General features: G+C 40.3%; 4 protein-coding genes and 1 long non-coding RNA gene across 6 annotated transcripts; 2 read left to right on the top strand and 3 right to left on the bottom strand.

Annotated features, from left to right (window-relative positions):
* Nucleotides 1-42,340: 42,340 nt before the first annotated feature.
* LOC115762686 lies at nt 42,341-43,115 on the bottom strand. The gene is made up of 3 exons (XR_004017821.1): nt 43,063-43,115; nt 42,860-42,944; nt 42,341-42,801 (listed from the first exon to the last, which is right to left on the bottom strand). It is a non-coding gene; the product is annotated as an uncharacterized LOC115762686 (long non-coding RNA).
* A 46,852-nt stretch (nt 43,116-89,967) lies between these two features.
* Nucleotides 89,968-95,025, top strand: LOC115762665 (protein strawberry notch). 2 transcript variants are annotated; one of them, XM_030704976.1, is made up of 5 exons: nt 89,968-90,113; nt 90,317-90,848; nt 90,909-92,838; nt 92,901-94,077; nt 94,395-95,025. In XM_030704976.1, exons 2-5 carry the CDS (start codon nt 90,402-90,404, stop codon nt 94,957-94,959), a joined length of 4,119 nt encoding a protein of 1,372 aa, XP_030560836.1. In that variant the 5' UTR covers nt 89,968-90,113; nt 90,317-90,401; the 3' UTR covers nt 94,960-95,025. The 2 variants fall into 2 exon arrangements, with proteins under 2 accessions (XP_030560836.1, XP_030560834.1); XM_030704974.1 differs by having other exon boundaries at nt 90,359-90,848.
* A 317-nt stretch (nt 95,026-95,342) lies between these two features.
* Nucleotides 95,343-215,239, bottom strand: LOC115762900. Its single transcript, XM_030705274.1, has 18 exons — nt 214,401-215,239; nt 212,547-212,873; nt 212,207-212,368; nt 137,020-137,418; nt 125,983-126,246; nt 124,139-124,918; nt 121,663-122,163; nt 121,438-121,566; nt 119,252-119,485; nt 113,583-113,762; nt 112,601-113,519; nt 111,191-111,332; nt 110,843-111,075; nt 110,325-110,776; nt 109,460-109,565; nt 98,421-98,596; nt 97,976-98,358; nt 95,343-97,915 (listed from the first exon to the last, which is right to left on the bottom strand). Exons 1-18 carry the CDS (start codon nt 214,938-214,940, stop codon nt 96,883-96,885), a joined length of 6,960 nt encoding a protein of 2,319 aa, XP_030561134.1. The 5' UTR covers nt 214,941-215,239; the 3' UTR covers nt 95,343-96,882.
* Nucleotides 215,240-247,851: 32,612 nt separating this feature from the next.
* On the bottom strand, nt 247,852-248,504 carry LOC115762644 (eukaryotic translation initiation factor 5A-like). Its single transcript, XM_030704950.1, has one exon. It carries the CDS (start codon nt 248,410-248,412, stop codon nt 247,930-247,932), a length of 483 nt encoding a protein of 160 aa, XP_030560810.1. The 5' UTR covers nt 248,413-248,504; the 3' UTR covers nt 247,852-247,929.
* A 19,456-nt stretch (nt 248,505-267,960) lies between these two features.
* On the top strand, nt 267,961-269,157 carry LOC115762661 (BLOC-1-related complex subunit 6). The gene is made up of 3 exons (XM_030704969.1): nt 267,961-268,443; nt 268,499-268,934; nt 269,000-269,157. The coding sequence occupies exons 1-3, from the start codon at nt 268,053-268,055 to the stop codon at nt 269,043-269,045; spliced, it is 873 nt and encodes a 290-aa protein (XP_030560829.1). The 5' UTR covers nt 267,961-268,052; the 3' UTR covers nt 269,046-269,157.
* Nucleotides 269,158-287,867: the final 18,710 nt, after the last annotated feature.

The raw sequence follows: 287,867 nt of genomic DNA on the forward strand, positions 1-287,867 counted from the left end.
ACGCAAGAGAGAGTCACGCACACAGCTAGACTATTTTTTGGGGGTGACATCTTTGACTCGACACGAAGCAGCCGAAGCGACGAGCAACGAGCGAGCCAACGAACGTGAGCAGCAGCGGCGCCAGTGTGCGTGCGTGTGTGTGTGTGTGTGCACCTGACACAGCGCCTGGTCATGTACAGGGCGCACCAGTAGCATTTTAAGCAGCCTCACGCTCCAATTCGCCGCAAGCTCTCTCGTTTCGCCGTCGTCGTAGTCAGCTCTGTAGTCGGCGCCGCTAGTGTGGGTGTTGTGTGTGTGTGTGTGTGTGCGTGCAAATGGGCGGGACGTGACTGCCGTCGAATCGGAATCAACATAGCGCGCATACCAAATGAGCACAGCAATGCGTGCGAGCGAGAGCGTGCCTCATGCACTGAGCAAAGCAGCGCAGCTGCCTCTGTATGTTTATGCTGGTGTGTGTGCGCTTATGTGTACGTGCAGACGTTTGTATTGTAAACTAAAACTGGTTTCGCCTGCTCGCTCGCTCACACGCACGCACTCGCATGCACTGGCTTGGAGTGCCGACACGTTGGCTCTTTCTCTCACTCTTTTATATACTGCTTAGCTGGTATCCACAGTTTTCGTTGGGGCTGCGTCACGCGCAGCAATTAGTTTACTTCTTTACACATTTGGGAATTTGTTTAGCGGCTCTTTCGGCTGTTTGTCTCTCTATCGCTCTCTCTTTCTCACTCTCTCTCTCTCGCCTGCTGCATGCGCTCGTGTGGGAGTTTTGTTGTCTGTCGTTCGCTTTTTATGTGTGTTTGTGTATGTGACCAAAATGCCAATGACAAGATGCCAATGGTGGAGCAGGCACAAAGCCAACAAAAAAGAAAACTGAGCCGCAAAGTTCGGAGTTGGAGCCAGCTACCGAGCCTGGCCAGCAGCAGCGACTGTTACGAGCCCTTCCTGCGTGCGTGCTCGGCGGGGCGAGACACAGGTAGCTGGGCCAGGATTTTGCGCTGGCCAACAAATCGGCTGAGAGGAGGGGAGGTGCTTTTTATTATTCCGTCCTCGCACAGCGACAGCCAGCGGCTTGAATTTTACTTTTGCGCCTGGTTTTTATGCGTTTATAATCATTTTCAAGCAATCCCAGAAATTGTTTAATTTCATCAATGGGCCAACACGAAATGTGAAAGTCTCTCGTCGGCCATTTTGTTCTCAGCCCAGCCACAAACAGTTACAACCGGCAACCAGTGTGCATAGTGAAAACAAAGAGTGTTAAGTAACGGCTAAATTAGGCAGAACGAATGCCTTTTTGTGATTGTGTACCTATGTACAAATATACATAGATATTTGTATTATAATAAATTAAATATGCTCATAAATTGATCAAATTAAAAATATTATGTAATGTCCAGCATAAATGTCAATACTTCCGCAATCCTGACAAATAATTAAACATTTTCTAAGCCAGAAAACAAAATTCTTGTTTCAAGAAGTTTTTCTTTTTAGCCAGTAATTTCTAAGATCAAATACGATGTGTCTTTTTATTCAATTAGTTATTTCCTAAGTTGTTTTCTACCTCACGAATGCATTTCTTAATTTAAGAAACAAACTCCTTCCTTCAATCTAAGTTTTGTTGGAGTTTGTGTAAACGTAAAAGCATTTTCTTTTTCGAAATTATGCTTTTCGTATTGCCCTATGAAGGTAGCTATGGTTGATTATAAGTATTTTTAAAAGAGCATAAATTAATCATAAATCTCAAAATCCACAGAAAACCATCGAAGAGTTTGTTAAATTAACTTTATCTATATAAATATTATAATATTTATCTATATAAATTTTGTTATTAAATAACATTGCAATTAATCGATAAGTGGAGCACTTTCTCAAATCTTAGCAAGTGCCTTTGTTATCGATTGTTTGTGCCAGCTCTAATTGGAGCAGCCAATCAATGACTTGCACTTTTTGCTGTTGTGTTTTTGCCACGTCCTCGTAACTGTGCTTCAGAAATTACGTAAGCGCAACGTAACGCAAGTGAAACATGTGTAGAAACGTGATCGATTTCTTGAGACCAGTTGCAGAGTTAAAAGAGAGTGCCAGAGGGAGTAGGCGAGAGAGAGAGAGAGGGGGGGGGGGGGGGGGTGGGAGAGGGAGAGTGGCAGACAAGTTGGCGTAGCGAATTCTCCCACAATTACGCTTCGCTGGCGGCAATTGTGAATTTTAAAAAGGAGACGTGCCAAGTGCCAGTCGCGGCAGGCGCTGCACTGTGGACAGTGGGCGGGGGGCGGGGTGCGTGGGTGGCGCTATGCCAGTGGGCGTGCGTGCGACTGTGTGTGTGTGTGTGTGTGTGAGTGTTTAGGTGAAGGCGTAGACAATGAATGAGGAACTAAAATTCAACGCGAGCTGCCCATTTGGCCCGTTCCCGTTTGCCATAAAAATCGAACGTGTACGGCTGCGCTTCCGGTTGGCAGCCGATTCCACAAATCGAAATCGAAATCGAAATCCACGTGCAGACAGCGGCCAGACATTGGCAATTGGCCTGACGGAGCTGGAGTCGAGCGTGCAGCGTAGGTCGGAAATTGATGCGTGCGAATGATGATGCCTCGAGGACAATGGCCATGGACGTGGACTCGGACGTGAACGTGGAAGCAGACGTGAACGTGCAACGATGCGTGCGAGGCGCCCACTACCCCCCTCCCAACCCCCACCCATGTTGTATCCCGAGCTGGAGTCAAGAGTCTGAGCAACTGCGGCCTGGCCATATAAAGGTGCGTGTGCCCGGCCGAGTGCGTGCTGCGGCTGTTGATGGACCTATTGGACATGAGTTTGAGTTTTCATTTCGGTCTCGGTTTCGGTTTCAGTTTCTGTTTCTGTTTTGGTTTTTGAAAAACGCGCCGGCTAAAATAATATATATCTATATATATATATCGCACACGAAATGTGTATTCCAGTCAGGAGCCGTTCGCTCCGGCTGCCAATTGTTGCATGACTTTATGAATGGGGCCGGTCGCTTGTGGCCGGCACGTATGCAAGTGCTTCCCTCTAATCAGTTGCCAGCCGCCCCCACACCCCTCTCTCTCTCTCTCTATCTCTCTCACAAACAGACAGGAAGAAGCGCCAAGTGAGTGAGCTGGTCAAGAGAGGCGCCACTTGCCAGTTATCCATCACGTTTTCTCGGACACACGAGGCATCCATTTCAAATAGCCAACGGGCAACGTAATTTGCGAAAATCAAAACAAACAAACGAACGAACTTGACGTTTGCCAACATCATTAAGCTGTTCGATAAATTTATCGAACGTTTAAGTATCGATGGGTAAGTCGATAGACTGATTTATCGATAAAACGGTTTTTGTTTAAAAAGCATTTAGCTACAAGTTCTAGTTCTAGTTTTGATTGGTGTCTTCCCAAATTAATCGATAGACTTATCGGAAAAGCAACAGTTCGATAAATCAAAAACAACAAGCCCTGCCCAAGCATACATTATACTTTTTTAGTAATTTCAGTTCCAGTTGCCGGAATTCGTGGTTCCTTTTGCAGTTCCAGCTGATGTTAAAAGTTCGAATCAAATCGATAAACTTATCGATAAGACAATTCTTTGATTTATGTTCAAAATTACTAATCAAATCGATAAACTTAACGATAAATCAATTCCTTTGCTTACAACTACCAATAAAAAACCTGCTCAAGGATGCAGTCAACATATCTAGTTCCAGTTTCAGTTCCAGTTGAGGACCCAGTTGCTTAGAGGAAGCAATAAACTAGGCGCGATCGCTGATCTGTCACGATCTTTTTGCTCTGGACAGCAGCCCACAGGAGAAAGCAATAAAACTGACACAGGTGATAAAATAACACAACAAGATGATTCGTTTTTTAACGTTTGCTTCTTTCCTTCGTTTTCCTCTCTCGCTTTTTTGTGACTTCGAGTAGCAGAGAAATGCGCATTATCAGCGTGTAGGATCTGGCAGGCGAGCATTTTATGGCGCTGTGAAAGGTACCATAACTGTTCTTGTGCCCTGTTACACAATCGAAACACAAAACGATTCATAATTCACAAAGAACAACAATAACAACAACAAGCCACAACAAACCCAAACAAACAATTAAGCAATAAAAGAGCGCAGAGTTCGAGTGTGTGCGAGCGAGACGGCATTCGGCTGGAAATTGGAGACATATCAGCTCCGGGAGCTGAGAGCCAGATTTTTATCACACTGTGCGTGCTTCTGGAGAAATGCTTATATATGTAGTAGATGCCCCCTGGCTACCACAAAATGTTGCCCCTACCCCTGGGGCGTAATAATTTTTATTCAACCAGATGATGAACTGCAAGATCAGCTTGAAGATCACTTGAAATGAGCTAGTTGGACTTTGGGTCTTGTTCGCAGGATCAGCAGGCCAGACTTGTGGAAAGGTTTCCATTACAATGGAGATTTGCGGCAGGGGCAAAGCATTGCTATAAATCCAAATATAAACAGGATGTGATCTTGTGATCTTCTTTTTTGGAAATGAAATCTTGTTTGGAAAGTCAAGTGTAATATTTTTTAAAGTTACTTTTTAATACTAGCTAATTTATATTTTTGGTGTTTATTGAAGTTTTAATGCTTGCTAATATCTGAGATACTTGGTAGATACAACATGTGAAAAAAGGCTGAAAACGTAAGGAAAAAAAGTATGCGAAAAATGATTATACGAAGAGTTCATTGAAAAGTGCAAAACTTCTTTGTTCTACGCTTTGTAATTAAATAATAAATATTATTATGCTAATATTTGCTATGAATTCCCGCTGTCTAATCGAATTACACAACACTGACAGCTGCCAATTAATAAGCACAAACACTTATTGAACACTGAAATTCCTTTAATAATATCTTGATTTCAGTTTAGCTAAACATCGTTTAACGCATTCCAAGTCCGATTTAACTTTCAAACAGAGCAAATCAGCTTTAATTGTTGTGTAGTTATATATTATATATATGTATATATATTTTATTATATCTGCCACTTGAAAGCGATCTTCGATCGTCGATCGTTGACTCCGTTTAGCCGCCGTTATTTCAGCCATAAATTAGCTTCGAAAGCCAAAACAAACTCGAGCCGTCAAGTGTTGCCTGCCCCACATCTGCCCCCTGTCCCCCCTCGCATACAACTATCCCCCTCGTGGAACGCCTCTGTGCGCGGCGATCTGCTTGTTTATCGTTCACTTTTCTGGTATTTAGCAAATAATTCGCATGCCGAACCGTAGCCGCCAACTGCGGCGACACAAAGTGCGCAGTTGTGATCGGAATTATTAATTAATATTCTTGCACCTACCGAAAGAACTCGGTAAATCTAGTCCAGAAGAAGACGCTGCGATTGGCAATGGGGTTGTCGACGAACAGCCAACCCAGAAACAGCTGCACACTGGGCCGAGGTCGCTTAAAACGGTTGCCAAAATATGGACTTGTTGAATTGCATTTGAATTGAACGGGGCACGAGTATGGCCGAAAAAAATAAAGAAGATCCTGCACAAAGCACCAACAACTTTGCCCCAACTTTTTTGGTAGATGCCAATTTTTGGGTACGAATAAAATCTAGCCCGCATGTTGTATATGAAAATATTTAGGGATTACAATATTTTCAGTTCAACGGGCCATTTGAATATTCAATTTAAATATTTATTTCCCAATTTAGAATTATATGACGAGCCAAGGTTTCAATTAACTCTTGGGTTCCAGAAAAACCTGCTACACGAACCCAATTTCCTCTTTTTGGCAGCCCTAAGTCTATTGCAGCCCTGTTTCTATTGCAGCCCTGTTTCTACTGCAGCCCTGTTTCTACTGCAGCCCTGTTTCTATTGCAGCCCTGATTCCCAAGCGCAGCTTCTAGTTCCCAATCTTGACAAGAATTTAATGTAAGAACTACTTATATAAATATCTTTTTTAAAAATATGAAATTAAAATAAAATACATGAAATTGAATCACTGTGATATGAGCGCAGAGTCAACAGCCCGCAGTCGTGACCGTGACAGTGGGACGCACAAAAAAATGGAGAAAAATCGAAGGATGAATTGGGAAAAGACTTAAGAAAAAAAGAAACGCTGCAAGGAAACAGCGACTGGGGTTGCCTTCAGCTTGTCCTGGAGCGAAATGCATTCCTGGCATGCCAGAGGGGCAGGGAGAGGGGGCAGGGGAGATTGTTTTGTTTGTTGTTGTTTTCTTTTTTGTGAGCTGATTTTGTTGGCTTTTCAGTTTGTCATTTGCGTTGTTCGATTAATTGCAGAAATCAATTTAAGCAATGCAACTTTGCCTCATTGCGACATTGTTGTCGTTGTCCTGGTTTTTGTTGTTGTTGTTGTTGTTGTTGTTGTTGTTGATCGATTCATTGGAAAGATGCCTTTGGGCTGGAATTGGGACTGTGCCGCTGGGTGCATGCATCAGCCCAACAGCTGTCGTCCCCCTTGGTCGCCCGGCCGGGCTGTGCTAATTGCCAACAAGCTGAGCCCGGCTAGAAAAGTTGCACAGCATCGAGTCGGCAGAATATGTTTAGACCCGATGTTGAATCGTTTGATGCGTGCAACATCTTCCGGCAAGTAGCCAAGCATGGCAAAAAGAGTGTGACAACGCGCGACAGCCTCGAGATAAATCCAATTAGTCTGATATTTGTACTTTTTATGTGAGAATTCCCATTAAAAATGTAAAATGTCATAACAACGAGAACAAGACAACAGACAAACAGCAGCAGCAGCAGCAGCAACAGCATCAACTGACAGCGACTGGGAAGCACAAACTTCCAGCTTAGCCGCATTCATAATACACTTCCCCAACCAGACAACATTTGAGCAGCTTATGAAACTCTCGAGCGATTCAGTTTAAATTTGGTATGTGAGACGATTAGAGTCTAAAGAGCATGTATACCAAATTTTAGCGTAGTATCTTTGAGTATAACCGAGTTATTGGCATATTCAAAAATAATACGGCTTTGTTTTGGACAGACAAATTTAATGCTGAGCGATTGTTGTCCTGGAGCTTAGCCTTTGATTTACCTAGTCAACATTTTCCTTTCTTGTTTGACTTAAATTTAAGTTTTGCAAATTATTATTAAATATATAATATTTATATAATAGTTAAATATTCCTCTGGACAGGCACAAAATTTCTCTTTAATCGTAATTCAGTGCAAGCTGGGGCACATAGTTGTGGCACCTGCAGTTAGATCAACACATTAATGTTGACAGCAACGGTTTCTGCTAAGCTGCAGATACAACTACAACAAGAGTCTGATTCCGTATCTGAGTCTGAGTCTGAGTCCGAGTCAGAGTCCGAGTATCTCATAGATGCGACATGCGCCTTTGACGTCTGGCGGCGACGTTGGCGACGTCTTTGCCTGGCATTCAATAATTTTATGCTAACAAATGCGTCGCCAAGTGGCGCTGCCAAGCGGGGCAGATGGACAGGGGGGCAGGGGCAGAGGCAGAGACTTGCAGAATCGTTTACGGTAACATTAACACTTACCGCGCATTCACCGAGGACTGAGCGGCTCCGATCTCCTCCATGGACTTTCTGTGAACAGAGAGAAAGAGAGTGGGAGAGAGAGAGGGAGAATGGGAGAGTTAGAGATACAGAAATGCATTTAGCTTCGGGGATCTGTTGAATATTCGATTAGTGAGCGCGTTGGGAAAAAGTTGACATTTTCGAAATAAATTAAATTAGCCGATAAATGTGGCCCGCGGCGTGGCAGAAAGCTCACCTGTCGCCCCAGCAAAGCGCATCCTCGCGGTATCTGGAATGGACAAAAGAAAATCATATATTAACGTTTTTTTTTTTTTTTTGTTCAATATTTAACTAGCTTTAAAAGGCTCCCATGGGAGGCTGCAAGCCGGTTCTAACCCGGATTTATTGTTTTAATATTTGTAAGATATTTTTCTCAATAAACGATTATCGACAAAAGAGAAATATAATAAAATACCTTTTGTTGTTAAGCCTGGCTCAAAATTAAAGGTTAGACACTGGTTCAAACCCTACACAGAACTAGAGAAACAGAAATATCTCTCAAGGCTCATCTAGGCTCCCAAGTTCTAAAATTCCATTTAACTGAAAAAGTGAGATGAGCCAAGGCTTATACATTGGGAAAACATGGTTCGCACCTAAAGGCGAGGCACTGGTTCAAACCCTGCACAGAGCTTGAGAAACATGTACTAAAACTAAACCATCTTTCAAGTTTCATCTAGGCTCACATGAAAAGCTGCAATCCATTTCGAGCCCGGAACCCAAGTTCTTTTTTAAATGCGAGGCACTGGTTCAAACCCTGCAGCGAGCTCGCGACAATTGGGGTTGGGCAGTCTTTGTCGAATTTCGACAAGGTCAACAGGAAATTGAAATCATCTAATAAACAACAATCAGCGCCAAATTGCACTCAGAGCCTGGCCAAGAGCTGCGCATTATCAGGCCCGGGCTTTATAATCAAGTGCAAGAGTCGAGAAATAAAATTTATTGATTTGTGCCTGCCCCTCCCGCTCCGCCACTAGCCCCCTGTGTCTTGTGTCTGCCACAGCGCCAGACAATTTTCGTCATACCAACGAAACAGCTCGTAAATCATTGCCCCAAAATATTGTGGCACAAGTTCACGTTCACGTTCGCGGGTTCTGCGATCCTTTCAAGTTGTCCCGTTTTTTGCGATTCGGCCTGACCCTAAAATCGATCGCATCGAACGGTTTCCAGCGGAGCCCTTCAAGTTTTTCGGGTTCGATCCGCGACGCGCCAGGGCAATTATCCAAATTGTAATAATATTCATAAGTTTCCCCTTTATTTAGCTTCATTTTTGTTCTTTTGGCATACCTTGTGCAGTTTATAAATCGTAGGTCAAGTTTTATAAGCAGAAACAATTATTGGCTAATGCCTTTCGCCTAAGATTCTAGCTTGCCTTTTTCTTTAATATGGGGGCAAATAAGAACTTAGCCGAAGCACTTTCTCATAATGCAGAGAGCTGTGTTTTTCAGCTTTGCTTACTTTGCTTTGATGTGCTAAGGAACTGGTTGGGAATTATAGAGCATGTGTGGCAAAATAAATGAAATTAATTGAAATCTAATCTAATGATGTGGTAAATCAACTGAATAAACAATATTTAGCTTAAAAAGCGTATGTTTTTTATAAATTTCGTTAAAATAGTTAGTTAAAAACATTTAGATGGTCTAACTTAATCTTGGCTTATACTAAGTGCCAGCCTAGGGCTGAATTGTGTAAGCCCCTAGTAGAACTCTTTCAGGTATTAAGATAATATGGAATTTGTTATTTTGTTTCCTGTATAACATGATTTCCATACTAAGGCTAGTCCAGCGTAGAGCCAAGAGAAGCACAAGGTTTGGGGTAAAAAGTCATCCTAGCCTAGCTGAGCTTTTCATTCCAAACCTTTTCTTTCCTATCAATCGAACTGTACATCGCATTGAGACGATTTCTTCCCTTGCCTTGCAATTGCACATAATAATCGTAATCACAGAAAAAAATACGATATTCATTTGTAAAGAATTTGTAAAAAATCCAGGGTTCGAGCCCGTAAAACAAATGCAACTCAAAATTGACAAACTTTAAAACTAGTTTTCGCATAACTAAAGTTAACTTAAAAACTTAAAACTGAGCAACTTTGAAATATTTTACGCTCCGTTTTCTTTTTTATGAATCCGTCAAAGATGCCTTCTAATAATTCTAAAAAAATCATAGATTGCTTCAAACTGAACTGGGATTTCTTTGGTCCTCTTGCTCCTCTGGTCGCTGCAATGTTTCCATCCATGTCAAACAATGTCATCTGCTGGCCTTTACACTCGCGCCCAGAGACACGTGTTCTCCCTCGGCAGCAGATCGATCTAGCGACTGGATGGAGAAGCAATTGCATCTCCAGAGGCAGCTGCTATTTTTAAGAATTGGCCTAAACGGTTGCTCCAAAGGGCAGGGGCGGGGGCACAGAGGGGCAGCTAACAAAGAGATGTCATTGTCGCAGAAAAAAAAAAACAAGAAGAAGAAGAAACAGAAAGCAGTGAACCACTGAAAACTCTCGATAATAACAGATAATTGTGTAGAACATGGCCCAACTATTTTGCCACAAGTACGAGAAGGCGGACTACGCTGAGTATGTGGCTAAACAGTTGCTCTGGACCTGGACATGAGGCTGGAGCTGGAGCTGGTGCTGGAGCTGGCCACAAATCAAAGCCTCATCAGCGTTATAAAGTTCAAGTCAATCGATTCGCGATACGATTCGAACCTGGGACACGCCACTCGCTGGGCTTTTTGTGCAGCTCTGCTCTGTGTCTGGCTCTGCTCCTGGCCAGCTCCGTCCTCGCCCTCGTCCTCGTCGTCCTCATCGTCGTCACTTTGATTGCGTTTCGTGCCCAATTAGTCTCAGAGCACTTGAGTGCGTAAAAACTTGTACCGCACCATAAATAAATTGGCATGAGGAAAACAGGAGCCACAGACGCAGAGCTGCCAGACGGAAGACGGGTGACGGGCGACGGGCGACGGGTGACGGAAGATGCAACATCATCGTCGTCTTCATCGTCAGCCTCATCGACAGCTTTTGCGATGTCGCGACGTTGTCGCCAAGCCAGAGACGCCGCATTGTCAATATATGGCGCTGCACGGAAGGGCTGGCTAGTAACTAGGCTGATGCTGACGCTGGCTCTGACTCTGGCCAAGACAGAGTGTCTCGGAAATTACATAAGGCTTTGCGAGTGACTATTAAGAGGTTGGCCCCCAGACTCTCAAACACGGCGCACAGCCCAAAGTGCCCATAATTATGGTACATATTTCATAATAATAAGGTGTGTAATCTACACATTTAACTAGGCTACGAAATGCGCGGCCAATTAACTCAACGTTCGTATGCAGCTGCCCCCAGCTCCAGGTTCAGTCCCTGCCACCGATTCACCGATTCCGCCCCCAAAACCCTGCCCCATCAGCTGTCCTTTTATGCACTTTGCGATGGGGACAAGTGATTACTGAAATGTTTGTACATACTTAAAAAGCAATTCCAGTAGTTGTCAGACAGACAGTTTGTGCATTTCATAAGTTTTTCAAGTGGAGGCAAAAACATTTTAAAAGGTCGACAAATCGCTTGATATAGAATATATCATACACATTCAATAAAATAGTATTAATAAAATAAAATGTATTTAGAACAGCATAAAATGTTGAAGATAGAAGATAAGTTAAGCCAAATATATACTAATAAATATATATTTTAACAAGTCTATATCTTTAAGTCTTTATCTACCATTATTGTAGAATAGAATATATGAATTTTATCTGCTTGGATAAGCTTATAGAACCCCAAAACAAAGCGGAGTGCTTATCAGAAGCTATGCTGGGGAATTGCTTCTCTCTTATATTTAGCTAGAGACTCCTAGAGCTTGAAATAATTCCTAACGCCAGAGAAGTCCATGCTCAGGAGTAGCAGAAACACTTTACATTTAACTGTTAGTTAAGCCAGCTGTCAGTTGTCATATGATTCCCTTTGATATGATGATGATATTAGCATCATATTTTTCGTTTCAATCAATCAGTCAGTCAATCATTCAGGACAAAACGGTTATATAGATATAAAATTCCTTGTAAATAGTTATAAATAACTTTAGGATATTACTTTTTACCTTTATAATAATAGTTCTTATTGCTGTCATTTAATATTTTATTCATAAATATTTCAGTTTTTTCCCATTGTAACATTTTGCTGGTCTTGAAAATGGTGGGAAAACTAAATGGAATATTTCTTAATATTTTGAAATGGAAAGAATTTCGATGAAATATTTGTATAATTAAATTATCGTGTAATTATAATAAGCTGTAACTGTCTTAGCTCTACAAAGCATAAACTTTCTGCAATTGGCAGTTTTTTTTTTTAATGATAATTTTTGCATTTTTGCCCCACTGTAAATTGTTGGTGGTGTTCGTCAAAGAGAAAGATCAACAGCTCGTATTTATTTTTGAATGATGCTGTCAAAGCGCCCAAAGCGATTTGCGGTCGGACACTGATCGCACGCGCGCCCCCGTTGACAGGCAACCCCCTCCCCCCTGGTAGTAGCACCTGCCCCCTCCCCTACTCCGCTCGCCCAACTCTCCCGCCTAACTGGCTGATCTATCATTATTGATTGTGCCCAAAAGAGTTGAGATGCTAGCGATCTGTTGTAATGTCGCCGATCCACTTTGCGGCTGCCAGTTGCGGTAGCCGTGAACAATTATTTATATTAAAGTGCAAGACGCGCTGTTTGGGGAATAGTTGGGGCATAGAGAGAGAGAGGGAGAGAGAGAGGGAGAATCACAGCGAAGAACTGCAATAAATTGAGGGTTCGTCACAGTCTGCCTGCGCTCATATCGGGGCGTTTATTTCTGCTTAATTTTATTTTAACAATTTTTTTTTTTTGGCTGTCTTTTTTTCTGCTTCTTCTCTCATATATATTATTTTGCTGCTTCCTCTTTAAAGTAATTTTTTGGTTATTTTGTTGTTGTTTTTTTTTTCGGTTCGTTCGTTCGATTTCTTGGCCTTAATATCAAATTTTCGCTCTAAATTCCGCTGATCAATGATTGCCTCTGCTCTTGCTGGCGTACCCTGGCCTCAACACTTCCCCCTCTCCTCGCTGCGACTGGCTGTCGTTTGGGTTTTTGAAGTCCAAGTCTCTTGACTGACGAACTGTTCGACTGATCGACTGATCGACCCGTACGATCATCGACCGATCGCCGCCTGTCTTCTTACCGACCTTGTGCTGTTTTTTTTGTTTTGTGCTGCTTGTCGGCAGGGATTCCAACAATTTCGAAACTTCTCATACATATTTATAAGCTGGCAAAGTCTTGCGCAAAAGCGTAAAGCTCTGCCCACAACATACCCTGGCTGCAGGGCTTGAATGTTTTCTCAGTGTGACTCGTCACAAGATTTGAAAAACCCAAAACTAAGCTCGTCGAGAATTTTCGAATGGTTTCTAGTTTAAATCAAAACCGATTAACAATTATCGTATTTCTAGAATAAAATTAATCTATGATCTATTATAAAGGTTCTTTGATGTGTTCTCAAGAAGAAACGAAAACGAATTGTGATCAGATCTTGATATACTCGAATCTACATAACAAATTTGTTCTCTCTAGCTCTTATAATCGTCGAGCTATGCTTTAAAATCGATAAATATCGATATGAATGAGAAGAGCGACAGATATCGATCAGATAGACAGCCATACTACAGACTGGAACCTCATATTGGGTTCGGGCTTAAGAACTGTTCGTAGAATTTTATTTTCCATTATAGTTCTCACTTTTTCCATATTATTTTAATATAAGAGCATTCAGATTCGTTTTCTTTTTGTTTTGTTGATATTCTTGAGACTTTTGCTCAAAACTTGCGGCTTGTTTTTGGGTTCTCTCAATATTTATCTCAATTATTTGATCGCGGGCAGCAGCCAGGATGAAGCAGACAGCTGCAAGTACAATTCTCTCTCGCTCTCTCACATCCTCCCTCTCTCTCTTTCTCTCTCCCTCTCTCTCTCTCTCTCTCTCTGTCTGTCTGTCTGTCTGTTGCTCGTGTTCAATGTCCGTTGAATCGATTTATGAATCAGCGCTAATCACAGCCGCCGCATTTGGTATTCCAAACAGGGATTTGTACTTTTGCACTTTGGGTGTGTGCGTTGGGGCTGTTGCAGTTAGAAAAACTGCAACTGTTGCCCAGCTGGCGTAGCATGAGGGAGGAGTGGATAGCGAGGGGGCGGGGGGTGCTAAAGCCAAGGGCCAGCCCTGGCATTGGCACATGTGTGTGTGTGTGCTTCGCTGTGTGTGCCGTTTAATCATTGTTATTGTAACATGGCATGAATTTCAATTAATTTTACGCGCTACCAGAAGACAACAACAGCAACAATAACAAGGCGGAAGGGGAGCAGCAGCAGCAGCTCCAGGCGAAGGGGGGCAGTAGGTGCTGCCAAGAGGGCAGAGGAGGTGGGGCCTGGTTGCCTGTAAAGCAGACGCGACTGTTGAAGTTGCCATCGTCGCTTGGCGTTGATGAAATTGTTGGCTCACTTTGAATTTGCCGGCAGCAAGGACATCAGCCAAGTGTGTGTGTGTGTGTGTGTATGTGAGAGTGTGTGTGTGTGCCCGTGTAATAGCTTTATGCCTGGCGGCTGTGTGAACATCAAGCTCATCAAGCTCCAATCGCCACGGCAGCTGCGGCAAATGCAACACAAACAACGACAGCAACAACAACAACACGTGCAACTCGGTCTGTAATTTACTCCACTTGACGGGCAACCTGCAACACGGCCTCTGCCTCTGGCGGAGTGGGTGGAGTGCTCTTGGTCTCGGTCTTGGTCTCCGTCTCAGTCTTGGTCTCGTTCTCAGCTCCGACTACGTCTAAGGTTTCGGTTTCGGCTGACTTTGACTTTGGTCTTGGCGGCAAACTCAATTTCAGCGGCCGTCTTCGTCCTGGCTTCATTTACATAATTTAATTGAATGCGACGTGGGCTGTGCCCCACTCGCCGTGCACCTGAAGCTGTGCAAGTGTAGCTGGTAATGCATTTGGGGTGGGGCTCGCACAACACCTTCGAGACGGCAACTGATCAGTAGAAGCCCGAGAAAAAAGATAGCACTATTGCAGTAAAATGGGGTGGAACAGGCAAATAAAAGCACACAAGTTACAACTGTTTGGGAATTATAAGCTAGGAATTAGCTGCTAGCGAATTGAGTTGCAGTCTGAAGGCGGGCTTAAATATTGCGAGGCATACCCTTCTTTTATTTCAATAAATAAAGTAGCCAGCCTTTTTCGATCACATCTGAACATATTAATAACCGATCTAAGATATGGGTAGCATACCTAACTATGATCTATCATATCTGATTATATAATTATTCTCTTCACCAGACTCAAGCTCACTTAGTAGCTCTCTCCTTTCTGCTCAGAAAAACTTTGCCGCCACATGACTCCCAGACATCTTATTTTCCACCATGTTGATAGAATAGGAATTGAAATATCTCTTAGTCACAGAAAGTAGAATTAGGCATTAGTAGAGGAATATTTTTATTTATTCCTTCAGCAAGGAATTATTTACTGCCCTGAGCCTTATCAGTTTACAGCGTTGCTGTAAGAACACAAACTATTTCCAATTAGTAAGGGATATTTAAAGCAACCTGACCCTATTTAAAACCTTCTGCGTAAGATCAGCCTGTCTGGCGGTTCTTAAGGTGCAGTGAGCCCTAATAATTGGCTCTTGATCTACCTTTTTGAATTGAATAAGGGTTAGAGCTGAACAAAATTCAAAGTTGTAAGCAATCTTTCTTGAGCCAGTGCTTTTAAGGTCTGCTGACAATTCTAATATAAGGAATATAATGCTATAAGGAATAGATTTGAGAAGAGAGCCATATATGTTAGATCACTTGCGACAGAGACACAGAGGCAGACAGACAGAGTATTGAGAGTTGAACCAGCGACATTTTTTCTTTCGCTTTGCAGTCCTGCATTGACCAAAAGATAATTACTGCAAATGGATTTTTAATTCCTTACGTACAGAATGGATTGGCTACGCTGCGCCTAAGGTCAAGTCCCAGAAGGTTGATGGCCACAGTGCAGCTAGAGCTCTTCCCATATTCATTCCCATCCTTGGATGTGTGTGTCTGTGTGTGTGTGTGTGTGTGTGTGTGTGTGTGTGTGTGTGTGTATTTCCCCCAGCCCCCTCTGAGCCGCCTCTTCGTTGCCTGAAAACCTCATTTCGCGAGCTTCCAACATAATCGCAATCATAATCTGCAGCATTTTATTTCATTTTCTCGCGTTGAGTTGTTTTCTGTTCGGTTTCATTTTGCTCTTTATGCTTTACAGCAATTTCTTAATGGCCGCGTTGCACTGTTCCCCTCCCCCCGCGCCCGCCTCTTCCATACCCCCCTAGCAAGCGTTGCACCCGCCGCCCCTGGAGAAGAGTGCACACTCCGCCAATCACGTTCGAAATATAAATTGTGGAAATGATGGTTTTTCATTGCAGTTGTGCCCCCTTGGACCATGGATAGTGTGAGAGCAAGATGAAGGGGAGGGTAGGGATGGGTGGAGGGCGGTGGGAGGGGAGGGTGCTGGTGTTGGTACGACCTGGAAACCGCAAAGACCGCAACTGACCAGCATTTTGGGGGCAACGCCGTGGAAAATTGTGTTGAGCCGGGGCGATCGCTTTGGCGGAATGAAAATGCCGTTCGTGCGGCGGCCAGCTTTTGGCTTTAATGAAAAACAAACGTCGCGCGGCAATTTTCCACTTAGAACATATATATGTATATATATAAAGTAAAGAACGCTTTTTTCCTGCCCTGCATTTCGCTGAGTGTAATTTTTAATGTGCAGCTTTAACGAATTGAGCGGAGGAAAAAATACGAGGAATAAACAAAATGCCAAATGAAAATAATGGGAAAAGAAGACCAAAATGAAATTGAGCCGCAGCATGGGGCAAGTTGCACAGGTGGGAAGAGTGTGGGGGGCGGTGGAGGGGTGGGGGGCGGTGCGAGGCAGCCACAACAATCACAGTTTAGATTTCTGTTTCTCTCAAGTAAAGCGCCGCTCCTCTCTCCCCCCCACCTCTCTCCCCATCCCTCCTCGCACTCGCTCTGTCGCTCTCTCTCTCAGCGAGCTTGTTGCTTTTAATATGAGTTTGCCGTTTTCGTATGTCTTCGCCAATATTCGCCAAGGTAATAACTCAGGTGATTATAGTAATTATGCGTTCTGACGCGATCCAGCCACGGATAACGCTATTTCGATATAATTGAAAAATGCTGATAGACGCTGATTGTGCTTTCGAGGCCTGAGAGCGACTGTCCGCTGCAACTCCGGTCTTCGGTCTTCGGTCTCCGGTCTCTGGTCTCTGGTCTGTGCTCTGGAGCAGCGACTGGTAGCTGAGCCACGTTCGCGTCTTCGAGCCGCCCGTCTGTTGCGTCTTGCTGCTCCCATCTTTGGTTTCGTTTCGGTTCGGGACCCTCAGTTAATGGACGCGGCACCAATCACAGTTCATGAATTACATCGCCATCGCCATATTGTTGTGGGAATGTCTTGCCGAGAATCGCAATGCCCTCTGCTCCCTCTCTCTCTCTCTCTCTCTCTCTCTCTCTCTCTCTCTTTGGCTGCGGCAAAATGTTCTTTGATGCCGATTTCATATTTCGATATTGAAAATAACCATGCATTACGAGAGCTTGAACTTTATGCACCAGCCAGAGCTGGAGAGTCAGTCTCTGGATTCTCCTCCCCATCCTCTAGCTGGGCAACCATATCGTGACAATCGCTCACTCGATCACCTTCCCGTTGGGAAAGTGTTATTGTCACGTAAATTCAATTAGTTTAATTATGAGTTTCATCGATGTTGGCACCTCTGTAACGGCAGCCGCCTCCTGCTTTAGCTCCATCTGCTCGAAATCATTTTTGGTAATTTATTTTTTGTATATATTTCTTAAATGAAAATCTGGCAAGCTTTTTCATGCTGATCGCCGCTTGCAAATTGAACAAATTGGGTGGCTGCCCATTTTGTGAACGGCTTTTGAAGGAAAGCCAACCGATTATCATTTGTGGGTGAAATAAGTTGATAGTCACGACTGACTGTCTGACTGCCTTGGCTGGGCGAACGAACGGCAGTTAATTAAAATGATTTACAAAGTGGAAAATTGATCGATTTAATATACTGCAAGTGCGCCAAGAGTGATCGACTGCGTTGTACCCTGCATGCTGACAGCATTCGACTTTTGTAACCTTCGCTCCATTTTACAATAACTTCAGAACGAACTGTCAGATTTGCATGGAATCTTGGGAGCTTTAAGTTGGTTTTCCCAAGTGTTTATATGCCTCCAATTTTATATATCTCTCTGTATACATATATTCCTCTATATATCTCCAAGTTTATATATCAAATTTTGTATTGGGGAAGTAAAGGGAACATTTTATGCATCAAGCATTTGTCATTTTCGGGATAAGAACGTAAAACTAAGGCTGATAATCGATATATATGAAGAACTACATATCGTTCTGAACGTATAATAGTTCCGGAGGCGAATAAAAAGACGGACTTGGCCTGATCAACTCAGCTAATCGTGGTGTTTAGGCGCTTTTCGTGCTACGTATACGTGATAACATTGAGTAATAGTAGAGACTTATTACTTAATGTGTTGACAACTTCATTATACACTGTGCCCATTGAAACTGTGTATATATAACCCATGGTTACCCCTTTAATATAAATATAGATACTCTGTCTGTTTTTTAAGCAGGATAATATTTTTAAAAATTGTCAAAAAATAAAATATATAGTACGAATACACATATATGTATATGCATACATATTTGTTTTGCAGAAAAGTTTCAATTTAATAAGAATTTAATTAACAATTTATGTTTATCTATTTATGATAATATTCACATACGTATATATATATATACATATATTTTACTAGTTCGACTGATTGCAAGCGAAACAAATATAGAGAGTGTATGTGGAAATTCCCTTTGAGTATATTGAGAGATATAAATAGAATTGGATTTTCACATTTGGTTGGCCCAAACTCAATTTCAATTTGCCACCGAATGATTGTGCTCAGCTAATTTGGTGTCTAATGGGAAAGCTCTTATGGGTATTATGTGTTGGCATAATTTATGTACCATCAATTATATGGCAATCTATGCGCAATTTGCGCTCATTTGTCTGTCATCTCACTCGCACGGGGGAGACATGGGTGGAAACTGGCACATAGATGGCATTAAGTGGCATCATTTTCCATGTGCAATGCAAGTTTGCTGCGGTACGGCGCCATTGGCAGGATAATTTGAATATGGCAACGCCCACAAAACAAAAGACAGGCGACAAACTCCCACACACACACACACACACAAACACACAGATGTATCTGTGTCGCATGTGAATGTATCTTTGTGTATGTGTATATATAGAGGGGGCCATTCAGGCTCGTTATTTACCTGTAGTAGGGAAATCCCTGGGGCACATGCAAATCCATTGGCATGCCGCCGCCCGCTGCCGCAGCCAGATGATGATGCGCCGAATGCGCGTGATGGTGATGCGAATGCGGATGCGTATGCGAATGCGGATGCGAATGCGGATGATGATGATGATGCGGATGCGGATGGCCGTGCATCGGATGCTGATGATGTGCGGCAGCCACATTCTGGACATGCGCCGCAGCCGCTGCAGCCGCAAAGCCCGCATCGGAGGCCATCGAGTGATGGCCCAGCACCGCCGCCCAGGGTGAGGCCACAAATCCGCTGCCATGGTGCTCCATAATGCTGCACACGCACACACACACACACACAACTATATATGTATATATATATATATTTTTGTATATATATGGATTTCGCTCTATCTATATATATATTCTATATATATATGTGGTTTTATTTATCTTTGATTTGATGTCGCACACTGCGGCCACGCCAAGATGGCGGCCATTATTTACCGTTAACGCGCATGGCCGCGGCGACGGCAAGGACGAACAACAGCGACGGCGAAGGCGACGGCGACGGCGAATTCGCCAAAATCAACACACTTACACACACTGGCACACACTGGCACTTGCGAATTGGCTGTAAATCGCAGCTAAACAAATGACAACGTCTTCGCGCACCGACGACGGCCTGGCTCGAGGATTCAAATCGCCAAAGCGTAGGATTCGCTGCGAATAGTCGCAACAGCTCGGTTCGAAGTTCGGCTCGGGGCTCCGTTGGACTTTCGCACGTTTTTGGTCCGCGTTCACCTCTGCACGGCACGAAAATTGGCGATAAACTATCGCCTCGCATCAGGAAACATGGTCGCTTGGACGCTCGCTTGGTTGGCTGCCGCTGCCTCATCATCATCGGCCACACATCCACATCCACATCCACATCATCATCATCAGCTCGAGCAACGTCGTCATTATCGTCATCTCTGCTGCCAGCAGAGGCTGCGACTGCAACTATTGTTGTTGCTGCAAGCTGCAAATGGTGGTGGAGCAGGTTTTTGTAGAGCCCCCAAGTGAGCGCAGCCAACTGCCTCGGAGAGCCAAAACGCAGCCCGGCCCCGCTGCGTCGAGGTCGACAGCGACAGCGGCAGCGGCAGCAGCAGCAGCAGCAGCATCCAGCATCCACACACACACAGGCACACACACACACACATGCACAGCTGCCTTTTTGGCTTTGTTTATTGTTTTTGCGTTTTGTTTTTATTTTTTTTTGTTTTGGCATCAAAGTGTTGCACAAATCGGCAGACACTCTCCCGACAGCAACAGCAGCGGCAACAGCGGCAACAGCGGCCCCAAAGCACCAACAAAAACCGCACTTGCCACATGTTTATGGCCATACAAACAACAGCAACAACAGCAACAGCAGCAACAACAACAGCAACAACAACAACAACTCTGGTAGCAGCAGCAGCAGCTTAATCGCATTCGCAGCTTCTCACCGTTGCCACATGTGCTCCTCCACGCTCTCCCTCTCTCTCGCTCTCTTTCTCTCTCACTCTCTCTCTCTCTCTCGGCCAGGTAGTCGCTGCTCTGGCGGCATCCTCTGGAGATTTGCCTCGCCGCACAACAACATTGAGTTGTGTTCTCGGCGATAAGAAAACCTACTGGGGAGTCATTTGTGCGATTGCGGTTCTTGTTTTTTTTTAATGTTCCCCTTTGTTGTTGTTGCGCCTTCTTCTAGTTGTTGTTTTAGTTTAGTTGGAGTGCGAATTGCATTGATATTTAATGGCAGCTACGTTCAATTGTTCAATATCTTAATAAAAATATTATTTGCAGCAGCTTTGCCCCTCGTTGTTTTGGCCCGTCTGAAATGTTGAAATGTTTATGTGCTCCCTAAACGAGACTGGCTTGCAGGATTAAATGTGGCATAATCCTAGCTGCTTAGCTTGGCCAAAGGAATTCAGGTAGTTTCCATGTGCTACTCTTTGATATCCATTCATTTTCTCTAATTTCATATACATTTCATGCTGGCTGAATTGTGGCGAGAGAGAGAGAGAGCGCTGGTTCAAATCGATAGGAGCTTTGGTAGCCAGTAAATTTGCAAATTTGACTGAATTGTTTACTAAAAATCAAAATGAATAATGAATGAATAATCGTGATACCTATCATCAGGAAGTTCTGTGCACATCCTTAATATATTTTATCACAAGGATCACACATATCAAGGATATTTTTTAATTGTGAAATAAATACGGCGAATATCGTCGAATTATGAACGCTATTTTGCAGAATATTTATATGTTATAGTAAAATTATAAAATAAAATATCTTCCAACTCTACAAGATCATAAGAGTAGGTGACTCAGGCATCTCTCATACTCTTTTTCTCTATCTCTCCATCTCTCTTACTCTTTCTCTCTTTCTCTATTTTTCTCTATCGGTTTTTAATTGTGGTCATCTAGGACTTGGCATATATTAAAATAGCTTTTTTTTATGAAATCTGTTCGATCAAATAAAAATAATTCGAAAAAAAACGTATCTTCGACATTTCTAACTCAACTAAAAAAACATGTATCGAATTATTCCAGACATTCCTGACTATTTTCTTATTCTATTTAAAACTGTTTTTCAAACGGGATGCCTTGCGAATAAGTTTTAAATATACTTTACTAACATTCAGCTTCAATATTGAATAGCATATAAATATATAAAAATATATATTATATAAGAATATTAAATGCTGAGTTTAGCGAACTTTCAGCTTTTGAATATTTTATTAGCTTGACATTGGACCTCAAGTCAGCTAATAAATAATAAATATACTTAAGAATATTTATCAATTAATTTTCATAACTAAGCATTTGCTAATAGATTCAGGGCACATAAGATTCTCTTAAGTTTCCTGCTCTATTTGCCTTCTAAATCTAATCTCAAATATAATGAATTATCAATAATATATTTTATTTAATTTGTAGCCGCATCTTTCTCTTTTAGTTTTAACTAAACTCTTTCTCAAGAACTTTAGCCTTTCCCATCTTCATTTGCCATTTACTTAAATAAAACTGCTGCATCAATAAATCCTTTGCATAGCTATAAGTTCAACCATAAGCTGCCTCTTCAAATTATTCCCATAGATCTTTTTCTACCCAACCCAAAGCCATTTACATGCACAAAGAATACAAAGAGCCCAAGTCAAGCTCGAGTCCAGCTCTCAGGTCTGGCCAATCTGCTGACAACTTAGTTAAATAAGGCGCCACCTGTCAAGTGATTTTCAATAAAATAAATTCGTGATTACACGACAATATCGAAGACGAAAAATCGAAGATCAGCAACAATAACAAAAGACTCCCACGGGGAACGACGAGTCTCTCTTTGACCGGGACTGCAGAGTGCGGACTGCGGACTGTGCCTCTGAATCAGCAGCTGGGCTACTTGGCACGGCAATCGCACACGACTTGGGCCTGAGGTCCAGAATCCTTGGCACACACACACACACACAACACACACACAGCGACACACACACAGCTTAAGAGCTAAAACTTCTGAATCGCAGTCGTGCAGGGTCAACGTCAATACTGAACGTCGTCGTCGTCGTTGTCGCCGTCGTCTGTCCCACTGTTGTCCCACTGTCTTTTGGCTTGTTTACAGTGTGCAAAAATCATTTAGACAAGTTGACAAAAGCTCGTTTGGAACGTGAGTAACATGACTCGGCCTGAGGCGAGCCTCGGCCAGCAGCGGCAGCAGCGGCAGCAGCAACTCGCCTCGACTTGTGCATTTGGCCTGTGTTTTGGCTTGGGTTTTGGTTCGGTTTGCCATATTGTTGGGTTGCTTGTGCGGCTCGACTCAGTTCGGCGCTGTTTAAGTCTTAATTCTAAACATGGCAAATGTGTAGTTGGAGCGTGCTGCCGCTGCGCCTCAGAGCACAAAATGAGGCCTTGCCCCCAGCATACGAATCGTTGCTGACCTTTTCATTGTAATCAAAATAATATCTACTTCAGCTGCTGGACTGTAAAGAAGACTTTTCGTAGGTGCTGCAAGGCAGTTCCCGGTGCCTATCGAAGTGATTAAGTGATTGAAGTATCTTAGGAGGTATTTGTTGGGATACCCTGCGATCTAATAAGTCAACTATAGAAAAAGAGACAAGTGCTATATGACATATTTATATGATATATATACTGGCCCCAGCTATACATATGTAATATATATATATGTATTAGTCTCGATAGCTTCTTCAATGCGTTGCGCATTTGCTGATAAAATGATTATATTAGCTGTTAGAGTATTAAAGACTCCTCCTCTGCAGAGCAGTTAGGTATATACTCTATGTATCTAGTTCAGGAGCTATAGAAACAAATAACAGCTCCTCCAACAAATTCGAGTAGCATTAGAGAGCCTAGATAAAGGGTTGCATTGATATCCGCAGTCAATGAGTTCAAATTGAGGAATTACTTAGAGCTCAGGCTCTAAAATGAGTCAAAGGACTTCTGTGAGGACTTCACCCCCGGGTCGTGGGTCCTGCATACCCTAACCGTACTTTGATTTGCCTACAGCAACGTTTGCTGATGATTTACCTTGAATGTATCTCATACTTTAAGCTATGCTTATGCAGGAGTGTCTGTGTAAAACGAGCTAACAGAAGCCAAATTCTTTATATGCAGTCCCTGTGTAGCTGCCATATATAAGCCTTAAGCCACACATACAGCTCGCGAGTTTATATGCTCGTTCATATATATGTATACTATATACACATATATAGAGACTATATAATGCATATGGCATTCTGGCATATCGGCTGTGAAGTAGCGACGCGTAGACAAACTCAAAATATGTGCTAAAAAGTACACAAAACTTCTCGATGGGATATTTGCTGGGAACTTTGCCAGCGTCTCGTGGCACGTGATGTGCATGCGGCATGCGGCAAGTGGCAAGTGGCAAGTGGGAAAGCTCAAGAGCTGCTACCGCATCAGGATTACAATTTTTCGTGAGTAAGGTATTTTTATACCCATTGGAAATGGGTAAAGAAGGGTGTAATGACTATGTGCAAGTTTTTGTAACAGGAATAAGAAGGCAACTCCGAGCAAAGAAAGAAACTATGAGAGCAGAGAGTTGAAATTCTTAACGTAGCTTCTCCCAATGCCCATACAGATCAAATTTTTTGATGCTGTAAATTTATAAAAAGAATATTTTAGAGATAAACTTTCGGCCCTTGGTATTTAGACATATTTGGATACCATAATTATTTCCTGAAAGTTTCCTTAAGATCGTACAATAAATACCGGAGTTATTTGGGAATACATTTACCAAAGTGCGAGACTAAGGGAAGAAGCAACACAACGGGCACAGAGTGTGTGTATGTGTGTGATTTTGTTATTGTGTATAGAATGAAGCTAGATATTTGGAAACGACAACTCGACACTGGTCTTAGGGTATCTGCTAGTTGAGCATGCCCGACTAGAGCACTGTTACCTGCTTTTTCCTATTGGCCTCCCTCCGTGCGCGCACTAGGCGTATTGATTTTCTCTCCTGTTTAATGAAAAATCCGTGCGATTTTTAATTTGTAAACCTTTAAGATACGATGCGCACTTGATTTATGCAGCTGTCATTGGCAGCTTTATCTTTGGGATCAGAATGTGCAGTTACGAGAGACCCGAAGACCTTCCCGGTGTGTGTGTGTGTTGCTTTGATTGATTCGCTGAAAGTCGAATGGAAATTATAAGCCCGACAGACGGACGGCGAGACAAATAAACAAATAACTCGAGTCGCGGCTTTAACGAGCTAACCGTTCGGATCGCTGGGGATTTACGTGCCTATCATATTAAGAGACTTGGATAACACTCGGTACTGGGTAGTACGCAGTGTTTACCCAGTTGGGCCTACAATTTTGGTAGTTGACGTTGTGCATTTAAAGCGCACACCTGAGACCCTGACTGGACTCCGACTCGGCGACCAAAATAATAATAATAAAAAGAAGACAATTCGTAGAATTGTCGATATTTATGAGTTTGGATTTTTGTTCGTTTGGATTTGCATAACTGGGTCTCCGACATACCGTACATGCTTAATTTCCCAAAGAAGCAAAAACTGCGACAAAACTTTCGAAAAAGAAATGCGTCGATTTCGGTAAGGGATGCAGCGGAAGTCGCTGACTCGAAATATCCCAGGCTCGAACTTGCGCCTGGATATTGATTTCCTGCAGCGCCCGAAAGATGATGAGTACGTGACCAGCGTGGCAAGTGGCGAGTGGCGAGTGGCGAGTCAGTGTGACCAGCTCCTTGCAGGGTCCAGGTTCAGGTTCAGGTTCGTCTCTCGAAGGTGTTGTATGCAAAAGTCGCATTTGCGGAACGTGTGAACAGTTTTTAGCAATTAACTGAAGGCCCGCAAAGACAGGCAGCCAGTTCTTGAGCAGCTGCCTCTCTCTCCCTCTCTCCCCTCTCTCGCTCTCTCTCACTCTCGGCACGCGGCGTCATGCAGTCTGGACTGCGGCCTGTTTGAATGCAGAGCGGCGTGCGCCAAAAGCCAAACATTCATCCTAATTGGCGTTCAATCTGCGCATCCCGCCAGCGATTTGCATGCACGCGATGCTTCCACCACGGCCACGTTCTCAAATTCCAGCACTGTGGTATCGCTGGTCCAATAAATTTCCTCAGCTCACATCGTTAAGTGTTTTGATTTATCAGCCAGTTTTTAAGCCAGTTAAATATATGTTATCATAATCAAGTTAACTTTACCAGCCACTTTTATGTGAAACGATATTGTAAAGATATTGAGTTGATTGATTCACAGCCTTTAATTTAGACATCTCTCAAGCTTTGCTTCAAGGGGCAGCTATTTGCCAGTGAGAAACTTGTTATCATGTTCCTGCTAAATTTGCCGGGTAGTTTAAAGTGTTCTTTTAACTTTTTCCATTGATTCCATTGCAGTCTCGACAGTTTTTAATTTCCTTATAATCTGCCAATTTTCGCGTTATCAGCTATTATATGTTATCATGTTCATGTTAAATTTACAAGCCACTTTTATATGAAACCTTATCAGAGACGAATTTTAAGTGCAGTGTGGCCAGCCTTACATGTGAATTATGATTTTCTTTGCAATTTTTCGGCTTTCATGCCACTGTCAACAGGTCGTAAGCGACGCGCAATCGTAATGCTGGCAATGTTTGCGCAACTAATTAACATTTTTAATGGTGAATCCTTGTAAGATGCTGCACAGGGGAAATCTTAAGGCGGCGGCGGCGGCGGCTGCCCTCAACTTTCCCGCTGCTGCAAATTGAAAATCGACTCACAGCGTGTGTTTTTTTTGTTGTGTTTAAAGGATTTGCGTTGGCAAATGTCAAATGTTTTTGTTTTTATTTAATTTAGATTCATGCCACCAGATAATTTATGCGGCTGCTCTGCAGTTTCCGCCTGCGGCAGCAGCAGCAGCAGCAGCCGAAGGTTTTGCATGAAAGTTGCCGACGGCGCTTTTGATTTAGGGTTGTCATATGCTCGTAAAGCGGGCGCGCTTTTGTAGATAGCAGATCTCGCGACGAGCGGCAACTTTTGAGACCCAGAGACTCTGGGCTTCAGATCGCGGCAGGCACTTGGCAGGGTTCGGACTCACTCTGTGAGTATCCATCATCAACTCCGATCTCCAATCTCCAATCTCCGACCCCAACTCCAACTCCGACTCCAACTCCGACTACATATCCCGTATACAGCTGCCGCACGGTTGCGGTCGCTGTTTGTAATAGAGAAATATATCACTCGGCATAATGCTCATATTTGGACAGGTCGGCACCTTATCGCCAGACACAATCGTCGACTGCCTGCGTATCCTGCAAGTGTCCTTTTTGGCCTTGACGCATTGCAGGGTTTTTACAATTAGTGCGCTAGAGTTTCACTTTCTAGAGAAAGCAAAGCAAAAAAAAAGAAGGCCAATAATGTCATAAATTTCATAAAGTGTCAAAAGGAACACCTGAAACGGGCCCGAGAGCATTGTCTATAGGGGCGTTTGTCCTTTATCGAACTACAATCAAAATGGGTTCCGCCGAGCAAGATTAACTGTTTAATTTTGTTTTGTTTCTATAGATAATATTAAGGTGGGAGGTTTTCGGAAATATGAACTTGAGTTACGGCTTAAGAAGTGTTTGTGCACAAGATGAATCAACAATATATCTTAAGATATTAAATATAGCTAATTGTAATATTTGCTTTGACTTGCTTAATATATATATTATTATGTATATATAGAAATGTGTACTTACCTGGAAAATCACATATACACGCATGATTATTTTGTTGCCTTCTATTGGTAGAAGGCAGACATATATTCACATAACTAAAAAAAAAGAGAGAATGTTTGAACAGGAAATTAATGGAGGATATAAATAAAAAAGTAGAGAGTCGCCTTTAAAAAGAGAATAAAAGAGAGAGAGAGAGAGAGAGAGAGGACGAGAGATAGAGAGAGAGAGAGAGAGAGACTAAGAGAGACACTTTTAATGAAAGCATAAAAGCTTTAAGTCTTACTTAGATTTTATGAGAATCGGATAGAGCGGCGATATTTTAAAATGCGTTTTATGTTTCAATTTTTCAGCACAAGTTCTTATCTTTAATGCTGTTTCATAGCCAAATAAAATACAAGATTAGTAAAATTTGAGACTTTTAAAAATAAAATACGACAGTCACATAAGAATTTAAAGTTTTTAACAAATTTATGTTAACATTCATATCTGCCATACAACAAATGATAAGCCCAAGTATTTGCCTTATCTCAAGTCGACAACATTCCGAATGTAACCCTCTCTCCACTACATTTTCAGTTCTTTCACCTGAAGTCCAGCTCGAACTGTTTGGTTCATTGACCAACGAGACACACGGACACTCCTTGCCACATACCTGTTAATAATTCATGACTGTTTTATGTGTTTTGGCAATGCCGCAAATAAATTGAAGTAGCAATTTCCATTTTATTTTTATGATCGATGAAATTCCCAGTTCGAACATTTGCAATAGTCGATATATTGTGCGCTCCGGTGGTCATCAGCAACTGTGAATGTCCAATAACAGTAAACAGGAGCAGGAGCAGGAGCAGGAGCTTGAGCAGGAAGAGGAACCCCAGTTAACGAAACAATATCATCATCCCTTAGGCTTGCTCTTGCTTTGTTGGGAATATCTAGCAAAAAGTTCGAGCTCGCAGTCTATGAATATGTTAATTTATTCAGCTAAGCATAGTTTTAGGCGCCCCTATATCTCTCCCACTCACTCATTCTGCCTCTCTGTCCCTCTCACTCGCTTTCTCGGATGTTGTTCGTCTGGCGCATAATTTAAAATCCACTTAACGTACAAATTGTTTGGTTAGTTAACTAACAATTTAATAACCAGCTTTACAAACGAAACCCACAAATTGAGTTATTAAAAGATTCTTTCAATTTTTCGTGTGCCTCGGTTTTAATTCAATCAAACGGGTTCGCAACACGCTCTTGTGGGGCGGCGGGGGTTTTATTTTCAAGAACCGCGGGGGGCGGGTCGGTCCATGGACTGGCGCCGTGTTAATTAAAATGCAATCAGCGTCACGAATACTAATGAAATATATTCGCAACGAGTACGAGTACCTTGTATGTAGATGCGAATAACTCAATTTGTCATATATTGCCAGTCGCAGTCGCAGTTGGAGTAGCAGTCACGGTTACCAGTCACGGCTACCAGTCACCATTTACGGCTTGCCAGACTCCAGTTACAGATTTTCCCCCTTAGTTTACATAATTTTAATCTCTTTTGTTTTCTTTCATCAATTGAAACAATAAAGTTTTTAGTGCTGGTTGTGTGACTGTGCAATACCCTGTAATTTCCTCGACTAATATTTTGATATTATATTGGAAAATTCAAATTGATGATATAGATATTCAAATCCAATTAGAATCAATGTTGACTAAATAGAACATTTCTATATGTAAAAATCTAAATGGACCCTTTTTTACCCAGTTTCAATGGGTTCAGGATATAAAAAGGGATAAAAAGGGTAATACTGTAATCATTCCGTTAACAAATGTATGTTTTTCACTTTTTCTGTTTTCCAATCTATTTGCAATGCAACAGGCTGTGCACTCACCCTAATATACCCCACAATACCGCATTAGCCCTCCAACTGCAGGGTATATTTTTTTAAACACCCGCACCATACCTCAGGACCCCTTTGACTGCAGGGTATAATTATTTCATCAACAGCCAGTCAAGCTGTTTTGCTTTGCTTTCGAATAATGTTATTGCTAGTGCGATTTTGATGGAGGTACGCCCCGCCCCGCCCCCGCCCCAGCCGCCTTCCACTTCATTAGACTTCGCTTCATGAGCAGAGTTCTTCTCGCCTGGGGCCCGAAGCTGGTCAGGAAGCAAATTACCTTCACTTGTCCGCGCACGCTTCGATGCCGCTGGCCTATTTGGCCAACTGCTGGCACATATGAGTTTTTGTTTGCAACAGCAGAGGGGAGGGGCTCAGGGGTCAGGGGTCAATCAAGGCGAGCAGCAATAGAAATCAAATTGGGCAGAGTTAAAGCTGCCCGTCGCCATAATCTGACTAATCTGCGGCAATAAAGAGAGAGAGAGAGAAGCCAAAGACGTCGCTGTCTCCAGAGACAAGTTGAGAGACAGCTGAGCCGAGCTGAGACAGGAGCAGCTTTTTACGCATTCGCCAAGCGTCTCACATCAAAAACAAACAACATCAAAGCCGACATATGCAAATTTATATAAAGAGCAAAAATAAAAAATAAATAAACCATGTACTGTATTAATATTTTAGCATGCGTTCTTGCCTCAATCATAAATCATAGTTTAAAATAATTCAAGAGCTGTTTACGGGCTGTCCCTACTATCAGCTAAGCCCGCTGCTAAGGGCCAACATCACGATTTGCATATTATGTGAACAATTTGCAAGAAGTTTGAGCAATAAAACTAATCTGCCATCTAAATGACCTCGGACACGGTCCACTGACTTTTGTTTGCCACTGTCCCGAGAGTAAACCGCAAAAAACGGCAAGCGGCAAACGAAAAATCTCTTTACAGTAGCCACAAATCAGAGTTGGATTCCGATAAATAAACCAGCCAAGAAGTTGGAATAGTTGTCAGACCACAGACTGGTCGGCTATTTAAATTAATTATTAACAAGCTAGCACAAATTTACGATACAATTATTCAGTGTTGTGAAGCGATTTATGTATCTGATTCGAGAGAGAGAGAGCGAGGAGAGAGAGTGTGAGAGAAAGCGGATGACTTTCTTAAGATTTTATCATTATATGATAAATACGATTTAAGAGAGATATTCTGAAACAGGAATTGAAATGGAATGAGCATTTCTGGTAATACATTCATAAATTATGAGAAATGAAGATTGGGAGGAGAAAGCTACCCTCTACTAGTCAAAATAGCCAAGGAATAGTTCATAATATGTTATTAGCAAAGAATCTTGAAGTGAGGCGAAAGATATAGGGAGTACATTTATATGAAATACATACCCTGAAATATTAATATTGGTGTACAGAGAGTTTCTAATAGTACATCTATAGAAAAGTAAGAGAACAAGGGAAAGCGGAGAGCAAGCAAAATGAGAGAGTAAGGAAGAGATTCAGAGTTTTTAAGGTATACCCATACGAAATATAATTTTGTAGAGATATATTCTACATAGCAATATAATATCATAGTAGAATCTGAAAATAAACTTCAGATAGCAAAAAAGAGATGCAGATAAACTCATATTATTGTAGTGATATATCCTATAGACCAATATAATATCTGAGTAGAATGTGAAAATAAACTTGATATAGGTTTGGTTGATGAGAGCGGTACAGAGATATACAGAGAGGCAGAAACAAATGCCTTTTCTATACCCATATGTTAGTTATGTCTGTTATTAATATTGAATGACACAACAAACAAATGTGCACACCTTTAGAGATAAATCCAGATAGAAACGAGGGAAAGAGCGGCAGAGAGAGAGAGAGAGAGAGACCTCTCACATTATAGTTATGATTGTTATTTCTTGCAAGGCACAGCTCAAAGGAAGCACTCAACTTGCTCGGCTCCACTCTGAACTTGTGTTGACCTTTCAGCAACCCCGTTCCCTGGCCATTAGATGTGTTTTAGTGTTTGGTTTGCTTTTGCTCACAGCTGAGGACCCTGGGGAACTGTTTCATAGCTGCTCGACACGACTCGTCACGCACTTTGAGGCCACATTTGGACGGCCTCTTCGGCAAGTTGACGCTTTATGACGTCCACACTGATGAGCTTGATGAGCTGGACAAAAAATGTCCCTTTAGTGCTGAGTGTGCGCAAATTTCTAATTGAAAGGCGAAACGCTCGCGTACATCTGAATTGCCAAGTTTAATGTTGCTCTCAAAATACAGAAACACACATGCAAGCATCTTAGATGAAAGTTTTCAGACTCAAGTATAATGCCATCGTTGAAGGTAGTAGAAGGCATTATAGTAAGTGAGCTTGGCAATTCGGTATCCATTAGCCAGAAATGCGAGTTGATGTCATCTGCATAATGAACTTTTAATGGGTTTGACAAATGAACTAGAAAAGAGGTACACTCTTGCGAATATTTTAAGGAGCATATTAAACTTTAAGACTTGAAATAAATATTTTGTATATAGAGCTTCGAGTAATATGATATTCATATGAGGGAATTAAATCGAAGATTTATTGCAAGAGAGGTAAAATATCACACATACATACATACATACAGACATACACATATATATATACACACATACATTAATACTTTATACATACATCGATACATACATCCATACATACATACATACATACATAAATACATACATACATACATGCGTACATACGCGCATACAAGCATACATACATACATACATACATACATACATACATACATACATACATACATACATGCATACATACATGCATACATACATGCATACATACATGCTTACATACAAAAATACATACATACATATATGCATACATACACACATACTTACATACATGCATACATGCATTCATACATGCATACATACATACATACATGCATACATACACATATACCTACATATCTACAGAAGGTCAACTTAGTCCGCATTTTGTGAAAGAATATCTCCTTTGTACATGCTTACATACATACATACATCACACACAAATGAACATAAGAACATACACACAAACATGCATATGCATATATGTACATATATTTATATGTATTCACCATAAAAATAGATTTTATTAGAGAGAAACACAAGTGCATTTTTGATAAGTTGTATCCAATAATATGTAATGTATTTTCCTATAAATTTTGAAAACTCCTTCACCTCACTTTAAGGGCTGCCTGCCATAACGGACATATGTCCCGAACTATCTATCCTATATATCTTTACCCATCCCAGCCCCTCCCCCTCCCGGGGAACAGCCGCTGCCGCATCGGAACAAGCCGATTACAATACGAAACAAGCCTCGAGCTGCAAAAATAAATGGTGTGAAATATTATGCGAATTTTTGTTGGCCCCTGCCCGACGCTCAGTCCCCTCTCCCGGGCAAAAGCAACCCCCCGCCCATCCGACTGTTGTTTTGCTGTGATTTGGTTTTATGTTTTACAAATTTTAAAATGTTTTCACGGTGGCTGCGGGCGTGTCAATAAACAACAACTGTCACCAATTTCCGGCGGGCAACTGTTGACAAAAAGTACAAAAATGAAAAAAAAAGAAGAAGCGCGTGTGCGAAATTGTTGCAAATTTATCAAGTCGCGAATCGGGCGAAATAAAGCTAACCCCCGCCCCGCTCGTCGTGCGCCTCTTGTATATAGCCCCGGTAAAGTTGACAATTTCACGGCGCATTATTCAGATTTGCAATTTTTGGCCATTGAGGCATTTAAATAAAACTGCAATTTGTCTGTTAACAGCAACAAAGCCCGCGTCGCCCCCTTCCCACTCATGATCTTCCCGAAGGCATGTTAATTTGATGTTATGTGATTATTAACATTTACCACTAAGTGGAGCAGTGCGAGCTCTACAAATAGCGCCTTGAGATGAGATGAGTTATGGACCACCCAAAAAGTCAAACCTTCAAAAAATTGGTTGAGTTTTGACCGAGTTATGGGGTTGGGAAATTTTGACCTATGTCTATATAGAATAATTGAGGGAAGATTTTGACATGAATTTCGACTAAAATTTACGTAGTCAGATTTAAATGCCAGTTTATTCTAGAGGGAAAACTATGCATAAAAAGCCAAACCTTGTGAAAATCGGATGAGATTTGACTGAGTTATGGAGCCGGGAAATTTTGACCTATGTCTATATAGAATATTTGAGGGAAGATTTTGACATGAATTTCGACTGAAATTTACGTAGTCAGATTTAAATGCCAGTTTATTCTAGAGGGAAAACTATGCATAAAAAGCCAAACCTTTTGAAAATCGGATGAGATTTGACCGAGTTATGGGGTTGGGAAATTTTGACTCATGTCTATATAGAAAAATTGAGGGTAAGATTTTGACATGAATTTCGACTAAAATTTACGTAGTCAGATTTAAATGCCAGTTTATTTAAGAGGAAAAACCATGCATAAAAAGCCAAAGCTCGTGAAAATCGGATGAGATTTGACCGAGTTATGGAGCCGGGAAATTTTGACTTATGGCTGTATAGAATATTTGAGGGAAGATTTTGACATGAATTTCCACTAAAATTTACGTAGTCAGATTTAAATGCCAGTTTATTCTAGAGGGAAACCCATGCATAAAAAGCCAAAGCTTGTGAAAATCGGATGAGATTTGACTGAGTTATGGAGCCGGGAAATTTTGACCTATGTCTATATAGAATATTTGAGGGAAGATTTTGACATGAATTTCCACTAAAATTTACGTAGTCAGATTTAAATGCCAGTTTATTTAAGAGGAAAAACCATGCATAAAAAGCCAAAGCTCGTGAAAATCGGATGAGATTTGACCGAGTTATGGAGCCGGGAAATTTTGACTTATGGCTGTATAGAATATTTGAGGGAAGATTTTGACATGAATTTCCACTAAAATTTACGTAGTCAGATTTAAATGCCAGTTTATTTTAGAGGGAAACCCATGCATAAAAAGCCAAAGCTAGTGAAAATCGGATGAGATTTGACTGAGTTATGGAGCCGGGAAATTTTGACCTATGTCTATATAGAATATTTGAGGGAAGATTTTGACATGAATTTCCACTAAAATTTACGTAGTCAGATTTAAATGCCAGTTTATTTTAGAGGGAAAACTATGCATAAAAAGCCAAACCTTTTGAAAATCGGATGAGATTTGACCGAGTTATGGGGTTGGGAAATTTTGACTCATGTCTATATAGAAAAATTGAGGGTAAGATTTTGACATGAATTTCGACTAAAATGTACGTAGTCAGATTTAAATGCCAGTTTATTTTAGAGGGAAAACCATGCATAAAAAGCCAAAGCTCGTGAAAATCGGATGAGATTTGACCGAGTTATGGAGCCGGGAAATTTTGACCTATGTCTATATACGAATCTAAGGGGTAAGATTTTGACATGAATTTCGACTAAAATTTACGTAGTCAGATTTAAATGCCAGTTTATTTTAGAGAGAAAACCATGCATAAAAAGTCAAAGCTCGTGAAAATCGGATGAGATCTGACCGAGTTATGGAGCCGGGAAATTTTGACTCATGTCTATATAGAATAATTGAGGGTAAGATTTTGACATGAATTTCGACTAAAATTTACGTAGTCAGATTTAAATGCCAGTTTATTTTAGAGGGAAAACCATGCATAAAAAGCCAAAGCTCGTGAAAATCGGATGAGATTTGACCGAGTTATGGGGTTGGGAAATTTAGACCTATGTCTACATACGAATCTAAGGGGTAAGATTTTGACATGAATTTCGACTAAAATTTACGTTGTCAGATTTAAATGCCAGTTTATTCTAGAGGGAAAACCATGCATAAAAAGCCAAAGCTCGTGAAAATCGGATGAGATTTGACCGAGTTGTGGGGGCGAGAAATTTTGACCTATGTCTATATACGAATCTAAGGGGTAAGATTTTGACATTAATTTCGACCAAAATTTACGTAGTCAGATTTAAATGCCAGTTTATTTTAGAGGGAAAACCATGCATAAAAAGCCAAAGCTCGTGAAAATCGGATGAGATTTGACCGAGTTATGGAGCCGGGAAATTTTGACTCATGTCTATATAGAATAATTGAGGGTAAGATTTTGACATGAATTTCGACTAAAATTTAGATATTCAGATTTAAATGCCAGTTTATTCTAGAGGGAAAACTATGCATAAAAAGCTAAACCTCGTGAAAATCTGATGAGATTTGACCGAGTTATGGGGTTGGGGAATTTTGACCTATGTCTATATACGAATCTAAGGGGTAAGATTTTGACATGAATTTCGACTAAAATTTACGTAGTCAGATTTGAATGCCAGATTATTTAAGAGGGAAAACTTTGCATAAAATGCCAAACCTCGTGAAAATCTGATGAGATTTGACCGAGTTATGGGGTTGGGAAATTTAGACCTATGTCTATATACGAATCTAAGGGGTAAGATTTTGACATGAATTTCGACTAAAATTTACGTAGTCAGATTTAAATGCCAGTTTATTTTAGAGGGAAAACCATGCGTAAAAAGCCAAACCTCGTGAAAATCTGATGAGATTTGACCGAGTTATGGGGTTGGGAAATTTTGACCTATGTCTATATACGAATCTAAGGGGTAAGATTTTGACATGAATTTCGACTAAAATTTACGTAGTCAGATTTAAATGCCAGTTTATTTTAGAGGGAAAACCATGCATAATAAGCCAAAGCTCGTGAAAATCGGATGAGATTTGACCGAGTTATGGAGCCGGGAAATTTAGACCTATGTCTATATACGAATCTAAGGGGTAAGATTTTGACATGAATTTCGGCTAAAATTTACGTAGTCAGATTTAAATGCCAGTTTATTTTAGAGGGAAAACCATGCATAAAAAGCCAAAGCTCGTGAAAATCGGATGAGATTTGACCGAGTTATGGAGCCGGGAAATTTTGACCTATGTCTATATACGAATCTAAGGGGTAAGATTTTGACATGAATTTCGACTAAAATTTACGTAGTCAGATTTAAATGCCAGTTTATTCTAGAGGGAAAACTATGCATAAAGAGCCAAACCTTGTGAAAATCGGATGAGATTTGACCGAGTTATGGGGTTGGGAAATTTAGACCTATGTCTATATACGAATCTAAGGGGTAAGATTTTGACATGAATTTCGACTAAAATTTACGTAGTCAGATTTAAATGCCAGTTTATTCTAGAGGGAAAACTATGCATAAAGAGCCAAACCTTGTGAAAATCGGATGAGATTTGACCGAGTTATGGAGCCGGGAAATTTTGACCTATGTCTATATAGAATATTTGAGGGAAGATTTTGACATGAATTTCGACTAAAATTTACGTAGTCAGATTTAAATGCCAGTTTATTTTAGAGGGAAAACCATGCATAAAAAGCCAAACCTCGTGAAAATCTGATGAGATTTGACCGAGTTATGTGGTTGGGAAATTTTGACCTATGTCTATATACGAATCTAAGGGGTAAGATTTTGACATGAATTTCGACTAAAATTTACGTAGTCAGATTTAAATGCCAGTTTATTTTAGAGGGAAAACCATGCATAAAAAGCCAAAGCTCGTGAAAATCGGATGAGATTTGACCGAATTATGGAGCCGGGAAATTTAGACCTATGTCTATATACGAATCTAAGGGGTAAGATTTTGACATGAATTTCGACTAAAATTTACGTAGTCAGATTTGAATGCCAGATTATTTAAGAGGGAAAACTTTGCATAAAATGCCAAACCTCGTGAAAATCTGATGAGATTTGGCCGAGTTATGGGGTTGGGAAATTTTGACTCATGTCTATATAGAAAAATTGAGGGTAAGATTTTGACATGAATTTCGACTAAAATTTACGTAGTCAGATTTAAATGCCAGTTTATTTTAGAGGGAAAACCATGCGTAAAAAGCCAAACCTCGTGAAAATCTGATGAGATTTGACCGAGTTATGGGGTTGGGAAATTTTGACTCATGTCTATATAGAAAAATTGAGGGTAAGATTTTGACATGAATTTCGACTAAAATTTACGTAGTCAGATTTAAATGCCAGTTTATTTTAGAGGGAAAACCATGCATAAAAAGCCAAAGCTCGTGAAAATCGGATGAGATTTGACCGAGTTATAGAGCCGGGAAATTTTGACTCATGTCTATATAGAAAAATTGAGGGTAAGATTTTGACATGAATTTCGACTAAAATTTACGTAGTCAGATTTAAATGCCAGTTTATTTTAGAGGGAAAACCATGCATAAAAAGCCAAAGCTCGTGAAAATCGGATGAGATTTGACCGAGTTATGGGGTTGGGAAATTTTGACCTATGTCTATATAGAATATTTGAGGGAAGATTTTGACATGAATTTCGACTAAAATTTACGTAGTCAGATTTAAATACCAGTTTATTCTAGAGGGAAAACTTTGCATAAAATGCCAAACCTCGTGAAAATCTGATGAGATTTGGCCGAGTTATGGGGTTGGGAAATTTTGACTCATGTCTATATAGAAAAATTGAGGGTAAGATTTTGACATGAATTTCGACTAAAATTTACGTAGTCAGATTTAAATGCCAGTTTATTTTAGAGGGAAAACCATGCATAAAAAGCCAAAGCTCGTGAAAATCGGATGAGATTTGACCTAGTTATAGAGCCGGGAAATTTTGACTCATGTCTATATAGAAAAATTGAGGGTAAGATTTTGACATGAATTTCGACTAAAATTTACGTAGTCAGATTTAAATGCCAGTTTATTTTAGAGGGAAAACCATGCATAAAAAGCCAAACCTCGTGAAAATCTGATGAGATTTGACCGAGTTATGTGGTTGGGAAATTTTGACCTATGTCTATATACGAATCTAAGGGGTAAGATTTTGACATGAATTTCGACTAAAATTTACGTAGTCAGATTTAAATGCCAGTTTATTTTAGAGGGAAAACCATGCATAAAAAGCCAAAGCTCGTGAAAATCGGATGAGATTTGACCGAATTATGGAGCCGGGAAATTTAGACCTATGTCTATATACGAATCTAAGGGGTAAGATTTTGACATGAATTTCGACTAAAATTTACGTAGTCAGATTTGAATGCCAGATTATTTAAGAGGGAAAACTTTGCATAAAATGCCAAACCTCGTGAAAATCTGATGAGATTTGGCCGAGTTATGGGGTTGGGAAATTTTGACTCATGTCTATATAGAAAAATTGAGGGTAAGATTTTGACATGAATTTCGACTAAAATTTACGTAGTCAGATTTAAATGCCAGTTTATTCTAGAGGGAAAACTATGCATAAAGAGCCAAACCTTGTGAAAATCGGATGAGATTTGACCGAGTTATGGGGTTGGGAAATTTAGACCTATGTCTATATACGAATCTAAGGGGTAAGATTTTGACATGAATTTCGACTAAAATTTACGTAGTCAGATTTAAATGCCAGTTTATTCTAGAGGGAAAACCATGCATAAAAAGCCAAAGCTCGTGAAAATCGGATGAGATTTGACCGAATTATGGAGCCGGGAAATTTAGACCTATGTCTATATACGAATCTAAGGGGTAAGATTTTGACATGAATTTCGACTAAAATTTACGTAGTCAGATTTGAATGCCAGATTATTTAAGAGGGAAAACTTTGCATAAAATGCCAAACCTCGTGAAAATCTGATGAGATTTGGCCGAGTTATGGGGTTGGGAAATTTTGACTCATGTCTATATAGAAAAATTGAGGGTAAGATTTTGACATGAATTTCGACTAAAATTTACGTAGTCAGATTTAAATGCCAGTTTATTCTAGAGGGAAAACTATGCATAAAGAGCCAAACCTTGTGAAAATCGGATGAGATTTGACCGAGTTATGGAGCCGGGAAATTTTGACCTATGTCTATATAGAATATTTGAGGGAAGATTTTGACATGAATTTCGACTAAAATTTACGTAGTCAGATTTAAATGCCAGTTTATTTTAGAGGGAAAACCATGCATAAAAAGCCAAACCTCGTGAAAATCTGATGAGATTTGACCGAGTTATGTGGTTGGGAAATTTTGACCTATGTCTATATACGAATCTAAGGGGTAAGATTTTGACATGAATTTCGACTAAAATTTACGTAGTCAGATTTAAATGCCAGTTTATTTTAGAGGGAAAACCATGCATAAAAAGCCAAAGCTCGTGAAAATCGGATGAGATTTGACCGAGTTATGGGGTTGGGAAATTTTGACCTATGTCTATATAGAATATTTGAGGGAAGATTTTGACATGAATTTCGACTAAAATTTACGTAGTCAGATTTAAATGCCAGTTTATTTTAGAGGGAAAACCATGCATAAAAAGCCAAAGCTCGTGAAAATCGGATGAGATTTGACCGAGTTATGGAGCCGGGAAATTTTGACCCATGTCTATATACGAATCTAAGGGGTAAGATTTTGACATGAATTTCGACTAAAATTTACGTAGTCAGATTTAAATGCCAGTTTATTGTAGAGGGAAAACTATGCATAAAAAGCCAAACCTTGTGAAAATCGGATGAGATTCGACCGAGTTATGGGGTTGGGAAATTTTGATCTATGTCTATATAGGATAAAAGCGGGTATACCCTAGCCTAGCCCGCGGCACGTGAAAAATAAATTCTTTCTATCCATCTATCTTATCGTATGGTATACCAAAAGTTTTTTCATGCATTTTTCACGCTTACGAGTGGAATTTCTCGAAATCCCGTCAATCAATCAGTCAAGCTAAACAGTTTTATATATAGAGAAGAGTGTAGATAGGCGGACCTGTTATAAATTCAATTCGTATATGAGTTAGGAGGAGATAAATAGCAAATAATGAAAGTCGAATGGACATCGTATTTCGTAATGAGGTTAAGTGGAAGCTCATGGTTCATTTTTGCCCAAACATATAGATAAGAAGAGTCGTACTTTAATTAGAAGTTTAATAGAAACCCAAAAATTCCCATTTGTTACGTTTTTCGTATATCATTTAGGAGCTGTTTTAATGGGATATCTGAAAATCTCATTCGGTTCGCATTTCGTATTTCGTGTGCCGTTTTTCGCCTGATTTCTACACTTCACGTTCCAAATGTGAGAAATACATTGTAAGTGCACTTAAAAATGTAATTATTTTGTTGTTGAAATTACGTGAAATGTTGTTAAAATATTTTTACAGCAAAAGTTGCGGCATTAAAAACAGAAACAACAAAAAAAGAGACAACAACAAGCAGAACTACGAAATCTGTGATTTGTCTGCAAACTGTAAAACAATAAAAACGCGGTAATGATTTCCCATTTCAGATAAGGTGCCTTATACTTTGGCCCCCCCTTAGACCCCGCCTCTGCCCCTGCCCCTGCCCCTGTCACTGTGCCTGCCCCTGCATCGTGCCGTGCTTCTGTGCGCCGTAAAAATCCATCGAGCAACGTACCAGAAAAATAAAGATAAAGATAAACCCCAGCTGACCGCAACTTAAAGCTGCTCTCGTTTAGATTTGGCCTGATTTTCAGTTTGATGTCTTGTTTTTTTCAGCTCTTTGCTGTGGAAAATTAACAAATTTTATGAGCACTTCGATGTGAGGCCAATGATTAATTGACTCTGGGAATTGTTTGAGATAGTAAGTCGCGCGCAGGTAAAGGCAACCTGGCAGAACTACGTATAATGCTACTCGGAGATATTAATGCAGCCCAAAAGAAGTTAAATGTCGCTCTAACTAGTCAGCCAACTAACTAGCTAATCATATCTCTTAAGTAATTCAAGGATCACGCAAGCTTGTACATCCACAACATGTTGAAATTGGGTGAAAATGCATGTTACAGGCAGAGGAAAGCATATCCGACCTCATAAAGTATATATATTCTTGATCAGTTGCAATACTCGAGTCGAGCTAGCACTAGAGACTTGAGTTAGGGTTTAAACGCAGTTTCTCGTAGTTTCCGACTATCTATAACTTACACCGTTGCCAAGCAATCGATAAATATCGAAAGCGCATCTCTTATGTTATCAGAGCTAAAATTATCATACTTCAAATGTAGCTTCTGGAATATGTAGTATATACAGATTAAGTAATTTTCATTTTATATACTCTGCCACACTTCGAGGAAAAAGGTTTAGGGTATACAGTGGTCGTGCACTCCCGACAACAGCACTCTTACTTCTTATAAGTATCTTCTTTTTTAATATTCCAATAAATGTTCCAATATGTTACACTTAAATATATCAGACAAATATTTTAAAAATTTCCTAGAAAACAGTATTACATTTAATTGTACGCTTTAAAAGTCTCGAATAATTAGATCGTATTAGTAGCTGTAACTAATATGTGCGCATATGTCCATGTTTGAAAGCTCTGCTGGCCAAGAAGATTCTGAAACATTGCCAGCCAGGCTCAACTTAGTCTTAACCCATTCGCATTAACTGAATACTTTGGCTCGCTTGGCTTAACTAGGAAATTTCATACTAACGCCCCGGGCCAAAGTCTTTTGCTGCTTTCAGAGAGAGAGAGAGAGAGAGAGAGAGAGAGAGAGAGAGAGAGCCAGAGCGAAGGGGAGTGAGAGAGGGGAGAGAAGGGGAGCTGACTTTATGAAAAAATACGAAGTATTAAAATCATAAATCTAATTGGAAATGCGCGTCACGTGCGCGAAACGTTAGTCTCTGTCTCCGCTGGCAAAGGAGCTGCCGCCGTCGACGTACTCTACGAGCGTTGCATGCAACGCGGCAAAGTGCGTATGTGTGTGTGTGTGAATATTACAGCTAACCAAAGACAAGTGCCAGAGCCACAGCTCCAACTCCAGCTCCAGCTACAGCTCCAGCTACAGCTCCAGCTTTAGCTGCTGCGGCAGCTCGCACTTTAATTTCAGCAAGGAATTTACTTAAAAAGATTAACTTTCTCTATGCAAAAGGCATGTGGCATCATTCTAGTCCGATTCTGGCATAGTGCGACGCAGATTTTTGAAATATTCATGTTAAAAGCCAGCTCTGATGAGCAGCAGGATAATAAAACAATGAAGCTCAACCAGCAGGGCCCATAAAAATATTTAATGCAACGCAATCGGCAGCGATTGTCATGGAGCTGCCAGCCGGCTGACAATTGTGCCGCACAACCACAAAGCCACACCCATACACTGAGAGAAAAAACCAATGCCAAGAGATTCGGATCAAAGCGGAAACAAAATGTGACTAAAAGTCTCACAAACAATTAAAAATAAATATAAAAAACTTTTGTTAAACCTGAAAATTGTTGAAGTTGCTTTCTGTCGAGGAAACTATGTGCTCCCTAGGGAGATTCACTTTTAATGGGCAATCGAGAGGTATATTTCCTATACAAATTTAATCATAATATAATCCTCTCCTCTTTTAATATAAATGCTCAGTTTGATGCATATTCGATTTACGAATATTCCAAAAATTCACTACAATTTTATTCGAATTGATTCATATTTGATTTAGTGAAGGTTCCAAAAATTCCCTTCATTCGTTTCTACAGACACCTTTTTTAAATAAGAAAATTGGGAAATTCAAATAATTGAAGCTTGCTTTTCTCTGAGTGTAGCGCGTACACCCAGTCGGCACAACAAATAAGTCTCCAAAGACATATGGGCGGGTGCTGCCATAAATTCGTTTGGCGTCGTCCTGGCATCCTGCCTGCCCCCGCACCCGCACCCGCACCCGCTCCCGCCCCCTGCCGCACTGACTCGCCCTGCCAACTTGTTCAATTATGCAGCGGAATGTTTTATGTGCTTCGCTCTGCGACGGAGGCGAGTGCATAATTCCTTGGCAAAGGATGCGTGCAGCTCGTGAATTGGAGTCCTCTTGTCGCCTGCTTTTGCCGGGAGTCACTTTAGTTGATTAGTGTCGAGTGCCTGTTGAATAAGTAAGCAACATATTAACACAGGCCCACCTGCTTTGGCCTCTTTTTACCGAGACGGCATTAACATAAACCTTTGCCCGAAAGTTCTGGCTGATTCGACAATTGTTTGATCCGCAGACAAATTACCGCCAAGTGCTGAGCATAAGAAAACCAACGAAATGCCCCACAAAATAAAAAGGTAGAAAAATATTCAAATGAGAAACCCAAAGCAGACGCAGCCCACATATTAAAAAGTTACAATTATAATTTTTACCGATTTTCTGTAGAACTCTGTTGCCGGGGGGGAATTTTGTCAAAATGGAGAATGAACATTTTGGACTTCAAAAGAAATGTCTTGACTGATAGCCATACGGTTTCCTGTCTGTATATTGAGCAGGCCTTGTTATAACTTTTAGAAGTTCTCAAAATTCGAAATAAAGTTCCATATAACATTGCAGAGGATGTTATAAACTATGAAATGTTTGATGCATTGAGCAAAGTACTTTTGAACCCATAAAGGGTGTATATTGTAGATCTGCATCAAAATCTTTGTACTTCCATCTGTTAGCTCCATTTATGCATTTATGAAACTTTACATACATCCTTCATTTTGTTGTTAGCACCAAATTGTTGCAATCGGAACAGAATAACATTTAAAAATTGGTTAAAATTGTGGTTTTTCTCTTTTCGTTACATATCTTTCATTCAAACAACATTCTATCAATATGGGAATACTTTATCATAAAGATCTTCATATTGAAGAACATATTGTTTTCGAACATATCGGAAGCAATGTTAACATGCTCCCAATATCGCAACACTATATCATTGCCCATTATCCGATATTAACTGTACTTGTTCACACTTATCAATGCAGTTCTTCTAGCTATACTTGACCTTCCATTTTGCCATCCGCTAACTGTGAAATATTTGAGATCCATTGCCAAAATGGCAGACATTGTTTGTCATTAACAGCAGCAGCGGTAGCATAGGCAGCCCCCCGGTAACAGTAACAGCAGCAACAACAGCAACAGCAGCAGCAACAACAGCAGCAACAGCAGCAACAACAGCGACGCAGTAATCAGTCACATCGAGCATCGACTTTCCAAGTGAATGGGCGGGACGTGACCGGGCTATGTACATAGCCACACACACACACATACACACACACACATACTGCAATGCCTGGTATATGCTGTGGCTTAGGTATATAACAGTATATAAGAGTGCCGCCGTCCTTTTCTCGCCCGTTTGCCCCTCGCTGGAATGCAATATAAACTTTGTATTCTATTTGCTTATGTAAAGCGCAACGTTAACATGGCTCCCACATAGAGCCTCACACCGTTTATGCTCTCTCTTCCATACGCCTCTCTTCCTCTCTTGCGCTATGCTGCTCCTTGTTTGCTTATTTACTTTCGGGCTGTCTGTTGTTTTGTCTGTCTGTTTTCTTTGTATGTTTGTCTGTCGTTGTTTTTTTCTTCTTCTTGCTTTGAAATGTGACTGAAATATTAATGCAAAATGTGTGTGCGCTCTCTCTCTCGCTCGCTCTCGTTCTCTTTGTGAACACACCGATACACACACACATGCAAACATACGCATGCATGTACATAGTTGTGCATGCGTGTGCGTGAGCGAGAGGCAATGTGCGTGTATTTCTTATGCAGATTTTTTAATAATAAAGAAAACATTTATAAATGATTAATAAACTCGGACAGCAGCTAAATTGTCCGCTGACTCAGTCAATCCCCACGTCAATTCCAATGCCGATTTCAATTTTCAATTACAGTTGACGCATGTTTCAATTCCAAATGGCGACATTTCATTTCATTCACCTCATTTCGATTGAAAGCCTTGCACATTTGTCAAGCCCAAATCAATGATGGCCATCATCGTTCCACTTCATTTCAATTTCATGCATAACCAATGAACTGCACACACACACACACACACACGGACACGCACGCATACACATGCCATGTGAAAAGCTAGCAGGACATCAATTTCGAGTCGCGTGAAAAGCGTTAAAAGTTGTGCAAGTTTTTCTCTGCATTGTTGCGACGAACATTTATAATTTGCATGCGACTCCTGCGGCAGCTCCCCCCCTCCCCACTACCCTTGCCATCTACTTGCGCATTTGCATGGCAGCGGCAACTTTTTAATGAGATTTAATGGCGCCTCTGGGAACGAAACGGAACAGAAACAGGAGCAGGAGCAGGACCAGGAGCCACTCGGTAGCCAACGACTGTAAGTGAGCATTAAATCATTTGCAAACGCACAAGGAGTTGAGCTTTGAGCGCCCAGAGCTGTGCCCCCCCTTCAACTACCATTCCCTCTCTGCGTCCAGGTATCATGTTACCAAAGTGTCTGACATAAATCTTTCCCTCAGCGATAAGCGAAAAGTATTCAAAATGAATTATGAAAGCGGCCCGCCTCGGGGTTGCATGCAGTCAGGATTGCCTCCGCTACGCTCCAGTCACAGAGCTCCCTCCCCTCCCCTTCTCGCCTCTGCCCCCGCCCGCGAGCTACTTCTGACCAACCAGGCGCCGCACACATGTGCTGGCTGCCCCAACGACTGCCGAATTCATCATTTCCTAATTAGAGCCATGTGAGGAGCTCGGCCAGAAGCGAGTTGCCAAGTTTTTGACCGACTTTTTGTGGTCGCAAGTGTTAATAATAGCTCGTGAGCAGTCCTGCCATGTCCTGTGCCTGCGCTGCTAAATGAAATTAAATTGTCCTTTCTCATTTTGATGCATATCTGTGTGGTGGAACTCGGTCAGAGGCGGGTGCGGTGGCTGTGGGGTCAGATGGCAACATTGACAATAAATTAATATTAGCGCAAGTCCAACAACAACAACAACAACAACCCTCGGGACGGATAAACTAATAAAGCATATGTAGAACTGGGCGGAGGCAGCGTCTGTTGCGTGTGCGCCACGTACGACAATGGTAACATGTGTGTGCGTGTGTGTGTGTGGGGTGGGGGGAGCGGAGCTGAGGCACGACTGGTGTCAGTTTGCTGTCAGTGTGTGCTAGGCGGTGGCGGGGACGGGGGACGGGCGGGTAGACATCAGTGTCAGTCAATTTGCGCAAACAAAGCGCGCCAGGATGATGAGCGGAACCTGCTCGAAGGCTAATTGAAGAGCAACTAATAAAAATAACTACACAGGAAAGAAAGGGCGTGAGAGGGCGAGAAAGCAGGGAGATATATATATATACATATATATATGTATATAGAGAAGGTAAACAATGAACTATGCGGAGCAACAAGCACAGGTATGTGGAAATAAAAATAGAAAAAAATAAATATTTAATTTACGGCGATTGTTCAAATTTAAAAACAATAATCTAGAGGAAATAAAACAGTTCTCAATATTCAACAAAGTAAAGCTTCAAGATAAGAAAACTATCAAAAATATATTCCAAATCGTACAGATTTTAGATGCAGCATCAAGCTAGAGTCGAAGTCCACAAGATGGGTTCAGTTTTTAACAATATAAGGAGGAGAGATGAGAGTTATAGATGTATAAGGTTGTATAAATGTATCAACATGTCTATAACTTTCTATATATATATGTATATTGCATCTTATAAATGTATATCGTTAACCTTCTATATAGTATCTAAACTGTGCTCTCGCAAGCATTTATGTCTGTTTGTGTATGTCGAATTAAGGCATTTTCCGCTGGTTTGGGTAATTGCAACCATTCAAACGATACAAACACACACACATGCACAGAGATTGAGACGGAGGGAGGGGCAGGGGCGCATTTAATGACACACACACGCACACACGCTCATTTACTGACATTTGTAGACAGATAATCACTGCCATGCCCCGTCCACGCCCCCTTTGGCCCATCATCATCAGTTGGTAAGGCTTTGTTGAGAGGACAATTTCATGCATTATTCATTACACGGCCTCGTACATTTTTCCTCATTTTGTTTTTCCAAAACATTTTGCTGATGATAAAAGTACAAATTTAATAAAGAAAAATTCTACGTTTTCAGAACTAACGAACTTCCTGTGGGTCATTAGTTCTACGGCAAGGTGGAGAGAGCGAGAGCGAGAGAGAGAGAGAGGGGGAGATAGGCTTAAGTGTGGAAATTATGGCTGACCCCGTCGTGCAATTAAAGTGCCTGTGCTGCATTTGTTTTTCCGATTCGAATGTAATCCCATCAGATGGCACAGATATGGAAGATATTTCTGTACTCCAATTTCTGGTTATCTAGATGGAAGATAACCGTGTCTCACACATGCTCTAGTTAACTGCACATTTTGGCCATTCGGCTGGCGCGCTTATTGGCACTTGGCAACAATCTCTGCATTTCGAATCGACTTCAGGTGGAGCAGGACTCGCAGGACTCGCAGGACTCAAATGTGATTTCTATCACACACATCGTTGACAGTTTAAGCAGAAGAATAAAAAAAAAAGAGAGAGAGAACGAAAAACAATTTCAGCTAATGCCAGGCTGGCGCACAAAGGAAAAGTGGTTGCAATGAAAATGGAATCGAATCGGAAAACTCGGCACGGCCAAATGAAAACACGTGCAGCTCCGCGCATTCGGCGCATATTTGTTGGGTGCAAACATTAATTTTATGTTTGTTAATTTCTTTTATTTTCCAGAGTTTTTTTTATATTTTTTGCAGCCAACAATTCCACGACTATTTCACGCGCATTTGCATAAATTCCAAGGCGTTTCGAGTCCGAGAAAAAAGCAAAAACCTTGCGCCCGAACAATCGTAGAAAAATTGCGTTAAATTTATCGTCTGTAAAAGGCAACAAATGAAAAAAAAAAAATGGTGTAAGGGGGAAATGTGCCCGAAATTAGTTCAACTAGGCAGCCACACCCCTAGCACAACAACCCTTTTTTTCTTGTTCTTGTTTTGGTGAAATTTCTAAAAAATAGAGAGCCGCACATATGTTGCCCGGACAACCACTTGAGCCGGGCCACGGCCTCGGGACACACTTGTAATTCTTGCCCCAGTTCGATTTAAAATGCTCGCCGGCTGAAAGATTTATGGCCGACATTGTCGAACTGTTCGATTACAAGCCATAATCGTGGCTAAAACCCTAAATCGCATATGTGGCCATAAATCTTTGGGCCATGCAATCAATATTATGACTTGTCAAATTATTGTGTACTTCGCTCGCTCATCTTTAAAGCATGTCCTGGGACGCAATGGGACGGGCCTGGCCGTGCCAGGTCTTAGTTTATGTTTTTCTTATACCCTTGTAGAGGGTTCTATAAATTGGTATTGGAATGTGCAATCTATTTCTAAGCGAACTAGTCTTTCATTCTTAAAACTAACATCTTGAAACTTTGCATAGGCCCAGCCGAATCGAAGCACTATATCATTAAGCGGTAATGGGAACAATCAGTGGAAAATTAACTGCTTATGGGAAAAACTTGTTTGCTTCTTAAGAATCTGGACGTAACTCAGCATTTATGAACTCTTCCTTTTAATAATCGGAAGACAATATCACATAGTTGCCTGACGAGCGATCGATCCAAAAGTAGTCTCTTATATGAAAAACTTGTTTGCTTCTTAGCCTTACTCAGCATTTATATGTATTTCTATGCTCTTTATATACGAGTCAAATGTGGCTGCCATTGGAATTGTCGGCCGAATGTGCTCTTATATCAAAATCATTTTTGTTTTTCAACACATCTCTGCCAAAGTTTCCATTTATTATCTACACTATTCTTGTTTAATAAAAGCCAAATCTTTTGAATATCCAACAACTATTTCTATCATATAACTCTATAGTAGGAATCGATAAAAAATGAGTTTTTGGACAACTTTTCAGTATTTTCATATCCTAAACAATCTCCGCATTCAGTTCAGCTTCATTTTTCTACTCACACATCTGCCAAATCGTAAGCCACATGCATTCTAGAGTATTTAAAGTTCGGCATGCCTAACAAAACTTTCACTTCTGTTTTTTATTTCATTTATTTTATATTTTGATTATTTCAAGCGCTCCCTGGGGCGACATTTTTTCGGGCTATTGTGGAAATTTGGAAAATTCGGAAATTTCCGCTACCTTTCACAGCCAATGACCAATTAATGCTAATTTGGCAACCCTTTCGGGCGATTCAGGCGAATCGCTGAACCTGCAATGTTTTCTGGCTGTTTAATTAACGCAGCGCAGGACATTTTTATGGCCAGTCGCAGCAGCAGCAGCATTAAAAGGACATTTCATGGAGGCAGCTGTTATGAGTCGTGCAATGTGTGCTGTGATTGATGGCACGGCCCCGCAAGATTTACATAATCCCAATGAACTTTGACCCAGCCGGCCGGACAGCAAGTGTGCAGAATTGCGAAATTATGAAAATTGGCCAAAGACGACATCATTTGTCATCGTTTGGCCCAAGACTAGATGGTGGTTGTTCCCGCTCGAATCGAACTGAATCGATATGGCAAGGGCTGTGTGTGTTAATGAAAACATGTGTCAGCAATAAAATGATAATCATGATTTACAGCCGAACATCATATTCGATAGATGATGCGAACGAAGAACGAAGGTAATTCATAGGCAGCTACTCCTAACTTGTGGCCAGGTCTGGCAACGCTGGCAATGCTGGCAGCTCTGTCTCTGATTGAATTGACAGCTAAATTATAGCCAAGTCTGGCAGCGCTAACAACGCTGTCAATCCCGTCTCAGTATGAAAAATTAGCTACTCCTAAACTGTTGCGTGGTCTGGCAACGCTGCCAATGCTGGTAACTCTGTCCCTGATTGAACTAACAGTACTTCTAAATTGTGGCCTGGTCTGGCAACACTGGCAACTCTGTCTCAAATTGAATTAGCAGGTAGTCCTTAATTATTGCCAAGTCTGGCAACACTGACAACGCTCTCAATTCTGACGCCGATTGAATTAATAGCTTCTCCTATCTTGTAGCTATATATGGCAGCGCTGTCAACCCTATTTTTGATTGACTTAACAGCTACTCCTAAATTATGGTCAGGTCTGGCAACGCTGGCAACTCCTTCTCCGAATGAATTCCTAACCGGTGGTCAGGTTTGAAGCCCTGTCAACTCAGGCTCTGATCTCTACTGCTGTCTGGCAACGCCTGTCAATCCTATCTCTGATTAAATTAACAGCAACTCCTTGCTTGTAGCCAGGTCTGGCAACGCTGTCACTCCGTTTGTGATTGAATTAACATTCTCCCTTTTAGAAACCACTAATTTGTTGCATTAGTGCAAAATTTAATTATTGTTTACATACTTGAGAATTGTGCCAAAAGCTTCCCCATTCGCAATTCGATTTGACAATTTGACAATTTTATAAAAAAGAGGGCTGCCAAAAGAATTGCCCTTAATTTATACCAGCTAGCGGGGAAAAAGGGTTGACAGCTCAAGGGGTTGCGGGTTGAGTCAATATGTGCACGTCGCTAAAATTTGCATGCCAATCGAAGGGGGAGGGGGAGTGGACGGGGGAAGTGCTGAAAGGGGAACTGGTGGCAACATTCATTAGCCTTGACTTGGCGTATTGTGATGGGAGTACGCACTAATTACCTATACAAACAATATGATAATAGATTTGCTGAAATTAAGACTGAGTATATATACAAATATTCATGTGAGCATATGGCTAAATAATGAATAATGCCAAGGATTCTTTGAATAGTAAACAGCGAGGTTAAGGGTTATTATTATATTCAAGCCTGCAAGTCGAGCTTTAAATTAAACAGTTAGAAACTGGAACTTGTTAATATTTTTCACTATAAGCCGAACCTTCTAATAACATAGTTGTCTAAAATAAGAGTGCTTCTTCGAATTGTGAATTTCTTTTTAAATTTCAAAAATATATATAACAGGTCAGGCTCACGAGCCGAAGCTTAGCTGAATAGCTGATATTTAAATTGTGAGTTAACTAAATTATTTTTCAGTTACAAAATATTTATAACGAAATTTTTGTTTTGTGTTTTTTTTAGACCCTTGAATTGACTATGGATTCTAATCTTTTCGCAGAGAATTTGAAATCTACTTCTTTTATTATTTGTCTTAAGGAATCGCATTACACTTATTCTAAGCATCTTTAAATGGCAACTTTTCGCATGAGTATCTTCATCTTTTATTATTGATCATCAAAGAAGGCAAAATGTCCATAAAAATAGTTACAAACCTTCCACTTCTGCTTCTACTTAACAATTTTTACGATTTTTCCAACTCTGCCCCCAAGCTTGTAGCACTTTCCAACACTTTTTTAACATCTGTTCAACTTTCAATCTCTCTCAATGCACATTTAACCATATCAGGCATCTCCTTCTAATTAACTACCTTCTCGCCGTTGCGACTTTAAAGCGCGCCATAAACTTTGGGACATGCTTATCAAAGTGTTTTGTTTGCACTTTTTAATTTACTGCAATTGAGCTGCCAAATCAAATTGCGATAAGAAACGCATAAAACTTGGCTCGCTCCCGGATGCCATGTGCCCACACACACATGGTGTGTGTGTGTGTGTGTGTGCGCGCGCTGTAAACTAAGCAAAGTGCAATAATTCAAAGGCGGCCTCAGAGCACCTTCCCCTTTGGAAAAGCGAGTCGGTGCTGGGTCTCGTGTTCGGATTTGTTTTTTAAAATGCCGCAGGGATCGATTATTGCCGTTCAAATTCGCATAAAACGTGCGAGTTGCCAAAAAACGATTTTAAACTCGTGCCCAGACAAAGAGAAAAGCCCACGAATTGGGGTTTGCAATCGGAAAAGCCTTGGCATATGTGTGTGCCCATGAGGCCGGGGTCGGGGTGGGCAATAATTTAAGGAATTTGAACTCAATTCAAAGGCGCATTCAATTCCTGCACAGGCTGCGCAATTTCGCGATATGAATCTCAATAAAAATGCATTTAAAATGTTGACAAAGGAGCTCTCTCTCTCTCTCTCTGCCCCCCCCCCCCTCGGTACACTTCATTTCGCGCAATTGCCGGGCCTTATGCTGAGGGCACGACAATTGCTAAATGGAAAGCTTCTTCCATTTTGCACGCAATTTGGCCGTAACTCAGCCACAGCTGAGTCCGGCCCGGCTCCGGATTCTGGGCAACTGCTGCCTACTGCTCACATATATTTCAAATGTTTTCTGGCCAACAAAAAAAAAAAGGGCATAAAATTTTTCAAATACTTAATTTGAAACGAATTTCGAACATATTGAAACGACACACTGGAGAGTGGTTCCAGTGTGAACTGGCTTTGACTTCGGCGAAATTTCAGCAGCTCAAGAGCTTAATAAGCCAATCAATATTAACTATTTTAGCTGAATCACACGAAAAAACGATCTCAAGACAAAAAGCCTTCTTATGGGGAATAGGACTTAGAGCTCAGTGGTCCAGAGAAAAGTTGAATGATAGCTTGTCTTTAACATAGTCTCGAAGCTGTCCAAAAATTATGATATATCATTACATAATGTCGGAATTATTCTTAGGGTTCAGATGAGAAATAGAATTCAAAGTTAAGTTTTCAATAAGTTCCCGTTCCCACGAAAACGCAGATGATAACTTATCTGAAAAATAGTCTATCTTTTAACTGTCAGAGGAGCATAATACATAATTGACCATAATTATATCATATAAAAGTTCAGTAAAAGTTAAGAAGAAGAAAAACCCTATATCCTTAAAAGAACACAAGACAAAAATCCTTGAGAATGAGATCAGTTTTAATAGATTCTAGTTCTGAGAACCCAGAGATAAACTTTAACATAGCCTCAAAGATGTTCATAATAAGATAATCTTTAATAAGAAAAGAGAAGTAATTTTCGGCATCTTTATATCATATAACAATTAAGTCAATTTTGCAGATGGATAAAAGCCTATATTTACTAGTTCAAGCAATCAGAAAACTAAAATCTTAAAAGATTTTTTTCTTTTGCCTGGGATTTTAAAGAATCTGCAGAAATGCCAAGGCAAATTGTTTTGAAAAGTTATGTACTCATGATTATGATATGAACAAAATAATAGTTAAGCTGCCTTGCACCTTTATCACGAGGAAGTCTCTGCGATGGCGCCTAAAATAATAAAAATAGTTCAAATTTATGTTACTCAGTACCTGATTTTTGCAATTATTATGTTCGTAATATAGTTGCATTGTGAATATTATGACAGTTATTATGAGGTTGGGCAAATGCTGGCTGGAATCATGCTGTGCGTTCAGCTTGTTAGCACAATATGCAGTGATTTCTGCAGAAAGGTCGTCGAGTGTAGAAATAATGTCATAAATTTCATAGAATGTCAAGCAAGGCGAACAAAACACCTGCCCTGAGGCTACCTGAGCGTGTCGAACGCTGAGAAACTATGGGAGGAACTTCTAGAACGGGGATAACAGTTGATTAAAAATTGAGGCTCATTTGTGATGCAGTTTTGTGAGCGATGACAACATCAAAGTCAGAGTCAGAGTCAAAGTCAGAGTCAGAGTCAAAGTCAATGCCAGTGTCTGGAGCAGTTGTTGATCGTCTGGCAAGTGCTGGGTAATTATGTTGAACAATGAGCAACAATTCCAGTTGCTGCAGTTCCAATTAGTCACATTACACGACCGAAGGCAAAAACATGCTCCACACCATAAATGGTCAATAGAATGATACAACCCACGGCGACCAGTCTCAGCTCAACAACAAGAACAAAAGATACAGATACACAGGCTGACGCAGATACAGATACAGATACAGAGGGCATGCAGTAGGAGGCTGCAGCACTTTGAAGAACTTAAGTAGCTTCTCTTGGGCTCGAGAGTCGAAATATATGTTAACTACACGGAATTTATGAACTTTGAGCTGTCTCATATAATAAGAACGAGAGAGAGAGAGAGAGAGAGAGAGAGAGAGAGAGAGCAGAGTCCGACTTATGCCATTTGACAGACCTTATGACAGTTTATTAGATCAGCGCTCCTTAGCTGGCTGATTGGCAGCTCTGACTCTGGCTCTGGCTCTGGCTCTGGCTCTGGCTCTGGCTCTGCTGTGGCCGAGCCAAATGCAGTTCGTTCGCTAATTGAATGCAATTAAAAAAGGAAATTAAAATTTAAATTACAGAACTGCGGCTAGGCACGTGTCCATCACTGGGACGCCAGATTTAGTCGTTGCCTGTGTCGGAGTCTCGCTGCCAAATGCCAAACCCTAAATGGCCCGGCCACGGCGATCAGCTTATAAGGATGCCAGCGCGATCATACCTGGAATTCTATTTTAATTTATGGAAACTCTCAACCGCCCCAACGCAACGCAACGCCACGCAACGCACTTTGCGCCAAATGTGGCCAACCACATTGAAATGCACCTTCTCGACTTTGGGGCAACAGAGGAGGCATTTTTCTGGACATTGCCGGGAAACTTTCTGAATAAGCAGCAGATGTACCTATGCTTATTCCCCATTTAAATCTACATATTATCTGCTTGATATTACATTTATTACTGCTGTGCAAAATGTTCGAAATGATGTAGCTCGAAAATGCACAATATTTTTAACGAATGATAAACATATTTAAATCCTTAAATTCTCAACATCAAGCCCCCCAAAACGAATGATTCCAATAAGAACATTTACTGCTTGTTTCAAGCATGCAAAATCTTGTTATAAGTGAGTTTAACCAAGATTTTTTTCTAATCTTAGCTTTTCCCTGGCCAATTGTTTCATATTTAATCCAAGGCTAGTTTGTGCTTGGTTCAAGAATATTCAACAATGAAATATAGCCGAAATTTTAAAAAAATAGAAAGACTTTCACTCTGCGTACTATTTACTCATTTTCTCCTTCAATTTCTCGAATATCCGTTTTCTGAGGAATTCTTTTTTGATAGCGTCTATTGATAGGGATTTCCTCAATATACGGTTTCCGCTGCCACTGAAGATCATCAGACAGACTGATTTAACTTTGTGTGCTTGTAGATTTGATTACCTTGTCTACCTGCCCGAAAAGGCGTTTCTTATGAATGAAGCCATCAGCAGGCAACTCCTGGGATCTCTCACACCCTTTCGAACAATTTGAGTGCGCGACAATTAACAAGTCTGGGCGAGAGCTGGGTGAACGATACATTGGAGATGATTCCAATCTTGTCCCAGCACGCGCTCTGAATTTCACCTACCGAAAACCCAAAAAAAAGTTTTCATTCACTTTTCTCCAGATTTCAGTTGGTTTTTTTTTTTTTTTGGAGTGCCAGCCAGTTACGCCCGCACCTTTTGTGGCCACTTTTTTGTGTGTTTCTCTTAATTTGTATCTGAAATTCTGTTTCATTTATGATTCCTCATTTCTTGCTCGTCTTGTTTTACTCGAGATGCTATCAACTTCCATAGCAAATAGCGAGACGCTGCACGTGCTTCAAATTTTAAAATGCTGCCAGCTCCTTGGATTTGGTTTTATGAATGAAACCAACCTGAGACAAACAAACAGTTTGATACTTTGTTACTTGAGCATATTTCATTAATATATTTTCGGCTACTCCCCAGCAGGAATGTTGTCTGAGGAACCTTCGCTGCTGGGTATTTAGGTTTTTCTGTATGTGCAACCCCCATGCGAGCTCAAGGCCAGCTTTCCGTTTGTACTATATGATTTATTACTGCCAATAAATCGAGCTTGCCAGCATACGAGAGCATTTCTTGGTTTATTTCACGCTCTAATTTTCCTTGATAAAACCTACTTCAGACGCGCGCGGCAGCAGATGGAAAAGTCTATGGCCACATTTGCCACACGCATTATTTCTGCATAATTTTCCAATATTTTATACGACAGCCATAAAAATTGTCAGCACAATTAGAAGCAGGTTGCAAAAATTCCTAACCAACTTGTTTCCGATATAGTCAGACATCTATATATCACAGTGAGGCAAGTTAGACGTATCTTGACTTGAGATAAGTTAAGGAGAGCGTCTAAATCAAGTTCCAATAGGAATGCTATCCATAGAAATCCTCTCGAAATACAGTTCTTCAAATATTCCAAATATTATCTTCTCTCTTGATTTCCTTAGATACAAGTTTCTCTGTTTTTGTTCATTGAAGTTTCTTTCTTTACCAAACGTTCGTTCCGGTTCCCAATCGTATTGTTTGTGCCTTAAATTTAGAACTAGTTTCACTGCCAAGATACTTCATTGGGAACTAGTTCCACAGCCAAGCTACTTCATTTATAACTGGCTCCAATCGAAATATGCCAAAATCTGTTTATGTTTATCTTGTTGCTGCCAAGATATAAAACAAAGCAAATGCAGCTAATCAAGTTGACCAAAGGGTTACCGAGCGTGTCCTGGCATATTAGCAGGGCGTTATATAACTCTCTTGGGGCGGACAATGCTTTTCATTTCACAGTCTCAGAATCGTAATTCAAGTCGGCCCTCAAAGCGAAAAGCAGGTCATTTGTTATGTTCCGCCCGAAAACTCGCATTGGGCCCATGACGAAAGTGCCAAGTGACATATGTAGAGATGGGCAATGGTTGGGTATGTGAGTGTGTGCATGTGTGTGTGTAAGTGTGTGAAAGTGTATGTACGTGTGTGTTCATGTATGGGTGACTAGTTCTGGGGATGTTACACAGCAAAAACGAAGAATAAGTTTTTATGTACTTAAGATTTCACGAAAAAAACGACTAAAAATTTTAAGCACGATTCGTCTTCGACGTTTCTTTTATCAAGAATAAAATTAAAAAAATTAATACGCAGCTCTTGACTGCAGATAAATATATTATTTTAAGTACAAAAACTTATTTAAGCCCAAGAAATAATTCTTATAAAACGCAAGCTGAGTATAAAATCATTGCATCAACAATTGAGAGAACCGGGTTAAGAATTTTGTGCGCAACAAAAGAAAAGTTGAAAATTTGAGGCTTAATTTCAATAGTTTTTTTTTCAGTGTAGTTTCCAATATGCACTTGCCGTTGACAAATGATGCGCCAGACACAAGATTCTGTGATTTATCAAAAGTCAAAAAATAAAAAAAAATTATAAAAATTTTGCAACGCTTTGCGAAATATCTGAGCGAATTAATGGATGCCATTTCAAAGTAAGTCGAAGCCGGGGCCAAAAGTGCGAGGTAAAGAGTTTTGCCACTAGGCTTTTGGTTCAATGCACCTCAGGCGCGTGGGCGTGGCAGTGGGTGGGGATGGGTATATGGTAGAGGTGCGGGTGGTCCGGCTGCAGCAGCTGTTTTACTGCTGGCTGCTGACTGCTGCCTTGGCCTCTGTCCGGTGCGGCGAGCGTATCGATTTTAGCTCAGACGCCGTCGCAAACGTGACGAGCATTGCGAATGGGCTGCTCGACGGTTTGGGGAGTGGAGAGGGGGCTGGGTGGGAGAAGCTGAGTTGTTGCAGCTTAAAGTTCAAAGTGTCAAAGAAATTAGTTAATAATTATTGGCTTCAACTTTCGCTTTGAGCAGCACTTGGAGCACTTTAAGAGCAGCGTCAAGCTGTCTGCCGGATCCGGTATTCGGCCTTAAGTGCGGACATGCTGCGAACATTTATCTTAATTGCCATTCAATTGGGGACACCTCAGCCTGCAGCAGCCGCAGCAGCAGCAGCAGCAGCAGACGCAGCGGAGAATTCAATTTGCATACACGCGATGTCGGCAAAGCCGTTGTCCATGTCCGCAGCTCCTGTGGAACCTGGCTGTGCCTGGTCGTGTGTCTTTTGAATTCCATCTACACGCTGCATGCCTCCTGCTGCTGCGGCTTCTGTTCTGGTTTCTGTTGCTGCCGCAATCACCGATGCTCAATGTTTGTGCAACTAATTAACATTTTTAATGGGCAATCCTTGTAGGCATTGAGAACTTGCCGCGTCTTCAACAAATGAAGTGGAACAACATCTTAAAGTGAGCCCAGAGATTTGATTTAGAACGCAATTAATATTGATTTTTCCACATCTTTGCAAGAGGCAACATCGAAGTGGAATTAAAAGAGCTGCTCAGAACAGAAGCTAGAAATTTGCTTAATTTACGATCATCAGAAACTGACTTTAAATACTTGGCTCTTCTTTCATATATCAGTGTGATATGATATGTTATGATAACCTTATGTTTATGTAAATAAATATTTAAATATGCACATACCTGAAATTTCACATGATTAATTGGTTGCCTTCTTTTAGTAGAGTCAAACAGGCATTTATATATTCACTTATCTGAAAAAAAAGAAGAAGAGAGTATTAAAATAAAGTAGAAGCAAAAGAGAGAGGGATACTCTTAATAAGAGTGAGAGTATCAAAGGGTATTAGATTGTGAACACACTTCAGGGCTCCTACCACTCCTCCTCCTCCTCCAGGCTGCTCATTTTCCTTCTGTTACTCCTACTCCACCTAAGACTTCTTCGCTGCAGAATTTAAACTAGCAGGCCTTACTTTAATTTTATCAGAATCGAGTAGAAAGGCAACTTTTTACATACATACATACTTAACATGCATACATATGTACATACATAAATGCACACATGCAAAAATGCATACATACATTCATATATACATACACATGTATACATACATGCATACATACTTATATACATGCATACATACGTACTAACCCACATATATACATACATATATACACATGCATGAATATATACATACATACATACATGCATACTTACATGCATATTTACATGCATGATGTGCATGTATGAATGTATGCATATATGTATGTAAGTATTTCTAACATGCATACATGCATGCATACATACATACACATGCATACATATACACATACATACATACATGCACATCATCTAGATGATGGCTCTGCGTATGCCCTTATACGTACACATATGTGCACATACATCTATGCATATACATACATACACACATAGTGTGCATACATGCATATATACCAACTTGGCATATATACATATATATATACATATACACACATGAAACATACTCTGCACATTCTCCGTACCTTTACTTTCGATTGTGGCCAAAAGAAAACCGCCGTTAAATCCAATAAAAGATGTCAAAGTTCCGAAACGTCATAACTAAATTATTCACAATAGATTTTTGTTTGATTGACACACACGCGTCGCCGTAGCATTCGTTTGAATAGATTCGTTTGATTCACAACTAATTCACATGAAATTCGAGGCAAAAATTGGCAGATATTATGTGGCACGTGTTGGGGGCGTGTGCGGCTCTATTAGGGATACGAGTATGGACGGGTGGGGTGCGTCCCGAACGAATTGGCATAAAAAAGGAAGGCATTTCATTAGTCGATTTCTTGAGCCGCACTTTAATAACTTAACTAAATGGCTTGACATTTAGTTGACAAATGTCTTAATAAGCTGAACTGCAGCATTGTCACGAGATGGGCTAAAATAATTTGGTCTGGCCAGCGAATGCCCCCGGGAACTGGGCCTCGAGCAAATGCAAATCGCGTCGAGTCGAGGAATTTATCATCCATGATGATATCGTTGTCGCAACTACAAGACGATTCAGCGCTCGCCCAAGTGTAAGACTATGAATAATAAAAAGGGTTAAATTAGCATTTTCACATTTATTTGAGCGATGACATGCCCAGATACGACTTATAGACGCCCCACCCCGCCCCGACCCCGTCTACGTCCCCGACTCCGTCCCTGGCAGGGGGTAACTCCTTGAGCGCGTGCTACGGCAATCATGAGGCGTGTTAGCGCTGGTTAGGGCAAAGAGTTGGAACGAGTTAAGAAATTGCCAAAGCAATTTCCGATGACACACATGAAAGCCAACGCTCTGGGGATAATCACCCAGAGCCAAGCAGGAAGAGCCCAGGCCGGAAGCCAAGGACAGTTTAAGATGAAGGCGCTGAAGTCTAAGTGTGAAGAGATTATTTGATTAGAAAAAGCGTCAGCTACAATTGAGATGAAAGCAGAGATGTCAGCCGATAAGGAATTATGCTAAAGGCATATGACCAGAAGGGTGAAGAGAAACGAGGCTAGAGCAAAAATAAACTGAAGGATTATTTCTATCAAAACAAAGATCTGTTCTGGAAATTGAGAAGGCAAGCCTTCCGAATTATAATGTACTAGACCAGAGAAAAAATAAAATGAAGGATTATTTCTATCAAAACAAAGATAACTTCTGGAACTTGCAAAGAAAAACTACACATTAGCCTGCATATTAGCCTTGAATCCGAACTGGAGCAGTTCTTAACTTGAAATTGATGATACAGAAAGTACTTGCTTTAGCTCAAAGCATAAATGCAGTTTGTTCTAGATAAAACCTCAGTCGGAACTGCAGTAAGAAGTCGAGAAATCAAACAAAAAAACCCATTCGTAACTCTCTTTTGTCAGAATTGTGCTTTATGTAGCATCGGCTGCCCTCACTCCTTGCACGCGTTAAACATGCACAAAAATGTAAAAAATTTGATTTAATTTATCGACAGATACTTTTGCCGAGATTCACCTGCACAGACCCCCCTCCGACCGCAGCCGCCGCCCAAAGGGGTCCAACACACGCTTTCAGCGTTCGACAAAAGTAGCACAAAAGGTCCAAGAGACAAGCGCAGACAATCGGGCAAAAAGCGATGAAGCATATTTCGGGTTTTTCATCGACAACGAGAAGAAGAAGAAGATGACAAAAAAAAGACACCAACTAAAAAGATTTTTGGTACCACGAGTACCACAAATTCCGCGCATATTTTTCAATTTCAAAATGTTCCGCAAACAGCAAAAAGCACAGCTCCAAACGAAAATCAATCAGACGAAACTTTGCCAAGAGCTGAGATGCGACTCCGCCGGGACAGATTCAGGCTCATTAGTTGCGCTAATAGCGCTACGTTACGTATGACAGCGTAACGTAACGTAAGAGAAGTTAACCCTAATAAAGTACAAATGGGAGCAATTCCATTTCATTTAAACACATTTGCCGCACATGCGAGTTTGCTTCTTTGTCTTTGTCGGCGAACTGCAAATGCAAATTACAAGAGATAAAGCCACTGTGAGCCATAAAATATGTCATATTTTAACAAAATGTTGCACCACAATTACAATAAACCCATTCGCCACGCCCCAAAACCCACCTTAACAGCGACTGGGCTGATTCTCATATGGGACACACTCAGATAACGAGGACAACGCCTGCAATTAACCGAAGCGGGTCGGGGAGACGGGCAACAGGATTCGAGTGGAGTCTGTCTGTAAAACAATTTCAAAAGTTCCATTATCTATTTGTCCATAAAAAGCAGATACACAAAAGGACTTGGCTCTTTAGCTAAATTGTGGCTTAAAGTTGGCTTTCATGTGGCCAAAATATGATTATTATTATTATGTGTGGGTTACAGTTGCATACATTTAAAGTTATTTAGCAATATTACTGGCTACTGTGGATAAGCTGCTAATACATTAGCTCATGATTGAGATCAGATCAGCCAAAATCCTTAAATTAAGTGATATAATTTGTGTATCCATGCAACACGGGCTAAAGGTAGGGAGGCTTTAGATATGGATATACGTGTAGCAGGCAAAATACGCAAAACTTTGGTTATTATTATTATAATTTTCAGTATTTTTTTTTGTTTATATTATGATTGTTATTATCATTATTTGAACTATTATTATTATCAATTATATTGTTATTATTGTATGTACGATTTTTGTTGCTATTATTACGATTATGAATTTCTATTCTAATAATAATATATTTCTTCCAATCAATCGCCTATCATTTGAACTCGGATTCCTTTGTTTTGTAAGAAAATGTCCGTCAAAGAGCGGAGTACAATGATCTTTAAGAGAGTTTTCATTGTAGTTTCTCTCATATTCAACAAGAGTTACATTTACTTAGATTTTGCATTGTATAAAATCGATAAATATCGATTTGCAGCCTCTCTTTCGACAATCGTATCTTACAGAGCACAAAGCTAAATAACTTTCAACAAATTTGCCAGAATATTTCCTTTTTCTAGATACCTTCCCCCCCAAGTAGGTCTGTTCGGTCTGTCTGACTGTAGAGTCACAGGGTATATTCTAGTCTCGAATACAGCAATTTAGCTTGTTTTATACTAATTACAGCTTTAATAGCTCAAATTATTCTTACCTACAGCAAAACTATTTAATTTCGCACAGTATTATTTTAATTTAGCAATTAGTTCTATTTAAGCACACCCTAATGAGCGGCTGGTCCCAGGCTGCCCTCCCTCCGCCAACAAGTTTTTATTGTTCGCAAATGCATTGGCATTTTTGGCAAATCAGCCAAATTTTAATGTGCCATTATGTGCCCGTGTGTGTGTGTGTGTTTCGGTTTAATTGCTAATGAGAGACACATCATAAAATAAAGTTGGCTTTGCCGCACAAATCTCTCAATTAGTTTATACAAATGAGTTTACCGCCCGCTCGGGAGTTCCTCAGCAGGGGTATTCCCCAAGCGTTTGCGCACACATGGGCTGGCACGCCCCCTAGCTGACAGCCCTCCAGGAAGACGCTTCTCAGAAAGCGCATGCATTTTAATTAGTTTACTTTCGATTGTAGCAAACTAATTAAATTTCATCGATAACAAATACAAACGAACCTGGCAAAAGTAAAAAAAACGAGGGAATGCCAATAAAAAAATTACAGAAGAAAAAAAAAAAAAAACAAATGTAACTTTGTGCAATTACCATAAAAAAGAGATTTGTTTGTGTTTACACCTCGCCGTGCTTAAAAGTGGGCCAACAAAGATTAATGAGATTTTGGGCTCGGTTTCGGTTTCAGTTACGTTTTTTCTATATCCTTAATAAAAGGTTTCCTTGGGAGCGGCCCCAAGCGAATTAGCAGGTGTCAAAGTTGAAAAGTTGAAATGCTTGCTGGCGCATTTAATTGCTCGAGTCGAGGCGAGTCGCAATAATTAATATGCTAATAAAATAGAGCGTGACAGTTGGAACAAGGACATTCGACATTCGCCATTCGCCAGGATATGTGCAATTAAGTGCTTGGCACGCGAAAAATTCAAAAGCTGTCTGTGTAAATCATGATTATCATTTTATTGCTGACATTTCGAGGAGCGGGGAGCGAGTGTGTGTGCGTGGGTGGATTATAAAAAGGCGAGGGCGGCAGTTGTCATAATTCGAAATTAAATTTATCATCGACGCAATTAGTGGCCATAAATTAAGCCAGCCGAAGGATGTCCACATATGTGCTGCGGGGGAGCCTGTTCGTGGCCGCAAGTGTGAATTATGGGCGTGCTCTTATCCTGCTGCTCTGCATAGCTGTACGCTGGGCTGGGCAAAAATGAAATTAAATTGTCCTTTTTCATTTCGATACAGTTTCGTATCCTCCGGAGAGGCCAGCTTTGACTGCCGGCCGGCAGGCTCGCTGCCTCGCATCCTCGTCAGCTCCATTAAGCCAATAAAGCATTCGTTTCATTGGATTACGTATGCTGATGTGACGGCAGCTGGATGGAGAGGAAGGGGGAACGAGGAGGGAGCGGGAGCGGGCGGACAGGCACATCCGCATCCGGTTACACAAATGTACAATTGTACAATTGGAGCCCACAATTTGCGGCCTGATGAATTGGGCAAATAGCCCAAAAACGTCGACAGTTGCCACTAATTTGTGCAAATATTTTCACAGCTTTCCAATAAGGCGGCACAGTAAATCATTTTGCAAAGTTCCAGCTCCGCGAGCTGGTTCCGCAGCGAGTGGTCAGGGTAATTACGACTACAGCTCTGACTACAGCTGTGAGACGCCGAGCTCGAGTCCTGGTCACCCTCTGGGTCAGTCGCAGGGAATTAAATGCCATACACCCACACAGATAATCATTTAATCCTGGAACCATGCACTTCTATTAACCATTTCATGTATTATTCATCAAAGTTCGCTTTGGCTCTCTCTCTGTTTCATTTCCGAGCGTAGCTGGTGCGATATCTGGATTTAATAAGCGAATGCAGCGAACCTAATGAACATCCTGTTTAGCCAGAGCTCGCATGATGCTTCCTTCATTTGGCTTAATTCAAGCAGAAGCGATTCCCTGCCGCTGATTGTGATGGATAAACTATCGACTCGTGTGTGTGTTTCTTTCTCTATTTATCCTTCCCCACAGTTTGATTTTCCACAATTGACTGACTTTCAATTGAAATGTTCTTTCTTGTTTTTTTTTGGCACTGACGTTTTCAAGTCGCTGCCTCTGCCACGCCCACACGAAACAGTTGCCAAAATCAGTGCCAGGCACACGAAATGATATGCCTTGAAGCTTAGCTTGTTTACCAACACTGCCCGCTGACAAGCTGGCAGCACTGTTCGGCATATTATCGATTCCGGCTGGGAAATGTGTCAAGATTTATGTGCATTTGACATAATTTATTGATCGAACATAAGGGCATGGATTGATTTTACAGCAAAAAGGGAAAAAGGGTTGCGCCATAAATCTTGCAACAGGCAATCAGCGTTTGTCATAATTGTAAAAGGGAGGTTGGATTGTAGACAATGGCAACTTTTATTTGGGCAACACCTTCACAAGTGCAACAATGCCACATGCCACATGTTCATGTTAAACAAAACCCGCAATCAGCCCACAAATTTGTTGCATTAGTGTGAAATTAAATTATTGTTTACATGCACGTAATTATGTTTTGAGAGCACCCTTCAGACAGTGAGACTACCCCTACTTCTGGCCGTTGGGCAACCCTTCGCACAGCCTGCCGCAAAATTGTTGCATGACAATAAAAAAAGGCAACGCTCGTGGAGACACCCCTTGGCCAGGAGCGTTACGAGATTCGATTTTACAATTTTTTGCTACAACAAAGCACAACTCAAGGATGGGACTTTGTGTGACTTTCGCAGCTCGACTAAATGAGCAAGGGCGCGGGGGGGTGGGGCAGGCAAAAGGGCTAGCTGCGATTTGCATATGGTCAGCCAGAGGTCAATTTCGTATTTAATCGTATTCAATTTTGAGTGGATTTGTTTTTAATCCTTGCGGCTTTGCATGAAATCAAACGAGTCAAAGCCAAAGAACCAACATACATAAATAAGCCGGCAAACATGGGGCGACATAATTCCAGGTTTTACGCAACTTTAAAACCAACTTTAAGCAAGTTTCTATTTGCTTTGGCTGCAACCCTCTGGCACCGCACAGCATTTGCAATCGGATTTATACATTTTTTTTTTTAAAAAGTGCCTCAGGGATCGATTATTACCGTTCAAATTCGTATAAAACGTGCCCGGGCCCAGACCCGCACCCCGTCTGGGACCCTGGAGAGAGCGAGACAGAGCGGGACATGAAATATTTTTGCAAATCTGTCAAACAATATTTGGCTTTTAGTTCGAGATATGTCTGTGTGTGTATGTGACTGAATATCTGATAACTTTTAGAATCTGGCGGTCTATTCAATGAAAACATCCCCAGCATTTGGCGATTTTAATCTCCATAGAAACGCTCCACAAATAGCACAAGCTGGAATGCTCTTTTGTGTGAACTCTCGTGAACTTTAACTATAAAATACTTTGGGAGTTGATCTTAATGCAGTAGCATAAACAAGTCGAAAAAGTCTGAATTGGAAAATATATGTAGTTATTTTCAGGAACCGGTGTAGAAGAAATCGGAATATATACAAGATATTCTAATCACAGACGACTCAGGCAACTGCGACCCTATAAGATATATATATCAATAGCCGAGTCGATCTAGCCACGTGCCTGTCCGTCTGTCCATATGTCTGATCTTAGAACCCATAAAAGCTAGAGACTTACTTGACAGTTACCCCGCATTAAGAGTTTGTTATCGATAATCGATAACTTCTACCGCTTTTAAGCAAACGATAAGCATCGATATCGAAATGCTGGCCTTTGATCAAGTCTCTTTGGTTCTTAATGGCAAGAGTTATCAAGTTGAACATGTAGCTTCTTGAATAGTTTCATTTTCTAGCTACCACACAGCCCCGCTCCCCCTTACCCAAGCTGCATTTGGGGTGGGTAGAAGAAGGTTCAGAAAAAACTAGAGCACTCCTTATATGAGCTTTATATGTATATCTAGCAGATATGTGTGCATATTAAGTTTTTGCACTGTGTCGTAATTTAATTAAGTTTAGACAAAGTCCAACTGAAAAGTTTATTGCGATGATGTCAACAAATTGCGCTGAGCAACTATTTATATAAATATGCGCATAAATTCCAGTTGTGCTTACATTACAAATATTTGCACAGTGAAGGACTTTGTTAATGAAGTAATTTATATGAAAATCATGGATTAATATCAGCGCAATCCTTGGGGTTGGCCAGCTCGAAGTGGACACTCGAGCGCCAGCTCACAATCAATTAAACGATGCTGGAATAAAATGCAGTTCCTTATAAAGAAATTGCGACTAAATCAGCGCATATCTGAGCACTACAATTGCTTATTGTCTGACTGTCTGACTGTTGGGCAGCTTGACAAGCCACTTTGTAATTAACATGATGGAGTTTCTGATTGCCAAAAGATTTGGCTTTGCTCGAGTGCCGTGGAGCGTCAACTTTCGGGTCGAATGAGCAACATTGTTGCGACACTTAAATTTGCATAATCAAAATCAAAAACAACATTTCCATTCAGAGTCCTGCGTGTGGCAGCGCGTCCTGTCAATATGCACAACGCACTTAGCCACTTGGAAGCCGCAGTCGGCTTTTCAAAATTATGCAAATTCAATTTGGCGACACTTTCCGCCCAACCAACCCCCCTATCCTGCCTCTGCCCCTGACATTTCCATTTCCAGTTCGAACCACCCCGGCAGCGAGTCATAAATTCGAGTAACTGTATTAATATAATTGGTGGGTGCGGCAGCCGGAGGGCCTGTAGTCTTGGGGGGGAGAGAGGTGTGTCAGCTCTTAAAATTAGATTTACTCCCATTGAAAAAAGCAGCCAGAACCTGCAGCCAGGACCTGCAGCCAGGACCTGCTCCACTTTAAGAACTAACTACCAGCCGGAGTTGGCAGCTCCATTTAACATTTAACCCTCATAATTTAAGCTCGTTTCTTATCTGTGCCATATTTTCTGTTAGCCCCGAGCATAATTCATGTTTAGTTTAGTTTTCGACTTGCAAATCGTTTTATTATTCAGCCCAATTGCACCACAGTGGCTCCTATCCTATAAATAATTAATTTAGATGCTTCTTTTGTCCTGGCCGCTTATTTATGTTCTATTGCTGCTGTCCCCGTCCAGCTTAACTGTTGCTTCCTCGGAGATTTGTGGTCACCAAAAGCCATGACTCAAGAGTCAAGGGCCAAGCGCCATTTAGATATAAGATTAGATTTTATTGCCCGGGCAACTACTGCAAATTTATGTTTATCTGAATGTCAATTTAATACCATCGAGTAAAGGTTATTTGTTAAAAAATGTTCAATTTTGGAAAGTTTCTAAAGCAGAATTCGACTAAGGAGTAAGGGAAAGAGAGGGGTAGAGAGAGAGAGAGAGAGAGAGAGAGAGAGAGAGAGAGAGAGAGAGAGAGAGGGATAGAGAGAGAGAGGGATAGAGAGAGAGAGAGAGAGAGAGAGAGAGAGAGAGAGAGAAAGAGAGAAGAAAGAGAAGCCTATCAAAGTCAATTAGCCAAGTAGAATTGACTATTAGTAAATAATCTTAATAAAAAATAGGAAACTTCTGCAGAGTTTGAACCACCGACCTCTCGCCTAGTCCGACGCACAATATTTTTGATATAATATTTTTATGGCTTGTCAGGACACACGCATATAAATAACAAATAACAAGAAACAAATTTTATAAATCTTGCAAAATTTGAACTGGCGACTTCTCGTCTGTTAGTCCGACGCTCAGACGCGGCAGTTTTCCTGATGTTTTGCTGCTTTGGTAGTCAGGACAAACGCTTTCATATCTTTAAATAACAGATATTGTATGGAATGTTTAAATTCCAGCCGAATGTGAACCAGCGACTTCTCGCCTGTTAGTCCAACGGGCATATATTTGATCACTGTGGGAGAGCCTAGGCAGACGCATATTCTTAACTCTGTCTTAGTGGCCACTTTCAAAGCTTCCCCGATAGCTAGCTCTTACTAAAAAGGCTCTTATACATATTCAAATTCTTGCTGTACTTGAACCGACGACCTCTCGCCTGTTAGTCCGATGCACACAAATTCATGGCTTAGTACACTTACTGTACAAGTTTCTTGTTAATCTCAAGTCAAAGGTTCGTTTCTTTTGCATCTTCTCTAAGTGTTAGTAAAGCTTTTTAAGTCCACAATTGCTAGCTTTACATATTTGCAGCTGCTTAAAGTTGCTTTTAGCTTAAAATTGACAGTCTGCTTGGCTGGGCGTTCATATTTGGCATTGGCATTCCATTGATGTGCGTTGGATAATGCGTTTATGGGTTCTGCAGCCGTTAACTGTCCATAAAAATGCACATTATTGTAATGTTGCATTGTCGCCCGGATGGCACTTTGAGCCAGGCAAACGACAGGACGTCCATTCGGCTGCCTCAGACTAATCTTTGTGTGTTGGCTCCTTGCCTGGACAATGTGGGATGTCCTGCTGCTGCTGCAGGACTGGATTAACGTGTGGCACGATTTTTATCAACGAATGGCATTCGATTGGAATGCCTTTTGGCTGTGTGCTCCTCAAGGTATGCAATGGCAATTCCACTTAGCCGTAAGTGTGAGCCCCGACGTCCATTAGAGCGCTGCCCAAAAGCGTTGCAAATCTTGTTAGCCAGCTCTCGAATATCCCTCAAGTACATCTCTAGCGCCAAGCGAGGGTGGAAGCAGAGTTCATAAAGCGGTCGCAAATGTCAGCAATAAAAAGATAATCATGATTTACAGCCCAGCCTCAATATGTGGCATGGAATGTCAGTCAAATATGCCGAGAACTTTATTGCACAGCATTCCACAGGCGTCACAAAAGGGGGCGGAGGGGTGTCGATGGGATGAGGGGGGGAAGCTGTCAAAAGCTCTTGTTCAGCTGTCATGAGACATTTTATTAGCATATTAATTATAGGCAGGCTCCTGGCACGACCAATTAAATGCCACAGCGAGCATTTAAACTTTGACACCTGCCTCGAGCTGTGCCTGGACCTGTCGAGTGGCAGTGGCACGGGGCAGGGGGGGAGGTCGAGTGGGAGGGTGGGCATCACAAAGCCAAGGGAACTCCATTAATCTTTGTTCGAGGCCCGGGCAAACAAATCGCTTTTTTATGTTAATTGAACTGCGACTTGTTTTTATTGTTTTCAAGCGATTTCAACGCAAACGTACACAGTAAAAAAATGTGCCTTGAACTTGTTAAAAAATACTTCGATTAGTAGGGATTAAGCTGGATTGTAGCAAAGATGATTGTTTTGATATTTTTTAGTTTTATCTCAGCAATTTGGATAGATTGAATAATTTGAGACCTTAGCATATTTGACTGCCACATTGGGACTTGTCGAATACTCAATCTAAGCCTGGATTCTCGATTGAAGTCTTGATATACTTTAAATGCAACTAAGATTCATAGGGCATAGATATATTACCTAGGCAAGGCAGATAGATATATATATAATAATCGTTATATGGCTTGCTCTAAAAGTTCGTATAAACACAATCCGGAGTTCGCATAACCTTCTTATATGCCAAGACATGATAATTTATTTGCAGATTTATTGCGAACATTTTGAGTTTAAGTTATAGGACAACTTTGCCAAAATCTCTAGTATGCCTGCTAAAGAAAAGTATATCGATTCTTAAATGCCTCGAATCATACAACACACACACCTAATAGAAGGGAACTTTTATCCCTAACAACATTTGTCGGGCTGCGCTTGGGAGAACGTAACGTATATCAATTTGGTTTTTCTCAGTGGTTCGAGGGTCAGAGCCAGATCCACTTTGATTAGCGCCAGACAAATATTATTTTACACACATGACACAGCGTCCAGGAGCTGAGCTCAGTTGAGCTGAGTTTTATTTATTGGATTTCGTTCAATTGGCGTTGCTAAAAGAAATGTAAAGGAAAAGAATTTTCGGCCAGGTCCCAGGACACTTGGACCTGGAATGTCCATCAAAAGCGAACTCAGCCGAACGAAGGCGCATAAATTATCCTTTTCCCTGCGCTTGTCGCTTGGGCAAGTGTGAAAATTTGGCCAGACAAGTGCAAAATAATGATATGCAATCCAATTTGGCGATCCGGAGATGAACTCGGACACTCGCTCAGGAAGTTGCACATTCATCACTTTTTGTGATGGACTTGTGTGTGTTCAAAATGGGGGGACGACGTCTTCGCCTTCGCTTTCGCTCGGGCCAAGTGTCAATTTGCAAAGCATTAACTCGAGTTGAGCGCGCATTTTATTTTGGCCAGGATGTGCGGCCGACTGCCACAAAGGATACTCATACAGGATACTTGGAAACTTGCGCGGCAAATGCTTTCACGCTACTCTCATGCCCGGGAATGGGTTAATTACAGTCGTCGTTATCTTTCCCAGATGAGGGAGAGCGAGAGTCCTGGCAAGGATGTGCCTTGCCATGCCGAATGCGTTTATTGTAATTGTGCTGCAACATTTTGCCAAAATATGACATATTTTATGGCTCACAGTGGCTTTATCTCTCGCTCTCCAAACTCATATAGGTATCCCCCCCTCCCCACCACACAGACCCCTTCGCAGCCTTTGTCCTTGTTTCTTATCCCAAATTTGCATAACCCGAGCGAGTGCCTAATGAAATAGAATTGCTCCCATTTGTACTTTATTAGGGTTAAGTTCGTTTCGTTATTATCACAGATAATGTGTGGCATGTTTTCCCTGCGTGTGTGTGCGAGAGAGGGAGGGAGTGTGTGTGTGTGTGTGAGAGAGAGTCTGTGTGGGGCATCAAGATTTTCCCTTCTGCCACGCCCCTGGCCCCTTTGTTGTAACAAATTCTAATTGACTTTTGCTTCTAATTTATCGCAGCTCGCAAATTCATTTCGTTGCATTTGTTTTAAATGAAAAACATTTCTCAGCCCATAAAATGCATCGTAAAATCATCCACCTGTAAGCTACCGACAAAAAGAAAAACCCAAAAAAAAAAGCCGAAAAAAAACCTTTAAATTTATCCCAAAAAAAAAGTTCGAGGCAAAAAGGAAAACCTTGTGCAGCCCCCTTTTGAAAGAAACGCAACGAAATTTGCATAGAAAAATCGTAAAAATTTTCCTACTTTCCTTTTTTTATGTGCAATTTGAGGCGTGACGAAGCGAAAAGTCCACGAGCCGAAGGAGTTAAGTGAGAGATGAGCGCAACTTCTTTTGCCTATTCAGAGAAGTTCCGAGCTCTTGCCAAAAATTACAGGACGAAATTAGTTAATCCTTGAAATGGTAAAAACGTGAGGAAATTTGCTTAAGCATTTTAAGGAGTTGTCACCATCTTTTGGGCGTGTGAGGGGCGGGACTTACAAATTGCATATATATGCTATAAAGGAACTTAAGGATAAATAAATTAAATATACTGAACAATTGCAAATATAAATAAGTATTCAGGGCTTAAGATAAGAGAAAAATTACCAAAAAAGAAATAGAAATTACCCAATGCTTCTAGATCAATTTGGTCAAAATTTCCCACCCCTACAACTCGGTCAAAACTCATCCGATTTTCACAAGGTTTGGCTTTTTATGCATAGTTTTCCCTCTAGAATAAACTGGCATTTAAATCTGACAACGTAAATTTTAGTCGAAATTCATGTCAAAACTTACCCCTTAGATTTGTATATAGACATAGGTCAAAATTTCCCAACCCCATAACTCGGTCAAATCTCATCCGATTTTCACGAACTTTGGCATTTTATGCATAGTTTTCCCTCTAGAATAAACTGGCATTTAAATCTGACTACGTAAATTTTAGTCGAAATTCATGTCAAAATCTTACCCCTTAGATTCGTATAAAGACATAGGTCTTAATTTCCCAACCCCATAACTCGGTCAAATCTCATCAGATTTTCACGAGGTTTGGCATTTTATGCATAGTTTTCCCTCTTAAATAATCTGGCATTCAAATCTGACTACGTAAATTTTAGTCGAAATTCATGTCAAAATCCTAGCCCTTAGATTCGTATAAAGACATAGGTCTTAATTTCCCAACCCCATAACTCGGTCAAATCTCATCCGATTTTCACGAACTCTGGCTTTTTATGCATAGTTTTCCCTCTAGAAAAAACTGGCATTGAAATCTGACTACGTAAATTTTAGTCGAAATTCATGTCAAAATCTTACCCCTTAGATTCGTATAAAGACATAGGTCTTAATTTCCCAACCCCATAACTCGGTCAAATCTCATCAGATTTTCACGAGGTTTGGCATTTTATGCATAGTTTTCCCTCTTAAATAAACTGGCATTCAAATCTGACTACGTAAATTTTAGTCGAAATTCATGTCAAAATCCTAGCCCTTAGATTCGTATAAAGACATAGGTCTTAATTTCCCAACCCCATAACTCGGTCAAATCTCATCCGATTTTCACGAACTTTGGCTTTTTATGCATAGTTTTCCCTCTAGAAAAAACTGGCATTGAAATCTGACTACGTAAATTTTAGTCGAAATTCATGTCAAAATCCTAGCCCTTAGATTCGTATAAAGACATAGGTCTTAATTTCCCAACCCCATAACTCGGTCAAATCTCATCAGATTTTCACAAGGTTTGGCTTTTTATCCCTCTAGAATAAACTGGCATTTAAATCTGACAACGTAAATTTTAGTCGAAATTCATGTCAAAACTTACCCCTTCGATTTGTATATAGACATAGGTCAAAATTTCCCAACCCCATAACTCGGTCAAATCTCATCCGATTTTCACGAACTTTGGCTTTTTATGCATAGTTTTCCCTCTAGAATAAACTGGCATTTAAATCTGACTACGTAAATTTTAGTCGAAATTCATGTCAAAATCTTACCCCTTAGATTCGTATAAAGACATAGGTCTTAATTTCCCAACCCCATAACTCGGTCAAATCTCATCAGATTTTCACGAGGTTTGGCATTTTATGCATAGTTTTCCCTCTTAAATAATCTGGCATTCAAATCTGACTACGTAAATTTTAGTCGAAATTCATGTCAAAATCCTAGCCCTTAGATTCGTATAAAGACATAGGTCTTAATTTCCCAACCCCATAACTCGGTCAAATCTCATCAGATTTTCACGAGGTTTGGCATTTTATGCATAGTTTTCCCTCTAGAATAAACTGGCATTTAAATCTGACTACGTAAATTTTAGTCGAAATTCATGTCAAAATCTTACCCCTTAGATTCGTATAAAGACATAGGTCTTAATTTCCCAACCCCATAACTCGGTCAAATCTCATCAGATTTTCACGAGGTTTGGCATTTTATGCATAGTTTTCCCTCTTAAATAATCTGGCATTCAAATCTGACTACGTAAATTTTAGTCGAAATTCATGTCAAAATCCTAGCCCTTAGATTCGTATAAAGACATAGGTCTTAATTTCCCAACCCCATAACTCGGTCAAATCTCATCCGATTTTCACGAACTTTGGCTTTTTATGCATAGTTTTCCCTCTAGAAAAAACTGGCATTGAAATCTGACTACGTAAATTTTAGTCGAAATTCATGTCAAAATCCTAGCCCTTAGATTCGTATAAAGACATAGGTCTTAATTTCCCAACCCCATAACTCGGTCAAATCTCATCCGATTTTCACGAACTTTGGCTTTTTATGCATAGTTTTCCCTCTTAAATAATCTGGCATTCAAATCTGACTACGTAAATTTTAGTCGAAATTCATGTCAAAATCTTACTCCTTAGATTCGTATATAGACATAGGTCAAAATTTCCCAACCCCATAACTCGGTCAAATCTCATCAGATTTTCACAAGGTTTGGCTTTTTATGCTTAGTTTTCCCTCTAGAATAAACTGGCATTTAAATCTGACAACGTAAATTTTAGTCGAAATTCATGTCAAAACTTACCCCTTAGATTTGTATATAGACATAGGTCAAAATTTCCCAACCCCATAACTCGGTCAAATCTCATCCGATTTTCACGAACTTTGGCTTTTTATGCATAGTTTTCCCTCTTAAATAATCTGGCATTCAAATCTGACTACGTAAATTTTAGTCGAAATTCATGTCAAAATCCTAGCCCTTAGATTCGTATAAAGACATAGGTCTTAATTTCCCAACCCCATAACTCGGTCAAATCTCATCCGATTTTCACGAACTTTGGCTTTTTATGCATAGTTTTCCCTCTTAAATAATCTGGCATTCAAATCTGACTACGTAAATTTTAGTCGAAATTCATGTCAAAATCCTAGCCCTTAGATTCGTATAAAGACATAGGTCTTAATTTCCCAACCCCATAACTCGGTCAAATCTCATCAGATTTTCACAAGGTTTGGCTTTTTATGCTTAGTTTTCCCTCTAGAATAAACTGGCATTTAAATCTGACAACGTAAATTTTAGTCGAAATTCATGTCAAAACTTACCCCTTAGATTTGTATATAGACATAGGTCAAAATTTCCCAACCCCATAACTCGGTCAAATCTCATCCGATTTTCACGAACTTTGGCATTTTATGCATAGTTTTCCCTCTAGAATAAACTGGCATTTAAATCTGACTACGTAAATTTTAGTCGAAATTCATGTCAAAATCTTACCCCTTAGATTCGTATAAAGACATAGGTCTTAATTTCCCAACCCCATAACTCGGTCAAATCTCATCAGATTTTCACGAGGTTTGGCATTTTATGCATAGTTTTCCCTCTTAAATAATCTGGCATTCAAATCTGACTACGTAAATTTTAGTCGAAATTCATGTCAAAATCCTAGCCCTTAGATTCGTATAAAGACATAGGTCTTAATTTCCCAACCCCATAACTCGGTCAAATCTCATCCGATTTTCACAAGGTTTGGCTTTTTATGCTTAGTTTTCCCTCTAGAAAAACTGGCATTGAAATCTGACTACGTAAATTTTAGTCGAAATTCATGTCAAAACTTACCCCTTAGATTTGTATATAGACATAGGTCAAAATTTCCCAACCCCATAACTCGGTCAAATCTCATCCGATTTTCACGAACTTTGGCATTTTATGCATAGTTTTCCCTCTAGAATAAACTGGCATTTAAATCTGACTACGTAAATTTTAGTCGAAATTCATGTCAAAATCTTACCCCTTAGATTCGTATAAAGACATAGGTCTTAATTTCCCAACCCCATAACTCGGTCAAATCTCATCAGATTTTCACGAGGTTTGGCATTTTATGCATAGTTTTCCCTCTTAAATAATCTGGCATTCAAATCTGACTACGTAAATTTTAGTCGAAATTCATGTCAAAATCCTAGCCCTTAGATTCGTATAAAGACATAGGTCTTAATTTCCCAACCCCATAACTCGGTCAAATCTCATCCGATTTTCACGAACTTTGGCTTTTTATGCATAGTTTTCCCTCTAGAAAAAACTGGCATTTAAATCTGACTACGTAAATTTTAGTCGAAATTCATGTCAAAATCTTACCCCTTAGATTCGTATAAAGACATAGGTCTTAATTTCCCAACCCCATAACTCGGTCAAATCTCATCAGATTTTCACGAACTTTGGCTTTTTATGCATAGTTTTCCCTCTTAAATAAACTGGCATTCAAATCTGACTACGTAAATTTTAGTCGAAATTCATGTCAAAATCCTAGCCCTTAGATTCGTATAAAGACATAGGTCTTAATTTCCCAACCCCATAACTCGGTCAAATCTCATCCGATTTTCACGAACTTTGGCTTTTTATGCATAGTTTTCCCTCTAGAAAAAACTGGCATTGAAATCTGACTACGTAAATTTTAGTCGAAATTCATGTCAAAATCCTAGCCCTTAGATTCGTATAAAGACATAGGTCTTAATTTCCCAACCCCATAACTCGGTCAAATCTCATCAGATTTTCACAAGGTTTGGCTTTTTATGCTTAGTTTTCCCTCTAGAATAAACTGGCATTTAAATCTGACAACGTAAATTTTAGTCGAAATTCATGTCAAAACTTACCCCTTCGATTTGTATATAGACATAGGTCAAAATTTCCCAACCCCATAACTCGGTCAAATCTCATCAGATTTTCACGAGGTTTGGCATTTTATGCATAGTTTTCCCTCTTAAATAATCTGGCATTCAAATCTGACTACGTAAATTTTAGTCGAAATTCATGTCAAAATCCTAGCCCTTAGATTCGTATAAAGACATAGGTCTTAATTTCCCAACCCCATAACTCGGTCAAATCTCATCCGATTTTCACAAGGTTTGGCTTTTTATGCTTAGTTTTCCCTCTAGAATAAACTGGCATTTAAATCTGACTACGTAAATTTTAGTCGAAATTCATGTCAAAATCTTACCCCTTAGATTCGTATAAAGACATAGGTCTTAATTTCCCAACCCCATAACTCGGTCAAATCTCATCAGATTTTCACGAGGTTTGGCATTTTATGCATAGTTTTCCCTCTTAAATAATCTGGCATTCAAATCTGACTACGTAAATTTTAGTCGAAATTCATGTCAAAATCCTAGCCCTTAGATTCGTATAAAGACATAGGTCTTAATTTCCCAACCCCATAACTCGGTCAAATCTCATCCGATTTTCACGAACTTTGGCTTTTTATGCATAGTTTTCCCTCTAGAAAAAACTGGCATTTAAATCTGACTACGTAAATTTTAGTCGAAATTCATGTCAAAATCTTACCCCTTAGATTCGTATAAAGACATAGGTCTTAATTTCCCAACCCCATAACTCGGTCAAATCTCATCAGATTTTCACGAACTTTGGCTTTTTATGCATAGTTTTCCCTCTTAAATAAACTGGCATTCAAATCTGACTACGTAAATTTTAGTCGAAATTCATGTCAAAATCCTAGCCCTTAGATTCGTATAAAGACATAGGTCTTAATTTCCCAACCCCATAACTCGGTCAAATCTCATCCGATTTTCACGAACTTTGGCTTTTTATGCATAGTTTTCCCTCTAGAAAAAACTGGCATTGAAATCTGACTACGTAAATTTTAGTCGAAATTCATGTCAAAATCCTAGCCCTTAGATTCGTATAAAGACATAGGTCTTAATTTCCCAACCCCATAACTCGGTCAAATCTCATCAGATTTTCACAAGGTTTGGCTTTTTATGCTTAGTTTTCCCTCTAGAATAAACTGGCATTTAAATCTGACAACGTAAATTTTAGTCGAAATTCATGTCAAAACTTACCCCTTCGATTTGTATATAGACATAGGTCAAAATTTCCCAACCCCATAACTCGGTCAAATCTCATCCGATTTTCACGAACTTTGGCTTTTTATGCATAGTTTTCCCTCTAGAATAAACTGGCATTTAAATCTGACTACGTAAATTTTAGTCGAAATTCATGTCAAAATCTTACCCCTTAGATTCGTATAAAGACATAGGTCTTAATTTCCCAACCCCATAACTCGGTCAAATCTCATCAGATTTTCACGAGGTTTGGCATTTTATGCATAGTTTTCCCTCTTAAATAATCTGGCATTCAAATCTGACTACGTAAATTTTAGTCGAAATTCATGTCAAAATCCTAGCCCTTAGATTCGTATAAAGACATAGGTCTTAATTTCCCAACCCCATAACTCGGTCAAATCTCATCAGATTTTCACGAGGTTTGGCATTTTATGCATAGTTTTCCCTCTAGAATAAACTGGCATTTAAATCTGACTACGTAAATTTTAGTCGAAATTCATGTCAAAATCTTACCCCTTAGATTCGTATAAAGACATAGGTCTTAATTTCCCAACCCCATAACTCGGTCAAATCTCATCCGATTTTCACGAACTTTGGCTTTTTATGCATAGTTTTCCCTCTAGAAAAAACTGGCATTGAAATCTGACTACGTAAATTTTAGTCGAAATTCATGTCAAAATCCTAGCCCTTAGATTCGTATAAAAACATAGGTCTTAATTTCCCAACCCCATAACTCGGTCAAATCTCATCAGATTTTCACAAGGTTTGGCTTTTTATGCTTAGTTTTCCCTCTAGAATAAACTGGCATTTAAATCTGACAACGTAAATTTTAGTCGAAATTCATGTCAAAACTTACCCCTTCGATTTGTATATAGACATAGGTCAAAATTTCCCAACCCCATAACTCGGTCAAATCTCATCAGATTTTCACAAGGTTTGGCTTTTTATGCTTAGTTTTCCCTCTAGAATAAACTGGCATTTAAATCTGACAACGTAAATTTTAGTCGAAATTCATGTCAAAACTTACCCCTTAGATTTGTATATAGACATAGGTCAAAATTTCCCAACCCCATAACTCGGTCAAATCTCATCCGATTTTCACGAACTTTGGCTTTTTATGCATAGTTTTCCCTCTTAAATAATCTGGCATTCAAATCTGACTACGTAAATTTTAGTCGAAATTCATGTCAAAATCCTAGCCCTTAGATTCGTATAAAGACATAGGTCTTAATTTCCCAACCCCATAACTCGGTCAAATCTCATCCGATTTTCACGAACTTTGGCTTTTTATGCATAGTTTTCCCTCTTAAATAATCTGGCATTCAAATCTGACTACGTAAATTTTAGTCGAAATTCATGTCAAAATCCTAGCCCTTAGATTCGTATAAAGACATAGGTCTTAATTTCCCAACCCCATAACTCGGTCAAATCTCATCAGATTTTCACAAGGTTTGGCTTTTTATGCTTAGTTTTCCCTCTAGAATAAACTGGCATTTAAATCTGACAACGTAAATTTTAGTCGAAATTCATGTCAAAACTTACCCCTTAGATTTGTATATAGACATAGGTCAAAATTTCCCAACCCCATAACTCGGTCAAATCTCATCCGATTTTCACGAACTTTGGCTTTTTATGCATAGTTTTCCCTCTTAAGTAATCTGGCATTCAAATCTGACTACGTAAATTTTAGTCGAAATTCATGTCAAAATCCTAGCCCTTAGATTCGTATAAAGACATAGGTCTTAATTTCCCAACCCCATAACTCGGTCAAATCTCATCCGATTTTCACGAACTTTGGCTTTTTATGCATAGTTTTCCCTCTAGAAAAAACTGGCATTGAAATCTGACTACGTAAATTTTAGTCGAAATTCATGTCAAAATCCTAGCCCTTAGATTCGTATAAAGACATAGGTCTTAATTTCCCAACCCCATAACTCGGTCAAATCTCATCAGATTTTCACAAGGTTTGGCTTTTTATGCTTAGTTTTCCCTCTAGAATAAACTGGCATTTAAATCTGACTACGTAAATTTTAGTCGAAATTCATGTCAAAACTTACCCCTTAGATTTGTATATAGACATAGGTCAAAATTTCCCAACCCCATAACTCGGTCAAATCTCATCCGATTTTCACGAACTTTGGCTTTTTATGCATAGTTTTCCCTCTAGAATAAACTGGCATTTAAATCTGACTACGTAAATTTTAGTCGAAATTCATGTCAAAATCTTACCCCTTAGATTCGTATAAAGACATAGGTCTTAATTTCCCAACCCCATAACTCGGTCAAATCTCATCAGATTTTCACGAGGTTTGGCATTTTATGCATAGTTTTCCCTCTTAAATAATCTGGCATTCAAATCTGACTACGTAAATTTTAGTCGAAATTCATGTCAAAATCCTAGCCCTTAGATTCGTATAAAGACATAGGTCTTAATTTCCCAACCCCATAACTCGGTCAAATCTCATCCGATTTTCACGAACTTTGGCTTTTTATGCATAGTTTTCCCTCTAGAAAAAACTGGCATTGAAATCTGACTACGTAAATTTTAGTCGAAATTCATGTCAAAATCCTAGCCCTTAGATTCGTATAAAGACATAGGTCTTAATTTCCCAACCCCATAACTCGGTCAAATCTCATCAGATTTTCACAAGGTTTGGCTTTTTATGCTTAGTTTTCCCTCTAGAATAAACTGGCATTTAAATCTGACAACGTAAATTTTAGTCGAAATTCATGTCAAAACTTACCCCTTAGATTTGTATATAGACATAGGTCAAAATTTCCCAACCCCATAACTCGGTCAAATCTCATCCGATTTTCACGAACTTTGGCTTTTTATGCATAGTTTTCCCTCTAGAAAAAACTGGCATTGAAATCTGAATACGTAAATTTTAGTCGAAATTCATGTCAAAATCCTAGCCCTTAGATTCGTATAAAGACATAGGTCTTAATTTCCCAACCCCATAACTCGGTCAAATCTCATCCGATTTTCACGAACTTTGGCTTTTTATGCATAGTTTTCCCTTTAGAAAAAACTGGCATTGAAATCTGACTACGTAAATTTTAGTCGAAATTCATGTCAAAATCCTAGCCCTTAGATTCGTATAAAGACATAGGTCTTAATTTCCCAACCCCATAACTCGGTCAAATCTCATCCGATTTTCACGAACTTTGGCTTTTTATGCATAGTTTTCCCTCTAGAAAAAACTGGCATTGAAATCTGACTACGTAAATTTTCGTCGAAATTCATGTCAAAATCCTAGCCCTTAGATTCGTATAAAGACATAGGTCAAAATTTCCCAACCCCATAACTCGGTCAAATCTCATCCGATTTTCACGAACTTTGGCTTTTTATGCATAGTTTTCCCTCTAGAATAAACTGGCATTTAAATCTGACTACGTAAATTTTAGTCGAAATTCATGTCAAAATCTTACCCCTTAGATTCGTATAAAGACATAGGTCTTAATTTCCCAACCCCATAACTCGGTCAAATCTCATCAGATTTTCACGAGGTTTGGCATTTTATGCATAGTTTTCCCTCTTAAATAATCTGGCATTCAAATCTGACTACGTAAATTTTAGTCGAAATTCATGTCAAAATCCTAGCCCTTAGATTCGTATAAAGACATAGGTCAAAATTTCCCAACCCCATAACTCGGTCAAATCTCATCCGATTTTCACGAACTTTGGCTTTTTATGCATAGTTTTCCCTCTAGAATAAACTGGCATTTAAATCTGACTACGTAAATTTTAGTCGAAATTCATGTCAAAATCTTACCCCTTAGATTCGTATAAAGACATAGGTCTTAATTTCCCAACCCCATAACTCGGTCAAATCTCATCCGATTTTCACGAACTTTGGCTTTTTATGCATAGTTTTCCCTCTAGAAAAAACTGGCATTGAAATCTGACTACGTAAATTTTAGTCGAAATTCATGTCAAAATCCTAGCCCTTAGATTCGTATATAGACATAGGTCTAAATTTCCCAACCCCATAACTCGGTCAAAACTCATCCGATTTTAACAAAGTTTGGCTTTTTATGCATAGTTTTCCCTCTAGAATAAACTGGCATTTAAATCTGACTACGTAAATTTTAGTCGAAATTCATGTCAAAATCTTACCCCTTAGATTCGTATATAGACATAGGTCTAAATTACCCGCCCCATAACATAACAAATGCGATAGTTGCAAATATTTTGTATATTCAATGCGAAATATTATGCTAATAATTCAATCTGCTTTTTATGTTTATATATTGAAATGTTATTAATATTATTATTTTCATATTCTTTTGGAAATTCGAAATGGGATAACTTGCTTTTGGTAATCCAGGTTTATTTCTGCATAAGTTGGAACTAGTCTGAATTTCGACTTGACTTGAATACAAAATACTGGATTCTGTACTGCATATTATATATTATCTAACTAGCTTCTATACCTTCAGAATTTGTCAGCTTTGGAGCAAATAATAAATGGCATTTGTCAAATATGACCTAGAGAAACATGGCAGGCTTTTCTTGCCGCACAAGTGTTTGGTTTTCCTTTGGGAAATACGTTGGTCAGCAGTTCGCAATTGCTGCAACCTGGCTCCGTGCAGGAGTAAGCAAACAGGACGCAGGACACAGGAGACGGAACAGTTTGGATTGCATAGGCCATTGCGGCAGCCGCAATGTTTACGCTGTGTGTGACCCCAGAAGCTGTCAGTTTTAATAGAGGCGAACACTTTGATGGCGTTGATGTCCGAATGTTACGGGGCCGAGCTGGCCGCTCATCGATTTGGACGCGCAAATTTTCGATATCCCCGGGGGAGCAGTTTCTAATGAAGGACATGGAGAAGTGGGTCGACTGGGTCAGGGGGCGGGGGCGGTATAGCTCTGCTCATTTGCTGAAATTTTGACGCTTTATGAGGTCCCTTTAGTGCTGAGTGTGCGCAAAAATGTAATTGAATGAATGAAAAGGCGCTAGCTAAGGTCGTGGCGGGGCGGAGGCGTGGTCGGGGTCGGGGGTGAACTGGTCTAAGGTCAACGTCAGGCCGTGACTTCTTGAAGCAGCCATAAAATGTTTGTCTTCCATTAGGGCAACACATGATGACGCACAACACAAAGCTGACGACTTCAACGATAATGCTGATGATTAAGATGATTATGATGTTTCTGGCTGAAATATGCTTCAATGCGATCATCATAAAAAAGCGCCTGAAAACTCATGACAGAGTTATGAGAAAAGAAACTCTGGCATTTAAATATACTTATGTGTAAGTATTTTGTTGCTGTTGTTGTTGTTGTTGTTGTTGTTGTTGGGTTTGAGCCATTCGCGTGACTCGCTGCTCCTGTCATGATTTCAGTCACGAATGCAAATGAACATGGGCCCAGGCCCAGGCCCAGGCCCAGGCTCGGCTCCAAGGGGACAAACAAAATAAATATATTGAAGCTCATGTTACGGGCATCAAACGTTTCGTTTCGTTTCGTTTGCCTCGTACAATAAGTCAGGTTTTTTTTTTTTGCTGTATATCTTCCTGGCTGCCAAATTATCATGACAACTTATTTAGCCAGGTTGAGAGTTGGCGGCAGGCAGCATGCAGCATGCAGCATGCCCTCGCCCTCGCCCTAGCCTTTGCCTTTGCCGTGTGACCTGCAGCAAAAACTCGTCCCGTCGCGTCCTCCTTCGGAAAGTTTGAAGTTTGCCGCGCTGCAAATGCTAATTAGTTGCCAAGTCAGGGCAGAAGCTTGATAAAAGCAGGAAAAACTATTTAACTGTCACTTGTCACGTCGAGTTCACAAGCTGACACCTTTTGCGCCGCATGAACCAGCGTCACCAGCGCCCGGAAGCATAATTAACAACCTTTTTAAGTCTTATCAAAATGTTTTAATAATTACACAAGTTTCGCCATGGAAAGCTATCAGTATCATATTCTCACTACTTGGCCAGAACTAAGCCCACTTTCATGTTTGTTACAACAAACTTGAACTTATTATGAGCCCAGTTTAGGAATTAGGGATTAGATTGATCTATGCACAATATTCTAAATAACTGCTCCACATAACAAGCCCAATGAAGAAGAAGAAGAAGAAGACTCTCTAAAATATTGAATTGGTGAGTTTGTCAAAAATCAAGCCAAAAATTAAGCACAATTTTAGTTGTCAAGTTTCCCAAGCAAATCACAATACTTCCAATCTTTCATAACTTTGTCAGAACTTCAACGATTTCCATTTGTCATAGTTTCTACTCTTTCTAAGACCTCATCTAGGAATGTATTCTTTAATAAAAAGCTGAAAAGCATTTCTTGAATTGTAAATTCCAATTTGCTGCTTTAAATTTTGCCTGTCCCAAGCAAGAGCTGATAGTCACAACACCTTCGAGTTAAAGCTACGTGTATTCCTTGGGTTTTTTCCCACTTGTTAACATTGCATTATATTTGCTTTTTCAAACATTAGCTTTTGCAGCCCTTTCAGTTTGCGCCTTGAAGGTTTTGCCTTTGCCCAAAGTTGCGGCATGTTGCGAGCTGCCAATAAAATGTGAATTCGATTTTGTTGTACGGGTCGCAGGATTTGGCCAGAGTCAAGAGAAAAGGTCGTGCCATTAAATGTAACTGCACTGTAATTTACATAATTTTCTATTCATTACATAATTCTGTCAATTTCCAATACATTATAATTTGTTAAGAGAAAGCAACGCTGCGAGCAACCCTCGAATGCGTAAATATGCAAAACAGGCCCAAGAAACAACAAAAAAAAAATATTGAAGAAGAGTAGAAAAAAATGTAGCTGGGCACAAATTATAGAGAGGGGCTCTTATTTGTAATTTGTTTTCGGCTTAAAAAGATTATTTTATGGTGAAAACAGCCGCAGGCCGAGTTCTTTCCAATTTTTTATGCGCAATATGTCGCAAAAGGCGAGAGGGCGGCGGGTGACAGGGGTAGAGGGGGGGGAAGGGGAAGCGACCTGTGAGAAAAAAGCATCTTTAAACCAAAAAGTGCACAAAACCAAAAATCACGTAGCCATTATGAATGCAAATCAAGTGTCAATATACGTTGGCTCGCAATTTGAATACATTTTCGCACACACGGATTTTCATTTGGAAAATTCGCCCGCAATTTTGGCAAATAGAAAAATGCGCAAAGCGCAAATCAGCAAAGCAAATAAATGAAGAGAAAATAGAAGAAGAAAATTCGCATTTGCTGGAAAATCAATCGAAATCCCAAATGTCAACTCGAGTAGATGCCTCTGCCCTTCCCGGCATGCCAATGAGTGCTCCCGACTCCGACTCCAGCTCCTTCTTCAGGCTGTCCAGGCTTGTTGGAAAATCTTGGCCGGAAATGATGAAATGCTGCAGTTCATTAAAGCGTCGCAAGCAGGTTTATCGCCAACGAGGGAGCCATAAGCCAAACTTCTGTTCATTTCAGCTTTTTTCCACTTTTCATATTTTATTTTCTGTTTTTTTTTTTTTGCCACTTATCACACAACCTTATCGCTTTTCATATTCAAATAAACAGCTCTTCCTCCCTCTCTCCCTCTCTCTCTCTCTCTCTCTCTTTCTCTCTCTGTCTCTCTGTCTCTCTCTCTCCGGCTTGCTGGTAATTAATCATCCACGCAGGGAGGGCGCTTGGAAAAAAATGTCTCTCGAGATAATGTCAACATAAATTGTTTTGGCAATTTCTAACAATTTTCCTCGCATTATTTATGAACTTTTCTTCGCTGGTTTTTCTTTCATTCTGCATTTAAAGCTGCCTGAAATTAGCCAGGCACAGTGGGCGTGGCACGCTCAGAGGGTAGGGCGCTTCATTTTGTGGCATTCTCAATTTGACGTGTTGACTCTGGCCCTTGGCCAGTTCGGGCGCAGTTGCTGTGCAAACAAGGACATGCGGACACGGAAAACTCAATCCTTAAACCAGGCCAGCCTCAATCCATACACACACACACACACACACAGAGACCCGCCCGGCCCCGGGCAATCGTAAGGGCCACTGAATGCGGCATTTAATGAGCCTGTCAGCAGTCAGTTTATTCACTTGGCCGAGCAGCCGGGGCGGGGGCGAGGGCTTGTCATCCCCCTTTTATATGTATTCCTGTGGTCAGCTCTAATCACAAAGTTTAATGAATGGATTAGGCCAGCAACTGTTCCGGCCACAGAGCAAAGGCCCAAACACCCCTTTTGGCATTTCTCTATCGTCTTATTGAACTTCAGGTTTGATATAGGCTCCATATAAGTCGAGAATTAGTTGATGAGTTATGCATTTATATAGGCATATATATACCTAATCGGACTGGCTAGAAATTTACCCATGGGTTCTATGAAATTGGTTTGCAAATGCAACAAAACTCTTTTCACTTTTATTATTCAACTAAATCCAAAACCTTTTCTTCTTTTGTGCCTGTTTTTGTCGTCTTCGGTTTTTTGAAATTATGCAAATTCAATTTTGAGACATTTCCGGCTTGGCACGCGAACAGCAGCCCGCCTGCCACGCCCCTTCTGCCTACCCAGTGGTTGATTTTGAAGTCGCAACGAGCTAGAATTAGATTATATATATCTTTATCTATTCCACGGAGCTATAGCCCAGCTCTTCATTTAGCTTGTCAACTATTTGACTTTATGATTAATGTTTAAATGTCATGTGAGAATTTTAACAGCTCAGATGCCAAATGCTTAATTTATTAGCGGATATTATATTTATTGCTGCTCTGAAATGCGCCGCACAATAGGTTTTTATATCTATTTTGCACTTTACCAGGCGCTTTGTGCACATGACAACATTTAACTGCATGTTAAACAGCCAATTCGAGCGCGCCTTTAATTTGCATTGTTTTTTAAAGGGTTTGTCAAGTGAATAACTGACAATAGAAATTTATTCAAGTGGCAGCTGTCTTCAATTGATTGAATGACAAAATCTTGCAGAGATCAAGATAAAGATAAAGATATTGTTAGGTTTTTTTTGTAATAGAGAGAAGAGAAATATGGGCTTTACATCATATTTACATATAAATATGTATTAATAAAATAAACAAAATAACATTTTGTTATATTTTATCTAAAAATTCTTCAAATACTCGAATTCTCATAGTTTTTGGATTTAAATATGTTTTAACAGCCGCTCAACAGTGGTTTGTGTCCCGGCTAACAGCGCAATGCACCACGCCAAACAGAGACGGCAACAGACAGCTCAATGCGTTAGAGCCGTACAACTAGCTTAATGCAGGCGGCAATTGTGCTGTGTTAGAGCGAGACAGCAGCAGTTTGCTGTTTGCTGAAGGGGAAACTGGCTTTATGTATAAGCTCGAATGCTGATTGGTTGCAGCGAATTGCCTATATACATCAAGTCAAGGCAAATTGAGGCCCCAACACACACACACACACACACACCCAGCACACGAATGTGGGTGCCCGTTCGCAGGGAGCGCGTTTCATTTCGCACAAATCCATCATCGTCAGCAGACGTGGCGACTCGATAAGGCGCAGGACAAAGAAGAACAAGCACAGTTTAAATTGACAGCCAGGCGACTAACTGCTAGTTAAGATACAATTCGATAAGAGAAAAATCGCTTTAAAATCGCAGCAACAACCCTTGCAAAACAGGAAAACAAGCTAAAGAAAAAGAAAAACTGGCAAAATCCGCATAAAATGCTGCCCCTTTTCCCCTGTTGGGGGGAGGGTTTCGAGTATTTCATAGATTATTTATGAACTCTGATGGAACCCGCCACAGGCTCACAAATTGCGGGGTGTGAATAATGCGTATTACCAATTATTGGATTACATTTTGAGGTTTCTTTATCTTAACCCAAGCAAAGGGTGCGTTTTATATCTAACTAACATATATCACAAAGGTCTGAAGTTAAAGGGAAATGGAAAATTGTTCTGTTTCAAAATAGAAATCTTGATTTGGCTTAGAAATTGAGAGCTTCATTATAGTGATCAGCCATATTCTCCAGAACTTCTATATGACTATATTTATATATACCAAAATCTCATCAAAATCGGACAACTACATATATACTATATATATATACTAAATAGCTCGAAAACTGTGCTTCTAGTATGATTAAGTTTATTGTTTTATCAAGATACCTTCACTGTCAATTGTTCTCAAGGGTATTCAGCCCCAGTATATATATATTTTTTGTGGTAGATAGTTTTTGCTTTCTGTGCTTGATTTTCGTTGGTTTCCGATCATTTGACCTCGGTCTTTGCATTTGCTGGCAATGGATAATTGATTGGCTCATGGTAGCACAGGTTGGTGCCCTCCTCCATCGAGATGCGGGTGACATTGCTGGACCTGGGCGACTCTCTGTAGTTGATGACCCTAACGTTGGCCGACTTTGGCGATTCAACCGAGACTCTCTGCATGCTCTGTTTGCTCTTGAGAGAGGATCTCCTTCTCATCTGCAGCACGGAGGTCTGTTGGCCCCGCCTCAGTTTGTTCAGCTCGATCAGGCTGGAGGGCATGCTTATGGCCTTGGAGGCACGTCGCTCCGCGGACAGACGGCGCCAGGCTTGGACCAGTTCCCGGATGCTCTGCTCACTGCTGTTCGCATCGATCGATTTGTGGCGTATCGGTTTCTCCGGTACTGGAATTTTATATTTCTTTGACAGGCTCATTTTGGCCTTGCACTCGGAACGTACACTCACAATTTAGCTGAGACCATATTTTTTTAATATTTTTTTTTTTTACTTTCACATGATTTCAGTTAAGGAACTGCTGCGAGGGAATTTGATATGACAAACAAAGACCTAGTTGTTTTTTTAAGACAGTTTAACCTGGTTAAGGCCATACCCTGTAAACCAAATCGTAACGCGTAACAGACAGAAGAACGCATCTCTGCTTTTGTCAAGTATATATATTCTTGATCAGCATCAATAGCCGAGTCGATCTGGCCATCTCTGTCTGTCTGTCATGGAAGAAGATAGTTCAGAGTATCCCCTAGTCGAATACTCCCGATTAAATCACTCTTTTCATTTATTATAATAGCTTTTCTCTTTGAAGGAGGCATTCAAGCTGACTTTGAAACTGACAATTGCAGCTAGAGTTGAACCGGCGACCTATCGCTTGCTAGTTCGACGCTAAGCTACACTGGCTCACGATGTCACGTAAGGCACAATAGTATCAGAACATTATTTTCATACAATTTCGACCATCATCCCGCCCCTAGAGCCCCTATCGAAAGCCCGTGCGAACTTTCGACTCCAACTGTATAAAAAAACTGTATAAAAAATTTTCGGACTTTGCATTAGGTTAACTTTTAGTCATCCAATCAGACAGAACAAGCTCTAGAGTCTTTTATATTTAGATTGAATTTGCATGCAAGATGCTGCAGATGCAGATGCTGATTGAACATATTAAAATGGAATGCTTTATCTGATAAAATTTTGCATAACCACAAGATAAAATTGATATGCCCTTAGACCGAATCTGATGTGGAATTGAAACGAACACGGATTGGCTTATGGAAGCAGATGTCGCCGCCCTGATTCGGATTGCTGATCCGTGTGGCTGTCATGCTTTGGCTGCGACCTTTTGGGACAGCGGCTTCCTGCGTAGTTAACTGCGGCTCTTCCACGAGGGATGTGCTCCTCCTTCGATTAGTCGATGACTTCCGCTTTGATGATCTCTTCGAGCGCCTGTGCGTGTGCTCCGTGTAGTTCACGCTGTTGGAGCTGACTCCGGCTCGTCTGGCATCTTCCGCACGTCGAGTGGATGCCGCCCTTTGCCATTGATGGGCCCTGTCCTTGATGATCTGGTGGGCCTTGTCATTGCTCATATTGCGAGTCTAAGTGCATTTGAACAAAAGCGAACCTATACAATACAACTAATTTGGAATGATATCTTGCCATGGAAGCCAATATCCATGGCAACAACCGAACGTTCCTATTGACACCTAAATCTCCCACAAATAGCAACGACATTCCAGGCATATGTTACTATGTCTGATGCCTAGGTATACCGTATTATATATATATGCTTATTCATGATCACATCTCGATTGCATTCAAAAATATTCTTATATCTATATATATATATATATATATATATATATATATATATATATATATATATATGTATGTTAATATAAAAATATGTACTTACCTTAAATTCCACATGCGTCCCATTATTTAATTGATATAATTTTATACATGCACATAACTGAAAATAAAAAGAGAAAGAAAAAAGAGCTGGTTTAAAATTATAGCAAGGAAAGGAAAGAAATAAAATGAGAGAGAAAAATGGAAAAAGCGATAAATAGATTGTAAATAGATTGTAAATAAAGCCTTAAAGCCTTAATTGTATTCATGAGAATCACGAAGAAGAGCGCTACCTACAAATACGGTTCTAATTTAGTTTGCAGAACTGTGGAAAATAAAATGCTTTAAATATATGATAACATACATCTACACAAATAAATTCCAAACATTTGCATATGTATATGTACATGCATAAGTACTAACTAACAGTTAGGTATGTAGGTACATAACTACATACATATGTGCATACATACCTATAAGTAGATACATACACACAGATACATGCATACGTACATACATACATGCGCACATACATAAACACATTACTTACATACATACAGTCATGCAAACATGCATAGATGTATATAACATGCATGCATAACATACCATACATACATAACATGTTACATACATACATATAACACGCATAAAAACATACATGCACACATACATAAATATTCATTATTCATTAGACATACATAGATATGTACATACATGCACACATGCATGCATGCATTCATGCCTGCACGCATATATGCATGCACCCATACATGCATACCAGCATGCATGCATATATGCATACACGCATACATACATGCATGCATATATGCATACACGCATACATACATGCATGCATATATGCACACATGCATTTTACACATGCATACTTTCACACATACATGTATGTTTACATACATTACATACATATATGCTTACATTACATAACTTACATAAACGCATTTAGTCATACATGCATACCCACACACAGAAATACATGCATGCACACAATTATGCATGCTAAATGGTCCCATTTTCGAAATACCTGCTACTTCAAGCCTTAAAACTTAATAACTATCGATACTTTTACATTAGCATTGCATTAGTCAACACATCGAAATTAATCAACACTTTTTGTAAGAATCTGTCATTAAGCAAACTTATGTCGAATCGCCAGAAGGAGCTAAAGTTTCAGTAACTGAGAGTTATTCAAAGCAAGCAGATGGAATTGTGGAGTTGGTGGAAAAAGTGAAAAGTAAAGTGTTTTAAAGAAAGAGAACTTAAAAAAGGTTAAGAATAAAGAACTTTGATGGAAACTTAAGAAACCTTGAAGGTAAAATAGAAAAGATCGTTGGGGAATATTAGAAATACTTAATGTTAAGATAATTCCGATTCGAATCGTTAAAAGGTAAATGTCATAATTTTTATAAGAACTCAATGGAAGTTCTTGGTGTTGTAGGAACTGCTAGCAATCTAAAGATACTCTTGTATATATAAATAATAAATTAATAATTACATATTTAAACATCTCGTTAGGGCGTTTAGTTCTCAGAAATATTGTTCCTGTTGTTGTTTTAGTTTCGTGCCATATCGAGAACTAGATCCGAGTCTGGTACCACAAATGAATTCCTTGGGCATTGCTCGCAACGAGCTGCTGTTCAATGTGAACCACAGCGAACTAGTTCCGCCAGGGCCTCAGCAGCAGCAGCTGCTGTCCGTTTCGCCTGAGCTAGTTTCTTGCATCGGAAGCGGAGCTGGGGTTGCCTTGGATGCGGTCAAAGAGCCAGCTGCCACTCCGGCGGCTGAGGACGATGCCCAAATCGATGCCAGGCTGCAGGAGGAGCTCGACTCGCTGCCAATGGTGGAGCCGGAGCCCGAAACGGAGCCCGTAACACGCCCCCAACTGCCGCCCACAATGCCGTACAGGCCCCAACCCCAACTCCTGCACCACCAACAGCATCTGCAGCAGCAGGGAACGCCGCCGGCGCGAGTGTTCTACAAGGCGCGCACCGTGCAGGAGGCATCCAAGTTCTCGATCCAAATTCCGCCCGAGGCACCGGCCGGCACAGTTAAGCTAATGCCCACCACGAACTATGCAACCATGCAACTAAAGATGCAACAATCGCAGGTTCGAATCGCATCGCATCTGGGCCAGCATCCGTACAAGATGATGGTGACGAACACGCAGGATCGATACCGGAGCACACAGGGCGGCCGGATGTTTATGCCAGCTGGAGCTCAGCCGAGCCAGAGCCAAGCCGCCTTTCCCAAGACGCTGACCGACTTCATCAAGTCCAAGAGCAGCTTTGTGACGGGCCAGACCCAGATGCGCGGCATCCTTCCCAACCAGCTGCCGAGGCCAACGCTGTGCCAAATGAAGCTGCCCCTGAAACCCGACCTGAACAATCCAATGATGCGGCCGCAGGGCGTGCTGGTGCGACGGGAGCTGCCGCAGATGCCAGCGCCGCTCGAGGATGACGAGGTGGACTTCGAGGAGATCGGTGTGGCCGATACCTACTCCTCGTACTGGCCGAGCAAGCTGAAGGGCGGCAGCCGGCATCCCGATCCGGTCGTCGAAACGGCCACCTTGTCCTCCGTCGAGCTGCCGGACATCACGTACGAGCTGGCGCTGCCGGACAAGGTAAAGAACTCGGATCGCCTTAGTGCTCTGCAGCTGGAGGCGGTCACCTATGCCTGCCAGGCGCACGAGCAGCTCCTGCCTAGCGGCCAGCGTGCCGGCTTCCTGCTCGGCGATGGCGCCGGTGTCGGCAAGGGACGCACCGTGGCGGCCATCATCTTCGAGAACTATCTGCGTGGTCGCAAGCGTGCCCTGTGGATATCCGTATCCAACGACCTGAAGTTCGATGCGGAGCGCGATCTGCTGGACATAGGCGCCAGCAAGCACCTCAAGGTGGCCTCGATGAGCAAGTTCAAGTACAGCCGGATCAGCTCCGAGGAGAACGAGTACTTTAAGCGCGGCGTCATCTTCTGCACGTACACAGCGCTCATTGGCGAGTCCGCGAATGCCAATCCCAAGTACAATACGCGTCTGCGCCAGCTGATCAACTGGCTGGGCACCGATTTCGATGGGGTCATCGTGCTCGACGAGTGCCACAAGGCGAAGAACCTGAGTCTGATGAATGCCGGCAAGTCCACCAAGACGGGCACCACAGTTCTCGAGCTGCAGCAGCTGTTGCCCATGGCCCGGGTGGTCTATGCCTCGGCGACGGGCGCCTCGGAGCCAAGGAACATGGCATATATGGTGCGGCTGGGGCTGTGGGGTCCCGGCACCTCCTACTCGGAATTCTTCAAGTTTGTCAACACCGTGGAGAAGCGCGGCATTGGCGCCATGGAGATTGTTGCGATGGACATGAAGCTGCGTGGCTCGTATATTGCCCGACAGCTGAGCTTCAAGGATGTCAGCTTTCGCATTGAGGAGGTGCCCATGTCGCGGGACTTCCACAAGCTCTACAATCACTCCGCCGAGCTCTGGGCCGAGATCAACGAGAAGTTCCTCAAAGCCTGCCGTCTGATGTGCATCGAGAACCGGGTCCAGAAGATCATCACGTGCCAATTCTGGTCGGCGCATCAGCGTTTCTTCAAGAACCTCTGCATTGCCTCCAAGGTCAACCATGTGGTCAAGATGGTGCGCGAGGCGGCCCGCCAGGGCAAGGCCGTGGTCATTGGCCTGCAGTCGACCGGGGAGTCGCGCACTCTGGAGCACCTGGAGCTTTATCAGGGTGAGCTGACCAACTTTGTGTCCACCTCGAAAATGATAATTCAATCCTTTGTGGAGAAATACTTTCCGGCACCGACACGTGAGTCCCTCTACAAGCTACTCAACACGGGCACCTTTGAGCCGGAGGCGCGCGCCAAGTCCGGCTGCGCGAAGCGGCCGCGCATGATCTCTGAGTGGTCCGACGACGACATGGACGCGGACGGTGGCGACAGCGACATTGACCTGTGCGACAACAGCTGGAATGCCGATGCCGACGACGATGAGGACCGCCTCAAGTCGGGACGCAAGCGACGCGGTCGTCCGCCCAAGCCGGACAAGGGTAAGCTCCGGGTCCTGCTAGCCCAGATCAGAGAACAGCTCATCAGCCCAATCTTTACGCAGTGGAGAAGATCACCATGCAGGATCGCATCCTGCAGCATTTGTGTAACAACATGAACGCCAAGCACGAGGAGGAGGATCCCAACTTCGATTCCGCCAAGCCGCAAACGGCCAAGATCACGGAACGCGACGTGGAGCGTTGCATCACGGTGCGTGAGAAACTGCTGGATAAGATCGAACATCTGGGACGACGCATGCCGCCCAACACGCTCGACAAGATCATCTCCAAGCTGGGCACCAAGGTGGTCGCCGAGATGACTGGCCGGCGCGGCCGTGTAATCAAGACGGACGAGAACACGTACAAGTACGAGCAGCGCGGCGAGGCGGAGACGACCATGGATCTGGTCAACTACATGGAAAAGCAGCGCTTCATGGAGGACAGCAAGCATGTGGCCATCATCTCGGAGGCCGCATCCAGCGGCATCTCGCTGCAGAGCGACAGACGCCTCAGCATACAGCGACGGCGACTGCACATCACCCTGGAGCTGCCCTGGAGCGCGGATCGGGCCATACAGCAGTTCGGACGCACGCATCGCTCCAACCAGGCCAATGCGCCGGAGTACGTGTTCCTCATCTCCGATCTGGGCGGCGAGAGTCGCTTTGCGGCGACGGTGGCCAAGCGCCTGGAGAGCCTTGGTGCGCTCACCCAGGGCGATCGGCGGGCCACCGATGCGCGCGATCTCTCGAAGTTCAACATTGACAACAACATCGGACGCAGCGCGCTGGAGAGCGTGCTGCAGCAGATCACCGGCGAGAAGCCGCTGGAGACCATTCACATACCCGAGTCCTACAAGGGCGACTTCAGCTTCGACTGCTGCGTGGCGCTTTCCGGCGTGGGCATGCTCAGTGTCTCCGAGGACAACAAGGGCCATCAGATCTTTGTCATCGAGAAGGACAGCAACAACATACCCAAGTTTCTCAATCGCATTCTCGGCTGTCGCGTCGAGGTGCAGAACGCCCTCTTCAAGTTCTTTCTCAACAAGATGTACTCCCTAATCCTACAGATGAAGCGCTCGGGTCACTTTGATCTGGGCATCCTCGACCTGGATGCCCACGGCGCCAACGTAACCGCCATCAAGCTGATACGGTTCATCAGAAAGCACGCCACGGGTACAGCTGCCACCGAGCTGCACACGATGCAGGTGGTGCGCGGCATGTCCTACGACCTGGCCCTAGCCAAGTGAGTAAATTGCCAGGTTCCGGCTTCAAGCCAGGGCTGCAAACATTTGGTGATCCAGTTCACAAAGCAATTCCTCTGTGAACCAGGTTTTCCACATTAGATAAACTAGGTTTCCGGTAAAGTCCATCATATTCCTTGTTTAAATTAAACCTATTGCGGTGCAGGCTTCGGTTTGAACCATTGCAAGCTGCAAGTTCCTGAGCCGCATTCATTGAATCCTGTTTTGATTCAAGGCCTCATTCGTAGAGCTCGATGTTTTGCAGCCCTGGTTCGAACTCGCCCAGGATAACTCCCTTTTCTCCGCCCACTCCCTTTAGGTACAACAAGGAGGCGCGCCAGGAGCACGAGGGTTTCTACACGTTCAAGCAGGAGCGCAACAACAACAATTGCGCCATCCTCTGCCTGAATGCGCAGCCGGACACAGCTGCGACAACCGATCCCAGCAAGCTGAACATGAAGATCTATCGGCCCAATACGGGGCCGCAGGTGCGCACCGAGACGCTCAGCTCGATTGGCAATCGGTATGTGAAGGCCTCGCCGGAGGCAGTGCAGCAATTCTGGGACATGCAGTACAATCAGTGCCTGCGCATGTGCTCGCACATCTATTGGAATCGCCGCTGTCCCTTCGGCATCAAGTGCGGGGTGGGCCTCCGTGTGCGCACCTACCATGTGCTGTCCGGCCTAATGCTGCCCATTTGGGATCGCATCGCGCTGATCATCGAGAAGGACGGCCGCAAGATCCAAATGATACGCGTCAAGACGGATGAGAACAAGAAAATTGTCGGCACTGTGGTGCCCGAAGGTGTCTACCATCAGCTGGTGGCCGATCTATCCTCCGATTCCATTGTCGAGAGCAAGGATTTCAGTGTCAGCAAGGAATAAGATTATGTATAAAAGGTCATCTTAAGTGTAAAATAAAGTTGCTCTCAATGGAAAGTTCTTAGACTTGAAATTGTATTTCTTGTGAAAATAGAGAATAGATTTCAATAAAGAAATTTCCATTTCAGAATCTACACAAATTTGGCGAATATTTTTAAAAATGCAACCATTTCTTTTTCGAGATATTCCAATTTTAAAATCAAAACTTTAAGATTTCTGGAGAAAGAACTCATACAATAGCTAAAGCTCGGATAGTACAGATAATTTTTAGTTAAAGTTAAATGAAATGAAATGAAAGTTGAACTTTAAATGAAATTATGATGCACATGCATTTACATTTTATTTCAAAAGTTAAACAAATCTTTTATTTTCTGCTCTTTAATACTTTTATATTTTGTTTTTCACATAGGTTTTTTTTTTGTTGTAGTTTTTGTAGTGTTTTTTGTTTGCATTCAAAATTGGAAAAACTCACAAGATTACGAAACTTATAAATAGTTTATAATTTAATTGTTGTTGCCAAATAAGAAGTACAACCTAAACATAGTTTAGCTGTTAGATAGCCTTAGATACACGTACAAATTAACTCTGATCTCTGTTTCATTTCTCTGTTTTGTGGGTTTTCGAATTTATCCTATTAATATAATAGACATAAGACTGAATATTAAATAGAGCGCAAGGTGGACAAAAACTGTTCCTGTGTTCATATAAATTGCATTGCATATAAAAATAGAAACTCTAATTCTCAACTGGTTTTGGCGCGTGCCAAATGAAAGCACTTCCGCCGTTGCTTTTGTATTTAGTTTGGGCTTAGCTTCTGTTTTGCTATGTTGCCTTTTTCTCGATTTGCACTCGCCTCTCTCTCTCTCTCTCTCTCTCTCTCTTTCTCTTCTTCTCTGTCTTAAACGTTTCGATATGCACTCGATTTCTCTTCTTCTCTTTCTTAAACGTTTCGAAATGCACTCGACTCTTGCGTATATCTCTCTCTTCTCTTTCTTAAACGTTTCGATATGCACTCGATCTCTCGCCTCTCTCTCTCTTCTCTTTCTTAAACGTTTCGATATGCACTCACCTTTCACTTTCTTTTTATTTCCTTATCCCTTTTCGACTCTTTCTTAAAGGTTTCGCTTTCGCTGTGGGCCCACATCCATTGTGTTGGGTCCTTGTAGGCACTTTACGTGTTTTTCAAACAGAAAAGTTTCCGAAATTAAGCGAAACGTATTGTAAATTGTATTTCTAATAACTGGAGTTTGTCATGCCATTATAAATGTGTTGCTCGATATGTGGGCGAGTTGCGTGCTCCCAATATCCTGCACTAAGTACGATACGAATTTTTGTTTTTCCTTATTTTCTTTCCTCTCCATGTTGTGTCATGAACTCTTGACCTTCCGCTCTGTTTTCTTCCTGTACTTGCTAAAGTTGAGCTTAAACTTGTGTTTTTTTTTGCACTTAATTTTAAACGCTTCCTCGTAAAAAATATGTTTGTAAGAACCGCAATCAAACTCTTAAGATAAACACGAAACAATCCAACAAATCAAATCAAATCAAAATCTATGTGGGATATATCTTAAGCATGCCGTTTCGCACATTTAAACATAAAAAAAAAACTAAGTGCCTCCGTTTTGTAAAAGACAAAAAACACACACGAAAAAAAATTCTAACTGCTGCAAGACGCGCGCGCGTGCGCGTATTTAAACGCAAACCGCGTTCGAAGCGCGTGCGAAACGCGTCTGAAACGCGCCGTGGTCGCCTCATTGTCGGGTTCCACTTTGAGGTCGCCCGAATGTCAGGCTGCTTGTCGCCTGCACTGACATCTAACTGGCTGTTAGATTGCTTAACGATACTCGTCTTAAGTAAATTATTTTTTGTTGCCTACATAAAAACGTGCGCGCGTTTCGCATGCGGCGAAAAACGCACAGCACGCGCCGCTCAAATCGGAGGCGGGCCGCGTATATAGCGCAGCTGAGGCGTAAAACTCATGGACAGATTGTTGAGATTGTCGCAGCAGTTGGGCTGCATCATGCAGGCGGCGCAGAAGAACGTGAACAGCGCCAGCTGCATGGGCACAGCTGCCCTCGCGATGCGCCACGCCCAGCCGCGACGCTTCTTGGAGGCGCCATCGGCATCCTCATCCTCCTCGGAGCTGTCCAGCAGTGCGGCGGCTGGCTCCTCGGGCGGATCGTCATCCCCACCACCACCACCGCCGCCGGCGGCGACAATGCGCTGCAGCTGCTCGACAACCTGTTGCTCCTGTTCTTTGCGGAGAGAAGCACGCTGTTCCGGCTGCTCCATATGCTGCTCAGCGTCGATTTGACGCGTTTTGCGCGCGTTTCTGCGCTTGGTCGACTGCGTTTGGGATTTGCCAGCGAGCTGCTTGGCAGGTCCATTGGCCAGCTGCTCCTTTTGCTTCTCCTGCTGCTGCTGCTTCTGCTGGTGCGAGGCGGCGGTGCGCACAATCAAATCGCGGCATGTATTCTGCAGCTGCTTAAGCTCCGCCTCGGCACTCTCCATGCGCGCTGCGATAGAGCGCATGGCAGCGCTGCCCGGCGCCAAAGCCAGCTCCAGCTGCTTGGCCAGGCGACGCAGCACGCCCAGGCGTCGTTCACGCTCGGACAGGCCGCCATCGGAGGTGGCGCCGCCGTCCGAGATGCCCGAATCGGAGAGCGAGCCGTTCGAGGCGGTAAACTTGGCAATGTGATAGATATGATTGGGATCGAGATGCTGCTGCACGGCGAGCAGCTGCTCCTGGCTAACGTTCACCTTCTCCGAGAGCAGCTTGGCCACCAGCTTGACGTTCTGTGCCAGCTCGACAGGCGTCGCCTGTCCCTTGTCCAGGGCGCCCTCCAGGCCCTTGAGTGTGCCGCGATCCTGGCCCAGGGCCAGGTGAAACTCGCTCAGCCCGCACTCGAGCTGGCGCCAGGCAATCAATGAATTCGTGAGCATCTCCAGCTGCGAATTGATTCTACGTTTGGGAGCATGAAATTAGTGAACGGGTAAGGTATATTGTTATTGATTCGCTTACCTGGCATCTGCCTCGTCCCAGGCGCTGTACATGTCGCTGACCTCATCTTTGAGATGCTTGTGGAACTCCTGCTCGGCGCTCATTAGGCTGGACACATCGCAGGTGCCCGTGGAGGCTTCCACCACCTGGTTGCCATTGCTGTCAGTTACAGTGATGGCCACCACGCCGCCGGCAGCAGCAGGCTTCAGTTCTGCTTGCTGCTGCTGCTGCTCGTGCCGCTGCTCTTGCTCCTTTTTCTGTTGAAGTTGTTCGGACTCCTGTTGCAGCTGCTGCTGCAGCTGCTCCTGTTGTAGACGCCGCTCCTGGCGCGTCAGCCAACTGTGCACCGAGGCGTTCAGGCGCAGCATGTTGGTGCGATAGCTGCTCAACTGTGTCTGCTCGAGCTGGAGTTGGAAAGCGAGCATGGTTATGGTCAGCTGCTTCATGCTAATTGGAGTTAACTCACCTTTAAGGCCTCGACGGCTATCTGTATGGCCGGCTCTGTGTCGAGCAGCTCCGGCGTGGACTTATCGCCCAGGCGGCGCAGCGTGTGCTTCAATGCGCTCATCTCCTGCTGCAGCTTGCGTGCGCTTGCCGCATTCTCGCTCCAGTTAAGCAGATCCTCCCAAGCAGCCAATAGATCTGCAACGAGAAAAAAATAAATTACAGTCAGAGAAAGCTAAGCTTGATAATTGGCGCACTTTGATTTGGATTCGGTTTGTGGATAACTCGTGGATTTCTTTGCGAATTTGCAGCCCTTTGCATGCCTTTCCCTTTCCCTTGGCGCGGCCAACGCCAAGGCAAAGTGAAACTTTTATTTGTTTACCAAGCCGAAAAAAACAAAATAAAGCAAAATACTTTTCCACTAAGCGCTAGAGTGGAACAACAGGGGAAAATGTGTGTGTGTGTGTGTGTGTGTATGTAATGTGAAACCGTGAACGTGTGGGAGACAGCAATTTTTGCAATTGCAACAAAAATGGGCTTTAAGTGCAGTCCAGGCGACGCCCCATAGAATAAAAGCTGTTATACCCTGTAGTCTGTTAGTTGGATGCAAGGGGTAGTTGAGTTTACAATTCATTCAGTTAAGCTAAAAATTAACAGAGTTAAGCTCAACATTACACTTGAATAAAGCATTTGCTCAGCAATTCCACCAACAAGTGTGAAAAACGGGTGAAAACTTAAAATTGCCGAAACTTTGGTGATTAACTTCGTAGAAAATTATCACTTAAGTTGTTCGAGCTTTAAAATGATTTGCAAAGCCTCAAATTAAAATTCATGACAGGCGATCAAATTTAGAAAATCCACAAACAAGGGTGAAAACGGTGAGAAATTTTAATTAAAATTCATCAAATCGAAGCTCTACGTAAAGATTCAAGAATTACGATGGAACTTTCGTAAATCCACAAACAAGGGTGAATAATGATTGAGCCAAGAACCAAGCGTTGCGATGGAAATCCACAAACAGAGGGGAAAATCGGGTGAGAAATTTAAAGTTTAAATCATTTGCAAATAAATTTACAAGTAAATGTGAAAAATGGGTGAGAAACTGTTAGTTTAAATATAAAGAAAAATACTTGAGAGATAATTTGGCCGAACTTGACTTAATTATTAGAAGAGTTTTTAGAAAGAAGCAGCACATACAGGGTATTGTTCAGTCACAATGCTAGTTGAATTTGTATGATAAACTGGTGGGCAGAAACCTAAACTTGACACGCGTTTGCTTGGATAGAATCAAACGCTGGGCGAACTTGCTTTGTTATAATAAATATTGTGTGGGGCAGGGCGGAAAATAGACGCCACAAAAAAGCTGCTTGCGGCCAGAACTTACCCGAGATAAATAAAAGATTGCGATAATCAGAAACAGTTTCGAGTGCAACCGACTCGTTGCAAGGCTGCGGCACAACTAAGCGGCTTGTGGCTGGGTTAATTGAATTGTAAATACGTCGATTACTTTCACCCAAACGCAGCAGGTGGATGCGATTGAGCCTGAGGTTAGCAATAATAATCAGACGCACTCAGATTGGCAGCCAGCACACGTAGCACACACTACGCAATACTCCACGACGACGACGACAACGCACATGGAACAGGACCAGGTCCAAAACACAAACCGAACTTGTTGGCAGCCAAACTGAAACTGGTTGACTGAACTTGTGCCTCTCCAGCTGCCAGCTGCCAGCTTGCAGCGAGCCAAGCCTACAACAGCAGCAGCAACAAATCGCAGCAACTCGAGCGCAACAAAACGATCGAGCAAACAGGCGCACAGTGGTGCGAAAGTTGAAGAAACGTATGTGTAAAGTGAAATGAATTAGGTGAGGCTTTGATATATGGAAACTATATAGTATATATCGAAACAATTTCAAATTTTGAATGCCCAGAAAAAACTTAAAATCGCAAATCAATGCAAATATTTGGGCATATTTTAAACCAAGTCTTGAGGTTAGCTCTATCAAACAAAAGCAATCGATAACATAAATTCAAGGCTGCAAACGATGAAATTAATTGATAGCTGTAATCGATTAATATTTGTTAAGGGCTCTATCAAAAGGAAATTATTAACCGCAAATGATAACAGCAATTGAAATCTGGATTCAATAACGATTGAAAACTGCAACCGATAACTGCAGTTAATAACAGCTCTCGATAACATGAATCGATACACATGGTCGATAAACACAGTCGATAGCAGGAATTCAAATTGCAATCAATAACATCAGCCGATAACTACAGCGCCTAAAACCCCTTCGATAACTGAAATCGATAACACAAATCAATATACACAATCGATATTTACAATCGATAACAATAATCGATATCGCGCAACTAAAATCTCAATTTTCGTACGCCTAAACTGATTTTTCAGCCAACATTTAAATTCTTTTTCAATTTAAAAATATATTTCCTATATTTCAACACAAACTCGTCGCTTTCAGTCCACTGTGCGACACTTCCTTAGAAATCTCACAGATTATTGCGCCCAGTGCATTAGATGCTCTGCCTGTTTGATGGTGCGTGGCGTTGTGGGACATCATCTACGCACTTTGCAGCCAACGAAAACTCGTAATCTTACGCGGATTGCACAACGCTCTGGTCCAGTCGGGTTTTCGACAGACTAAGGGGGGAAGGGGAGTGCCGGCAGGTGGACATTATCAGGCAACAACCCCACGCCTTGTGCCATGATTTGCACACTTAAGCCCAAACGGGTGGAGGGTGGGCGTGGCAGGGCGGGTCGGAACGGGCTGGCAACTGGCGAGTGATACGCTCGATCATCATAATAGCTCGAGGTTGTATTTAAGCTCTCGGCTGGATAGCTGAAGCTGACTTAAAGACTGCACATAAAATTGATTAGCAATTTGCAGAAATGGAAATTGTTTAGCAGCGACTTTCACTTTAATCAGCAATTAGTAAATTAATTGCCAATCAGCCGAGATTGCCACAGTTAAGCATTTTGAATTGCAGTCAAATTGAATTCTAATCGCGCGGGAGAAATTTACATAAGGGAAACATATCTCTTCCGCAATCAGCTTATCTTAGTCGCAGCTTTTCTCTCTTTGTTTTTTTTTTTGCTGACTTTGCCAAGTGAAATTGTTTACATTTCGTCACGCGGCTAAAAAAAACAGTGAAAAAATGAAAATGCAGCCACAAACTGTTTTTTTTTTTAAATGCAACAACTGAGCGAAAATCCAATGACCCAAGGGCATTGACGTGTGCTCACAGCTTGGCAAAAAAATGAAAAACGAAAAACGCGATAAAAAGAAAAATAACAGAAAAATCGCATTCTCGCAAATTTATTATGTGGGTGTTGCTCGGTGGGAGGTGTTGACATGCCTACATGCATTCACAAACACACACAAACATACCCAAACACACACACACAAGCACACACACAAACAAACACACACACACACATGTCGTGTGCAGCTGGCAGAGAATTCAAGAGACACGCTTTCTAAATCATTTCCAAAATCACTCTATCTTTCTCTTTGCCTCTTTCTCTTGCCCCAATACGCTAATAGTGTCAGAACTTTAAGAAAAAATTGTTTTTCAGCATTTCATTAAATGCTTTTCCTTTCTACCACACTTACTCTAACTCGCTCGCGAGTTATTCTCTTTCTCCCTCATTTCCACTGTCAATCTCTCTCTTTCTTTGGCTCTCTCTCTCTCTCTCTGACATATTCCCTCTCTTTCCCTGGCCTACTTTGGCTCGCTCTTTCAGACTCTGCCTCTCTTTCTCTCTTGCTCTTTCAGACATATACCTTTACCGCTCTAAGCTCCCTCTCACTCTTTCTCTCTGTTCCTCAATCTTACCGCCTTTCTCTGACATAGTCTCTAGATCTTTCCTTGTCTCTCTCTCCCTCTCTCTCCTTCTCTCTCCTTCTCTCTCTCTCCTTCTCTCTCTCTCCTTCTCTCTCTCTCTTACTCTCTCTGACACACTCTTTAGCTCTCTCGCTGACACGCCTTCCAGCCTCTACCTCCCCCTTCCCTACGACACACTATCTTTCACTCTTTTTCTCTCCCTATTTCTCTCTCCCTCTCTCTCTCTTTCTCTGTCTCTCTCCCTCTCTCTCTCTCTCTTTCTCTGTCTCTTTCTCTCTCTCTCTCTCTCTCTCTCTCTCTCTCTCTCTCTCTCTCTCTCTCTCTCTCTCTCTCTCTCTCTCACTCTATCTGACACGCTATCCATATATCTACATATAATTCTATCTATTTGTCTCTCTCTCTCTCTCATTCAAGTTATCCCTCCCGCGCTTAGATATCTAATAATTGTTCACTGGGCTTACAATTTTAATATTATTATAATGATAAAAAATACCTATAAACAACAAATTAAGGTTTTTACGACGTTTTCCTTTATCTAACATAAATCTAGCCTGAGATTTTAACTCGGTTTCTCGTTTCTAGAGAAAACACTTCCAATTCAAAGTACAAAGTATTTCCATTATTACTTTTGACTATTTGCACGAATGCCCATGTCAAAATAAGTTAAATAAAGCCTTCAGCAGGTTTATCCGATTTGTTATAAACAAATCGAGAAGCGCAAAGGCTCAAGGAACTGCCTGTGCGTGTCAAGGACTCATAAACAAAACGCGAATGCGACAAAACAAGGGGTGTGGCAGCAGAGAAGGCGGCGCGATTCTTGTCTCTTAACAAAACATATTTACTTAGTAATAGAGAAACGAGCCAAATAAAGCGGGTGAGGTAAGCGCCAGAGTTGCCAGCCACATAAAAAGAATTTGAGTTCAGAGTCAGAAGTTCACAAAGCGCGCGCGGACTCAAATATTTGCCAAAAATAATCGTGAATAATTATGTGAGACAAGCAGCAGCAACAACAACAACAAACGACGACAACAATTATAAACAATTAGCAAAAAAAAATGAAAAAATTTAATAAAAAGAGAAAAAAAGTGAGGCCAAAAATAAATAGCTAAGCAAACTTTTGCTTATTTCTGAAAAAGAGATTAGCGCTCGGGCTAGAAATATGTGAAATATGAAATGAGTAAAAATTAATGAGATTAGAGCAAAGCTGCGAAATATTTGCCAAAGAGTCGTTAGTCCCGGGCTAGTTTGGCAATAAATATTAATTAACTATAATTAACAATTTGAATTAGTCAAACTAGAATTTGTTTGAAAATCTTACTCAAAACTGTAAGCTCTGCACTTAAAAGTAATTGAGTACCAATTTTCGGTTTTTGAATGGAAATAAAACTTTTAGCTGAAATCTCGAGTCTCACTCACAATTTCGGTACTCTCTCGCGCTGTATCCTCTCTTTCTCTCTCTTAATGCTTTCTCTTTTTTTCCATTTCAAATAACAAATTTAGTTAACCAATTTCTATACTCTCTCTTTTTCCTCTCTCTCTCTCTCGCTCTCTCTCTCTCTCGCTCTCTCGCTGTCTCTCTCTCTCTCTCTTAATGCACTCTCTCGCTCTCTCTCTCTCTCTTTCTCTTTCTCTTTCTCTTTCTCTCTCTCTCTCTTTCTTTTTCTTGATCATATATAAGACATCTAGTTCCCCACAAGCTTAGAGCAAGAGTTTGGTTTTCGCAATTTCTATACTCTCTCTCGCTCTCTCTCTGTCTCTCTCTCTTTCTCCCCTCACTCTCTTGCTCTTAATGTTCTCTTTTTACTTTATATAACAAATTTAGTTTCTCGCATAAAATGTTGTCTGTCTTCCTCCCCTCGCTCGATCACTTCTCCCCTTTCTCTTTGTTTCTCTCATATTATCTCAACATATTTCTATTAGTACGCTTATTAGCTATAAGGTATAAACTAATTAAATATTTTTAGATTAGTAACAGAGTTTGTTTACAATTTGATTGATTTTTAGTTGACTTTTACAGTCTAACCTAACCTAACCTAACTTAGGCTGACATTTTTTGACAGTGTGGCAACACTGGCAAAAGAAACAGTTTCCATGCTTGACTGCAGCTGTACTTATAGGCATTTTCTTTTGGAGGGAGGCAACGGCACAACACGCCCCGGAGACATACAAGTAATAAATGCAATTGCTTTTACGGCAATTGGAAGGTGTGTTTGCCCAGACTCGACTCACTGCAGCAGCAGTAGACAGCAGCAGTAGCAGTAAGTGGGGCAGTTAAATGCCACAAAACTGTGAAACTTTAAACCGTTTATCATTCGAATTTCAATTTCAATTTCAATACGATTTGATTTCATTTTTCAATGATTTAACAATTCCCGCGAATTGAAGGTCAACCGCAAATGAGGCCAAAGAAAAAAAATGAATAAAAAACATTTCGTTTCTTATAATTAATGGATAGAATGACGCCAGAGTTGGCTTGATAAAAGCGTATTTCGCTCAGAAATTAAACTGGCTAGCTAAGTTTTTTCTTTTTGACCCGCGTTGAACCGGGTTCCGGTTTGCCAGGGTTCACAGCGTAGAAACTTCAAAGCGGAACGCCAACAATTGACCATAAAAGTCCACTATGCGAGTACCGTTAATGAGTGTGCGTGTGTGTGCGAGTGTGTGTGTGTGTTGCTGTTGTCAAGCTGAGCGTGAATGAAACGAAGAGCAGCAGCAATAGTTGTTGGCCATAAAGCGATGTCCATAATGCAACGCGCTGCCAAATGCAATTGTTAAGTTGCCCGGCCCGCCTCTCTACCCGGCCACGCCCCGCACTTTATGGCCAACAGCCAGGCTTAATTAGCCATGCAACAAGCGGGCAGAGACAGAGGCAGCGGCAGCGGCAGCGGCAGCGGCAGCGGCAGGTGGCAACCCAATTTGGCATCAAATGTGGCAACAACAACAACAGCTGGTAGCTAAAGTCGGTCAAAATGTTGCAGAGCAAAAAAAAAGAATGTGGCACAAACGGTTTCTTCTTCTTCATCTTCTCTTGTTGCAGATGCAATCAAGTTGAGAATGAGATAATTATTGGTCAAGTATCTGAAGTTGAGAATATCTAGTTTGTGCGAGATTTGAATTTGAAGAGCTGCCGCTTTCCGGATTGCCTCATTATATTAAATATATTTTCAGCTTTTTATGAAATTCATGTAATCCCTTTTATTTTTATGAACTCATAAGCGCTTTTACTCAAACAACACTTAGGCATTTTCATGCACATGGCCCTTTGTGCGATTGGATTTTGAAATATGTACGGAAAGTTTTGAGTATATTCGAAGGCATCACATTAATAAGAAACAAGTAAGAGGTTTTTGTCGGGAGCTCCCGACTAGGGGATACCCTGAACCCTCTTCTTCCAGCATCAAATGCATATATATATTTTATTTTAGAAGCCAAATGTCAAGTTTGGTAACTCTAGCTCTTATTATTTACCAAAATTACCCAAAAAATAGGATATCGATATCGATTTTTATCGATTGCTTGGAAACGGAGTAAATTATCGATTATCGGAAACAAACTCGATCTGCGCGGGAACTAGGAGCATCTACATCTAAAATCCTTGCGTTCATACATACGGACGGACGGACCGACGGACGGACGGACAGACAGACGGACGGACAGACAGACGGACATGGCTAGATCGACTTGGCTATTGATGCTGATCAAGAATATATATACTTTATGGGGTCGGAGAAGCTTCCTTCTTCATGTTACATACACGTAGTATTTGTCTAAACATAGTTTATTTCAAAATGAATTTCAAATTTTTTTTGAAAACTTTTCATTCCTAGAGAAACTTGCACAACCTTGTTCAAAGTTCCATGTGGAAATATTTGGAATTTAAGCTCAGACTGAAACTAATTGAAGATTGTTTGAGTAATTATTTTTCAAAGATTTGATATGCTTATACACTGTAAAAAAAAACATAGAGGCAATTGTGAAATCTTCTGCTAAAACGAGTGAGAATTTTTTAAACGAAATATATTTCATTCTAATAGAAACTATAACAATTAATTTTATAGCTCAGTGTGAATTTGTTCAATTATACACTGACAGAAAAAGTCGAATATGGTTTGCAGCTGAAACTGGAACTAGTTAGAAACCTTTGTTTAGCTGGAACTGGAACTAGTTCCAAAACCTTTAAGAGTTTAGTTTAAAAGCTTGCAATTATTTTCATGGCTCAATGTGCAGTTCGATCAAAATTACACTGACAAAAAAAAGGTTTATTGTTTTTTCAGCTGGAACCGGAACTAGTTAAAAACCTTTTAGCGCAACCTATATATCGAATACCTAGGCAAGCGCATTAAGAGAAACTTCTACATTTACTTAACGGTTAATTTATGCATGTTTCATTTTATACACTGCACGAAAAGACTATCACAATAATAATATAATCATAACACGAGAGCAAAGGCTGGAAAAAATCAAGTTTTTCTACTCCGCGTGAGTTTATGAATAATGCAAAAGTTTAATTAGCTCAGTTTCTTTAAGTGTGTGCCCCTCTATACCCCTCCCCAGCCCCTACACTCAAAGATATTTCACTTTCGTCAGAGCAGTTAGTGTCCAATTAGTATTTTATCTGTTTTCCTCTTATCTACCTCTGTCTCATCTTCTTCTTCTACTGCTTAACAACATCATTTACACCTGTTTTCAATTATTAGCGATAAGTTTCCCTTCGGCGGAGTCTGTTTGCTTTCGCATTGGCTCATCTCTATGCACATAACGGTGTATTTACCTGGCTCCGACGATGAGCGCGACGTGGAGGCAGATGAGCTGGCCGATGATAGCATGCCCGAAATGTCCGTTTGCACGGCGACACTTATTTTGGCCATTATTGTCGCCAGCTTTGCTCTCACGCCTCGCCCTCTCCCTCTCTCTCACAGTCTCTCTCGCTTACTCCTGGGCCACCCTTGGCGGCTTCACCGTGACCCACTTAAGGTTACTTGGCCAGCTGTTTGTACGCCAGGCGGCGCCACTTGAAATCAATTTTCGAAATTAATTTGCGTTTTTAAACATTTCAATTGAATGTTTACTTTCAGCGCGGCGCTTTTTTATTGTTGTTTCGTTGTTTTTTTTAGAGATTTATTTACACGCTGTGCGCTGACCTCGAAAAGTTGGGAAACTCGACGGTAAACAATAAGAAAACCCAACGCCAGCAGCCGCTGCACTCTTATAACGGCACTCTTATACACTCTTATACGGGCAGGCAAAAACACGCGACTTTTATGAATGGCCGGCAAGGCAAAGTTTGTTGAGGTTTGTTGAGATTCGTTTTGTTGTTGCTATCACAGTTAAATTATTTAGTTTGATGGAAAGGAGATTCCTGTGTAAAAATAGTTAAGCGAGTTCTTAAAGCGCGCGGAAGCACAGTGAAAAACAGTTAGAAGCAACGACGACGGAAACAGAACCGCTTGAAACGCACGCTGAAAATGAACTGAGACGGCGACGGCGACGTTTCAATGGTTTTTGGCGCAGCAGCTTTCAGGTAGAGAGCGCACAATGAGAGCGAGAGAGAAGAGCGGGCGCCAGAGCGCGCAGCGGCAGCCAAATGTTAACTTTTGAACTTGGTTTTACACGTGTGTGTGTGTGCCCGTATGCTGACTCAGTATATGTATGTATGTGTGGACGTGCGTGTGTATGTGCCGTCAAAAACAACAACAAGAGCAGCGCAGGCGTCAATTTGTAGCAGCGAGACGACGTCATTTTCAAAAGCAGATGATATGCGATGATAGCAGCAACAACAATAGCTAATGACGGCGACAAGCGCGCACACACACGCACACGCACGCACAAACACGCAAGCTAAAGCCACAGTTTTACAGCTACAGCTTAGAGCGCCGCACTAAGCGCGCCATCTAGCGCCCTTTTTCTGTTACTTATTGCCTTCAACGCGTAGCTGTCCTTATAATTCTTTCTGTTTACAGTTTACGAACTGCTTGGCATTTTTTCAGCAAATGATTCAGTAAATTTTAAATATTTCCGCTTTGTTAAAAAAAAAAACTGACGTCAGCTGCAAGAGGAAAATTTGCTGGTGATCAAAGCAGCGCATAAATTTAAATAAATTATCACATGCGAAACACATATTTTGTGCCAGCTACAGTTTGTGAGGCATGCGCAAAGCTAAGACACATTTAGCAAAGGCACAGTGGCCGCACAACTGTATGGCATTGTGTTTGGTTAAAAATAAATTCGTTTTTGGACGTGAAAAATTAATTTGAGCCAAATTAAATGAAATGCCCAATTCATTCCGAGTACAAGTGTGTGGCCCATAAACCGTGCGTCAGTTAAAAAATTAAATTAGTAGAATTGAGAAAGTATTAGTCCAAAAACTAAACAAAAATAAAAAGAGAGAAAGAAATCTAAAAACTAAAAATTAATTTTGGTTAAACATTTGACAAAAACACAAGCATAATTAACAAAATTACGTGTAGCTAAACGAAAACAAAAACACCAATTATAAAATATTTTATAGATAATAATACGACTATACTAAAACAGTTTTAAATGCATTGGTGTTCTTTTTTTTTCTTCATATAAAAACGGTAATTTTTATTTGCCAAAAAAACGGAAAAAATAAATGCGCAAAATAAATAATATTTTCTTTTTTTTTTTCTTTCACTTTAAAATAGTATTAAAACAAATGCAAAATTAAATTCGATGCAAAATGCGTTTTGTCAAATGCAAAAACAAAATTTTTCCAAATCATAATAGTTATACAAAAATAATACAAAATAGTATATGTAAAATAAAAATAAAAAAAAACGAGAGAAAAAAAAAATAATACAAAATTAATTCGCTTGGCAAATTTTACAAGGCACACGGTTTGACAGCCACTGTTCACTGTTGCACTGTCTCAGAGCAAACCCCGAACGCCGGCAAAGAGACGCTCCAGCCGCCCCATGGGCCGATTGACCAGCGCATAGAGCGACCGCAGCGTCCCGGCCAGGAATCTATAGAGCGTAAAGTGCTCCAGCATATTGCTCAGATCCATTACAAACTCAATCAGTCGGGCCACAAAACGCGTTATGGGCGCACACTTGCACTCGGCGATGGGCGTGGCAATTACAGCAGCAGCAGCAGAAGGGTCAGCGTCAGCAGTTAGGTTTCCAGTTGCAGTTGGGATTAGATGACAGCCTGCTGGCAAGGACTCACCTTTTGTCTGACCGGCGCAGTGTGTCGATAGCACCGTGCCAGGCGGACCCCTCAGCACGGCCTCCAGGCAGCGTATATTGTCACGGCAAGTGTTGATTATCTCGTTCTGAAAAACAAAATTGTAAGTCAAATTAGCTTAATATAAGTCAAAAGTTGAAGAATCCTCAAAACTGCATTTGTACTGCTCCAAAATAACCTTAAGGCTAGGCTCTAATAGAATTGCTTTTATATATTTTCGGACTAATCATAAAGGGAAGCACAACGGTAAAGTAAATAGCAAACAAATTGCTTAAAGCTCCATTAAAGCTTAGCACTGATAAACTTCCCTTGCCTAAATATTCCTTGATGTTTTATAGAAAAAGCTCAAACAGAAGTTTAAACAGACATTTATGTATCAAAGCTAGCATCTCTTGATATTTAGCATAAAGCCCACTTAAAGCTTAGCTGAAAGCTCAATTAAAGCTCTGTCTAAAGCTCGCCTAAGGCTTCGCTGATCTTAGCTATCTCTATAGTCTTTACTTGGAATACTTAAAAATTAGTTTCTCTATAGAAACTTATATGGAAAAAGCTTAGTTAGAGAGAAGAGCTTTTCTCTGGTAAGACTTTTTAAGCAAATGATTAAAATCCTATTAGACAAATATATCATAAAGCTCCAGTTGGAACAAACATAAATAAATGTTTTTCTATCAAAAGTATTCTATATAGATTTCTGGATGGAATCTCTAATCTTCGAGAATACATTCTTTTCCATCTTTAATAATAAAAAAGTAAGATTCCCAGCCAGAATGGAATTTTCTAGTCTATTTTGCGCTCTTTCTTTCACATCTTCTAGCCCACATAAATGAATTTCTCTTTGGGAACTTACATAATCCTCGGGTCGCAGCAGATGACAGCGTATCTTGAGGGCGCGCGTATCCTCGAGTCTGTCGCGGCTCTGTTGCAACAGGGAGCGCATCTCCTGTTCCCCATCCTCGGAATCATCGCCACTCGACGAGGACGTCGCCGGTATCAGCTTGATGCACTTCTCCAGATTGCGCGACGAGCGTCTGCGCTCATCGGCGGTCACGGTGCGGCGACGTCGGGTCGAGGTGTCGCTCTCCGAGGTGCGACGCAACAGCGACTGGGCCGAGTGGCTCATGCCGGCGCCGAATTCCAGTTTGCGGCCCACAGATTCATTACGGGCGGCTGCAGGCAGCTGCTGGCTGGCCAACGCATGCTTGGGCGTCATCAGGGCCGTGGCCGAGGAGGACAGGTTCGCGGTGGTCGCCTGCTGCTGTTGCTGCTGTTCCGTCTGGCAGCTGATGGCCTCCGCCATGTCTGCAAGGATGGGGGAATGTAAGGATTAGCTTGCTGGGATGCGCTCTTAGAGATTTGTGCGCTTACCTTGACACGACTTGCGTCGCACTTCGAGCGTCCTGCGGCGTCGCTCGTACTGCAGCTCGAGGGCGCGCTGGCGACGGGCGTGGTCCACGCTGCTGCTGATCGTCTCCTGGGTGATGTGTAGGACCTTCTGCTCGTGCTGCTGCAGCGAGTCCATGCGCGGCGGCGAAAACGAATCCAAATTGTTGGCCGCCGACAGCGAACTGCAGCAATCCGACTGCGAGTCAATGAAATTGCTGCAAACCACAAAAAAAAAAAATAATGAATAAGTATAAATTATATTTGATGGGCAAACTATAAATAGTTGACGTCCAAGATTTCTTGGCACGCCTCCGTGTCTCGGGTACTCACCGATAGTCATCGCCGAATTCCAAGAGACGACGCGCCGCATCCGAATCAAAGCCCTCCGAATAGTTCTCCGAATTGTATTTCTCTTGATAGTTGTCCCAGGCTGTCTCCGAGATGCTGCTGTGATGCTCCTCAGTGCTCAGCTCTATGGCAGAAATTCAGAAATTAAGATCAGTTAGCAATGATTTAGTCGGGGGGTATTTTTTAGGGGGGGTATTTTGTGGGGTGCATTTCGTGGTACCTTTTTGCCTGGGTACGGGCGTGCGTGCTTGTGAGAGAAAGATTTATACAATAGATAGACAATAGATAGAAAGAGTGTTAAATAGATCTGTGTTTGTGCCTCTTGTGGCATATAAAGATATTGAAACGATTTGAGAAAGGGCTACCAGAAAACTTAATTGCATTAACTAGGAATGGGTTTATTAATTTCTACCTTCAATTAGTTAAATGCATTTCACTCACTAGTTTTTAAATATTTTGAATGTATAAATCTCTAAAATAAAATAAAAGCGACAATCCCAAGAAACGGACTCAATTTTCACCTATCTTCCGACTGCGAAAACAGTTTTGTCTACGTGGTTGAAAATTAGAGCTTTGAGTTTTTATAGCGTGATATAAGAAGATATATACGTAAGATATTAATTTTACAATGTTCTTTGAAAGTGAGTTTGAAGCTAAACGAAAGCTAAACAAAAGAGTTCACATAACTTTTTTTCGCCTATTTTCCACAATTGCGGGTGGAATTGCGAAAACGCTTAAATACGTGATTATTTATTAAAGATAAACAAACTTGCAGACGATCTTTAGAAGCCCATTTTCCACATAGTGCTAGATTTTCCAAATAGTTTGCAACATGTCTCAATATATCATATATATCATAGATCCTGATATTTGAAAAGTTAGAGCGTAGAGAGATCGTTGGATTTTACCAAGAGTATAAAACAATTCTTGAACGAATTTTAACAAAGACCTTTGAAAATGTGAGACACGTCGCGAATAAACTTTCACACAGATCCTTTAAAAAGGGTATTGAAGCCATTTGGAAGGTAAGCAACTATTTTTCCAAAATGTCAACTTCCTAGTTCAATCAACATCATCATCATCAGTCAGTCTATAGATAGATGACTGTTAATTCAATTGTGTTTCCTTTGACAAAGTTCTTTTTAAGAATTTAACTAGAATACCTCAATGATTAATGGAAACGTATGTATATGAAAAACAAAAATAAGATAAGGGGCGAGTGAGCAAGATGACATCACGATCGAATGTATATATATTTATATATCATTTATGGCAAGTGGGGAAGTGAGCACTCACATCGTTTCAATAACATTATAGCGCACTCTATTGAAGATAACCAGCCGAGTTTTGACCACCTGCCTAGGGGCCCCCTTCGTGCCGCGCTGCACTCACCTGCTTGCTGCTCGTCCTCGTGCATGTAGTTGGAGAGGGCGGCGAGGGCGCCCAAACGGATTTCGCTGGCCATCAAAGCGGCTGTGGTGAAGGAGCCCACACGGAACTTGGGCACCATTAGCTGGGACTCGGCATCGGCCTCGGTGTTCGTGGGCTCGTCCGTCTTGGGACTGCCCTTTTGTATGCTCAGCAGTGCATTGGTGAACTCTTGCAGCTGCTGCGAGGACATCGACTCGCAGGATTTCATGAGCGTCTGCGTGAGATCGCCATGCGCCTCCGAGCCTGAGTCGGACTTCTTGCCGCCGGAGGCGGCAGACATGCGCTTCTTGCGGGCACGCCGGCGCCGCAGCGAACCCTTGCTGTCTGCTTTGCGTGCCGCATTGCTGCCCGTGCCCGAGGAGGAGGCGGCACGTGCCCGTGGGCCCGGCGACAGCGAGTCCAAAGCACTCTCGCTGATCGAATGGCTGGCCAGGCCCGGCGGCGAGCTCTGGCCGACGGCGGCAATCGTTGTGGTCAGCTGAGCGGCATCGGTGGTCAGCTGCGACAGGCAGGAGACGGACCAGGGACGCTCCGACTTGCGACGCGTCTGCGGACGCTTGACGATCTTCACGTTCAGGCTTTGATTGCTGCTGCCATAGCCCAGGGGCGTGGCAGGCTGGCCAATTGGCTCGGCGGAGCCGCCAATGCGTTCCGTCGAGTTGCCATACGAATTGGTGCTCGTCTGCAGGCACGTCGCAATCGAGTCGGTGAAGCCCTCCGAGGAGTCCGAGTTGCCGCCACAAACGAGACCCGTTTGCGGCATGGAATCCGTTTCGCTGGCCTCGCCGGATGCCTCGCAGTCATCCGGCTTGCTGGGCGCCTCAAGGGCGTGGCTGCGCGTCAACAGCTGCGGCGTCGACGGCTGATGCTCCAGCCATTCCTGCAAAGAGTTTGGAATAAAGATTAGTTCGTGTGTATGGTTTGTGGACTGATTGTGGCATACCTCGACACGCTGCTTGATGGGACCGGGCATGGTCAGTTCGCGCTTCTTGACCGTCGAGGAGATTTTGATGATGGAATGTTTCTGCTTCGTTGGCGTCTTCAACGCTGCCTCCTGAGCGTCGCGCACCAAATGCTCTGCTTCGAGCACAAGCTGCTTGATTGAATCATGCGAGACCTTGCACTGCAAAGAGAGAGGGAGTAGAGCGAGAGAGAGAGAGAGTTAGTTAATGAGCATGGCGAATTGTAGTTGTCGCTTGGGTCATTCTGCTCAAGTGACGCAGCCGAAGAACAATTTAGTGTAAATTGAGGGCGTATGAAGAAGTGCAGCAACAGCGAGTGAGAGGGAGGAAGGGAGAAACTTAACCAGCTCATGGGCAGAGAGAGGAAGAGCGTAGAAGAAGCTTGACTAGAGCAGGGCCAGGCTGTATGCAGCGAGTGAGAGAGAGAAACACAACTGGAACAGGGGCAAGTTAGAGGGAAATAGAGAAAGAGAAAGAGTGGGAAGGGAGAGAGAAACTGGACTTATCAGTAAGTTCTGCGAATTGAAGCAGCGGGCTTCTCGCTTATCGCTCTCGTTTGTTTAGCTCAATTTCTATTCATTCGCTTTGTTCATTTGTGCAGCTGCATTTTATTCATTATTATTCACGCGCATTCATAAAGTTTTAGCAAAACATTCACATGATTTGCTTTTTAGCTTATCTTTATTTCTATTTGCATTTTCTTTTTTTTTCTATTTTTCTCTTTTCTTATCTTTTTGTGTTCTGTCTTAACGCGTCAATCAAGTGGATCGAGCGGAGTTTGCTTCTTTTTTTTTTGTTGTGTTATTCAAGGCCTTGCCAAATTGGTGTTTACCCAAATGTGATGTCATTTTGCATACCCTGTAATTGGGTTCTAGAGAAAGTTGTATGTTGAGCTAGGAATTTAGGCAAATGATAGACTCTGAATTGTTCTTCAAGCCAATATATGCATTTTGTTGTGCGGGAATGCAAGGGTTTAGTTAAATAATCGATAGTTGCAAATTTATCGGTAGTAAAAAATCGAATAAGAAATTGGCGGCTTTCATTTGAAGTAAAAGGATAAATTCTAACGACAAATTCCTTTTATAATAAAATATTTTTTTCCATTGCTTTTGTTAATGTAAGAAAAATAAAGAAACTTTCGAATTATCGATATATTTAAAGTAATTTCTATTTCTACAATAGGCCTATTAGAAGTATACTTTATATGAGCAAATCGATTGGTTATGGGTAGATATTTAACCTATTTTTTAGGTATATGCCAGATTCTTCTCTGGAGTATTCTCTACTCGAAAACGACATATCGAAAAGCTACCCATAGCACAGCTTATAGGATAGTCGACAGTCAAAAGCACAGCCATTTGATTTATATTCTATTTACTCAGTTGCATTTTAATATCAGAATCAATAAAAAAGGGTTGAGAAAAATAAATGCTGAATGAGCGACAACAGCTGTTGCTTTGCTGCTGCTATTTGTCCATAAACAAAAGCAAACTTTTCTTAACAAATCCAAACGTAAATTTGACGAAATCAATTTGATTGTTCAACCAATTAGAACCTTGTAAGACTGACAAACAAACAGAAAGACAAAAAGTCAGCGAAGCGTTCATAATGTTTCGATTGTTTTCGTGTTTTTTCACTTCTTCTAAATATTACAAAACTGTTGCCTCTCGCAAACGTTAACCTTTTGACAAAAAGGCATTAAAACTAAATGGTTAATTGCAAATTGTGTTGCACAATTGAACAATTCCAAGGTAGATTTGGCTTTCGAGTGTCATAAACTGAGTCAGACGATGCCGTCAGCTGGCGTACAGTGTCTGCCAAATGCAACTTTACGTAGATACACGTAACATGTATATCTGAAGTTATTTTTTATCGCACTTTGTTTTTTGCAGAAAGTTTAGCTGTGGCTGTGTTCAACACATGCTTCAATTTTATTGCTAATCTTTGGCTTAATTTAATTAACAGTTTCCTGTGGACAGCTACGGCGACAGGCCGGCCACGCAGCCAGTTTGAGCTGCACTGTGAGTGTCAAACTGCATGCAGCACAACAAACCAAACAAACAAGCACACACACAAACGGAAACAATTTTCCCAAATGTGCAAATGTTCAACGTTTTACGGAGTTGCTGCAGTTGCTGCTGTCCAACTCGAGGCGGGCATAAAAAACAAACCAACAACAATTGAAAGGCCTTTGCGATTGGGCGTTTGTGATAATTAAAGGCAATTATATGAGTTTGGCTTTTTGCTTAGCCATTGGCCAATTAACTTAAACTGGAAACTTTAACCACTCGACTAGCGCTGGGAAATGGGCAAATCTCGTGCGTGAGACTGTCACGATAGTTATGCGATAGTTGTTGGTGCTCAAGATATTTGGCAAGTTGTAAGCCACAAGTTCAGTTTGACTTAAGACTAAGGCTTATAGATGTCTTTTTTGCGATATGTTAACGATATTTATACGATAGTTCTAGATGTATATTGAATAAATTGATCAAGGAAATGGTTTAGACAGTCCGTGAAAAACTAAAGTCGGTCAAAGAGAAACATTAAGAAAGAATTCAACTCCATAAGAATTAAAATTACCAGTTTTCTTGTAGGCGAGGTTGCCACGATAGTTATGCGATAGTTTTATGGCGCCTAACATAGTTATATAATATATATTTAGTTTGTCACGATAGTTAAGCGATATATATGCTCGTATACTCTACAACGGTCACGTAGCCACTTTTGATAAGGAACTTTATAAATTTAGCTCATAAATATTTATAAATGCCGGAATAAAAGTTCAACTCTAAACAGTTTTATCTTTTCTCATTTCTTATGCGATAGCTGAACGATAGTTAATCGTTTTTATCTTGTTGGCGCTGAACAACTTTTGAGCAACAAATTCTTATAATAACACAAGCAAATATTCATGGACTTACTGGAGTTCATGTTTCTGCAGTTTTCTTTTGTTGCCAGCTGCTCACGCGCCCATCTCTAGTGCGGCCAGAGACTATACAGTGGCTGACAAACTGTTGAAATGTCTATGGACAGCTTTTTTTTTTTGGGGCCTTGACAATCGTCGTGGCTCTTTTTTTTTTTTGTCTTTTGCCAATTTAATTGCACTGCGGCACGCACGCAAATCGCGAAATTTAATCGCGAATGAGTGTGCGCAGTTTGACAGGCACTGTGCGCGCTTAATTACACACTATTTTGTTTGTTTTTTTTTTTGTTTCAGCAAAATGCAAATTACGCGAAAAGCGAACAATAACAACAAGCTAAAACTAACAATAATAATAACAATAACAATGGCAAATGCTGCTTTCTATTGTTTATCTATCTTTTGTTACAGTGTATCTGTATCTTTTGTATCTGTATCTGTAGCTGTAGCTGCAGCTACTACAACCGGCGGCGGCAACTGCGCGAAACGTACTGAAAGTTCGCTTTTGCGAATTCAAATACAATCGAAGATTTTGATAATGGCACCACGGCTGTGCACTGTGCCGATAAGATAAACGCCGTCAAATGTATCGAAAAGTTTCAGTTTGGCCCGTCATCGAGCTATCGAGATTGTCATCGATTTGCCTACTGCGCCTATTCGACGTACTCGTTGATTTGTTGTAATATCTATTATATATATTTACTTTGCTTTCTGTTAATTTTTGTTAACAAGTCAATTGAGAGCTCGTTTTATTTCAGCGATATGCGAGTGCGTTGCGATAAGATAAGATTTGGCATATTATATGAGTTTTTAGTTCGATTTGATTTTCAAATGGTCGCAGCGAACGTCATCGATGTTTGGTTATCAGCTCAGCTGGTTATCTCGCTGGCATCGCGCCATCAATTGATATGCAAACACACAGATTTGCATTGCGAAATGCATAAATTAACAAAAATAAAACTAAAATCGAGTAAAAAATGGCGAAATGCGAAATTTGTCAATATTAATCAAAGCGACGCGAATTTCACTCTCAATAAATCAGCGCACGCAATGCAGTCTTTGGGCCGGAGACTCTCTGGAGCTGGTACTGCCCTCGGGTGGATGACAGTGAAAACTGCGTGCGACAGACTTGAGTTTGGATTGGGTTGAGGGGGGTTCAACTTGTGCTGCAATCGACTTGTCAGCGACAGATGCAAATGACGCACACACAAGAGCAACAGCCAACAGCCGAGAGCATACATAAGCAACATGTTGCTGGTATTGCCGATGTCTGGCCAAATAAAAGTGAGAGTTGGATAACAAAAACCAGACATTGCTCATGTCCAGCCAGTTAATAATTGCTTCAATAACAGCCAAAAGGGTAGTCGTCAGTGCTTAACCAGACAAAGCTCACATGCAATTTTGAGAATCACAAAGAGAGGCGAACATTAATGCATGAGGATATGGCATTCATGTGAGCGTCAGCGATTCATACATGTCAATTATAAGCGAAATATACTTTTAGAATTCTATTTACTTTCAAAATGAAATTGGATCTATTTCTAGAATGATAGATGATAAGATACCAGATACCAAGATATCTAGCACTAAAATATGTGAAAATCGCAGAGAAAGGCGTAATTAGCTGTTTTAGCTTGTTGAAAGCTGTTTTGGGCGTATCTTAAACATTTCTAATGATTTGTTAAAAACAATTCAGAAAAAGTTTTCATTATCAAGAGATTTTTAAAATTGTTGCCAATTTCCAGACCAAGTTATTTGCCAATTGTGGCCGCTCACATGCTTTTATTTACAAACACTTGGCCTGTTGATTTCCACCCGCTGATTTTCACAAATAACTTCAGCGAATTTGTCTCAAATTACAAAGATGCTCGTTTACAGCCCATTACACGCGGCAACTTGTCATTGGACATGTTTGGGGGACATGTTTACCAGCCAAATGACACGAAAAAGCCACAAAAAGAGCTTAGAGAAATTTAAGGCGAATTCACACACACGCACACACACACTCAGATACACACACTGAGATACACGCATTATCGGACCACCGGCAAAGTCGTTCAATTGAATCGATGGATCGATCGATACTCGCAACTCGTGTGCATTTCAAGCGAAACTGAAACCATGAGAGCCCAGCCAAACAACAAAGAGGAGCCGGCCTGTTATACATACATACATATAGCCGAGGCCCCAGCTCTGGGCAGGCTCAGCTTTGCTCTGAGCTCTTGGTCATGGACACGGTTGTGCGAACGTGCGACACGCAATGCGTCCACGTCGTTGGCTGCCATACAAGATGACAAATTGCAAAGTACCGTGAATTTTCGTATTGCATTGATGAAAGGGAAAATGCAGCAGTTGTAGGGGCAGTGTACACTGAGAGAAATTATCGACTGTGCATATGAAGATGCAGATATAAATGGAAGAGGTCGTGTCTTGGAAGCTCGAGCTATAATATTTATAATTTTAATTGCTTAATTTGAATTTTATCTGCTTTGATTTTAAGACCAAAAGTAGGTAGGCTAAATTTTTCTCAGTGTTTTGATCTTTTATAAATCCAAATAACTTTTGTCAGCGTGGCAACGAAGTGCGACTAAGAGAAAGCAGACTAGAAGACATTGCTCAAGCTGTCACTGGACAAAGATGAAGCGCAGGAAATGTTTCCGCTTCCTTTGCGTAAAGAGGGAGAGAGAGAGATAGAAAGATCGATAGAGAGGGAGAGGGGAAGAGACTTACCTTTGCTGGCGACATAGTCGCATTGCTGCTGCTCGCCTGCGATTTGGTCGACTTGGCGGACTTGGCCGGCGAGCGGGGTGGCAAACGATTGCCACCATTCTGTTGGCCATTCGGAATTGGATTTCCATTGCTGCAGTTGCTCATCTCAGTGGGCCAAACGCTGATGTTGCAGATGTCGGCGCGGCTATAGAAACTGCTGCTGCTGCTGTTGTTGTTGTGGCACATAGACTGCAGCTGGGGGTAAGCAAGAAAATGGCAAACGAAACTAGCTTTAATTAAAAATGCCAAGAGAAGCGTTTACTTAAAAGCGAATGCCTTCTGTCTCATAATCAATCAGCCATTTCCTGCTGCAGCATTTTCGTGGATGCATGGCTCTATTACAATGTGGCTGCCACCAATACCCATAAATCTAGCCCGGTCGAACGTGTCCTCGCTAACTCTGTCGTTGTCGTCCCTTTCAATTGTACAAACTGTTTGCCAACAATTGTATACCCTGTACCCACTGTTTAAAGGGGTATATGCCAGCTGTGCACTTGTATATAACAGGCAATCAATTATATAAAAGTAAGATGATTTTTAAATTTAAATACTGGTCTATCCCGTTTATTGATAATTCAATATATTTCCATGTTATCGATAAATATCGATTTTGAAAAAAGCTTGCTAAAACATAACTCAAAGACTTTTAAGACTAGATACATCAAATTGGGCACCAAATATTACGTCTAATAAACACGAAAGAAGGGAAATTTTACTTGTTGCATACTTTTTCTGACTCCTCTCAAAATATAAATAATCGCGTAAGGCTGTTTTTGAAGAAATATGAAATTTGAGTTTAAAAGTTTTCACAAATCGTTGCGAGGTAGCTTATAGTCGATCAGTTTGCGACTAGAGCACACATAGTCGCCTTTTTTTGTGTGCCGCAATGAAGAAATAAATCACACGTTTTTAGTTAATTTCGTACTTTCCCATTTTTGACGTGCGCTGCTCAGTTTTTCCTGGACTATCGCCAGCTCCGTCGACCTGTCTGTCAGTCAGTCAGTCAGGCAGGCAGGCAGCTAGGCATTCGGGCAGTTAGAGGAGGCAGCAGCCCAGCAGCAGTCGGGAGTCGATAGTTTTGGCATCAATTTTGAATGGCAGCTGGTGCTGGTGCTGCTGCTGCCGGGACGGGAGTCGGTCGCAGTTGGTGCATGATTCGCTTTCATTAACCCAACTGCTTAATCATCAGGTGCACGGGAAAACCAAAGCAGTCAGGCAGTCAGGCAGGCAGTAGGCAAAAAGAGGCGGTAGCCATTTATTGAAAAGGTGCCCCTCTCGCAGCTAGGCTCACCTTTTCGGCTGCTTGGTATTGGGCTAATGGCAAACAAAGTTGCAACAAAGTCCAACAAAGCAACTTTATTGACACAAGTCAGAGTCTTTGCCAGACAGAGTCAGCGATCGAATCGAAATCGAATGCGGTGACGGAGACGGAGACTTGGACTCAAGAGTCCAAGACTTGCAAAACTTGAGACTTGATGGCTCAAGACTCAAGACTCAAGGTACCCCGTGCGGCGAACTGTGGGAACCTGTGTGGCATACTGCAAGCTGTCTGCAGCAACAGACTTTGTAGCATGTCTTGTGATTTGTATTTGCGAATTTTTGCGATTTGAGGTCTATAAATGGTAGGGCTCAAAACACTCAAAGAGTTCTCAGCGCATGTTCGGACTTGTTGCTTATTAGCTGATATGTATATCTGGCAGACTATTAAGAAATAATGGAAATAAAAATGGAAATCAGCAACGGATGAGAGATTAAGCTCAAATATTCTCTTGTTATGGTAATGATCACATCATGCAACATTTGACATTCAGTTAGGTTTCTGGTCTTCCTCAGCTGAGCAGCTGTAAGAGTTATTGACGAGTTTTTCGCATGAAAGGGAAACTATCGATAATCCAAAAATATGAATTGAAAGTCATCGATAGTTCATAGATATTTAGTGGAATGTATCTATATATGTTAATGCATTCACACTACACTGCCAAAGCTAACCTTTCCATGGATATCTCTTGCTACATCTTTCTTAGCAACCTTTAAATCAATCTTAAAGCCTCTGGTTATCTTAGAAATTCACCCAAAATGGACTCAGTTGAGTTTAAAGGTTTAAATGTAGATAACATAATCTGCAATGACACTTGACTCGCACTCACCTGTGCTGCATTTCCATTTGCATTATCAGCAACAGTTGCCTCATCAGCGTTCTCCAGATTGGCGCCCATTTTCAGCAGTTGCTGTTGCTGTTTAGAGTCCAAGCGCGACTGTTGTTGTTGCTTGTGATTATTGTTATTGTTGTTGGCATTAAGCTGTTGTTGTTGCTGCTGTTGCTGCTGCTGCTGCTGCTGAGTGCTGCTGTTGTTGTTGTCGCTGTCGCTGTGCAGTTGTTTGTAGCAATTGTTGCTAATGATGTGTCTTGTGTTGGTGCTGCTGCTGCCATCGCTGGCGCTGCCATTGCAGATTTGCAACTGAATGTCCATGTCGACAACGCTGCGCTGCATTTGGGTAACCCGCGACGTGGCCGAGGTCTCCGTATGGACACCGTTCGAATTGGACGAGGAGCAGGCGCTGCTGCTGTCGTAGTTGCTGCTGTTGCCAGTGCTGCCAGTTGCAATTGCAACAACAGCAGTTGCAGCAGTTGTGGTCACCAGCGTCTCCTTGTTCTCCTTATCAGAGTCGTCGCTGGGCCCAACGCTGACTCCTGCAACGGCGCCAGAGGTTGTCGACGAGATGGCAGCCGACTGCAGACCATCGACTGTGGATGTTTCTGCTGCTGCTGTTGCAGTTGTTGTTGTTGTTGCTGCTGCTGCTGTTGCTGTTGCTGCTGTGTAGAGCCAACCTTCGTCGTCGTCATCCGATGAGGCATCAGCCGATTTCAGTATCTAGAGTTTGTCGGAAGGGTAAAGGAAAAAAAAACGTTAGTATGGAAAATGAAAATCAAGCAAAAGCTGTGTGGGCCCACGTCACAGTCACAGTCGCAGGCTGTGCCTGTGCTGGCAATGCCAATGCCCAGCCAGATGAAGATGAAGTAGTAGAAAATGAAGTTTAATTAGCGTTACTTGCGCAAAATGGCAAATTGTAACTTGTAGACACAACAGCAACACACACACACAGCAACAACAATTGTAGCTACAAATTGCTGCTGCTGCGGCTGCGACTGCGCATGAGTGGCAAAAATCTTTTGAGTTCGTCTGAAATGCCGGCTGCCAACGCGGCTGCCTCTGCTGGCCTAACCTGGCCTGGCCTGGCCATGGCCTGACTGGCTGGAGGAGTTGCCGCCGTGCCGCCCTCAACCAAATGGTTGTCAGTTGCTGCTGCTGCTGTCGCTGCAGTTGCTGCTGCTGCTGTTGTTTTCACTGTTTGCAATTTATATTAATGTTGCGACGTTGCATTCGGATTGTCTTGGCGACCTTAGGCTTTGCATGCAGCCAAGGCACACTCATCACTTGGGTGTTGGAGGAGCCAAGAGCATCAGCAACAGCAACAACATCAGCAGCAACAGCAACATCAGTAGGAGCAGCAGCAGCAGCAGGTTGAGCAGCTTTAAACAGCCAGCTTGTCATTAAAATATGTAAATTGTGCTTAAAATATTCCTTTTACTCAATAAGTAAACATTTCAAGCGCAAACGAATCTAATTTGAGGTGCAAACGTAAATGTCAGATATTCAGATATTTGAAATAACTTCCAATAAAAAATATATAAACTCAACAGTACTCAGAATATGTAAGAGTGTACTTGCCGGGAGTGCCCGACTTGGAAATACCCTAAACCTAGAGCTTAGTATATATGGTATAGTATATGCTTTCCGAGATCGTAAAGAATAAATTCGGTGTATATATGTATATATATAGCTTTTATAATTTGCGAGTTGTTTGAGAATATTTAAATCACAAGTCTGTAGTTTTTTTGAGCTTCTGAGTTCGATGCGTTCTGCTACAGACAGATAGACAGTCATGACTAGATAGACTTAGCTCTCTCTGGTCAAAAATTTATTTACTTTAAGAGGTCGAAGATAATATCATCTGCCCGTTACAAGCCTCTACACAATTCAATATACCCTACTATACAAATTTTCAATACGTTCGAGCTTTAATTAATACTGGCTACTATATCCTCCGGCTAAGACATCACAGACATCTATACTCTGCAGGCTAAGCTTCTTACTCGGTGCCTTATTTTCCAATTGCCTCAAGCATTAGGTCATTTGGACAAAAATCAATTTATCAATTGTTAACTTTTTTCGGATCTGAGCTTATTTTGATCTGGACTGCTATTGAGAATTCATCGGATATTAGAAAAGCACTCGTACTTTCGCTGTGTACTGGTGAGCTGAAGTTCACGGAACAACTTTTGACCAGGAAATCGATTCATTAACATAAACGGAACTACTTAGTTATATTTGGCTGTTTTAGGCGGAGAGCTGAAGAACGGTTGACCTCTGGACATGGATGGAGCCCCGGGCGCAGGTTGTCTGCTTTTGAACTCTCGCACGAAAGTCGTTTAATGATTAATGATGTGCATTATGACTACCAGATAATGAGCCGCAAAGTTAATTAAGAAATTGTTAGGCATGCCAAAGATTATACGAAATATAAATACATATATGGTTAGTCAAGTATGTTTTTTGTTTAGTGGAAAATGCAAATAACTTAACAGATGCAATAAGACATGCAAATTGAAGTGCATTTGGCATGGGTTTAAGCAACGCGCAGGGTTGCTAATCGCGCGCAATCGAGCGTGCGGCGATTGTCGATAGGTTACCGATAACCGCGACGAATTCGGCATAGACGAGCAGAGACCCAACGCACCAACAATTATAGAGAACCGGTCACCACCTGGCTGATAACGGTACTTACTTCGCTGGACTGACGAGCATCCCCCTCGCCGGCAGCATCGGTGCCAGCGGTGCCGCTCGTCTCATTGTCTGTATCCAAATGCTTGAAGTAGAAGATGGCGCAGTTCTTGGACTTGCGATTGGAACGATTGAACTTGGAGGTGTCATTGTGATGGCCGCGATGTGTTGCCGCCTTTCTCAGCACCGTTGGCGACTTGTTCAGCTCATGTCCGTGTCCGTGACCGTGACCGTGTCCATGGCCATGTCCATGGCCATTATGATGGCTATGATTATGGGTATTGGGTGTGATTACGGCGACGGCAATGCTCTTCGGCTTGACGCCATTGTGGCACTGTGGTGGCAACATTTTGACGTTGCCGTGTCGCGTCTGCAACAGCGACAAATTAGCCAAATTGGGCGTGGAGCTGCTGCTGTTGTTGTTGCTGCTGCTGGCCTGCGACATGTCTAGCACATGACTCACTGTCAGTTGATGGTGGTGCAGCTGTGTGCTGTGCGTAATGATGGGCAGCACCACACGTCGCTGATTGATGAGTAGGCTGCTGCCACCGCCACCACCAGCGCCGCCTCGTCGCAATTGCTGCACCTGCTCCAGATCGCTGCTCTCGGAGTCGGCCTCGAAGTCGGTGAGCGTGGCTGCTGCGGCGGGTGAGTTGCTGTGACTGTGACTGAGATGATTTGTGATTTTGGATGGACGCCAGGCGCGTTTGGCAATCACAAAATCAACAACGTCTGCCTCGTCGTCGTCCTCCTCCTCTGGCTCCTCGTCGGCCTCGTCACCAGGCTGCGAGTTGCGGCGGTGGAACAAAGTTTGGTTAGGCAAATTGCAGTTGCAGGCAGTTAAGGGGTCAAAGGTTCACGCAAACACACGCACACATAAATCAAAACAACAACGAATTTACATGCTGCTGCAGTGCTGCCAACTCAGGCGGATTCTTTTTTGGATTTATATCGAATTTGTAGCTTCTTTGGCCAGTTGCAAGAAACTTGAGTGCGTTTGTTTAATGTTGTAATTAGGATATAGAGTGGGTGGTAGAGAGTTGACAGTAGCATAGTCAAAGGCCTCGAATAGTGCTGCCAATTTTTGGTAAATCTTAGAATTGCCAGTGCTGTAAAAGCCATTAATTCCGTGCTGCATTCAGTGGAATATTTGTTATCACAGCAGTTGGGAATAAGCTTCTTTGGCCTAAATATTCTCAAGTTTTTGAGAACTTTTGAGATCCTAAAGTCGTCTTGCCATGACTACTTTTGGCTGTATCAAGAAAGTACTCAATTTTTTTTTTTTTGCTAATAAAATGAAGGCTACTCTTGTCCGTAGCAAGAAGTTGTCGAGTCATTCAATTCAATTAGGAATTGAAACTAAATATAGTTGCTCAAAAAGTTGCCAGTGCTGTAAAAGGCGTTCATTGCTGTGCTGCCAACTCGTGCCAAAATACTACGATTCACCTCACAAACGGACCATTATTAGCTAGTTGGTAGTTCTCAAGTTTCTTGCTTAAATTTCGACTGGGAAATTGGGTTGTGGGGTTTTTTTAGGAGTTGACAAAACTGTTTTGGGCATGCAATACAGTGCTGCCAACTCGGGTATCTTGGGGGTCATATCGAAAAGGTGGCTTCATTAGCAAGTTCAAGTTCTTGGCTGGTTTTGTTCAATTTTGAAGGAATAACAGGTCGAGGGTTAGGTTATTAGGCTCAAAGAAAAAGTTGACAATACTGTAGAAGGCATGCAGAATTCTAACTAGCAATAGCAATAACAACAACAGCTACATACAAGAACAACAACAAACAATACAAAGAGAACGCGCGCACAAATTTGGCATATATGCAAATGTATTGCATTTACTTTACCTTTTGGGTTGCGATACAATCGCGTGACTGATCCTCGGCCTGAACGTTGGCGGCAACAATCTCTGTGGCAGTTAGCTGACAACGTTGCAACAGCTCCGTCGAGTTGTGACTCGGCGCACAACCACTCTCGCACTCCAAGTCCAAATCGGAGGCAACCTCGTTCAGATCGTCCTCGGTGGCAGCGTCGCCGTCGCCGTCGCCGTCGCCTTCGCCCTCGTAACCAAATGAATCGTCTTCAGTATCGTCGTCGTCATCCAAGCCGTTCTATAAGATGAGAAAGTAGAAGAAAAGTTTATGAATATGAGCAACGAGTGAGAGAAGAGCAGAGAGTGGGAGTAGCAGTTAAATTATAATTATGTAAACCTCATTTTATAATTTGTAATACTCTTAAAATCAACTAAATCCATTTACAGGGTATGCTCAAGTGGCAGCAGCTCGCATGTCTAATTGCCAGTAGTTTATTACTGTGGCAATATGAATTTCAGCTTTTAATTGGCCAACTTGATTTGGATCTGAGGAAAGCATAAATATTGCTCAACCGTTGGTCAGTCGCATTTTCACAATTTTCACACATTTCCAACACAATTTCCCATCACGTAACGAGCCCCGAGAGTTTCCTTCTTCACATATGTTATAATTGCTTTCAATTGCGCCCGGGCCAAGAGCCAGACAAACAGACATGAAATAAAAAGAAAACACGACAAACGGACAAACAGTTAGCTGCCCAGACAGATGACAGATAATCCACAAAAAAAAAAAGCTGGGTGGAGGAAAATCAAGGCGCATGTGGGTGGCAGTGTGGGTGGGGTACTCATCTCATGCGGGGGCAGACCTTGACGCCCCTTGAAACATGAAACATGAAAAGCACAAGTGCTCAACATTTGGGAAAGCAAGCGCATAGCTGGCAGCTTAACCTCAGTTGACCTTGGCGCGCCCTATTACATTAAGCTTTGCAGCTCATAAAAAATTTGTTAAAACTAATTATTAACTCAGCCAATTGAACATTTATTAATTTTCTTTAACACCCGCCACATGTTCAACAAGTTTATTTCTTTGGCCTTTTGTGGATTTGCGTAATCTTGCGTGTAGTCTCTGCCTGGGCCATAGGAATTTCGTGTTAACGAGGCCTTCTGAAGGTCAGGCAACAATATAAAATGCTTTTCTTCTAAGAGTCGGCTATATTTGGAACTCGTGCCGCATCTAAACAAGAAAGAGCAGCAGAGTATAGAGAGTGGCAGAGTATAGTTGCCGAAGATGAAATACTCTTCTGAACTTGCCCACACCCATAATTCGCTCAAAACTCAACCCATTTTAATAAGGTTTGGCTTTTTAATCATGGTTTGTGCTCTAGATCAAATTGGCATCTAAATCTGACATCAACTCAATCGATTTTCACAAGGTTTGGCTTTTTGTTCATGCTGATACTGATCCAGAATAGATATACCCCATTGTGTCCTAGATTTCTTATTCTCTATGTAATAAACTATCATCATATCCATTGAGAAAATATTTACAGGGACATGATTTATAGAGTATTGGCAGCTCTCAGACATTTTCGAGGCGCCCCTTTTGATTAGTTTGTTTACAGTTTTTCCTCCGCAGAGGTTTTCCTTTGAAACACACACAGCAGGTGTAATTGGGCCAGACAAACAAAGTCGGCCCATCGGAAAATTCGAAATGGTTTTCAGATGGACATCAATTAAATGATAAACAAATATAAGAAATCAATTTGTAAACTGTTGCAGCTCGGGCAGCTGCCCAATTGGATAAACACTTTCTATAAATTAGCATAACACCCGCATTTTTTGTAAGCTGCAGATCTTGACTAGATGGGGCGAAGTTAGCTCTTCTTCCAATAAAAATCAATGACAAGCTAAAGATAACAGTTAAACCTCTTATTCTTTGAGTTCAGTTCAACTTCTCTCTGTTGCTTCTCTCTGACTTGGACGCGTTTGTTGCGCTGCTGCCCACAGTTTCTTGGTGCTACAATTTATGGACTTATTATGTAAAATGCATTTGCCAGGCCGAAGGCACGGATAAAATCAAAAGGTGGCAACGCCTGTTTGTTGTTGTTGCTGGCGGTTGTTTCCTTTGTTGCCTCCGTCTGCCTTTAGTTTTTTTTTCTGTTTTTAGTTGGAAATTAAGTTCAAGTTTATCGCAACGCACTTCACGCGAAACGACGCATAGGTGTATGGAGCGGGGCGTGGCACTGCAGTTGGACACGTGACGTTGTGTTGTCGTGTTGCCAACTTAACACCTCATTTGCAGGCAACTTTGGAGCTGAGCTTTGGTCTCTTGCTAAACTCCATCATTAGGGGTTCGCGATAAGCATCTGCCACGTACAGTGTAGCCTAAACAACAACTACACGCAATCTCTCGCTCTGTCACAATTCTCATGTTCATTTCTCATTTCTGTTCTTGTAACTTCCAAAGAACTTTAGTTAGCTGCACGAAAAACAGCTCGAAATGTTTTGTGTACTCCAAAATCCGATTACTCGATAAGTCTTTGAGGTTACTGTGAAATGCGTGTGGCTGGGAAAATGTACCAGAGTGTTTTTCCATGTTGTTTGCTTTGGCTACCGTTTTTTCTCTATGCACATATGTACATATTTTATGGCCCCTTTGTTGTCGAAATTATGAATTTCTCACACGCCAACATTTAATTATCACTAAACGCTTTTATGTCATCGATGTGATGGATACCTCTATTAACATATAAGTCTCCTCGGGGGCGTGTAATTGTCGTGCAATAAAATAAGACAAAAAAAAACGTGAGCTGCAACTGGAAATTGTTTCTAGTATAAAGTGCATGGCGTGTTTAAGAGGCAAATATAGGAAAATTGTAGCTGACGCAGCTCAAAAGGCATTTTATAAAAAACTAACTATGGAATTAATACACTCTGGAGCGTGGGCATGCATTTAAAGAACAATTTAGATATATGGATATCTAAAGTAATTTCATATTTCCTGATATAATATCATAAGCAGAACTAGTTTCTAGTTTCGAATATATATTTAGATATATTCAGAGAGACAGATAATACCTGTTCAAACCCCTGTATAAAGGATATAAGGTTATTTTAAGAAGCTTTTCATCTATCCCAAATATTTATATTATAGCATAATGAACAATTGAGTTGATATAGATCCTAAACCTAGGAATTTTATATAAGCCTACCTATTTTTGCACAGTGTACAGACAGATTTTAAATAGATTTCCTATGCAATATGCATTTTTCAAGGTTTTTAAGAGGTTTCATTGCAGCTGGCGAATGAGATTATGTGACATTTATAAATAAATGTTAGCTGTGTCCAGCTTACAATCAGATATTTTGCCACCACATAAATCTTTTATATCCGTACAGATCTGACCGAACGCTTCAGCAATTAAGTAATTACCGAGATTTGCAATGGAATTTAAATTTATTTCAAAGTGTCAATTGCAACAACGCCATGCAAATGTCTGCAAAGCGCGACAAAATTGCAGACATGAGCAGCAGCAGCCGTGACAACAGCAACAGCAGCAACAACAGCAATTGCCATGACAACAGCAAAAGCGTTGACAACCCGCAGCAACATGAAAACTTCCAAGTCATATGAAAGCAAAAGCAGCAAAAGCAACAACAATAAAAACTGGCAACATGCAAAGCTTTTTGCCCCACAACCTCGCTGCAAAGTATGCGGTGACAACAGCAGCACCCGCTGCAGCAACAATATTATTACTAGCAGCTGTTGTTGCTATTGTTGTTGTTGCTGCTGCACAAAACATTTCCTGGTGCAGCAGCAACAGCAACAGCAAAACCAGCGACAGCAGCAACTGCAATGCCCACAATTTAGCGCAACTATTACAAATCGCATTAGACGCTAGATTTAGCAAAATCTTAGTCAGAGCTGCGTTGGTCGCCGCAGCAGCAACAACAGCAGCAGCAGCAACTGCAACTGCAACAGCAGCAACATTGTTAGAATTACGACAATATTTTAGCACAGAGTGCTGAGTAGATCTGTGGCAAGTTCTTGTCTAGCCTTTGTCATGTTGACAGCGCCCTTATTGGCAACATGTTGCTGCAACACGCAAGTGTGCGTGGGCGTGCTACACACACACATGTTGCTGGCCCACGCACAGCGGCAATTGCTCATAATTTTGCAGGTTGTTGCTGTGTTGGGCTGGCAACAACATTTGAATTTAAGGTGTTGCTATGATTAATGGCAAATACAGAATATTTGTATGTGGCAGCCTGTGACAATTGCGGCCCATAAAATAGATAACAAGCGAGACAGACAGGCAGAGAGACAGTCGAACAATGCAAACAAAGGCCGCTATTTGACATTTGGCAAATGTCAATATGCCATAAATGCAGCACGGGAAATATCATTGCAGGAAATTGCAACAAAAAGCGAAGTGAGATGAATTAGCTGCGGGTTGCGAAATGATTAAATACCCTAGCTTATGTTTTTGCACTTTTTAGCTATAAATTGAATGCTTTACGAATTAGTAATACGATATTGATGAGTTTTTGGCAAAAAGTGAAGATCGGCGACTGATTCGAGTAAAGTTGACTTGAAATAGCTTTAAATCTTCTCAGAATTGGCTGCTCTTCTCAGAGTTGGCTTCTGACTGACATATCTATAACGACATGTCTGTTGATTCTGCTCAATATAATATGATTTGAATATATAATATTTATGCGTATAGACTCTCTGAGACGACCTTCAGGTTAATTTGTGTGGTTTCAAGAGAAGTATCGGCTTAATCGAGGGGGAACTGGATAAAGTGTTGCACACCTTGCCAAAAGTCTATAATACCCTCCGCCTAGTGTATAACGAGGCGCGCTCCAATCGAAGATGTCTCTGTCTGCGCCATTGTTTTTTTGTGGCCTGTTGCATTACACGCTGATTTATGTGTGTGTGTGTGTGTGTGTGGGTTATTCTGCGCCACATGACGCGTTGACAACATCAAACACTGCAGCAACATGTTGCTGGTTGCAGTTGTTGTTGTTGCTGCTGCTGTGTTCCCATTGCTATGTGGCGGCATTTTGTTGTTTACATTTGGCTTCATTTCTCTCCTCAGCTGCTTTGTGCATTGTAATTTCCCATTGATTACATTGTGGCCACATCTCGTTTGACTTGTGCTCGTCTTTCTTCCGTCCAGTTGTTGTTCGATTATAGGAATTGGAAGTCGTCTGTTTAACAGCTGCTGCCACAATGAAGCAATTTGGCCATGTTGCTGCTGTCGCTGCTTTTACTTGTTTTGTTATTATTCTGAGCTCTGTTTTTTATTGCATTCATCCGCCTAGTTTGCATGCGGGGTGCCTCGGCTTCCCCATTGTTTGATTTTGCAATTAATCATTTGCGGACAGAAGTTGGAATTTGATTGAATTCGAAAATAAATCGAAATTGAAATGTTGTAGTTTGTTATCTTTTGCCAGGCGGCGGCTTTGGTCTTATGCATACCTTCTTTTTACTACAAAATAAAATCACTAAAATTGCTAAGGAATTTTTGTTACAGGAAACATCTTTCACTTTTCTATCGCTTTTATTTCCAGCAACTTCCTCGCGCTCTGCATATTTTGATAAAAACGTCTATCTTTTTATGAGCACCGGATTGTCTCTATTTTATGGATTTGTTGGTCGAAATATCAAAAAAAAAAGCAATGTGCATTGCAACTTTCTATTTAAGAAACTTTTGCGGATTTCAGGCGAAAAGTAAATACTTTATGTGGTCACACACCTATTTTAGTTCTGATATTTTTCGTACCAAGCACATTTCATATTTCGACACGCTCCCGTTCGCATATTTCTACTCATTAACAACCTGCTCTGCGGCTGCGTCACAAATCAATCATTAATATCTAATCCCGAATCTGTGTTGGCCAACGTGCAGAGCATAATGAACAATAAATGGCATATTGAAGCCCACATTTGTGCGAGTAATTGAAAACAGAGCCAAAAGGCAGGCGGGAGTGCAACTTTGCCAAAAAAAAAAAAAAACAGCGCTCGATTGTAGCTCTCAGCTGCAACAAGCTGCATCATTAGTTGCCACCAAAAAGTAGATCAACTAACGGTCAGAGCAGCAGCAGCTGCTGCCTGCCTCCTGATGGTTGCATTGTGCGCTGTTGTTTGCGGGTTTGGGATGTGGCCACATTATAAAACAATTTCATACAAAAAACCCACCCAATTTGCCTGCTAAACCGCACGACGATCGTTTTTGGTCAAGCTTCCAATTACACGAAGCATTTTGCTAAGTGCTGTTGTTGTTGTTGGCTGGCCAGCGGCTAATTACCGTGCTGCTGTCCAGCAGGCCCCAAACGAAAGTGAGACCGAGAGGCGGTAATTATATTGGCCCGAACTGCGCCAGCTGCCTGTCGTTTAAACGGCCTTGCAACGCGCGTCAGAAAGTGAAACTTAAGCTTTTTTTTATTCGGCCATTGTTTGGCTTTGCTGTGGCATGTAAATAAATATACATATATATATATGTGTGTGTATATGTATGGGTGTGTGGCATGCAACGGCCATTAGTGGTGCAGCTTCCGTGTTGCTGTTGTGGGTGGCACGCCCCGCACACAGGTTGAAGACAACAACAAAATTTACATAATTATTGTGATTTAATTTTTGCAGCACTCGCATCTTCCGGGGCAGCACACACACACACACACACACACACACACCGCACAATTAAATAGTCACAATTTGTAAATGTCGTTGTTCAACATGCAAATGCAGTTCCGATTCGCAACACGAATCGCGTACAACAACAACAAAATCAACAATCGCCCAGACAGACATATGTTGGCCCGTCAATTATTATTCAAAGCGCATTCGTTCATTTTCGTGCCTCGTTTTGTTCGTTCGATTTATGAAAGGAATGAGAAATAAACTAGTTCATGGTACTAGACTCGTTTATACCCTGTATTCAGCTTTCGGTTTGTTGCTATATCAACTATTACACACCCTATTGGTTGCCTCAGCATTAAGTCCAACAAAAATTGGCTTGGCAATCGATATTTATTGGTTTTACAATAAAGCGGAAATAAAAATCGATATTTATCGATTTCAGAAGAAATGAAGAGAGCCAATGTTGGCTCTAATCTACGCTATCTTGGATTCTTGCTCTTATTTGAGTTTTATTTAAAACAAAGCTGCATCAAAATCGATATTTATCGATTTGAGTAAGGCTGAACGAGGAGTTTCAAAGTCTGCAAATACGGTCTACATATCCAATTTGTTTAATTTAATTCAAGTGAAGTCTAAAAAAAGCGGGTTTGAATATCGATCGATATTTATCGATTTGGTACAAGAAGAGCTCTATATACCCTGTTTTACCCATTTAAATCGGGCACAGGGTATTTAAACAATATATGCAATTTGGCCAACATTAATTTGCATTCGGTTTATTTATTTTTGGATTTCTTTTTTTTTCGGCTAGCTGCTGCCGAGTTTTTGGTGATTTTAGGCGACGCTCGTTCGTTACTTTTGATTTATGTTTTTTGGGCTTTGATTGATGTGCCGCAACATTTAAATATTTGACGAGCGGCAATTAAATTCATAAATTGTAAACTTTATTTTGATCGACGTTAATTGGCTGTTCGATTTGTACACGACTGGAAATCCAATTAGCTTCACATCGCTCGATGAGTGTTGATAAATGCGTCTTGACGCGCAAGAAGATTGTTTGGTTGAGTGTTGTTAAGTGCCTCAAGGTTGGCAAGCATTAATTGATTAATATAAGACTCTGAAAGCCAGAAATTTTATGAAATTTGCTTAAGACAAAAATCTCTTTACATATTACTGTACAAAGGGCTGACATATTCCTTGGCTTAATTAGGGGACGATATGAGGTGTACAGAAAAAAGAATTCTTCTCATATTTTAATCATTCTTAACAGTTTGAGCTCTTAGTCAAATTTCTGTGTGTATTTGCTCACATTATTGCCTTATATATAGCAGAAATAAAGGAGAGAAGAATTCTTGGCATTCCTGTTTGGCTCATGCAGCCAAGATCATATTTCCCACAACTCAAGTTTAACAAACAAATGTTGCCAGATGTGAATTTCTTTCAACACTTTCGCTTGGTATTTGGCCTTCAAGCTGGCCGGTGAATCAATCAAAAGGTGCATTGGCCTGCAGCTTGAAGATCTGTATAATAACAAATATTATGCCGCATTTTTTTTCTTTTTACTCCCAAGAATAAACAAGAGATCGGCAGACCCAAAGGAAGGAGGAAGCAGCCACACAACAAGTCAAATATAATAATAATCAAGTGTAATCATTGTAATTCGATTGCAAACTGCATTTGTTTATCGAATGTGGTGAGGGCCAACAAAATTGATGTGAACGTGAGCAAATGAGAGGGATGCCGGCAGAGAAAAGAGACGGGCAGGGAGGGAGGGCGACAGAAGTAGGGAGCCAAGACAAAAGGCCAGCAGAAATAAAATGCATTTTATGAGAAGTCGCGATCGTCTCGCTGGGCACGTCGTAAATTTGATTTGGTTTATTTTCATTTGTTGTGGAAGTTTGATTTTTATTTTCTTATTTTTTTTTTTATTTTCATGTTCATTTCCAGCCGCTTTCCATTGGCAGCGACAGCAGCTGCAGCAGCGGCTGGTGGCAAGTTCGAAGTTGCCAGCGCGACCTCTGGGCCAAGTTTGTTGCAATGGGTCGGCATAAATTTCACTTTTACTTGCCCCGCGATTAATTTACCGTTTTATATGAGGCATATTTCTCAATGTGTATGTGTGTGTGCATTTTGGCCAGGTTTATGACGCGCATAAAAAGCGGCAGAAATGCAATTAATGCGCACATTTTGACATTTGGCCATAATGAGGCATAAAATGTTGCTGGCAACATGTTGCCAGACGCTGCAGCAACACGCTTGATGGACAGGCGTTGTTGTTTTCTTCTAGCTACGCCAAAATGTGGAGCACAAAATGTGGAGCCAGCAGAGTGTTGCAAATTATAAGGCAACAACGTGTTCATATTGCATAGGCGGCGGCAATTTGGTCATGCCACATGCAGCGGGGCAAGGGCACGGGGCAAGGGGTTGTTCTAGCTTGGGGCAAACAGCAATGCAAATTGTTGCATCAGAGCGCAAGCGAACCGAAATGCAGGCAAATGAAATTGTTTCTTCTCACTCGCAGGAGAAACTCAGCCACAAATGAAGCGGTTGAAAGCTGCATCATGAACTGCTCCAGAGCCGCAGGCTTGACAGCCAGGGCAGCCCCACCGTGTGGGTCAGCTAGCTGCTGCAGTGCGTGCCTTGCATGAATTACGACATCCCAGTGCAAACAAGACAACACGGCACGGCACGGGTCGGAGAGTCTCTCTAAGAGCAACAGAGAGAGACAGAGAGAGAGGGAGTTGCTAAATTATACACAATTAAAATGTTGTTACCGGGGGGTGAGGAGGCCGGCTTACAAAGCGTTTGCAATTATATTATGGTAGCCGTTGCCGGCGGCCGGGCTGGGTGCCTCAGAACTTTGACCAGGAAACGTTTAAAGTGGCACAAATCAGAGCACGAGCTCGGCAGCCGGCGGAGCTAGAGGAAGAGATGGAGTGCTCTGTTAACTGGGTCAATGTGATTATAGGCAAAGACTTTCACTAGCAGCTGTCAAGTGAGTGGGATGAAGCGACACACAGAGAGAGAGAGAGAGGGAGAGAGAGCAAGGGGGAGTGAGAGACAGCAGGAGATAGCGTGTGCTTGTGTGGGCTAGTGAGAATCGAGAAATTATGTTGGAAAGGCTAGAAAGGAACACGTTATGCGATATACTAAACCAGAATGTGGGGGAACTTTATGGCTGAATGGAATAAATCTATAAAGAAGATCAAATGTTGTAAATAAAAAACTGTATCCCAGTTGCTTGCCAATTGGAGTCTAAAAATTCCCATTGCAAATTTATAAGTTTTTTTTACATCATCTATTGAAAATAATTTAAATGATTTTAAAAGAATAGACTTTGTATCCAATTAAGTAAAATGACAACTTCCATAAGATAATTTCTATATAGCATAGGTAATTTCAAGCCTTTCTCTTCTGTTAAATTTAATATTTAAAAATTTGAGATGCGATAAAAATGTAAAATATTCTGCAAATGTTATCTAGAATATGATATCATATATCATATACCACATTGATATTCTTTTAGGTAGTTTTATAGCGCATTTTGCAGCTTTTCCATCGTTCACATTCTCAAACTCAAAGAACCTGCAATTAGCCACAATCACGCAACTATTTGCCTGGAGAAATTGTACATTTTGAAGACATTTGTTGTTGTGAAGTTTGAAGAGTCTGCTGGCACATTGGGTGTGCATCAGTTGGTCAACAGTTGTTGTTGGCCAACAAGTTGATGGCTTTTGAGGCATTTGCGGCTTGTTGGCCAACGCATTGCCGGCATTTTCACCAAATGAATTAATTAAATCAGTGAAGGAGAGACACTTTCGTAATTAGAAATGCCCGCAATTGGCGTGAGGCGGACACAAAAGGCAGCCCGCAGTCGGCAGAGGAAAGGAAAGCGGCGCCAATACAATGCGAGAAGAGCAGCCATCAAAGTGGTTGAATTTCTATTTTCCAAGAATGCAATGCATGCAACGTATTTTTGTTTCTTTTTTTAAATAGAAAATGGAAAACTTTGAGCTAAAGCGAATTTTCAGTTAGGCAGACCAAGGCAGAACTATCCCATTGAGTTTTATTTTCGTGCTGGCCGAAGTTCAAGTTGACGGATTCTAGATCAGGGCAATTGCAATCTATCAAGTATCTAAAAGAATAGCTGGTTTTATAGGCATTGCTCGGGGCGAGTATTTTGTTTTCCACCCATATTCCGCACATTCAAGTGGATTTGCCATGAACTCATCTCATATCCCGTTTGTTATATATATTTCAAAATGATTCTCAAGTCGATCAAATAAAGAATAATTTGATTTATCTAAATTCTAGCCAAACACTTGCAGTTCGAGTTAAATGTAAATGGAATTCTCCAGCTCATATTTTATTTCTTCTTGTACTCAAACATATTATTAGAGATAATCAGTTGAATTATAGACTTACCGCTGTGGAGCTGCGTTTGCGCAGTAAATTGTCGAGGCAGAGTTGCAGCTCAAAGGCCTTCAAATAGATCAGATGATACCGATCGCGTAGTCGCTCCAAATTGCCCTCACCCTTCCTGGGATGAGCTGTGCTGCCGCCGCCAGCTGCGACGACTCCAGTGCCAGTTGTTGCCGCTGTGCTGCTGGGCGTGGTCAAGTGGGCTGCATCAGAGGCGAAGCCGCTGCTGAGACTATGCGATTTGGTCACCGAATCGCTGGTTGATTCACTGGAGCAATTGCTGGTGAGAGATGCGGGTTGTTGCTGTAACTGCGATTGTTCCCGTTCCCGTTCCCTTTCGGAGGCGGCGCGAATGCAAGCGCTTACAACTCGAGCGTGTGATACAATTTCATGGTACAACACCTGGAAATAGAGAAAGAAATCAAACATTGTATGCATGTGGCGACATGGGCAAAGGTGTCAATTCGTATTTAACAATCAATTTGAAAGCGAACACACATGTCGTATACTTAATATGGCGCGAGCATTGAACACGTGACTTAACCAACTAGTTGACTAGACGCGATTTGCCAATGAAGTTGTTGCCACGTTTGCCGAAAGCGCGTGGGCTGCCTTAGTTGGGCGCGGCACAGACCAAACGACTAGACTTAGCCTCTCAGAACTCTAATGAATCGACTGCACCTCGTGCACTGAGAGAAATAAACACTAGGGTTTCAGTTTTTGCAGCGAAAAAATAGAAGAGAAATTTGCAGAAATTGTTGAAAACTCTGAATTGAATACATTGCAATGAAAGAAACATTGCACTTTTATTTATTTATATATCTGAGTTCTTGTCAAAAGTATTTTGCCCATAGTCCTGGCCATATTTGTATAACTTTTAGGAATATTCTAGATCAAAGGTATAATAAAAAAATTGCATAAATTATATTTCGATTGAATTAATGAAGAGCTCTTCAATATTGAAGTTAACCTTTGCCCAAACTCTAGAAACCTTCATGCTCAAATCAAGAACATAGTTATATTTGTATTTTTCCCATAATTTTTTTCAGTGCAGCCAACTCCTCTCATAGGACCGAAGACACCCAATCCCATTTCCGTTTATGGGCAGCATGGTTTTGTCTTAGATTTTCATCACTCATTTGTCATCGGCGTCGGGCAGACGAGCCCGCCCGGCTACACAAAGGTCAAATCCCACACATTGCATAAGCGCATGCATCCGTCCATTGTATTTGCGAAGATTAATCGATAAATGGAATTGGCCAAAAAGGCTTTCCGCATTGGCTACACTCAAGCGGCTGCGAATGCGGCGTGCGATATTCAATTTATCAAAAAATAATAAAACAAAAAACAAAAAAAAAAAAGATTATAAAAATAATTACAAATGTAATTGACACGCAGCGGTCAAAGGTGAGGCTATGGGGCGGGGGCGTGGCAGCGCCAAATGCCGCACAATGACACCCACCAAACCGCACACACACACACATGACCATGGGCAAAGCTCGCTTGGTGGTTATCGTACATTGATCTTCATACAACAGTTTAACCCCAACGAACTCTTGCATCATGTGGCATCTGTTGGCTAAGTAAACAGCAACAACAACCCCAACAACAACAACCACAATAGCTGTCAGCTTTGGCATTAGAAATCGATAAATATGATGAAGCGCCCAAGCCGAAATAAAAAACAAAAATAACCCAACGACACCTGGCAAACACTTACTTATGGCAGCGACTGTTTGTCGCACATCCTGTGCATTTCTCCAGCTCACAAGTCATAAATTTCAATTTTCACCTGTTGGGCTGCTCATTTGTACCTTCTTCTTCTTTTTTTTTTTACCTCTCTGCAAACAAATTGAAATGTCACAAAAAGGCGCTCGTCTATCGATTTGAATGTTCGCGTCCCTCTTAGTTTACAATTCGTGAGATTTTATGAATATGATTTCCATTTGACATTTTGACATTCGGCAAAGTTTGCGCCAGCTGCTTGTTTTGATCCATTCGACAAACTCCTTGCTCAAAATTGGACACTAGAAAAACTTCACTTAGCCGGAACGGACGTGCTGGGAAAGTTGACGTACTTGCAATTGAAAGCTTTGCGGTTTTCCTTTTTTGCTGCATACAAATTTTTGTATAGCAATATCGACAGCTCTTAAGGATCTACAACTCGTATATATAATACATGTGACAATTCCCAGAATCAAGCTTTTTGATATTTCGTTTCTTTTTGTGTTTTTGGCATTTTCTGCTATCACTGTCTTAACTAGATCTTCCTCTAGGCACATGTACACCATCTTTATAGATCTTACTATGTTTCTACACCTTTCCTTCCTTTGAATCCAACTAGTTTTGACTACACTAAAGCTATTTTCAAATTATATCACATCTTCTGATTCTTCTCATAAAACCCTAGCTTTTACTGTACCTAAATATTTTACATCATTATCAGATTTTCATCCAGCTCCCTTCTTAACTTCTTGCAACTTCTTGTACATTTAAGCCCACACCCAGCTGAGACTCTTCCAGTTCAATGGCTTTTCCAGCAGTATTTTGATCGACGACTAAATATTTAAACGAGCTGCAGCATTCTGTGGCCTAGCACTTTTCGAAAATCTATTTTGTTGGAATTTTCCGCTAGATAATTTTCTGCGTCATTACAGGCGACTTAAGACAGCAATTGTTTGTATTATGATATTTTTTATACTTATATTTTTTTTTATCATTATATCTAATTATGAGCTGCAAGAGGCACGGCGAAAAGACAAAGAACTTGTTCGATACGTTAAGAGAGGAGCAGCAGGGCAACCAAGAGCGGGAAAGGGGGGGGGGGGGGGGGTCTTCAATTTTAGAGGCTTGGCAAATAAAAATCAACTTAGCTTCTAAAGTGTGCAGCCAAATTCGTAGCCATTAGTTGAGAGTTGAGTCGCGAGTCATGAAGTTGTTTCAAGTTCTTGGAGCAGGCCCCCAGCAGTTGGCAATAAGAAGCCAAGACTTGGACAGGTGTGTTTGTGTTTTGTGTGTGTGTGTGTGTGTGTGTGTGTGTGTGTGTGTGTGTGTGTGTGTGTGTGTGTGTGTGTGTGTGTGTGTGTGTGTGTGTGTGTGTGTGTGTGAGTGTGTGTGTGGAGGCGGTGTGGGTGTGGCCAAGCGGCTGCTTATTTGCGATAGTTGCGGCTCATTACAAGCTGAAGAGCGAGTGCCCAAAAACCGAGAAGAAAAAAAACAACAAAAACAACAATTGCCATAGAGCAACGCCTTTCTCTTTGTTTAAACTCAGGCAAGAGTCGAGTTTAGTTGAGTTGAGTTCAGTCGAGTTGGTGCCGCAAAGTGGATGGAGGCTGGTGTATGCCTTTTGCCTCGTGGCTGGCTGCCACCACTCCCAATCTTTGCACGACTCTTGGTCTTGGCAATTTGGCGAGCCTCTTAATGCATTTTGCACACGCTCAACCCACCCACCTGAACCGCAACACAGCTGCGCGGCAGTTCCAGTTACAGAACTCTGGCAGAATAAAATAAATATGAGCCAGAATTTTATGCGCAAAGTTCGTGACTAATCTGCGACTGAACTTGAGATGTTCCGTTCGGCTCTGTTGTGATTGCAATTGAGACTTTGATGCACTCAGAAGGCAGCAGCGGCGCCCAGTTGGCAACATGTTGCCAGAAGAGGAGCCCCGTGGGGTAAGGCAAGCTGAATTTATTGGCCGAAGAAAAGTGAATGCACAGTGGGCGCAATATTGAAATTTGAGCTCAGAGCTGCCAGAGCAGTTACATGTAGGCAAATGAAGTTTTTATTTTGCTGTTGCTTTTCTTAAGAATTATTACAGAACTGAGAGCTGAGTAGCGACCTTTAAAGTAGGCATTGTTCTTGGTTGTTTTCTAGAAATTCTAAGATTTGAAGATCTATATCAAGAACTTGTTTGAAGAGTCTTAGATGATTTCATTCCATTTTTATTTTTGTGGACTTGACTACGTGGCGCCCTTAGGAGCTTTTCCCCTAGTTAACCATAAATTTTGTCAACGCCTCGTATACGTAATACGCCCAATTTCCCACTGCAGACCGCATAATCACGTTTTAAGCATACTTTTAATAATTTAACATAATAGTTGCTGACTCTCGTTTCGTCTGAGCTAGATTATGATTTGTGTGCGTCCATTAAACATAAACTCGAGCAATTTTTTCAAGCTGGCGCCAGATGAGAAATGAGTTTTGACTACATTTTGCCAGCTAAATGCTAATTGGGCTGCTGCCTGGCCACATAAATTCCAAGCAGTTGGCCCTCTGCTGCTGCTGCTGCTGCTTCTTCTGCAGGCCCAGTTGCAACACACTGTCCTCCAATTGTTGCCGACCAGCATGACGCACAAGTTTGTGCGACTCTCGCTTCGCTTCTCATTCGCGCACATTCATGCAAATGTTGAACACATTCGAGTGTTAAATTCGTGCGTCTGGCCAAAAGATCTTCTAATGCGGCGACTATTTATAAAACAGAATACTCTGGGCACGTATCTGTATCTCTAGATCGAGGTTCGTTGACTCAGACATTTTTTCTGCCCAGAGTTGAGCAACGACAACAACAACAACAATTAACTAGCCGAACAACAATAGCAACAACATTCATTATCGAAAATGTCAGTACGTGACCTCGACCGCGTTTTTTACATATTTATCGCCCCTAGAATTTGTGAGACTGCCTACGCCCCAGAGGCCATGCTGCATGCGTTGTCTCTCTATGGCATATGATTCACAAGTTCTTAGGTTTGTGATTGTGATAGATACTCAAAATACTTTCAGAAAGTAGAGCATAAGTTTTCGTTAAGGAAAACTTCCTCGTAGTGCCCATAACTCACCTGGCTTGCCAAAATTTTAGCCAAATATGAAAATATGCTCAGCAGGAAGTCAATGCCCCAAGAAAAAGACAACCATCAGCAACAACAACGCAACATTTCCAACATTTCACATAAATTGGAACGCGCAATGCTCTTCTTTTTTTTTTTTAGCTAGCACATTTCTAAGTGAAACAGTCACGGCATTTGGAACACTTCCAAATCGCCAAATCGAAAGCGACTTTAAATAGCCCAAAACAAAAAAATGAAAAAACACAACAACACACGAAGTCTGCCCGGTTTGGGGCACAAACTAATTTCAGCGTGAGCTTCCAAACAAACAAGTTGGCAACTTCTCTAATTACCTCAACTGAGGAGTTTAAATAACACTTTTCTTTTTGTAGGGGGAGTTGCGATCTCTATTGACAAGATAAATGACAGAAGGAAACAAGAAGACCAAGAAGAAGACAAATGAAATTGACACTTGCGCCAGAGGTGTGAGAAAACAAGCTAAGACGCAACAATATCTAGTTGAGCATAACAGATAATGAGATACTCTGGAGTGCATTTTTTGAGCTATAACTGTTTCTAAGTAAAGAAATTGATCGATATATATCGATAGCGGGTAACTATCGTTGGTTATCGATATTAAACATGGCATTTTTATCAGCTGCAGCATCTGTGATGCATATAAATTAAGTACATCAAAATCTTAACTGGTATCTTCACAATTATATGTTATCAGTGTTTATCGATAACAGTAAAATGATGTTGATTATCGATAAGATTAAGTGTATATTCCGTGTTAAGCTTAAAAAACTAATGAGCAGTAGATTAATTTTTATCGATAACATTGACACCACATTCGATATCTACTCCGACAAGCATATCGATAATAGTTTTTTTAGAATTTGCTAAATATTTTTATTGAAAAGTACGCTTAGTTTGTGTATCGATAAGTCCAATATTCTTAAGAAAATGTATAGTTGTATTTTTTTTTTAACAATTCAGACAAACCGCTACAATTTTTAATAGGGTATATTAAAGGTGAAGTCTAGGAAATGACTGCACTTAAGACTTATTGTGTGTTTGGTGTTAAGTGCAACACCTCGTATGCTTTGTCACCTAGGCAATTAATCTGCCTGGGAGTCGCTGGGCAAACAAAAATCTGTCCAATCTGTTGACCCAGAAGAAAAGAGGGCAACAATGAGTGAAGAATTATGTCAATGCAGTGCAGCTTGCAACGTGCTGTGAGCAAATGCACTGGGAATTAACTTTAAGAGAACAGAAGAATTCTCGAAAAAACCGTTCTAAGAATGCGAAAGAGAGAGAGTCGCTGCCCAAGTCGGTGTAGCACAGTTAAAATCCGACGACACGGCCTATTGAGTAACATATCAGACAAAGAGCGGCCAGATGAGGGAGGTGGGAGGTCTGATATCAAAGACGACAACGACACGGTTGACATAATCACGTTCGAGTGTCACGTTCGTAGCCGGGCACGATAAGCCGACGACCGAGACGACCAAGTCGTCTGCGCCTTTTGTTGCCGTCACGTTCTCGGCAGATGTGTTGGCCGGCCCCATGTGGTCCAGTCTGTGGACCGAGTCTTAGGTCTGCCGCAACGGCGAACCAATCTGCGGCCAGAACAAGTTTGTCTCTTGTCAACGTTTGAAGTTTTTCCTTTTGGCTTTTGGCTGTGGTCTCATTAAAAACATGTTACATGACTTTTAATGCTTAAAATGATTATGAAATTGGTTGGCTTTAACTGTTTATATAATTATATTTTGAGTGTAACTAACAAAATGTAAGAAGAAACTAAGATTTATATAGTTGTGAGTGGCTGACGCGCCGATGCCCTGTAACCAGCGAAGAGCTGCTGTGATATACATTCGTATTTCTAAACATGCTACAGGAAATCTTAAGAGGTTAAAGATAACATTTACTTCAAAATATTGGGAATTTGCCTCACATGATATTTGTTGTTAAATTTCATAGGAAAGTATGAAGTCCTGAAGGAATAGGAAATGGGAATATGCCAATGTTCAAATCGATATTTATCGACTTTATCTAAATGGTATCAGTTATCGGAAAGAAAAAGCTTTCAGCGTATGATATATGAAATATTTAAGTTCAACATATAAATATCTTAAACTCTCTTAGATCGAAAATCATTCAGACGGAACAGACAGCTTTTTCTCTTGATAAGGAATACTTCTTTTACATACAACTTTACCATACCCTGTTTTTACCTATAATTCAGAAGAGACTAAAACTCCACATACTTAAGTTTAAAATAATTGTTTTTAGCTTATGCCCCATCCATTTTTAGCTTGATGAAGTATTCTTTCTGTATGTTCTTTCAAGATTCAATTGTCTACCTGCTCTGTTATAGATTGAATCAAAATCCTTAGCTGCTTTCTCTGGCTGCATTAAATTTCAATTATTACAACATCAACGGGCACTCCAGAGTATTGGGCCTTTGTCTTGGCTGCTTTCTGCTTTCTATTTATTGCACAATTAACAAGTCGTTAGCCCAAAAGTTTTTCTTTTCGGGATCTCTCAACTAGCGTTACGCCTGGTGCCGCAGCCAGCGAGCTAGTACATTGACCACAGAAAGGCCGCGGCTGACCGGGTAATAATATCATTTTAATTGCCACAGGCAGACCGCAATACATATATAGCGGGAAAATTTCCCGAAAACTACCGTATTCAACTAACTAAACTTGGTTTGTAATCAACCCACCGCCACGCATCAGTTGGCCGGGGAGATATACGGGCGGGTTGCGCCCTGGCCTATTCAAATTTGAGCCTTGGTAACAGTGGCGATCTTTGCCAGATTTGACCTTGTCCATTTGGCCAGCTGATGGCGGTCATTTGGCGCTGTCTTTTTTTTTATAGACCACATTTGGCAGACACTTACGACCATTAATTGCACTTGAATGGCCCGAAGACCACACGACGAGTGTGTTGAAAGTGTTTTCAAGCTTGTTTTCGAGTTAGTATTTTTTTTCCTCTTATTTCTTATTGGGGCGCTGCGCCGTGTTTGGTAATCGGATAGTTTCGAGTGCAGATGATACTCGAGAGTTGGTGTCAAATGTGTCACAGATTTAGGTGAAGAGGTTCAGTGAACTCCGACGAAGGTCAGCCGAGAAAATGCTAACAGTTAAGTGGCATTACCTGAGCTGAGCTTTAAGCTCATTTACATAAGTATATCAATAAACATAAATAAACAAGCATATTTGTAAATTACATGAGTAAAAGCTGTGAATATGATTATATTTTTCTTCTTTGAAAAATCAATAGATTTTCTCTCTATTTCGCTTTTCTTTGAGGGAGAGAGAACTCATATAAATATATTTATTTTAAATATTTTTAAAATTTTTATATTTTAAAAGCAAAAGAGCAATAATTTTTTGCCTAAATTATTAAATGCGATTCGCGTAGATGCATTCCATAGATTATCTTTTTATTTTCAGTATTATTTTCAGTCCTCACAAGAAAATATAGTTGAAAAAAAGAAAATTTAACTTTTATAGCTCTCTTTTCTTTCTGTCGCCCACTTTCTCTCCCTCTCTTACTCTCCATTAATTCAAACATATTTTAAATCTTATTGAATAAAAGTCATTCAAGCTTTACCGCTCTCTCTTCCTCCTGCTCTCTCTTTCTCTTTACATCTCCAACTCTTTCCATCTCTTATAATCCCATTTCGTGCAAATCCAAATCCGATTACAAATCCATTGTTAATTTTTCATGATTGATTTTTCCCGCAAGAAAAGAAAAACCAAAATTGGTCAACAACAACCAAACAGGCAGCAATAACATGCTATATGAGTGTAGTCAGAAGAGAGATGGGGAAAATGATATATGTATATGGATGGGAATGTATAAGTAGAGGGGCAAATGTGGCAAGATGATGCACGTAATGTTCGTAAGTGAGAGAGGGTTACATTTTCTCAGGCGTCGCGTTGACATTTTCACAGATAGTCGCAATTGCCTGGCTTTTCAGCGCACAATTTCACAATTTTCGACAATTTCGACAGCCGACAAATGAGCGGCAATCTAAAGCAAATGGTCAATGGAAATTCAAATGAAAAAATGCCAAATGAAAATCGACTCAAGCAACAAAAACTGCTTCGCACATACCAAACAATGTAAAAGGTATTAAGTTGTATAATTGCGCAACATTTGAAGTGGGCAATTACAATTTTCCAACAATTGCGCCTTGCAGCTCTGATTGAAGGCTGTAGCCAAGTTAATCATCATTGAGGCATTGCAGCGAGTGTCTACTGTGCATTCAAGCCAAGGTCAACACATTGCTGGGCATTTATCTTGGCTCAGCCAAGCTGCGGGTCACCCATTGGGGTCAGTTAGCTATGTGCTGCTCTCTGTGGGAAATGATAACAAGTCTTCGCAAGACAAACAGCTCAACTGTGGCTGCTGCTAATCATCAAAGTTTTACGAGCCAATTGAACTCGAGGTTGTGCGCTTTATGGCTCACAGCATACTTTCAAATATGAATAATGTCGTACTAAACTTAACTGTCGCATAGATGTAAAAAGTATTTCGAATTGAGCTGCATTGCAAGATCAGCCAGACCGATAACTTTGTTAATAAAAGAATCCCAGCTCTGATAAGAGCTTGACAAATATTATGAATTTTATAGCATATAAACATATTTTATTTATTTTTTTTGACAAAAACTTTGCATCTATAGAATAGGATATTAGCTGCATTGTCTTCTTTTAATTAGAAATATTATTTGGCAAATGCATCTTCATTTAAATGTAAAATGCAAATTTTTTATCTATATACTTATATTTTCTTTTTGTAATGCGAAAGCATCTAATTAATAATATCAGCACGATTAAGCTTCATAAATATTATTTGTTTATTCCTAATATAATTATTTATTATTTTTAAAAAAGCTACCAGTACTTATAAAGACTCACTTCATAAGAACTGCAAGCTCTTAATACTTTATTTTATGGCATAACTTATTATTATTTTTATTTAAATTGTGCTCTTTCTCGTAACTCAAGAAGTTATCATTTTCTCATACCCCTCATAATGATTACAATCATGATAATGACAATTAGCATTCACTTGCATTGACCTCCGCTGACCTGCACAGAGTCTTGGACATTTCATATAACAGGTTGCAACTTTCTTGGACAACTTGTAACTGGGGCGTGGCAATATGCCACACAACATAAAACGACTATAATTGAAAGCGGACATTTGGCAAATTAAGTGCCCATAAAAAGAGTTGTACAATGGACAATGTAATTACCAAAAACTGACAAACAGCATTGGAAAACAAAAACAAATACGAATTTCATTAAAATAAAAACTGCAATTTGGCAATAAAGAAAAATAAATTAAATAAGCGAGATAGGCAAACAATGAACGAAGACTTAATACCCTGGCCAAGATGCACATATGCACATGATATGATGTCCATAATAAATTCTGCCTAATGATAGCTTTGATGTCTATATAAGTCATACTTTATAATTGGCTTTCTAACCAGCTTCATTAGCGTAGCTTTAAAACATATAAAAACGCCAGCTTGCCTTTGGCGACAACTGAAATAAATTTGTTCATATCGTTAACATTGCAAATGAGTTTTGGGTTTCAGTTTTGGATTTGTTGTGGGCTTTTTTCGGGGGGTCCTTCGGGGTCCCAAAGACAAAGCCTCGCTATCAAAACGAGCAACAAGCACAATAAGCAGGAGACAATGGAAAAACTTTAACGCCGACTTTCACCAGCAGCAGGTGGAGATGAACAAACACAACGTTGTTTTTTTTTTTTTTTTCCTCAACAATTACGACACCTCAATTTGCGACGACCTGAACCCCAAATGCCCAGAAGCTACAAAATCAAAACACACAAGCACCGGCCACATAATAAGTCAACTGCCACCTGCCGCCTGCCACCTGCCGCCACCCACCCACCTGCCTCAGTCCTGGCAGCGAGTCTCTCTGCTCTGAGCGACAGCGTCTGTATAACTCATTAGCCGGCGAACGGGTTCATAACTCTGGCGCACTGAGGGTCAGGCCGGGGGTCAGTTCGAGTACAACAGCAACAGCAGAAGCCAGAGGAGAAGCAGCTGCTTGTCAGGCCTTACTTCCGAAAAGATAAACCGAGACGCGGCGCTTGATCGACGACATGTGAGTGCACTTGTGGCTAAAACACAAGACACGACGATGCGATCTCGAGTAGCTGCTGCTGCTGAAAAATTGATTTTTAAAAGCATTTCAGAAGAAAGTGGGCACATCCCCAAAGGAGGCGGGTGTGTGTGTGTCTGTGTGTTTCTCTTTTGGCAAGGGTTAAGTTCCCGACAAAGTAAAAGTTGAACACAGTTTAGTCATGGCCATGATTATCGCTCTGGCCAGGCTACGTGTTTTGCTACCAACAATAATTTGTGTGTGTGTGTATGTGTGTGTGCGACATTATTTAGAGCCCCATTTTAATCACATATATAAATATTTTTTCGGGGCGTTTAATAATGTGGGGCTGGGTTCAATAACACTCCAATACAATCGGCAGTTAGGTTTTAGATATAACCTATGCCGTACGCTGGGATGTGAGGTGAAAGAGACCGCAGCCAAGCCAAGCCAAGCAGCAAACCAACAACAACAACAACAACATCAACAATAACATAGGCAACCAGCTAAGCGTGCTTAATGTTCAATTGTTTAGAGTACATTGAACTGAAACTGGGTAAGAAAAACTCAGAAACTGAGAAACTAAGTGGCAAAAAGTTGCGGATTAGTCAGACGTATATGATGCCAGGTGAGCAAAAAAAAAATTTAAGACAAAAGAATAAAGCACAAATTAGCTTGTTATATAAAAAGATTGTTGAAGAGCGAGCTAACATGCAACACGTTAATAGTTAATATAATAATTGTGCTAAATTTTACTTTGCCGAATATATATTAAAATTGTATACATAATTCTTTACTAATTTGTCGATCTTTATAAAATTTGTTGGTCCTCAATGTGGCTCTTAGATTCGTGTAAAGCGAAAGACGTTAACTTGAAAAATTAGTTATTGAAGGAAAGAGAAAAGACTTCTAAAAAGTGATATATTTGTAAACAACATACAAAGCTTGGTGTATCTAGTTCGTATAATTCTCGAGTTATGCTAGAAACACATATCATAATTTTGATATTGAGAAAGTGAAAGATATCGATAATATATTGAATGTGTATGTGTATGTGTCTAACCCTACGATTTTCCGAGCCGCACTTGGATACATCGAGATTGTTCGTCAATCTGATCAGGAATTTTTATACTTCATAAGTCTTAAAAAGGTGGCCCTTTGCCTTTGAACATGTTGTTTTTGCCACTTTTACCTGGCATTTTGATAACATTACGCTTATGTCAATTGTCTTTACCTCAAATTTGGTTTAATTGAAAAATTCCTCATAGGGTTTATGGGCGTCTGATTGAATCTCTCTTGTCACGTCAGACCAGGAATTCAAACAAGCCCATAAACTCCAAACTGCAGTTAAGTTATCTATAAACCGTAACAGAGTAATGTTGTTTTGCACTCACTCAATGCACTGCCCAGTGAAAGTTTAACTGATCTGCATTGTCTGCAAAGCGACAATAGATCCATAACGAAGTCATCCCAACAAACTAGACACCAGTGAAAACACACACAGGCATACACACCTTTCGATTCGCACATCAACGCCCGTGATTTTATTGCGGCTGCTGCAATCGAAGTACATAAAAATTTGCATAGCGCTGAAATAAAACCAATATTTATTGGCAATGCGAAGCGCTGCGCTGCGTTGCGGCTGGCAACTTTATTAGCAATTTGCCAAACGACAATTTGAATAAACGAGGAGCAGCCGCCACCAGGCACCAGGTAGTAGTAGGTAGGTAGACAGAGCCAGTCAGACGCACGCACACCTTCCTGTGCCACTTGCAACTGTTGCATGATTGAATGTTGCAAGTGAAACGCGTCGGCGTCGTCGTCGTCGTTGACAACAGCAGCTCATTGGATTATGATGTTGCATTGAGCATGTGGCATGTGGCAAGACTTAACAAGGATTAATCAGGCGCAGCGAAATCAATTTTCGGGACAGACAAATTATAGAAAAACGAGACGAGCGACACCCTTGAGCGCAAAAACTGCAGACAGGCGGGGCAGCCAGGCAGCGAAGGGGGGGAGGAGGGTAAGGCTGTGCTGCATTAGAAAGTCGCATTTGCATTTGCATCTCGTGCATGTCGCGCGCGCAAGAGAAACAAAAAATTCAAATTGCGAAATTTGCAATTTTCACCTGTGTGTGCGAATTTATCACGTGGCGATTTTATGATAATTTCAGCTTCAGCAAAAAAGTATTGTCACGTAAAACGTTGCGGGATCCCAAACAAATATGAGGGTTTAAAGTTGAGGGCAGACGTGCCCCATTCCAGCCAGCCAGCCAGCCAGGTGGCAGCAGCAGCCGTTACGAGGTGCCTGGCTACACGTTTTGTAGGCCCGCTTGCCCCCGAAAATCGTGGTGACTCAATTGCCAGAGCAAAGCACAAAGCTGAGTGGCAGCAGCGGAAAAGAAAACCTTTTGCGCCATATCAAACAGGCAAATCGCCACATTCGACAGCGAAACAGTCCAAAATCGAATGACAGCAACAAAACTGAAACTGATGCAACAAAACAAAAACTAGCAACAACGAGAAGAAACATTGTAACATTGCCGGAAGACAGACGCTGCAAAAAAGTACAACAACGAATTGTTTTCAATATGCTCAGTTTTTGCCTTTGACAGACAGCCAGACAGACAGACAGACAGCCAGGCAGCCGGACCCAAAGAGTCGAGAGCAGCAGTCCAAGCTGTCAGAGTCGGAGCCGGAGTCGAAGTCGGGAGCGCACTCCGCAGACAGATATACAATCTGACAGCAGTCCAAAGAGCCAGCAGCCAGCCCAGGGCTGGGGAGGGAGGGGTTAAAGCATTCAGGGGGGCAACTCAATGCCCTCTGTGATCGGAGCGCATCTTTCTTCAAAGAGCTGCCTTTGTTTATAGATAGCTTTTTTTTTTTTTGCCCTGGCTGACTGAAGGTCTGTCTATGCATCGCAGCCTGCCACTAAATGTTCAATTTTATCAAAAGTAATTGCTTGCTTAGTTCCGATAATGATCATGCCGATCATTATGCTGATCATTATGATGATCGGTCGTTTAGCAACATTTGCCAATAATAAAAGTTATCTGCGCACAGACCAAAGAGATTGCCAAGATAAGTTCGAATTACTTTGGGTATATGCGTAATTAGCTAATTTAATGAAATGGCATTAGGAAGAAGAGGGAGAAGCCTGTGAAGGGATTCCAAGATAAGCCAAAAGACAGCAAATGCGATAGCTTAATTGAAGCGTTGTAAGAAAATGGCGATTAAACTAGATAAGCTCAGATTGGAGGGCACAACTTTAGCTGGCATGCATGTGTACCATAAGGGAGCATTATTACTTCTTGAGAGCCTAAACAATATTCTTTGCAAATGAATCCCTTGCAGACATTTGCCTTAAGGTTTTATAGATATGTGAAAGAGTGAATTGCTGAGTTTAATGAAAATATCACGGAAAACAAAATATTTTGTCAGACAAGAACTTATATTTCGAACGATCAAAAGATCAAAGACCTTTTAAGGCAACTGCAACTCCTGAAATATCGCTTATTAAACAGATGAACAAACTAAGTTTGCAATAAATCAAATTGAAATGCGAAAGTGCAGTAACAAATCGAATAAATTAAGGCAATTAAGAAATGGCACTCGAAACAAAAGAAAGACATAACGAAAATTGTGCACTCAAAAGATGAGATGAGTGAAAGCGAATGAATGTTAATTGCAAATCGTTAATTTTCGCAAACGAATGACAGAGGACAGAGGACGGAGAACAGAGGAGGAGCTGGAGGCTCAGGAGCAGCGGGCAGGACTCATGTATTTCTCTATGCATGTGATGTATGTGCATGGACGTATCTTAATCTGGGTTCCATTTTAGTTTATTGAACGTTGCAGTGTATGTTCCGTGGCTAAACATTTTGCTCAGTCACCCCGCCTGTAAAAATGCGATGAAAAATTGAAATTTGCACGCAAAGCCAAAAAGTTATGACTCGCAACCCCCCCACCACTGCACACAAGGGGAGGTGTGTGCAAAATGGCATCTCGTTGTTGATAGTTCAACATGAGAAATGGCCAATTTTAATTGCGGAAACCAAAACTAACCGAAAAATAGCAAGAAAAATAAAAATAGCTGGAAAGACTTACGCAACACATGTGTGCGCCGCACAAAGGAGATCACAGATCTCAGACCTTATAACATATGCATGATTCTTACCTAGAAAGAGAAAAGAGAGAGAGAAATGGGGAGAGTTAGTTGGTTTTATATTAGGTATTCACATGTAACTTACTTATAGAGAAACAAAGAGCAAAATGTAAATAAAGTTTAATAAATTTCATAACTTAATCACAAAATTCATTTTTCAACAAGTTTTCTTTTAGTTTTAAGATTCTTAAATACAAAGTCCAAATGCGGAACTCCATTTAAGAAATGTGTACTTTCATTGTAAAGCTCTTTAATTTCTTTTTAAGCAGACCAATATTTATAATAGGCATTTTATGCATTCAAGAGTTCTTTTGGCCTAACTTCAAGTTAATTGCAATTTTCTACACAAACCGTTTTCTATACCATTTCTATCAAACTCTTAAAGTATCTGGAGAGGCATTTGCTTTGAGTGCACAGTTTTTGGCGACATCATGAAATGCACTTCAAAGGCCAACATCAAAAATTTATGGAAGAGCGACAAGAAAAAAAATCGACTTCCCAGACAAAGAATCGACATGACTATAAATACATAATTTATGACTAAATAGGGGCCACAGCGAGTTGTTTAGATCTTTTGTAGAGCGACAAGTTTGACAACACGCATGATGATTTGTTTTGGCCTCAGCTAAAGTGAAATGTTTGGCCACACTTTGTCAGTCGAATAATCGCCAGATGCCAGCAACAACAACAAAAGGCACGCAACCCACAACATTTTTAAGAAATCCACAATTGACAGCCGAAAAGCCCCAGCTAAGAACAACAATTGGGGAAAATGTGCCCTGTTATGGGAAAACTATTTTCAAGTCTCCCCCAAAAATGGGCGCCGTATCAGAATTTCCCGAGTGGGTGCTGAGTGAAAGAGAGTGTGTGGGGTGGCGAGGGGTAGGGGGGACTGGCATAGTTTGTTATGCTAATTGAATACGAGAAAAGCTTTTTTCTAGCAACACACACAATTTATGTCTGGCCAGAAAATTGTTGACTTGTGCGGGCACAACAACGAAAAGCAAAATGAGATTTTCACCCAATTTTCTGGCTCTGTGCTTGTGGCAATGGTGCATGACATTTTCTATGTGAGGCGGGGGGCGGGGCGGGGTGCGGGTGTCAGACACGCGACAAAATGCAGCAAATGCCAGGGCACAAGTTTTGGAGCCAAAAGAAATGCCTAGAAAATGCTTTTGTTATGGCATTGTTGATATAGTCGATAAAAAGGAATCGATAAAGCATATATACATATATATATATACAGATATCTATCTATAGTTGGCCCACTTTATGGCACCGCAGAGCTGATAAGTTGATGTTGGAGGAAGCGCAGCTTGTTTGAGTGCATTAACGAGTGCCATAAATGATGGCATCATGATAATAAATAAAAGCCAATTCGCTAGATTGTATAAAGGGAATACCTCGATAGCTAGAGCAGCAATCGATAAGAATAAACTAATGCACAATTGGACAAAGCTATAAAACATCAGCAACATTTGATAAGATTTGTCATATAACAATCTCAGTTAACTGATAGTTAACTCTAATGGTCAGTTTTTTATTGGGCTTTATAAAAAATGCAACCGGACTTTATTAGAAAGCTATTAGAAATATTCACTAACGATGAACATCTATCGATAACAACGATCGTGGATAAAATATTTATCGAAATCGAAAAATTGCCTTTAAATAAAAGAAAATTTTAAAAAATAATTAAAATATTAATAAATAAATTTTATAAAAATATGGTGTGTTTTTCATATTTTCTTTTCCTGCCAAAAAGTTTTGTGCCTCGTTTTGGTTTAAATAAAACTCAACTCTATATTGTATATCTTCCTAAACATTTATGAGAAGAACGGAGGAATATATTTTGCTGTTCTAACTTTCCAGTCAACTAAAACTCCCACAGTAAAACCCCATCATATTCCACATGTCACGTAGATTCCCACATAACTTTTAGCTCATATCTTGCCACTTAATTTATGCACCACGTAGTCAGTTACTAAAGTTGGCAAGTTCTCAATATGCAATTGCCAACAAACAATTCGTAGCACGTTTACAAATGTTTATGCTTCAGCGGCTACCAAAATGCCAAAACATTTCAAATTTATTATTGCACGAGTCAATGGAGCCAAAGCAAGACATCATCACCGACCACGCGAGGCCACAGAAGAGGAACTCTGCCAGAGCAAATAAATGCACAGTCAAGGCGTAAAAAAAATATAAAAAAAAAAGGAAAAACTAACTATAGTGAATGCAAAATGTTTATGTAAACAAAAAATAGTTGTGGAAAAAACAATAGAAAAGCTGGCCAAGAGGAAGGAAGCCAAGGCCGCAAATAGGAAATGCATAGCTTGGGTGGCATAGCACGCTGACGAAGCGGCGGCAGCAGCTGCAGCAGCAGCAGAGCAGAGGGGGGAGTGGGTGTGGGGCATGCAGCTTGTTGTCATGTTCATATTTGCATGTTGCAGCAACAGGCAAACAAGCGGCCGTTCATGCATGAAGCGATGCGCGCAGCTGGAGATCAAAGCCAAAAGATGAGCCAATGATAAGTCAACAATTTTTCCGCTGCAGGATGCAAAAGGACGTCGCGCTCCCAGGCAGCCAACTAGTTGGGGTTCAGAGTTCAGGTCAGTGAAAAACTTTCTATGAAATGCTTTAACAAATTGTCAGCGCCAGGAGCTGAAGCCCAAAACCAAAAATGCAATTTCATGGCTTGTCAATCAATTTGTTGTTGTTTTTCCTTTTGCTTTATTGTTGTTGTAGTGAAAACTGCGACCGGCTTTAAAGGGCGCCAAAAACTGTCGTAGCTCAGCTGATTTATGTGCCACATTTAAGTCCATCGTTTGTTTGTTGTTTTTCTCTCTCTCTCTCGTTCTTTTTCAATTTTGTTGTTCGCGGTCAGAGGTTAACATAATATTTTTGATTGCATTTCAATTTTCATATTGCCCATAAATCTTGCACAAGTGGCAAATTAAAAGTCATAAATTATTAGCTGCGATATCATTTGGCATGCGAAAGAAACAACAAATAGCTAACGAAAATAAATGCACCTATTGCCAATTGCAAATTGCAATTCCAATTGCCATTCCCATTGCCATTCCCATTCCCATTATACCATTTCCATTCCCATGCAACATGCTGGGCCGCAACATGTAGCCAGGCACTTGTTGCCTAATTTGCGCTGCGGTTGCCAGGCTTAGCTCACTTTAACCACTTTTTAAATGTTGTCAGTTGCCAAAATGAGGAGTCAAAAGGTGTGCGATTCGTAATTGAAATTCGTGTTGTCATCTTGTCAAAGGTAACAGCAGCAGCCACAGTTAATGCAGCAGCGGGTGGCAAAGTATTTACAATAACAAACATTCGCATGCACGACTCTGGCATACACTCCCAAAAATATTCGATTCCGATAATCTGAATTTCCTCCATGTATTGTAGATATGTTGATAGACAAATGATAGATACATAAGCCGTATACACTGCTTATATATTCTCTTTATTTCTCGTGAAAATAGGTTGAACGCTGACAAAAGTTTTGGGGTCGGAATATTTCGACCTATGTCAAGATAATATTTCACATGAATTTAGACCCAGAATGATGTTGTCAGTTTTAGATGCCAAATTGATCTGGAGGTCAAACCATGAGAAATAAGCCAAACTTCATGAAAATCTGATGAGGTTTGACCGAGTTATGGGGTTGGGAAATATATACCTATGTCTAAATACGAATCTAAGGAGTAAGATTTTGACATAAATTTCGACTAAAATTTACGTAGTCAGATTTAAATGCCCGTTTATTCTAGAGGGAAAACCATGCATAAAAAGCCAAAGCTCGTGAAAATCGGATGAGATTTGACCGAGTTATGGGGGCGAGAAATTTTGACCTATGTCTATATACGAATCTAAGGGGTAAGATTTTGACATGAATTTCGACTAAAATTTACGTAGTCAGATTTAACTGCCAGTTTATTCTAGAGGGAAAACCATGCATAAAAAGCCAAAGCTCGTGAAAATCGGATGAGATTTGACCGAGTTATGGGGGCGGGAAATTTTGACCTATGTCTATATACGAATCTAAGGGGTAAGATTTTGACATGAATTTCGACTGATATTTACGTAGTCAGATTTAAATGCCAGTTTATTCTAGAGGGAAAGCCATGCATAAAAAGCCAAAGCTCGTGAAAATCGGATGAGATTTGACCGAGTTATGGAACCGGGAAATTTTGACCCAGTCTATATAGAATAATTGAGGGTAAGATTTTGACATGAATTTCGACTAAAATTTACGTAGTCAGATTTAAATGCCAGTTTATTCTAGAGGGAAAACCAGGCATAAAAAGCCAAAGCTCGTGAAAATCGGATGAGATTTGACCGAGTTATGGGGGTGGAAAATTTTGACCTATGTCTATATAGAATAAATGAGGGTAAGATTTTGACATGAATTTCGACTAAAATTTACGTAGTCAGATTTAAATGCCAGTTTATTCTAGAGGGAAAACCATGCATAAAAAGCCAAAGCTCGTGAAAATCGGATGAGATTTGACCGAGTTATGGGGGTGGAAAATTTTGACCTATGTCTATATAGAATAAATGAGGGTAAGATTTTGACATGAATTTCGACTAAAATTTACGTAGTCAGATTTAAATGCCAGTTTATTCTAGAGGGAAAAACATGCATAAAAAGCCAAAGCTCGTGAAAATCGGATGAGATTTGACCGAGTTATGGGGGCGGGAAATTTTGACCTATGTCTATATACGAATCTAAGGGGTAAGATTTTGACATGAATTTCGACTAAAATTTACGTAGTCAGATTTAAATGCCAGTTTATTCTAGAGGGAAAACCATGCATAAAAAGCCAAAGCTCGTGAAAATCGGATGAGATTTGACCGAGTTATGGAACCGGGAAATTTTGACCCAGTCTATATAGAATAATTGAGGGTAAGATTTTGACATGAATTTCGACTAAAATTTACGTAGTCCGATTTAAATGCCAGTTTATTCTAGAGGGAAAACCATGCATAAAAAGCCAAAGCTCGTGAAAATCGGATGAGATTTGACCGAGTAATGGAACCGGGAAATTTTGACCCAGTCTATATAGAATAATTGAGGGTAAGATTTTGACATGAATTTCGACTAAAATTTACGTAGTCAGATTTAAATGCCAGTTTATTCTAGAGGAAAAACCATGCATAAAAAGGCAAAGCTCGTGAAAATCGGATGAGATTTGACCGAGTTATGGGGGCGGGAAATTTTGACCTATGTCTACATACGAATCTAAGGGGTAAGATTTTGACATGAATTTCGACTAAAATTTACGTAGTCAGATTTAAATGCCAGTTTATTCTAGAGGAAAAACCATGCATAAAAAGGCAAAGCTCGTGAAAATCGGATGAGATTTGACCGAGTTATGGGGGTGGAAAATTTTGACCTATGTGTATATAGAATAATTGAGGGTAAGATTTTGACATGAATTTCGAGTAAAATTTACGTAGTCAGATTTAAATGCCAGTTTATTCTAGAGGGAAAACCATGCATAAAAAGCCAAAGCTCGTGAAAATCGGATGAGATTTGAGCGAGTTATGGGGGCGGGAAATTTTGACCTATGTCTATATACGAATCTAAGGGGTAAGATTTTGACATGAATTTCGACTAAAATTTACGTAGTCAGATTTAAATGCCAGTTTATTCTAGAGGGAAAACCATGCATAAAAAGCCAAAGCTCGTGAAAATCGGATGAGATTTGACCGAGTTATGGGGGTGGGAAATTACACCTATGTCTATATAGAATAATTGAGGGTAAGATTTTGACATGAATTTCGACTAAAATTTACGTAGTCAGATTTAAATGCCAGTTTATTCTAGAGGGAAAACCATGCATAAAAAGCCAAAGCTCGTGAAAATCGGATGAGATTTGACCGAGTAATGGAACCGGGAAATTTTGACCCAGTCTATATAGAATAATTGAGGGTAAGATTTTGACATGAATTTCGACTAAAATTTACGTAGTCAGATTTAAATGCCAGTTTATTCTAGAGGGAAAACCATGCATAAAAAGCCAAAGCACGTGAAAATCGGATGAGATTTGACCGAGTTATGGGGGCGGGAAATTTTGACCTATGTCTATATACGAATCTAAGGGGTAAGATTTTGACATGAATTTCGACTAAAATTTACGCAGTCAGATTTAAATGCCAGTTTATTCTAGAGGGAAAACCATGCATAAAAAGCCAAAGCTCGTGAAAATTGGATGAGATTTGACCGAGTTATGGAGCCGGGAAATTTTGACCCATGTCTATATAGAATAATTGAGGGTAAGATTTTGACATGAATTTCGACTAAAAATTTACGTAGTCAGATTTAAATGCCAGTTTATTCTAGAGGGAAAACCATGCATAAAAAGCCAAAGCTCGTGAAAATCGGATGAGATTTGACCGAGTTATAGGGGCGGGAAATTTTGACCTATGTCTATATACGAATCTAAGGGGTAAGATTTTGACATGAATTTCGACTAAAATTTACGTAGTCAGATTTAAATGCCAGTTTATTCTAGAGGGAAAACCATGCATAAAAAGCCAAAGCTCGTGAAAATCGGATGAGATTTGACCGAGTTATGGAACCGGGAAATTTTGACCCAGTCTATATAGAATAATTGAGGGTAAGATTTTGACATGAACTTCGACTAAAATTTACGTAGTCAGATTTAAATGCCAGTTTATTCTAGAGGGAAAACCATGCATAAAAAGCCAAAGCTCGTGAAAATCGGATGAGATTTGACCGAGTTATAGGGGCGGGAAATTTTGACCTATGTCTATATACGAATCTAAGGGGTAAGATTTTGACATGAATTTCGACTAAAATTTACGTAGTCAGATTTAAATGCCAGTTTATTTTAGAGGGAAAACCATGCATAAAAAGCCAAAGCTCGTGAAAATCGGATGAGATTTGACCGAGTAATGGAACCGGGAAATTTTGACCTATATATAGACCTGACTATATAGAATAATTGAGGGTAAGATTTTGACATGAATTTCGACTAAAATTTACGTAGTCAGATTTAAATGCCAGTTTATTCTAGAGGGAAAACCATGCATAAAAAGGCAAAGCTCGTGAAAATCGGATGAGATTTGACCGAGTTATGGGGGCGGGAAATTTTGACCTATGTCTATATACGAATCTAAGGGGTAAGATTTTGACATGAATTTCGACTAAAATTTACGCAGTCAGATTTAAATGCCAGTTTATTCTAGAGGGAAAACCATGCATAAAAAGCCAAAGCTCGTGAAAATCGGATGAGATTTGACCGAGTTATGGGGGTGGGAAATTACACCTATGTCTATATAGAATAATTGAGGGTAAGATTTTGACATGAATTTCGACTAAAATTTACGTAGTCAGATTTAAATGCCAGTTTATTCTAGAGGGAAAACCATGCATAAAAAGCCAAAGCTCGTGAAAATCGGATGAGATTTGACCGAGTAATGGAACCGAGAAATTTTGACCCAGTCTATATAGAATAATTGAGGGTAAGATTTTGACATGAATTTCGACTAAAATTTACGTAGTCAGATTTAAATGCCAGTTTATTCTAGAGGGAAAACCATGCATAAAAAGCCAAAGCACGTGAAAATCGGATGAGATTTGACCGAGTTATGGGGGCGGGAAATTTTGACCTATGTCTATATACGAATCTAAGGGGTAAGATTTTGACATGAATTTCGACTAAAATTTACGCAGTCAGATTTAAATGCCAGTTTATTCTAGAGGGAAAACCATGCATAAAAAGCCAAAGCTCGTGAAAATTGGATGAGATTTGACCGAGTTATGGAGCCGGGAAATTTTGACCCATGTCTATATAGAATAATTGAGGGTAAGATTTTGACATGAATTTCGACTAAAAATTTACGTAGTCAGATTTAAATGCCAGTTTATTCTAGAGGGAAAACCATGCATAAAAAGCCAAAGCTCGTGAAAATCGGATGAGATTTGACCGAGTTATAGGGGCGGGAAATTTTGACCTATGTCTATATACGAATCTAAGGGGTAAGATTTTGACATGAATTTCGACTAAAATTTACGTAGTCAGATTTAAATGCCAGTTTATTCTAGAGGGAAAACCATGCATAAAAAGCCAAAGCTCGTGAAAATCGGATGAGATTTGACCGAGTAATGGAACCGGGAAATTTTGACCTATATATAGACCTGACTATATAGAATAATTGAGGGTAAGATTTTGACATGAATTTCGACTAAAATTTACGCAGTCAGATTTAAATGCCAGTTTATTCTAGAGGGAAAACCATGCATAAAAAGCCAAAGCTCGTGAAAATCGGATGAGATTTGACCGAGTTATGGAACCGGGAAATTTTGACCCAGTCTATATAGAATAATTGAGGGTAAGATTTTGACATGAACTTCGACTAAAATTTACGTAGTCAGATTTAAATGCCAGTTTATTCTAGAGGGAAAACCATGCATAAAAAGCCAAAGCTCGTGAAAATCGGATGAGATTTGACCGAGTTATAGGGGCGGGAAATTTTGACCTATGTCTATATACGAATCTAAGGGGTAAGATTTTGACATGAATTTCGACTAAAATTTACGTAGTCAGATTTAAATGCCAGTTTATTTTAGAGGGAAAACCATGCATAAAAAGCCAAAGCTCGTGAAAATCGGATGAGATTTGACCGAGTAATGGAACCGGGAAATTTTGACCTATATATAGACCTGACTATATAGAATAATTGAGGGTAAGATTTTGACATGAATTTCGACTAAAATTTACGTAGTCAGATTTAAATGCCAGTTTATTTTAGAGGGAAAACCATGCATAAAAAGCCAAAGCTCGTGAAAATCGGATGAGATTTGACCGAGTAATGGAACCGGGAAATTTTGACCTATATATAGACCTGACTATATAGAATAATTGAGGGTAAGATTTTGACATGAATTTCGACTAAAATTTACGTAGTCAGATTTAAATGCCAGTTTATTCTAGAGGGAAAACCATGCATAAAAAGCCAAAGCTCGTGAAAATCGGATGAGATTTGACCGAGTTATGGGGGTGGGAAATTACACCTATGTCTATATAGAATAATTGAGGGTAAGATTTTGACATGAATTTCGACTAAAATTTACGTAGTCAGATTTAAATGCCAGTTTATTCTAGAGGGAAAACCATGCATAAAAAGCCAAAGCTCGTGAAAATCGGATGAGATTTGACCGAGTAATGGAACCGGGAAATTTTGACCCAGTCTATATAGAATAATTGAGGGTAAGATTTTGACATGAATTTCGACTAAAATTTACGTAGTCAGATTTAAATGCCAGTTTATTCTAGAGGGAAAACCATGCATAAAAAGCCAAAGCACGTGAAAATCGGATGAGATTTGACCGAGTTATGGGGGCGGGAAATTTTGACCTATGTCTATATACGAATCTAAGGGGTAAGATTTTGACATGAATTTCGACTAAAATTTACGCAGTCAGATTTAAATGCCAGTTTATTCTAGAGGGAAAACCATGCATAAAAAGCCAAAGCTCGTGAAAATTGGATGAGATTTGACCGAGTTATGGAGCCGGGAAATTTTGACCCATGTCTATATAGAATAATTGAGGGTAAGATTTTGACATGAATTTCGACTAAAAATTTACGTAGTCAGATTTAAATGCCAGTTTATTCTAGAGGGAAAACCATGCATAAAAAGCCAAAGCTCGTGAAAATCGGATGAGATTTGACCGAGTTATAGGGGCGGGAAATTTTGACCTATGTCTATATACGAATCTAAGGGGTAAGATTTTGACATGAATTTCGACTAAAATTTACGTAGTCCGATTTAAATGCCAGTTTATTCTAGAGGGAAAACCATGCATAAAAAGCCAAAGCTCGTGAAAATCGGATGAGATTTGACCGAGTAATGGAACCGGGAAATTTTGACCTATATATAGACCTGACTATATAGAATAATTGAGGGTAAGATTTTGACATGAATTTCGACTAAAATTTACGTAGTCAGATTTAAATGCCAGTTTATTCTAGAGCGAAAACCATGCATAAAAAGCCAAAGCTCGTGAAAATCGGATGAGATTTGACCGAGTTATAGGGGCGGGAAATTTTGACCTATGTCTATATACGAATCTAAGGGGTAAGATTTTGACATGAATTTCGAATAAAATTTACGTAGTCAGATTTAAATGCCAGTTTATTCTAGAGGGAAAACCATGCATAAAAAGCCAAAGCTCGTGAAAATCGGATGAGATTTGACCGAGTTATGGGGGTGGGAAACTTTGACCTATGTCTATATAGAATAATTGAGGGTAAGATTTTGACATGAATTTCGACTAAAATTTACGTAGTCAGATTTAAATGCCAGTTTATTCTAGAGGGAAAACCATGCATAAAAAGCCAAAGCACGTGAAAATCGGATGAGATTTGACCGAGTTATGGGGGCGGGAAATTTTGACCTATGTCTATATACGAATCTAAGGGGTAAGATTTTGACATGAATTTCGACTAAAATTTACGCAGTCAGATTATAATGCCAGTTTATTCTAGAGGGAAACCCATGCATAAAAAGCCAAAGCTCGTGAAAATTGGATGAGATTTGACCGAGTTATGAAGCCGGGAAATTTTGACCCATGTCTATATAGAATAATTGAGGGTAAGATTTTGACATGAATTTCGACTAAAATTTACGTAGTCAGATTTAAATGCCAGTTTATTCTAGAGGGAAAACCATGCATAAAAAGAAAAAGCTCGTGAAAATCGGATGAGATTTGACCGAGTTATAGGGGCGGGAAATTTTGACCTATGTCTATATACGAATCTAAGGGGTAAGATTTTGACATGAATTTCGACTAAAATTTACGTAGTCAGATTTAAATGCCAGTTTATTCTAGAGGGAAAACCATGCATAAAAAGCCAAAGCTCGTGAAAATCGGATGAGATTTGACCGAGTAATGGAACCGGGAAATTTTGACCCAGTCTATATAGAATAATTGAGGGTAAGATTTTGACATGAATTTCGACTAAAATTTACGTAGTCAGATTTAAATGCCAGTTTATTCTAGAGGGAAAACCATGCATAAAAAGCCAAAGCTCGTGAAAATCGGATGAGATTTGACCGAGTTATAGGGGCGGGAAATTTTGACCTATGTCTATATACGAATCTAAGGGGTAAGATTTTGACATGAATTTCGACTAAAATTTACGTAGTCAGATTTAAATGCCAGTTTATTCTAGAGGGAAAACCATGCATAAAAAGCCAAAGCTCGTGAAAATCGGATGAGATTTGACCGAGTTATGGGGTTGGGAAATTTTGACCTATGTCTGTATAGGATATTTGTGGGTACCATTTTCACATGAATTTTGACCCAGAATGATGTTGTTAGATTTAGATGCCAAATTGATCTAGAGATCAAACCATGAGATAAAACCCAAACTTCATGAATATCTGATGAAATTTGACCGAGTTATGGGGTTGGGAAATTTTTACCTATGTCTATACACGATACTAGCGGGTATACCCCTCCTTTGCTCGTGAAAATAATAGAAAACAAATTTAGGCTGATCGGACGGTGAACAAAAAAGTTTTTTTACTAACGTTTTTTCACTTTTTTTTGAATACATGCGGGTGGAACTTGTCAAAACCCCGTCTTAACGTTCATCCCATAAGGTAACATTGAAAATTTCAGTGCGTTGATCAATCATTCAGTTTTACATATAGAGATGAAAGTGCTTGCAGTAATCTTTATTTTATTGTACTCTAATCCATAATCCCCATAAAATTAATAAATATAACAAACCATTCACATGAGCATATAAGCGAAATTCAATACGATGAATGTGTAACACACGATCGTATTTCGTTTTCTACACTTCCGTTTGCATTCTGATTTATTGATGCAGCTCCCCACGCAGCGTCGTCGGTAACCCTAAACCCCAGAGAGCTCCACAGATATGTCAAGCCCAACAACACACAACACAGAGTGTATAAATTTGTACATTTTTAACAAAATCATTTGCCACACAAATCAACGTGGGCAGCTCCCCAGCCCTGTTCAATTGGGAAAACAACATGAGCTTAATTATTTTTAAATGATTTACGAAACAAGGCAGCAGAGGAGGGAACGGCACATGCTGCACATGTTGCCGAACTCCATTGTTTCGGGATGCCTCATTGATAGGGGCTTAGGTATCGACAGCACCCACGCAGGTATTGCCCAAAAATATCGGAGTGCCAGGGTTCGAGCTAGTCGCAGAGACACAAATTAATCTTTGCTTTCACTCACACTTCTTGTGTGCTCGCCGCTGCCCAAGTCGAATGTGATAATACTGTAATAAAGTTTTCAACGCTTACAAAGCAATCACCCACAAGCGAACATGCCACATGCCACATGCCGCATGCAACTGCAATTGAAGAGTCGCCGAAGTTGCAGCCATGACTTTGTCATTTCGCTGGGGAAGCTGCTTGCGTGACGTTTTCTCGGATCGCATCTTGTGCCGCACTTCAATTGATGAATTTGATGTTGATGTGTTTATAATGGAAAGGCTTACGAGGATTTTGTAGCCGGAGACAGCAGATGAGGCAAGAAAAAGGTAAGTTTTATAGAGACGCAGCTCAAATACTCTAACGTAAACTAATGTAAAACATGTGTGCCTATCATATAACAGAGCGATTATTCCTGAGAGAATAAATGTGAGCTTATGACTAGAATTTTCTTACTTGATTCCGTTCTAAGAAGTTCGCAAGGCTTTGAGCCCGAGCTCTAGCTCAAAGTTTGTGAACAAGCTTCAACAAAGTAAACCTTGATTCAATTTTGTTTGTTCACGAGAAAGTGCTTCAAATAAGTATAAAGTATATAAGGCACTTTATATATGTCTATTATTATACTGATATATTTTTTAATACCCTATGAAAAGGTATACATACTGAGATCATTAAGCATTCATGCCTAACAGAGCGAAATTAAAATAATAAGTATCTTTTATTTGCCAAACTTTCAATAAGAAAAATCAATACTTAAGGCCCAATAAGAAACTCAAACTCAAACCCTCAACAACATCCATCAATATCTTTAACCAAATTCCGACTTGTCCTATGTAAATGACTTCAAACCGCTGCCTATTAAATTTTAATGTTATTGGCGCCTTCAACTTGAGACATAGTTACTTAGATGTGGCCCCAAAGAGTTCAAAGCCAAAGACGAGCCCAAACAAAAGCCGCACCCAACGAGTAAAAAAAAAACCCCTCATTTTTTGTATTTTTCATTTGCCTCATCAAAGTTGGTTCGATCTTAACGTGGTTTGTCTCTGGGCTATTTGTAATTCAAGAGCATCGCGATAAATCGAATTGTAATAGATGCTTAGCTGCGATATGTGAGTGTAAGGGGAGAGGCCAGGTTGGGCACAGTTCAAATAAAAATTTGTAATGATGATGAGCTTTCTATATGGAGAAAGCTAAAAAGAACGACGGGCACTTACAAAACGCCCACAAATTGTCGACACAAATTGACTGAGCTTCTCCCTCCCCCCCCAAAAAAAAGCATAATTTTCGCCAGCTTGTTGCAAATTTTAATTGCTTTTGTTGTTACGAGCACGAAGTCTAGGGTTCGCACCCCCGTGAAAACGGAACACAGATAAATTTGCTGTCATAATTTATAATACACGCTTTTTTTTTTTTAATTAATTCAGGTTTCAGCTAAAAGCGAAATTGCATTGAAAAATAATTATGGAAAACAATTTCAATTACCGAAAAAACTATTTAAAAAGAAATACCAGAAGCAGCTGGACAGCTGGAGAGTTGACAGCGCCGCAATTTGAACTCAACGCAGTTGGCAGCACTGCCTGCCACGCCCACATTTACAGTTGGAAAAACTGCAAATGAAAATGCTGATGTCTGTTGTTGTTGCTGTTGTTATTGTTGCTGGCGCGTGAAAATTTTTGCAGCAATTGTTGCTGGCGTGTAATTGCAGCTCTTGTTCGTCGGGGGATTCGCTTTGCTGTCCAAACTCTCTGGTCACGTTCACGTGGAGATTCTCAGCGAATGACAACAGATCGCAACCGGAAGCGATTGGTTTTGGGTTTTTTTTCATTTTTATTTGAGCTCGCCAATCATTGAATTGGCGGAGTGTGAAAAGCGAAGCGTGTCGATGCTGCATTTCCTCAAGATTATGAAAATTGCGCTTGTTAAGCTGCAATTGAACAATCGCATCGAGTCCGCGTCGCAAACGTGGCAAATTCAGTAGCTCCACGAAGCTTCCATCACTTCTTATTCAACTAATGCCATGTTCTATGCAACAACAACAACAACAACAACGAGAACAAGAAACCGGAGTCTAAGTGCGAACAGGACTGTAATCAAAGGCGATTGTTGCTGCCAGCAGCTGCACAACAATCTCAGCCTTTTCGTAGGCCAAATGTCAGCGGAGAGGAGCCTCTATATACAAATGAGCTGTCCAAATGCCACACAATCTGCGAGTCTATGCTTCAAGTGTGCGGCTTCTCCCGCGAATCCATTTACCCATGACTGGGCACACGCCCCTTCCCAGATCTTCAGTCTACCTTCGCCCATCTGTCACTGGGGCCCTGCTGCACACCTGCCTTGAATGTCGGTTAGTTTTTCCGAACAACTTTGCAATTTACGCACTGAAATGTTTCGACACAAAAGTGTTTTGCCCCTCATGGGTCAGACGGCAGACATTTCACGGGTCAGCAAAGAATTTGCAAGCTGTATTTTTTCCTGGCTAAAAAGGCAGTGTCTGCGGCTACACTGGAAGAACTATCTGTTGAGCTAAATAAACCTTTAACAGTTTCTGCATAAAAAGGTTCTCAGAATATTTTCACTTCCGGAAATCAAGCTTTTCGCTTTGTTATCAAATAATTTTCTTTCTGTTGAACAGTTAGCAAATAATTAATTATTTGAATATAATTCGTTTTCTATTAAACTTTGTTGGGATATTTTCTTGCAGTGTACTAGCGCTTAGTCGACCGGAACACCGAGCGTCTTATATTATTTTATGCGCATTCTTCTGCTTCTTCAGCTGATATTTTCTTTTGTTTATTCGCCCAACTCGCATGAAACATTTTCAAGTTTTTCACACTCGTTGCAAGCTATTTGGTTTTGCATTTCCGCAGCACTTGCTGCACTTTCCACACACATTTTAATGGGGCATGCAACAAACACAATTTGGGAAACGAACGTAGGAATTTCCGGGTTGGTTTCCTTTAAGTTTTGCAAAATGATTTGCGCGAATCGAATAGCGCTCGTCAATTATGCAAAGTGAGGGCGGGCATTTGGCTTCCTTTTTGGCCCTGGCAACGAAGACGTAACCCGGTCTAAGCCGCTTTGCATAATTAGGCAGCTTGGCTAGCAGTTAACCCTCCCCTTCGATAGACCTTTCTTTGCTTCTTTTATTTCATTTTTTTTTTTTGATGAACCTTGCGTCAACTATTTGCATAAGTCAGTCAAAAGTGCAAGCCACGAAACTGATGCGGGTGGCCGCCAGAATACGCTGCAGGGGAGAGAGAGGAGAGTGGGGGAGAGAGAGGGGCCTAGTGAAAGCCTTAACAGAGTCTTCTTCACATAAATGCTGGCTAGTCGTGTGTGGTGGGGCGGTGGTTTAGTGCTGCCAAGGCTTAGCCTTGTGTTAGGTGTCGACAGGGTTAGGCGAATTAATTTCTTTACGGCTCTGTTGGCCCCTGAACAGATGGCCCCACAGCGATAAGCTCTACAACTGCGACACAGAGCCGACTTGGAAAAAACTAGCGAAAAAAAGATAACGGTAGCCGACTAAGAGATACCCTAAACCAAGCGACAAGCTGATGTTGTAAGCCTTTTAGCTTCTTTCAATGCACACATACACAAATATATATAGGAAGCTGGGCATTCTAGCATTCTATCTAGTTAATTCTTTGCCCTACACTTTTTAAGGGAAGTCCACTCTTGATTAACTTTGGAGTTTATAGTCCGATCATACTGAAATGTTCAGTTCCCAAATATGGTGTGTGTGTGTGTATGTGTGTACATACTAAAGCCCAAGGTTATGCCTTAAAAGACGCGTATCTTTTACAATTCCTAGAAAAAGGGGAGCGGTACACACAAAGTGAAATATTCTTTATCTGTGTGTACTACAAAACAACCTAGATACCAAGTTTGATGTATCTAGCTCTTATAATCTTCGAGTTATGCTCAAATAACCAAAGCTCAAAATCGTTTTTAATCGATATTAGGAAATGGGATGCGAGAGTTATCGAAAAACAATTGATAAACTTGTTCTGCATATGGATCAAATAAATTAAAACTTTCCAGTCTCTATTTTAGTATTCTCTGAGATTGACATAGATACCTTCCCTTCGCTTGTTACATACATTTGCTTGATTCCATGATACCCTAGCACGCCCATTTTCAATGGGTTCAGGGTATTTAAATATACAACAACGAAAAAAAGTACAAGAAATAAAAACATTTCATTTGCTTTCAGCAGTTGTTTCTGTTGTTGTCACTTTTACCAAGAGAGCGAGTGCGAGCGCGCGTTGCGGTTTTTGGAATATGGCTGGGTCCGGGGGTTATCATCATCAAGACATCTGCGGAAAATGCAAAACGCAAGGGGGGCGGGGCGGGGTTTTCACTGGCTACATGCTACAAGCAGCGACAAGCACTACGCAATGTAGCGAAGACCCGTTGCAAGCGACTCCACAGAAAAAAGTGTTGACTGCAGACAAAAAGAAAAACGAGGCATTTTCTTTCAATGGCTTCCGTTGAACTTGGCCCCCACCACCACCAGCTACTCGAGTGTCGGCATCCTTCGTAAACAATTGCCGAAGGTCAGCAGCGTCAAGAGACTTTTCATATTCGTGCTGGCCCGTGGGGGCGTCTCCCAACTGGACACGCATCTGCGCAGCATTCGCCAGGGTAATTAAACATTTAGCCAACGGCGCCAATGAACTCTGAAACTTGCTGACAAAATATTCAACTGCCAGAAACTTGGTGGGCTGGTTGGGAAATGCAGTGAAAATTCAGTTCGTTGTCCCAAAATAGAGTAGCGCACAAAAGGAACAACAACAGCAACAACAGAAAATAACCATAAATGGAAATTGTTTCTAGTTTAGGTCGGAAAATTATGAGTTTAGTGGAGTGAGCGAAGATCACTCAATGGAACGAAACTATTAAAAAGTCTCGCACTGGCAAATTGAAACGGAATGGGAATGTGAATGGAATGGGCATAGGAATGGTAATGGAATTGAAAATGGGAATGAGAGCAAGAACAGCATGTGCTGTGGGTTGTCTTTGGTATGCCAGTTTGCACTTGACCCTAACTGGGTCTCGACTTTGTGTAGAACGCGGCGAACATGGGTAGAAAACCAGAAGAATGACAGAAAACGAATAAAACAATAGACTGAGAGAGCTGGCATATGGTAGGATGTAATTATTTGATAGAGAACACGAGACAAATGTCACTGTCATGTGTATAAATATACATTTGATGTGTGTGTTGCCTTGTGTGTGGCTACTTTTAGTTTACTAGGGTTTCCTCAATTCCACCCTCATGGGTGGAAAATTGCCGGTTGGAAAAAGGGCGCTTTTGGAGAATGAACTATTGGTGAAAAACCTAAGTTAACAGCCTTTTAGACAATGGATTCCATTCAAACATATTTTCGAAGGAGTTTGTGAATATATATTGTTTGAAAATTTCCACTTGTAAGGGTGAAAAATAGGTGTAAAATAAACAAACGTATAAACCCTTTTTGATTTGTACTCAAAAGGGTGTTAAAGTGGTGGTAAAGCCTTTTTAAGTTTTATTCAATTCTTAATACACACGAAGCAGTATCTTTAGGGTTTTGTCAATTCCCTTCAAAAGAGTGAAAACTTTGTGAACAAGTGTTTTTTTGTGATACACTCAAGGGAGCGGAAATTGAGCGGATGCAGTCCGTTAATTGAAGCGGACAATAAATAAAAAGTGCCATATACTCTAATTTTATACTTTAAAATTATTCTAAGGGCATGCCATTTAAAACTATAAAAACTAAATCAAAACTTTCTAAATTTCGGCGGCTATTCACTAAATTACAGAACGAATTTCACGCTTAATACACTACTTTTTTCATTTAATTTTTTTTAATTTAGAAAAAAACGGCACGGTGCCAGTTTACATGGCATTGAGAGTTAATGTTCTGCTGTAGCTGGGCACAAAAACAAAGTGGGTTAATTGCAATTGCAGTTAATGTCGTCATGGAGTTCCTGCTCCACAGCAAGTTTGAGTACTGCACATAGACAATTCTCCAAATTAAAAACGTTGCCTTTCGTTCGTTACGCATTGCGAGCTATGAGTTTTTTTTTTATAGATGTTTGCGGCTTCCGGTCGCATTTTGTGCTTTATTTTTTATCATAATTTAAGTGCTTAGCTTACATTTAAATTATGTATTATAGTTGGGAAATTGCCGAGGCAACTGGTTGGAAAACTTTGCCGGCTGCTCAGGCAAATTAGTGGCATACCCAGCCATATGTTCACTTAATGGCCGTGTGTGTCTCATTACGATATAAACAAACCCAAACACGGTTCTCTCTCTCACTTTTTCTCTCTCTCTCCTGCTTTATCAGCTGCATTTGTGATACACTCCCCCAATCGCACGTCATATATCATGTTGTAATAGGGCACCATATAAGGGCTTTGGCCGAGTGCTAAGCATTTTGATAAATGCGGTTGCACTTGTGGGCGGGCGTTGCCACGAATATGTGACCAAAGGCAGGTGCCCAGCGAGGGCTTTACTCAATGTGTTTTTCACTGTGCAGTTCTCATATGGACGAAATGTGTTGGTTTAAGATAACTTTATTGCCCCACTTGACTGTCAACTGCGACGCGAAATTGTGAGGTTTGCACTCATGCCATCCGCGATGAGATCATACACTAGAACCTACTTTGCCAAAACAAAGCTGATTTATATGTTATTGCTAACAATTTGTTTATGGAATCTTTCTCCAGCCAAATTTTGTTGAATTCTGCATTCAAATTTGATGAGAGAATCATACATATATGATTATTATTTTAATGTATTCATTTGGTTTTTTATTTATTTTGATTTTATTATTTGATTATTTAAACAATTTTGTTTTAAGTGCCTGTGTTATAATTTGAGTTCTAAATTGATTTTTGCATGAACTAATATATATTATATCGCACCCTGAGACTTCAATTTTCTGTCTATTTTCCCCTCCTATCTCTATGACTTATTCAAGAACTTCAAACATTCATAATTTATCCTAAACTTAATTGATTGTTGTTTCAAGTGTAGGTTGTACTCTAGATAGATTGAACAATGGACATGGCAAATTTTTATTTAGGTGTCTAAAATATTGGTTGAAATTCGATTGTTTTTTGCTCTTTCTAAGCATTTCCCTTAGTTAGGTTTAAGCCACGTTTATGTGCATTAGGCCTGTTACCATTTCTAAAGCTCTGCACAACACTGAAGCCATCGGGCCAAGTCGCAAAGTGGCAATTAAAGCGCTTAAGTTGACGGGTTAAAATGGCACAATCTCTCTCTATGTTTCTCTCTCTCTCTCTCTGTGTCTCCCTATGTATCTGTCTCTGTCTCTCCCTCTGTCTCTGTCTCTCTCCCTCTCTGTTTTTCTCTCCCTTTCTGTGTAGGTATTTGTTGAGTCTTGGCCCTTTTGAAAGTGCCGCAATTTGCAAATGAGGTAAACGTGTGGCCAAAAAACAAAAAAAACCATACCAAAACAAAGAGATCTGTGCAACGGTATAATTAAGTTGGCCTCATCAGCCATTTACGGCGACAACAACAACAACAACAAGAGCCGAGGCAAGTGCGCGTGCTTTGTGGCATAGATCCTCTCCCCTCCAAACCCGCGCATTTGGCCACTCACCCCTTTGCTTTACAACAGATTTTATTGTTTGCATTTGCAAAACACGAAATACGGTCCCGGAACTGCCAACTTTCCTTTGCGGTCTTGGCCAGAGTCTAGTTTTTGAAGCCAACCACGTTCTGAACTCTTTTCCTTCGCCGTGTTTTCTTTTTATTGGCCATAACTGAGAGCCAACAATGGCTCTGTCTAATTAGATTTTTAAAGCCATTCATTATGCATATAGGGAAGCCTGAATTTGACACGCAAATCGCTCTGAAATTGAGTGTCCGGAGTGTGGAGGGGGGCAGGGGGGCTACAAAACAAAATAAATATTGGACTGGTTACAGTTACAACGGCTCTTGTGCAATTTGCCGTGTGTGTCGGCATTTGGCCAAAGGCAACGATCTCTGCGATCTCATTTGGTGCACACGCAGCGCAATGCAGACAATTGCATAGATGCCCGCGACCGCAGCCCCGCCTGCCTGCGCTCTATCTCCCCCTCCTCGCAGACAACAATCATCATATAATCACATAATGCTCACAAAAAAGCCAACTTCATAACTGGCAACTGGCAACTGGCAACTGTGGCTGCATCTATCGATAACCATTTAAGCCACAGAAATTAAGCCAAACACACAACAATGGAAAAGAAATACGTTAAAGCGCTTGCAACCGACTACGTCATACTCTGTTCATGGCATATAAAGCACTTTAATTAGTCGAGATAAGTCTGGCTTATAATTGCGCCGATGGCTCTAAAACTGTAAGAAATAATTAGTGACTTTTAATCTGTGGCCTTGTGCATTTGCGGGAGTCTGAGTGGGCGTGGCGAAACTCAGCAGCCTGCCAAATTTTCTGATTCTAGCTCTGAAACTGTAAAAGTTATCGTTTGGGTTGGGAACTCTTAAACTGTAATCTCCACTCAGTGACTCTTAAACTGTGGTATATCGATTATTGAAATTTGCGGGCGCGCTTGAATGTAATTTTGTAATTCTTTCTCTGATACTATGGAAGCCATCGATTAGGCTGGTGGCTCTAAAACTGTAAGCCGCAATCAGTGGGTTTCAAACTGTGTCGTTAGCAATGCTGATAGTTTACCTGTCCAATTTTAGTTCCAAATCTTTGATAGATTACAAATTTCGCGACTGATTTCATCTGACTTAGTTATAAATGAGAAGATATTTAAAAGTTAAAAGTCTCTAACGGACAAACCCAATATACTCTTGATGACTTCGGCAATAGAGTATAATTGAAAAAAAAAATGATTTGCCTGGAATTTATTGCGGTTTGAGTCAAAGCAAGGCTTGGCCAACCAAAACAATATAGCAACAACAATCACATGAGCCATATTCAATACAATTATACAAATTACAGAAATACTCACGAAATTTAACCAAAAATCATTTTTACTTTTTGTGTAGTTAAGAAAACGGTTATTTTGTTTTTGCTTACCTGCAAAGAGAGAGAAAAAATATTGTAGAATTTTATTAGTTTTTGTTGTCGGCTCGTAAAAATAAAACTCTCTGAAAACTTGAACTTTGCCACGAAGAGCAAATCAGAGTCCACACAAATTGTCTTATATATATATATAAAAGAAACAAAAAGATCGTAAAGTGAAAGAAGTCCATTAAGCAAAAGGGGGAAAAAGGTATTGTGGTTTTTTTGGGTCGCGCCACAAGACACTCAAATGTGGCGACAAAGTTGAGTAGAATTTTATTTTATGTGCATGCACAATGCATAAATTTTATACAAATTGAAATAATGACAAACCAAATTGTTGATAGAAAAATGCCGTAAAACTAAATGTGTTTCTTTAGCTCTTGCTAATGATGAGAATTAAATTAAAGAATAAACTTTGTTTGCAGCTAATAATAATAATAATAATAATAATAAAAAGAACGCCCACAAATCTAGTTTGTTGTGTATTGTTGTGAGTGAAATTTACGGCTCATTCAGATGATTCATGCAATTTAATTATTCCACGTTTTGTGATGCAGCAACTGCTTATCTGCCAGTTCTCAGTTACTCTCCATGTGCATAGAAGAAAATGTAAATTAAACGTTAAGAACATCTGATATAACAGCAGACTCTTCTAAACTATTCTTATATGACTTAAAAACTGGGAAGCAGGAATAAAAGAATCTATGGGAATAGTGTTTAGAAAGACAACAAAAACGTTACCAATATATGTTATTTATAGCTTGTGATATATAAGCCAGGCTTGTGGCAAGTAGCTGCTCTTGCCAAGGGTTTTCGACTCTTGCACTCTTAAAGCATTTGATTTTCCCTCCCTATTTATTTAATTATTTGTTTATTAATTAATCAGCCAGCTAAATAAATATTGACAAAATAGAAAAGTCGTCAAAGCCAGCATTAGTTATATATTAACATTATTTATTTATTCATCTAAAGCTTGAAATCAATATACGAATAACTTCTCCAATTTCCAAAACTTTTCTTATAGCCAAAATCTGCTCACCTCCTATGCAGAAAAGTCAATCGTGAGAAATGTAAGCAGGGAATATTATATTAATTTCATATATTCCCTAACAGGATAGTGTATTCGCAGCCTTTCTTTCTACATTATAAACTCTTGGCCATGAAAATAATTTAGCAGAGCTTTTAAGTTAGCCTGTGAATAACCGAAACTGGTCATGAAAATCAATATCACTTGCAATGCAATTAAAAACTAAAAAAAAAAAGAAACAAAAATACCAATATTACTTTCATTTATTGCATTTCCCCAAAATTATTTCTTTTAGCTGCAAATCAAAAAGGCCGCCAAATAGTTTTGTATTGTTGCAGCTGACGATGTGTGAAGCGTACGAAAACTGCAGGCCAAATCCAAGATACATTCAGGCCTGCATTCATTCATTCATTCAATCAGTGAGCCAGCCAGCCATCCGTCAGTCAGTCAGTCAGTCAGACAGACAGACAGACAGTAGCATTGGCAACCGCATCGAGAGTCTATTGGCTTTTATTGTCTTTGTCTGTCTGTGCTCGGCAGTCTCTGTTAATGCTTTGCTTTTCACTGACTTCTCATAACTGAATATCGGAAAATAAATATTTTCACAGCTCTGGCGTTAATTGGAAAATGAAAATTGAAGCTCAGCAGCTGCATGTTGCGCCTCTCGCCTATAGATATTTCAATTTTTCCACTTTTAGCTGCATTTTTAATGACCATAAAGTATTTTTGGCCATTGGCTTTATGAAAATTACGACATTGTTCCGACTGGACTGAAACTCTTGCCTCGGCTGAACGTGTGGGCAATAATTTGGAGCAGATTGAGCTACAACTAAAGCTAGAGGTGCGCCTTGCTAGAAAAATAAAAAACTAAAAACTAGCACAAAATTGAATTGCGCTCGAGCTGATAGTTAAAAATTTGGCAATACTTTATGGAGCAGCAGCCAGACATATTTGTCAGTTTTAATCGCCGCTTTATAATCAATTAAAAACTTGAGCTTTTAAGCCGATTTGTAAGCTGCATTTTGACCCAGAAAAAAAGGTTTAAAAGGCATATGCAGCAACATTTATTGCTGTTGTTGTTGTTGTTGTTGTTGTTGCCGCAAGGCAGCTGCCAACTCTGGAAGCCAAACTCTTGGCTGAAGCCAAACAGATGAAGTTGTTATGGATCTGCCTGCCAGTCTCTAATCTCTGGAGTGGCATTTGATATCGATGATGTCTTTGTTTCATTTACAGCAGCAACAAAAATTATGCAAAATGCAAACGCAGCAGGGGAGGCCAAAGAGAGACATGCAACAAACCGAGATTGCAAGCGAAAGATATTTTATTTTTATTTTTTTGCTGGCAGAGGGGTTCGCACAGAGTCTCAAGAAACTTGTCAGCCTTATGACAAGGCAAAAATAAACAACAACATTGTTGGGCTTTTCTTGTGGTTGTGGAGTCAAAGGCAAATTGATACGTTGCTTGTCAACTCGCAGGCAGGATCAGTGAGAAGCTGCTCGCACCTTAAAAAGAAACCAGAAAATGTAGCTGAAAGCAGACGAATTAATGCCCTTCCAGCTGTCAGTTATGGTAATAATATCTACCTATTTATAAACTACAATTGTGAACTAACTATTATAAAGAACCAAATGCCAGTTTTTTTAGTTTCTCTATAGATTTCTTATTAATATTATGAAAAGCCTTAGATCAAAGTTGTAAAGGTCTCAAGTGAGGGTATATGTAAAAGAAAAAGACATAAGCTATCTGTAACTCCACAAATGAATAAGAACGTTAAAAAAAGGAGATCTTTATAAGAAATAAATGTAGTTGGGTCAGGAGTATCCAACCTGGAAATACTCTGTACTCATCTCCTCAATAGAAAATGTAACGCGAAGTGTTATCATAACAAAAACATCTGCATATGACATATGAGTGAGATCAGATACACGGCGAGATGAACATGACTGAACATAATATAAATTTATAGGGTATAAGAAATATATGTCTAAATGCTGCACATATCAAATTTCTTCGAACAGCTTCTTTGCGGTTGCCAGCAAAATAATAATATATAATAAAAAAAACTCTTTGGAATGCAAAAGAAGAGTTTTAAGGACGTATGTATTATATAAATTATATACATACGATAAGATATCGAGCAAAAGTAGCAATTAAAGCGAAATGTCAGGTCTTAAATTTGGAAGTCAGTCAGGTGCAAAAGTCCACAGCTGAGGTGATAATGACTAGCCGGACACAGACTCGGACTTGGACTTCGACTTGGTACTCCCGAGGCGTACCAGGGAGAGTGCACTTTGGAAATTGGCACCTTATTTTTTTTTTACCTGCAACTGTGTTACCTCATTGCCAAGCAGCTTTTGTAACTGTTTTGACTTTTCTTATCGCTTGTGAAAATCAGCCAAGCCAAGCAAAGGGCCACTTTCTGTTTTATTTTTTCTTCATTTTTTTCTCAAGAAACAGAAAAAAGACCCAAACGAAAGTGTTTTTCATATATAATATGCACAAGTACCTCATGGTACGCTGCTTCTACAGTGCTTCCACTGGTGCCAAGTGCAAGTGGTGTGCGTGATAAACCAATTAACTGCAGCAAATACACACACACACACACACACACACACACACACACACACACACACACACACACACACACACACACACACACACACACACACACACACACACACACACACACACACTGAACTCAACTCAAATCAGACAAAAGTCCAGAAATCTGTTGCCTGAAAGTGAAATTTATGGTCAGAAACAAAGCGCACAATTCGAGACCTATAAAAACTTGTAGATGACTAACAGAGTAGAGTCGAGAAGAGAGAAAGAAAGGTAGTTGGAGAGTTGGGGGCGTGGCAGCACAAAAAAAAAACTGTTTAACATGAGCACAGCTAATGGATAGTCTCTTGGAGCGACTTTTTGTTTGTTTTGACACACAGTCAAAATGTCAGTCAGATGTCATAATTAGAAAGAAATGGACTTGTTCTGCGGCATGTGATGGGAAAACAAAAGAAAGGCGAATCTTAACGAAAGAATGGAAAATCAAAGAACTACGAAAACAGAAAAATTCGAAAGACAAGTCAATCAAATTGAAATTGTTCAATTTTACATAAACGAAATGTTTTTTAAAATAAAAAGCATAAAGAAAAATAGAAGAGAATAAAAACAAATTAATATGAATAATTTATGGAGAAGCTAATGAAATTTAAGGGAATTGTGTGTAATATACAAGAAAAAAGGATTTATAATGTTTTTTATATGATTCATAAACTAAATTAAAAGCTCAAACCGAAGTAGGTTGGCACACTATTTCCGAAACTGAGATCATGTTAGATAACATTTTTAAATATGTTAAAAGGGAAAACTTAAAAACGTTGTACTTAATCTTGTAATAAGAATCAAGGAACAAGGAACTATTTTTTAGCAACATGCAAATCAAGCTTGTTGAAAATGGGATTTAATTATCTCTTGATTTTGTCAGTTCTGTGATTCACAATCAGCTTCATCAGATAAATGTTTATCAGCATTCCGAATATAGCTGCAGCACGCAATTAAAACTTAAGCTTCAGCTACTTAAATTCAATTGCGTTCTTCAATCAGGGAAGTCACACACAGATACGAATACAGATACAGCGAGAGCAGATAAACTTAATTGACTCATTAAGTGCACAAGCGAGGCGTCACTTTCCCCCAACAACAATCACTGATTAGATAAAAATTGTAAGTAATTTATCATTTTAGAGAACAAATAACTCAAGAAGTAAAGAAAAGTAGGCAACTGACAGCACTAACTGTAATTAAACATCTAGCTGTATATGTAGATGCATTCCTGAATTATCTTTGTATGAAGTTGTAGTTGTATCTATTGTTGAATCTATATCTACATCTTTCACCTTTGTTATATGTGTATAGATATATACTACTTATCTAGATCTTTACCTCTATATTCTTCTATATCTGTATCTGCCTGTAGAGCGGTTTCTGTGATCTATCTATATCTATATATATATCTATATCTATATCTATATCTATATCTATATCTATATCTATATCTATATCTATATCTATATCTATATCTATATCTATATCTATATCTATATCTATATCTATATCTATATCTATATCTATATCTATATCTATATCTATATCTATATCTATATCTATATCTATATCTATATCTATATCTATATCTATATCTATATCTATATCTATATCTATATCTAATCTATATCTATATCTATATCTATATCTATATCTATATCTATATCTATATCTATATCTATATCTATATCTATATCTATATCTATATCTATATCTATATCTATATCTATATCTATATCTATATCTATATCTATATCTATATCTATATCTATATCTATATATATATCCATATCTATATCTATATCTATATATATATCCATATCTATATATATATCCATATCTATATCTATATCTACATTTATATCTATATCTATATCTATTTGTATATGTATCTCAATCTGTATCTTTAGCTTTACATCTAAATCTTTTGCTCATTTACCTTCTAAATATTCTACTCAACGCCAAGTCGTAGCGAAACAAATTCAACAAATTGCAATTAAAGCCACAGCCCGTACACTTTTAATTTAGTTTCCTAGAAGAAGGTTAGGCACAAACTGAGCAATGGGATGGTTTCTAGTAGTTCTTTTTTTTTTGGTAGAAGCTTTGCGTGTTAGGTTAACGGAAATGTGATGTAAGTAAGCAAGTTGAATGTGGTGCGAGTGGCAGCAATGGGGGCTAGGCGAGGCCAGGCAGCTGCCAGGCCAGTAATCTATTGGAGTTGAGGCTTGGCCCGAGTTGGGCTGGACTGCTAGTTAGTTCCGTCGTGTGTTTATGTTTGGGTCTCAGTCGTTGTAGTCGCCACTTTATTATTACAACATTTTCCATTTCGCTTCGCTGAAATAATAATTCGCGCTTCGTTGTTTTACAACTGCCAATGCGAAAGAGAGCAACAACAACAACAACAACAACACGAAGAGAATTGCTGTAAAGAAGTTAAGGAAGATGCCATTGACCTCAAGGCGAGGCAAGTCCCAGTCCAGAGTCGCCAGTCGCCAATCGTGGCAAGTACGCGCGGCGACGCGTCGCTGCGGCTATAAATCCAGAGCAGACTGTCCGCCACAATTGCCTTGGCCTGGACTCGTGGACTCGTGTGGCAGCTGCCAGCTCGCAATGTTGCACGTTCAGCTGTTACCTGGAATTGTCGTCCGGGCATTGCTTGAATTCGTATTTCTTTAAACTTCTTTTTTCTTGCTTCTTCTTCTCTTTTTTTTTTGCTGTTGTCCAACACTCAACACTCGTCGACACTCGACTTTGACTGCATCTCAAACGCGACTCGACACACTTGTCGCCTTGTCCTGCCGCGCAACATGTTGCCAATGTTGCCCATGTTGCCCCGCTTGTCGGTGACTTCTCAACATTTGTGGCAGAAACTAGTTTAGTATTTTACTAATTACAGAACATAGACACAAGACAAGCCATAAATCGCTTTGCTCAACTCTACGCACACACTACAACCACATCGCTGGCCCCAAGGCTATTTGGCTTGGGAAATCATAAATGCTTCTGGGCAGATGCAAAGATGTAAACAACAGCGATCGATGATTAATGATGTTGCATGGCTTAACAATCCACAGAAGAAAAAAACAGTTAAAACATTTGCTTAGCTTTCGAAATTTACATTTGTCAAGCTGCGGCAAGCGCTCAAATATCCATCATTTTTTATCTCTAACCAAAAGTTGACCCAAAAGACATAGTTAAACCATTCTTGAGGTTGTTCAATTTGTAGATTGATCCATTAAAATAAATGTGCCGCAATTTAGTTTAACTCCCTGAACTAATCTAATCGCATGTTTAGTTTTCAATCCAGCACCTTATATTAACCCCAGGTATTATAATGCTCTAATGAAACCCATTTTTAGTGTACTTACAAATCTTATTAGAGCGCATATGAAAAAAAACTTCCCGCGTCCACTCAAAAACCACTTTAAACAAATAAACAACAACAGAAAAAAAAAATTAACAATAATCGAGGAAAAACAAATCGTTTTTCCAGCATACTTAAAAAATCTCATTACCCCCGAAAATAATGAGGCCGATCTGAATTGCAGCACTGGCCGCAAAGAAACACACAAAAAAAATACATTAAAACAAGTGAGAGAGCGTTACTCTTAAATGATCGACTCAGACATACCCTGTAGGAAAAAGAAGAGTTTATATTTGAATATGGATAATCAACAAGGTAAACTAAGAGAGAGAGAGAGCGAGAGAGAGCGAGAGAGAGAGAGAGAGAGAGAGGAGCGAGAGAGATACCCAAAGACATTGGAAATCGATTTTTATCGATTTTGTGGAAATTGGTAATTGGCGGGTTTAATCTATGTATGCTCTCCCCGCATACCAATATTCCTAGTTCTAAGGGATATAACCTTAAAAAACGATATTTATCGATTCTCAGAAATCGAGGGAAGTTTTTCAACAATCTGAAGTACGTTTTACCTGTATATGCTCTACCTGTATGCTAGTATTCCTATTAATTAGAAATATACTCTAAGAAGTCGCATATCAAATCGATATTTATTGATTCTGTGAAAACGAGGAAAGTTCTCGAAAATGAATACATAAGATCTGTGTAATATCTCCATATAAACCAATTTTCCCTTGCGCCTAGAGAGATTCACTCAAAGAACTCTGCTTCTTCTGCCTTAAGAACTTCTAGTACACCCCATTATAATCTATACTAGGTATTCAAGCCGAAATTACGTGCAAATTCCGAACGGATTCGTATTCGGTAAAGTGGGCGTGCGCGCATTCGATGGGGGCGTCGAGCATCAATTTTGAATGGGGCACGAGTTTGGTAGCTCGGGCAGTTAGGCTCTTTGCCTTTTGAAGACACATGATTATTAATTTGATTTGTAGTATTTTCTACCAATTTGCTGCGCTTTCTTGAGGCCGACCTCCAAAAACAAAAATGAAAGAAGCATTTTAGATGGAAATTTTTGTTTTTGTTTAAGTGCGCCAAGATTTCACTTTTCATTGTTATACGGCGAGGAATTTGTGAGCAATTTGAAATGAAATGAGCTACGGACAAAATGATTTCAATGTCAATGATTTAAAGTGTGGGCCGGGCCCGCAGCAGACAGGCAAATTGTGTGTACAGATTAGACTGTGGCAGACACGGTTGAGCTTTAAATTTCTTGCACATATTTTCTTATATTTTCTCGATAAGCAGCAAGTGTCAATTGGAGGCTGGACTCTTCTCATTTTTAAAGATACGCTGCGGCAATCTCATAAACCAAATCTCATTAGCGACTGGGTAAGCGACTTGTCAGCGGCACGCAAATATGCATAAATCTTTTGGGGCTCAACATAAATGCCAAGATATTTAAATAATATTAACAGCCAGCATGGTGCCTGCAGCGCATGTTCTAGCTCTAGCTCTCTCTCTCTCTCTCTCTCTCTCTCTCTTTCTCTGCTCCCTCTCTCACTCTTGAGATTCCTGTTTCCTGTTCACTTATCTCACCGGTTTGCCTTGTGCTGCGATCATAAAAATTTTGCCAGCGGCAGCCTAATGACTACCTCTCCTCTCTCCCTCTCTCTCTCTCTCTCTCTCTCTATCTTTTTATCTAGCTGGCCATCTCCCTTTATCTCTTTATGGCTTGTATCTTTATTTTATCATTTGTTTTTATTGCGCTCGCTGCATTTATTTCCACTTACTTTGATGATTACGTTTGCATTTATTTAGCAGCTGGAAAAACTGGGAAAATATTCTCCAAATGAGTTGCGGCAGGCGCTGCAGCAGCTGCGCCGCCAAATGGCCCGAAGGGGTCGGCACGTGTGGCACACACACGCCGCTTGTGGCAAGACAAATGCAAAACAACAACAACAACAAAATATAAAAGGAAGAAAAACTTAGCCAAATGCGAATGCGCGTTTGTCATTCTGGAAGACAGCAATCAAGCATTTGTTTGGGCCAGGGGTTGAGGACAGGCATATTCTGATGCGTTAATTGAAACTGCCAGATGCGGAATGTCTAACATCATGTTAGACCTAGTCGTGACAGCCGCAACAACGGAAAAGTGATATATAAAAAGTACAATAAGAGAGATCAACATTTGGCTCTTGAATGAGGGAATTGTCTCGGGATGAGATAAGCTTTGACAGAGTTGTAAATCTCAACAAAAGATGAAGAAATGATAAACAACAATCAGCATAAATATTTAATAATAGGAAATTGTGCTTGGATGTGGATTCCTTCATCTGCTAAATAACTTTAGACTGAGATTTGACTTCACTTCAAAAGACTCTTAGTATTTCAATTGAATTTCTTTGATAGACAGAAGTTGACATAAAGATAATATAATAAAGGGCCGACCATAATGTCCCATAGTTAAAACAAAAGATCCTTGAATATTAATAATGTTAGTAATAATAATAAAGAGGTTAAAATTTCGGGACTAATTTGTTTGAAACAAATGAAGAACACTTTTCCATTATCATGCCTAATCCATTTTCATATTTAATTGAAATTGGATTGAGTAATGAAAACACCTCAGATTGGCATTGTATTGATTTGTTTTATATTGATTATATTCAGAATTAAAATCATGAACTAGCAGGCAATTAATCCTGAGCTCAATTGCTCAATTAAGCTCAATTAAGAAGTAAGCTCTTAAACTCATTTATTTATATGTTTAGTTTAGTTAAAACTAAAGCTCATCTGCGAAATATATAGCGCTGGCTGTTGAGGCCTTCGGCTTTACACCCTTAAACCCACTTTATACAAAAAATATATAGAATGAGTTTTGCTTGGCTATGAACAATCTCTTTAGCTGCAATACAAGCCCAACCTCAAGATACTCCCCACTTCAAGTTTATTTAATTAAAAAATAAATATTAAAAAATAAGAAAAACACATCTGTTGCTCATATCCGGAATTTCTACATGGGCCATTAATCTGCCGGCTAGGAACAACAACAACAACAAAATGAGTCATAAAAACTTACGCAAATTGAGAGGCGCGTTGCAAGATGCAAAGTTGCAGATGCAACGCGGCTCGGACTTGCGCGGAACGTCCTTAAAACGAGTTTTGGGCAAAAAAATAAATAAAAAGAAGGAGAAAAATAAAACACGTTTTCGTTGACTTAACGAAATCAATTCAAGAACCTGAGGCCAAAAAGGCCAGACAGAAGCGGCACGTAGCACGAGTCTGTCGCGGAGACAACTTGAGAATTTGCCCAGAGCAGAAGAGAGAATGTGAGAGAGACAAAGCAAGAGAAAGAGAAACCGAGAGAGAGCTCAACGAACTGCGCCGAAATTCAATAAGAAGCGGCGATAAACAGCAGCTGATAAAGTCGAAAAGGTAAGCTCCGAAAATTAGTGAAGAAAACCACAAAACCGAAAGGGGGAAACCAAAGCCAACGAAACGTGGCCCCAAAGGAAGCGCCAAGTGAATCAAAAGGGGGGAAGAAGAGACACGCGGCTTTGGGTTCAGGTTCGGTGCAACAACTTGTGGCACGAGTGACAAGTCCAGAGACAACAATATTTGGTGCAGACAGCGCAGAGGGCGACACTCATAACAATTATATCACGTTTGCCATGCGGGCTGGGAAAGTATTTTTATCTTAGTGTGTGTGCGAGTGTGTGTGTGTGTGCGTGTGTGTCTGAGTGTGGGTGGTTGAAAGAGGCAATAAAATAATCGATGAATCGCGTTTCATCTAGGGGAGAGGGGTTCGGCTCTATCAACACTTGGGGCACTTATTGAAAAAACCCAAAAGCAGACCAGCATTTGATTAAAGTTTGAAGAACTAAATCAACCACCAAATAACTAAAAGGCCGTCAAGGAAAATAAGAGATTAGTTTTGTGGCAGTGTCGAATATTGAATACACTTTGAAATGAGATAAGCCCTAGATAGATGAGCCCTAGATAGAACCCTAGATACCCTCAGAGTCTTTCAATAATGCAAAAGAATACCTCCAATCAAGACGTGATCGTTCGATGTTTGCGATGAAAATATTAATAGCTTTTGTAATTTAATAGTTTTATTAAATAATACTACATTCCCTTGATGACACTATCTACTATAATAAATACTACATTTGATGGCATAATATATTTCTTGGCTTTTAATCATTTGCATTCATTTTGTGAGAATAATATACAACTCACTTTAAGGCATATATTAAATACAAGTTCTTACAAAATAAGGTTCATAGAAACCCAACTGCTAAGGGATGTACAGAAAACGGCAAGCACCTCTTGCAAAGGGTATATAGAGAAGCACCTCTTACATAGACTATATAGAGAAGCACAGGGTATACAGAGAACAGCAAACTCCTCTTGCAAAAGGTATACAGAGAAGCACCTCTTTTAAAGACTATATAGAGAAGCACAAGGTATACAGAGAACAGCAAACTCCTCTTGCAAAGGGTATACAGAGAACATCAAGCACGTTCACAGCTGGCCAGGCAGCAGGTTAGCTCTACACGACCATAAAATTTAATTGCTGCGCTTTGTTGTGCCAATAACGACAACAAACGACAACAACAACAACAACATTTATAACAATGGCAACACAACAACCACAATAAGCTGAAGCAACCCTCGCTTTTGGCAATTTTTCTGTTGCCCGAAACACGCAACCGACAAAACAAAACAAAACGAAACGAAACGAAATAAAACGCAATGTGAGATGCGACGTCATCGTCATCGTCATCCAAAAGCTGTGAATGCTCGCAAATGTATCTGCATCTGTCTCTGTATCTATCTGTATCTGTAGCTGTATCTGTATCTGTCACAAAACGCCTTGGGACAGACTATGTCAGCAGCTGCAGCGTAGCTATGACTCGGACTCGCACTCGGATTCGGATTGGGTTTGGGTTTGTTATTGGGAATTGTTGTAATTCGCATGGTTTAAAAAAAAAAAGTTCTGTGCACTCTGCGGGGGGTGTTTAGCTGTCACACGCCGGGTGATTCAGCTGTTAAATTGTGTGATTGTGTCAGGATATACAGCAACAATAAAGGATGTGGCCAACATTCAACAGGATGTTGCAAATTTACTTCAAGACAGATGTTGAATGTGCGCGAAGAGCTAAACTTGGGGTTGGCCCAAGCTAAGGGTTAAGCTGAGGGCTTTCGAGGGTCTCAAAAACGTTTATCGCATTACGAAAAAGAAAAACACAAATAAAAATCAATTATTGGAGCATATGTGAGTGAATTATAGCTTAACATTTCTTTTGTTCACAGATTTTAAACTTGAGATTTACTTAAATTAACTTTAACTTGGGCTTGCAGCTGCTTGAAGTTGTAATTAAAAGCAGCATTTAATTTAATTTCTGTTGTTGTTGTTCTCATTTATTTGCATGTTCGACAAAACTGCCGCAGATGAAAGATAATGTGACAGATGCCACATTCTGAGATACATCAATTGCTCAAAAAAATGGCAAAAATGTCAGATCAAAATAACCAAAAAAAAAGAGCTATAAATTAACTGAGGTTCTTCGCTGTGGCAGCAACAATTTTTGTTGCCTAAATTGCCGGTTTGCCCAAGCTAAAGATACAGATACATATATGCAGATATACATGTATGTATGTATGTATCTATGTGCTCGTGTGCTTTTTGTCACTTTTATAATTAAGAGCGCGACACACACGACTTTTCACACATATCTACGCCTATATATATATATATATATTTGGTTCGCGACAGACGTACTCTACATATAGAACGCTCACGAATCGAGTTATTAGCAAAATAAAAAATAATTTTCATATATCAAAAACTCAACTAACCAAAAAAAGAAAAGAAACGAGAGCGTGAAGAAAATAAAAAGAACACATGCAAAAAATGTGCCTCGTCTTTTTTTATTTCCCTTTTCATAATGAAGAAAAAAGACTGCTAAATGCTCAAAAATTAAGCACAATGAATATTAAAAATATATTCCTAAAACAGTAGCCACTCGCTAAGTAAAACTATAGTAAAGAAATAGATTTGTTAAGCTTACAGTTTAAGTAATTTTAAAGATTTGTTTTCGCTTCTGTTCTATTGCAAAATATATAAAAACTAGCATAAATTTTGATATTTTCTTTAGCAAACAAAGGCAACTCTTGGCAAATTAACAACATTTCTTTAAACAAGTTCCAATTAGCGAGTGCACACTGTGAAAATAATAATAATAATAAGTCATAAGACATACCAGACGTGTTGGAGTAGATTTGCGTTGATGTCGCTTAAATCCAATTCGGTTGAGTAATCGACAAAGACACAAAAACAACAAAAACAACAACAACAACAACAGAAAAAAGTATCCAGAAGATGCGAACGCGCGCTCAACTTAAGGTTTTTTTGTGATGATTTTTTTTCTTTTTGTTTTTTTTTTTTTGTATGAATGCAGGCGAAGGAAGCTGCAGATGAAGATGCCGATGAAGAGGAAGTGCCCAAAAAGAAGAGGCAGTAAATCAGAGCGCTTTGATTCAAGAAATCTGGCGCTGGGTATGGTATATATAGCTCAAGTATATATACTTGATATATATATGGTATATGGTCCTTGTTGTTGTAGTATTATATATGTAGATGTATGTATTTTATGAGTTTTCGGTATGTTTTTCGTACACTTTTGCGGCTGCTTCGCAAAGGCAGGCAAAGTAGGTAGTTTACCTTTTTTTTTGTATTTTGTATTTTGTTTTTAGTTTCAGTTTGAGTTTGTGTTTTAGTGTGTTTCGGCCGAGTCCGAGTGTTTTGCGCACGCACACAGAACCGACGACGATGACAACAACACAGCTACGGATACAGCTGCAAGCGGCACACAGATACACAGATACAGATACACGTTCTGGTTCTCGGGTTCGCAAACAAACTCACACACATGGAGTTGGGGGTAAGAACAAACACACACACTTGTGCAGGCAAGCAGAAAATGCCGCCTGAACTTCTCTCTTGCTTTCTATATATACGTAGCTATGCACTTTTTCTACAGTTGCCCCGGCGTGTGCGAGCGTATCTGTGTGTGTGTCTGTGTATGTTTCTAGGGAATTTTTATGCTGGCGTTTCGTTCTTATTCAGTTTGAACTTCACTTTTATTTTCTGCAGTTCTCAATACATATATATATACATATATTTTATATTTATTTTCCATCTTTTTGCCATATTTTATTTACATGCGGAAAATGCGATTAAATGCATTGCAAGTTTTCACATTTCACAAATAACTTGGTTATATTTTAAATGGAAAATTTTGTAATTCAAAAATGCGGCGAAACGCGCGCGCGTTTTTCATGCGTTTATAATACAGACATTCGATGTCCGTGGCGACGTTTGCATTTGAGTAGCGCTCGCGTGTTACTGAGGCCAACGCTCACTGCGCAGATACATTTTGCTTATGGCCGGGCGCGTTTATCTGCGCGTTCGCGTATCCGTCAGATACACACACAAACACAGACGCGCACAGGCACACACGGCTCGCAGTGCGAGTTGCAGCTCGGAGTCAGAGTTGCAGCTCGCTTCAAACATGTTCGAAGGCGCACAACAGCTGCTGCAACATGTTCTCGCTCAGCAACATGTCGCTTAGCAACATTTGTTGCGCAACTTTTTGGACTTTGCTGCTGCTAGGCAGAAGAGGAAGTCGCCTGTTAATTGCACGCTACATTGTATCTGTATCCATGCATATGTATCTGTATCTTTTGCTCGTGTGTGGGTGTTAAATTGTTGTTGTTATTGTATTGTTCGCCTGGAATTTCGCGCATTAACATTTGTATAGGAAATGCCTGGCGAATAGACGAACATCGAACAGGCGAACATTTCATTCTCAGGGATTTCTGGCATAGGGTCTTTGACTTTAAGGCGCAGCAGTTAAAAAGGTGCTAAACAGTCCGTTAGAGTTGGGAGGCATGTTAATTGTTCTTAGCACTCCTATAAAGACAAACCAGGCGCTGATTTATACAAATATATCTGGTAAATATTCAATAAAAAGATTTGTTTTTGGATAGGTTTTCTATTGTGTTGCTACTTTTATCTGGATAATTCGTAATGTCTATCTGGTTCTGATCTCTTGAGTTTCTATATAATGAACAGATCAATGTACCTAAATATGTGTGTGCAGATCTTTGGGGACTTTTTCTTTTAGGCACAACTAACAAATCGTTATTCATTATATTAAGCCGCCCTATTGCTCCTATCTAGACACTATCTCCTTGGGCTCAATTTGCATAATCTGAATGCCACCTTCAACGCGTTTGGTTATCTTCATTGGTGCCGCTTTTGCACAATCCGCACACCTTCAGCGAACGCATTTTACAACTAATGATCTTTTAATGTCAGTCTCGCATATTATCTTTGCAAATTAATCATATAAACAAAAGAAATTCAAACTAATATTATGCAAGGGCCTGGCCATTTTTTTTTTTTTTTTGTCTTTTGCATTTTGATTAATTTTCACAAGCTACAAAGCCATTTTCAAAGCAAAATTGGAACTTAAAACTTCGAACTAGCCGCGGGCGGTGATAGCCCAGCCAAAAATGAGAAGACAATCTCGAGAAAAAGGCCGAAAAAAAATTATAAGATTTGACAAATGATCGCACACACTGAGAAAATCGAGAACGGGTCGCAGCTGTCAAAACAACATTGAAAGATACGCATCGACAGGGCCTACAACAACAGCAACGTTTACCCCCATGTAGAACCCGCTAAATTCCCCCTTCTACTCCTCCTCCTATCCATAAACAAATTTATGTAAATTTCATAACAAGCCCAATTATTTATACTGTAAAACATTGCACAAAATTCGATAGCCATTGAAAGCTGACAGAGGCCCCAAACAGCAGCACATTAATTTATTCAAAAAATGCGTAAAATTATTTCGAAAAAAAAAGGTTTATGGCAAATTTGCCGCCATAAAGTCAGGGCAAGAAAAGGGAAAACTCGTAAAGCTTTGATGTATCTTTGGGCATTTGTCAAAAGCTGCGCAACAGATTGTTAACGGCGTTAAGCAGTACTTTTAGAGTCGCATGAGATGGGCGTGGCATGTGAATGGACCAAAAGAAATGAAGAGTATTTGGGCTTGAGATAACTATCGAATAATGCCTATAAATAGAGAATGGGGCAAGGGCTTTGATGGGAAACTAGACTTCGATTCAAATTTCACCCACTTTTTTTTAAGAAAGCTTTTGACATTTTTCTTAAATTAAAAAGTAAATTTAATCGAAATCAATTTAATCTAGAATATACTTTTTTCAGATTTTAATAGAAAAGCAATGATAGATATGAAAAGCATAAGAAGTTTGGCGTCAAGCAACGTTCCATAGAACTTGTCTAGGAAACTATCGATAAGAAATATATCTGAGGAAACATTATATAGTCTTACACATGAGTTTTTAATGTATTTTGGAGTAATGAAATTTTGTTGAAAAACTATTACGCAAATAAATAATCTAAGGAGTCATTATAAAGGCAACAATAAATGGGAGAATAAAATATAAAAGTAAGGAGCTCTGCGTTTTATGACAAAGCCGTATTCTATAGCAATTTTCTAGGAAAACTTTCGCTAACAATCAGACAAATAAATAAGAAATATAAATATCTGCAAGTTTTATATATAAAGATTTTAATTGGCTTCAGCGAAAGCGTGAGATTTTAATAATAAATCAATATATTAAATACATGTACAATGCATAAAATAACATACTACTCCTTACAAGTTTCATATCTATTATTCTTGCTTGAAAATTTTTTTTTTTGTTTTTTGTAGATTTTCTTAACGTTTGGGCCTTGACATTAATAAATAGTTCATAGTAATCCGATTCTGTCTTAAAATGTCTTCTGCTTGAGTCATTTTGCGCTAGTTATTTTGGATTTTTTCAGTTTTTTTTTTCTTTTTTGTTCAGTTTCATTTTCCCTTAATCTTTCGCTCACGTGCTAAGTCCATGAGTAACATTTGAAGGGTTTTTGCATAATAACAATAATATTGACATCATCAAGCCGTTCTTTTTCTTTTCGTTTTCATAGCTGCTTCATAAACCGCTGGCTGCCCCCAACCCACAGTGCGGCTGCCCCCCCCCTCTTCAACCCAGACACTTCCGTCTGTGCAGATGTTGCCTCTGATTTATGATCGTGCTACTTACGTGGCAATAAAATACGAGTAAACGCAAACATCAGCTGTGGGTAAAAGTTGATTTTGTGCCACACATTTTGCTTACCTGAAAATTAACAGAGAAAGAGAAGAAGAAAAAATGAGCACATTAACAAAATATTATAGTTCAAATTCAAAAAAGAGCAACAAAATAAAGCTTCAAATGCGTCTCGGCTGACCTTTGCCTGAACTTTGGACATTTTTCGATCAAATCTTTGCGGGTTCATTTAAGCTTTTTATTAGGCATATTTCTTCTTGGCCAATATGTCCGCACAGCAGGCATCCCTGTAGCTTTAATTAGGCAAGCAGCCAGGGGAGCCAGACATGCTCTGGCCAAAAAGAAAAACAAACAAAAAACCGCTTGCATTTATATTTGCATATCGTCGGGAGAGTTTGAACTACTTTCGTGTTTGGTCGCTTGAAATGTCGCTTTGGCCTTTTTTTGGTGCGCACAATTTATGCATTGTTTGCAGAACTCTGTTTTGTTGGCCAACTTCCATACAGCCAGCCAACAGCCGGCAGTGAGCCGTGACGACCACAGTGCGGCGGCAACTAGAAGCCGCTCAAAAAGCCGAAGCGCAAACTCATTTTCCTCGACCAGAAGCTGCTAGCTGCAAAGCTGGAAGCAGAAGCCGCAGCAGCAGCAGAAGCTTTCACAAATCGCAAACATAGACGACGACGACGCGGAAAAATAGTTAAAAGTTGCGAGTTCATTGTGGCATGCACCGACCCATGCGGCAGCAACTTTCCTGGCCCGCCCCTCTCCCCACCACACCACCCTTTCACTATGCAGCACAACCCTCCCTCTCCCCTTGGCTGACTGTGAACGCGTTCTACTGAACTGCCGCCTGAACTTTTGCGTTTGTTATGAGTTTTTAGCCAAGTTAGGTTCAGCTACGGTCTTAATACCCTGTTTTAAATGAGAAAACGGGTATATTGGTCCGTTGAGTGCTGTTATGTAGGCGACAGTTATAACACCTAATATATACAAATTGATAGACTAATGTTTAATAGTCACAGTTTTACAATCACTGAATTCACAGTACCCAATCCCATAGATTGTGTTACAGTCTTAGAGTCACTAAATAGAAGGCTTTCAACTGTTTTGATAGACCAAGAAATACCTCTATATAAAAACGTAGTTTCTTTACAGTTTTAAAGTATCGAGCTTACAGTTTTAAAGTCACCAACAAACAAGCAAAGTCCTTACAACTGTTTTTAGCCCCATTAACACTATGAACAGAGTATAGCGCAGTCAGGTTTAGGAAACGTGACAGTTTAAGATTAACTGGAGTAACAGTTTAGAAGTCACAAGTAAACAAGCAGCGTCTCTTCAACTGCTGTGCATTGCATAGTGTATGGCGCAGTCGGCTGCACCAGTCAGTTACGATTTTGCAAAATCGTTGCTGCTTCTTTATAAACACATAACTGAAGTCAACTCTTAGCGAAAACAGTTAGAATAATGGTGATTGATAAATATTGTCTATGCACGATTTTCTTGCAGCGTTTAATTGAAGTTTCAAGCGCAAGGTCTCAGTTTCTGTCTCAGTCTCAGGTCTGAGGCCCAGTTTTAAGTCCGCTCTAATTGATGGCCAAGAAAAGCAACAACAGTTGCCGCTAGTTCAATCGTTTTGGCCAAGATTATTGTTTTTTGTAGCTTTAGTTGTTGTTGTTGTTGCTTTCACTCGCCCACACAGGCAATCAAAACATGCGGGCCAGGAAACAGCTGCCAGTTGCCAATCGCCAGTTGAGTTGGCCAATTCAGTAGTTCGATTCTTTGGCTAATTGCTTGGCACAACATTTATGGCGCATTTTATGAGAGCTGCAGAGATTCATACGCTTGTGGTCAGGATAGATCAAATATAGCACATAATGTGTAACCAAATTGAGAAAGGAATCTGCGAGGTCATTCGGTATATAAACTCTTAAGCAAGAACAAGAGTTAACCTATTCGAGATCTGGTATATTTTATATAATTGCCATTAAAAGTATCTACATATTCTGCTATTTTTCCGAGCTCTTATGTACACAAAAGAGAATACCTATTTGAATATATATATCAAATACAGGCGAGAGAGAATTTTAAGCACAGATCTTGTCACGGGCAAGGCCGGGGAATACTCGCTAGAATATATATAAATATATAAGATGTAGAACTAATTGGTCTTAAATAAAGTCTAGCTAACATCGGATAATTATATATCACTTTTCCCATCTGCCTTCAAAGTGTATTTGATTTTCGGCAGCTCGCAAAATATTCTGCTCTTGATGTTTTGCTAAAACAGATGCTGCTTCCTCTTGCAGTTCACTTTCGAAGGCATTTTCAGCTGCAGTTCGGTGCGCCAGTTTTCTATTCTTTGCTTTCTTTTTGTCTCTCAGACAAAGACAATAACTTTAATTTACCATTTTCCACTCGCATGATAAATAGAAAAGTGAATTGCCTGCAGTAGAAAAAAAAAACACACAAAAATGCACGAAGAAAAAAAAAAAGAAAAAAGAGTACACACATCTACAACTTTCAAGTTCTCTGCTGTAGCACCCCGAACCCCTTCGATGTCGTTGCCTTGAGAGATGCAACAAATGATAAGAGCTTATGCGTTGCACTGTCGTAAAGTTTTCCATTTCAAGGCATCAGTTTAGCAGGCAATGTACGAACAATTTTCCGCATTTTCCTCGTGTGGATGCGGCTCGGCTCTGCCACAGGAGCAAAACAGTCAACAGATAAAACATGAACACAAAATGCCAACAGCAAACGCTGAAGAGGAGAGAGAGATTCAGGAGAGGAGGAGGATCAGGCAGCTGCTGCTGCTGCTGCTGCTGCTGGAGGAGGACGCAATCTTGGCAATTGCTGTCGATGCGCTCTGCGCCAGGCCACAGTCGACCAATAAAAATAATAATCAAACCGCAGCAGCAGCAGCAACGGCAACAGCCGCCGCTTGTTGCGTGGTTGGAAAGTTATTGCAGAAGCCAAATAGATGAAAGGCAGCCAGAATCGAACTAGCATAATAACCTGGCCAACAACTTGGCTATTAGAGACGAACTCAGCCACAGATTGTAATTCGATAATGAGAATGTTCTTAAGTGCGCCCCAGCCACATCGATTGCATAATATCTGGAGCAAGCGGCCAAAATGGAATGTGGCAACGGGCGGCAATAAACTTTACACGAAATTACAGTCCATTCCCAAATGCCATAAAGTGCAAAATTAGATTTAACATTTCAAATGCTAGAATTAACGTAAATGCCGCCCATAAACACCTGACAGGAGAGCAACAAGGCCTTCTGTATTCGATAAAAATGCAGCAGCTGCAATAATAATCGTTATTATATAGTTCCTTTGCACTTTACGGGCACATTCGGAGCTTGAATTGTTTGAATCTTTGTGAATCACTTTTTATAAATAGCTAATATATGCAAATTCGCTTGATCTAAAGGTAAGCATTTAGGGTTAGTCAAGACTAAACAGATTTTGATAATTGATTTAATTTTGGTCACGTTTTTATCTATTACATCTACATTTAAATTAGTTTTAGATATTGAATCTTTGAAAATATTTCGGTCCTTTTTGCAAACGTATCCTCCGTAGTTTTCTTTTCGGAGACTTAGCATTAGCATTTGTATTAGTATTCGCATTAGCATTAGCATTATCATTAGCATTAGTATTAGTAAAGGTATTTGTATTATCACTAGCATCAGCATTAGTATTAGCATTAGCATTGACATTAGCATTGGCATTAGCATTGGCATTTGCATTAGCATTATCATCAGCGTTAGCATTAGCATTAGCATTATCAAACAGCTTCCCAGTTTTCCTGTCAAGCCAAATATTGTAAACTTCTCCAAGACCCTTAAAAGCACACTTTTTAGAAATTAAATTCCCTCATTTTTCGTAGTTTCTGACTGAAACTTTAACGCAGCTTTTAAATTAAAGTACAATTCGCACAAAAAGTATTTAGATATTTGTTATGTGAGAATATGACTGCTTGTGCCGGCCGGCTCCTTTCTAATTTTGCCACTACGAAAACGCCCCAAATTTGTTCCCATAGCTGAAAAAATGTACAATTGCATTTGAGCGCATAATCGCGGTGAACTCTTGAACTGCACAAAAATGATTTACAAGATCTTGACATGGAGATCTCACGTTGAGATCTCATTGAGAGATCGCTTTGATCGGCTGATTTGCGTTTTGTTTGCACAGGAAAATAGAAAAGAGTTTTTTGCGCGAGCATTTCGCACGCCAAATTGAATTCAATCACTGAACAATAAACAATTTTCATAGAATTTTCACAGTTGAGTGCATTTTTAGACGCTGCTGTTGCTGACCCAGTGCTCCACAAAGGCGGCCAAGCCACGGACTCTGGCCAATCTCAGACAGCGCCAACAACAACCACAACAACAACAACAACAATCAAGTGGCAAACAAAACGCCAATCTGGAACAATATGAAAATAGCAAATCACTCGACGCCTGCGAACTGAACTCCAAGCTGCGGCAGCTGACAATGAGTCGGGAGAAACTTGCAAACATGGTGGAGGGCGGCAGCAATATGATTGGGTGGCGCGAGACGGGGGGCAGCTGCGGCGACAGCTGCGCCTGCGTAAGCTTCTAATGGACGCTGGCAACGCCCACAGTCATCTGGGCGATGATTTATGAGGCGGCAGCTCCTCCACTTGGAGAAGTGAAACTTCAAGAGCCCCCTTTCGCTCTTCCCCTCTCGTTCAGGGTGTGAAATGGAGTTGCGAGAGCTGCACAATCCCCAGCCCAGAATCTTGGCCAGACGGCAAAAACTAAATGAGCGCAAATTGCAGCGTATCCGCCGGAATATACATATATATGTATATATCATCTCTGGCCAAAAAGATTAATCGCTGCGCTTTGAAGTTCAGCGTGTTGAGTGTCAAAAGCTGCAAACAAAGAGCCAACAACCAACCGAAGCGAGTGTTAATGAAGCAGCCGGCACGATGAGGAGTCGCCGCCGTTGTTGCTGTTGCTGCCGAGTGCCAGCGAGTGGTGCAGTCTGCGGGCCACCCACGCACTATTTTATATACCCTGAACCCAATGAGCAACGGTTAAAAAAGGGTATATTCGGCTTGTGTCTAAACAAATATATAATCTCTTACATCATACACAAAGATATATTCAATGAATATCTAATGCTTGCACCTACAGCTAGCTTATATATCCAGGGTATCTCCCAGTCGGCCCCAGCCTAGCACTTTCTCACTTAGTTTTTCTTTTTGGTGCCACTTCAGCGACAGGCAGCGAGTGTTGAAGTCAACTTTTGCAGCTGTGCGAAACATCTCGCATAACGGCATTTAACAGCCACCCACTCGGCCGGGGCATGCCCCATAAGGCAACTTGCCACATTTATGCACAATAACAGTTCATATAGCTAAGAGAAGACGAAAATCATTTCTGACTGCAGAAGAGCTGAACTTGCACTTGGACTTATGATCTACACGGCGGTACTATCGATTTCATAGCTGGAACAAGTGAATGAATGATTAATGAATCAACTCGTTTCGAGTGCTAAGCTAACAAATGACTCGAGTCCTTTGCGAAGATCATGATATTATTATTATGGCTAAGCGTTGCAAAATGCAGATGAGATGATTATGCATTTATCGATTGTTCGATTGAGATAGACGAGTTGAAATGTTGGTGTTTAGTTATGAGAGTTTCGTGCAATAATTCAAGCATGAATTTATGTGACTAAGTTGAAGTCAAAATTTTGACCTATGTCTAAATAGAATATTTCAGGGTAAGATTTTGACATGAATTTCGACTAAAATTTACGTAGTCAGATTTAAATGCCAGTTTATTCTTGAGGGAAAACCATGCATAAAAAGCCAAAGCTCGTGAAAATCGGATGAGATTTGACCGAGTTATGGAGCCGGGAAATTTTGGCCCATGTCTATATAGAATAATTGAGGGTAAGATTTTGACATGAATTTCGACTAAATTTTACGTAGTCAGATTTAAATGCCAGTTTATTCTTGAGGGAAAACCATGCATAAAAAGCCAAAGCTCGTGAAAATCGGATGAGATTTGACCTAGTTATGGGGGTGGAAAATTTTGACCTATGTGTATATAGAATAATTGAGGGTAAGATTTTGACATGAATTTCGACTGAAATTTACGTAGTCAGATTTAAATGCCAGTTTATTCTAGAGGGAAAACCATGCATAAAAAGCCAAAGCTCGTGAAAATCGGATGAGATTTGACCGAGTTATGGAGCCGGGAAATTTGGACCCATGTCTATATAGAATAATCGAGGGTAAGATTTTGACATGAATTTCGACTAAAATTTACGTTGTCAGATTTAAATGCCAGTTTATTCTAGAGGGAAAACCATGCATAAAAAGCCAAAGCTCGTGAAAATCGGATGAGATTTGACCGAGTTATGGGGGCGGGAAATTTTGACCTATGTGTATATAGAATAATTGAGGGTAAGATTTTGACATGAATTGAGTTTTGAGTTTGACATGAAATGAGTTATGGGGGTGGAAAATTTTGACCTATGTCTATATAGAATAATTGAGGGTAAGATTTTGACATGAATTTCGACTAAAATTTACGTAGTCAGATTTAAATGCCAGTTTATTCTTGAGGGAAAACCATGCATAAAAAGCCAAAGCTCGTGAAAATCGGATGAGATTTGACCTAGTTATGGGGGTGGAAAATTTTGACCTATGTGTATATAGAATAATTGAGGGTAAGATTTTGACATGAATTGAGTTTTGAGTTTGACATGAAATGAGTTATGGGGGTGGAAAATTTTGACCTATGTCTATATAGAATAATTGAGGGTAAGATTTTGACATGAATTTCGACTAAAATTTACGTAGTCAGATTTAAATGCCAGTTTATTCTAGAGGGAAAACCATGCATAAAAAGCCAAAGCTCGTGAAAATCGGATGAGATTTGACCGAGTTATGGAGCCGGGAAATTTTGACCCATGTCTATATAGAATAATTGAGGGTAAGATTTTGACATGAATTTCGACTAAATTTTACGTAGTCAGATTTAAATGCCAGTTAATTCTAGTGGGATAACTATAAAAAGTCAAAGCTTGTGAAACCAAGAGGCCAAACCAAGAACAAAAACCCGACCCTTATGCAAATCGGTTGAGTTTTAAGCAAGTTATAGGGGTTGGAAATTTTGACCTAGGTGTACACATGTTACACATTTCATCACAAAAGTGAAATAAACTAGAAGAGTATAAAAAGCAGCTTCCTAGCTGACGTTTAGGGCTGTGTATTGATCAATCAGTCAATCAATCACCAAGAAAGAAAAGTTTTATATTCATATGATTGATTTACTCAAAAGGTCTGCTTAGAAAAGCTGTTACCATTTAAATAGCTCTCATTTAAGAAATCTCCTCGGTAAGTACTCTATTTTTTTCCCCAATTTCAGCCTTTCCATTTCCCGATAAACGAAGGCAGTGACCCCTATTATATAAGCTGTCGATTAACATTGCGCTTAACTGCCGCAACGCTGGCAAACATCCAACCACCCACAAAACATAACTTGCTTAGATTTCACACCAAGAAGCCGCACAAAATGCGCTCAGCTAGTTTTGTCGCCTTGTTGGGAAGTTTTGCTTAGTGCAACAACTTTTACCACAAATCGGATTTCCTGCAACGATTTGTGGCACCACCAACACCACAACCGCCAGCTGGCCTCCTCCTGGTTGTGCTGTGTATTGTGCCTCTGGCCAAAAACCGAGAAGGAGAGAGAGAGAGGGAGGGAGGGAGGGAGAGAGACTCCAAGCAAAGTAGATCACAAAACAGCTAATAAAATGGAAACATGGAAAAAGTGCCACTGAACGTTAACCGGAGCAGGAAGAATCGCAGTTGCCAGTTGCCAGTTGGAATTGCGAATTGCGAATCAAATCAAAGACAAATGCCACAAATATTTCCCAAGGAAATGCAAGAGATTCTTTTTGTTTTTCTTTTTCTTTTTTCCAAGAAGCGAGAGCAAAGGAAACGACACGCCAGAGCCGGACAAGTTTTCCCTTATTTGATGATGTTGCCCAGAGTTGACAACCAGTTTAGTTCCAGAATAGAACCAACTGCCACACGATATTTGTTAAAACAATCACGAAGCCAGAGACAAAGCGCAAAGCAGAGCAGCAGCTCAGAGGCCAAACTTTAATAGAGAAAACATCACAAATGCACTGAGAAAAAATCGTTAGATATATTTAGATGAATTGTTTTCCAGTGATATATTTGAATTGACTTAAGCGCAGCTTCAAATATTTTATTTAACAATTACTTTTTTCATGCTTCGCTTGTGGCATCATTTGACTTAATTTAAGTGCAAATAATATTATTTTAATTAAATATTAACTTGAAAAATAACTAAAGATAAAGAAGCGTCGAAATGGACTTCTTTTTAAGAACTTGAGAACTAAGTCGCAATCGAATAAAAAAAACATCCCCAAATAAACGTTATCAAACGAGCTAATTTTAAGCCAGTTTGCACTTGATTGAAGTTTAAAAATTACGAACTTTAAATCAATATTATATTCAATAAAAAACAAACGTAGTTTGCATTGACGGAAGTGCAAAAGAAGGCTGTAATTAATAATTATTATAAGTATATCAAGCTTAAATTAAACTTAAATCAAGCTGAATTTAAGTATACAGAAATCACTTGACATTCAATTGCTAAAATTCACACAAACTGAACTGCATTAGGTTGCCCAAACACTTAATTTAAATACAATATTCAATTTCGAGCACAACAAAAGCTTGTTTTAAGCACAGATTTTCGCCTAAAATAAGACTGTTTCAATCAAGCATTTTTTTAAAAGTATAATAATTTCTTTAGGAAAAAAAATGTGGCTTATATTTTGGTAACCTTTTTTTTTGCTGTGCATCAACTAGAAGCAGATAAAGAACGCGCCCAGCGAAATGAGCTTTGGCATTGGGTGTGGAAAAACTAGTTTTTCGCGCTTTGATAACGTGCCAAAATTGCTGAAACGCCAGCTGCACAGGGCCAACTAATTGCACAAGGCGCGCCCCGCCAACAACAAACGCCACATAATGCTGGATGCGCCCGATCGGGCCAGGAAAATATGTTGGGCAGACAGGCAGGCGGACAGGCAGGCAGGCAGTAGGCAATTGCCCAACCCGAGAGTTAGATCTCATCGCCGTCATCATCATAGCCCCCATTGCATATTCATAGTCATAACGAGATGGAAGCCGCCTCAAGTAGTTGTTGTTGCAGATCGCGTTTGCTTGTAGTTTTAATTTGACTCGCCGTGTTCACACGTCGTGCTGCAGCTGACCCACTGGCCCCCGCTGCAAACCAAACCCCTCCCCCCTCTCTCTCTCTCCAACGTCTCTCAATGCTAGTCTAGCTAACTGCTCATTTGCCTAGTTATTTTAATTAACCCAAAAACAATTTAAGCAAGTGTGCACAGCTACAACAAAAAAAAATGATACTGTGGCGGGGGGCATGCAACAGAGAGCGGGGTGACAGCATAGGAAACTGTCTGAATACAAAAAAAAACGTTGCATCGGGCAAAGATTATGTTGGCCAAATGGGCATAAATCAGCGGACGGAGGCAACGGGCAAGGTAAGTGTAACTGCAAAGCAGGCTAATGAATGTATCTGGCAGATACATCTGCATAGAGCGACCACGACAAATAGACTTATAAAGCGGCTAGCCGAAAAACCAAACGCCAACTGGAAGAGGCAATAAAAAGCGTTAACAAGACAACAAGCAACAGCAACAACAACAAACAACAACAGCAACAATTGGCAACGTCAGACAATAAAATACACTTAGTCAAGACACGCAAATTATGTTATGTGCCCGACGTTTTGATACCCTTGCAAAAGCAGGGCAAATATTTTATGAGCTCGAATTTCGACTGTGTTTTTAAAATGCGTATAGTTTAATTTATTATTTGGTTTGTTTTAAATGAATTTATGCTAAAATCAAGCCACACAACAATTGAAAATTCGCTTTGACAGTTTGAGCCATTTGCCGTTTTAACTTTAGCAAAATTGTTTTGATTTATTTTGATTACCAACAAAACAATTAAATCAAAGTTTATATACCTAAAACATCGGTTCATGATTGATAAAAAGAAGAGGAGTTCAGAGTTCAAACTGGTTCGGTTCAGAGCCGCTTTGCAGCCTGAATTTATTTATTTGATATCTTGTCAAGATATATATATTAATCATTTTTTTCAAAAGTTCTGTTCCTCTGCGAAAACTATTATGCTATAAAAACTATAGTGAACCGATCTGGATACAATTTAAGACACATAATATAACCTTTATTGACAAACACGAAAACAAAACTTTCTTCATTTAAGAACTCAATTTTCGACCAATTCTTTTTACTTAGGAACAGGATATGATGTAGAAGTTCCTTCTTTTCTATTCTACACGTATAGCTAAAAGACAAATCCATGACAGCATCAAAATGGTGACAATCGATATCTCAATACTGATCAAAAATATATATAACGCATGGAATCAAAGCTAACTCTATTGTAAGCTCCATTTGCAGAATACCCTCTGCTAGAGTATAAACACGGTAGAAGGCCATTCCTTGAGCTTAAGGCCAACATCGCTTAAATTGTTGTTAACAATTCTGGGATCAAGCAAAACACATAAATTTGCTTCTTTTCTTTTTTTTTAAAAGCCAACACACAGCACGAAAGGCAACGACAGCAGAACGGGGCGAGGGCGAGGGCGAGAGGGAAGTTGCGAATCGATCTATAGTTTGTTGCCAATGTGGGTCAACGTCGAGCAGGAAGTGGCGCGTGATCCATTGCGGATTCGCATTGGATTTGGTCAACTCCCGTTTCGCAAGTGGCAAGTGGCAAGTGGCAAGTGGCAAGAGACGGCATTAATCAATTTGCAATCTCGGCTGGGGCTAAGCATTCGATGCGTGCGCAATTCTCAACAGTCTGCCAAATGGTTTTTTACTTGACCAGTGCCAGGCAGTCAGAGTCGCAACCACAGTCGCTGCCACGGACTGGCATCAAAAGTGTTGCATCTTTGGAGCAATCGCGGCGAGTCAATAAACGGGGGGGGGGGGGGGGGGGGGGGGGGGGCGGGCAGGCAACTCCAGTCTGTTAGTCTGGTAGAGTGTTGCGCTGCTTGTGCCTGGAGCGCGAGCGATTCCATTTGGTTTTTATCAATTTACGCTTGAATGCAATGCAAATATACACAAACAGTTGCTAGAAAAGATTGAAGCAAAATATTCGTGTGCCACAACAAAGCAGATACTTCTCTTCACGAGTCTTAGCTTTTCATATACCCTATAAACCTTGACAAAACTAACTAGTCTCAAAAATATATAGCCTGCAGCCTTGTCTGCATTCTTGACCAAGATTCCGTCAAGCTAGCCTGTTAATTATATATCCCGCAGCCATAAGGGCTATTGTTATACTAGCTTGTAATATACCCTGTAGCCTTAAAGAGTAACAACAAAAATGTCTTGACAATACTATATAAATCTTTATTCCTGATCAACAGTCAAGTCGAAGTAGCCTTATTAAACTATATACCCTGTTGCCATAGAGTAGCTCTGCACTATAAAGTATCTATATTCTTGATCAACACTTGAGTCGAATTTGCCTTTTAAGAAATTATAGACAAAATGTGCGGCTGATATGTTATACCCTGTAGCAATAGAGTTGCCATAAAGGCCAGTGACTTACCAAAAAGTATATATATTCCGGATCTAGTGTAGAGTCAAGCTAGCCTTGTGATAAAATATAGATTTAAAGATTTTAGTTAAACTTAATATAAACATATGTCGAAGTCAAGCGAATCGAATTAACGTTATCATAAAGCAGCCATAAAAACATACGAAAATAGCTTCCTATAAAACTGAAAACATAGAAATTGGGTAAGATTTGTGCAAATGTATTAGAAATATATGAAAGATTCACCAGATCAGATCTGATCTATCAATCTATAGGTAACGCTGTTCTCTATATCTGAAAACACGTTCTTGTTTGACATACGCAGCACAATATTGATTGGAAATACCAAATTTACAAGCACATCTCAATGATTATAAGAGCTGGAGTAATAAAATGTACTATGTAAGTCTTCACATACTGAAGGTAGACTCGGAATAATTCACTTTTTCGATGACACCTATCTTTCCCTCCCTCAAAATCGATTTTAAGAGGCATCGCTACTTTGCACTTTTGTATAAACTCACAATCAAATGCCATCTTTAAACATTATAGTTATATATTATTGCATAATCATCGCACAATTGACTACCAGAAGTAATTGAATAATATAATTTTCCTAGTTAGCAAGGCTGGCAATCTACCAGCTGAATAAGTAATTGAACAAATTTTGGTAAAGCCCCACATTAGTGTTAAATGAAAAGCACAAACATGCCGTAAGGCCAGAGAACCGCTTCAGCGTTCTAAAAGTACCGCACATTAAAATTAATCATTTTGTGGGTCATTCAAGAGTTTTCCCAACCGACTTTCTACTACACTGTCTTTCCGCGTTATTTGTAGCTGTAAGTTGGGGTCTTACTTTAACGGCTTTTAAGTGCCTTGCCGTATATCAAATTTAGTCACATTTATAACCCTTCCGAGCTCATCAGCAGCAACAGCAGCAGCAGCGGCTGCCTCATCATCATCTCCCACCATTGCGACTCGTCATTTCTTGAATGTTTTTCGTTTTATTTTTTTCTATCATTTTATGGGCTATTTCATAAATTTAATTTTCTCCGCAGTCATTTGCAAAAAAAAAAAAAGCGCAACATAAAGTCGTTAACAAGGTGGCGAAAAAAACAAAATATTGTCTTCATTAATCAGCGAAAAAAAAAAAAGTAACAAAATACTAAAACGCAAGCTCAAGGCACTAACTGCCTTACCCTTACCCCCTCACCACGCCCCGTAACTCCTCTCTGGGCTAGGCAATTGGCACTCATCCGAGTCGCGTCTTGAATTTGAGCCAATTAAATGGCGACACTCGCAGTGTTTAGACGACTCCAGACGTGCCTGTTGCTGCTGCTGTTGCTGCTGCCACAATCATCCGCCTTTCCCTTTTCCTCAATGCTTGGCTCGCTCGGTGCTAATGATGAACCTGAATGATTCGCTCGAAACGTACATGAATTTTTCACTGTTTGCGGGGGACGGCGAGCGGGCATAGTGAAAAAAATGTTCATTTGTGAACAAAATTGAAAACGAACCAAACTGCTCTAGTTGGGTGAGCTCGACTGGCAGTTACCCAGCCAAAATTTGACTACCAAATCAGGCCTGGAAATCGATATTTATCGATATTGTGAAAATACGCAAAAAGTTATCTTAAGTTTTAAATAAGCTAGAAAAACATATAAAAGACGGAAACCTACATTTCGATTATTCGATTAATAGCTCTGATAATTGACATTTATCGATATCGCTTAGTCGGTGCAAATAATCGATTATTCAAGGTAAGCTTTATCTGCGCATGCTACACGAGAGCCTATATAATTAAGGTGACATTTCTAGTTTTAAGTAACCGAAATACTCTAAACCTAAAGCCCACAATTCAATTTTTAGCATTGATCTGCGCAGCTCTAGTTCGTATAATGCCTCCACAAGATATAAAACTATGTTTATTGATTTTTTTAAATTAATCGATATCAGGGAGCCAAGATCAATAATTGATAATGTGCATTAAGCTTGTTCTTTTGTTATAGAAAGAAGAATATAAATTTGGGTATTTTCAGTTCTTATCGTTTCTATACATGATATAAAGCGACTTTTATTGATTTTAGGGCCAATGTGAAAAATGTTATCGACATTTAAAATTGTGTTTTTTCAACTTTATATAGATATATGCATAAAACTACCTTCAGTGATAAAAGATCTCAGCTTCCACCCATTACAAACCTAAGTCACAACTTCACAATACCCTCTATAGACATAGCTAATAGGCACAGGGTATTTATATCGAAAACGAAACGATATCGAAATAAATTGTGCTCGAAAGTGAGTTTTATGTTCAGGAGTTAAGTTTTTGTGATTTTGGGCTCATTTTCAACTATTGGCCATTGCATTTTTATTGTGAAAGATTTATAGTAAACTTTTCTCTTCTTAATTTTCATGCATTTTATTGGCATCGATTTCAGTTTCGATTTTATTTGTTGCCAGCTTTTGACTTCCTCAAAATGCATTTCTCGATTAAAGTTTCAAATTTAGTTGAATTATTTCGATTGCGGTTGCTTTTGTTTTTTTTTTGCTTTGCTTTGCCAGTTGGGAAGTTGGGGGAAAATGTAATTATGGTAGTCATAAATTTTACTTGACTTTGACTTCAAGTTGAAAAAATGTGCTATGACGAAATCATATTCGATCTCTGGTCTGCGCATATGACGTGCTTTGGGGCAACGGTTCGAGTTTAGTTTCCAAGCATCAACTCGCGGGCTTTTTGGGTTTTGGTCGGGGTTAGATACAACTTTGGGTCTTTGGCTTTTGTTGTCTGTGGTAATGACTTCATTTTCAGCCTCGTTGTCGTCATCGCATTTGTTATTGGATTTGTCTGAAGTCTGTATTGTTATGGCCACATAATATTTGATATATGGCTCATGAAAATTGTCGGTAACTTTGATAAATTGTGATGTTTTTTTAGAGGGGTGTTGCCATGTTGTTTTTGTTTTTTTTTTTTATCTTACCATGTTTTCATTTTGTTAATTATCGAGTTTAATTGTTAATTTAAATCATGAAAAAATTGTAATAACAACTAGGCGATTAACAATGGCGAAAAGTGAAACTCTATCGAAATTGTGAGCCCCTCCAACAATATCTCCTACTCCGCCCAACAATTGGTTTATCTATCATCCGGTGCCGCTCTCCTGTTGAGATTCTCTTATGAATTGTGGGCGTGCGTGTTTTTGCCAAACAATGTCAAGTTTATCGAGTCAGTCAGCAGGAGAAAGGTTTTTCGTCTTGTGATATTCAAACAAGTATTAGTTTGATTGGGTTGTCAAGAGGGCGTTCGATTTGTTTTTCTTATAGCTGCTAGAAGTGCAAAATCAAATTGAATTGTTTTCATAAATTTTGGGATTGATTGTCAAAGTGGATGACATATGACTGTTGTAAAACTTTTAAAAAATCTATTGTAGTATTTAAGGAGTGTACAAGTTGCAGAGTTGCCAAATGTGCAAAAAAAACATTAAAATACCAGTAGAAACTATAGATAACTAATTCAGGGTACTTTTGGTGTAACTTTAAATACAACTGAAAGAGTTGCCATTCTTTAGCACAAAGCTAAGCGATTGCTAATAGCGAAAACATTCAAATGAAGGATTGCCAAATTTACCACGAGTCAACTTTTAGAGTTGCCACAAAACTGCAACGCTAGATTTGGAGTTGCCAGCTGGCAGCTAGCAAGCACTTCAGCAATAGTATTGGAAGTGTTGCCTTTCAGTTTTACTTGAATTCAAATGGATATCTAATATCGATAACACAAAGTAGCTCTAGAGTTGACATGTAGAGATTTAAGCCAGTATGTTGCATATTGAAAGAACATTCTGGGTTGTCAAGCCACTTCATTCGAAATTAAATGTAACTTTAGGGTTGCCCGCTAGTGACCATTAACCAATGCATAAGAAGTACCCACAGAGTTGCCACATAATCTATTTTGATAACTAATCAATAGATTTGTAATATTGAAAGCACAAAAAGCACTTTTGGGGTTGCCAAGCACTTTAACAACTTGAATATGAGGCATATTGAGACAGCTTTAAGACAAGCATAACTAAAGCTATGGTCGAACAGGTCGACAATTGACAAATTGCGCTGCCACAGCTTTAGGGTTACCATCTAATGAAATGCTCACAATAGAAAGTTAAACTATGGATTTAAGAAAAAATACAAAAAAAATATAATAATATTAATATGCTAGTTTAAATTGTGCATGATTAGTTAAATGCCCTTTCCCGCTCTCTCCAATCAGGCCAAACTATTTGATTCCAGCAATTATTTGGCTAATATTGTGAACTGCAACAACAACAATGGCAAAGCTTCAAATTGTAAATTATGAACAGCTTTAAATGGAAAGTTTATTTTAAGGTTCATTTGCTGGGCCAAATCGCTGGAAAGTGCATCAAATCTGGGCAAACGGAGATTTTACAGCTAATTCGGTAATGTTTTATTGGTCCAGCTGGAGCATATGCTAACCGCGGGCAACTGGGCAGCAACTGGGCAGCCACTGTAACTTATTGGGCGAAAGGTTCAGTCCAGCAATTGTTATGCAAATCGAGCAGAGATTGCGGAGGACTTCGACAACAACAGCAGCAGCAACAACAACAACAACAATGGTCAGTGGGTAGAATTGGACAAACAACTGGCAAACAGATCCAAATCGAATTGGCGGCGACTCTAAATTATGGCCGCCATAAAGCCAAACTAGCGACAAACTCGACCATTTCCTGGGCGCCCAAAATATATAAATAAACTGGAATCCGGCAACGCGATTCGCGATCCACAATACACAACCCGCATAATCAATTGTCATTGTCATTAGGTTACAACTTTTTGGTTATGGCCAGCGCTTGGCTAATCCCGGCAACCAAATTGCGCCACCTTCACTTTTTGTTTGCGGCTCGAGCGAAACACAAGATTGTTTTTCTTCGTTATACCCTGTAAACGGCGGTGAACTGAAGGGTGTAACAACGAGCTGGGAAAGTCTCAAAAATAACTATCTCATAGGGTATCTCTAAGTCTAGCAAGAATTTCCGAGTCATACTATACTATATGGCATGGCAGCTCTCCATTCCATAAGCTTTAGCTCGGAAGAGAAAGTATATTGCCTAGTAGAGGGTATGTCAACGTCGATCAATATTTTTTTGCGGATTTCAAAATATATGTTCTTTGTTTTACAAAAACTCAGCTAATGCTAAACCCCTGTTGAGCACAGGGTATCTCTTAGTCAAGCAGCTCGTTACATAGGATATCGCCTAGCCTATCAAGCTTTACACCTTCTTGTATTATCCTGTGTGGGCTAAATCTACAAGATAATTGCTTCGAGTATAAGAGACACTAATCATTACAGGGTATCTTATGAACAATAAAAATAGGGTAGTAGAAAGTAGGGTAACCTAAGTCGGGCTTATTGAAGCTATAATTATTACAGGGTATCTCGTGATTGAGCCTACTTTCTACCAGGAGGAATTTCTGAATCTATTTATATCTTTGTACTGTTTTGGTTTAAACATTGAAGCTGGGGAAACTCAAGGCAAAACCTTAAGCTATAATTAATGCAGGGTATCTCCCGATCGGTCAGACATTTTCAACTTATTTTAAGAGCAATTATCTTTAGCCTTAAAAGATACGCCTCGCAGATACGGCTGCATGTTTGTATGTGATTTTTCACGGAACCGCGTAGAGGGTATCTGGCAGTAAGGCAACTCGCAGTACCTATCGCCATTTTTGGAGCCTCGGCCGAAACAGAGACATCCTTGTTAAGCTGCGACATGCCACATGCAACATGATTGTCTACGCTTCGCTGCTGTTGCAAAAAGAACGAACCGTGGCAAAGATTTCAATTAATGTTTGGAAAGTTCGCAGTTTTCGCAGTTAGTTTTACCCAAGGGGCGACGCCCAGGCCCACTCTCGTCGAGTGCGTTGCAGCTTGTTATGGGAGCAGCAGCAGCAGCAGCTGGCCAGCATCCAGCTGAGGACGGAGCTACTCATCCTCCAAGCGAGCCATGAATTCAAATGTATATACACATATATACTCAAGACAGTCGGCCGCTGGCTGACAAATTTTGATACCCTGTACGCATGGGAAGAAGGGGTATACTCGGATTTTTGCGTAAGCATGTAACAGGCAGAAGAAAGTAGATCGTAAAATTAACTTTGATTTGATTTGAAGACTCGAACTTTTGAATAATATCCCCTTTTTCGGTTTTAACTCGGCAATCGATAAATATCGATTTTCAACATCGATAAACATAGATAAATATCGGTTATCAGTGCCCATTTTGGGAGCATAACTCGAAGCTTATAGGGGCTAGAGACAGCAAATTTTGAGTGTAGACTCTCTTAAATATGTATGCACATAATCAGAAAACTTTTTGGGTAACGCAAGCCTAATAAACAGAATTTTAAGAGGCGTGGCTTGCTGTGCACAGGGTATTCTCTAGTCGGGCACGCTCCAATGAGAGCACACAGTTGTGTTGTGCCTTTCCATTTGCCACTGGCTGCATTTAAGTGGTAGCCAAAATGAATGCATCCTCCACAGTGACAACTGTTGGACTGCAGCTGTGAGAGGGGGCGGAACGGGTTGGTGCGGGGGTACAGGAAAGCAACTGGGAGGGGAGGGGGCTGATCTGGGGCGGGGGCTGCTGCGTGCCGCCTGCCAAACAAACGACAGAGACAAACGCCTAACAACTTATTGAAAATATGTTTAACCATTTTCGGGCAATTGACATTTCGGCTGCCGTCGAGAGACCCTCTCCCCCCCTCCCCACCACTCCCCCGCACACCCCTCCCCAGCCAACAATCGACGACGTGACAAAACAATTGTCGTAAATCAGTGGGCCAAAACGGAGGCGACGCCGAAAGGAAACTGATTGCACTTTTTGGCCAATGGAGTATTTTGGTTAACAGAGTTCGCTTTGTTGTTGTTGTTGTTGTTGTTGTTGTTTTTGTTATTGTTGTTGTTGCAATTGTTTGATTTTTCGCCCGCTATTTACTTTCATTTGGCTCGTGGCCCAAGAGTTTTCCTGCCGCCTGCAAATACCAAAAGCAGCGGGCGGGAAGCTCTATGCACACGGTTCACATTGTGAGTCGGGGGGTAAGGGGTAAGGCGTAAGGGGTAGGGGTTAGGGGGTTGGGAAAAAAAGATCAAGCTGGCAAATTCCATGAAGCGCACTTAAATGGAATGTTCAATTAGCGAGAAAATAAATGAAAATATTATTGTACAACACTTCGAAATGCAAGCAAAACGAATGCAAATTTTCCAATAAATTCCTTTTCAAAAAGTTTTCCAAGCTTTCGGAAGGGTAATTCAATTAAGGGCATCGCTTGACAGACTCACTGAGAGAGTTTTTGGTTTTAAATACACTGATAAAAGTGGAAAATAAGTGAAAAAAAATAAACTGTTGAAGAAAATAGCTTGGGCCATGTCTGTATGTATGTTTTGAGGAAAGCTTTAGAAAGACATAAAACTGATCTGTATTTATTGATTTTTATCGATTTCTTTGAAAAGGGGCAAACGGTTATTGAATATCGGAAAGAATTTCTTTATAGAATAAGCATAAATAGACTTTATGGCGTCGGAGATGATTCCTTCTGCCAGTTATATAGATTTGAGCCAAGAACTTTATACCCCTAGTTCGTTTGATTCCTTAGTCCCTTTCATACCCTTGGTCTCTTCATGAGACAAATAGAAGACATGCACATTGCGCCCAACCAATATACACCTTTGAAGTTTATGTACAGAGTATGCCACTAACTAAGAGAAATTCCAATTCCAGCTAGACAATGATCTAAATGAACTTGGATAAATATACAATTTATTTTATATTAATATCAACTTTCATGGAATTGAGCACTTGTGGAAAATATGCAATTGATAAAGTTTGAAAGGCACTGCACAGTTGAAAAGTCACTTCGCCGCCCCTTTGTCAAACTGTTTTAAGCTTTTACTATGATCAGTGTCTAGGAGCCTAGGGTATATTTTGGTCAATGCAACTTCACAGCTGCCTTTTGTAAGCTGTCTCAAAGAAAAACTCTCGCTTTTCATGTTATGCTGGCGCAACAATGATAAAAATTTAACCAAAGGCAATGCTCGACTTGATTCTGTTTTCACCAGCTGGAAAAGTGGCTTATATAACACCTACACACACACACACAGACACACACACTCGCACACATCACATTATCCAGGCAGCTGTCTGGCGCTGTCATGGTCATGTTCAATCAGCCCAAATGTGGCCCCGGCCAAGCCCCAAAGGCTAAACGTGGCTCTTCCGTCTTAGATTTGTGCAACCCTCCCCCTCCCCTAACCACACTTCCGCGCGCCCCTCGCAAATAACTCACATAGTTATTCGCAGGCTTTTGCTCATTGCATCATTTGCAGCCCCAGAGCTACACACACACGCACACACACACACACACACACTCATATATACACAGATTTTACTCACATATTGTGCAGACAGATTGAAATTCGCCGCACAAAACGTTCCAATTGTTTGTTTTAATTCTTGGTCAGGCACTGGCAACGGACATTGGGCCGTTCCAGGGTGCTGGGCTGAGGTGGGGCATCGGGTTTACGGCAATATTCGACTTTTGCGGGCTGGATTTTAACTTCGGGTTTCTTTTTCTTCGGAGGCTGCGGTACGCCTTCATAGCAACAACAACAACATTTGCAGCATTGGGCACCCATTCTTTGAAATTTTTTTTTGTATTTAATACTTTTTAAATTTTTTACAGTTAATTTTCAGTTTTAATACGTAAAATTTCTCATAACTCAAATGAAAAACAAAAAATCGGTAAAACAAGGCAACATTGTCGAAGGTTTGAGCTATTGGGAAAAGGGGGAGTTGATTGAGCTGAGCAGTGTCTAACCCCCCCCCCCCCCCTGTCTCTCCCCCAGCCGAGAGTATTTTGTATTTCCCTAGCTTGTGCAACAAGCTCTCAGATACTTGTCTGTCTTTTGAATAGGCGGCAACTTTGGCAAGTGGCTGCAGGTTGTTTTTGTTGTTTTTGTTGTTGCTTTTGTTTCTTTGTGCCCCATGTGGCACGCACTGACGGAAGACGAAAATATATTATAATATTATACATATACATATACATATATATATATGAGAAATAGCTAAAGTCGCGAGTCATTGCGAATGAAAAGCCACATGAAATGCGTGTAAGTTGTCTGTTCACTTCGTTACACTTTTACCTATGATTAGTATCTCAGCTTTTTTCTACTTCTTCTACTTCAGGGCTTTTTTTTTTTGTGTGTCTGGCTTATGGCTTGTTATCAACGTTATGTATCTTTGAAGGTTTTCCTTTTCTTTTCTTTGAAAGTTTAACTTATAGTTTTCAAATGAAGAGTGAAAAAAAATAGTGTTTATTGCTTGGCATAATTGTGTGTGGCAGCAAGAGAAAATTAACTAAAGTTCAAAAATTGCATAATCCAAGCGCAATTTCGAGTAGCAAATGACGTATTATTTAAAAAATGAGTATAAGAATATTCCACAACATTTTGTATAATTTTAGAAAAATGTTTTCATTTAAGCTTCATTCACACATTTTCATTCAATATTTATCAAAAATCTCGCATGTTGCACATGTTGCAGCTTTATGCATTCTTTTTTTTTTTAGCAACATTTGAGCCTAGGCCAACATATTTTTCCATCAACCAACTCAAGCAACTGACTTTTATATTATGCATTGAGCTTAGTTAATTGTTTATTTTAGTAAACATTGCTTAAATATCGACGCCCATTGATTTTATCAATTTTTTCATAAAATCGGCCGCCAACATTATTCTTATGCCTCATGTTGCTGCCTTACGCATGTTGCAACAGCTTTGGCCGCCCCAGAGTATGCTTTAGATTTGATTAAAAACGAAAAACCAAACTTACCGAGTGTACTGCTAGATGGCGCTGCAACTCCGAATTACAATACAATGTTAATTCCGAAATAGTTGGTGCGTTTTCCAATTTGTTTTCCATGTCGCGTAGCCAGCGACGCAATTCCTTAGGATCCTCGCACAGACCCTCCGGTCGCTGCGTTTCATCCAGAATCTAGTAGATGGTATTAAATTAAATATAGTTTAGTGTAAATTTAGTCTAGCTAAGCATTTAGCACAATTTGGTGTGCATTTTGGCTAAGTTAAACTACGTGCCGCTAAGAGTAGGCAAGGAAATTTGCTAGACAAGTTGCAGCTACTCGACGCTAGCTGTCGTTTTCCAGTGTACTTACATGCAGCTGGCTTCCCATAAATTTGGACTCGCGTGATGCGGGCTGCGCCTCCTCAATTTCAAACCGCGCCTCTTTGCACGTATCCAACAGGTTTGTGTCCATAATATAATTATAGTTTGTTTGAATGGCCGCCCAGAGGTCGTCTTTGCCCGACGAGCCCAGCCCAAGTGTGGCGCTGCTGTGCAGGCTGGTCGAGCTGCTGTGGCTGTGCCCGCTGCCCCAAGAGTAACGGTGCATTTTGTTGTTGCTGCCGCTGTTGTTGTTGCTATTGTTATTGTTGTTGTTGTTGTTGCTGGAGCACTTGTTGCCGCCGCTCTGTGAGTTTTTCTGAAAAAAGCAGAGGAGAAAGAGGTGAGCGTGGCTGTTAATAAATAAGTAATTTGAGCGTCGCCAAATAAGGTAGCGATAATATGCTTAACCATTTTTGGCGCTCCCCCCCTTCCCCCCCCCCACGAACCGGTTGACAACGCTGCAAATTGTGCGCGTAATTAATTAATGAATTTTTATTTGTGCAAAACGAGAGCTATAAACGTCTAGCTACAATAGAAGAAAATTCCGCATTGACACAGCTTCGCGTAATGCTTAAAAAAATGAAATTGAAATTGAAATCGTAATTTGATTGAATGACAAGCGCCCCATAATTAATTAAATTGAATAACCAGCAGCTGGCCCCAGGTGGGTGCCATAAATGACTCGAATTTCCTGCGAATAAACAGCGCACAGTCAGCTTGTAAAAATTTAACATGCACTCGCACAATTAGCGCTCGGTTGCGCTAGCGACAGCTGCAAAACGGTTAAGAATGTGAACTCAATCGATAAATCAACAGTTGCATAACGTAAAAAGTTCGATTCATTGGAGAAACAAGCGGAAATGGAACGTGAGACTACGCTCAATATATCCAGTTGGAGTATTTAACGTGAAGATAAACTTGCAACCAGCTTGTAATACACAGATATTGACTGTCAACTTGTTGCTCTATTGTAGTTCTCATTTCTTAGACAAGAGAATACAAAAATAAAATAAACCTTAACATGAAGATAAAATTGTAAGAATTGCAAAAATATTCCACATTTTTTACACCGCCTTGTAGGTCTATTATAGTTATTCTCTTTTCTTAATGAAGAGAAGAACAAAGGAAAATATAATTGAAACTTTATTCAAACTAAACTTCATTAAATTTACAACCTGCTTTTAAATGTTGATTTTGGTGTATAAATTTAACCTCAGAATCTTTTTCATTTCTGGCAAATTTCAATTTATATACGTTTATATCTTTTCTTTCCCAAAATTGTTTAAAGCTAGCATAAACGTTATTTGTTTTTATTAATTTATCACGTATGCATTCAATATCACACGTCGAATCGCACGTTTAAATTTATGCTTTCTTTTAAGCGCTGACTAATTAAGTGGAACGTTGTGGCTTGCGAAACACATGCTGCAAAATTGTAAGCCGTTATATTGTTCCCCCTCTTACTCTCTCTGTCATGCTAATATCGAAATTAAATTTGATTAATAATTTATTAAGCCAATTTCCGTTGACGCAGAACCAAGAACCAGATCAAGTATTCATATTCTAACGGCAGCTTGTCATTTAAGAGCAACGGCGACATGGCGACATGAATAGAGCAATGCCACCCGGCTCTGCGCTCCCCTTCCCATCCCATCCCCCCTGCACCGCTCTGCCCCGCCTCGAGCCAGATCAAGTTGTTAGCGTGCGGAACGTAGAGACATTTTTATGTTAACTCTCAATTGCAAATTTATGCGCTACCCACGGCTCAAAATGTTGACTACAAAAATGTAACTGCGCCACCTTCAGCTGGAACCTGCACCACCAGAAACTGGCACCACCTTACCTTGAGGCTGTTGTAGGGCCGCTCCAGATGCAGCTTGGCCTGGATGGTATCGCGGCGCTCCTGCTGCAGCTCGTCCGCCGGCAGCGAGGTCATCGATTGCGATATTTTTATATCGCAGCCGCTGCCGCCACCGCCCAACGCAACGCCCCCGCCGCCCGCAACGTCCAACAACAACATGTTGTTGAGGCCGGCGGCGCGTCGTTGTTTGCGCAGCGAACTGCTGCGACTGCTGCCAGCCGATTTTGTGGCATGGCTCGATTTGGTGGTGCTGCGTGGTGTTGCACTTCTTGCCGCTTCTGTTGTGGCTGGCATGACAAATGCAACCACATCCTCCAATCTGAGTGTGTTCGTTGTTGTTGCTGTTGTTGTTGTTTTAGTTATGTCAGCGTTTCCGTTGACGCACTTCATCGTGATGGCCGCTTTATCAGTCTCTTGGTTGCTAAATGACGTCTCTGTTGCCATTGCCACGCCCACCGCCTCTGCTGCTGCTTGATGTGGCTGCGCCTCATCAAGAGCCGCTGTTTCATTTCCAGCTTCCATAGTGTGGCGCTAATTGTTTTTGGTTCCGATTTCCATGTGTATGTTAATTTAATTAATTTGCTTAAAATCTGCTTTTAGTCGTGTTTCGTTGTGGCTCTTGTTGTTGTTGCTTTCGTGTTGTTGTTGTTGCTGCCGCACTTAAAATGCATAAATTTGCATGTCTGCCGCCATCGCCGGGCGTTCGTTTCGTTTCATGCCAACGTTCCGCTGTGCTGCCTCTCGACCTTTTTGGGGTCCGCGCGCAGTTCCAGTTCCTGGCGGGCTTTTTTCCTTTTTTAATTCGTTTTCCGTTCGTTTGCTTTTTATGCAAAATACGTTTTTTATTTCGTTATTTTGATAAAAAGAAAAAACACACTGTAATTAAAAACAAAACAAAATAAAAGCGTTTAACGCGAATTAGTTGAAAGCAAATCAAAAGGCATCAATTATGCGAAATACATATATATATTATTAATTATTATAATAATGCTAATCGTTTCGCATAAGGCGCAATGTTGAGCTAATGCTTGCATTGAAGCCCAGATGCAGCTGCTTCGTTTTTCGAGGAAGTGAGAGATCACTGAGCAGAAAGCAATTTTAAATTTATTACTAAATTTAAACACAATTTTTCGTTAGCATTTTACAAGGAAAACATCAAAAACTGTATCACCTAGTTAAACTTATGAAAATCGCAAAAAGAGTGGGAGTGAGGGGAATATAAGGCAAGGCGCATATAAGAGAAAGAAAAAGGGAATTATTTAAAGGAGACATAGAGTTTAAGAGTGAAAATGGGATCTGAGTGCTGTCTTAAGAGAGACAGTGGGAGTAATAAGGAGAGTTAAGATTATGTAGTGTAAAAAAGAGTGAGGGAAAGTAAGGGACAGATAGGAAAGGTAAGGAGGACCTAGAAGCGAGAGACAGAGAGATCGACCATATCAAGTACCATAGGGCAAAAGGGCAATCCCTGAGTCTCTTTGGTAGTAAAAAGGGGAGAGAGAGAGACAGAGAATCCAATAAAATGCGAAAAAAAATGTGAATGTTAGGAAAAAGAAGAGAAACAGAATAAGGAAATCCCCTCATTGAGCACTCTTTCTAGATGTTGCCGCATATTCTTTTAGCAACCCATAAAAGCTGCCAGTAAAAGTTCAAGCTCCCGTGTCACAATATTGCAACATTAAACCTATTTAAATGTCTGCACAAATTAGTTTTAGCAAATTGTGTGATATCTCTTGATCAGCAGACAAAAGAACCGCCGCTTTTTTTTTTTTTTTTGGTGCTGCAGAGTTGAGCCTTATTATAGCGTATATATATCTGCATATCATATCTCTCACATCACACCCACAACAATGGTAACTGCAGCAACTGTAAATCGCAATTAAAGCCAACTCTAACTGACAACTACATAATTACAGTGGAAGGCCAACGACTCGGACGCATTAAAAAGGCAAGACCACCAAAAATAAACAAACAACAAAAAAAATTATAATAATCACGAGTATTACTTAATTCCATAAGAAACAAACAAACACACGTTCAGCTGACCAAAAAGAGGGCGGGTGCAAGGAGGGGCGTGTCGGGCAACGAAGTTGTCTGAGTTGGCACCCAAAATCTTAACAGAAACCGAAAAAAAAAAAACAGAAAAACAAAAACAATGAACACGATTCTAATCGGGAGCAATCAAATTTTCATACGAAATTAGTCGCAAAAACACTTGTGGGCCATATTTGTATGCAAATCGAGCCACACGGTTAACTGCGGCTAGCCAAAATTGGCTGCAAGCGTTTATTTGGCCACTTAAGATACTATGAAACAGCAGCAGGTTAGTTAAAATAGCAACAACAGCAACTACACTACAACAGGAACTACAATTTCGCATACTGCAAAGTGGCATTTGGTCGACTTTTGATATACCCTGTAAGAAGTTGAGAGTGTTCAGCTGTCCAACAAGTGAAAATAAAGTTTAAGGATGCGTTAAAAAGAGAAACAGCAATAAAGAGAGAGAGAGAGAGAGAGAGAGAGAGAGAGAGAGAGAGAGAGAGAGAGAGAGAGAGAGAGAGAGAGAGAGAGAGAGAGAGAGAGAGAGAGAGAGAGAGAGAGAGAGAGAGAGAGAGAGAGAGAGAGAGAGAGAGAGAGAGAGAGAGAGAGAAGAATGAAGAATGGATAAAGAAGGAACGAAAGACAGACAAGGTGGGAGACAGAAGGACAAAGAGAGAGATTATGAGGGGGCGGAAAGAACGAGAGAGGGGTAAACAAGGACAGGTAGAAAAGGAAAATGAGAGATAAAGGGAAACATATGAAACAGAAAGAGATATGTATGTGAGAAAGACTGATATGGAAGATGGAGAAGACTAGTAACAGCAAGATGAAAAGAGAGATGTACAATAAGAGATTTATCTAGAAAGATATATTGAACTCTTTGATTATATAAATATAGCTTAGCTACAAGTTGATCAGAGCTAGATAACAAGATATACCCTGTAGAGGCTAAATAAAAAGCTGCCTTATAAAACGAAAAACTGAAAACAATCGCGAAGTGATCCACACCAAAAAAGGTGGGCGGGGGGCGTAAAGTTGTTGGCAATTGTCTGGGCAGCGGGTTGAGTGGGTGTACGCGACTGCCGTCGGTGGTGCTGCTGCTGGTGGTGCAGGGGTTAGGGGGGCGTGCCACGATACACAAATCGACGCTAAAAGCAGTAAATAACGTTTGCCAGCCATTATAATTGTTCGAGCCCCCCCTTCCCAAAAAAAAAAACCATACACATACAAAACCGAAGATAGGAGTTTTTGGCCGGCGGCTAAGCTCGAGTCCGCGGGCCCAATTTAAAAGGGGCCTCTCGACTTGCACTTTTCGCAGTGGTTGTTCATATTCTTGTGGCCCGATTCGTGATTGTTGTTGTTGTTGTGGTCAAGGGAAAGCGAAACTTTAAGCAGCCAACCTACACGCCGAGAGTGCAATTGGCAAATGAATTGACCAAGGCAAGCCAAGTGAATATATTTATGTGTGCATGCATGTAGCACACACACATATATGCACAATAATGTATGTGTGTGTGTGTGTATTTATGGCTCTGCTCGACACTTCTTGGCCAGGCTTTTAGGCATCAACACTTTAACAGCTCGCCAAACACTTTGGCTTAGTCACTCAACAAAATAGTCAAGAGCGCGACTTCCCCCCGCCTTACCCTTACCCCTGGCCCTTGGCCGCACAGTAGTTGCTTGGCGCGCATGCAAATCGCGCTATTTGCATGAGAGAGGGGGAGGGATGGGGAGAGGGGGTGGACGACACATCCGTTGCCTATTCACTGGCCTCTTCGCACAGCCCGCCGTCCAGGCCGTGACTCATTGAGAAATAATAAAAATTGTATAGCCTAAAGTGTTTCTGCAATTTGCATGTGTGACATGTTATATAAGGTGGCCATTACCTAATCACATAGTTAATATATGCCAGGGCATGGAACAGATCAGGTCTTTATTGAGATCTATGGGAATGTGGCAAATAATTGAAGGCAGAAATGAATCTATTGAAGAGTTAAATAATTCGGCATCTGACAGCTTCAATAACTTCCTAAATACGAGATTTAAGATACCCTCGTATAGCCTATATAGACATAGGTCGAAATTTCCCACCCCCATAACTCGGTCAAATCTCATCCGATTTTCACGAGGTTTGGCTTCTTATGCACAGTTTTCCCTCTTAAATAATCTAGCATTCAAATCTGACTACGTAAATTTTAGTCGAAATTCATGTCAAAATCTTACCCTCAAATATTCTATATAGGCATGATCGAAATTTCCCACCCCCATAACTCGGTCAAATCTCATCAGATTTTCACGAGGTTTGGATTTTTACGCATAGTTTTCCCAATTAAATAATCTGGCATTTAAATCTGACTACGTAAATTTTAGTCGAAATTCATGTCAAAATCTTACCCTCAAATATCCTATATAGGCATGATCGAAATTTCCCACCCCCATAACTCGGTCAAATCTCATCAGATTTTCACGAGTTTTGGATTTTTACGCATAGTTTTCCCTCTAAAATAAACTGGCATTCAAATCTGACTACGTAAATTTTAGTCGAAATTCATGTCAAAATCTTACCCTCAAATATCCTATATAGGCATGATCGAAATTTCCCACCCCCATAACTCGGTCAAATCTCATCAGATTTTCACGAGGTTTGGATTTTTACGCATAGTTTTCCCAATTAAATAATCTGGCATTTAAATCTGACTACGTAAATTTTAGTCGAAATTCATGTCAAAATCTTACCCTCAAATATTCTATATAGACATAGGTCGAAATTTCCCACCCCCATAACTCGGTCAAATCTCATCAGATTTTCACGAGGTTTGGATTTTTACGCATAGTTTTCCCAATTAAATAATCTGGCATTTAAATCTGACTACGTAAATTTTAGTCGAAATTCATGTCAAAATCTTACCCTCAAATATTCTATATAGACATAGGTCGAAATTTCCCACCCCCATAACTCGGTCAAATCTCATTCGATTTTCACGAGCTTGGGCTTTTTATTCATGATTTTCCCTCTAGAATATACTGGCATTCAAATCTGACTGCGTAATTTTTAGTCGAAATTCATGTCAAAATCTTACCCTCAAATATTCTATATAGACATAGGTAAAAATTTCTCACCCCCATAACTCGGTCAAATCTTATTCGATTTTCACGAGCTTGGGCTTTTTATTCATGGTTTTCCCTCTAGAATAAACTGGCATTCAAATCTGACTACGTAAATTTTAGTCGAAATTCATGTCAAAATCTTACCCTCAAATATTCTATATAGACATAGGTAAAAATTTCTCACCCCCATAACTCGGTCAAATCTTATTCGATTTTCACGAGCTTGGGCTTTTTATTCATGGTTTTCCCTCTAGAATAAACTGGCATTCAAATCTGACTACGTAAATTTTAGTCGAAATTCATGTCAAAATCTTACCCTCAAATATTCTATATAGACATAGGTAAAAATTTCTCACCCCCATACCTCGGTCAAATCTCATTCGATTTTCACGAGCTTGGGCTTTTTATTCATGGTTTTCCCTCTAGAATAAACTGGCATTTAAATCTGACTACGTAAATTTTAGTCGAAATTCATGTCAAAATCTTACCCTCAAATATTCTATATAGACATAGGTAAAAATTTCTCACCCCCATAACTCGGTCAAATCTCATTCGATTTTCACGAGCTTGGGCTTTTTATTCATGATTTTCCCTCTAGAATAAACTGGCATTCAAATCTGACTACGTAAATTTTAGTCGAAATTCATGTCAAAATCTTACCCTCAAATATTCTATATAGACATAGGTAAAAATTTCTCACCCCCATAACTCGGTCAAATCTTATTCGATTTTCACGAGCTTGGGCTTTTTATTCATGGTTTTCCCTCTAGAATAAACTGGCATTCAAATCTGACTACGTAAATTTTAGTCGAAATTCATGTCAAAATCTTACCCTCAAATATTCTATATAGACATAGGTAAAAATTTCTCACCCCCATACCTCGGTCAAATCTCATTCGATTTTCACGAGCTTGGGCTTTTTATTCATGGTTTTCCCTCTAGAATAAACTGGCATTTAAATCTGACTACGTAAATTTTAGTCGAAATTCATGTCAAAATCTTACCCTCAAATATTCTATATAGACATAGGTAAAAATTTCTCACCCCCATAACTCGGTCAAATCTCATTCGATTTTCACGAGCTTGGGCTTTTTATTCATGATTTTCCCTCTAGAATAAACTGGCATTCAAATCTGACTACGTAAATTTTAGTCGAAATTCATGTCAAAATCTTACCCTCAAATATTCTATATAGACATAGGTCGAAATTTCTCACCCCCATAACTCGGTCAAATCTCATTCGATTTTCACGAGCTTGGGCTTTTTATTCATGGTTTTCCCTCTAGAATAAACTGGCATTTAAATCTGACTACGTAAATTTTAGTCGAAATTCATGTCAAAATCTTACCCTCAAATATCCTATATAGGCATGATCGAAATTTCCCACCCCCATAACTCGGTCAAATCTCATTCGATTTTCACGAGCTTGGGCTTTTTATTCATGGTTTTCCCTCTAGAATAAACTGGCATTTAAATCTGACTACGTAAATTTTAGTCGAAATTCATGTCAAAATCTTACCCTCAAATATTCTATATAGACATAGGTCGAAATTTCTCACCCCCATAACTCGGTCAAATCTCATTCGATTTTCACGAGCTTGGGCTTTTTATTCATGGTTTTCCCTCTAGAATAAACTGGCATTTAAATCTGACTACGTAAATTTTAGTCGAAATTCATGTCAAAATCTTACCCTCAAATATCCTATATAGGCATGATCGAAATTTCCCACCCCCATAACTCGGTCAAATCTCATTCGATTTTCACGAGCTTGGGCTTTTTATTCATGGTTTTCCCTCTAGAATAAACTGGCATTTAAATCTGACTACGTAAATTTTAGTCGAAATTCATGTCAAAATCTTACCCTCAAATATTCTATATAGACATAGGTAAAAATTTCTCACCCCCATACCTCGGTCAAATCTCATTCGATTTTCACGAGCTTGGGCTTTTTATTCATGGTTTTCCCTCTAGAATAAACTGGCATTTAAATCTGACTACGTAAATTTTAGTCGAAATTCATGTCAAAATCTTACCCTGAAATATCCTATATAGGCATGATCGAAATTTCCCACCCCCATAACTCGGTCAAATCTCATCAGATTTTCACGAGGTTTGGATTTTTACACATAGTTTTCCCTCTAAAATAAACTGGCATTCAAATCTGACTACGTAAATTTTAGTCGAAATGCATGTCAAAATCTTACCCTCAAATATTCTATATAGACATAGGTCGAAATTTCTCACCCCCATAACTCGGTCAAATCTCATCAGATTTTCACGAGGTTTGGATTTTTACGCATAGTTTTCCCTCTTAAATAATCTGGCATTCAAATCTGAATACGTAAATTTTAGTCGAAATTCATGTCAAAATCTTACCCTCAAATATTCCATATAGACATAGGTCGAAATTTCCCACCCCCATAACTCGGTCAAATCTCATTCGATTTTCACGAGCTTGGGCTTTTTATTCATGATTTTCCCTCTAGAATATACTGGCATTCAAATCTGACTACGTAATTTTTAGTCGAAATTCATGTCAAAATCTCACCCTCAAATATTCTATATAGACATAGGTAAAAATTTCTCACCCCCATAACTCGGTCAAATCTTATTCGATTTTCACGAGCTTGGGCTTTTTATTCATGGTTTTCCCTCTAGAATAAACTGGCATTTAAATCTGACTACGTAAATTTTAGTCGAAATTCATGTCAAAATCTTACCCTGAAATATCCTATATAGGCATGATCGAAATTTCCCACCCCCATAACTCGGTCAAATCTCATCAGATTTTCACGAGGTATGGATTTTTACGCATAGTTTTCCCTCTTAAATAATCTGGCATTTAAATCTGACTACGTAAATTTTAGTCGAAATTCATGTCAAAATCTTACCCTCAAATATTCTATATAGACATAGGTAAAATTTCCCCATCCCCACTCGATCGTAACTCAAGCATTATTCATTATTTATTTTATATAAAAATACAGAATGCCGAACGAACTGGATAAGTCTACAATAAAACTTAAGATATGCCAGTCAATAAAGCAAATTCGTTTTGCTTGAGGCGAATTTAAGAGACTCACTTAAAAGGTATTAAAGCGACATAAATCAAACTCGAAATGAGTTAATTAGTATACTAAAACATAGTTAACCGATAAGGTGACGGGTGAAAAGTCAACCACTTTGACAAATGTTTATGCAAATTTGTGCACAGCTTTAAGCAAAAATGAATAGTTAAACAACAAATATGCTTTAACCTTTCGCCCATAACTCAAAAAAAAGCCCATTCACATTGCCGAGTGCTACATGGCGGAGGGGTCGTCGGTCGTTAGTTAGTCACCTGTCTGGTGTTACCTAACACTGGAAACTGAAAAACTTGACTAGCAAAAGATGCGGTAATAAACGACTTAATTCCAGGAAAAGTTACTCAGGGGCCCCATGCGCCTTTTGAATGCCAAACACGCGGCACACATGGCACACACAGCAACTAAATAAAATAATAATAACGCATAGACCCGAAACACACACGCCGTCGCAATTAAGAAACAACAAAAATTAAAAGAGCACAAAGCTAAAGTTAAAGAGCGGCAGAAGCAGAAAAAGACATAAAAAAGATGACAGCAAATATTTGACTAAAAGCCACAATGAAGTCCGATTTTACAGAAAGCAAAGCAAACAAATATTACAGACGAGTTAGGAGCAGGAGGCGGGCGGAGTTTTTTTTTTTCTTGTGGTGTAATGCCAACAGGCAGACGGTGTTGTCATCTCTTTAACTATGCCAAGCACCACGATAAGCTCGTAAATCTGCCAAAACATTCCAACACACACAAAAAGCTAAATAAAAATAAAAGAAGATCTCACAATAGAACTCACAACGGGGCAAATTGAATGAAAATGAAAACAAACTTTCGTTTTTTTTTCTTTACAAGATCTTTGATCTTGCTTTATTATCTTAAAGTTGCCTTATATCCGCACCGGATGTTAGATTATGTCATGTATAGCATATAGTATAGACCAGCATTGGGTTCTTTAGCTCTGCACACATTTCGAATGTTCTCACGGCAAATTAAAGCAAATAAGCTCACATAAATGAGAGCCATTGTGTGGCCACTTTAATTGACTTGGCCTAACTAGGCCACCTTTGGGCGCTCGTGTTTATTGGCTTAAGATAAGATAAGACTCGAATAAAAACTAAAGCGCTTAATTTGCCATCGAATCCAATCAATAGCAAACGTAACTCGGCTGTGCAAAGCTCATCTCTATATATACTTGCATATATTGATATAAATGTACATAGCTGTTATTTTTTTTTAATATTGTTCAACTTATTTAACTTGAAACCTATCTACAACTGAGTCATCAAGCAATCGTTGGAGGCAAACAACTAAAAGGAATGCGTTAAGAAATACTCTATAACTTTTATTGACTGGGCATAATGCAAAGAGATCTCAGGTATATAGGAATTCATTCGTGGAAAATCAGTGGAAACTGCATTCAAAGCTTCTTTGAAGAATATGGAATACAAAATGAACAATAATAAATTCCAATATAATTCGTTTTCACTTGAAAAGGATCGGCATTCAAAATAAGTAATTTCACCAATTACGACTTAATCCACGCCTACAATCGAAATATAAATGGAAAACTATTGCTGAGATAGAAAATGTAGTATGTCGCAGCCCGATATTCCCGATAAGGCATACAAACACAAAAATAGCAGTCCATTAATATATAAATAAATATGCAAAATATAATTTGAAGTATTTTTGCTCTTTTTTCTATAAATTTGGCTACACCCTGCCCAACCGCAACGTTCTCCTTTGCGTGCCTCTGAAGTGTACTCTATATGGACACAAATGCCTTCCCCAAAACGTCACACGTTTCGTGACAAAATGATAATACCTCAACTTCAGCAAGGTTAATTAATAATAACCGTGACTAAGCCGTCAACTGTTTTTTTTTTTTTTTGTTGAAGTTAAACTAGACAAAACGTCGACCGTGTGTAGAGGTTGACAACAACAACAACAACAACAAGAGGGTACGACTATTTATGAGAGACACGAAAGAGACGAGACCACATTCCAGAGCGACCGTTCGAAAATACATATTGCATAAATTATCATTCTATCTGTGGTAATTCTTCCAAGAAACGTTTGCGACGCATTTGGCCAAGTTGACCAACTGCATCAAGCTGGCCCCGCGGCAACATGCCATAAATTGTTAGCCAGTTGCAGCAGCCAAGCAGTCAGGCAGCAACAACAACAACAACAACAACAGCAGCAACAGGCAATGCAACACCTAATGAATTGTTAACTGCCTGGCAACATGTTGCACAGAGTTGGGCACACGTGAAGTTGTCGCCGCGGCAGCAGCAGCAGCAACAGTTGCCGTTTGTCGTTGCCAAATGGCCAAATTGCAGGCAATGCGCCAGTGACAGTAACAATAACCATATTGACTTGTAAAAAGCAACAACAACAACAAAAACAACAACACGATCCAAAATTCAGTACAATCAAAAATGAAACCTTTTTGCAGCTCGCAAGAGCGTATTTTTTTTCGCCAGGGTTAGAGTAGCGCGGCGTGTTGTGCGGGCATTTTAGTGGGTTCAAGCGGCATGTCAACCTCGGCCACAAAGCGACCACAAACCAACCAAGCAACAATAACAACAACAACGACAACTTGTGGCCCACCTAGATAAGCAGAGCGGTCCAACAAATCGAGGTAGGGGCAGGGAGGCAGCAGTTATCCGCCAAGACAATGAATTGTTAATTTTTTTGCTATTTGTGGTCGCTCGAGCCAGTTTTGGTCAGCAAAAGAATGCTCTTCAATGTGGGATATATAAAATATAATATCGTAAACGAGCCTTCGTTCGCGAATCAAACCAATGCCTCGCCTAAAGGTAAGGGTTTGCGAGCTAGGGCTTATCAGGCTTTATGTGCACCCAGGTTCTGGTCTGAGCCTTGGCTCTCACTTTTGTAACAATTCAATTTAATATATTTAAATAAAAATATGAATTTATTTGCCGAAATCGACATAATTCTGGTAATATTACCCAAAACATACAAAAAATACCAAAATATGCAACAATATTTTTGATGATTAAAATAAAAATATATTGCCTTTTGCAAAATGAAAATATATCCTTGTTTGAGTTCGACTATTCTTTTCTTTTCTTTTACACTTTTCAAATTTTATCATTGAATTCTCATCATTGCATATTTTCAATAAGTTTGTAAATATTTTGTCATTTTTTTATAAAAATAATTTTGTAAATATTTTTAATGTATTTTTTCTTCTTCTATTTAATACTTAATACTTTTATTCTTCAGCAATCAAACATCTCGGGTAATTTACTTTAATTGTTTCCATTTTATTATCTATATTTGGAAAGTTATTTTCACATTTTTGTCATGCTCGAATATAAAACCATACACAGCTCTTAAGCTCAGCCAACGTCGTGTAGGGTATATCAGAGGGAAAAAAACCAAAAGAGAAGAAAAACATGTGCCAAATGTCAACTGAAAATGAAAACATTGCGAATTCTTTAGCCACAGTCGTTGCCAGCCTCTGCCACACACATGCAACATAACATGAAAAGGCAAGAGCAGAAGCCAAAGGGGAGATACGACTGTAAAAATATGTGTACCCCAAAAGGTGGGAAGGTGGCTGCCAGACGTTATATCGCGACATGGAACACGGACACGAGCAGAGCAGAGCAGAGCGAGTAAGCGAGAAAAGCCAAAAGAAAAGGCCAGTGCAGCAGGGCGGCACAGAGGGTGTGGGAAGGGGGCCAACAAACAACTGGTGACACAGACAAAAGGCGAGTTTTTAGCTGTTGGTGCAGAGCAATTAGAGAATTGGCCCCATGGACCACAAAAACGAAAGTTATCGTTCAGTGTGGACAAAATGTTGAACACATGCAAACACACGACACGTTCCCGCCCCAAACGAGCACCTGACTGCAGCCCCTATCCCCGCCCCCAGCCACTCCCCTTTGGCAATCGACAAGTTTTTTTTTTTTCTGGTTGACCAACAAATTTGTCTACAACTTATAAACATTGTGGGTGCCCATTTTCCAGTCATATGATAAATGTGTCGTGTTTTGTGGCTCCAACAACTTTTCATTTGTTCTGCGCCCGTTTTGGGGTCTATTTGGGGAATATCGGCTAAGAAAAAAAAACCAAAAAAAGAGCTACTCAACCAGCTAGTTCCCAAATTGGCAGCCATAGAGATTGACCACGCCCATACGCCCGCTCGCCACGGTATCTCTGTCCATAGGGAAGTCGTTTGTTATGACCCGACGACAGGTGGCGCGGCTGTAAATAACTCCCGAACCAAGTCCAAAACAAGCTACCAAATTAGCGGTTTCTATGCAGGCGGCAGCATGCGGGCATAAATTATGGAACAGAAAACGAACGAAAGACAGAGCTAATTAGGCTACTGCTGGAATGTGTCTCTCTCCCTCCCTCTCTCTCTGTGTGTGTGTGTGTGTTTTTTTTTCTTGTCTTTGGGAAATGTCAAATATCATTAAGCTGGGAAAGAAAAACGAGGGAATTGCCAAACCAGGGCAAGAAATATCGAAGGTAGCGATTTAGATGAATTGATTTGCAGCGAGAAAGAGAGTCGTAGAGAGAAAGACGGAGAAATAAAGAGAGGGAGAGTAAAATAGGAGAAAGAGAGAGAAAAGACATACTATATATACTTTATAGGTTGTCGGAATGGAGAAAGAAGAGAAAAGAGAACAACAAAGGAAGAGACACAGATAAAGCAGAACAGAGATAGAACAAAGCGAGTACTACAGAGAGAAAGAGGAAGAGAGAAGTAAAATCTCTATGTACAAAAACACAGAATTGAAGAGAAGAAACTGTGAGAGAGAGAGAGAGAGAGAGAGAGAGAGAGAGAGAGAGAGAGAGAGAGGCGAAGAAACAGAAAGATAGTTTGAAAGAGAAAGAGAGCGAGAGAGAGGGGCGAAGAAACAGAAAGATAGTTTGAAAGAGAGAGAGGGAGAGAGAGAGAGAGAGGGGGGGGGGGGGGGGGGTGAGGTGGATAAAGAGAGACAGAGAAAATACACATATGTTTAGAGTTAGTCAGAGAAGCAGAGGTAGAGAAAAGTAGACTCTTGCATAGTGTGCTAGAGAGAGAAAAGAGAAGAAATATCATGTTGTAATTTTGTTTCTAAAGACAGTTCTAATTCAAATTTTGCATATCCTATAATTTCATTACAATTCGTTCCTAGCTTAAGTTAATTTATTGACTTGATAAGCACATTCGTAAAAGATTAGGCGATTATTAAGCAACCCTCTCTGAACAGTCGACCTCCTATCAGATCCCGCTCATATGACAAATCTTCTCACTGGAACTCAAGTTTTTTAGCTCAATAAAGCCCATTTCGAGTTGCCTTGACCCAAATGCCCAGTTATCAACAGAAAACCGACACCTTTTCAGCTAAACACATTCAATGTCAAGTGCATTGTGCATCAAAAACCAAAACGAAGCAAAATCATTTAACCATTAGCTAAGCCCCATTGTGGCTCGCAAGACAACAAGGCGTATTAAAAGTAAATTACAAACAAAAACTCACAGAAACTTCCAAGTGTGAAAACTGACCAAAATGTGGCTCTTGTTGTTGTTGTTGTTTTTGGCTCCACTCGAATCGAAATGTTGCCTTTCAATTCACTTTCTGCAATGGGAAAAGCGTGAAATGCGTGTTAAAAACAAATATGGCAAAAATGATGTGCAAATGTGCGCAAAGCTGAAAATCGATTGTAGCGAAAACAAGTTCCACTCCATTTATATTTTTTTTCTTCGTCTGACAAATGACAAACAAATGAAAATTGTTAACTGATTTTTATTAGCACTGGGCGCACAATTGCATAATGCGACGGCAGTCAGAAAACTGAACCATAAAGAAAAACTTTTACCAACAACTCAACCAATTGGCTGGCTGGATGGCTGGCTGCTGCGTCAACATTTGTTTAGCAACATTTTTTATGGCAACCTTTCGCTCTTGCCACTCGAGTGATAAATCAACGCTGCCTCAACCTCAATCTCAACTGCAATTCCAACTCCCACAACAAACAGAAAAGGAAAAACAAAATTTTCCAAAAATAAAACTAAACATAATTCCTCCAAAAACCAAAATAAGATGAAAAACCAAAAACGTCGCACGACATTTGCCTGCCGCTAAATAATTTGGCTTTGCTTTAGTTTTTCTTCTCTTGTTGTTGATTTTCATGTTTTTCCTTTTTCCTTGTGGGCGTTTCGGAAATGCGAAGCTGTTGGGCAGCTTAGCTCGATGTTCATAACAATTCATTATCATTAATTATATTTGCACTCCGGCATGAATAATGCCGGCAAGTCGATTAAATTGAAAACAATTTGGCCGCAAATTTCAATATTTCTTTCGTTGTTAGCCGTTAGGCTAACAGAAAAAAAAAACTAACAGAAAATCGACCCCAAAAACATGCCCAAAAATATGGCCCATAAAGCATCAGCGAGCCCGAAATCAGCAACAACTCGCCAATAACAATTTATTGGCCGTATTAACCTCGGCGAACTCTCTCACTTGTCGATCCTAGCCAGGGCTGGCGGCAACGGGACGGGGCGGGACGGGGCGGGGCGAGCAACTGCATCGGGGCCAGCGATCGATGCGAGTTGTGAAAATATCATTTACAGTCAATTTGTAAAAGCAAAAAATATCGATGGGAAAATAACAATGTATCAACGACGCTTGAATACTCTAAGAAACCAGCCTTTGCTTGGCGTGAAGCCTTTTCGAGTTAAAAATTTGTGTAATAGAACTGTTAATGTACTCGCAGAAATTAACCGGCGTTGCGCGTATCAACTGAGTAGTGTGGCAAATGATGGGAATTATCAAAATGGTTTGCTTGAAAGTTGCCTTTGAATTTGAACCAGCAACCTGCCGCTTGATCCAGCGCAGAAAAATGTAGGCTCATGCTGTGACGTTTACAAAGCAAAGTAAGCTGCGTTGTCTGTGCTGTTCTTTATGCAAACTTTGTCCTTCGTTTTTCGCTTCATACCTAAGCCCACCTTAACCCCAAGAGGGAGCTTCAGTAAGATTATCTCATATAAGTACCATGTGTTTGTCAAGTTCCTAACCACAATAAAAGACAAAAGTGTATCTACGCATATTCAAGACAAAATGTTGTCCAAAATTGATACGTTTGTTGTAATACCCATGGTTAAAATGGGCAATAAAACTGAAATCTCAGCGAAATTTTGCACGAAGACAACGCGCTGAAAAAAACAAATGAACGTCGATTTACTTTGGCAACACCAAAGCAACAACAACAACTATTTCTCTCCTGCTCTAACTCGCCTCTCAACTGTTACCCTTTCACTCTAACTCTTAGCCTTAGCACTCTCGCTTTAGTTCGTTTTTTTTTTTTTTTTTGTGCGCTGTGGTCAAGTTGAAGTCGGAAATGGGCACAATCGCCGTTGCCAAAGCCAGCGGTCAAGCTGCAATTGGCCAAAGTTGGTTGCCAACTTGTAATGGCCAATTGACGACGTCGCAACGTCAACATCTTCGGGCGGTAATTGGGTCCCTTTCCCAGCCAAGTTGCACAGCTTGGTGGGAGGATGCACTGACCAGGCGGAGGGGCAGACAATATATCAAAAAAATTTTAACAGCTTTCGGCAACAATTCACATATTTTATTTATATATTTTTAAACGATGCGATTTGACGCAGGCGGGCGTTGCAGATAAGTGTGAAGTATGTGTGCGTGTGTGTGTGTGTGTGTGTGTGTGTGAGTGTGTGTGGGAAAATCAAGCGTGAGGCATTTGACAGCTCAAGAGGTTTTACAATTAATTAGTTTCTGACGACAGGTTAATACCCATTGCCCCTCATGAAAATTGACGCTTGAAAACAGTTTCAACAAGAGAAACAAAAAAAGATACCTATTTAATAATTTATAACTTTTAAATATTTAAGAATTTTGTATTTAAAGTCTGGTAATCTGCATCTATAGCTTATACTTCTACTTCACAGAAAAGTTGTCCAAGTAAAGGTTGCGGGTTCGAATCCCGAATATAAATAATGTATTGGCCGAAAGTAATCTTTGTCATTATCATATCTTATTTAAATTAATATTCTAACGACAAGAGTTTAACTTTTAACCGATTACATTTTGATATTTTTCTAAAATGCATTCTGCCTCGCAATCTCTGTCATGCATATTAACTTTTCACACCCGTTTCGTATTGTATAATGCTTCTCGGCTTTCACAGGCAGCCACATTTTAGCCAACATATTCCCATATCTGAAGTCTGGTTTGCGTACATTTCAAATGTAATTCAATCCGTTTGCTGACTGCAGCAGAACGCGGAAACGACTCGAGAGCGCTGCCAGCTATAGAAATAAGAAAAGCAACAAATCAAAGCGCAACTTTTTGGCTGCCTGAGCACAAACAAACAAACAGACAGACAGACAGAGAGTCAGACTGACAGAGAGACAGACGTTCGCACTGACACATAAAACTGGGAAATCAAGAAGTTGACAGAAGACTCTCCAAGTCGTGTGATATAAGAGTGGAAACGATGTTGGCGATGCGAAGTGTGAAGTGCAACAGCTTCGGAGTGTCAAGTGGCATATGGGGAATGAATATGTTATTTCACGGTCAGTTAAAAGTGCGCAGAAGACATATTGGTAAAAGGAAATGCCGAAATGCGCTAATGAAAGTGAAAAGCGTCAAGAAGAAAAGCCAAAGCGTTGTCGATGATTTCGGCCCACTTGTCGCAAAACAAAAACCAAACAAAAAAAAATGCATTCGAAATGCAGTAGAAAGTGAAATGCGTTGGCAACACAAATAAAAATAAAAACAATATAAAAAGAAAAAAACCAAAGCCAGAGCCAAAACAGCAAATGAGCCAAAAGATGCTGGAGATATGAGGAGTTGGGTGTTCGTTTAGGGTAGGGTAGGGGGTAGAGCAAAGGGGGGGGACAGCACATCCACAAACGACATTGTTAGTGGGCAACTCTCTCACATGACCTTGTTACATTGCATTGAATCGCGCATGCGATATGCGAATTCTGTGGTTGCCTTCGCCTTGGATGGAGTTGCAGTTGGAGTCGGAGATGGAGTCGGAGATGGAGATGGAGATGGAGCAGCCAGTTAGCCAGCCAATCGGAGAGCGATGCAGCGGCTGCCGCATCGTTGCACATAATCAAGAAATATTTGAGATTCACTTTCAGGAAAGACAACGACAATGACAAACGTAGAAGACGACGCAACTCTCAGGCCCCAAACGAAAGTCCAATAACAAACAATACACATGTGTGCTTTAGTCGTGAATGCACGACTTGCATATACCCTGTACACATGATCAAATTGCCGTAACGCATATTCGTACTGCATACATAACTATCTTTAGGCATAGAAAAATGTATTGTTGAAAAACTTTGTGATCAGATCACATTCAGATGCTCATCTTGAGCGTACAAACATTACGTGAAAATCGCTGTCCAGCTAAGAGAGTTTTACCTGGAGAAGTCTCAAATGAAGAGAAGTCATATATTGTGAAACTAAGCAAGATATTTCCTTACAAGACTGAGCTAGAGACAGCTCCAAATATCTCAGAAATATGCTCTAAATAGCCAGACTTTCAAATCAATGTTTATCGATATTTATCGATACTTATAAAGTATTGAAAAGCATGATCAGATATATATATAAAATAAATCGTTAGAAACCTGCTGCTCGCCTTTACCACCCGCTTTAAATGAGCACAGGGTACAACAGCTAGACACAACTCATAGATAAAATATCTGTGGACTTCTCATTGACGACTCTTAAAGTTGCAGTTGCAACTAACGTGTGTGTCTGTGTGCGTGCGTGTGTGTGTGTGTGTGTGTGTGTGTGTGTGTGTGTGTGTGTGTGTCGCCGCAGTCGCCGGCAGATGTGTGGGCTGCAGAAGCAAATGAAATGCCACAGATTCGTTTGATAAAATGGCAGGCGACAAGTTGAGAAAGAAAAAGTGACTCAGCGAGTGGGGCACAGAGAAAGACCGCAAGAGATTGAGTGAGAGAGCGAGAGAGAGAAAGATGCCAACTGGGCAACAGTAGGCACGCCCCTTAAGCCCCTCTCTCAACCCTCTAGAGACAAGATTGGTTTGAGAGTTTGACATCTGCCTCTTCGTATAGCTGTCAATGCAGCCATAGATAAATCTTCAAGTTGTCATTGCGGCGGTGGAATTTGTTTTTCTTCATTGAAATGGAAACAATAGCAAATGGGGAGCGGAAGATCGCGAGAGAAAAGCTACCGATAGAGACTGAGAGTGAGATCGAGAGAGTTAGAGTGAGAGAGAGATAAAGCTCCATATTAGTCGCATAATTGGGCCATGGCAAACGCATTGAAATGTCAGTAATTGATATGTTTACAGCTTTATTAACGTTTCCACAGTGGGTTTCTGTTGCTGCGGATGCTGCGTTTTCGCTCCTTTAGCTTGATTCAATTAAAATCACACCACGCTGTGAATTTAAGTGTGTGTGTGCAAGTGTGTGTACGAGTGTGCGTGCGCCTGTCAAGATATAAAGACATACACCAATTAGATACCCGATTTGTTTGGCATCAATTTACTTTCGATTTCTTTCTATCTATAAATGAAACAAAGCATGGGTGATGTTCAAGTCAAAACACTTTCGCATCTGCATAGCATCTGATGAGATGGATAGAGAGATAGATGGATAGATGATTAGACAGATAGATATAGGTAGATAGATTCATATATATAGATCGATAGATGAATAGAAAAGATAGATAGATACAAAAAGATAATTGGCTGGACAAATATATAAAGATAGATATATTGATAAATAGATAGCCAAAAACATATTAAGATGATGAATAGATATATTTTAGCTACATTGATAGATATATATATACAGATAGATAGATATTGATAGATGGATACAGATAGATGAATAGATAGATATAAATAGATGGCAGATGACAGAGAGATAGATAGACATATTGATAAATAGATAGTCAGATCGAGAGCTGGACAGATAGATTATTGTTACTTTACATACAACTTTAATGCTTTTGAGACTTTAAAAAGATGCCTAAATTATACAAACAATCAGGCAATAGAAAAGAAAACACGAAAATCAGGATTCGAACTTCAGATTAATCGGCTAGTGGACTATATTCTAATAAAATAGAATTCTATAATATAAAATAATTATCTATAGAGCAACTGGATCATTAAAAGAGCCTTTCAATTAGTTCTTAAAATCAAAGTTGTAAGTCCTTCATATAAAAACAAAATAAAATCGCAGACAGCAGTTTCCACCCGTATTCCACAGATCGCAGTGAATTCACTTTTTGGATAATTTATAAACGCAATTTTACAAAACGTCCGTGAAACATTTTAATTTATTTACATTTTCAGCTCAATTGAAACGCCCTTCTTTTGCTGAATAATCAAGTTTTTTCCTTAAAAAAAAACTCAGCGTACATAAAATCGTTTTGTTTTTTTAGGTCGTCTGGTTATGTAAAAGTCCTCGTTCAAGGCGTGTAGTGTGAGCCATAAACTGGGCACGAAAATAACTTTTTTTTTTTGCTGAAATAAACTGACTGATTGACTAACTAGTTGACGGATTCGATTCATGAGTCATAAGCTGGCAAATGGGCAGACCAGCGTCTAGACAAATACTCAAAGCAACAATTAAAATGCCTGCAAACTAGTTGCGAGCGGGCGGCGGCAGCAGCAGGAACTTGTGGCACACTCTAGGGAACCGAGCCGAGGGGTGCTGTCAATTGGAAATGGAGTCAGTTGTTGGAATTTTGCCAATGGTATCTGTGAAAAATGTCTCTCTAATTGTGCAACTTGGCATATTGTCGCGCGGCTTCTTTTTGGTTACTTTTACTTTACACACAAAACGCCGTCCGATGTTTCCTGTGCCACAAAACAACTGCAACAACTGCAACAACTGCAACAACAACAACAACAACAACTGCAAACAACGAGCGGTAACAACCTCAACATGCACATTGAACACAGTATTTTCTTTAATGATTAATTGACTTTTGCACTGGTAGATAGAAAGAAGCAAAAAGAAAGAAAAGAAAAAAACAAACACGTTCGATCTTTGTTTTATCGATTTGGAAAATTGCCTTTTAATTTCCCGCTCAACGCTTTTCTCAATATTTATTTATTTGCGAATGCGTGTTTTGTTTGTGCCTGCATTCGTTTATATTCAGATACATATGTTTGTATCTACTCGACGCATAGATACATCTGTGTTTTGGCCATTGTTTATGACGTTTTATCAACTGTTTGCTTTTGTCTCTCTCTCTCTCTCTCTCTGTGTGTGTGTGTGTGTGTCGGCGGCTTTCGTTCGTGTGATTAATTTATTGTTCAATACAATTGCGTATGAATTATTGAGATACCGGTCAGAAAATGACATGCAACAGGCCGACATCGCCTCAGGTGGCCAACGAAAGATCTCTCATTGTCCGGCAGCCAGGCCAGGCAGCTGCCCAACTCCAAAGACTGCACCAAAAATATGCATTTTTTTTTTTTTTTTGTTATTGTTGTTGTTGTTGTAAATAACCAGCAGATACATGAACTGGCACTCGCACTCGCACTTTCACATTGAACCCAGTCAAAAGGCACTGGGCCAGGTGAAACGTGGCAATGAGCATGAGCCTGAGCATGGGCTCAAATCTAATACAGTTAATCTCTAATAATCATAGGGGTTAAGTTTCATCAGATTAAATGGCGCAAACACATGCGAACAGCTGGAAAAGCCACACGAATAGAAATTCCTGCGCGGAATATACCGTTGCCAAGTAGAAAACTTTATTAGATATCTGAACAGAATTGTGCAGAGGAAATGGAATTTCTATGATTAAAGTTAGGGAAATGCATTCTACTAAAGAAACTCCTACATATATTCAAGCTAGTATAATATAAATTGGGGCGCATTTTATTTATTAAGAACGTTTCATTCAAAATATTAATACGAAAACTAATTTCCAACTGTGAGTACAAAACCTTTGACGATAAGCCAAGAACCTTTTAATTGTGACTTTTGCCACCCGCAACTGAAATTCTCTTCAGTCAGATCTCTAGTTGTGGCTCTATAGTCAAACTTTGGTTATGTCGTTGTCACTGTAAAACGGTTTCTATATAATTGATGATTTAACACGATAGCTCTAAAATCATGTGTCTATAACTCTAAAACTTCGATCTAAGACAATGGCATCTTTTGACTCTAAAACTGTGGCTATTTAGTTGAGACTCTGGAGTTGTAGCTCTTGATGCGTAACTCTATAGTTTCTACTCTAAAATGTTTGCTCCTAAACTGTAAAACTACGACAATGAATCTAAGACTTTAAGGCTTTGACTTTTTTATATATGTAAGACTGTAAATCTACAGCTGTGTTTAGCTAATCTGATCTAAACCTAGGACGTTGTGAATGCTTCTAAAAGAAGCTGATTAAGCTGCAGCTCATTAAAATGTGACTATAACTGACAATGTGCTATTTAAACATTCAAGCTGTGATTCTAAAACCTAAGACAACAACAATTATTGAGAGCATATACGGGGAAAGCTGTCTTCGGGTTCGATATTCAAATTCAACCAAGTGCATGACACTAAAACTGTATGAGATACGAATGAAGTTCACACACTTTATACACATTTCACACACATGCAAACGATAAACACATATCCGAAAATTATGGTCTGCATAGACAAACGAACATTTTACCAAAATTAATAATTTAGTTAAATTTATTTTCCCTGCCAAACGAAATTTTTCCCAAGTGGAATTCCTAAAAATTTGGGTGTCACTTTTGAAAATATAATTTCTAAAAGGGCGTTAAAATTGAGCAGCACCCAAATACAAGTTTTTATCTACACAGAAATTCAATTTCAGCTTTTTCAAATGATATAATCTTTGCTACGTTCGATAGGTAAACGAAAGCGAAACGCGGCCCAAACGGGAACAGCTGCAGCAACTAGACACTAAACACACAGACATGCGGCATGCGGCATGCAGCATGTGGCATGTGGCGTCCCGGGCTGAATGTCAAATGTTGGTCTCTGGACTCCATTCACTGTCAACGATTTCATTTGCTCTTTATGGTCTTCTAACATGCAAACTTTGTTTGCCTTTGGCTTTGGCGAAAATTCGCGGTCATCGCGTGCCACAGCCAAGTTTACAAAGCGCCGCCTCTATTTGGCCCATGGCAGGCCGCAGTAGTCGTTGTAATAGTCGCATTAATAGTCGTTGTTGTTGTTGTTGTTGTTGTTGTTGTAGTCACCCCTAAATTAGTTGAACAAAAGTCGTAAACATTTGCTTTGCATTTTAATTAGGCAGCACTTGTATTGTGGAATTGTGGGCGGCCTTTGAGCTGCAACAGCGATAAATATTCGAAATGCTTCACGTGAAAATTTAACACGTTATTAATGCAACAAACAAAACAGCAAAATGTTTGTCTACATATGTTTAATATATCCACAATGGTATTTGGCATATTTTTTCGGTTTTTTTTTTTCCAATAGCGTGTCGAAGCGACGTTCAACGACCGCCGCCAGGTGGCGTTTCTCTGCAATTTGCATTGTTAATTGTCAAGTAATTAAGAAAACGAAATATTCATATATGAAAACATATGGCATGTCTTCAAGAGCCCAAGAGCGCAAAAAAGCAAAAACCGCTTGAATGCAATTGAAAGTTGAGATATTATAAGTATTTGCTAATGACAGTTAAACAAGGCCTAAAAAGGAGCTAACTGACTGTGCCGATTGAAAGTGAAAATGCACTAAAAAATAAAGCAACAACAAATAGAAATACGTTTAAGGCCGTCACACTTTGGTTATTAATCAGCGCTGATTGGGTTCGAGTGCAATAATAATATCGCGAATTAATAACGAAGCAATTAAAACTCACAAGCGAGAGCTTGAGAGATTAAATGCCACAAACGTTTACGAATACAGCATAAAAAGGAATGGCAGAAAAATCAAATAGTTCCTTTAATAAATTTAACATACTTTGCGCCTTTAGATACTTGTTAAGATCTAAAGAACTTCTTCAGTGAAAAGTTTACGGATGCAGCACAAAGGGAAATGGAAAAAGACTAATGAACCTAGTCTGAGCAACTGCAACGCTTAAGAACATAGCACAAAAAAGAATTGGAAAACGTAATACTCAGCCTAACAAACGTGTCAGAGCCAGAGAGTCCGAGTATTTAGTACGATTCCTAATTCAACAATGATTCATCCGATTTTAATTTATTTCCTAGAAAATTTCCTGAATTCATTTCTCTACCAAAACCACAACAATTCTAAGCAACAACATTTTCGCTTTACTCAACAACATCTACACTAACAATTTAGAGCTGTGCGAGTCATTTGCATAGAAATTTTGTAGCTCGTGGCGTCCGGGCAGAGTCCATTAAGAATGCAATTTGCTAAAACCGCCGGGAGGCTGACAAATGGCAACTAGGGGGATTACAGGTGGTAAACAGGGGGGTGGAGCTGCATGTACCGCATGTCCATAGTAGTTGCAAAGTTGTTGGACAGTGTCGAGCGGCCCGCTTGACGGCTTGTTTATTAATTTGTCAAGACTTTTTGGGCTATGCGCCAAACTGATGGGAGAAATTGCCAGGCAGGCAGGCAGCAGGTGAAAATGTGAGAACGACCAAAAAAAAAAAGAAGTAAATACAGGCCCGTTAGAAACAAAATGTTGCAGGCAGCTATAAGCAGGAAAGTAAGTCAACCGTGTGTGCAGCAAAGAACTCGGATGATGAAGTATGCATGCCCCTGCCAGCTGCCAAGCTGCATTCGGAAGTTTCACTGCTGACCAACCACTTGACTGGCTTTCCCAATGTGGAAATGTCAATTGCGTTTGCTAGGTGAAACAACAACAACAACAACGAGTTGCTGTTGGATTACGTGGGAGTTGGCTGTCTACTAAATTACATGATATAAATTTCATTTTCGCTAATGGAAAACAGCTCACAAAGCGCCAAATTGTTGCAGCCAAAAAAAAAGTCTTAACATGCAAAATAAAATCACATTTCACATTCGTTGTCAGGCGCTGACCAGAGAGACCCGACAGCAGACGGTAGCCAGCAGTCGCCAGTGAAGCCTCCCCTCAGCCACCACAACCTCCTTAACTTCAACTTCAACTCGAACTCCGCCTCCGCATTCCGTTTGCCATGTTGCATGTTGTGGCGTTTGCTTCTGTTTTCAGCTGCATGGAGACAAGTGAATGTGGTGGACGCGAACTATGAAGACAACACCCGCATTGATTTGACTGCGATTTCCTCTGGCCCGGCTCGACTTTACTTCATCTTACGACTCAACTCTCCCTCCCTCTCCGCTATCATATTATTCATTTCTCAGACACTCTCTCTCGCTCGTCGCGCCACTTTAATGAGTTGATTTTTCCGTCTGTCTCGTTTTGTTGTTATTGGTAAATTGCAGTTGGGGCCAAGGTGAAAAGTCCATCGTCTAGGGGTTAGCTTAATGTTAATGTTAATGACGTTTTTAAGCGACATCATGACTTCAAGCTGAAGTAGCTGCTGATTGTTGTTATTTGTGCTCTGTTGCTGTTGCAGTTCCTCCATTTACAGCCAATTTAATTAATTTGACAGCCTGGCTGCTGCAATTTTACAAGCTGCCCATTTAAAGGCGAGCAAGTGCAGCAACCGCAAATGATTAGCTTGGAATTTGATCAGCAGTGCGGCAAACAAAACCTCGAAATTAGCAAATAATCTTTTAATCAAACTAACAAGAAAATTTGTACTTAAGTAGCTTCAGAGCTTAAAAGCCTGGTCGAAGCTTTAATGTTGCTTGAAACTCTATTAGATCTTGATCAATTTTAACATCTTAATGACATAAGCAATCAATCTTAAGAAAAATATTACTAGCTAGCTAAAAGCTTTTCATTTCTTTTTGTAGTTTAAAGCTTCCCCTTAGCTTTAATAATAGCTTAAAGCTTGATTAGATTTGCTTTTAATTGTTCAAGTTCCTATTTACAACTCCAGCTTGTCATTTTCATAGTATATAAAGAAAATTGTCTTATTGCACTTTCCAATTTTGAAGATAAGCTTTAATATAAGCTTAAAGCTCATTAGGTTAACTTTTATTCCCTGTTTATCCTATGAACTATCCTCATAGATTCTAAAGTATTCTGTATTATTCCACTTTTAGGCAGCATCTTAGCTTTAATATTAGCTTAAAACCCATTCACTTCTCTATTCTTTATTATAATTAAAGCTGCTCATCACTCAAATTAATTCAATTTGCATGACCTCAATATGGTTTATTGCGCACCAGCTTTACTTATTCCACTCTAGGCAAAGTCTACTTTCATATTTCCCATAATTTTCGCATGCATATTCCACAAGATCTGTTTACGCTTTAAGCTATTTCGCAAAATTAACAAACAATAACATTTGTGCAACAATCTAATGAATTGTTTCTGGCAACCCCCTTGACAGCCCCGCCCCAACAGCGCACTTCACAACCTACGCTTGAATGTTGTGCGTTTTTCTTCTTCTTGTTTTAAGGAAACTCCAGCAAACCAACTGACATAATTCCCAAGGAAAATGTTAATGTGCATTAAACTACAGTTATGTCTCAATTGGCCCGAAACCAGTTTGAAAATACAAACAACAAATAGGAAAAACTTCAATTTAATGTAGGCAGAAATATATAAAAAAAAAAAAAAGAAAGAAAAAAACTTGAAAAACCTGGGGGGTAAATGCACACGCAGAAAAACCTTTCCGGCTTGCCATTCCCACAAAAGCTCTGGGCTATGCCAAAAAGTTGGTCAGTGAAAATGAATTTCCTTTTTGGGCTTGTCGGGGTACAGAAAAAAAAAAACTAACAACAAACAACTTTGCAGCTAAGGATGCAATTGCGATAAAAATCATGATATTCATTGGTTAAAAAAAATATATATTAGAGAAATTCTCTCTGATTTTCTCACCAGCCCTCTGTCGCTTCCTCTCTCTCTCTATTCGCTGCCTCCATGCTGCCACTGCGCGGCCCACGCAGCGACACATGCGCAAGCGCCTAATGGAGACTTTAACTGCATGCGCCGACAGCCATCAACTACCCCCCCCCCCCCCCCACACACACACGCTCCCCCCTTCTACTGCTTATGTTTTTTATGTGGCGCTTCAATTGTGTTTTATAGTCTGCGTCCTGCCGACCCCCCCCCCCCCCCCCCCTCTTCTTCTATATTGTATTGCTACTGCACTTTCTGTTTAACTGTCGCAACTTTGTTTATTTTTTTTTTTTACATATATATTTTTTTTTATTTATGCTGCATGCCTCCTTCTCCATTGGGGGCGCCACTCCATGAGCTCATTGAGCGCACGCACGCACGCCTTCACACACACACACACATTTGCCCGCGGGCATCTTGCCATCTGTGTGTCCCCCTCCCCCCCCTTTCGACTTGCAATTAAAACGCGTGCAGTTCCCTTGTAAACTGCCAGCGGAGCGTGGTCGAGTGGACGCCACTTCCAAGTCCAAACGGTGCCTCGTTAAATGCTGCAATTTGATTTACGAGTCGTTTGCCCGGCCAGTTGGAGACCCCTTCTGTTAATACTTATTTCGATCGTCCGTTGCCCAATATCATTTCATATATAACAAATACCCCCACTCCCCCCTCCCCACCCAGTGCTCTCAGGGTCGTTCCGTTTGGCATCCAACGCACTTGGCACGCAATTAGCATATGAATTTTTGGTGTTTCTCTCTAAAAAGCTCTTCCAAAATGTCGTTTCGAAGCAAACAAAAAACAAAATTCATTACCACAGTCCCCGCAAACGCTGAACAATTTTTATTGGGCTTGGCTTTAAAGAAACAAGACACGCAAAGCCAGACAGACAGACAGACAGATAGATAGAAGAGAACCCCAGAGTTATATAGAGGCCAGCGCCTTGGTTCGTGGAATCTAACTACATCGCCGACCTTAGCATTAAGCTGTGTAATGAGTTGTAGATTGTGCTCATTAATGTAAGACGATATATGTTGCATAAAATAGACTTAAAATTAAAATGAATATAATTGAAATTAAAATATATATAACGCCGGAACCTAGTGTTGGCTTTTTATGAAAAATTGTTGTTTTATTTTACATTTTTCTAAAGATATTTTTGATATCAATATCTTTTATCTGTCCTGCAGAACTTTTTATGTTAATTTAGCGGAAATTGCTTGACATTAGCCGCAGCAATTTATGTCACTCAAATCGGAAGCCGAGTCAATCTATCTATCCGTACGCTTAAACGCGTCGATCTCAGAACCTATAGGAGCCGGACTCTTAAACACAGGTCTTCCTAGTGACCACGCAGCAGAGGTTTGTTTCCGATAGTCGATAACATGCCAGCTTCCAAGTAATCGATAAAAATCGAAATCCTGGCTTTTAATCAAATCTCTTAGGTTTAAAGAGCTAAGAATAGTATATATCTATTCTATGAGTATAGGCAGATCAAGTATCTTTTATTACTGCAATCGCGTTCGTAGCATGAACTGCATTTGGTGTTGGTAGAAAAGAGCTTAGGGTATCCCCTAGTCGTTATTATTATTATTTTATTCAGCAACAACTTGACCCAATACAAATTCTAAACTTCATATGTTCTTACGTTTCTCTCTTAACCAGTATATTTCTCTCGCCTTTAGCACCTGGCTAAGACTCAAAGTCAAACTCATTCATCAACACCTCTTGTCACAGCCGAGTTGTTTGAGATTACCTGCCAGACCACAAGTCACATTTCTCAACTCAGGCTGATATAAAATATAGCCCAACTTTCCAATGACCCCATTACACACACCAGAGTGTAGTTCAACTTCAATTCCCTTCATATCTCTCGCTTATCTTGTGCGAAACCTACACACACACAGACACTTGTTTCGTTAACCCATTTACTGCGAGGCACGCACGAATCGGTTAGCCAGGCCCTTTTAGGAGAGGGTGGAGACTTGGCACATAAATCTCTTTAATTGCCTCACGCAACACGAGACCTGGAGAGCGACTTGAGACTCTTGGACTGCAAAGTGTGCAAAGGTGTCTCGCAAGCGGCAATTAATTAAGGCAAGCGGCACTAAATTAATTTAATGCTTATCTTCAAATCACAAAAATCGCCGTTGCATCATTAACACTTTGCCGGCCACAAGCCACAAGATCTGAATCGAAAAGAGCTAAGCCCTATATATCATAAAAGCAAATTGTGAAATGTAAATGAAAAAGATTGCATCTATTTGCAGTATAAGAAATATTGGGCAAAGAACTTGATACCTTGCTATGATTAGCAAACATTTTGTTAATGCGCCCTCATTTTCCATGGGTTGAGGGTAAATCAAATTTATAAAAGTATACTTTAATCTAATGCATGTTATTCTTTCTTTTTTGCATGCAAATTCACTTGCGAGATGTTTCACACATTGCGAAGAATCCACCCCTTAAGGTGGTTAATAGAAGGGATGCATTTGCGGGTTTAAATTTATATCCAAAGATGATTATGAAAACTCATTTCAAAGATCCTTAAGCACAAGTACAAGTTACAACGATATTTGAGATTCAAGCCACGAGAGTTAAAAAGGCGAAAAATGCTTTTTCATATAGAAACTCAAACACCGATGACTGCCCATAAATCGATTTAACAAAATAGAAAGTTATATCGATATAATAAAAAAATAATATATCAACACAAATTGAGTAATTAAAAACATGCAACTGTCACCTTTTCGTTAACAAATGAAGTTCTAATTGAAACGGGGCTGGGGCGGGCCAAACAGGAGGGCGGGGACATCGCTTGTCAAGCTGTTTACCTATGACCGTTAGATAAACATCGGGAATGTCGATTACATTTGCTTTGTGTGTGCGCGAGTATAAATAACGGTAAAAAGTGTATCCATGACTGCATGATGCACGCATTCACGCCCAGTTCCCCCCCACCTTCCCACTCCAGACCAAACAGAAGAAAAAAAAAGTTGCTGAATAATGGCCACGCCCCAGACCGCCAGCCGACATATTAAAGCGTGTAATTAGTTTTAGATAGATTGCAGAAGGGGAAAAAACTCTGCATGGTGCAGTTTTTCCTGTTGATTGACTGACAGTTGCGCCGGAGGGCTAGACAGAGCAGCCGGAGGTCAAGTGCAGCCGAAGCTTAGACAAGGCTTGAAATGGGTTCTATTCCCGCAGCCCCACCCACACTAGAAAATCGCTGTTGTTGTTGTTGTTGTTATTGTTGTCATAGCTATGATATTCCATATGAAAAACTTGTGTATATTCCGCTGCACTTGAAAGACAATCCATGATAGACAACCCGTGAGCCCTGCAAGACAGTCCATGAACCGTGGGCCAAGTGCAGCGCTAGGCTTTGCCCCCACACACGCCAATTGCTCTTTTCCGCGTTTCGGTTTATGCATATAACTTATTTATAATGCTGCATGCAAAGCCAAAATCAATAACAATTAGTTGGCTTATGCAGACAGCCTAGTGGAGTGGAGTTAGTTAAAGTTGATTTTAATGCAACCTTCAAGTCTGGCTAAAAGCTGCTTAAATGTCTAGCTGGAGACGGCGAAAGATGTAGAACTGTAGAATAGACAAGATTTATTCCATACAAAAGCTCTGTTTGATGATATAATGGAGAGGTTCTTTTCTCTCAAGACTATTTCCTTTCACTTAATATGAATATATAAAATAATAAAGAACTTTACTATATTTTGCAGCGATTTTCTAGTGTTTGAGAGGAAATCCGTGTCTGGCGGGCATTTAATTAATATCTAACAGCTTTACACGATATAATCTGTTAAAACGCCGCTGTTAACACTATTGTAACAGAATTCAAAGAAATGCCAAATAACATATGGAACTGTCCATAAGGGAGGGGGTTTACATCAGGGGAAGGGTTTACATAAGGGAAAGGGTTTACCTATTCACACTCCCTTAAATCATGCTCTTTTCTTAAAAGAGAATAATATCGTCATCAAATATATGTCTAACAGGCTTATGAGATGGACGCGGCTGTTAATGTTAACTAAACATATTTCAATATGCAATAAGGTAAATGTATATACAAGGGATATGTCATTATAATTCATAAGTAGTATTATAAGTTTACTTTATTAAAAGTTACAGCCGTCTAGTGACAGGGGCAAAAATTTTTGTTAAGCAACTTAACAGCTATGCTAAATGTCAAGCTGTTAAAGTGACGCTGTTAATGTTAACATACAAAATTCAAAGATACCTTTGTTATATTTACAACTGTCCGACAATCTCATGTAGACACAGATCTAATGCCAAGGAAAATCTTTTTAACATATATATCAAAAAGTTATTATTTTTAATGTTAGCATAAAAGAGCTGCAAGAAATGTTAACTCCTACACAGAATTCACCTTGAGGAATGCAATACAGCTTCTCTTTTCTTTTTTTATTCTCTGTTGTCTTCACTCCACACACATTCCAACTATTTAAGCAACTGGACAAACATTTATCAATCAAGCTTAACAATTAGTTGCTTTGCCAGCCCTCCGCTCTCTCTCTCACTCTCTCTTTCTCTCTCTCTTCAGCTAAGAGCTAACGCCTTTATTTATTCATTGCTTAGCAATCCTACAAATTCATTGGCACCCACCACTCGCTGCCCGGTTTTTAATATCGTTTTTATTTCTCACATATGCCAAAGCTGTTGTTGGGAAACATTTCTCAGACTCGACTCAAAGAATTGTCGAAAATGCGGGTTCCATCGGGTTCACAGACGCCCCCGTCATAATGGGTAAACGTTGCCTTTCTGTTTGTTTTTCATAATTCGATATTTTTTTCATGCTTCTCGTTTTTTGTTTATTTCGTTGGCAACTAATTGAATTTCGGGCAACGAATGCAAAGTTCTCGACGCCTTATGACATCATACGAAGGCAATTTTTTCTGAGTTTTTGATTCATTCCCACAGCGTATTTTCTGGGGAGTGGCTGCAGTCATGTAACCAAATCCTTAAGCCAAAATCTCAGACACAAATCGTATTAAATTGTATTAGCACAAATTTATTGCATTTGTTAACAGACATGACAACGTGCTCAATAGCTGAAGGGAACGGTGGGGGAATTGGGGGGGACAGATAGTTGGTTGCCACGCACTGGGAAACCAGCTGGAAGCAGTCAACACACCCACACGGACAGAGGGAGGGACAGAGGGAGGGACAGAGGGAGGGCGGGGGACTGTAAACGGCGACAGCTTGACAGAAATGTCAAATTGGCAGGCAAAACAACAGTTACAAAATTTGAATGAATGACTGGCGACGGGCGCAATGAATGAATCAGTGAGTGCAAGCGTGAGTGCGAGTGAATACTCACAATCTAACGCAGTCCTCGGGCCTATGCAAATATTATGCATTTAGTCGATTGGCAATGCAATTGGCAAACAAGGAAGCAAAACAGCGGCTGCCTGTCAATTGAAAATGAAGGAGACGACGCCGACGGCAGCAAAAGGTGGAGCAATGCGATGCAGCCAAGACGCCGCCGCCAGCGAGACGCCACAGCAGCCGAGGCAAACTAATAAGAGTTATGTAGTGGCAATTGCCCGATTGGAAGATACCCTGTATTAAGTAGATTTTGAGCAGAAGCTTGCAGGCACTATACTCTTTTGTGCTTCTTCTATTTGTAGATGTGGGAATCTATAAGAAAAATATATTCTTCAATAACTTCCATGCTTCATATCCGATCGGCCTTAAAATGTCTGGAATCAAATTTGTGAAGCCCTTTAATCTGTTCGTTAAATATCTGAATACATTGCATTTTACCCACTTGGTAAAAAGATACCTTTCCTTTTTTATAGTCAACAAAATCGCACACACGTCTCTTTTCTTCAGAAGCTCGAACCCAACTCTCACCTCTTTAATCGATGCTTATGCTCCTGTTACCATCCCTTCTGTTGCATAACAGACGCATCTCTTCTGTTACATAGCAAACACATCCCTTCTGTTACATAACAGACATCTAACATTTTATCGGCTTCGACAGGCTTCCATCGATATCTCTATCTGGCAGAGTTGCCAGCGTAATGATTATGTTCTTGGGATTAGATATTCATTTAAGATTATATAAAAACGAAAGTTAGGGCCTCTGACACTTATAATCTCTGGAATATGCTCCAAAAACTGAAGTTAAGTCTATAGCAATTTCAGGAAAATTACTTTTCTTAACAATAAGAAGACCTGCGTGTAATATACCTGAGATCGATAAGTTAATCTGGACAGACGCACATGCCTGGCGCTTATGGATCTTATCAAGACTTCATAACACTTATAAAGTCAAATATATAGTATTCTGCCCGTTACATATATTGTCGCATATACCCCTTTTTTATAAGCAATTTTCAATTGGCAAAGCGCCTAACAAGCGGCAAACGAGCGGTAAATATTTCCAGCAACGATAAACGTTCGTTTAAGTAAAATTAATGAAAATGCAAATGGAAAACGACATTTAAACGAAATGAACGCTGCAAATGGCGCATAATTGTTCAGGTGGTCAATAGACTTCGGTCAGTTGGCCATTGAACCAACGCCGGAGAAGCAAGAGAACTCGTAATTAGCAACACCTGATGAACAACATGTGAAGCCAGCAAAGAGTGCTGATGACCTAACTCGTCTCTGGCTTTGGCCACAACGAATTGATAAACGTTGCAACGGCTGGGGCGCGTCCACTTAATGAGATCTCATTAATTTGATAAAGACGATTAAATTATGCTTGCGTCTGTGATGATAAATGAGCCTGAGGCCAAAATGCGGGCCTACAAATTTGTAGAGCGCTACAGCATAAATTACTTTGAAGTTCATTTCAACGATCAAAACACGAGAAAAAAAGGCAACAACAAAAATTAAGATCAATGTTAATATTTTTAGACATTCATCTTGAAGGCTTTGCGCAGACAAGAATCCGAAAAGCTGATAAGAATCTTTTGTGCGTAACTTATGATAATTTTCAATTTATGGAATACTTATTTAAATGTAAATTTGAAGGAAATTATTTTTTGATCTAAGACCTTTATATTTTTGGATTTCTCTATATAAATAATACTCAAACTGACGGCAAGTCTAGCTGCTTTTCTTATCTGAGACTATTGAATCTGTAAATACATTATCCTTGACACGAATCAATCGATTTCTAACGACTTCACATATTCATTTAAGAGCATTGTTATCAATATAATACTTCCTCGATAATTCCCCCATTCACGCCGCAATTCGCAACACACCAGACTCTAGCGAAATTCTACAAAAAACAACCCTCCGTTTTCTGCTTTGCTTTTTAATTCAATTCAGCTTTATGGATTATTATATTAATCAGACCAAGTTCTGTTCCCGCCTTTACACTCTCGCAATCACTTGTCCAGACCCGAATTGACCTTCGTGGCGATGACACACTCCTCGCCGCAGGCAGCCAGAACGGTGCACAACAAATCCTTGCCCTCGCCGAATTCGGTGCGCAGACAACCGCCCAGGTCGCCCTCGGGCACCTTGAGATCCTCGCGTATTTCGCCGTTGTCAGACATGAGGGTGACAAAGCCATCATCGCTGATGTCGGTCAACTGATAGTCCTCGCGCTTGACGTGCGGCACATCCATGTTGTGGGTGGAGGGGCAGATGTCCTCGTATTTCTTCTGTGTGAATATATCAATGCCAACCAGATGTACCTTGGCATGTCCATGCTTGCCGGTCTTCGATGTGGACATGTCGACGATCTTACAGGGACGTCCCTTGAGCATTACAAAGCCATTCTTGCGCAAGGCCGAGCATTGCATCGGAAAGGTTTTCGATGCACCCGAATCGACGGCATCAAACTGAACCTCATCATCGTCGGCCATTGAAATAAAAGTGGATTTCTTAGTTTTATATATTTTTACGAAAAAATAAAATTGTTTAAAAAGAATTCCGATTGTTAGCTCTATGTTGTTTAAACTGTGCTAATGGCACGAGGCAAATGCCACGCTTGACAACTAACTCAGCGACGACTTGGATTAATATCGATTTCGGTTTTTCTTTTTTGTTTTCAGTTCCAATCTTGTGTTCAATTCCGGATTTTGTAAGAGCTTGCGGCTTGTTGCAGTGGAAAAGTATTTATGACTCCCACATAATATTAATATGCAATCGCAGAGCTGCAATAGCTCACAATTTATGCTTCCTAGCGTCCATACTTGGTCAGGCTCGTAAAGTGAACCGTCGCAATCTGAATTCGATTATCATTCGATTAACATACGATAGTCATACGCATATCCGGCCTCGCTGCGATTGCGTGGGGCTTTCTTCATCTTTCTCTCTCTCTCTCTCTCTCTGATCTCCACGGCGAACGTGCGCATAATTAACACTTGTCGATCAAGCGATTCAACACGCTTCGATACTTTATTTAAGCAATAATCAAAGTTAACATAGTTTTGAGACTTGCAGATGAAGTAGGAGCATTAATAAACGCCACGACTTTCTAATACACTCAAAAATCTATCTGCAACTGTATTTACTTCCAGTGAAAGTGAATTTCACCCATGCTAGTGGAAATCAAAAAGCACTGGAAAACAGGGAAATACCTATGAAAGCCCAAATTTAAACAATAACTAAGTTATTTTAGTCGCTTGAAGTAAAATTGTCCTCAGAATCGATCTTAAATTGCCCCAGGAAAAGTCAATGCACATGTGTTTCACGTACTTCGGTGGAACATAGGTGGAAATTTGAAAATTTGATCAAATCTGTGTACTTTCAGTTAATAAACTCTTGCTATATTTAGTATCATTTTCGGTGTTGTTCACTTGTGACTGGAAAACATCTGCAGTTTGTTTTTATTTGGAGCAGACCATAAAAAAGTGCCACAAGGGGGTGTGGCGATGTTTTCCATGGTAATCAACGGCACTTCACGCACTTCCAACGTCATCAACAACGCGACGCAATGCCGCGGGGCTACACACAAACACAAACACTCACTCGCACAGTCACACGCAGCCTCAAAATGTGGGCCAATGGCGCTGACCAACTTGGTCTTCCACTTTAGTAATTAAAGCCATGGAAATCAGTGCAAGGTGTGCATAAGAAATGTGAAATGCCGCACAAGGCGAGACGTATAGAGTGCAGCAAGAGGAAAGGGGAAGGCGTAAGAGGGGGGGTATAGAGAGAGAGTTCAACAGTTGGCGCCACTTGCCGCATGCAACCACGCCCGGTCCTGGCATTAAAAGTTCAGATCTTGCGGTTTGATTCCACTTACCCAACAAGGTGTGTCAAATATCAAGAACTCAGGTGACCCATTTTTCACGAAAATGTTCTGTGAACTATGCTTTTCTTACAAATGGTAAGAGTTTTTGATGCAATGATTCCTTAGCATAATATTTATTTATGAGTTTTAGGACTTACATACCTGTAAGAAGAAAATGAAGAAAAGATATTAGAAATGGGAAATATATTTTGCTAAATTGTAATAAAATAAGTAGAGTTGGACTCTAAACAATAATTACACTTAATACTATGTACTCTACGTACGTTTCGAACCTCACTGAAAAGTGTTCAAGAATCATCCAGCACAGAATTGTAATTTGGAAAGGTTTTCTCTATCTGTGGTAACCCATTAATATTCATGTAACCCAACCCAAAAGCCACTTAACCTCTATTTGCTGCTAATGTCAATTGCTTTTGCCCAGTTTTGCGGCATAAATAAAGCCGAAACATAAACATAAATTGAGCTTAAGCATTCGCAAAACTTATTAAACCAGACAAATGTGACAATTGACGAATTGACTAACGTAAAGATCGCTGTTAATACGGGTTTCTCTGTCAGACTGTCGTCTTGTCAGTGGTCCGAGGTGGTCCGAGGTGGTGCGCGGTGGTGCGCGGTGGTTGTGTGGCTTGGCCTGAGCCTTGCGGTTCGATGGCTCCAATTGTATGCGGGTTATTTGTGTGTTCGATTTGATGGCTTAAATGTTAAATTGGCTTACGGCTTTGCAAACGCTTCGCAGCGACATTCATTTTCAGTTTGTTTCATAGTTAAGAACAAGAAAACTCATTAAAACATACTGCAGATAAGCAAAGGCAACAACAACAACAATAACAACAAGTAACAACAAGAAACAGGCAATAAGACCTGGCTATAATTCAGTTGCCAGCACTCACAAATACACTCGAAACGTGACACAGTCAACAATTTATTGACACTTTTAGACACTTGGCCAATGCGTATACCCTGTGCTAAATGCTGTCATTATGGGGTATATTCAATTCAAGTAATCGATTTCATTCTAATTATGCAGCTCAGTTAAGCTAGTTAAACAGTCCCTGACTTAGTTTGAGAGTGCCTAGAGGCATTATATTTCATATCTGCAGGTTCGACAGTCATTGTCTTAGTTCCACAGTTTTAGAGTCACATAATCTATAATCTAGAAGCATTATTTTCCCCCTCTAACGGTTCGAAAGTTTTAGAGGCATAACTTGGAAGCAGTATATACCAGAGCGTACAGTTTGAAAGTCGCTGATCTAGCTGATCTAGAAGCTTTATTTTCCATATTTTACAGTTTTAAGTCCCTGATCTTATTTCACAGTTTAAGAGTGATTAAGTCACTCTATAATCTAGAAATAATACATTTCATCTCTTACAGTTCGAATGTCGAATGCAGTTTTAGAGTCACCTACTTCATTCTATTATACATTTTTGTTCTGGACTCACTTTATAGTACATTTTATTATACTTCTTACAGTTTTGGAGTCATTTCATAAGTGTTACAGTATTAGAGTCATCAACGCAATAAATAGTTAGTTTTTTTTAATTGTTTTTAGCTGTTGCTATTTTGTTAACAGAGTATAGACTAATCGATTCGTTTCCGGCTGCAACATTTAATTTAATTGAAAGTTGTCTTCAACACATTATTTATACACTCAAACTTAAGTAAATAATAGAGACTGCGATAGATAACAGCTGTCAATATGGCCAACAATTGACTTTAAATACTTGGTATATCAACAACAATTGTGCCCAGTTATACACTTATCGTATATATAGACGACATTAATCAGAGTTAGGCGTAGAAATCTACGCTGTGATATTATCTTATCGACAAATCTATGGAAGTTGTATTCAATGAGCAAGAGTAAGCACTTAAGCTATATATAGAAATGATGTATTATTATTTGTAGAACTTTAGAATACCCTATGGTTTAGTTTCAGTGGGTACGCGTGTTTCGATATGCGTCTTTGCTTTCAATTCGTTGTCAATTATTTATTTCTGTTGTTGTTCTTCTTTGTGGCAAGCTGGCGACACGTTTTTAAAAGTCGGCTGATGGATTGATGTGGCTTCACGTGGCTGCTATGAACCACAGAGAGAGAGACACACACACACAGTCCACACACTACACTCACACACACACGCACACACACACACTTGCCACACTTTATGAGTTCATGTGTGCGGTGCATACAAGCTGGCAAATGTTCTGCAAAGTGAGTCACCACCAATGTTGTTGTCACTAATCATTGCCGCACCCGCAACCCCCTTAACCAACACTACGCCCTCCCCCTCCTCCATTGCTGCACAAACCAAACCCCTCGACCAATACGCGCTCAATGGCCGAATGAGCACAAAATTGGAACCGCATGCAGCACACAGAAAAACTGAAATCGAAAAACGCAGACAGGCGAACAAAAAAAACAAGTGTGCTTGACTGAAAGATACCCTATTAACTCCATAGAGCTCGGGAACGCCGAAAGTTATTAAAAAAGTGAAATATCCCAGAAATTTGTATGCTTTTCGAGAAATCATATACCAGGTTTGGCATTTGTAGCTTTGCTAGTCCTCGAGATATAGGAAAAAACATGAATAAATAAGAAATTAAGGAAAAAATTATAGTAAAGAAGGAAAAATACGCTCTAGCTCGAAATCTTTTTGATACATGTTCATTCTACACAGATTTTACGAATAGGTCAATTTTGTACCGCATCTTCCCGCATTTTAAGTGTTTACAAGGTATACGGAACGCGCCCAATGCTGCTGCTGCTGCTGCAGAGCATAAGTGGAAGTGGCAACTGCAAAACTGAGACTGTCAGAAGCTACGTCCCTGAAATATTATCGATTTCGCTGTTGGACTTTGGTGTCTGCCTTCTGTTGACTTTACTCTTCTTCTTTTTCTTGTGCTGCTGCTGCTGTCGATGTTGCTTGTTTTGCTTGTGCTTGTTCCGATTGCCGCTTTGCCACTAAGAAGGCATTCACCTCATTTCCTGGACACACGGTCGCGTCAGGCGTTGAAGTGGACAAGCAGCTGCAGCTGCCCAGTCTACACACCCGTGTCCCAATCCCTGCCCCACCCAACTGCATGGCCGATAGCCATGGGCGTTGTCAGAGCGAGATGCGCGTGGAGAAGGGAGTAAGAGAAAGGGAGAGAGGAGACAGTTGCGGGCACAGATCATTGCATAATCAAGCGTCATTGTGTGGAGCTGCAATGCCTATCTTAATATCGATCTGACTGATGACTGATGATGCTAGGATGGATTTTACTTTCCTTCTCAGCTCGACGGCAGCGCACTCATTTATAAGCGAATCTTTTCAATTGATCTGACGACCGAGTGCTGGAGAGTGATCTCATTACATACAATTCCAGATAAATGAAAGTTCCTTAATGGCATCGAAAGGAATAATAATCATTTATATGCGAAAGGAATCTAAGGGGTAATATCGTTAAACATTATCTCAAAAGTAAGCCGCACAGATTTATTTAACTTTATTCCAGTTTCGAATAGCTAACATATCAACTGATCTTGAAGATTTGCTGGAAATGAATTTATGAGGTATTTGTCAGTAGTTAATAGTTAAAAAGCGGACATTAATCTTCGTTTTACATAATGAATTTGAATAAAGATCGTTAAACAACACTGAAACATTAAGCATACAAATCATTGGCTTAATTAGAACTCATTGATTAACACTTAAGTTCAAGTGTAAAAGTATTTTCTTTAATAAGAGATCGTTGATCAACACTGCAAACTTAAGCTCAAATAAGATCAAAGTGTTAATTGCAAATGAAGATCGTTGATCAACACTAATCTTCAATCGGATTAGAGTTCATTTTTGCATGGACTTTCAACTGGAGATCGTTGATCAACACTTAACTTTTACATTGGCATTATACAAAACTGTCAGCATATCTAACAGTAATAACTGCTTCCTTTGTACAAACTAAAGCAGCATTTCGTGTGAGAACGACTTTAAGCTATGCCAGATCTGCGATTATCAACATTTCTGCTCTTCACTTCTGACCACCTTTTACTTTTTTTTTTCTCACATGCCTTTCTCAAGCTCACAACTGTTGTGATCGCATTCTGTGATATCTTTCTAATCATCTTGTCTGGCGGCCGCCTGAAGCCTCCCAAATGCCATCACAATTATGTGTGTGAGTGTGCGCACTCTCCGTTGATCTTCTGGCAGGATAATCATTATCAGTTAGCACATAATAACTGGCAAAGTGCCTCAACCTGAAGAGTCATCCCCGAGGCACGCCGGTGATTAGCGGCATCATAAATTGTGGACTTTATCTGTGCAGCATCATCGGCTACGTTCAGCGCGTTTTTTTTTCTAGCGACAACAACAAAAAAAGATTGTTGCGTAACGGTTCTTTAAAGCCACCCAGCTGGACAGTTTCGCAGTTTTGCCAGCTTTCCCAGCTCAGGCCATAAATGGCCAGCGCTAATTGCTTTGCTGTCGTCCGCGCTCATAGAGTTGTTACTGTAGTTTTTTTTTTTTTTTTTTTTTTTTGTTTTCGTAAAAAGAAAACAATATTTGTTTGCTGCACTTGGCCACATTATTGTTAGGCTGAATTGCGCGCCTTTAGCAAATGCAAATATCAACTGGCAAAGCGCCTCGCAATATGCGATAATTCCAGTCTTTGCCCGCGCTAGGGATGGGCAATGTTCGATTTATCGATTGCTCGATTATACGATTACGCGATTGGCCGATCGTTGAGCGCAAACTGGGCTGGCCCTGCGCCTGCAGGCAGCACTTTTGCTGTATTTTTTTTTATGTCTTTTGAAAGTGCGATTGCATAAGTAGGACAACGAGGCGTTTCTGCTGATTGGCAACCTGCCTCGAATTTGGGTTACACTTTCTCAGGGCCAGGCCAATACGTGTGCCCAGGCATCCGATGCCAATAATTTATGTTAAGAACTTTTGATTTTAGGCACAGAAAGAACAACAACAACAAGTTTCGTCCCATTTAACACGCTTCGTTTCGCTTCTCACGAGTGGGCGAAATACTCAATTTAAATGTCAGAAAATGTCACACTGATCGAAGTTAGCGGCTGGTTTTATGTCTCTATTCCCCCCTGGTAGATAACCACCCCACCTAACCGCCCCCCTCCCCCCTGCCGGCCCACAATTTAACTTGATTTAGAGCTGGCCAAAAATGTGGTGCACAAATGTGTCGGGCTGTTTTATTTTTCTTAGGCAGCCGTTAAAAGCAACACGTTCAAAAAATGCAATTAAATTCTTTAGAATTGAGAGGCGTGTTTTTGTTTTTGTGGGTGTGGCTTTAGCTGGGTTATTGAGACATTAAAGTCTGTGTAAATTGAATTTGAATATAAAATGCGCTGTGTAATTGCAATTTGAAGTGTAAATTGGAGAATGAAGAGGACACAAAACTCAAATGGGGTAACTGATGAGTAATAGATCAATTAATGAAATGGCATATATGCATATACATATATATATATATATATATATATATATATATATATATATATACTATAAGTATACCCCGGCCTTGCCCGTCGTACGTTTAAAATAAATTCTCTCAAAGAATTTTGAAAAGGAGTTTAAAAAGAATCGGACGGTAAACAAGATTCTTGAGATTTGACTGAGTTTTTGGCAAGGGAAATTTTGATTTCAATATTTGCCTCAAATATCCTATGTAGACAGGATATATGAGTGATATTTTTACATGAATTTTGACCCAGAATGATGTTGCCAGGTTTTGATACCAAATTGATCTAGATGCAAAACCAAGAGAAAGGAACTAAACCTCGTAAAAATCGGATGAGATTTGACCGAGTTATGGGGGTGGGAAATTTTGAACTATGTCTATATAGGATTTTTGAGTGTACTTTTTTCACATGAAATTTGACCAAAAATCATGTTGCCAGGTTTTAATGCCAAATTGATCTAGATGCAAAACCAAGAGAAAGGAACCAAACCTCGTTAAAATCGGATGAGATTTGACCGAGTTATGGGGGTGGAAAATTTTGAACTATGTCTATATAAGATTTTTAGTGAAGTTTTTTCACATGAATTTTGACCAAAAATCATGTTGCCAGGTTTTGATGCCAAATTGATCTAGATGCCAAACCATGAACAGAAAGCCAAACTTTATGAGAATCGGTTGAGTTTAGACAGAGTTATGGGGATGGGAAATTTTGACCCTAGTCTATATAGGATACGAGCGGGTATACCCCAGCCTTGACCGTGGCACGTATAAACTTGAAATAGATTTTTAATATAGAGCTAGAGCTGGCAACTCTGGCAAATAGAATTGTCGCAGAGAGCGATTCCTATTCCTTGCACTTTCAATTATTTCAACTTCTGCTCAAATCTACATAAAGCTGCACATTTGTTCGGGCGCAAAGCTGCCTGCATTGCCATCTTTGCATATCAGGACATCAGAAATAATTTATATAGATCCTTTCCCACTTTGCCCACAATTTCGCTTAGCCCAGTTGCGACGATGATTGAAAGCCTCATTTGGACGATTTATGGGCTGTGAATGGCGGTTGAAAATTGTTTTTGTGTTGTTTGTTTCAGTTTTTTGAGCTACTTTTTTTTGTTGTTGTTGTTGTGCTGGTCAATCCGTTAAAAGGATAATCGCCAGCATGAAAAATGAATGCTGAACCCTCGCAGCACAAGTCTACACCTGCAGAGCCCCCCCAATTCCCCGCTTTGCCATCACCTTTGCCCACGTTCGAGAGCGGGCGCGCGCAATTTGTGGCATGCAGCAGCTAACTTTCACATGGCGGACGGGCAAATTAACAGCAACAACAACAACAACAATTTAAAGAGCCGTAAATGCCGCAACAAAATGCCCCAAAAACACCCACTAACTATATATGCATATATGTGAAGCTGACCGCCAAATGAAAGTGAAGTGAAGAATTGATGGACATTTTGTGTGCGGCGCCCAGTTATGAGCTGATCTGTTGTGGGCGTGGCACATTCACATGACAACCAAGCAGGCAAACAAATGCCTCCAGCTGCAGTAGCCGCAAATCGTTGATCAAAATGGCCAGATAACTATCGAAGCGTAACGCCCTGTCGCGTCTGGAGCATAGGGTATTGATACGCCGCCTCCGACTTCAACCACGCCTCCGATCACTCGATAAGACAGGCGGGACGCTGAGGCTGAGGCTGGCCAGGATCGAGCATTCATTTGTTATCGCTTAGGCTTTGCTGGCGCTGCCGCGACGACGTCGTCTGATTTGCTTAATTGCATAAATTTTTATTTGCTCGAGTCGATGGTGCATGCGATATGCAAATGTGTGTGCCCACGGGCAGCTGCTGCCAAAAAATAAACCAAAAACAAAAGCAAAAAAACACATGGAAATAGCGAAAAGTCGCGCATTAAATCACACACACAGAAACTGTAGCAACAGCTCCTAGGCCAGACTCAGACCCAGACTAAAGCCCAGACGTCGTCGTCTATGACGATGCAAGCCGCGACTTTCGCTGCCTTTGAAATGCCAAAAGAAAAGAGTAACTACAATGTAGGAGTATGAGCCGCAAAATGCATCGACGACATGTGAAATACTCTACAAATTTAGTTTATTTAATATTCATTCAGGGCCAGATTCCAATTGTGTTGCCTTAACTCTTATTTTGCTCATTTCCACCCATTTTCCGATCGGAATTAAGAGTTTCGAAAATTAATTTAATGCTCGCACTAATCTAAGCTCTATACTTTGTAATGAAAAATTCCTACTATTTATTTGTGCACAAAAGAGTTTCACATTCCACTTGACTTTACTTTTTCCACGCATTTTCCACCCGTAAAAGTGAATTTCATAAAATAGCACGAATCTCAACCACAGCTCTGTATTTTCTTTTTACATCAAAATATTGGATATTCGACTTGAATTGTTTCCACCCACTTTTCACCCGTGAATGTGAAATTGTAAAATTCACAAAAGTGACAACTTTTCACCCATTTTCTACGCTTAAGTATGAAAATGCCTTTAACACAATGTTCGTCGTAAAGGAACCCTTTACTTTTCATATGTGCAGGGTATTCAAATATGGCATTTAAATGGCAAATATAACGAAATTGAAACTTGAGCTCAGGTCCAAAAGAAAATTCTTCTGTGCAGCCGCTGCGTGTGAATAACAACAACAACAACTGCAGCTGTGCCCAAGTTTGGGCATTTCTTTTGTTCGAACAGAAATTTGACAGTCAGCTCTTTTGCTGCATCCTACGACAAAAGCAAAACAAAAATGCATTTCTAGTGCATGGGAATCTGGAAAATGCAAGTTGGACAAGGGTCAGTGGCAATATTAAGATTCGTCTCTTTGTTTTTTATGTATTTTGTTTATATTTTGTCGTTTTGCGGCCTCGCAAAGGTCATTTGTTGTTTGACTTTTACTTTTATTTCGCGAGGAAACAAAAAAAAAATCTGGCTGACACTTGAGTTATGTAAAAAAAAAAATGGAAAGTTCATGAGTGTAGGTTTCCTTTATAAAAAATTTGTAAAAGTCTTTTTATTTTATTTATGGTAACAAGCAGAGGTTGAGATAGGAACGTGAAAGATTTGAATTTTGTATAAGTATCCGTTTAATGTGAATATTCTCATATAAATTCATGCATTATCGCTTGTTTTTATGGCTTTTCCAACACTTAACCCTAACTTACAATAATTAGTTGCGCCATAGAAAAGAATTCCTCTTCGAAATGTTCCACTCATCATAATCCACAAGTCATTGCCGGCCACGCCCAGCGCCCAAAATTCCAATCCGTCTTCCGTTCTGCATTTCATCCAAAGAAATGCGCCGTAAATCAAAAAAATATATAAAACTCTTGACTCTATGAAACTTGTGGCCCCCACAAATGAACTTCATGCTCAACATTATCGCTGCAATTTCTTGAACTATTTTTAAGAAATGAAGAAAAAAAACAACACTCCCCAACAAGAAAAACAAGAAATGCGTCAACTTTATATAGAGAATATAACTAAAATTGAGGGGGGGAGTAGAAGCCGCCGTCGGCCTTATCGCTGTGGAGAGAAGAGCGAGAGGGGAGTGGAGGGAAGAGGGGAGTGGAAAGAGGAGAGCGAAAGGAGGGGAGCGCAATCGGCAATTAAAAGAGCCGCGCGCGGATAAAGATGAGGCCAAAGCAACAAAATGATGACGATTATGAGGCGCAGCAGGCAAAACAGAAGAAGAAGAAGATGATTCTAGATTTCTGGAGCTCCCCTCTTGTAATAAAACTGACTTCCCCAACCCCTGCGCTGTTTGTTTGTTGCTGTGGCCCGTGATGGAAGGGCTTTTGGTTTATTTTTAGCACGCGCTGCATTTTCGCTTTGAAATGTATCTACAAGATACAGCTACAGCTACAGATACAGATGCAGCAGCTAGCCAAATGCCTGGCCCAGGCGCAGGCCCATCCCCAGCAATGTTGACAGCGTGCCTAATTCAAGAAAATGAAGACACACACACACACACAGACACACACACACAACAGTCGCACACACACACACAGCTTAACATTCCCGGCTACACAAAAATAGTTGCACATTCTAAAGATAATCATTGAAAAAATGCAAGTGTCGCCCGTTGGCTTGGCTCTATTCCAGGCATTAAAATGTATGTTTGGATTTGGTATGCCAGACAAACACACAGATACAAATGTATCTGACAGATACACAGATACAAATGTATCTGCCAGATGCACAGATACAAATGAATCTGCCAGATACACAGATATAAATGTATCTGCCAGATACACAGATATAAATGTATCTGTCAGATACACAGATACAACTGTATCTACCAGATACACAGATACAACTGTATCTACCAGATACACAGATACAAATGTATCTGCCAGATACACAGATATAAATGTATCTGCCAGATACACAGATATAAATGTATTTGCCAGATACACAGATACAAATGTATCTGCCTGATACACAGATGCAAATGTATCTTCCAGCTACACAGATACAAATGTATCTGGCAGATACACACACTAACTGACATCAAATGCCATTTGCTTTTTATTAATGACAGCGGGTAATGCTTCAAATTCTTCTCATTGGCAAGGTTTTCGTTTTTCGTTCGTGTTGCAAAACCTTACAAACTGCAAACATTTCACAACACTAATTGCAACTATTTTTAAGCAACATTTGACAAACATTTCTTTTTACAAACAAACCGCAAAACAAAAAAAAATCGTTGCCAGCCGCGTGTCCCAAATAGTTGTAGCTGCATTTGACAATGGATATATGCTTGGGGATTATTTAAATGCCTGACCCCAATGCCAGTGTTGGGAAATTTGAGTGTTGGGCATTGAAAATGTAAGTGTGTGTGTGTGTGTGAGAAAGAAAATAATTGAGTTTGTGCAGAATTTGTTTGCGATAATATTAGACACGGTAAAGACTAACAATTAAGTACTTCTATGCTAACATTTTGGGAGATATATTTCACAGAAGAATCCACCGGAAAGGGTGGATATTGAGTGGAAATGTCAAAGCATTTTGGGAGGAGAAAACTAATCTTTTTTCCATTTTTTCATTTTGATTCAATAAATTGTTGACAAAATCAAAACTTGAATTTTAGAAACAAAAAAATGTTTATAAATTGAAATAAACATCGCAGCAATTAATTATTCAATCCATTAGGCCCAAAACTCAGCTAATGAACATTATCTCATATGCAAAAAATACAAATTCTAAAGCCGCCTATTTAAAGCATTAACAAAAAATAAGACATAAACAATTTAATGTGCAGACCGCGCCCCGCGCGACCAAAGAATGCGTTGCCAACTTTTGTTGTCAATTTATTATGCGAAACTATTTGAACAAGAACAACAACAACAACAACAAAGCAAAAGGGAGTGAAAAAGAGACGGAGCATATATATTGTTAACCGGTTTGAAATTAATTTGATTTTTATACACATTTCAAGGTTAATTTCGTATGCACAAAAGCCGAACAACACACATTGTCGGCGGCATTGTAAGTAGGGTCGCAGAGTTCGGCTCGACTTTGGCCAGACGAGATGAGCATTAGGAAGCGAGCGCTCTGGTAATTAATGCCAGCTGCCGGACGGCATACATTTTGCTAACTGCGTTTAGGATCGTTTTCGCAGCTATGCAACAAAATTTGACACAATTTGTAGGCGTGCGCCTGCGTTACGCCCACCTACAACTTCCATTCCCCGCCCCATCCAAAAAACTTCAACACGCAACCGGAGAAATTTACAAATGCCGCCCGAAAGTCACAAGTGCAATCGCACAGAAAAGTAAGTTTCCGCAAGGTGGAAATCGAATGCCCTCTCTGGTGTTTTTCGCCTGACTCAAAATGCGCACTTTTATTTTTCACCCATTTTCCACTCAGGCAGGTGAGTTTCTTAAAAACGCTTAAAAAGTATACAGTATTATATTCCGCACATTTTCCTGCCAAGAACGTGCATTTTTCAAAATGAATCAAGCACGCATTCAGATGTCTTTTATGCTTAGTTTGAATAAAAAGTTTTATGCGAATAATTTCCACCCAGAAGTGTGGATTTGGTCTTCAATGAATTTTCACAAAAATCTTTGAAATTATATAAAAAGCAATTCGAATGAAATCTAACAAAACTTTCATACTACAAATTTCCACACATTTTCCACGCTTTTGCGTGAAATTGGCCTGAATTTTGCATTAGCATTAGCTCCAATCTTCAATTCTGCTTCCTATTTCGAGTTTTTTTATTAACGATGCAAACTGTATGAAAATATCAAGACAACTCCCCCAAGAGTATTACAACAACAACAACAACAGCGACAACAAAATACTTGCTATGCGTGCAGTCAAAGAAAACTGAAAAAGCGATACGGAAATGCAGATAAAACCTTTGGAAAATTAATGAGCTGCAAACAATGCGGACATTGTTAAGGCACAGGAGAGCTGAGAGATACAGAGACTCGCGAGGGTTCAATATTTTGACACCAAAATGCCAAGGAGCAGCAACAACAACAACAACAATAAGCATTTGCAATAGCTGCAGGAAAAATCCCTCAAGTCAAATAGTCAACTATGTGTTGGAAAATTACTAAGAAGAAAAAAAAAAGTAAAAGTTGAGCCCACAAAAATTTATTTGGTAAATGAAGCTAATAATAATGATTATTAATTATGATGATGATGATGATAATGATGAGGATGTACAACAATAATGATATCGCATACATCAATCAAATGGCAAAAAACGAAACGCACATTAAAAGCAATCAAAACAAAACGGAAAATGTGTGAAAATTTCAAAGCCAAACAGAAAGAGAGGCGAGGAGGAGAAGGGGAGAGGGGGGGAGGGGGGCGATGGAAACTGGGCAACAATTTTCAACAAAAGTTGGGTCAAATATTGCGCCACAAAACAATACAGCAATGCAACAACATCGATAGCTAAACGGTTCGCTTTTCATTTTACACCTTCCACGAAAACAACTCGAATCCCCCTACCTGCCCCCTCCCCCCTCCACCGCCTACCTGCCCCTTTAGCCCTAACAGCAGTTGGTTGTAAACAAATCAAAAGCAGGTCAACTATATTGGCACACAGATCGGGACTCCAGCAGCAGCAACAATGATTGCAGCAAGTGGACAGTGCACGACTAGGCGATACCCTGGACTAACGCCAAGCGGTCTTCTAGTTCCCTAGAAGCTAAGAGACATACACATACACATACACACAGACACTCACGCTGTGGCTGAGCGTCTTCTTCTAGCCCCAGACTATGAAAAACCCATTCTTGATTAACTTCGGACTTTACAGTCCGATCTTCATCAAATTTGCAGGGCATAAATATGGCATACAAAAGTGTGTTTATACCAAAGATCAAGGCAATAGCTACACAAATTACTTGTTCTCTTAATTTTGAAGAGAATCTTAACTATTTCCAAAGATTGGAAATTGAAAGTGGGAGAAGAAAATGCTCAGCTCATGCTCATAAATTTCAATTTATAAGTTTAAAGGATATGTTGTTTTCAAGTTCGACGGGTTCACATAGAAGGATATAGTCGAATGGACTTCGCTTGTCGTTTTGATCAGGAATATATAAGCTGCCCTTAGGTCTAAGAAACCTCACGCAGCCGGTTGCATACCTTGGCACAAAACCAATATACCCCTTTTTCAACAACTAACAAAGGGTATTTTGGTGTAGCAGGCACAGTTTATAGATCTGTTGCTGTTGTTGTTGCGATTGTTATTGTAAGTGCCAAAGATATTGCTGTCGGCGGGGCTGCCAACTCTTGTCGATAATTGCAAAATTCTTAAGTGTGCTTCCATTTGCCAAACGAGTACGAGGGCAGGGTAGAGCGAGGGGGGGAGGGGTGTGGGCACAGCACCAAATACTCTACAATTTCCTCAAATTGATGTTTCATTTGATGCATTCAATGTAAACAAAAAGTGTTTTGCGCAATTGAACATAAAATCAGAATATAAAATGGAATGGGCTGTGAGTTGGATATTTGGGGCGGGGTGGGTTGGTGGTAGAACCTGGTGCTGTTTTATGTACATTGCGGAATTGATTACTGGATTTATACAGTTAGTGGAATGCCAGGCATTACAAGAATTTCCTAAGAAACTTCTAAATGATGAGTCATGCTTGGCTGCAATCGGAGCAACGTTTCAAACAATACGAATCGGGAATATATATATATTTGTGCAAATGTGTGGAAAACAGGCAAAGCGTGAAAATAAACTCGTGCAAATCTAACAAGAAATATTACCTTGCAATTAGTTAAGTCTGGAGTAGATACAGAAACTCGAAATTAACTTATTAAGATGTTTATAAATATACAAAATAGATTATTAAAATATTATAAATATATATATATATATAATACTACTAATAGAAATAAATAAAATATTTATAAGACATTATAAATATATACAAAAAAATACTCTGAATAGAATTATATAAAATATACAATTCTAAAAATATATAAAAATAGAATTATAAAATTATATAAAAATATTAAAAACGAATAATTATATATTTTTATACATTTATAATTACATTTTCATATATTTTTAATTACATTTATTTATTTTTTAATTACATTTATAATTGTATTATTTTCTATATATTTTTCATTAATTTTTGTTTTTTTTTCATATCTTTTTAAATATTCATTAATATCTAAAAATAACACAAATTTCTAGTTCTGTTTCCAGTTTCCAGTTCATCTACACTAATAAAACATTCTTTTCATGAGATCAACAATTATTTAATGAGCTTTCAATTAAACTTAGCTATCTTAACTCGGAACCCATTGAACTTATTTCGACAGCATTTTCTTCTTCTTGTTCAACTAAACTTCTCACGGATCATATCTCTCATTTTTGGAGCCACATTTCCAGTGCTCAGCTTGATTTATCGAGTGCTTTCGAGTCTCATCGCTTAAACATTTCGGTCATAAAAATTCTTTCGTGTCATCTTTCCGCTATGGCAACAGATCAAAGCGATGTTGTTCATTCAAAACTCATTCTCAGCCCATTTTTCGATGCAATTAAAAAATAAAGAGAAAAAAACACCATTGCGACTTCCTGTTGCCAGAAGAGAAACCCGTTTAAACCAAATCAATTGATGTTCAGTTATGAGTCTTTGGCCCAAATGGGGCAGCAGCTGATCAGATGTTCGATTGGCTTTCACAGCAATTAGGTGCAGCAGTGAGAGGGGGGAGGGGAGGGGGGGGGCTAAAACAGGTGTCTCCCACGCCCAAAAGTTAAGAGGCCGCCGAAGCTCGTTAATTTTTTAGCAATTTGGTGTAATAGCTTTTGACCTAAACACAAATCTACAGTCGAGACCGCTAATGAGCCATTAACACGCTTATCGGGCCAAGGGGGAACAGGGCAGGTAGGAGGGTGGGAGGGGAGGTGGGAGTTAGGCAACACGAAATTGGCCACGCACATGACTTGAACCCAAAAGGAGTCGCACGTGAGCACTTTGTGCACTTTGGGGTCAGGCGCGAAAACAACAAAAACAACAAATAATAACAAAAAAAATAAATATGAATTTCCTCAATTAGATTTTGCAGCCACGACCCGTTTAGGCCATGGCATATAACCAAATGCAAATCGCATTAAGACGCGCTTTTAATCGGCCGCAAGGCATCGCCTCTCCCCTCCCCTCCCCCCTCTCCCCCACTCTCTTGCTGTTTCAGCCAAGTTTTTGCACTTTTGTCGAAATCGCCTTAAACGCTAAACGAATCTCTTGTCTGCTGGGTCACCAGGTCAAAAGCAAGGCGCCCATTGAAAGTACCGCAAAGCGAAGAACAACAACAACAGCAACAACAACAACAAAAGCAATATTAAAGCCGTTGCAGCTTGTGTGGAGATCCATGATACCACCTCATAGTTACAAAAGGGCATTCTTTGGAAAGTGACTTTCCTGGCACTGGAAAGCCGCTTCCAGTTCTCATGCTCTCGACACACAAAGTGGCCGAAGAGCGCAACACATTTGCTCAAGTGGCGCCCTCTAGCGGCTAAACGGCATACATGTAAATAATATGCGAAAAGAACATAAACAAACAAATGTGAAGTGCGTGCTGGTAAGGAGAACACTTTAATTTAGTTTTTCTTGTTTATAGTGGAACTCAGCAGGATCATTAATGAAGCAAAGTGTGTATGTGTGTGTGTGAAGTGATGTGGGTAAAAGCAATGTAAGAATTTTACAGTTAATAGCCAAATTATTACAAATAAATCCAATCAAAATAGTTTCCACTCGATAAATAAAACCGACATGATTCGAATTGTTGATAATACCATATTTTTACGCTCGGTAATTGTTTTCCTACTATTCAAAATTGATATACTATTCCTATTGGTATATGTTGTGAATTAAAACGTGCACACATTGGAATCTAATTGGAATCGTCTGCAGCACACATGCACATGCACACATCGCCCTTGAGAGTTCGCCGCAATATTATGGCACATCAAATATAAACCGTTACTTACACATTTACTATCTACTTTTTTTTTGCTCTTTCTTCTTCTTCCTCTTGAAGTGTTGTGCACTTTACATGAATATTTTATTACATCAACTTTAAAATCAATCGCTGCAATTGCTGTTTGCGGCCCCCGCACTCTGCCCGATATCAGACGATTGATGGAAAGACAGATAAATAAAGCGCAGCCCACGCACAGCAACAACAACAACAACAACAAGAGCAAACACACCGCCTGCTGCCATTGCACAGTTATGCACACATACACAGACAGGAGGCGCACTTATAAGTGCAAGTGTGTGTGTGTAGAGAGAGAGAGAGAGCGAATATTATCGCAGTCGGCGGTCGGGCAAATTCAAAGTTATTACGAAATCGCAATCGAACATAACGGTAGATAGCAAAAGCAGCAGTAAAGCACAGACACACACACACACACACACACACACACACACACACACACACGAGCGCAGAGAGGCAAAGCGAAATGAAATTGAAACATAAATAGAGCAAGAAGAGCAACAAATTATTGAACGAAACTTCTGATTGATAAAGCGAGCAGATAGCAAAATTAAAGTTATATAAAAAATATAAAATATAGTTTTTTTTATTTATAAATGTGTGCTACATATCGCATTTGCAGGTTAGAAAAACTGAACGAAGTTTTGCCAGCTGAATGCGTCCATTTACGATTACGATTCACTGCAAGCGCAGCGCAGCAGCAGCAGCAGCAGCAGCAGCAGCGGCAGCGGCTGTCCAAGCGAATGCCAAGACAATGGCGTAAAGCACAAAACAAGCGAATAAGCGTAACTGGCAAAGCAGCCAGAACAAAAGTTGGCCGCAGCAGCAAAATAGAAAAGAAAAGCCAAAGAACCAAATGCCAGACCAAAGAGTAACAGGCAAAATCTACACACACACACACACACACGCGCTTGCACAAGTGAAGTTTTTTTTTTGCTGCATTCGCTCTCTTCCAGTGAGCGCATGGAACGTAAATTAATTTAAGGCGCTCTCGTAAAATTCTTTTCTTCCGTTTTTTTTTTTAGCAAGTGTATTTTTTGTGGCTTACCTTAACGTTGTTGTTGTTGCAGCAGCTGCCGCTTGTTGAGTGACTGAATGAAGATTTATTACAAACACACACACAAAAAATACACTACACGAGATTTAAGAATGCGGCGACGCATGCGCAACTTGTAAATTCCAATTGGAATTTGAACCCCGGGACTGGCGCACATGTAAAGCGCAAAATCAAATGCAAAAGCAAACGCAAACGCAGGTTTGCTTCTTCTTTTCTTTTACTCGCGCACACATACACAGAGCGAATTTGTCGCCCTCACACACACAATTGCACACGCACTGCATTCGCCGTCGGTTTTTTTCTTTCTGTATGTATGTGTATGAGTGTGTGTGTGTGTGTATCGATACCTGCTAGCTGCTCGGGTTGTTTTATGCTTTAATTTTAGCACATTTATCAGCTTGATGCATTTGCGATTTACACACAGACATTGCAAAATATTATTTCATCTGTTTTACTTGGCGTTTGCGGCACTTTATTTCCGTGCACATGCACTTTGTCGGACACTGAACACACACGCACACAAAAAATGACTCCAACACACAGTTGCACATTTATGCAAACGGTGCTTTTGTTATTTACCGCTGTTTCATTTACAATTTTCAAACAATTAAAATTAAACGCTGCACGCGGCTGGCGCACACTGATCAAACGTTGATACACATTTACATTTATAAAACATTTAACACTTGATTTTTGCCGAAGCACACGCGTCGGCGGCCATTTGTTTGAAAATATAACACAACGACGCGAAAACCGACCGCGACGCGTCCAAACCGCTCGAAGTTGTTTTTGTTTATGGTCAAAATTAGGGATGCTCATATCGTATACACATCGATAAGTGCAATGTGCATGCACTTAAGCGATACTATCGATGGCTTTGGGCGATATACAAAAGTTGAGCGCGCGTTGTTTAAGCAAAGTATGCAATATGCAGAGACTTCAATAAATTAAGTATTGCAGTTGGTTTAAAAAAATACAGTTTTGTATAATTTAATTACTTATTGATGACTACAATACGATAGTGAAGAATTTGCTCAGTTGTAACATTGAGCGCATATCGTATTTTCCCAATGCGTTGGTAACATTGAACCGTAATCGTATCTACACTACGCGATAGTCGATAGCTTTTGCAATCGTTACACTGAACTGTAACGCGCAGCATAACAAACAAAGAATTGAGCTGCTGCAGTTTTACTTAATTAACTTAAATTTTTGATATTGTTGCGATGTCGCGTCGCAGCCAGGACATACCCATACGGCCACGCTACGGCTACGCAGACGAGGCCGGCGGCGAGGACGCCGCCAGCATCAGCCACAAGGTGCAGCAGCGCAACAACGCCTGCGGCACGCCCGCCTCCTACTCGGAGATACCCTTTCTGGCCCAGTACGCGGGTCCAGTGCCCGAGCACGTGCTGCAGGACATAACGCCCACGGCCGGCAAGGTGCCGCCGCCGGGCAGCGAAAGCTACATGAATCTGGACTCGGGCGAGGATGACGATCACGACGATGACGACGGCGAGGAGGAGGACGAGGAGGAGCCCAGCAATAGCAACTCGAAGGACAGCTCCAACGAGCCGAGCAAGCCGAGCACAAATCGACCCAAGTCGCTGCAATCCAGTGAGTATATATTGCCATATTTTACGCCCGTTTCTACTTCTGACCAACTCCGCAGCATTTCCCTACGAGCTGGAGGGCGCAGGCGCCACGAGCAGCACCGGCGCGATGCATCATTTCGTGGCCCACAATCTGGAGTCGAAGCTGCGCGCCGCCACGGACCACAACAACTCCGAGCAGACAACGCCCTCCGCGCCGATTTCACGTTTCCTGCAATCACGCAACGTGCCCGAGGTGGACGGCAATGTGCTGAGCGACATTGAGCTGGAGGCACAGTATTTGGCCAGCTCGGTGGACAATCTGATGGAGAATCTGGGCAATCTGCTGCACTCCATCAGCTCCATTACGGCGGACAATGTGGAGGTGCACAAGAATGCGGTGAAAAAGCTCACGGATGCCCTGGACGCCAACATCAAGTGCCAATATCAGCTGCTGGCCAAGACCGAGGAGATATCCAAGTCGATGCGGCCCACCGAGAAGCTCAGTCAGCGCATGTAAGTCCGGGCCACAACTCTCAGCCATAGATCTAAACTATATGAACGCATCTCTTTTCTGAAAGTCGGGAGATCAAGCGCCTGGTGGACATGCTGGACAGCACCATGTAGGAGGAAGCCAGCGGCGGGGTTGGAGGCGTGGAGCTCGCTGCTGCTTTTGGGCAGGAAATTGGCACGCCTTGTGCTTTTCTTTAGGCAAACATTCCATTTGCTACCATATTCTAGTCATTTAATTATATGCAACAAATGTAAATCAACAAAATGCGTTTTTTTGTAGATTTCAAAAAGCGCGCCAAATAATGTCAATCAAACGCATGGCCTTATTTAGCACCACATTTAAATGAGTGTGACCAGCTTGAACATTACTGGTATTATACACACTTTAGCATATTTCTTAGTATTTTTCCTTTCCTGCTGGCATTTATTGGTGCATTCGAATTTGGTATTTTTGCACATACTGCTCACACGCGTACACTGGCCCACCCAGTCTACTAAAACTCTCTGAACAACGCGTACGCCAAGTCGCTCGTTCTACGGGCTCGTGGAAAAGTGTGGAAATACAAAAAAAAGAAGAAATAAAGTTTTCATTGTGTCTCATGCGTGCGTGTGTGTAAAAAAGAGCGAGCGAGCGCAACATGGCGAGTGTTTTAATAACGCAAATTCAATTGCACTTTCTATAAAATTCCCAAATTTTCTGTTCGCCAAACGTAATGCGGCCCAAGTGTTTGCGCGCAGTGTGAATGCTTGTTTTTTTCCCTTCCTTTTCTCCGCGCACATCAACAAAAAAATATATATATGTATATATATATAATGAAAAGTAAGCACAAATACGTTTAAGCATTGAGTGACTGTGCCTGTGTGTGTGTGTGTGTGTGTGTGTGTGTGTGTGTGGGTTTGAGTGGTTTGTTGCTCTGGCAAGCAGCAGCCACGAGAGAAACTCAAAATGAATTGAAAACGATGAACTCAAAGTAGCGCACGTAGCGTGCTTGCGTGTGTGTGTGTGTGTGTGTGTGCGAGCGAGAGAGCGCGCCTTATACACGTTTTCAATTGCATTTTTAACTTGTTTTTGCCACGAACTTGGTTGTATGTATTCAGCATTTGTGTGTTTAATCGTCTTTTTAACAACAATTTGAATACAGGGTGACGCGGCGAGCGACGCTTGTATATGTGTGTATGTGTGTTTGTGTGTATGAGTGCGAGCTGCCCCTTGTTAGTCAACATAAAGTGTATTATTATTTTTATATATGTGTGTGTCTTTAGCTTTTGTGTACTTTTCCATATTGCGCGTCAGGAAAAATGCCAACTTTCCATATGGCTGGCAAATGCGGGCGCCGCCTGACGCTCTTCTTCTTCTTCTTCTTCCAACCAACGTCACCCTGTGTTTGTTATTGTTGTTGTTCATTCTAATATAATTCCAGACCGTAATATTCATTCACATTTACAGCGAGTCAATTTGTTGTTGCGAAGCCTGCGTTAGGTACATACATATGCATTCACGTGTGTCTGTGTGTGTGTGTGTGTGTATCTGCCTAGCGCTGCGTCATCATAAACATCAAAGAAACGCCGCCAGCGTTGCCGGTGCGCGTGAGAACAGTTTTGAGTCAGAGAGCAGAGCAGAGAGAGAGAGAGAGAGAGAGAGAGAGAGAGAGAGAGAGCGCTTGATGGACGTGTGTGTCATTCATGCAAAGGATACTGAAAACCATTTGCTGCTTGCGCTTTAACGTCGACAGAGCTGCTGCAGTCGCTGCCGCTGCTTGCGTCGACTTTGCACCGTTAGCTGTAAAAGATTTAAAGGCAAATGAAATTGTTGCACAACTTTAATTCAGCCAAGAGAGCAGCTACTATGCCCACGCTCTCGCTCTCTCTCTCTCTCTCTCTCGCACTCACACTTGTCAATTAAGTGAAATTCAAGGAACCGCAAGTTGTCAACCAAACAACCAACCGACACGACAGCTGTTCGAGAACTAGCCAAAGGGCTGCTCAACAGGGATGGGGAGGGGGGTGCTGGCCATTAATTGAGGTTCAAGCTGGTGTTTAGATTACATGCAACTACTTTAAAGTGTTGTAAAACATGCAAATATCATAAAGAAGTATTCACAATAGACTGACAAAGTGCTTACATTCCATTCTATTGTAAAAAAACAAATATTTTAATAGATTAATTTACATTCCAAAGCGTTTACTGTACTACCAGATAATCATATGTGACGTGTTTTACTGATATTGCAAAATTCACGCCAAACAGTGAAAAGTGGGTGGAAACCGAAAAAAACAGCATTTGAATGTTAAAAACAAAACTTTTGACCGGGCAAAGCCGCTTAATGCCAGATTAGTTTCAATTCGCCCGCAGCCCCCCACCCCTCCCACTACCAGAAAGTTGCCTAATCCTTTGACTGCGTTCCGAAAACTTTCTAGTACACATACATATGCATACAAGAATATGTACGCACACATTAATACATATGTCAGCCATATGCTCACCTGTTTCAGTTGGATGGGAAGGGGGCGGGGGCGTCCCAGTGCCCTGTCTCAATCCTTTTGCCTCTTTAGAAATGTAACTGTGCCATTTTCTGAGCTAAAAATATGGAATACTCACACAAATACGTGCGTGTGTGTGTGTGTGTGCGTGTGGAATTAAGTCTGCCCACGACGCAAATTTCGCGTTCTGCCGCCGGCCAACAGACCCTCGACCTGCCTCTACCTCGCAACAGCAACAACCCTTCTCCTTAGCACACACATACACACACGCACTCCCTCCTCCCCACTCCCTCCCTCCGTCTCGAGCCTTGTTGATTGTGCAAAAGAAACTATTTCTGACGCGCTCGTAATCCACTCCGCGCTACGTAAATCCTTACGTGTCTGTTGAAATAAACAGGCGGGCAGGCAGTCAGTCAGTCAGTCAGTCACTCCCCCTTCAGCAGCCCCCCCTGCCAGCGCCTATGGTGGCGCGCCCACGTCAGCAAAGCGACGATTTCGCGAGTCCCCCGGGCAGAGCCTGAACAGCGCCAAAGAGTGAGTGGAAGAGAGAGAGAGAGAGCGCGTTAACGTTCTGCCGCTGCCGCTGCCGGCGCCTGCGCAGGCGCCCAACAACGCAAGCCAGCAACGCCGCAGCCTTCAGCAGCTGCAGCACTGGCAGAGTCTCAGCAAACGGCGGCCTAAGCAGACGTTTTACGCGGCAGCCAAAAGTCAAATATTAAAGGAAAACATTTATTAGGAAAAGGCTCGTCCTCGGCTTGAGCAGCGGCTGCAGCAAAAGGTGATAAACTGAATAAACGTTTGGCAACACTTTTTTCTTGTGTGCATATCAAACATATTTGGCAATTCGCTCTCACAAAGCTAACTGCGTGTGTGTGTGTGTGTGTGTGCGAAAACTTCAAAAAAAAGTGTCGCAATTTGCAAATAAATTCAATTTATTAATACATACAAATACATTTGCTGTTGTTGTTGTTGTTGTTGTTTGTGGCTCGCCCAGCTCGCAAATAACGAAAACAAACTAAAAACGACAACAACAACAAAAACTCGTTTTGCCGTTTTGTGTGTTGGATGTTAACTGCGAGGTTCGTGCGCTGCCGCCCCTCGCAGCTTTAAATTCGCTGCTCTGTCGCGGTCTGCTGCTGCTGCTGCTTCTGCTTCTTCTTCTTCTTTAATTTTGTTGTTGACGTCTGCGCCGGTCGATGTGGCGCTGCCTGCCTGCCTGCTGTGTGTGTGTGTGCTTGTGCGCGTATTTGTTTGTTATGCTTGCCATCGCGGCAGCTGCAACTCCTTGCTCTCTCTTACGGGCAGCGGCGTCGATGTCGACGTCAACGTCGACAGCATCTTTGCAACTTTTTATCGCTTTTATGACTATGTGTGTGCGTGCGTGCGTGTGTGTGTTTGAGAACCGGCTTTTTGTTTGCATTAATTTTTGTTTTCTCGCCGCACACATTCATTATATTTCGTGTATGCCTCACCCCTAACCCCACCGTCCAGCCCAACAAGTTGTTAATTTTGTTTTTAACGCTCGCACACGCACAAGCCCAAACGAAAGTTGCCAATTGGACACTTTTTTTTTTGACGCAAAGCGCTTTTAAAGTTCCAAGAACATATTTGCCATGCGTTGCGACGCAAAGTGCGTAGTTCACTTTACATGTGTGTGTGCGTATGTTCTTTCTCTCTCTCCCTCTTTCGCTCGCTCCCTTGTGCGCAATCTATGAATTTGTTATTGCTTTTATGCTACGCTGCTTTGCTGTTATTGTTGTTGTTGTTGTTGGCGCATGTTTTTATAGTTTTTGCGTAGTTTTATATTTCGGCACGACAAACACACACACACACACACGCGCGCACACACATACACACAGGCAGTCACCCAAAACGGTTCTCATACAAAACGCCGCACAGTGGACAAAAGTTGAACTAAAACCTCACAAAAAAAAAACTAGACTTGAATTTGGATATCTAAAGAATTTGCAGCTGAAAGTTATCGATATTTATCGATATATTAGAAAATTGAAAAAAAAATAACAAAAATAAATATGAATTTATGTTTTTATTAAAACTTTAAACGTTTTACCAGGCATACATCATATATATTATATTTGTGTTAAATAATCTATGCACGAATTATAAAGATCAATACTTTTTTTTTAATATTTAATTATTTTAAACTGCAAATCTGACAACAAAAGAGCCCATCCAAATTTTGTCTCATCTTTACACACTTTCGAACCACTGTGCGCCGCCCCAAAAAGTACAAATAAAAAGATAAAAACAAAAACCACAAATTGGCGTCTGGCAACGTTAATTTTATTGTTGTTGTTTTGCACACAAAAGATGCCAATGGAAATTTTCGAAAATCTAACGAAAATAGTGGCCAGTGTTGGTTAATGTATGGGAAAACTTGGTATTTAGTTCCAGCTCAACTCCAATTGGACTTCCAATTAGATTAGTTTACGTTTTAACTCTTGGCAAAATGTCGCTAATCAACTTATTTCTTCCGCTTGCAGATTCTCTTTTAATTTAATATAAATTGTCAAAAAAATTAATAAAAAAAATTCAGAAATTTTGTAAATATTAATTCCTCAACAATCGATATGTAAAAGGCGAGGCCAGTCACTATTTTCTTTGGTCACGTTTCAATTGCAAGAGTCACTTTTTTGTACAGTAAACTAAATTGTAAGACGAAGAAGAAGAATATTGAGCCGAAAGAGCAACAACAAAAACAACAACAAGACCAAACAAAACGAATCAAATCCAATTAGCATCGAATTGGAAATACAAGAAGAAAAACAACAACAATCTAAGGAGAAATAAAAACAAACACGAGCTTGCAACCAATTGCGAACCAAGCCAAAGCGAAACAGCGACACAAGACAAAGAGAGAGGCAGAAAGAGAGAAGGAGCGAGAGAGAGATAGAGAGAGCAAGAAACGTATATAGAGAGCACCAGAGGATCGTTTTAAGAATTCGCATGCGCCAATGAGAACGTCGCATCCTTCACACGCGTCCGATTTCGTCGTCGTTGCCGCTCCCAGTTCCGGTTCCGGTTGCGGTTCCGCCAACGGTTCAGCCACTGTGGATGTGCTGGACGCAAAGCCAACTGCCAAACAGGTTAGCATTGGCATCAGCTGCGATCTGAAGCCCATTGTCTATCTCGACACGGACACGAGGCAGCCGCGACAGCGCAGCGTCATCATCCGGCAGCACTCGCAAGAGCAACAACAACAACATCATCATCATCAACAACATTATCATCATCAGCAGCAGCAGCAGCAGCAAGAGGAAGAACAGCAGCAGCAGCAGCAGAAAACGTCGTCCAAGTCTGGAGCAGCGGCCAACAGCAAGCGAAAGCGCGAAACAGGTGAGTTTCGAATTAAGTTCAATTATATATTAGTTTCAAAAGGGAACTGAACAATATATTAGTTCTAATAGAGAACTGAATAATATATTAGTGCTAATAGGCAACTGAATAACACATTAGTTCTAATAGGGAACTAAACAATACATTAGTTCTAATATAGATCTGAATAATATATTAGTGCTAATAGAGAATAGAACAATATATTAGTTCTAATAGAGAACAGAACAATATATTAATTATAATAGAGAACTGAACAATACATTAGTTCTAATTGGGAGCTGAATATTATATTAGTTCCAAAAAGGAACTGAACAATATGTTAGTTCTAATAGGGTACAGACTAATATATTAGTTCTAATAGAGAACAGAACAATACATTAGTTCTAATAGAGAATAGAACAATATATTAGTTCTAATAGGGAACAGAACAATACATTAGTTCTAATAGAGAACAGAACAATATGTTAGTTCTAATAGGGAACAGAACAATATGTTAGTTCTAATAGGGAACAGAATAATATATTAGTTCCAAAAGGAAACTGAATAATGTGTGAGTTTCAAAACGGAACAGAAGAATATATTAGTTCTAATAGAGAACTGAATAATATATTAGTGCTAATAGGCAACTGAATAACAAATTTGTTTTTCCTAGAATTTAATTATGAATCAGACTTTGTAGTCAACAAGTTGTTGTGAGTGATAAAACTTGGATGAAGAATAGAAATATAAATTATTCAAAGATTGTCTGAATTGAATCGCTATATAGAGAAACTGTCCTAAGTTCCTATAAAAAACAGAAAACAGACCTATTATATTCAAAAATTAGCTAAGAGTGGATTGAATCAATCTATCATATAGGATCCAAAGAAAGGATCAGGATTAGACGAACATTAAGTTTGGTTTTTCTTTAGATAGGAGTGATCTAGTGGGGAGTGCCCGACTAGGGGATACTCTAGACCTTCTTGCAGTTATACGACTTTCGATAGCCATAAAATGAAAGATACTTGATGTATACATACTATTCCAGAATTAACTTGGAGTTACTTCAAGAAGTTACTCAAATTTGGCGACTCTAGCTCTTGCAACCAGTTTTTCGATATCGATATTTATCGATTGCTTGAAAATGTCGCAAGTTATCGATTAGCGAAAACATAATTGTGCTGCGCGGGCACCAGGAGAGGACTTACATGTAAGTCTCTAGATCTCAAGGGTTCAGATATCGAGGCGTTCAAAGAGACGTATCGATAGATCGACTCGTCTCTTGATGCAGATCAGGAATATATGTACCCTATGGATTCGAAGATGCTTTCTTCTGCCTGTTACAGACATTTGCAAGCATCAATTATACCCTTTATTTTGTTCAGGGCATAAGAAACTCTCCAAGAAGTTAACTTTATTTCTAGTAAATTTCCTAGTCAAATGAATATAATGCAACAAATCGAAATAGACAAATGGAACAAGTTCCGTTTCCAACCGGCAACTGTTTGACTTAAGCCAATAGAATTTCTGATGCCATTCATTGTGGACTATTTCATCATCAAATTCATGAAATTATCTATATATGGGCAAATGTCGTGTACATTCCAATAAAACGCGATGCACTCAACTTTCTTTGATATACTTGGCACGAATGCGACCTTCAGCTGGGTTTGTTTTCAAAAAGATATTGAATAGCAACATTCCCAGCCAGATCTAGACAAATATGTATATATATTCTATATAGCTATGCGTTTAGTCTGGCAAAAGATACATTCGCTTTACGCTTGAGTTCAACTCAAATATTTCTTTCTAGTTTCCCCCCATATTCTCCCTATTCGATTGGCTATCTAAAAATAAGGGCATTACGTAGCGCGCATTTGTTGCATGATCCATTAAATATAAAATAAATATTAGACGTTTTTCCACGAATTGTCGGCTTCTTGTGGTGGGAATGATGAGTGTGCCTGGAGACAACAAATTATGAGTTATCGTTATCGGTTTATCGAACAGGCAAATGGCGCCTGGGTTCAGCAATTCATTAGTTATCGAACAGACTAATTACGCCTGAGTACAGAAATTTAAGAGTTATCGTTATCGTTATCGGTTTATCGAACAGGCAAATGGCGTCTGAGTACAGCAATCTATGAGTAATCGGTATCGTTATCGGTTTATCGAACAGGCAAATGGCGCCTGGAGACAACAATTTATGATGATTATAATTCATATTCGTTTTTTATTTGTTGCCGTGCACTTTTTTTGTATATTCTCCGTTTCTCCTCCTCTTTTATTTTCCCTTATTTTCCTTCTTCTCTTCTCCCTTCTCTCTCTTTTCATTTGTCGCTTATCAGGCGTAGCTCGCATTATATTTTATTCCCTACCATTCGGCATTTCGTTCTATTGATAATCAAACAATAAACGCCATGCGAAATTCTGGCGATGTTTTATTGTTGTTGTTGTTGTTTCTGCTGTTGTTGCTTTTGTTGTTGTTGCTTTTGTTGTTGTTGTTGTTGTTGTTGTTGTTGTTGTCACTTGGCTCCAATTGTTCGCTTTGGCATTTTTGCTGCTGCTCCCCCTCCCTTCCCTCATGAATGGGTTTGTTTTGGGGCGCGTGTGAAAACCCAGACGCTTATCATCTTCTTCTTTTCTTCTCCTTCTCTTCTTCTGCTCTTCTTCTTTCTCTCTCTCTCTCTCTCTCTCTCTCTCTCTCTCTCTCTCTCTCTCTCTTTGGCATTCTCTGGCTGTTTGACTCTGATTACTTTGCCAGCTCAAAGATGTTTCTGCTTCTGTTGCCTTTTAAGTTTGTTTGTTGATGTTTTTCTTGCCCCTTACTCTTCCATACCCTTTGGAAGGGTATATTAATTTTGTCAGGCTACATGTAACGACCCTATAGCGTATATATTCTAGATTTGCATCAACAGCCGAGTTTCGATCGGTTCCAAAGCAGTTTCTTATATATCAGCCAGATCTTATCAAGATCGGACTACTACATAATATAGCTCTATAGAAAATATCAGTAAAAGAGATAAGTTTTAGTTTGATTTTTGTTTTTCAAGATATTTTTCCATCAACTCAACATTTCCGAGGGAATGCTCTAATGTTAATCTCACATATCTGCAAAAGCGTAAGGCAAATGTCTAGAAGGGTATGAAATCTTGGCGTGCCGCAGATATCTGTACTTTCTCGTTTTGATTATCAGTTCAAATTCTGTTCTCTCTCTCTCTCTGTCTCTCTCTCTCTCTCTCTCTCTCTCTCTCTCTCTCTCTCTCTCTCTCTCTCTTATCTTGTGTACGCTTTGCTTGATTATTTGTTTTGCTGCTTTATTTTAGTTGAGTTCTTCTTTTCTGATATCACACTCGCAAATGCACACGTACTAACTAATACAACCCTTTAACGGTAGATTCTATGATTAAATTATTTAGTATGAGATGTCAACAGAGCATTTACTATCATATACGTATAGTATGCATACAGGCATATCTTAACTATGGCATTAAATTGCCCGTAAAGATTCGTTTTCCAACACTGCTTATGCTTAAATATCGATAAAGTTATCGATAACTTATCCTAACTGGGCATTTTGGTGCCCACTTATAAATAGTTTTGTTTGTATTTTTGTTTTTGTTGTCGTTGCTGGAATAATTTTTTTTTGTTTTATTTATTTATGGGTTTTTATTGTTTTTTGTGCTCAGTTCTCTATTCGCTTGGCTTTTATCGTGATAATACGTTTAAATACTTTTGGAACTGTTTTCGGTTCTAGTATTATTTATGCTCTCCTTCCCCCCTTTCCCCCTCTCTCTCTCTTATAAAAGTAAACTGTTTATTTATTTTTATATGGTATTGTTTTCGAGCCCTTTCGATAAGAAGGAAACCTCAATTTGTGCTAGTTTCTTTCAGAGGTAACATCAGGTTTACCACTCCAATACCTCTGAAAGGGCTGGAAGTGGGTGGGGGAGGGGGAGGGGTGTTATTAGTCATCCGTCAACAGCTTTGCGTGCCTCATAAAAAAACGATTCGGTTTGGGTTTTTTATGGTCACTCGCGGATTTTCCCCGGCAATCATTCATAGTTCGTTTAATCTGCCATCTGATCGTTAATCTTTCGTACTATAATCAATGGAAAGGTCCAGTACAGAGCAGACTTTTCTCTTTTAAGGTAAAAACTGTTTGAGTTACGTTTGGAATGTGCTCAAGAATTTAGTTCTCTTATCTTTCGCTGTCAGATTATAGAAAACTACGTTTTATCAATTTTTTTATGTACTGAAGTTATTTTCCAACAATTCCAAAATGCAATTTATCGATATTCCAACTGATTTCGCATGCGGAAAGTGGGTGGAAAGGTAAAATTGTGATACAAATATCTGGTTATTCAGCTCGGATAAACTTGTTAATGTCAGGTTTGCCTTTTCAAGATCTCATGCTCCACTTTCGGAGAGTTCTTGTATCTGCTTAAGATCGGTTCTTTGTGCGGGGCCAGAATGACATATGTATGTACATACCCATTAATGGTCGGTCTCAGCTTTTATTTATATTTTTCTTACCTTACAGTTCTCACTTTGTTTTGTTTTTTTCGAATTCCAATTCTCATGCTCCCTGTTTTTGCTGTACTTTCTCTCATAAATCTTGCTGCAAATTGCACAGAAATCACAATTTGTGATCTGTGGCAACGCTGGCTGCCCTATTATTCAGCAAGTGGCAGCTCTTTGAGTGGGTGAAAGGAGTTGGACAGCTAAACTCCACACTTGCAGTTGCCTATATACGTGTTGTTGTTGCCATTTCGCTCAAAGCAAGTCACACGTATACACACACACAAACACGCATAACCGGTGCCTGCAGCTCTCTTTGTGGAACGAGAAACTTCCAGTCTGCAGCAGCTGCTGCTCTCCACTCTCCACTCTCCTCTTTCGCGTGTCTTCCTTACGCGACATACGTTACATCAAAGGCATTCTAAGCAAGCGACAGCGCCCACGCAAGCAAGCAAAGGAGCAGGAGAGGCGGGAGAGAGGGAGAGCGAGCGCGTCGCGTCGCGTTGCGGCGAAAAACTCATATGCCAATCACAGACGCTGCTGCTGCGCTGCTTTGGCTTGTTTTTGGGGCTGTCAACTAAGTTCGCTTTAGTTTTGCGTCTCATCTGCGCTACCCGCTGTCAATGACAAAACTTATTATTTGTGTGTGTTTACGTTTGTGTGTGTGTGTGCGAGAACCTGTAAAACACAGCGCGCGCAATGTAAATGAAATATTCATGCAAGACATCACGTAGCTTTAAAGCGCACACGACTGCGAAATTCCATGACATCCAAATGTTAATTTACTGTAAACAAAGAGAGTAGAAGAGTTAACGACCGACCCCATTGTGCATATGCACATATGTGTGTGTGTGTGTGCATGTGACATGTAAGGCCTAGACAAGTTAATTGCTAACAAATAAAATGCAACCGACTTAAATTTCACACACAATAAAATGCGTGATCGAAGCCACTGGAAGTCGATTGTGCGTGTGTGTGTGTGTGTGTGTGTGTGTGTGTGTGTGTGTGTGCCTAGTGTGGCAATCGATAAACGCAATAAAAAGAAATAAACGTCATTTGCAACTGCTGTCAATTTTCTTAGTCATATTCGCCGCGAACCTTGCAGCCAAAAGAGAGACCTCGACAGTTAAAGTGAGCTGCGCTTAGCTAAGGTTAAGGGAAGGCCATTTCGAGTGGGCGACTCCGACGGCGAGTGTTGATACACAAATACATATATACACATATGCATATATGTACATATACATATACATGCATATATGTACATATATCTCATTTAACTCTATGCAAATGTTGCAAAACATGTGTGCCGTGCGTATCTGTGAGATACGGCAGCTGCTTGTCGCAATTTACACACACATACAAACACACACACACACACTCGCGCGCAGGAATACAAGTACAAGCATGCACAAAATTTCAATAACCCAGCGAACATGCGTCGAGCGACAGAGACAGAACTTTTGTGTTATGTCAAAAGAAAAAAAAAAAACAAAGTGGCAAGCACACGTTTTTTGTACCCTCTCTTTTGAAAAGCTAGACAGGGTATAAACGACTATGCAAATTTAAAAGAAATTGAAGGAAAGCAATAATAGAAGCATGAGAAAAATAGAAGAAGAAATTGAAAGAAAACCATGAAAACCAGTGTATACCCACTTCTTTTTCCAACAGAGTGTCTTATGCCTAAATTTTGAAAATAAGATATTTTGAAAAATATAAAAAGTGTCAACATTTCTGATATTTTAAACTGATGATTCTCGAACTGTGCAAAGGGTATCTTTAGGCATATATTTACTATCCTAACTTATATCGCATTTTAATCGAACTGAGATACAGATTTCAAACTATTTACAGGGTAGCTTTGGGCACATGCCTGCTCAGTTTGCTCGTCGCAAGTTAAATTGAAGAAAAATAGGAAGTTCACTGTGTTTACAGGGTATGCTGCTGTGCTGTAAAGATAAAAATTGCAAACATTTCAATCAATACTTTATTTATGTAAATTAGCATAAAATGTACTTTAAAAGCATTTACTCAACCTCTTGCCAGGGTATTCTCGAGTCGAGCTTGTTATCTCTTTTTTTTATTTTTTGACATTTTGTGGCGAATTTGAATTGAATGATGCGCCAGACGACCTTTCCGTCAATTTCACTTTTATTTAAACCTAGAAATGTCAACTTTTCGGTTAAAGAAAATCTGAACAATATGTTAAACAAATATGACTTAATTAGTTTGCAATTGTAATTAATGCCAACGTTTCTCTATTTCGTTTCAGGTAAACAACACTCAACTTAAAATATTACGAATCAAAACAAAAAAAATCCAAAAAAATCGTGAGTTTTTATATTGATCTGGCATAGATGATATATGATGCTCTGTAGTATTATTAATGGTAGAATTGTACAGTTCATGGCTGATTACTTTCAAAAACAACAACTGTCGCCAGTCACCCCTCGCCCCTCCCCCTCGCCCCTCTGCGCTGTCAGTGTACACACATTGATTTCAAAAGATCGTTGGACCAGTTTTCGGCTTGAGAACTTGTTTTCAATTTTTTCTGTTTTTTTTTTTTTTTGCACAACGATCGCAATTTATCTGTGTACACATTATTTGTTGCTGCTGTGCTTTTAATATTTGTTTTTGTTTGGTTATCTTTTTTTTTTAATTGAAACGCCGGCCTCCAAGCAAGCGCAACTCCAACTCCAACTCGAACTTCGATTCCATGTTCGACCCTCGGGCGACGCTGAATGGAGGTCAAACCAGAGCAATGCATTGCGGCGAAGAGTAAATTTGCCAACAACAACAATGTTGCGACGCTGCGCTGATCAACAAACAGCAGGCGCGCCCTCTCTCTCTCTCTCTCTTTCCCTGTCGCACAGCTGAGCGGTAAGCCTTGAAGTTGTTATTGCGTCTGGCTGCGACGTCGACGTCGTCGTCGTTTGCGTTACTTGTTTTATTATCGTTCTTGTTGCAGCACGTAACTGTCTCTGCGTCTGTATGTGTGTGTGTGTGTGTATTGCTTTTGAGTGACAATGCAGCCTGTGCTCCACGTTCCAATCTCTCTCATACACATACACACACACGCACACAGGCACGCACTCACACGTACGTGCACACTCAGTCTATGGAAATTGAATTTAAATTGGGTTAACAAGTGTTAATGGACAATTCCCAAGCCCAGTAAATGCAACGAACGAACAAAAGCAAAGTACAGTAAACACAAAGTACCGTTACTGACTGCCATTATGTGCAGATGCTTGCTGTGAACACATAAAGGGGCGTAATACAAAAGAATCTACGCGTTGAAACTGGAAACTTTTTCAAATTTTTTAGCTTAGCTTATGGAAAGAATGGAAAATAATGAAACAAAATATGAAATGAAAAAAATAAAACATTATCGAGACGTTTTCCAGCTGTCGCGTTTGTTCATTAATTCGCGTAATCCTAATGAAATCATCGTCAGCGCCACCTGGCGGCCTGTTTTTGCATAGATTACGCAAAGCAGCCTAACGGGACAAAAAAACACACACACACACACACAAAAGCCCGAAATAGCAACAAAATAGAATCAAATTAAATAATATCAAAGCTGCTTAAGTTGGATCTAGGCAGGTTGGCGTCGGTTTGTGGGTGGTTAAGAGGTTAGCGGGGCGGAAAATCTCTTGTGAAAATGAAAACGATGTGCAGCGAAATGTGCGATAAAAAAAAAGAGAGAGACAGACACAAGCAGAAACGCACACAAACACACACAGAAGATTGAACAAAAATAGAATTACCAAGTTGCACAACAAGCATGGTAGGGAGGGGGGGGGGGGGGGGGGGGGGGGGGTGCGGTATATGGTTAGCAGGGGCTAGGGTAATTGCGAGTGCGGCTCCGTCACAACACATTAAACGCAATTATAGAAAGTCAATTGAGAAACGAGCGAGAACAACAACAACAACAACAACAACAACAACAAGCTAAATTGCGCGGGCGTTGAAAGCCAAGCGCCGCAGTCGACGTCAACGTCAACGTCAATGTGGTTTGCGCCTTTCAGTTAATTCGCCCGGGTAGCTGTGTGGGCGTGGAACAACCGCAAGACGCACAGCGCCCCCATTGTGCCTGCGCCTTTCCATTTGCATGCGCTTCAAATTCCACTGGAAACTAATCCTTTTGCCATTAAGCAGCCTCTTGATACACACGAGCACGCACACACACACACACACACACTTTCGTACCGTTATCGGCTCTGCCTTTTCGCCAGCTTAGTGCTGGGCTTAGCAGCGCAAAGCTTAGAGCTCTGCCCGCCGCTCTGCCCACACTGCGCTCGTATCTTCCATCTCGCTTGCACACAGCCTGAACTTGCAATTATTTTTCTTATTGGAGTGCTGTGAATTTGATTGTTTGCGCTTCGCTTTCTACAGGTGGCGCTGTCGCTGTCGCTGCTGCTGCTGCTGCTGCTGCTGCCGGCGTCGCTGCAGCAGCGATGACTAATGGTAAAATTTGTTTAGTTGTTGTTTTGATTGCTTTAATTACTTTTTGCAAAAACAAGTTTTAGCTGACGTTTCAAGAGCTTCTCTTGTTGTTGTTGTTGTTGTTGTTGTTGTTGTTGTTGCTTAAATTGGCTTCAATATCAAATTTGGACATTTCCAAGATTTGAGTTTTTTGTCTCTCTCTTTTGTTTTGTGCTTTATTTGCACAAGTTCTTTGCATAGCTTTTTTTTAAGGTTTTCTTTTATTTGGCAACTATCAAAATGCGGATATTTTTTTTAATATTCAGTTGTCTGTGTAAATACAAACAAATATAACTGAAGGTCGTGACGTCTTTCGCATATTATTCTTAATTATTATTTATTCGGAATATTTGAGTTAGTAGAAAAAAAAAGACAGGGTATACATTGGTATTTGCACAGAACCTGTGGCATTTAGGTAATTAATGCATATTATTTGAAAAATTCTTTTCTTCTTTTTGTATAATTAATTTGAATTTCTCTTGATTTATGCATTTTACGGCCAAAAATTTTCAACATTTAATCGAGCATTTCAAATATTATACTTGTCAGACGAAGATTTTAACTATGCAAATACCCTGTAGCCAAGGATTAGGGTTTAGGAGCTTACCTAAAATGTATGTGCATTCATTTACCATTTTTACAGGGTATCATTGAGTTTTTCTTCAGCGAGGAATGCAATTTTCTCTATGTAGTTTTATGATTTTGTGCTTAGCCCAGCTCTGCTGAGCATTTATTAAGAGAAATACATTTTACAGGGTATCTTTTGTCAACCTTGAAACCCAACCCTCACTTTAAACAAGCACTTGTAATGTGCATAGAATAGTATACTATACAGGGTATCTCTTAGTCATTCACATATGAATGTGCATAGAGTAAGTACATCATACAGGGTATCTCTCAGTCAGTCAGCCTGTACCATTTTCTCTTCTGTTATCTGTCTTCACTTTAAACAAGCAATTTCTAATGTGCATACATTAGTTTTATACAGGGTATCTCTTAATACATCATACAGGGTAACTCTCAGTCAGTCAGCCTCTACCATTTAATGCTTTGTCTTGTGCATAATATTTAAATAAAAACACGGCAAAGTTATGCGACACAAATGTCGCACTGATTGGATCCCAAGCCGTTAGCCTAACCGCGCGCTCCTGCTTCACACTCCTCTCTCTCCCGCTCACTCTCTGCCGCCTTCCGCTGCCCGCCTCTGTTTGCCTTTTGCGCTGCGAATTCGCTGCAATTTGTGTAAAATTCTCGTGTTGGAACTCGTCCATAAAAATGCGACGAGCAAAAATTGCCGCAACTATGTTGCATGTTGTTTTTGTTTGTTGCTGCTTGTTGTGCCTCCTCTTCTTCTGCTTCTTCCTCTGCTGCTGCTGCTTCTTATTTGTTGTTTCTCGTTTGCCATCGCATTTTGAAAATATGTATGTATGTATTCTTGGCTTATTACAGAATTCAAATTAAGTGTGTCGTTTATTTAAAAATGCAAGCGCCCGCACACTACCCCCCACTTCCCCTTCTGCCAGCCGCCCGCCTACCATCTCTGTCGCTCTGCAGCTACGTCTACTGCTGCTGCCCGCCGCCTCCTCTGCTTTGCCTAGACGTCGCCGCAACAACAAAATTTGAGGTGCTTTACCGTTGTTTGTTGTTTTTGTTGCTGGCGACTTCCGCGTAGCTGCCTGTTCTTCTTCTTCGTCTGCTTTATTGTTGTTGCTGTTGTTGTTGTTGTTGTTTGCTTTAGCTTACGCGTAATTAAGCTGAAAAAATATGCATGCGTTCGCTCTTCTTCTTCGCATGGCTTCTTCTTAATGCTGCTCTTTTTCTTACGTCGTTTTTTTTTTCGGTGGCAGCGACAGCGTCGCCGGCGTCGCTGCTGGCGTTGTCTGTTGTTGACCGCTGACTAGGGCATTTCTTACTGTTGTTGTTGCTGTTGTAAGGCTCTGCTGGCAGCGGCAAAAATAACTGATTGCGACTTTAGCATGGAATTCTATTTGCGAACATGCCAGCTGATTATCGTACATTCCAGCTTGGAAAATGAACTGAAGAGCAACTCTCAACTGTTGGAATGGATGATCTTACGATGAGTGTGGCTCTCTCTACCTCTCTCTCTCTCGCTCTTGCATTCTCCCAGCTGATTTGAGAAGCTTTCCAATATGTGTGTGCATTTCCATTGTATGAAAGTTGAATAGAATAGAAGCTTTGTATAGAAAATGTGAATGAAAGACTTCTTTGAAGTTAACAAATATTTCGTATGCTTAAATTATTATTAAATTCACAAGTTCTTACCCTCTTCACACTTTCTTTTCATTGATTAATTTTAATTAAACTTCTAACATTTCTGAAAAGCACAAAAAAAAAAAAATACGCTTTTCTCCAGTTTTCCAGCGTTTCGCTTTGCATTTCACTTGAAATTCAAGCGCCAAGGCTCATTAAATTCAATAAAAGCCATGCGACATTCCAGAAATCCAATCAATGCCAGCAACAACAACAACAACAACAACAACAACAACAACAACAACAACAACGAAAACAACATCGACAACAACATATTATTAATTATATGTAATTTCATAAAAAGCCTAACATTAATGTAAGCGTTTTGTATAATTTCTACAATTAATTGCTTGTATTTAATTAATGCAAGCTAAATTATATATTCAACACGCAGCCCAACTCCTGCTCCCCCCCCCCCCCCCCCCCCCCCCCCCCCTTCCAGTCTATTCGCTATGTAGGCTGCTTTTCGACTTTGCCAAAAGCTGCACTCGAGAGCAACGTTGACGGCGACTGCGACCGCGACTGCGACGCCGGCAACTGTCAACCCAAATTGAAAAGCTGTCGACGGCGCCAACTCTTCTCAGCTTTCAGCTGGCAGCCCACTCGACGTCGCACCAACTGAGCTTCACTATGCAGCAGCCGCAGCCGCTCTCCACCCGCTCTCTCTTCCTTACTCTCTCTCTCTCCGTCTCTCTGCCTGCCTGCGCTCACAATAGCGTCTGGCTGCACCCCCCCCCCCCCCCTCGCTGCGTTCACTCTAGTTGAATGCCTGCACTTTGGGCACTTTGCTTAGCTCTCTGCTCTTTTCAACTGCTTCTTCTTCTACTTCATCTTCGCTCGCCTGACTCATGTTGTTTTTGTTTTTGTTTGTTTTGTTTTTACTGTCGCTGTCCACTTCACAAATGCTTTGCTTTAGCTTTAGTTGTATTTCTTTACAGTTTTGCTTCACATTCGTTGGCCTTATTAGTCATTCGCCGTGTTGCAACCTAACCTCACATAGAGCTACAGCTACTAACCACGCACCACGCCCCTATTCTGGGCATGGCTTAGTCATGATGACGTCTGCGTCGTCTGGCTGTTGTCCTCCTCACCTTACCCCTTACCTTGCCTTGCAAATGTTCTGATACGAATTCCTTGAGTTGGGTTTTTTGATGAAAGCTTGGAATACCCATAATAAATATTGCAAAATTTTTAAAAAATCCCAAAATTTAATCTAAAATATTGTATATTATAATATTTAATACAATGTTATTAATTGGATTTTTTGTTTAATGGAATTTTAATAATATCTGGAACCAAAGTTTTCTGATTTGTTTTTACTTTTACGTTATTTAAAATTCTTCCGAACTTATATGCATTATTATTTTACCTGGAAGAATCCTTGCAATATTCTTTGCAAGTGAAAACCTAACCTCGCTTTCATAGAGCTTATCTGACTTAATTCATATTTTTTTTAAATAATTTGCAAAAAACATTTTCTAACAATTTTGCCAGTTTTTCCATTTCAACAACGCTTCTTCTCTCTCTATCGTTCTTTCTCTCTCTATCGCTCTCTCTCTCTATCGCTCTCTCTCCCTCTCTCTCCCTCTCTCCCCTCTCTCTATCGCTCTTTCCCTCTCCCCCCTCTCTCTCCCTCTCTCTCTCTCTCCATCTCTCTCTCTTTCTCTTACTCTCTCTCCCTCTTTCTCTTACTCTCTCTCCCTCTATCTCTCTCTCTCTCTCTCTCTCTCCTCTCTCTCTCTCTCTCTCTCTCTATCGCTCTCTCTCCCTCTCTCTCCCTCTCTCCCCCTCTCTCTATCGCTCTTTCCCTCTCCCCCTCTCTCTCCCTCCCTCTCTCTCCCC

This window comes from Drosophila novamexicana, unplaced genomic scaffold, assembly GCF_003285875.2.
Source record: "Drosophila novamexicana strain 15010-1031.04,08,12 unplaced genomic scaffold, DnovRS2.1 tig00000644-arrow-pilon, whole genome shotgun sequence".
NCBI classification, from domain to species: domain Eukaryota; kingdom Metazoa; phylum Arthropoda; class Insecta; order Diptera; family Drosophilidae; genus Drosophila; species Drosophila novamexicana.

What these genes read in the sequence shown, in the direction of transcription:
- LOC115762665 (XM_030704976.1), top strand. Translation starts at nt 90,402, where the DNA reads ATGAATTCCTTGGGCATTGCTCGCAACGAGCTGCTGTTCAATGTGAAC. An exon ending in CCGAGGCACCGGCCGGCACA is followed by an intron (nt 90,849 to 90,908) that starts GTTAAGCTAATG and finishes CAACAATCGCAG; the next exon opens with GTTCGAATCGCATCGCATCT. An exon ending in TACGACCTGGCCCTAGCCAA is followed by an intron (nt 94,078 to 94,394) that starts GTGAGTAAATTG and finishes CACTCCCTTTAG; the next exon opens with GTACAACAAGGAGGCGCGCC.
- LOC115762900 (XM_030705274.1), bottom strand. Translation starts at nt 214,940, where the DNA reads ATGGAAGCTGGAAATGAAACAGCGGCTCTTGATGAGGCGCAGCCACAT. An exon ending in CGACTATGTCGCCAGCAAAG is followed by an intron (nt 113,763 to 119,251) that starts GTAAGTCTCTTC and finishes CTCTCTTTGCAG; the next exon opens with TGCAAGGTCTCGCATGATTC. An exon ending in CCATCAAGCAGCGTGTCGAG is followed by an intron (nt 113,520 to 113,582) that starts GTATGCCACAAT and finishes AACTCTTTGCAG; the next exon opens with GAATGGCTGGAGCATCAGCC.
- LOC115762644 (XM_030704950.1), bottom strand. Translation starts at nt 248,412, where the DNA reads ATGGCCGACGATGATGAGGTTCAGTTTGATGCCGTCGATTCGGGTGCA.
- LOC115762661 (XM_030704969.1), top strand. Translation starts at nt 268,053, where the DNA reads ATGTCGCGTCGCAGCCAGGACATACCCATACGGCCACGCTACGGCTAC. An exon ending in ACCCAAGTCGCTGCAATCCA is followed by an intron (nt 268,444 to 268,498) that starts GTGAGTATATAT and finishes CCAACTCCGCAG; the next exon opens with CATTTCCCTACGAGCTGGAG. An exon ending in GAGAAGCTCAGTCAGCGCAT is followed by an intron (nt 268,935 to 268,999) that starts GTAAGTCCGGGC and finishes CTTTTCTGAAAG; the next exon opens with TCGGGAGATCAAGCGCCTGG.